Source organism: Pinus tabuliformis, chromosome 2_2 (genome assembly GCF_031772625.1).
Source record: "Pinus tabuliformis cultivar Carrire ecotype Pingquan chromosome 2_2, CPIR1, whole genome shotgun sequence".
NCBI lineage: Eukaryota > Viridiplantae > Streptophyta > Pinopsida > Pinales > Pinaceae > Pinus > Pinus tabuliformis.
Window position 1 is genome coordinate 668,018,918 of NC_142300.1, and position 288,358 is coordinate 668,307,275.

At 39.0% G+C, this 288,358-nt stretch overlaps 1 protein-coding gene across 1 annotated transcript; it reads left to right on the forward strand.

Moving 5' to 3' along the window:
• Positions 1 to 69,116: 69,116 nt before the first annotated feature.
• On the forward strand, positions 69,117 to 194,308 carry LOC149194395 (uncharacterized). The gene is made up of 5 exons (XM_089405077.1): positions 69,117 to 69,634; positions 70,137 to 70,189; positions 107,775 to 107,939; positions 144,423 to 144,524; positions 193,901 to 194,308. Exons 1-5 carry the CDS (start codon positions 69,400 to 69,402, stop codon positions 194,033 to 194,035), a joined length of 690 nt encoding a protein of 229 aa, XP_089261203.1. The 5' UTR covers positions 69,117 to 69,399; the 3' UTR covers positions 194,036 to 194,308.
• Positions 194,309 to 288,358: the final 94,050 nt, after the last annotated feature.

Genomic DNA, 288,358 nt, shown 5'->3' on the forward strand with positions numbered 1-288,358 from the left:
CTGTGACCCGGAACCCAAGCAAAGTCTCGTCTCTGGCCCAGCGCAGGTACTGTTCTGTGAATCTGAAATTCAGTGCACTTCCCGAGTGTAGTAGGTGTGCTGCATTTCAAATTCCCAGTGTTACATGTGCGCTGATCAGACTAGGCATTGTTCAGTTTTGGTCTCTGTGATTCATTCTTTCCAGTTCTATTCATGAATTTTGTTGCCTTTGATCAGTATATCTCTGTTTGAAACCCCTTTTCTTATTGTTATTCCGCCTCCTTTGGACAAAAGAACTGTAAATGTTTTTGTGTGTTTGTTGAGTCATTTTCAGTTCTCCTTTGCAAAAGTAACGTAATCGTACTATTGTCCTTTGATTTGAAAGTGTCACAAGTGTCGTTTTCAGGCATAGGAAAGAGTTTGATTGTTGTAGATAGTCGATTATCCTGTTACTACTGTATTTGGTCTGAATTTGTAATTTTTCTAGTGTCGAAAGCAAGTATTCATTTCCAAATCGTAAAGTGTTGTGATTGCCTCCATTTTTTATTTCGAAAAGAAACTTGTTGATAATTGTCGCTTGAAAAGTAATTCAGATTTTTGCATTAGCTTTCTTTTCTCCATTCACATACTAAGAAAGCCGAAAACAAATACATGCATGTGCATTTGCATTTAGACTGTTTGATTGGTTTGATTTAGGAAAGTGCATTTAGAGTGTGCTCTTTGCTCTTTGTGAAAGAATAATGTCTCTCTTTCCTTGGTAGCTAGGATTTTCATTGCACAAAGAAGATAAAAGACTGTTTATCATCTTAGATTGCATTTTAGGAATTACACATCTACATCTCGTGGTGAACCTGAAAGGCAAACTTCATAAACAAGATCAACTATAAAATAAATTCAATGAATCTAACAACGCTTTGGAACCTAACGCACAACATTTAGAAGTCTAGGCTAGAGACGTATTCCGGCATCGTAAAACCTGGTAACGGTTGTTCTCACTGATGGTTGGGTGATTCCTCCACTTTGAGACGACAAGTGCCAGTACAGACTTGTGCTCCCACGTACCGTCGAGTATATTTTGGGAGACCACAATAGGCTTAATCCTTTATCCATAGGAAGCCGTGTCTGCCGCCCTATTGATCGCAATGCACTGAACACAACATTCGGGAAGATTGACTGTCGTACCGTAAAAAGTATTCTGCAGTTTTGTGATTGGTTTGGTAATCCCTCTACCTAGATTTCCAGAGCAGACCCTTTCGTTCCTTTTCAGACTCCTTAACGGAAAAGGTCCATCTAAGCACTTGTCACTTCAAGCTCATTAAAAATTGAAGGCAACTAGAGTCATCTTTTGTTTTTTCTCGACTCTTAAAAATTGAAAAAACAAGTTGTGTCAAAGCGTCTAAAATTTATTTTAACCCTACGTTGATCTCAGGTTGATAAAATGGAATCCACCAACCAAGGAATTCCCCTTGGAGGAAATCCTAGTCCCTTCTCCTCTTGGGGAGATGTTGGTGCACCCCATATGGCCACATTGTCGCTTCCAGGATTGACAATCGGCTTGCCCGTATGGCTCTTCTCAACCTCTGTCGTTCAGAACACCGCAATTCCTGAACAGTCGAGTCAGCAACTAGACGAATCCAGAGTTACCCACCAACCTTCTACTTCCTCCAATTCTTCCTCTCCTCCTTCTTCTTCGCTTGATGGGGTTGGTAAAGCCAAAAATCAAGTACCTGAGAAGAAGAAGGAAAAGAAGAAGAAAGAGAAGAAGAAGAAGGAGCCAAAAGCGAAAGGGGGCAACCAAGCGTCGTCTAGCGAAAATCCACATAGTGCACCGACCAGGCCTAAATCGCCATGTGTCATTTGCAAAGGAGACCACTATCATAGAGATTGTCCTTGCATCCATCCGATCTTAAGGGACTGGTCTCCTCGTTTGCACAACCCAGTGTCGTCAACCTCTGATGATCATGTTGAAAACACATCGTCGACTAGTGAAAGTGAAGCCCCAAGACAAAAAGGAAAATATAGATTTCCTTGTAAGCTGTGCGAAGGCGACCATGTCGTCCACAATTGTCCCTTCTTAGACGAGGCTAAAATAGTTTTGGACGATCGTCCGGTTTTACCGTTACGACTTCCTCCTGGATATAAAAAACTCTTGCCGAGTCCGTCACTAGTTGAAAAACCGGCTGACTCGCCCAGATGGTCAACTAAAGCATCTATCATTGAAGACAAACCATCTGAACCAATACCAGACGAAAGTCAAAAGGTCGAGGTGGCAGTTGATCCGGTCTTGCCTTTAGAGGTTCCGTCTTCAGATGATACAGTCGCAGAAGAGAATAAGGATGACACCGTCCAAATTCTTTTCGTAAGCACAGACTCCTATGAACATGGGGGCAATTTACCCATTCCTTTACCGCAGGAAGGAAGTTCGTCAGATTCGTACCCGGTCGTCTATTCGGTCCCACCTCCAAGCAACCTAGTTGTTTCCTTCAACTGGAATCAACTAGGCAGACCCCGTTTACCAGCTAGTGTACCAATCTAAATTATTGCTCAAGTATATAGAATGGTTATGGCCGGTACCATCATAGATGAAGGGGCTTCTGTGAGTATCCTTTCCTCGACTGCTTGGTAAGCGCTTGGTTCGCCATCGCTTTTGCCTGAGATGAGAAATCTAACAGGCTTTGACAAAGGAACCAGTCGACCGTTAGGGATCCTTCCCAATGTGCCCATAACACTAAGAGGGAAACCCGTTCACATGAACGTAATGGTAGTTCAAGGACCCCTGCATTATAATCTACTCCTTAGACGAGACTATATTTATTGCATGGGAGCCATTGTCTCCTCACTCTTTAGAGTAATGTGTTTTCCGCACGAAGGAAGAGTGGTCAAGCTCGTGGACCAGCTTTCATTTCCCGGATCACGCATAGCAAATAGTCATATACCATCCCTAAATGGTCTTTTCACACAAGGAATGTCTCATCAATCCCCATTCCGCCCACCTTGTTAACGCTCGAATTTGCCCCAGGCTGAGGAAGGCAAAACTCAAGGCAACATCAAACCACGCTCAGCCTCGTAGCTAGCCCTACAAGGACAGGAGAGGGCTCTCTCCGGGTCAATCTCGGAAAAATATAATCAATGAGGCTCGAGATGACTTAAATTGTAACTAATATTAGGCTAGGTATTAAGTGCAGAGGTTTAAAGGTGACTTTTTTGGGTTTTTGTTGAATCAAAGGGAAAGACAATTTTGGGTGTGGGGATGAGACACAGTTTCTGCAGAGGTCTGAATGGAGCAAGGTAGGCAATTGTTTGATGCCTTAAAAGCAATGAGTTGAATAGATCAGACAGGTGAGGAGCTAAGGAGAGCAAGAAAACCTCAAGGATTCTCCTTAAACATATGAAAACATAAGATATCAAACAAACTTAAAGGCAGAGCATTACAGATTATGAATTCTACCTTAACACTTCATTTGTTCAATTACAGAAGATGAGAGAAGGAAAATGATACACATGACAAACTTACAAGTACTGAAAGAAGCACACCATCAATACATAAAGCCACATGAATTCCAAATAGTGTTGCAAAACCCTGGTCTTTCCTTTGCCAAAATGCTGAAGTAAAATGTACAATAGAGTCTCAAAGCCTCTTCCCAAAGAGTCCAACCCTGAAAATGACTAAGAAAATACATAATATAGGCAAGCTAACTCATTCCATTGCCTCTAGGGGTCGAGCTCATCATCCTAGGAGCTGTTTCAACCAATTCTAAACAAAGCACTACAATCTAGGCAGTCAAAACAACATGCCTCTATAAGGTACGAAACTGATTCATTCATTTAATTTTCACTTTTTAGTGAATGAATCTTCTAGAACAAGTAATAAAGTGCCAAAATTACATCATGTTTCATTAATTACATCAAGAGGAGTGAAAAAATCAATCACAAGTCAAAACTGGTCGAACTGGCTTCGTTTCCTGAGCTGAAGATGAAAATTGTGCCAAAAAAACCTTGATGCGCCGCACGCCTTTCTACCTGCTTTTGGGGCACTTCCCGGCATCCAAATTGAGCTCACGATAGATCGTTGGAAACGTCTAGATGTCCACTTTCCAACCGAAGTAGAATTTTCCAATTAGGTGTCCACATGCCCCTCCAAAAGTGCATTCTCCCAAGACTGCTTCCTGTGTGGTCAAAAAGGGGCAGTGAGGTCATTTTTTGCAGGTTTTTTGACCTTTTGGGGACCCAAACCTTGATGAAATGCCTTGGAAATAGCTGAACATGTATATTTTATCATGAAAAATCCAAAAATGCAAACCATTTGTGATTTGGACCTCCCAATCTTATGGGTCGCACGCGCAAAAAACCTGTTTTTTAACCAAAAATTTCAAAATTGACAAAATTTTCTCCAAATTCCTTGAAATTTGGGTTGAAGGCGCCTCATCAAGTGCCATGTTCAGCCAAAGAAGCTTCGGCCAAGATTCGAAGTCTATCCTCCCTTTTTCGACATTTTAGTGCCCTTCTGGTACATGCAGTTCTGTGGTAGAATCACTGTCTCGGTTGTATGATGTGTCGGTGTCCGTCTCCATGGTGTTACCAGTCTATGCCAATGATATGTTCAGCTCGTTGAAAATGAGAAATTGGTACCTTTATCTCCAATTGCCAAGTGTATGAAATGAGAATTTGGTGCCTTTTGTTTCAATTATCAAAATATGCCAAGTAGGAAGGGGCTGTGGTACATAGGGACAGTAAGTATAGGATTAGGGCATGTGAATTTAGGGGGTGGGAGAACTTAGGGAATAAGGAAATGAATGGACAAATGGAATAAGGGAGTGATGGAGGAATGATAAACTTGGTAGAAAAACTGTCAATCATAACCCTAACACTGTTTCTTTGGAAATTATGAAGAAGTAGGGTTTGATTTCTTAAACAATCACCATTCATCAAACACCATGAAGTAAGCACCAAACTTGGATAAAAAAACAGAGATGGAGGCCCTACCTACTTGTACAAATGATGATCCAAGCATATTGGGCAATTTTGGAGCAAAATTTTGAAGTTTTTGGGCTTGTTGGTTGTATGCGCCGCGCGCCTGCCCAACGCGCCATGTGCCTCTGATGCGTCGCGCTAGTGTATTTTTACACTGTGAAAACTTGCTCAATGCGCCGCACGCCGCCGATGCATCGCGCGCCACATAGTGAATTTTGCAGGAGGCTTTCGGAGGCCTTCCCAGTGTCAAAATCTGGCGCAGGATAGCTCATTGGAAATTTATTTGAGTATACTTTCCAATCCAACCAGAATTTTTCAATTTGGAGTTCATTTTCCTTGTCAAAAATCAAATCTCCCAAGACTGGTCAAAATATGCCAAATGAGGTTGCCTCAAGGTAGAGTGCTGTTGCAGTCAACTTTTGAATGCCTTCCTCAACTCCAAATTGAGCTAATGATAGCTCATTGGAAAGATATTTTTGTCTAGTTATCCTTTGACTCATCAAGAACGTTATTTGGCCAACCAAGCTAGGATAAAACCTGATTTTCCCAAGGTCACTTCGGAGGTGTATCAATTCTCCCGAGGCGATTGTATTTTTGACATTTCTCTAAAACCATGACACCTCTGTAAAACACGAAGGAGTTTTTTATTCTTTGGCATGTTGTGGACAAAAACCTCTCTCATTTTTCCAAAATTCATCTTTGATTTCTCTGAAACATCTTTTGAGTGAAACTTATCCCGATGTGTGAAACAAGGAATTTTGTGGAAATGAAGCGAAATGAAGGGGATGAGGGGCTTGTAAATTCTTGGGGAAATTTTCGGAAGTAGGGAGGGATGTTAGGAAGCATGGGAAAGTGGAATATTAGAGATGGATTGAGGGGAATGGGTCCAAAAGGGCAAAACACAGGCCTAGCCTAGAAAATTGCCAAGTTGTGGCAAGAAACTAGGGTTTGTGGAAAAATGAGGAATTTGGGGAATCTCAGTGATGGGAAGTGTTTAATAAGGTACATTAATGATAGGGGAAGGTGTATGAACATCAGGATACAAATTTTTCCGATGATTTGACCCTCCAAGAGAATTTACCTCCAAAACCCTAGGAGAGGGAAATGAACCTTGCCTAGGCGCAACTGAAGCATGAACAAGGTGTAAAATGACCCAATGGAACCTGACATAATGAGGACAACCCTATGAAAGATGATAGACTCAGCTGAATGATGACATGGACCGACATTTGGACAACTTTAGAAGGAGTGAAAGCAAACCCTAGACCTAATGCCTAGTGACCAAATTTTGCTTGAAGACTCTTTGAAATGACAAAATTTGACCTTGACACTTTGAGACCACTTTGTAAGAGCATATTTGATCATTGGAGGAAGGCTGGAAATACTGACACTAACACACCTGATGAGCGTGAGTGATTCGGGGGATATGACTGAAACCCAGGGGGCATGCACCCTAGTCTGCTTCGGCAGGAAAACTTCGGGTATAGGGTAGGTTTCCGCTAGAGATATATGACTGGTCTGTACTCCCTTCCGTGATTGGAAGAGAGAGTTATTGTGGAACAAGATTCTCTTGTCAAAGTTGCGTGAGTGGAGTAGCCTCCTCCACTCACCTTTGTCTATTTCGGTAGACATCGCCGAAGAAGTGTTTTGTTTGCGCTGTGAATAGAACAATCTTTGGGTAACCTGAAAGAGGTATACCTTTCCTGATAAAACAAATGTTTTGTCGGTTTGAACAAAAGTTGGCCTTGAAACTTTATTCTATACCTGGGGGCATGCAAACCTTTTGGCATGCAAGCGAAGAGAGACTATTTATTTTTTTAAATTTGTAGGTCCTCTAACCCTTTAAACTCGTAGGATTGGTTGTTTCCTAACTTGCATAAAGAAAGGATGTGGGGCAAAACTATAAAAATTGTTGTTCTTAAATGGGACATTCTTATTATGCGACTGGATTAATCGAGCAGTTTTAGCGCATAGTTCAAGCTCGTTAAAAAATAAACATAAGCCATGAGCAAATGTTTCCCCTCGCGTTTAAGCTCATTAAAAAATGAACTATTTCCCGGTAAATAACCATCGTGAATGTAGTACTTCAGCCTTTAAAAGCCTTGGTCGTGTTCTCATCATCACCTCCACTCTGTATTGGCCGATCATTCACCTCCATTTGATTGTTTACCCCTTTTGAGGAACAGTTGCGAAGAGTGATCTCACTAGCCATCCTTGTAACACTGTCGTGATTGGAACATTCCAAACCTTACCTGGAATCAGCTGCTACCCAATTTTATCACTCGTTCCTCAAAAGAAGAGTCTCATTTAAGCTCTTTTCAACTGACTCGTAAAATATGAAAAGATTGCCGAGCCATTGGCCTCTCCAGCTCGTTAAAGGGACCGGAAGTGCTATCCCTCCTCTAGATTTTAATCTTTTTGGACCTGAGGGATTATTACACAAAAAGATCTAGCGCTTGTTTTGTTCAGCTCGTTAAACGGATCGAAAATTCATCCCTTCTGTATTGTTTTATACTTTTTCGGACTTAAGGGATTAGATGACGAAAAAGGAATTTTGGAGTTTCCTTTACTTTCCTTTTCAGACTCTCTAAAATTGAAAAGGACCGAGTTATCTTTATCGTTAAACTCGTTAAAACTTAATAGCAACAAACTTGTCCATGGCAGACAAGAACGAGTTTCACCATCGCTAGGCTCGTTAAAACATAGCGATGGGTTTGCCCGAAGGGAAAATTATAGAAAAAGCATATGTTATCCTCCTCAAGCTTCACAAAAATAAAGAGGTATTGGTCAGCAATGACTGGGGAAAATTGGGAAGAAAACTTGAAGAAACTTTGTTGGTAGCAAGTCGCTCTTGAACATGACACTTTCACTCCACATCCAAGTCGGGTTGGGTTATTTCATTCACCGGTCACATCGCCATGGTCCCATCACACCATCCACATTTGGGGTAATGCTACCAATCCATCATGTCAGTGTCGCCGATATGTTCAAGAGAAGTCATTCAGAGAATTCACCTGTGTCTCACCCGCTACAATACATTCATACTCCATTATTTCATGACCGCCACCCTGAACCGTATGTCATCAGATCGTTTTCACCTCCATTAAAATCATTTGCTCTGTTCCGTGTCATTGATGTGGGATTCATTAAGGCCCTCCTGTGACGGATCGCTTCTTGTCGACATCAGCTCATTATCCAAGAAGTCGATTTAGGAACACCACGTTCAGTACTTTGAAGCTTGCATGCCTCAATGGCAAGTTTCTCACTTCCGGCGACAGGTTTACATCAATGGCCTTCGACCGAAAGATTTTGCGTGGTGTTCGACGCTAAGTCCTTTATTCACACCACGTGAATTGTACTGTAGTACCTTGAGGGTCATTATCATTATCGGTGATTCCTCTCGCGCCTGTTAACAGTTTACATCATTAGCTGGTAATCGGGCTATGTCTTTCCGTTTTCGACTCTAGAACATCTCTCACATGGATAGACTTGTACTTCGAGTGAAGATCGAATGAGATTGAAGACCCCGGATCTAGTTTCATCCATCCGAGCTGCGATATATATTCAAGGAAATAAAGACATCAAATGTACATCATTGTTGCACAGATAATCATCCAATCAAAGGGATGATGACTCTACCAGAATCATCAGTCTACACTCAGACGATTGTCTGTCCTATGTACATGAAAATGAATTTATAAAGTTGAGCATGGGAATGCCCGCCTCAGCTAGATCATGAAAATATTATGAAGATAATGTATTGTATTGTATCTTATTACAGGTCTCCTCCCAGCTTGAAAGAACTTCAGATCCTCATAATAAAGCATTTCACCCGACATCAAAAGATTAACGACCTCATGCTTTAGGGGGCAACTGTTATAGACATTTTTGGGAACTACAACCCCAAGCATGAAATTTCCATAAACCAAGGGCTCCTAAGTCCCTAAAAGTGTTGTTCTAACCCCTAAAGGAACAAGGTAAACTGATTACAACTTCTCCCAGAAGTTCTCCATGAAAAACTGGTCAAAACAGGATCATTTCAGCTGCTCCATACGCAAAGTGCGTTGCATCTCACCTAAACACAATGTGTGGGTGCGTTGCATTTCAAAAAGCCCTTCTATGGGGTGTGATGGGCGAGAAGTGACAAATGGCAGTGTCATTCCGCAAGGTGGAGAGGCATGGAAACTTCCAGAAACTTCTCCTGTGACACTTGCCTCTCTGAATTCGACCAAGGATGAGTAAGAGATCATCAATCTCCCAGTGGAAGCAAGAACTATCAGAGGGAAGACACTAATCAAATCACAAGCTGACTCATCTCCTTTACAGATATCTATATATGGATCCCTCATCCCAGAGATCCAGAGGCTGGAATTTTTCATATTGTAAGGAATTGTTGTTGGTTTCTTGAGACAACATCAGATTGTTGGGTGATCTAAGCTTTGTATGAGGTGAAGAGGGGCTTCCTTGCTGAGAGGATAATGTTGGGTCAGAGCAACTGGTTGTAACTCCCCTTGGCTCTTTCTTGTTTATCAATAAAAGCTATTCAAGTTTTCCTCCATACTCTTGTATCATTTATGTTTGTTGCATTTGTATGGTCAATTTACATCTGATCCTAGATTGTTTATGATTATAGATCCATGTTCTTGTATAGTGCTATGCTATTGTGATCTTACAGGTATTCTGTGAAGCTGGACGTGCAAGGGAACAAGTAGCGAAAGGCTATCAAGACAAAGAGAGGAATCGAACTAGGAGATGAACGCAAGACAGAGATTGGTCTTCTTTGTTCTTCTCTCATCTATACTTCATAAGGGAAAAATGAAAGTAGCTTTACTTTGTTTGTTTCTAAGGTAGCTATCACACCTTAGTGGGATAAGCAGTTCTATGTAGACACTTTTCCCTGTAACACATAGTTATGAGGATTTTCTAAAGAAGCTATGGGGTACATACCCATCTTGTCATATTTGAATATTTTTCTAGGACTGTCCACCCCTAAATCTTCTTAAAGGGTTCTTCATTCTACTTCACGCACTTGGCCAGGAATGATTTATCATATATATCCTGAGGTTCAGGAAGATGATACATTTGTTTCAAATATTCAGCTTTAAATGATCCCATCAGCTCCATCTTCGAATTCTTGAATTGTTTGTTTACAATGTTGAAATTCTCCACTACCCATCTAACCATATCAGTGTATGGTAGTATCTTGGCTCTTTCTCCTATTATGTGAAGAAAAGAGCAAGTAGCGTCTCTGAATTGAACTGTTGAGGGTAGTATTGAATTTCTTGTTGCCTTGGTAATAGTAACTTCAGGTCGTTCATCTTCAAGTCTATTATAGATAACTTCCCACGCCATTGCTCCTGCATCAGCACTAAAAATCATATCAGAAAATAAGGGCGACATCTCTATAACCTCAAATTCTTAAACATTATGTTGCTTTTGCTTTTGCATTACTTTCCATAAGGACACCTCTTTTGAATCTTTTCTGAAATGAAAGATATATATATCAAAGTAAACAATAGAGGGCAATTAAGGCTGAAGAGCTCTTTGAAATGACTTGAACCATGGGAAGATTTGAACGCAATCTCTATATTAACTAGCCATGACTTGAAAATATTAACTTCTCTCCTCAGGTTGCTAAATAATAATTGCTTTGTCAACCCACTTGATATTTCATTAAAAACTCAATAATCTCCCACACTTCACGCCTAATTTGCCTTATCGCATCTTTCAAACATTGCAATCTAGTGATGTTCCTAGATAATGCGAAATGTGATTGCGAAACATCGCAATATCGCATTTCGCAATTTTTTAAGGGATAACACAGTGGCATGCCTTGTCAAATTGTGACTTGCAAAGTGTGATCACATATTCTTAGAGTGTCACGAGCGGAAAACCGCAATGGAGACTTTATCGCATATCGCATTTTAGGATTTTGTTTAGGATGTTAATAATTGTCACATGGAAAACCACAAGATGCGATTTGTGATGATAAAAGTTTAAGTATGGGTTCCATTCTAAAGGTTTAAGGCAATTTTTTAGAGTTAGAGCTTGTTTTAAAAAGCTAAAAATTTAAAAGGGTCCCCATTTATATGTCAAATACTAACTATTAATCCCTATAAATGGGGGTGTTGTTATATAGTAAAACAATTGGCGATTCACTTGGGAGAACCAGCTATCTCTGATTGGTTTTTTGAAATCTCTAAAACCTTCAAAATAGGAAGAGTTATAGGAATGATAATTACATGAGTTACAAACTTAACAACATTTCTCTAAAATCATAATCACTCACACAATTTAGCCATTCAAATACTTTACTCCTGTAATGATAAAAATATAAATGTTTGCATCAATCAATACTAAGATTTAAAGAGATATAGTAGGTGTCTTCTACAGATTAGTTTTTATTGTTTACTCATTTATCATAGATAGAGCCTCTGCTACCAGCAGGCGTTCATAGCCTCGACAGGGTTATCTTTTAACCAACAATGATTCATTATCCCATCTGAAGCAATTTTTAGAATTCAAAATGATATTCATTTGCTTTCTTTCTCATTTGGATCTATTTTTTTCCTTTTATGTAATTTTTCTTTTTAAGTTTCTTACAAGACATTGTCTAAGCTTGGTAACCCAATAATGACAATGGAATTCACTGATTGTAGTTAAACTGAACAAGTTGGCTGTTGATGAGACCCCTTCTCCTTTGATTCATTAGATCATTGACTATTACCCTGTTTTGATATGAAATATTGGTAATATCAGTTTAATTATTCCCCTGTGATCATGGTAAACAAGCTCGTGATGAGACTTATTATCTTTTGAGTTTTGCATAATTTTTTAATTACACTCTGAAAAATATATATATATATATATATATATATATATATATCATATGGGTTGAATCATTGACTCTTTTTAAGAGTTTTTTATGATAATAATAGAGTTTTGAGATACTCATATGTAGAGTCCTTACTCGGTTAAAGATTCTTTTCTTGACTGGTAACAAAACATTTATACTTTGTAAAGGTAAGAGCTTGTTCATAGAATAAGTGTTTTTAGCAAGGTCAAGTTTTTCCAAAGAAATAGGGTTCTTTTTTATACCCAAATGCTCTAATTATTTCTTTAACTTTTCCTATTTATAGAAGCGAGAAATCAAATTATTCCCAGAGACTTTATTTTGAGAAGCCAAAAGTAAATACTATTTAACTTTTATTTTTCCTAAGAATCTTAAAGACAATATGATACAAAATTAGAAGAGGTTGGCTTCTAGGAAAAGTATTTTTTCAAAATTTTCCCATTAACAAGCAAAGAATCTATTCTACCTGACAAGTCTTGTAAAAGAAATGCTGAAGAACCAATTTTCTCAATGATTTGGAATGGTTCAAGCCACAATCTTTGGAATTTGATGTGTTTTCCCTTTTCCTCGTGTGCTTTTTCCCATTTCAAAACTAGATCACCTACTTCAAAGGTTTTATGACTAGAAGAGGTTGCATCAAAAGAGGTTTTCACTAACTGTTAGTGATGGGAATGGATGGCTTTAGATTTTTCTCTTTCTTCTTCAAGCTTAAGGATCTGAAATTGTCTTGCATTAAGAGAAGAGGAAGGAATTTCATTGATAAATTGCACTAGGGCGAGAGATGGGATTGCTATGTTTGTGCGGAGAATTGCTTCTTTTCCATAAACTAAAGCAAAAGGAGAAGAATTGATTGAGGCCTTCTCTGTTATTCTATCTGCCCAAAGAGAAAATGTCAATGCCTTGTGCCACTTTCTATGATTTTGGTATATAGTCCACTTGATGATTCTGATAAGCTTTTTGTTTATTGATTCGGCTAATCCATTACCTTGTGGATAATAGTTGGTTGAATACTTCAATTTGAAACCTCTTTTTAAGGCAAATTCTACCATAGCATTTCCAAAAAAATAAGATGCATTATCAAACATTAAAGTTGTAGGTAAGCCAAACCTAGTGATTATGTATTGATCAATAAATTCTGTAATACTTTATGTGTTAGCTACCTTTAGTGGGATAGATTCTACCCATTTCGTGAAATAATCAGTAGTTGTAAGGATGTACTTGTGCTGCTTGGAAGAGTTAGGAACAATCTCACCAATTATATCTAATCCCCATTGTTCAAATGGTTGTTGGATATTCACTGGCTATAATGGGAATGCTGGTTTCTTTTCTCTTCCAGCTGCAGTTTGACAAATTTTGCATTTTCTTGCGTAGTTATGTGCATCCTTGAATAGCGTTGGCCAATAATAACCTACATGAAGGATTTTGTGAGTTATGGTATTTCCTCTGAAATGACCTCCAACTAGTCCATCATGTAACTCCTGCATAACCTTTTCAGCTTCATGTTTTTCTAGGCATCTTAATAATATTGAATCATAATTTTTTCTAAATAATACATCATCAATTAATTCATACTGATTTGATTTCAACCTTAAAGCACACTTTGTTTTGTAATTGAGATTCGTAGGATCGTATCCATTTTTTAAATAAAACTTCAAATCAGCATACTGTGATTGTGCATCATTAAGGCTTACCTCTGATATTTGCACTTCATTACCTTGGTCTTCCTCTGTTGATAAATGGGAAGCTCCAGTTAGCATTCTGCAAAAACCTTGGCCCCTAGCAATTTTAGCTAGTTGGATTTCTACATCGTACTCTTGAAGTGCAATGACCCAATTTGCTCTTTTCTCGCCCACTTCTCTTTGAATCAATAATTTCCTTACTACAGGGTAAGGTACTACTATTTTTGTATGAGTTTTGAGGAGAAAAGGTCTAAAATGTTTTAAGGTTTTAAAGACAGCAAAATCTTGTTTCCCAATTGCTGAGTAGTTTAGCTCGACACCCTATAAATTGGAACTGAAAAAAAAGATAGGTGCCTCGATGTTTTGATCGTTTAGCTGTGTTAAAACTGTTGCATATGATGTATCAGATGAAAATGTGTATAATACAAAAGGTTTAAGAAAGTTTGAAGTTGTTAAATGTTAAAATTGGCAACTAGGGCCAAACTTCATGTGGGTCATCTTATTCATGGCTGATAATATTTTTACTAGATTCCTCTCATCGAGAGGTGTAGGATTGATCTAAAGATCATCCGATTCCGATAAGTATTTATGGAGATATGAATTTATTTTGATTATGGAATAATTATCAAGACGACCTACAACTCATGTAGGCTCAGAAGCCCAACAGTCTCATCTATTCAAACATCAACAGTTGTGTATAAATACAGGATGACTTTTCCTCATTTGCACTCACTCATCCCATCACATCTCTCTATCTCTCCTGCGCAGAAAAGAGGCTCTTCTATACTACGTAGAAAAGAGACTCTCTCTCACACATGTGGAAGGAAGTTGTTGAACCTGAAGCTGCAATTGCAGATCCAAAGTTTGACCAGTGTTGACCATCAGATCTCCTCCTATGAACTGCGTTGTAGGTCCATCTGGACCTCCTCTGAAGGCCACAATTTTTGGTGGTGGAATCAAGCCGATTAGACGGTCAGTTTGTGAGATATCGTCTACCCTAGTTTTGATGATGAAGCTGCTAATGCTGATGTTGTTGATCTAGGGTTTGCTACTACTGTTATAAATTAGATTTATTGTACTATTTCTCTCTGTTGAATTATTGAAGATAAAAGAAGATTTGATCAAATGGTTTCCCCACACATTGTGGGGTTTTTCCCTGGCTAGCCACCACATCTTATGTCTCTTGTCTTGGCTTGTTTTTTGTTGATTGTTTAATGTTTTATCTACACTTTACTTATGCACATGTGATTGCTAATCTATGAATAATAATAAGAAAGAAAAGTAAATTTCTCTAAGCATAGAACATACCATAACTTAACACGGTATTAGAGTTGAGGTGAAGACAAAGCCTGAGCAAGAGCATGATAAATCACCGAAGAGAAGATTGACAAGGCTATTGTTGGTTAGGTAAATCCCCTCTACGGACAGAGGCGATCCCACTAGCCTATAACAAAACTAGCCACAATCAAACCACGCTGCTACGCAAGTTCCTAGTTATGCATCAAAGGTGAATCAAGAAGACCAACCTGGAGTCCAACGCTATGATTGAAGCAGAATTGATATCCCCGCTCCCTCTCTCCCGCAGATCATAAACGAACACCTGCACATGCAAAGGAAGAGACAAATACCAACATAACAGCTACCAAGGCACAACTATATTTCAGTCAGAAAGGAAATAAATCAACACATCACCATAATAGACAATGAGATTGGAACTATAATAGCAGTCGCTCATCAATTAATAATAAACAGGAAGAGTTACAACCATTGTTCTGACGCTGACCCTCTCCTGGCTGGGCGAGTAACTATATGTGTCTTGCAATGCATCTCCTCTCCGGCAGCATAACCTCTCTAGCACTCACTAGCATTCCTCCAAGAACTCAAGAACTCAACATCTAACACTCCATGACTAATCATTATCACTCTAATCACTCTAATCACTCTAATCACTAGCTTGTCAAATGCATAGGGACAAGCTTATATAGATGAAGAAGGGAGGAGGATACGATGAACCGGGACACCTTTTGTGGATTAGCATTATCCTCAAAAGCCATTAAAGATGGATATAGGATAAAGCTCGACAAAAGACTGATTTTTTATCCTCAGAAAAGCTCCATGTAATGAAGGAAACAACAGTCGGACGTGCGTTAAGGCAAAAAGCATGACCAAATTTGGTTGGCGCGACTGCTGCTCTAAGACAGGGCGCCAATGGTCGCGCCCTCTTTTGAGGATCTCCATCATTGGCGCGGGTAGGATACTGTGGACTTGCGCCAATGGAAAAAGAGCACTTTTCAGGGATGATCTGCAGGAGGTGTCTTCTGGGAACATGAAGTACATACTCAGGGGAACATAATGCAAGTGTTTTTAGACTTTGTCACTTCTTATAACTCCCGGAATGAGTCCTCCAAGGTACGACAAGAGGAGTAACAGGGATGGTGACAAATTACTGTGTAACAGATGCCCCCTAAAGCATGAAGTCTGAGAGGTGGAGAGGGGTGAAATGCTTTACAAGAACACACATAAGAACACATATAGTTACTGCCGTCGAGGATCTGTATTAAGAGACATGACTGATAGTTCAATTACATGATGTACGTGGTATGGTCGCAGCCATCCATAAGAGAGTACATAAATAATCTAGATCCATAGTATGGACGCAGCCATCTGGTTAGGATCAATGAATTGACTCAGGTATGGTCGCAGCCATCCAGTGAATGAGTCAAGTATCAAGAATCACGCCTGGATTACAACAGACACAATCCAGGGTCTTGCGCTCCATCTCGACCCGAACAAGAGTACAAGTTCAAGCATGTGAATATATGAGTTGAAGTCTAACATGCATGAACATCATCTGATTACCAGTCAATAGTGGAAATTGTTAACAGACGCGACAGGTACCACCAATAATGACAATGGTCCTCAAGGTACTATAGGTACAATCTACGGCACGTGAATTAATGATCTGAAGTCGAACGCCCGTAGAATCATCCGATCGGAGGCCAATGATGAAAACCTCGCGTCGAACACGAAGAACCTGCCATTGAGGCATGCAGGCTCCAAGGCACCGGAAGGGAGTCTCTAGGTCAACTTCCTGGATAATGAGTTGAAGTCGACAGGGAGTGACCTTGATCGAAGGTGGGCCATAATGTTTCCCACATCATCGACACGAGACAGAGAGATAATGTTGCGAATCAAGATTGTACGAACTATCAGAGGGAGGTTGTTTCTTTGCAGAGGTCAACTTCTCTTGAACATATCGGCGGCACATTAACGGAATTGGCAGTATTCGACATCAAGGTATCAAAGGTCATGATGACGAGGCAATGAATGGATGAGAGGTCAAATAAGGTACCCAAGTCCATGGAAGCAAGTGAAAGATATGAGATGAAATATCCCCACCCCGGACACGAAAACAAAAAGTGCCATGTTCAAGAGCGACATACTGCCATTACGGTAATAATTATGGTTCAAAAATTTTCTTTTCCCCCCGCCATTTCTTGCGAGTACCCCAGTTATTTTTAACAAGCTTGATGGGGATAGCATATGCTTGTGTTGTGACAAAATCTGATGTCATTAAGTTTTAACGAGTCTGACAAAGGAAGAACTCGGCGTCTTTTCATGTTTAGAGATTTTGAAAAGACAGCAGAAAAAGAAACTCCAGGGATGTCCTTTTTCATAAAGTTGTGTCTCTCGGGCCCGAAAAAGTATAAAATAATACCCGAAAGAACTGCCCGATCATTACGATCGAGGAGTACTTTTCATAATTAGTGATTTCGACCCGAAAACGTAAAAAAGCGGTCAAAACCACGTCGTTTCATAACCATTAATGAGTTTGAAACGACAAAAACCCGGTAATCTTTTTATGTTTTAACGGTCGACAAAAAGAACTTAAAACGACCGCCCCTTATTACCATTTAACGAGTCAAGAGGAGCGTCTCGATAATCTTTTCCTCTTTAAATGGTCAGAAAAGAGCTGAAAGCGGACCTTGAACTAACCTTTTCTTGTGTTTTACAGAGCTCGAAAAACCGAAAAAAGGAGCTCGTTCTGTTGCTTGAGTGGCACTAATCCCTGTCAACATACAAAAACAGCGTAAAACCCTATTTTGACATAAAAACATTCACAAAAACATGATTTTATTGTGTTTTTTAAGCCAAAAGAACTATAAATAGTGAAATGGTAAAAAATAAAATTACTTTTCACTTTTTACCTTGTGAGTTTACCGTTGGAGGGTTTTGGGTGCAAATTTCAATTGCTGATTGCGACCAATCCAGGAGACCATTCGAGCCGCCGTTTGAAACAGGTAAGAGGCCTCATCTTTAGCTCCATTTCTATTCCATCTTTTTAGGTTTTTACCCACATAATGATCCTATGTAAGGGGGATTGTAAAAATTAGGGTTGCGCCCATTGGCGCGAGTTCCCCGCACGGGTTTGCGCCAATGGGCTATTTTCCTACAAGGGGTCGCGCCATTTTCGCGACTGTTTTGAAAACAGTCGCGCCAATTGTGTGAACCAATTTTCACATAATTTTGACCGTTGAACCTGCAATTTTCTTTGATTTTTGGCTTCACCATTGATCTTATGATGTAATTTTGGTGTTTTGGTTGCAGGAATTGGTCAGAATGGCTATAGAATGGAGAGAAAGGGAACATGAGGCCATAGATGCTTTGGCATTGGAAGATGACGCATGCATGGATGCTTTGCGAGATTGTGGCTTGAAAAAATTCTTCCTTACCTCATATCTACGTGCACAGCCCGAGTTACTAAGGTTTATTGTGGACGCCTGGGATATTGAGGATCAGGTATTCCGCTTGAAGGACCAGACATTGGAGTTGGATGTCTCTGATGTCTACTTTATTACTGGGCTATCTCGACGGGGTGCACGGCCCATCTTGACCGGTAGTATACCTTCTGGGGAAAAGATGGGGGAGGTAATGGCCAGAGTTTGTCCTGGGGCCCATTTTGGATCCAATAGTGCCAAGGTGGACATTGTCACTATCCCAGATTTGGTGCTACGAGTGGTACTATACACTATCACTCAGACGGCTGAGGTACAGGCACCCCACGAGGCCAGCAAGAATCACTTGCTGCTGGCAACTGAGTGCCTACACCCTACATTATTTGATTGGGCCACGGCAGTAACAACAAATATCAAGAGGCAGCTTACCAAATGTAAGCGTGATGGCAATAAACAGTTCGGATATGGATCCATCATAGTATCGTTTTTCCTGGAGCGACTACCGATATTCCGGATCCCAAGAGGTATAGTGGCAGATCCAATGCCACGGGAGCCAAGGTTGGCTCGATGGGCACCACTTATGCCCAGAGGAGGTGGGGGCCAGCAGATGGCCTGGAGGCCCGAGTTCTTCATTTGTATCCAACACCAGTTGATCGTCGTGGAGGACTGGCCCTATGCGGGCACTAATTTTACTAGAGATCCAGACCTCCCGTTGCCTGAGGGAGAGGACTGGGACGAGGAGCTAGGTAAGGACCCTTTATGTTTTTAATATTTTAACATATTCAAGTTTTTATAATTCATGTATGTTTCTTACAGCACCTATATATATGTATGCAGACGTTGGTGCAGAACGACCAGCCGACTTGCCTCACAACGTACAGAGAGTACAACCTGCAGCGGACCCTCAGGCAGAGGGTGACGATGATGACCTAGTACAGAACCTCGAGGCACTTACTCGAGGGATCCCAGATTATGGCAGACTGGTGGACGTGCCTAGAGCGTACCAGAGGCATACGGTGGGAGTATCTACTCGTGTCCATTGTCTGTTGAGACGTTTGGTGCGGGCGGTGACATGCTATCATGAGCATCACCGCGATTAGACGCCTAGGTTTCATTTTTGCACGTTTTTGAGAGACATGTTGTCGACGGCTGTATAAGTTTTGGACATGTATTATTTTTTGGATTATGCAATGCGCGGGGCGCAAACATTTTGACACACACGTATATATATACATATGTTCATGGTTCATTATTGTGTTTTCATGTGCTTGCTTACATAATGTTTTAATTACAAATTATGCAGATGTCTATCTAATACATGATTGACCAATGCATCAAATAATGTGTTTAATTGTCTCGGAACATGTTGATATGTAATAAAATCAAAATGCCTTTCTAACAACCTTACACGTAAATACAACCTTAGTATATGATGGTTTCTGACGGAATATTGCCCGTTGAGCTGGTGGACAACAAGTTGAGAGTCCAGGTTTACTATCAATGCACGAATACCGAAATTAATTGCTCTAGCAAGTAGCTCGATTACAGCACATTATTCGGCGACATTGTTAGTAGTACGGCCTAAACACACACCCTGGCAATCTATTAGCTCGCTATGAGGATCGTAGATTACCCATGCCCCAGAAGATAAATCGCGGGTACTGCGGCAGGCACCATCAGCGAAACCAACATAAGGTGCATCCGGCATCTGCACAAGAAGCGAAAAACACAATAAGTGGGAGCTATGTCTCGAAAACCGACACACAACACACTAAAGTACATGTATGTACACAATAAAATGTACCAGCATCACGCATAGTACTTCTTCAAGTAAAGCCCATTTCAGGGCTTCCCAAGAGGGTTTCCTTCATAATCAATCAGCTCGTAGGCCCCTTTCTGCAGGACTTTCTTGACAATATAAGGGCCTAGTCACATAGATTCGAGCTTTCCTGCGCCCAACTTATCTTTTGCTTGATCATAGAGTAGGACTAAGTCTCCCTCAACGAAAGAACGTGGATGGACGGTCTGATCGAAGTGAGTCTTGACTCGCTTCTTTTGCGTTTTGATGGCCAAAGAGGCCAGGCGACGAGTCTCATCTAACCGTTCTAGGTAAAGAAGGTGTTCTTCTAACGGGGTAGTGTTGGGAAGCAGCTCGACAGCTAATTTCAATGAAGGGATCTCACATTCAATTGGAAGGGTAGCCTCTAGTCCATAAACTAGTTGAAATGGAGTGAAACCAGTGGCATCCTTCACGGAGGTTCGGTAAGCCCATAAGGCAGGGAATAACATCAAATGCCAGTTAGATTTATGCACACCAACGATACGTTGAAGCATTGTAACCAAGATTTTATTGACAGCTTCAACTTGACCATTGGACTGAGGGTAGTATGGAGTTGAACTATCGTGTTGCAAGCCTAGCTGGGTTGTTAATTCCGACATCATATGATTACGGAAATGCTTTCTGTGATCAGTGACAATGGCTTGAGGGACGCTGAATCGCGAAATAACATGATTGAATAAAAATTGCGCCGCAGTGTGACCGTCTTCAGTTAATGTAGGCATTGCCTCGGCCCATTTAGTAAAGTAATCGACGACAACAATGACAAACCCATGCCCCCGGCCGAGCGAGGGTTACAGGTCATATAATCAATGCCCCATTTTGCAAAAGGGCCGACGGAAACCACAGGGTGCAACGGAGCAGAAGGCGCTCGCATTTTCCGCTGGTATATCTGGCACTCATGACAAGAGCGGACGGCAAGGATGCAATCCTTGAAAATAGAGGGCCAAAAATAGCCAGCACGAAGGATTTTTTGGGTTGTAGCATATCCGGACATATGTCCGCCACAAGCACCAGAGTGGCAGTCATTTAGAACCCGTTCAACTTCCTCTAGGGTAAGACAACGGCGGAGAACAGAGTCTACACCAAGACGATATAATGTATCTCCAATGATACGGTAGGGTTGAGATTGATGACGAATCCTCCGCCGAGCGTCTTTAGACACACCCGGGCGGAAGGAGGATGTTTGCAGATATGTGATTATATCTCCGTACCATGGATCGAGGGTGCTAATGAGGAACGGGGTTTCATCTGGAATTTGATCTTCTGCAGGCGAGGTCGAGGAAGAAGATGGCAAAGAGCAAATTAACTCAGCAAACACAAGGGATTTCTTAGACTTGGTAGCGGTAAATTCCAAGTCAAACTCTTGGAGGATAACAATCCACTTTGAGTATTTGCCCCCTAGTAACTGGCGTGACAATATATACGTCATGGGGTTGCAGTCAGAAATGACAGTAGTAGTACGCAAAAGAATATAATGACGGAAGCGTTGTACAGCACAAACTGCGGCTAGTGCCAACTTCTCGATATAAGCATATCGAGTTTCCGTATCTAAAAGGTTGCGGCTGAGATAATAAATAACATGTTCAGTGTTATCATCATCAGTTTGAACAAGAACCATGCCGATAGTGGTATCGGCGACGACTAAATACAATGTGTAGTCGCGATAATAATCCGGAGGATGAAGCAATGGAGCAGAAACAAGAAGACTCTTGAGACGCTCAAAAGATTCCTGAGCTGTGGCATCCCAATGAAAAGGGATATCACGCTTCAGTAATCATGTAAAACCTTTAGCCACCTCGGCATAGTTGGGAACAAAACGACGTAAAAAATTGGCTTTCCCCTGCAAACTCTGCAACTGATGCAAAGAAGTTGGTGGAGGGAGATTGACGATTGCTTCGACTTTAAGGGGATCCAAACGGATGCCCTCTTTAGAAACGATAAACCCGAGAAGTCTGCCAGATTCAACACAGAAGACACATTTGTGAGGATTTAACCTGATTCGGTAGTATCGACAGCGAAGAAAGATTTCGCGAAGGTGTTTAGGGTGGTCCTGACGTTTAGCTGAATGAGCAGGAAGATCATCCAGATAAGGTTGGACAATATGCCGAATCTCATGAAATGCATAAGACATTGCACGCTGGAAGGTAGCACCGGCATTTTTAAGGCCGAAAGGGAGCTTCTTATAGGCAAAAGTCCCCCATGGGCAAATAAAAGCAGTTTTGTGTTGATCAGCGGGAGCAATATTAATCTGGTTATAACCAGAGAAACCGTCCATAAAAGAATACATTTCACTGCCAGCGCACTCGTCAATGATCTGATCAATGAATGGTGTGGGAAAGTTATCTTTAGGACAGGCTTTGTTTATATCGCGGTAATCGACACAAACTCGGATGGTACCCTGTTTTTTAGTTACAGGGACAATGTTAGAAACCCAATCCGTAAGAGGAATAGGGTAAATAAAACCGGCGTTAAGAAGCTTTTCTACCTCGGCCTTAATCGCCGCAGCCTTCCGAGGGTGTACAGGGCGTAAACGTTGACGAACAGGCTTAGCATCTGGGTATGTGATTATTTCATGTATCACTATACTAGAATCAATGCTGGGCATTTCTTCATATGACCATGCGAAAACATCACGAAATTCGCGAAAAAGTTCGGAATAAAGTTGAATCTCCTCTGGAGTACAAGTGACTCCGATGTGGAGATGCTCGACTATCCCGGGTTTGACAGAGATGTCGAGGGGTTGGGTTCGCGTAATGTTTGCCATATTTCCTTCAGAAAAAACCTGATCAATTCGAATAGGCGTTTGAAGGATTTGTGATGGGAGACAAGGAGCAAACCGCTCGAGGCATGTCAAAACATGCTGCGAGGCAGGGAGAAATGAGGAACGATGGTGAGAACTATACCAGGGAGGTTCATCCAGAGACATAGTCTCAATAATAGCTTCGTCGGAGAGGAATGTTTCTCCTAGGGAATCCGAAGAAGCCTCGTCTAGAAGCCCTGAGGATGGAGTAAGCGCAGAAGAGGGAGCCGAGGCAGCAATGATTTCAACATAATTAAACTCGGCAGGACTCAACGGCATCCGGTCGCCCCATGAATCGACTTGGTCTGTGGGGGGTACGAGCCACGGATTAGAGCCAATACCGATCATATTGATTGAGGCGATATTTAGAGAAGGGAGTGGAAAAACACCCATAAGATCAGAATCTTTTAAAAGTCCATCTCCCAGAGTCTTAGGTAATTTGGAGGTATGGTCCACGAATGGGATGGTGCCTTCAGAAGAAGAAGCAAAAAAGGAGAGCTGGTCAACGGTAACGATCTTCCCTTGATGAGGGAAACAGATGATTCGGAAGAAAGATGAAACAACAGCTTGCATTGCGTATATCCAGCTACGTCCGAGAAGGAGGTTGTAGGTTAGAGTAGCATCAACGACTTCAACTTCCATCTCGACCGTCTTCCCTTCCAAAGAGATTGGTAAACGTTGGAGTATACCGTAAGGACGGGACGCTCTTCCATCAAAAGCTTCCAAGGTAGTGGGAGATTGGCTCAACGTCGGAGATCCAATAACTTTCCAACAGGCAACAGACATGATGCAAGTTGCGGCACCTTCATCAATAACTGTACGATGAATCGTCTCGGAATAAATAATTACCTGAATGAGGAAGGCGATTTGGAGAGGCAGTCTTTGAGTGTGGCGTTCTAAGTCAAAAGTTATTAAATCTGAACCGGCCGGGTCTATGCCACCAATGGCAGATAGCATGGACTTCCTCTGAGAAGGGCAGCTCTGGAGAACCTCACATAGCTGACGGAGTCTGCGCTAAGTCCTCAACGAAGTTGTAGTGCTGTGCAGCACGAGCATTCGGATTATACGAGGATTTCCGGAGTACTCCTTTTGGAGGGGGTCGAAGAGACGTTTCAGTGGTAGGTCTCTCGATGTGGAGCGGACCTGAACTGAACGGGGGAGCACTTAAGGGAACCTCAGGCTCCTTCCCGGCAGATGACAGATAATCTTTCGTTCAAGTACTGATATTAATGGGTATTGTACTAGCCATAAACACTTGAGAACCAATGGAAGAGGGAGGCTGAGTAGGGTCAGCCACCATTTGAGTTTTTTGAGTGTGTTGGGTGGGAAAGGGCTCTTTGAGCACCGCAGGAGTCCCAGAGGTGCCTTTTAACAAACGACTAACTTCGGGCCGCCTCGGGCAATCCTTGGTAAAGTGATCTTCATCGCAAATAAGACAAGGATATTTGGGTTTGCGTTTAGTGTCGTCCTTGGGTTGAGGTTTTGGGGTTTCCTGCTTAGGTTGTTCCGGCTTATTTTTCGCTTTCCCTTTTTTCTTCTCTTTCGAAGCCTTGTTTGCCGTATTAGATTGGACGGCATTAACCTCAGAAGTAACATTCGAACCAAGCGATGCTTGGGAAGGTTGTCCATTCGAAGCAGATGTTTTTTGCTTTGCAGGGTTCGTCGAATTTTTCTTTGAGGATGAATTAACCGAACCAATGATACCGTCAACAGTGGGTGTTGGCGGGGCTTTAGATGTTCCTTGTCTTGGGACGTCAGGCAGATAATCATATAATGTACCTGACTGAGAATAAACCAGGTCAAGGTACTGAGCTCGAGCAATAGCTTGCTCTTCAGTGACACGCGCCCCCATGGCGATATCCCGAGCTATCGGAGGCACAAACGAAGTTGTAAACCAATCGGTAAGAAGCTGGTCGGGAATCCAAAATTTGATCATGCGTCTGCGCCGTCTCCATTCATGGATATGATCAGAGATATGCGTAGCCGTCGTTTGTCTTAAGGAAGTGAGGAGGTGTGTACCCGTTTCATATCGAATGGGTAACTAGAAATGAGTGAGAAATGCCATAGCCAAAGAATTGAAATCTTGAAAGGATCCGCGATGAAGTTCGATATACCACTTAGCGGCAGAGCCAGTGAGAGTCCTTTGAAAAAGGCGAAGCCGAATTGAATTGTCAAGCCATGAATTAGATGAACACCACAAATGATAAGTCATAACATGGGCTTGTGGGTCTTCATTGGCTTTACCATCGAATTTTGGACAGTCACCAGGTATTTTAGTTGGAACTGGAGGCCAATAAGGGTTATGAAGAATAGGATCATTGGTTAATTTGGATACATCCGGTAATTCTAAATTTGCTAAGAATGGTAATTGAGGATTGAAAGACATCTGGGGCTGCTGGTAGGGTGAAGCACCAGGGTTCCAACCAGGTGGGGGTTGCCCCCATGGATTCTGTCCGGACGGATTTGGTCCCATAGTGAATTGGCCATAGGGATTTGTATATTGCCCCCCGGCATAAGGGTTACCAAACACTGTTGTAGATGCGCCGTATGGCTGTTGATAAGTTTGCGAAGGATTCGCTTGCTGTTGTTGGTAGTTATGGTACGGGGTAAACGAAAATTTCCCTTGAGGTTGTTGGTAGCCATACGGTGGTGGGGCTCCCAATTGAGTTTGACGGCCAGGTTGGGTTGGATAAAGAGTTTGTGATTGAGACCCGGCCTGCATTTGAAGACCAGATGGGTATTGGGGTCCCATTTGGGGCCACAGACCGGATTGAGCAGCGCCAGTAGGTTGTCCGATAGGTTGGGTTATCTGGGCAGAAGGAAAACCTTTTTGATAGTGAGGTTGGCCTATCTGTCCAGAAGGTTATACCTGCTGATACTGAGGTTGGCCTACCTGCAGAGATTGGAAGTGTTGTTGCGCAGCTGAAGGTTGACCCAACGCACTAGATGGTTGAGGAGGCTGTCCGATAGGTTGACCAGCTTGCCCAAAGGGTTGTGAATACTGGACAGTAGGTTGACCAATTGGTTGAGTAACTTGTCCAGACATTGGACTATACTGGATATTGGATTGGCTCGGGTTAATAGTTTGTTCACCAATTTGTCCAGCAGGATAACCTTGTTGGGTACCAGGTTGGACTTGTTGAAAAGATGATTGACCTGAGTTGCCAGAAGGTTGCATATAAGAAGAGGAAAAGGGAGCACCAGTAGCGAAAGGGTTTCCACGAAGGGATTGCTCTGGTTGGTCTTGAGGGGGTTGTTTTGGAGATTGCACAGATGAAACTTGACCACCATGGAAAGAGGTGGAGGTCCAATCAATTGACAATGGAACTGATACCTCAACAACCGGTTGAGATGAAAAATATGGATCATATGGCCCCTGTATTGGGACATTTGTCATGGAATCAAAGACTCCAAATAAGGAAGCCGAAGGAAGACCAAAAATAGGAGTCGAAGAGGCAAGACAAACCGTTGGAGTGGTCGTGACAGAGGTAATAGATAGACTGTGACTTTGTGGAGTAAAAGGCTCCGTAGTAGGGAAAATGTGTGATGGCCAAATAGGACTTGTGAACGGAGTTTCAGAAGGCATAGCATCTCTTAAAGATTTATATCCTGGTGGTAAATTTGTAGTAGTAGGTGTACTACTAACATGTATAGGGTCCGTGGAGGTGGGAATTTCACCGCTTGTCGCAACGGACCCATCGGTCGTTGCAGGGAACAAATCATCCATGTCAGATGGAACAGGTCGCGCGCCTTTGGAGCGATGTTTGAGGCACTTGCAGGTGTCCAAATTGAGAAAACGTGGGCTTGTTGGAAAGGTCTGTGAGTCTACTTTCCAACCCAACTGGAATTTTTGAATTTGGAGGTAATTTTCCATGTCAAAAATCAATTCTCCCAAGACTGCTTTCTGCAACTTAAAAAAGGAGCAGAAAGTCATTTTTTGCTAGTATTTTGACCTCTTGGAGGCCCAAAACTTCATAAAAACTCAATTCCATTCACAGGCATGTGTAAATTTGCATGAAAAATCTAGAAATGTTGAGTTTTTTCCAAACTGAGTTGCCATGATGTAGGGTCGTGCGGGGGGTGAGACCCGTTAATGGGAAAAACCTGCAAATTGCCAAAATTCACCCAAAATTCTCAAAAAAAATTAGGATTTGTGCTGTGGCTGGGCTAATTAGTGCCTTGATCTTTGAGGGAAGCCTCAGCTAAGATACGGAGTGGATTGGTCTTCTTTTTCCGTTTAAGGGCCTCGGACAACCGCCTTTGAAACATTTTCATCTTGGCCTTGCACACATGCATTCTTGCCAATAATGGTTTTTCATGTTCCTCAGCAATTTCTTATCTTGGTTGGCCTTAGCCAACAGCCTCTCTAAGTGTGCATTCTCCTGGATGAGCATGGACTCTCGGTCAGCGGGCAAGGGATCACCGGGTCTTCTTCGGTTCAAGACTCGGTCACTATGAATCCTCCATAACTCATCAAGTGCCTACTCATCTTCCAACTGTTTGTTGCGCTGCTCAAGGTATGTGATGGTCCATTGTGCCCCCTCTAATCTCCTCTACAAGGCATCATTTTCAGATCTGAGATGTTGAACGGTCTCCTTTGCCTCTTGGCTCGGAGAACTAGCCTCTAGATCAACAAGCTCAATATCGGGAACTCCTGATGGACCCTCATCAATCATGGGTTGTTTGCCCCTCTCTGGTACCTGTGTTGGTGAAGAAAGCGAGGCCCCTTCCACCTGATGTGGAGATAACACTCGTTGAGCCGATGATGAAGGCGAGACCCCTTCCACCTGTTGTGGAGATAGTACTCGCCTAGCTACTGCAAATAAGGCCCTCGGGTCTTTCTGATATGTAACCAGAGGTGAGGAGCTGACATGTCTAGTGACAGGGATGTCATGCTGCTGTGATGGTCCTCCCTCCTCGTGAACAACCCCATGATGTGGTGAAGGTGGTGCTGTGAAAAAATCTCGAGAGATGAACTCATCCCAAGAGATGCCCTGCTGAGTCAACTGATGCAATACCACTAGCTGAATCAAACCATAATGATAAAGGCTCCTGTACTGCTGTGCCGGGCTCTTCCTCTGCATCATGGACACCATTTTCTCAATGTTCTGGTAGAAGAAAACAGGGATGTTCATCATCCTCACTCGGGTGAAGTGCATCAGGAGGCGAATGTGGTATGAATATACTTGTGAAAATCTACCCTCACAGGTAAAATAATGCATAATGAGCCTCATGATGGGAGCATACTCACTCCTAAGAAATATGAATGGAAACACTCCTGTCAAGTGTCTCATGAGTGCTAGTCTAACGAAAGGCTCAAAATGAACACTATCCAACACTTTGCGTTTATTCCATATCTCTCCAACATTAGGTATCCCTGTGGCCTGTGCAATCACCTCAGGTGTCAAAGTGAACTCTAACCCGGCAAGGTTGACATGTCTATCATGCAAGTGTAAAACAAACAGGCGAGCCAACTCTCTGTGGTGCTGAATACGAGAGATCCTCTCACAAAACTCATAACATGACATATACTGAAAGCAAGAGACTGCCATAGGATAGGCCTGTAATTCTGCTAAAGATGTGGGCTCCTCTCGCCTGTGATGTCCGCCTTTTCCACCCTTATGTGGCCTCATCTGTACCTCAATCTCTGGAGATGATGAATGGTCATCACTCTGCTCATATGTTTCGGTGTCTGACATGTTTGAGGAGCAGAATGGACAAAATGTACTGTTGTTTCTGCCTTTAAAAGTGCTGAATTCTATGCTGTTTCAAGGGGACAATGAAATGAGGGAAATGTTAGGGGAGGGACCTTTTTATAAGGAATTAAAAATATATATGAACATAACAGGGAATTTAAGGAAACATTGCAAACAATTTTTGCATATAGGAATACATTTTTATACTCAGGGATATTGGGAAATCATTTGCAAAGATCACTGCATATGGGAATACAAGTATAAAAAGGGAAAACATGGGAATATGAATACATGTATTAACAGGGGAAGATAAGGAAATATACAAAACTTTTTACATATTCACCAACAAATTGCTGTGTTTTCTCATGCATATGGTGCAGCAAGATTAGGGTTTGAGTGTTTTTGATGTTTTGGGAGAGGGGTAGGGTTTGTATTTTTAGTGATTAGGGAGAGGGGAGGGTTTGCATTTTATTTATGGAATAGTATGGGAAGCTAGATATGAGTACACATATGAGTGGAAAGGGGAAGGAGGGAAACAATTACAAAGGGAAAAAACCTTGAAACAACACAAACCCTAGCACATTTAACCATTAACATTACAGTGATTTGAAATTTCATCCACTTGCACAATTTAACTTTTAAACACAAGCATGAGGGTCATCAATCATAACCAACCACCAAACTGAAGTGTAGAGGGCCTACCTCAAACAATCTTGAAGATTTGAGGGAGTTTGAACGGTTTCGAATTGAATTTGCAGGGGAAACCTTGACGGGTCGCGCGCCACGCCCAACGGGTCGCGCGCGCTTGACGGGTCGCGCCCGTTACAAAATGCACTATGGAAATGGCGCTGACGGGTCGCGCGCCTAGCCTGATGGGTCGTGCGCCTGGCCTGATGGGTCGCGCGCCTGTCCTGAGCCCGAATTCGACCAGACTTTGCCCAAAACTCTTGAATGCTTGCTCACTCTCACTCCTCAATGCCTTGGATGCACAATGAGAGTAAAAGGAGGGAGATTGAGTGTTTATAGGTTTCATTTGAAAAAAAATCATGCTCAAACCCACTTTCTAAAGTTTTCTCATTGACACTTTTTAAAACTGACTTTTTGGCTTCCTTTGTCCTGAAATTGACTCTTTTAGTGCTTTGACTTGATTCTTTTTGCAGGGAGATCATCTGAGGGATCTTGGCAAGGGGATCAGGGTTACTGCTGCCCTTTTGAAGTCTTTTTGAAATTTCATCACTTTTTACAAAAATTTAAAATGACCTTGGGTTTAAAAACAGAGTTTTTAAATCCAAGGTGAAAATGAACTGTACAAGATAAAAATATCAAAGAAACATCTTTACAATCCTCCCTCTAGCTTGCTGAGCACTTATGAACTTTCAGAGACATGACCTTGCAGAGATAAATGACCAAAACCCTAGACCTAGGAATTGACTTCAAGACAAAACAAGACAAGCTTTGAAAGAGCTTAATGACTGATATGACCTGATCCAGCAATGCCAAGAGGGGCACAAAGACACCAGCTCCTCCATCAGGGTTATGGCATGCCTAATGGAATGCAAAACATGACACTGATGAGACACCTACCTATGCAAATACAAAGAGTTTTGATCACTGATGGAGGGCTCAAGACCGACTCTAACACTCCACATGAGCCTTCCTCTTCTAGGAAGAGGCCTTCATGGCTTAGGGGGCTACTTGATGATGCTGAAGGACATGCTGCACCCTGAGGAACCTTCCGTGAAAGTAAGAAACCTAACAGGTATCAGGGATACCTGACCATCATGAGCATGATCATACAAAATGAGCCTTCATCATTCTCAGATGCCGTCAAGCATCAAGTATGGAAGGATGCTATGACCAAAGAATATGAGTCTATTATGAAGAATGATGTCTGGGAAGTAGTTCCCAGACCCCAGGACAAGACAGTTGTCACTTCTAAATGGCTTTACAAGATAAATCATGCAGCAGATGGAAGTACGGAAAAGTATAAGGCTCATTTTGTTGCTCATGGCTTCTCCCAAAAGGAAGGTATAGACTATGATGAGATATTTGCACCTGTTGCCAGATATACGACCATCTGCTCGATCATAGCCCTTGCGGCTTCACAAGGATGGAACCTACATCAGATGGATGTCAAGTTCGTGTTCTTGCATGGTTCGATCAAAGAAGAGGTCTATGTGGAGCAACCCGAAGGATTTGAGATTTATGATCAAAAATCTCATGTATGCAGGTTGAAGAAGGCTCTCTATGGGTTGAAGCAAGCACCTCGAGCATGGTATGAGAGGATCGATAGCTACTTGATGAAGCTGGGATTCACTAGGAGTGAAACCGATCCTAACCTTTACTTTAAGGTTGAAGATGACAAACCTCTCATACTGGTGTTGTATGTGGATGATCTATTTCTAATAGGTGCAGACCCTCTCATTCACAAATGTAAGGGGGAGTTGGCTTCTAAATTTGAAATGAAGGACCTAGGACCGATGCACTATTTCCTAGGACTTCAAGTGTGGTAGAAGCCAAGGGAAATTTTCCTATCTCAAGGAAAATATGTGGTGAAGATATTGGAAAGATTTGGCATGGTGGACTGCAAGCCTGTAACTACCTCGATGGAGCTTGACTTGAAGAAGTTAAGCGGTAGCACTGCTGGACCTATTTTACAAAATGCCACTGAGTATCGGCAACTTGTCGGAGCATTAATCTTCTTAGTGAACTCCCATCCAAATATATGCTTCGCAGTCAACACGTTAAGTCAACATATGGTCGAACCTCACCACACACATTGGATTAGTGCCAAGAATCTGTTGAGATATCTTCGTGGCACAATTACTTATGGGTTAATATACACTTCCGAAGATGTGAGACTACTTGGATACAATAATGTTGATTGGGCAGGAAATGTGGAGGACCCTAAGAGCACTTTCGGGTGCTGTTTCTCCTTGGGATTTGATTTGATATCCTGGATGAGAAGGAAGCAAAAGTTGGTGGCTTTGAGCACCGCCGAAGCAGAGTATATTGCTGCTACCATGGCCTCTAGTGAGGCAGTTTGGTTGCGAAAGCTCTTTAGTGAGTTGTTTGGATTTATGTTAGATACCACTGTGATCCTATGTGACAACCAAAGTGGGATTCGTTTGTCAAAGAATCTTGTATTTCATGATCGCTCAAAGCATATCAATATCAGGTACCACTATGTTCGAGATATGGTGCAGCGGGGAGCTATCAGGTTCCAACATATCGGTATAGATGAATAGGTTGCTGACATTCTGACAAAGCCCCTAGGGAAAGTAAAATTCCTAACTCTCCAAGAACAACTTGGTGTTATTCAAAGACCCTCCAATGAGGGTCATGTATGATGCATTGAGCTCTGGGAGCTCGGGGGGGTGCGGGGTACTTCTTGGAGCGACATATGACCACAGGGTGATTCACCATCCCCTGGTGGTATACATGTACACCCCTTGGCAACTATGTAGTAGGATGATTGGTTCTCCTATGAAGTCTGGATGATGTGTTCCCCATGATGACTATGTAGCAGGATGATTGGTTCTCCTGTGAGGTCTGGATGATGTGTTCTCCATGACAATTATGTAGCAGGATGATTAGTTCTCCTGTGAGGTCTGGATGATGTGTTCTCCATGACGATTATGTAGCAGGATGATTAGTTCTCTTGTGAGGCCTGAATGATGTGTTCTCCATGGCAATTGTGTAGAAGGATGATTAGTTCTCCTATGAGGACGGGATTGATTAAGTTCTCCTGTTAAGGCATCCTACCCATGTAGTTAGAGACTCGTGGGAAGTACCTCTCATCTGATCAATGAGCAGGGAAATGAAGTTATCGACCATAGTAGTACCGATGGATGCATCGATGTATCTACCATACTCCCTACGCTAGGATGACCTTCATTGATTTGGGATCAATGATACTGGTCTGAGACCAGTGGTACATACTCTGAGACTGACCTCGGGTCAGTGCAGTATTGGTCTGGGACTAGTGAGAGTGGTACATATTATGACGCTGACTTCGGGTGGGTTGAGACTGATCTGGGACCAGTGGTACACTCTCTGAGACTGCAATACTGGTTTGAAAGTAGTGGTAGGAGTGGTACCTACTATGACGCTGACTTTGGGTCGGTTGAGACTGGTCTGGGACCAGTGGTACGCACTCTGAGACTGACTTTGAGTCAATGGAGGATGATACTGGTTTGGGACCAGTGGTAGGAGTTGTACTCACTATGAAGCTGGCTTTGGGTTGGTTGAGACTGGTCTAGGACCAGTGGTACATACTCTGAGACTGACTTTGAGTCAGTATGATACATCGTCGATCATTTCTTCTTCTTCATAATTCAGACAAAAGCATAGCAGAACAGAACAAAGAAGAATAGAGCAGAGAAGTACAGATCAGTACAGGGTAGAACAAGACAAAGCAGAATAGGCAGAATAGAGTAGAGCACGGCAAGGGTCAGGTTGTACAAGGCAGTGCATTTGATGAATGAATAGTAGCGACCGACAGACAAATTGCAGATGAAGTTCTTCCTAGTTGAGAGGGAGTGTTAAAATTGGCAACTATGGCCAAACTTCATGTGCATCATCTTGTTCATGGCTGATAATATTTTTATTAGATTCCTCTCGTCGAGAGGTGTAGAATTGATCTAAAGATCATCCGATCGTGATAAGTATTTATGGAGATTGAATTTATTTTGATTATGGAATAATTATCAAGCTGACCTACAACTCATGTAGGCTCAGAAGCCCAACAGTCGCATCTATTCAAACATCAACAGTTGTGTATAAATACAGGAGGAATTTTCCTCATTTGTACTCACTCATCCCATCACATCTCTCTCTCTCTGCTATGCAGAAAAGAGGCTCTTCTCTACTGTGCAGAAAAGAGACTCTCTCTCACACATGTGGAAGGAAGTTGTTGAACCTAAAGCTGCAACTGCAGATCCAAAGTTTGACTAGCATTAACCATCAAATCTCCTCCTCTGAACTGTGTTGAAGGTCCATCTAGACCTCCTCTGAAGGCCACATTTTTTGGTGGTGGAATCAAGACGATCCGATGGTCAGTTTGCGAGATATCGTCTACCCTAGTTTTGATGATGAAACTGCTAATGTTGATGCTGCTAATCTAGGGTTTGCTACTGCTGATATAAATAAGATTTATTGTACTATTTCTCTCTGCTGAATTATTGAAGATAAAAGAAGATTTGATCAAAGGGTTTCCCCACACATTGTGGAGTTTGTCCCTGGCTAACCACCACATCTTGTGTCTCTTGTCTTGGCTTGTTTTCTGTTGATCGTTTAATGTTCTATCTGCACTTTACTTATGCACATGTGATTGCTAATTTATGAATAATAATAAGAAGGAAAAGTAAATTTCTCTAAGCATAGAACATACCATAACTTAAATTAAAGAAGGAGCATTGATAATAGTTTTTTTTTATTAACTCAAATGACTCTCTTTCATTTTTACCCCATTTGAAGACTGCATTCTTTCTTATCATTGATTGAAGGGGTAAAACAATCTATGGAAAATCGGGAACAAATATTTTTACAAAATTAATTTGGCCTAGGAATGATTGCATGGTCTTTTTGTTATGTGGGAGAGATATCTTTTCAGTTTCTTGGATTCTATCATGATCAATATAAATTCTTTTTTTGGACACTATGAATCTGAGAAGTTTGCCTTCTTCTAACGCAAAGTATGACTTTTTGGGATTTAGAGAAATGTCATATTTCTTGCATCTTTCAAAAATATGCTTTAGGTCATTCAAATGATTGTTTCTGATCCTAGAGTAGACTATAATGTCATCTAGGTAAATAACAACTGATTTATTAATTAGACCTTTAAAATCAATATCCATGACGTGTTGAAATGTAGCACCTGCATTGATAAGTCCAAAAGGCATCTTCTGATAAGCATATGTCCCCCACTTGGTCCCAAATGTTGTCTTTAGTCTATCATCTGGATGTAAAAGAATTTGATTATATCCTGAAAATCCATCTAGAAAAGACATTAACTCAAAGCCTACAACTGATTGCAATATTTGATCCATGGTAGGCAAAGGAAAGTTATCCTTTTGACAAGCTCTATTTAAGTTCCAAAAGTCAATACAGATCCTAATATCTCCATTCTTTTTCCTGACAGGAACCATATTTGATACCCATTTTGAGTTTCTAACGGGAAAGGTTATCTTTGCTTTCAGAAGTTTTTTAATTCAGATTTGATTTGGCTTTCAATATTTGGATGAATCTTTCTAAGCTTTTGTTGAACTGGTTTCTCATTAGAGGTCATCGGTATAGTGTGTTGAATTACAGAGGTATCATAGCTTTTGAGATCTGAATAATCCTAGACAAAGACACATTTATATGTTTTCAATAATTTGATGAATGATATCCTTTCTTCGGATGATAAACCAAGACCTAGGTTGATATTTTGAGGCTTTTCAGATGTGCCTAAGTTTACCACTTCAAATCTCAAAGTAGAAATCTGAGTCTTGGAGTTGGTAATCTTTTTAAATTTGTCTTTCAAATCATAGAGATCTTCCATTTTAACTACAGACTTTTGAATTGGATTTTGATCCTGTTTATGGTTGATTTGCAAGTCATATTCGTGTTCATCTATGATTTGTTCCTCATAAGATCCGTCTGATGTAAGGAAATCAATTATATCAACATCATTATTAAACACTCTCCAATTTATTACATTATCAGGGATTGGAAGGTTTAAAAATTAACTCTATAGAAAATCTATCTGGAATAAATTTCTTTGAAGATATAAGCTTAGATGCTACATTGGCAAGTAAATCAGCACTTGCATTTTGTAATCTGGGGATTGAAGAAATGTTAAAATCAGTGAAGTAAGAAGTAAGATTCTGGGCTAGGGATTGATAATGTTTGAGATGCCCAAACACACAATGGATTGTGTTTCTTACCTATTTAATAACTATCTCAAAGTCTCCATATACTTGCAAATACTTGACATCAAGGCCAATGGTTTTGTATAGTCCTTGAATTAATGCTTCATATTTAACAGTATTGTTAGTGCATTGAAATTCAAGCCTATAGGCTAACATGGTTTTCTCTCCTTGCGGGCTAATTAAGATACATCCAAAACCTGCACCATCTTCAGACTTGGAACCATTAAAATAAATATTCCATAATAATGAATTATCTACAAGTTTATCGGCTACATCTATACATTTGGAAGCGCCTATTTGCGAAATTTTTTCTATCTGAGATACTATAACATTATCTAGAAGGGAGATCTTTGTGCTTTAAAGGATCCCAAGAATGACTCAGTTGAGTAGTTTCCGATGATATTATTGGTGAAAGCTACTGGTTCATTGCTCCCCTCGAGATCAGTGACTGTGTACTTCATGAATTTCTCATGGTCTACTCTAATTTGGTTAGGTTTACCATTTTATGGCAACCACATATGAGACCAATCAGTTGCAAAGTATCTGTGTAACTTTTCAGACCAATCCCCACTTAAAATTAAACCATAGAATTCAGGGATATCAACCACTAGAATTTCGATTACCTATGAAACTTTTGTGTTGGAGGAAAGCCTGATTGAAACTGATATTATTTCTCCAAGTAATTCTACTTTTGTCCTGTCTAGTTGAACTATGTGTACAACAGAGTTTTGAGGTGTTATATTTAATTTAGTGCACACACTTCTTGGCATAATGTTTGAAGAGGCTCCTGAATCAATAAGGCAATTATGGACGTTTTTGTTAAAAATATCATAAGTAAGAAGAAATGGAGGAGTATGAGAGATAGATTTGTCACCTATTAGAACTAGATTTGTGGGATTTACTTTGTTTGAAGATGAAGGAGGATTTCCCATATCTTTAGCAGCTTGAGTAACTACAATGACTAGTAAAGGAGCTACATGAATTGCTTTTAACTCTCTAAGTAAGATTTTATGTTGTTGTTTGAGTTTAGTCAATTCATGTAATGAAATATTTGCTCTCGTCTTTTTCATATCTTTGACTATATTATATTCCATTGTATCCAAGATTACTAAAGTTTTAGAAGCAGTTGGAGGATCTAATGGAATAGAATCAGTTTGAGTAGTCTTAGATTTCTTACTTACTATTTTCTCCTTTACAGGAGTAGAAACTTTCTGTTTCTGATTTGATGTTGACATATCAATAGAGCTTTTACTTCTTGTAGTTACTGGCATAGCTTCTGCTTCCTCTTCAGTTGGTAGAATAAAATCCCAGATTCCATTTAACTCAACTTCTTCCTCAGTTTTTGCTTCTTCTTCGGCTGATGAAGCTTCTTCTAGTTCTTGATCAGATTCAACGTTTGAAATAGTATTTGGTGGCTGGGATGTAGAAGAAGGATTCTTTTGAATGGGAAAAAAGCTTTCTTGGGAGCAAATGATTCTGCAACCTGTTTCTTAATCTCGACCATTTCATTTGACATGGTCTTTAGCACCTTTTGAAGGCCTTCAAGGTCGAAAGGGTCCTTTGGAGCTTTCTTTTTTGAATCTTCCTTGAATGTCACTTTCTTTGATTTCCTTTCTTCTATCTATGATCTCTTTTCTAAGGCAATAATTCTCCTTTCTACAGACAACGCTTCTTTCATGTTTTCTACAAGGGTAGCCTTATTGGCTCTATCTACAAAAATTGCGATATTAGAGGGAAGGGAGGATATGTACCACTCTATTTGTACATCTACTGCAGGTTTAGAGTCAACTGGGATTTTGTTCAGTAACTTGTTGAATCTGGAATTGAAGTCTTTGATCCTTTCATCTGAACTTGCTTTTAGGTTGGAAAGATCATTGATTAAAGATGCCACAATTCTATCATCACCAAATTTTGCAAGAAATATTTTTTCAAAAGCGTCCCAGGTTCTTATTGAGCCTGTTGGAGGGGAAAAGTACCAGGATCCCGCAGATCCCTAGAAAGTAAGGAAACAATATGATAAAAACATCTTCATGCACAACTCCATTAAGGTTCATGGATAACATAAAGTTATTTAGACGTTCTTCAGCAGGAAGACCATCATCAAAATTATACTTAGGAAACCATTTTTCTGGGTCTACTAGAAGAGCATTTGGATTAGCAACCAGTACAACACCATGGTTTGTCCAAGGTTGAGCAGGTTGATTGGCCATAACATGTGTTGAGGGTTGCGAAGATGAGGAGGCAGGTCCATAAGTAGATAGGGATGGTGAAGAACTTACTACTGGACTAGTACTACTGGTAGCATCATTAATTGTTTGAATCGAAAAAATGGATAGTTGAGAAGGGGTGGATTGAGCATAAGTGAATGTGGGAGTAAATGGAGGGGAAGATGATGTGATCTCATTGGTATCTGATTCAGATTTTGATGTGGCAACTTTCTTAAATCGTGAATGAATGGGAAAATCAAAAGGGGTTACTCCAAACTTCTCAGTTTGTAATCAAGTTAATACACCAGTATCTCGTAATATGGAAGTGACACTTTCCTCAGAAGCTGCAGGTTTTTCAGGTTTCTCAGCAGAAATGGATATCTGTTCCAATTTCTGTATTAAGGAGTGAACTTCGAGAGACTCAAGAGTGTAATCTGAAGAAGGTGTTTGTCTTAATACTTCAAGATATGAGGGAGAGGTTTCTACAACTTCATATTTATGATTCGGAAATTTTGAACGAGATCTGAAAGATGTAGAAGTTGTGGAGGGGTTTTGACTCTTATGAATGTTTTTCAATTGATCTTTAGATTTATATGCCATTCATAATCAGATTTCCCTCCTTCTAGCGCCAAAATGTTGAAGCCTCAGAATTCTACTGCTCCAACATGGGGGATAACCACACGGTCCGAACCTTAGAAAATAACTCCTTTTCTGTTTGGTATGGTGGCTCTGAGTAGGGATGATGGGACCAATTTCCCGATGTGGGTTTGAAAATGATGATGGGTGGTTTACAAGTGATTGCAATAAGAATAATGATAACTAAATGACCTATTCTGACATGCAAATCTCTGATTAACTTAATCTAATATAAACCCGGGGTATTCTGTGTGCTGTGTTTCCTCGGCCCCTCTAAAAAGGAGGTTTTGCTAAATGAAAACAGCAAATGCAAATATTTTCTAGAATCTATTCCACTGCATGATACTACAAGCTCTACTACAAGCCTTAGTCTTGATAGTAGCTGTACTACTTGCACTTTAGACTAGAGTAGCTTCCTCCGTCTGTAGAGTAATTGGACTTACTAGCCCTGTAAGAACTACTAGCCCTATAAGAAGTACTAGCAGCTTTAGTTTATGCAGTAGGTCTACTTGCTTTAGTCCACATGCAGTAATGCTCATATCCTGAATACAGGTGTATAAGTATTGCCATTATGCGATCTGGAAAAAAATAAAAATAAAATAAAATAAAAAATAAAAATAAAAATAAGAAATAAGAAATAAATATATATATATATATATATATATATATATATATATATATATATATATATATATATATATATATATATATATATATATATATATAATAAATGATCATAGTCAAAGAAATGTGGAAATTATATCGCATATATTTAATGATCATATACAAAAATAAACGCTTTCAGCTAAGTACTATACAATAGTGCAATTAACACATAACCTAAAGAACATACTCCATATATAATTCATGAAACAAAATGTTATCACTAATTTAATAAAACATAATTGATCATAAAAGATAAAAGTACCATATGTGTGAGGTTCTGCTCATTTGACTAGTGACATAGATCAACTCCTTTCTTCAATCAAATTATTCTCCAAACATACAGAAGTGCATCAGCAATAGACAGTAGTTTGATATTCAAAAGTAATGACCATGTTCCGTAATTTCATCAAGGCATATACAAACTTACAAATTGCATTCTTTGCAAATGTTTTTTGATAAAATCGTGGACCCTTCTCTAAATGCACGAGAAGGGTATAAATACCATCTAACTAAAGTTTAAAAACAGATTATACAAAATATCTTAAGAGGTTTCAAACAACCTTCCTCTTAACTAGTAACTGACTCTAAAAATAAAATCGATTTGATGACTGAAGGCTATGAAAATGTCTTGTTGTCTGCCAGCGTTTCCTTGAGGTCGCATATGTAGGACATTGGTTTTACTTGAGGAGGTGTTCCGAATTGCGTTTTAACATGTCCTACAAAGATAACATATGTAAGAGGTGGCAACATTATTTGCGTTAAATTGAGTGAACAATTCAGTATCATAATTTGGATGTGGGGTTTGACAAGAAATTTCCAATATGCCTCCCAGTTGATCTTCAATAATTTCGTGATTACCTCTCTTTGGATTTTCATCTTTGCTTTCTAGGTTTTATCCAAGTCTCTCGTATCTGGTAGTGACTTTGGATCAACTTCTTTTACCAAGTTGGTGGTGTGCAAAGTATGATTCACCGCCTTTATTATATTCTTTGCCACTCATGTTGCTCTTGCTACTGCCAATTTTGTCTGCTTAATATATGCATCCAATCTGTCAATAATATGTTTTTGTGTGTTTCTTCAATATCTGGCATATTAGTGCTTCTTCCTTCTTCATATTCTTGCCATTCAATAGAGTCATAGATCTTAGTATTTAAGTCATTAAAATTAGTTCTCTAATCAATTTCCTTATCTCTTAATTGATCATTCGTATTCAAATAAGGGGTCATATGGGACATTTTCTCGCAGAATAGATCTTGTTTTTTTGACAGAATGGAGGTTAGCTCCAATGCCTCTTTGATGAACTCATCAATAGTGGGGACATATTTATATTTCACCATAGTCTCTTGCAACTCTTGGATTTGCATATTCTTTGCTGAGATATCTATTTCGTGGCTTATCGTAAGTACTTCCATACTTTGCTGCAATTGAACTATCTGTTCTATGGCTTGCTTGTTCACATTTGTTTTATCGATTTCCAATTGTTGTTCAAGTTGTGCTATCCTTTCTTCCCTTTCTCTTAAAAAAAAGATACTTCAATGGCCTTATCAATGATGGCAGTAACATATGCCCCTGCAAATTGTGACAACCTCGTTAAATTTTCAGTTGGATTTGAAGGAATATCCTTCCAGACTATATCTATTGGTTCATTCCCTAGTGGGATTTCAGGTGTTTCCACTCTCCTTCTCTTCCTCTATCTTCTTACTACAACCTTATGCAGTGGGTTGTAGAATACATTTAAAGGAGGTATTTGTGTAACCTTTAGGATAATCTCAGATGTTGGAAATGTAGGTATGATTTCTGAATTCTTTGAATTTGTCCCTTGCTCGTTAATTGGCTCAGATTCTGAAACTTTCTGAGTTTGGTGTGGAGTATGATATCCTGTAGTTTCTTGGACATCTGTTACTTTGGCAGTCTCTTGAAGTTTTTATTAAACGAGTCCCATTCCTGCTCCATATCGTTGCTTTCGCCTTTGGGACTGATATCCTAAGTTAGGTCACTTTTTAACCTATTTCTCAGCTTGTTTTTCGTTAGATTATTGTAGCCTCTGTTTCCTGTGTCTTCCTTGTGTTATGGGCTGCATTCTTCTAAGATTCTATTTGATAATTTGGTTCCTCACTGTTAATGGTCACACTGGGTGTAGGTTTGTTATCAATTCTTAACAAATCCAAAGGGATTGTTTCAATCCTCTGATTTCTAAATTCCTAAAACCTTTCGAAGTCGTCAGGATTCAAATTCACCTTTGCCCAATTGAATTCTTGTTCAAATGACTCAGTTGATTGTAATAAATCTTCAAATTCATGATCTTCATGGATAAAGGGTTTGACCTTTATTGATGTAGTAAAATTTTGTGCTACTTTCTCTGGGTCAAATTTCCTCTTTGGCAGAGTAGCCAGCCTAAGCCTCTCTATGTTCTGTAATTCTTTGTTTGCATGGTTGACGTTCAATAATGAAAAAGCACCACACCGGATGGGAAAGGATGGCCATAATGATTTTTTTCTATCTTTCAAAGTCTTGGTTAAGCCTTTTCCAATAGTTTGGTGAGCTATTTCTCTGGCTAATAGCTTGTCAAGGACATACAAAGGAAGTACATGTGGTTCTGTTGTACTGTTGTAAACTCTAATATATGTGAACCATTGCTCAGCAAAGTGCTTGCCTACTACAAGAAGGTTTGTAGCGGCTTCCTTAGAAAATCTCGGGGCCCTTTCATCAAAAAAAAATTGATGTAATGGTAGCATAACACCATTGCATATCTTGTAAAAATGGGGTATAAAATGGGATTCACACATTTGTTTGTGACTGAGATGGATGGGGTATGGGTCTTGCAAGGTCCATTTCCAACCCATAGTTGGAAACTTAGTACATAAACCGATAGAGTTCATGATATAAGCGCTCATATAAATGGAGGAAATATTTCTGTGGAGGTGGATCTCTTTTGACAATATTCAGAAATAACCATAGCTAAGCAGTTGAATAGGATAGTAGCCCAATTCATTATATGAGAATTGATACATGCATCGATTAAAGGGACCCATTCTATAGAGAACTTGGTATTATTAGGCATTCCATACAATCTACATAACATAGAGGCTGCATAGTTATGGGGATTTGCTAAAGAAGCTATGGGGTACATACCCATCTTGTCATATTTGAATTTGTTTTCTAGGAATCTCCACCCCTAAATAATCTTAAAGGGTTTTTCATTCTGCTTCGCGAACTTGGCCAGGAGTGATCTGTCATATATATATATACTGAGGGTCGGGAAGATGATACATTTGTTTCAAATCTTCGGCTTTAAATGACCCCATCAGCTTCATCTTCGAATTCTTTAATTGCTTATCTTCAATATTGACATTCTCCACTACACATCTAACCATATCCGTGTATGGTAGTATCTTGGCTCTTGCTCCTATTCTGTGAAGAAAAGAGCAAGAAGCGTCTCTGAATTGAACTGCCGAGGGTAGTATTGAATCTGTTGTTGCCTTGGTAATAGTAACTTCAGGCCGCTCATCTTCAAGACTTTTATAGATAACTTCCCACGTCGTTGCTCCTCCATTAGCACTGCAAACCATATTAGAAAATAAGGGCGGCATATCTGTAACCTCAGATTCTGAAACACTCTGTTGCTTCTATTTTTGCATTACTTTCTGTAAGGACATCTCTTTTGAAGCTTTCCAGAAATGAAAGAGATATATATCAGCATAAATAGTAGAGGGAAATTAAGGTTGAAGAGATCTTTGAAATTACTTGAATCATGGGAATATTTGAATGCAATCTCTATATTAACTAGCCATGACTTGAAAATACTAACTTCTCTCTTCAGGTTGTTAAACAATAATTGCTTTGTCAACCCACTTGATATTTCATTAAAAACTCAATAATTTCCCATACTTCACGCCTAATTTTCCGCATCGCATCTTTCAAACGTTGCAACATATCATTGTTTGTAGATAATGTGAAATGTGATTGTGAAACATTGCAATAATGCATTTTGCAATTTTTTAAGGGATAACACAGTGACATAACTTGTCAAATTGTGACTTGCGAAGTGCGATCACATATTCTTATAGTGTTGCAAGTGGAAAATCGCAATGGAGACTTTATCACATGTCACATTTTAGGATTTTCTTTAGGATGTCAATAGTTGTCACATGGAAAACCACGAGATGCGATTTGTGATGATAAAAGTTTAAGTATGGGTTCCATTCTAAAGGTTTAAGGAAATTTTTTAGAGTTAGCGCTTATTTTCAAAAGCTAAATATTTAAAAGGGTCCCCATTTATATGTCAAATACTAACTATTAATCCCTATAAACAGGGGTGTTGTTATATAGTACAACACAAACCTCGAGCCATTAATGTATCTAGAAACTTTCTCAACATCATCTTCTACACGACCAACTCTAATTTTCAATTTATAAAACTCCTTTTTATATTCTTTGTTGGAAATACTGAGAGGGGGGTGAATTAATATTTCCTTTAATTTATCAATTAGTTAGATTAATTCATTTATTCATAGCATTAAGAAAACATACAATATCATCACATCAATGAATAACACACACAAAAATTGTCTAAAACAAATGCTTTGTTATGTATGATGTACATACAAATTTACTAGATAAATTTGGAAGAAAGGACAAGAATCCACAAGGGTTTTATTAGCAAGATGGAAGGAAAAATAAGATCCTTGGAATGGTTTGGGCTCTCGTACCAAGGATAATGGCCCAACTATAATCAAGTTGCAACCTTTGCTGCAACACCTCATTGCATTGTTGTCCACTCTTCCTGTTGTTTTCCACCACTACTATTGTTGCCACCACTGTTACTGCTACGATCTTTGTTGCTACTACCATCACTGTTGTTGTTATCATCACTTCTCTTGCTACTGCAACTACTCTCACTACTACTGCTACCATCTACTGATGCCACTGCTCCAATCATCCATTGTTGCTTCAACTACTACCATAGGTCTGCAATCCATAACTGCTCTCATGTTGCAACTAAAACATTATTTTCAGAGAGACATTGTCATAAACATCTATCATCATCATTTCCAATAAGGGACTATCACAACATCATCACTCTCATAGTCATCATTATCATCATAGTTGTCAAGTGATCCAAGAGGATCTCGTCAGATCAATTGCATAGGTGTTCAAGTGTCGTCGTTAGTTTTCAGTGTCGTCGTCAATCCAGTTTGGTGCCGTCAGCTTCGACAGTGTTGGTTATGGATCAGGTTAAGGTAATATGGTTTTTCATGGCTTTTAGTTGAGATGGTTTAGCACCTGGTTGTCGACTTGTGTTCATCGACAGTTCCACCAGGATTAGTCGACGACATGTGCCTTGTCGTTCGTCTCGCAGGATTTGGTGACAACATGGGTGTCATCTATTGTAGAGGTTCGATATGGTTCGTCATCAAGTTGTCATCGCAACTATAGATTGTGTCGACAATATGCATTGGTTTGTCACATTTTGATAATATGTTGTACATGGGTTTTTTTAAAACAAAATGTGAACCCTACACATAATCCTAACTTACCAAATGCATTATCAAACCCTAATCCTAAGTCTAAGCCATAAAGCAATGAAATATGCAATACAGAACCTAATGCTAAGCCTAATCCTAAAACCCTAACTATCGTATTCAAATCTAGGCGTTGAAACATTACACAACATAAACCCTAGCCTAAACCAACTCTCGGCCTAATGTTATATAAACAAAAAACATTATAAAACATCACATAACATTGTCCAAACTATGCGGGCAACCTAACCACGTCGGAGGACATATGATCAACGTTTGAGAACCGTCGAGGTATGTGATGACAGTTTTGGGAGTTCACTGCAGTGCATACAATCTCATGTGACCAGGTGTATGTGATAACCGTCGAGTTTTCAAACCATCAGAGTAACCGCAGTGAAAACAGTGGTCATGCGAATGGGAAAACAGTCAGGTTGGAGATGACCGCGCGGGGTTTTCATACTACAACATGTGAGTGTGACAGATAGACCGACAGTCTGAAACTGCAGCGAAACCGCTAGCATTCAAACCGCGGGTTCGGTCAACGCTCAGATGACCTGTCCAACCTTCGCCTGGTTAATAAGCTACCTGCGGTTATGAGTTTTAATACAATGTTTTATTTTGGGTTTTTTGTTGAAGTTGTTAAAACAACTACTTCGATGACCATGCCAACTAGCCCAGGTGGAAAATTCCAACAAGACCGAGCTCTTAAACTTATCCAGATTGCAACTACATTCACCTTGAACCTAGCCAAGGTGGTTTTGGTGTATTTGTAGGCCATTAAAAGGCAATTTTGCTGCATTGCTGAAGGAGAGGGTGGTTTTGATATTTGTTTGCAGATTCTAGAGGTCATAGGAAGTTTTGTTTTTATTGTAACAGGAGCATTCAGAGTCGGAATTGGGAATCGTGACAAGCATTGGAAAGCTAGTTCAAAGGGATATTTGATGACAGTGATTAGAAGTGCTTGTGAGCACATTCAGACTGATCAAATCTCTGTGTAATCGACCTCATATGTTTCAATCCTAATAAAGTGGTCGCCCATCTTGAAAGCGGACCCAAAGACATATTCCATTAGGGACGAACTCCGTAATCAATTTTGTTGTCTGGTATCGCTATGTTTTTACTATTTTCACTTCTTTTATGCATCTTAATTACGTTTTATCAGCTATCGTAAAGTCTTTCTTCTCAAGAAGTTTCCTTGATTTCCGTGCTTCCAGCGAACATTCAATTCATTAATGGTTAAGCAAGTCTACAACAGTTTTAGTTTATGATCATTTCAGATCATATAATTTAGTATCAGAGTAGGTTGAATTTGTAGAATTTTCCATTGAATGTTAACCAGGTCAAAGTCGCAATGAGGAGAAGGAATCCTTAAGTAGATCGATCGAGAGATTGGAAAGCGGCTAGTTGTTCATAAATCAACCATGTCAGGACCTAATGCAGGTGAAAACACTGAAACTAAGATGAGTGAAAAATATTTTCAGCAAGCATTCTTGACTATGCAGCAGATGTTGGGAGAACTGTACAAAGACAAGAAGGCGAGAGATGTAACTTCTTCTTCAAAGACATCGAAGAAGGACAAAGGTAAAGGAAAGGTTGATAAACCTCCTTCACCTCCATCATCTCCATCATCATCTTCTTCTTCTTCTTCCAGTGCAAAATCTGAAATGGAAAAGAAACCTAAGAAAACATCTCTTTTGAAACTTGATGTGAAATTTGAGTTACCTGTTTATAATGGCAAAATGAATCCTAAAAAGCTAGATAACCGGATTAAGCAATTAGAAGTGTATTGTCGCATTCAGAACATTTCTAGCAATAAAACTAAAATTCATTTAGCTACACTTAGAATGGGGGGAACAACTTTAATTTGGTGGGAAAGTAAAACTCAGATAGATGTAAAGCATAAAGGAAAAGTCATCTCTTTATGGTCTAAGTTTTTAAAAACTCTTAGGAAACAATTCTATCCTTTAGGATACATGCAACAAGTTGTTATTGATTAGAAGCATCTAAGGCAAGGTAAAGGGAAGAGTGTTCATGTGTTTACTAAGGAGTTCAGAAAGAAAGCATTGGCGCTTGGTATTTCATTGGATACACGTGAAACTTTGTTAAGATACATCGACAGTTTACATTCATATTTGCACCATACTTTATTGATGTTTAATCTTGATGACTTTGATGAATTATGTGTTCAGGCCATACATATTGAATCAGGTGGTATACCATTCAAGTTTTCATCACAGTCATCCAAACAGTTGGAAACCAAAGATCCTAGTGATAGTAAGGGGAAGAACATTTCAAAGAGAAAGAAATCAGCGATCGTTCATAAGGAAATATCAACTTGTTCTCATTGCTAGAGAACTGGTCATGATGAATCGGAGTGCTGGAAACTTCATCTAGAACTTAAGCCCAAAAAGTTCCTTAAGGAGAAGGATGAAAAGAAGGCCATTGCAGCAGTCCAACAAGATCTAGGTTCAGATTCAGGTGATGAAAGGAGGATAAACGCCATGGTTATGACAAGTAAAACTGATGACACTGGTTCAAGTTCGAAAACTATTGCCTCTTCATCAAACATAAATTCGTCAAATGAGGATAAAAGAGTTGAATTGTTTAACATAAGGATAACTTCGAAGCATACAAAGATAAATACAATGTTTGACAGTGGATCACAGGTGAATTTAATCTTTGAATATTTAGTTAAAAGTTTGGGTTTGGAAACACGGAATCATCCCAGACCTTACCCATTAGGATGGCTAAATAAATCAACTCAGATAAAAGTCACCAAATAGTGTCGATTAAGATTTGCCATTACAGCTAATTACATTCATGAAGTGGAATTAGATGTGGTTCTAGTAGACATATGTGGAGTTATCTTAGGAAGTCCTTATATTTATGACCGTGATGCAGTATTTTACAGGAGAGAACATAAATATCACCTTAAGAAAGATGGGATTGAATTTATTGCTAGGGCATATCAAAACAAAAATCACTTGAATTCAATTAATGCTAATCCAATGAAGTGATTAATAAGTCCATCTAGAAGATTTGTAATCATGTGTGTAAAGGAGAAAAATAACAATCAACATGATGTTTGTTTAAGTTATGAGACTCAACTTAAATATGGTTTGTTTAAAGAGATAGAAACAATTCCAGTCCTATGTAAAACAAAACATCTTATTCATAAGCAAGGATTACAACATGAATTACAGTTTGTGCCTAAAGCTCCTCTTCCTAATGTCAAAATGAATCAATTCAGTTCAAGTTTGGAACTTAACAGTTATAGGAATACAGATCAGTATTGGGGAAAGCCGGTGTTCAATTTCTCTTGTATTGTGTTGCCATTTCATGTTTCATATAGTTTGGAAACCTCTTTTCAAGTGGAGAGGAAACCTATTTGTTTTCATATCAAAGCCTTTTCTAAAGCATTATCAAAGTATCTAAGGGAAACTTATGCATCCAGGGAAAGTACTAATCAATGGAAACATCATTTATTGAATGAAGAAAAAGTGATTCAAATAAATCAACAACTAACTCAATACTTTCAAAGAAAAACTAAGTTGCAGCAAATTTCACCTTACAGTTTGATGGGTTCATTGCAGCAAGTTCACTTAGTAATCAGGAAACAAGAAAGTATAGCTAGTTTGATGTCAAGAATATCTTTGATTGTCTCTGCCATTCTGGAAAATAGATTGTTTATATATGTTGATGGTATTAAACAACATCCGATAGAGACTGTTCTCAAAGATTATGAATCACTAAGTCATGGTTCTTTGTGGAAATAATTCAAATGCCATGTTCATAACAGGTTGTTTTCCCATCATCGCAAGTTGTTCATACTGCAGATGGATGGAACAGGTCACCGAATCAAAATGTGCCATGTTTAGCATCATCAGGGTCATCAATTGCAGGTGATTAATCGAATGTATTGTTACATCATCAGGTCAAGGTGGAAAGAGAGGGAGTTCTACCCTCATCGACTATTTGTTTAGTCAAATTTTTCTGGTCCAAAACTTTTCAAGTGGAGAGGATTGATCCAGGAGGATCTCGTTAGATCAATTGCATAAGTGTTCAAGTGTCGTCATCAGTGTTCAGTGTCATTGTCAATCCAGTTTGGTGTCATCAACTTCGATAGCGTTGGTTATGGATAAGGTTGTTTACGTAATATAGTTTTTCATGGTGTTTAGTTGAGGTGGTTTAGCACCTGGTTGTTGACTTGTGTTCATTGACAGTTCCACCAGGATTAGTCGATGACATGTGTCTTATTGTTCGTCTCGCAGGATTTGATGACGACATGGGTGTCGTCTATTGCAGAGGTTTTATATGGTTCGTCGTCAGGTTTTCGTCACAACTGTAGATTGTGTCGACAATATGCATTGGTTTGTCACATTGTGACAATATGTTGTACATGGGTTTTTAAAAAAAATGTGAACCCTACACATAATCCTAACTTACCAAATGCATTATCAAACCCTAATCCTAAGTCTAAGCCATAAAGCAATGAAATATGCAATACACAAACTAATGCTAAGCCTAATCCTAAAACCCTAACTATCACATTCAAATCTAAGTGTTGAAACATTACACAACATAAACCCTAGCCTAAACCAACTCTCAGCCTAATGTTATATAAATAAATAAAAAAATTATAAAACATTACATAACACTGTCCAAACCGGGTGAGCAGCCTAACCGCGTCGGAGGACATGTGATCAACGTCTGAGAACCATTGAGGTATGTGATGACAGTTTTGGGAGTTCATCACCAGAGTGTTCACCGCAATGGATACAGTCTCATGTGACCAGATGTATGTGTTAACCGTTGGGTTGTCAAACCATTGGAGTAACCGCAAATCTCAACTGCAACAGAAACAATGGTCATTTGAATGGGAAAACAATCAAGCTGGAGTTGACCGTGCAGGGTTTTCAAACTACAACATGTGAACGTGATGGATAGACCGCCAGTCCGAAACCGCAGCAGAATCGCCGACACGCAAACTGCGGGTTCGGTCACCGCTCACATGAGATGTCCAACCTCCGCCCAGTTAGTAAGCCACCTGCGGTTATGAGTTTTAATACAATGTTTTATTTTGGGTTTTTTTGTTGAAATTGTTAAAAAAAAAACTAATTCGATGACCATGGCAACTAGCCTAGGTGGAAAATTCCAACAAGACTAAGCTCTTAAACTTATCCAGATTGAAACTACATTCACCTCGAACCTAGCCAAGGTGGTTTTGGTGTATTTGTAGGCATTTAAAAGGTAGTTTTGCTTCATTGATGAAGGAGAGGGTGGTTTTTATATTTGTTTACAGATTTTTGAGGTCACTAGCAGTTTTGTTTTCAGTGTAACAGGAGCATTTGGAGTCGGAATTGGGAACCGTGATAGGCGTTGGAAAGATGGTTCAGAGGGCTATCTGATGACAGTGATCAAAATTTCCTAAAAGCACATTTAGACTAATCAAATCTTTGTGTAATTGACCTCATCTGTTTCAATCCTAATAAAGCGGGTGCCCATCTTGAAAGTGAACCCGAAGACGTAGTCCATCAGGGACGAACGCTGTAATCAATTTTGTTGTCTAGTATCGTTGTGTTTTTACTATTTTCACTTCTGTTATGCATCTTAATTACGTTTAATCAGTTGTCATAAAGTATTTCTTCTCAAGCAATTTCCTCAATTTCCATGCTTTCAGCTAACATTCAATTCATTGATGGTTAAGCAATTCTAAATCAGTTTTAGTTCATGATCGTTTCAGATCATCAAGTCATAATATGATCATTGTCACACTAAAGATCACGTTAAGACATTGTTATCTCAAGATCAAATATATCAATAAACATCAAAGGTTGTCATTTCCTTCGTCAAGATTGTCAAGGTTAATGCAGTCATACTTCCAAGTCACTATCATGTATTTATCCCAAGGTTGTTGCTCATTGTGTTATGTTAGGGTCATTATTATATCAAGGTCACTATCATCATAAGAACATTATCCCATATATCTACAACACTAGCATCATCAATCAAATCCTCTTGTGTAGTAATCTCAACATAAAGTCCCTATTACAATCAACTTCTAGCAATACAAACAACACTATGTCAAGCATATGATATGACCCATGATTACCCAGGGAGACAATACACACTTTTACAATAGATTCAATGACAAGACAAGTTTTGTCTCTGTTCAAATACTCAAGCCTTGATCTTCACATATCTTAATTATCATGATGTTGTCATCACTACATATTAACTCGATTTAGCTTGCAGTATAGAGCTACTAATCAACAGGTTCTTTGATCATCTCAACAAAACATTTCAACCTTAGGTAAGTCTACCAATACATCTTTGCTTATATTGTGTAGATTGCCCTACATTAATTAATGCACTATAAAATCATTTACAATTGAAATACTAGTGTCAGTTGTCTGCTTAGTATTCAACTACTAGGTTAACCAAATATACATACAATGTTGTCATACAATTTGTCAAGTATATCTTTGTCAAGTCATGATTGGAACTCACCAAGAATTATTGTCGAATCCGTTGTTTTTTTAGCAAAGAAAACATCAAATAATTGAGACAACCAAATGATGATCTTGAATTGCAATAACAAATTTCAAATATGATTCTATTGTAGGACTAAAACTCTTCAAAAAAGGTCTTCAACGGAAACTACTTATATTGTGAGAATTTGTTACACAATGTCTTAAGTACCTCTGTCAAGGTGTTTGGATCTGCCTCCAACAAACTCGAAAATTTCGAGCGAATAATACTAGCTTGAATTTTCCACAATTTTCATTGTGTTCCAAATGTAAATTTCAGAAGTCCTTATGCATCAACAAACAAAGACTACACTCAATGATGAGAGAACGAGAACTCAAAAGTTTGGTTAGGATATTAACTTCAGAAATTAAAGAGAGATATATCAATGCAGAATCTATTCTTCCAAGGCCGCAGGTAAGCTTATAAAGGAACCATTTGGCATTCATGACCATACTTGTTTAAATTAGTGAATCCCTACAACATAAAGACCTTGCTTCCCTAAGGCTACAAAAGTTACAAGGGATAGTGTGTGTTTTAACTACTTTAGAACTTTCAAGATTACAAGACCGAGAGTGTTTTATTAATACGTATAAAAGTTATGAAGGTCGTATATAGATTGATGAGTCTCTGTTTGTTTTTCAATTACTAAAGATATGCCCTAGAGAGGGTTGTAGTGCATAGATAATGTTTTTACCATTGAAACATGAAGACCAAGATCAAAGCTAAGTGAAGGAGAATGGAGAGTTAACAAATTGATCTGGTAATGCATCATCAAATCATCATGATTTGTGCACATAATTTTGTATGAGAAAAAAAGAATTGACTGCTTCATATCCATGCTAGACCACCTACAAAGAAAAAGAAACAGTGAATCCCAAACAAAAGAAAATATTACAAAACCCTTCTTGTCACTACAAATCATGTCCCAAAACCTTTTAAAACTTCTTGCCTTCTTGACTAATTTCCTAACCTCCATAAGGCTGCATATTTTAAATCATGTTAGAGATATGTGTTTACTCCATGCTTTCATGAGGAGAGAAGAGCCTTTATATTGATTCATAGGAGGCTGACATGATAGTTTAGGAGGGAAAAAAAACATTGTTTGAATTTTAAATTCTAATTTTGGAGCAAGGATTTTGGTCCAAAATTTATTTAAAAGAAATTGTTTTAATTATTTTTATAATAAGTTCAAATTTCTTTCAAACCCGTGGTCTAAGAGTAAGCTTCCATCTCACAATTTTGTCTGTGATGAGTTTCAACCCAATGACATGTTTCCATGTCATCAAACTTGAAGCCACGAAGAATCTACCACATCACATTCTATGCCACACCATTGCACAATTGAAACTACCACATCATCACACTTGTAGCCATATCATCATCCTTAGAGCCAAAGAGAATCTACCACATCATTATCAACCCTTGGGTTTTTGGACCACTAGTTCGGGTTACTAACTTTAATTGGGCATGTCTCTCAAACCATGAAGGCCAACAAGATGCTCCACATATCAATGGAATCAACATGATTAGGGTAATCCAATGGTGAGGATCTCTGAGATAAATTTACTAATCTGTATCATCAAAATCCTTAGCAAATTTGAGGTGTGCTCATCATAGAGGGAATCCATACCCCAGAGCTAGGGTTTCGTTAAGCTACATCATTCTGTGGGCATCATCAAGTTGCATCATCATCACCTGCATCAACATCATCACTTGTATCAATGACCTCCAATTGTACTCACCTTGACATCAATGACAACATACTCAACATTCTTTAACTAACATGGACTTTTGTTTAAGGTTTTGTATATGTCTGAAAAAAATAATCTAATATCCTTTGGGTAAAAAATTACCTTTGAGTTTTGCCACCATTTTTTTCTAGTCTTTGATTTTATCTTTTCTTTTCCTCTTTCACTCAACTTGTACTTAATCCCACCAAAGTGCATCATGTCCTTTCAATTTGGTTACCACATACTTAACTCGCTTATCAACTTCAACATCTTCATAATCAATATAGAATTTAGTTTGTAGTTATGAAACTGCTCATGTAATTTACTAAAACATAAGACTCAAATCTACTCTACTCATCTATGAAAAGCAATTCACGATCGAGAACACAAATCATAAACATGCATCAAGATTCAACACACATAAACAAAGATTTATCTAGGGGAAAGCAACTGCTCAAAACCCCTTCCTATATGTATTGCATTAATTAAATAATAGAGATGAATACATAGGCTTGCGCAAGCCTGAGCACACCCTGCACCTATATAATCTATCTCACTGCTTCATTGACTGACTCTAGCCAATACTTATCCAATTTCTCAGCTTGCCAAGCTCCTATTTCCTTGTGCATTCCTTGAGGAATTATGGTCTTATTAAATAGGAATTTTCCTCAATTGGATTGTGCAGTTCCTTTAGGCTCATCCTCTGATTGCATGCACCACCTGTGTAACTTGGAATAGTCTACAATTGATTGTACACTACCCTTGAACATCCATCTCAACTAAGTGACTCAAATTCTTTGCATGCATGAGTTAATTTAGGTTGATTGATTAGTTAACTGGTTGATCATTAAGTGATTTGAAGTTACACTTCCACTACTTGACCTTCCACTAGTTCCTCCAACTGTTAGAACTAATTTAACTCACCATATCTCAATTTAACTGAATTAAATTGCTACAACTGAAATTAACTCAACCTAGGCCCCTAAAATTTAGGAATCGTCGCACACAACTAAAGTTCATGCCCCTAACTCGAATTAACTAATATAATTGAGTGATAACATCCATGTCACTTCAGTTAACTCATCCAAGCTATCCGTTGATGCGGAATTTCAAATTTTCTCAACGTGACTAAGGAAAATCAAATTAAGAATTACTTGATGCATTTTTCAACACTCCCTCTCAGCAAGAAAAGGATTCACACTTACCCCGCTCCAACAACTTTGGAATGTACTGCATGCAAAACTTCTCTCTGTTGTTGCTACTACTGCAACATATGTAACTAAGAAGCATAAAAAAAATAAAAATAATTATTGAATCAATCTGCAACTGTCTACTCGAAAAATTGTGTTGCTATTGACTCTGCTATTGAACCTCCTGCTCTACTGCCAACACTCCTCTACACTCCTCAGTATCTGACTAAAAATGAGCCTCCTGCTACTGAATATCGTGGGACCCTTGAAGCAAGGCTAATGATCCATGAGACAAGAACACCTCAATGGACCCTGCCCAAATTTCTGAAACTCTTGGACTAGGGCTTCCACATTGCCCCACCTCATACCTGGAGGTATAGCTACATGCAGAGAGAAAATTTACCTACTCATACTGCTACTGCTATTTCTTTGTTGTTACTTCCGCACTACTATTGCAACTACTGCAATATGAGTCTGATCTCCCCAGATTTTGAAGTACTAACTTCCATAGGGTTGCTCCCTCTGAAACTAGACTCCCTCTGAGTCTAGATCTCCCTATGGGAAATCTCTTTGCTCCTCAATCTACCAATATCAATGATCACAACTCCTTTTTGTGTCACTAAACATTGATTTGCCCACTAGAAACCTTCTAGCTCCATTAAGAAGTTTACACATAGGGTCTTCTGGATCTGCCCTGAGCTAGGGCTCCATCAATTTGCCTCCTAACAGTTCATTGGTTCTTCAGTGATCACCATACACGAGGACAAGGACTCATTCTAATGTGAATCATGCTTTGATACCATGTAGAAATTAATGTGTTGATATGAAACTGCTCATGTAATTTACTAAAACATAAGACTTAAATCTACTATACTCATTTACGGAAAGAAATACATGATCGAGAACACAAACCATAAACATGCATCAAGATTCAACGCACATACACAAAGATTTATCTAGGGGAAAGCAATTGCTCAAAACCCCTTCCTATATGCATTGCATTAATCAAAGAATAGAGATGAATACATATGTTTTCTCAAGCTTGAGCGTGCCCTGCACCTGTATAATGTATTTCACTGCTTCACTGATTGATTCTGGCCAATACTTAGCCAATTTCTCAGCCTACCAAGCCCCTATTTCTTTGCATTATTCCTTGAGGAATTATGCCCTTATTAAATAGGAATTTTCCTCAATTTTATTGCGTAGTTCCTTTATGCTCATCCTCTGACTACATGCACCGCCTATACAACTGGGTAACTCAAATTCTCTGCATGCATGAGCTAATTTAGGCTGACTGATCACTTAACTGGTTGATCACCGAGTGATCTGAAGTTACACTTCCATTACATGAACTTTCACTAGTTCCTCCAATAGTTAGAACTAGTTTAACTAACCATAACTCAATTTAACTGAATTAAATTGCTACAACTGAAATTAACTCAACCTAGGCTCCTAAAATTTAGGAATCACTGCACATAACTGAATTTCATGCCCCTAACTTGAATTAACTAAGCTAACTGAGTGATAACATCCATGTCACTTCAGCTAACTCTTCCAAGCTGTCCGTTGATGTGGAATTTCGAATTTTCTCAATTTGACTAAGGCAAAATCAAATTAAGAATTTCTTGTTGAATTTTTCAACAATCAAAATATTTATCAAGAGCATTTATCCAATCCATCAATTCATCAACAATTAAATTAACTTCATATGGCGAAATTTCCATTTTTGGTTTGGTAGTTATCATAGCAAACATCTTATTCATCCTTACATCTTCTGATTCTTTTGACTTTTCAACACTAGAAGAATATTCTCCAACATCACTATCATCTCCTATGATATATTCTCTCCTCTGTGTAGTCTCTATAGCTACCATTCTTTCTCAAAGTCTTATTACTTCAATTTGTAAAGCCACATTTGCCACAAGTCTCCCTTAACCCGATCCTCGACAATCTGCCATTCTTCCCTTTTAATTACAAAAATAAATATGCTCTAATAGCATAATTGATATTGATCTAGTATTTCCAATGCCCCTGCTTAATTATTTGCCTCCAAATTTTTTTTATCATCAAACCCACTTAGCCAAAAATCCAAAGAAAAATCATTAAATCTCCCTTTTGTTTGATATTTGACAAATTGGTTGACTTGTTCTACAATTTCATGAGGTTGGGTCGGGGTCTCATGCTGATTACTAGTTTGATGCACTCGACAGGAATTGGGGTCGACTTACCGCGGTCTAGTCGAGCATTGGGTCCAACTACTCAAAACCTAAAAAAAAAAGGCCCGATTGTGGGTCGATCGACCTGTTTAATAGTATGTGATCTTCAATTGGACCCTACTTGAAGTCGAGAGCTTCAAACATTTACTCAAAACTTTACTTGCAACTGACTATGGACTTTCCTCGAACTTTGTCCTAGGAACAAAAATTTAGTGGGTTTGCTTTATTTTTCCTTATTTTGATTTTATACAAAATATGCCCTATATAGGCAATTACAGAAACAATCATGATGCAACAATAGTGTACATGCAGAGGAACTCAACCTATATAAATTACTAATGTCGGATAATGTAATCTTTGAGGGAATAATCTTTTGATTGTGCACCCAATAATATAGAATTTGGAACCAATTCAAATCAAAACAAAACATCAATAACCATGCCATAAAAGAGTGCAAAATATCTTCTATTCATTCAATCTCTCTCTTCAGAAACACACTAAAAGCCACACTTACACACTCATACTCTTCCCTAGCTATTTGAACTCTCTTTCAACTTGCATAATCTATTTTTAATACAAGATAATAATCAGTGCAGATCGACTAATTGTGGATCTGAATCTTAAATATAGAAAATATTCAAATAATAAAAATGTTTATAGTATATCTCGGAATCAACTACAACAAATCCTTATCATGACAAATACATGACAATTGAACTAACTACTAATTCTCCTAAGTATTTCAAACAATTAAAATAAATTCAGGAAACCCACTTCCTTTGATAAATGAATTTTTGACCATCACGGTCAAAATGAATTTAATGATAGTGATGCTCCTACATCACCTTTTCTGTGTATCCTCTATACTTTAAATAGTTCCACATCTTGAAAATAAAATAAAATATTTTATGCAAATGCAAGTTGATTTTGGCATCATACTATTTGTTAAGCAATTTGTTGCGTCTACATGGAAAGCTTGTGTTGGACAACACTTATTGAACACTAGATTCCACCAAATGTTTAATTGTCGTTGGAAGAGTTTGCAATTTAACTAAGTATTTCCAGGTGGATTTTAAGACAATCTTCCGGAGGCAACCACCATGATTGCCTTGCTTCTATAACCTTTGCTCATATGTACATTTCTTCCCTTATTTATCTATAAACATTAACTTATTATATACACAGCCCAAGTAAATAGAATTTTGAGATTGGCTCGTTTTCTTTAGACATACTTACATATTCCTTGAAATAAATTTTGGAGATATTGTCATCCCATTCCCTAATTTGTTACCTTTTACGACTACTAGCTTTGATATTAGATAAGCTAGAATCATAGTCACTCACCTCTTTTCCTATTCCATTATAAAGGTCTTTCAAATTCTTCACCATTCTCATTCGCAACAAGTTGATGATTGAGTAGTTCAAACGAAGAGTACCTTAAATGCTATTTCCATAAAGAGTACATCTATAAGCTATGAGTTTCTCAGGGATGTCAATTGAACTTGTTGTTTCATACCTCTTTCTGTGTCGAACTTGGGCCTTTGGTGTTGTAAAGATTTTGGGTTTATTCAGTGATGTAGGTTGTGCAATGCTTCTTCCTGTAATTGTGAAACAATAATACTTATGCTTCATCTTCCATTTCACTTTTGGATTATGAACAAGAGTCCATATTTCCTTGGCTTGTGTTCTCTAATTCATTTTGACCTAGACAATGTTTAGATGAGAGGAACTTGTTAAAATTTCTTCTTACTAACAACTATTGCTCTCAATACAACAATAATGGTAAAAAGACTTGCATTGGCATTCTTGCTCTATGTATATTCTATAGATTTGAGCTTATTTAGCCTATCTTTCGATGTTTTTAGCCTAAACAACATAATAATGCAAGAACTTTGTAGCATGAACAAAGAAATGTGATAACTCTGCAGCATGAACAAAGAAGAACCATTAACAAAATTCAATATGTTTTCATTCGCTTAAGTAAAAAATACATGATGATTTCACCATTACTCTGGTACAAATGCTTATGATTTCGATAGTACTTTCCATTAATATTTGAAAAGATGTCAAACAACCTACTCTTCATTGAACAAATATGGCGGTTAATTCCATCAAAACGTGAAATGACCTCCAATTTATGCCTTGTCCAAAATAAATTTAATTACCCCTAATTACTAGTGTTAATACTTAATGTACATGGACTAATGCTTTAATTGAAAACATTAACACTAATGTTGTGCCGCAATGACAAGTTGTTTTTGTTATATAACGTAAGACCTTTACTTTTTTCATTAATCCCCGACTTAAATGCTTTATGATGAGATGTTGTAGCTGTTGATATGTGTTGGATACCTATAGCAATAGGTTTCATATTTCATGATTGGCAAGAGAAAGTCCAAATATGCTCTGCTTTGAGTTTACAAAGATCCCATATTTCCTAGGAAACAAGAGGGGTGTAAAGTGTTTCAATGATTGATCACCTTATTTTCAAATTTTGATGGATGATCCAACAGTTTAATCTGGATCATGCCATGTTTTCAATTTTCTGCTATAGATTAGAGAAAGAAGTCTGTCCAAACTGCTTAATCTTGGCAGACAACTAGTTTAGGTAGAGAAGAAAAGGCTCCCAACAGCCTAATCTGGGACCTTGGAAGAGATAAGGGTAGAAGTAGATAGAGAAAGCAAAAGAAAAAGCCAAAGAAAAGAAAAGGCAAGTAAGGGTCTGCAAGTCCAAGTGCACCCTCCAAGAAGAAGTAAAAATGCTAGGTAAGTAGCTGGGTAGGTAGTTGGGGTTGCAGAAAGATTATCCCTACCATTGCAAGAATGGTGATGGTGGGCATCAAAGCAAAGTTAATTAAGTGACAAAGGTGTCCTTCTTCATCAGGTTTCAGCGGGAAGCATGACTAATTTCCCTCATTCCCCTCCAATTTCATTTCTAACATTCCCCATTAGCTCAAATTCATGGAGAAAACTAAGGTTTCATGGTGTTTCTTAATCTTTAAGAAGCCACATTTCTTGTCTAAAGATCTTTTCATTTTGATCTGCATTTAAAACCAAGTTTGTTTCATATAAACTCAATGGTTTCCACATCCACTTACCCTCTCCTCCATATTAACACTAACTCTATTATAAATCCCTTATATCACCTTTTCCCCTAATATTACTAACACCAAGGTGTATAAACCCCAAAATCTTATAAATACCCACCACCTTGGCATTATAGCCAATAAAGTCTCGAGTCAGGGATCAAATGACACCATGTCATGTTGATGAACCTATGCCAGCTACCCCTTCCCCTTCATGAGCTAATTCCTCTATTTTTACCCCTTTTGCACATAAAAAACCCCTAAAGGGCCTAAATTCCACCTTTACCCGCTTCAAAGGGCAAAAAACATGAAAAACCCACTTTCCGCCATATAACCAAGGTTAAGCGCATGCAAATTGTTTTTTTGAAATACATTGGAAACCCGTTCAAAACATGTTTTATTGCCCCCGCCCGCTTCCGTATACGCTGGCCATGTCACTTCCCCGAGGACCATTGGATCAGGCCCTCCAGATCCGACGGCCCTGATCGCGTCGGAGTCCTTCCGACGTCCGACAGTTATGTGTACTATCCCCCTGTCGTATCAGCCATCCGACCACCGTCCGATTAACCTCCGTAGATCCAACGATCACCATGACGTCGGAGCTCATCCGCTGCCCAAAACTTATCTCCCGACGTCCGTATTTTGAGTACGTCACTCCGCTGCCACGCGCCCTCACCACAATGCGTCGGAGGTACAACTGACAGATACCGCCCCCGTACAGGAAGTGGTGCGATACGAAACCACTATCGGTTTCCGGTTTCCCCATCCCGCCTGCTCACGTCATCGCCGCGTCAACAACCTGTCATCGCTCCGTCACCCAGGTACGCCGTCTCGTCACTCTCCTGTCCTGCCATTGGTCCACCTGTCCTGCCATCTCACTGCCCCTGTGGACCAACCAGACCCCGCCACATCACCCGATGACGTCAGCATGACGTCATCCGACCTTGACCCCACCAATGACGTCATGCTGACGTCAGCACGGATTCACGCCAAAAGCACCAAAAGGTCTATTTTAGCCAAAAATTCGTGTTTTTTGCCATTTTTGTGCGTTCGTCGTCGTTTTATTCTGCATGCAAAACTGCGTCTAAACCTGCACCAGCCGCGGAAAATTGTTTCCTGACCGCCAGAACGTCCATTTCTTCAGCGCCAACAAGCTCTGACCGATCCAAATTTACAGGTGTTCCTCATTTGAGCTCTGAAACTCCATTTTCACTGCATTTCGCATGTCAATGAGTAACAGACCTTAAGACTCCAAATTCACCGTTAAATGCCACCAAATTGACATTTAAACTGAACCAGAGCCGTCACTAAGCTTCTGTCAAGCCAATTGTAGGCAATTCGAAAAAAAACTGTCACTGGTTCGCGCAATCGTGAACCCGTCACCTGCAGGAGATAAATACACCACAAAAGAGTATCCTCTGAACATCTCCGCCACCCACCTAATCACACAGAGGCAGTATTTCAACTGCTGCAGCCTTACTTCCACCTTTCACTTACAAAACCATCATTATCGGCAAAGAAGCCTTGTCGGTGTTACTCTGCATAGTAACAACAGTCCTCAAAACAGAATTACATCCCAAGAAGAGTCATGGACCCCCCTGTAGCTCCTATAGCCCTCAATGTGGCTCCCCTTAATGTCCCTAATAGAACATTGGACACCAGAGCATTAGCAGACTTGGACTACAAGATATCAGAGGAGATGTTGAGCAGAAGCAGGTTTCATTTGCAAATCCTAAATGAAATAAAGATCAAACATGAGAGGGGGGCAGACATCCTGGGAATTTGGGATTCATTCCTCCCAATATTCAAGCTTCCTCAGGTTAATCAATTCCCTGAGCTTGTACACCTTGTTGCTGACCACTATGATGCATCCCAGAGGGCAGTGCTGGACTCTGCAGGCTCAATTCTGTTCCTCATTACCCCTGAAGCCATCAGGGAGATGTTGCAGTTCCAGACAGATCAAAAGTTGGTCCCTCTGTCATTAGCTGATTTAATAGTGCAGGGAGCCAGAACCACAGAGGCCCAAATTACAAAGATCAACCAGTTGTTCATCAAAGCTGACACTCTACAAATTCCTCCTATCAACTGTGTTTACCTCAACCAATTGGGCCTAGACTTGGTTGACATGATCAGTCCCATCCTGGGATATGATTCAATAGAACATGTGGATGAAACAGTTATACAAATGATGCTTATGTTTTCCCCAGGAAAGAAGCCAATCTACTATGATTATGCCACATACATATCAGACAAGATGCATGATCAGTTGATGAATTTGTCAAGAGAAAGGGTATTTAGATACACCTCTTACCTATATCATCTGCTCCTATACTTCCAGCATGATAAGTTCTCCTTCCCAAAGAAGAGAGTAGATGCACAGGGCAATCTGAGATCAGTTGTGTATTGGACATCCGTTTTTCACATAGTAAGCTGCTCTCCATACACCTACTGCGAATTTATTGATCTTTTCATCCATCCAGCCTTGACTTTACTGTTGGGTTCACCCCCTCCCAGATTGACAGATGAAATGCAAAGACTCCTGCATTTATCTAAAGCATACAGTATTGGAGATTGGTATTTTTACCAACACCACACTGTCATTAGAATATATGGGTGTGAGTTGCCCCCATTCAGATTACCCAGATTTGTGCCAATGAGGCTATTTGCCTTAGAATACTTCAGGCAGTTTGGCTTTGTGGATATGTTCCACTTCTCAGGCAGAGGTAAAAAGGCACAGCTAAAGGTCAAAAGTCAACTTGGCCATTTCCTCTACAATGAAAGGGATGAAGGGTGGAAGGAAGCAGATACAATACTGGGGGGATTTGGTCTCAAGTACAGCTTCATATGGAAACCCTATGACCCCAACAACTTCATTACAATGAGGAGACTCAAATACAAACTATCTGCTTATGGTCATTATAGCCTCCCTCACTTAGAAAAATATGCCAACCAAAGCAAGTGGAAAAGAGGAACTTTAGAAGAAAATGTGACTCAAGAAGAGCTTAATCAAAGAGCTCTAAACAACCAAAAGAAGATGGCTGACCTTGAGTTTTATTCACAGGTCCCCTCACTGCCAAGCACACAAATTGGAGCAGCAGCCTCCTCTTCAACCACCCCTCAGCAAACTACAAGAGTTGCTGGAAAGATATCAGAGAAGGGACAAGAAAAGGAAATGGAGGCAGAGAAAGAGATGGAGCAGGAGCAACAGCAGGAACAACAACAAAAACAACAGCAGCAAGCAGAAGGGCCGCAGCAAGGGCAGCAAGAAGAATCAGAACAGCAAGAGCAACAACATCAAGAGGAACAAGGGTAGGAGCAGTCTGCCCAGCAAAAGAAAACAGTGGAGACTCCTCAGACCACTGAAAGAACATTGCCTACAAGACAAGATACTACCTTTGATGCCTCGGTCCTCCAAACTCCTCAAAAGGAGGATACATTTGTCTTTAGAAAAAGGGACAGAGAGACTCCCCTCACATCCTCTATAGACCAGGGAGAGAAAAGGCAGAGGCTCAATGATTTTCCAGAGGATGATATAGCAATAAGAGAAGCATTGGGCATGGGCCCACCCAGCAGAGAAGCTTCAGCAAGTTCCTTCCAACAGGAACAAGACAGGACCATGGGAGGGGAGGTCAGCTCCTCTAGCCAGCAGAAAGAAGGACAAGTAAGTATCAAGCAGCAGTTTATAGACATTAAGAGGAGGAGTGACCCTATTAAAGTACAATTGTACAATCACCTGCTGAACATGGCTCCTTCCAATCAGCAGAGGCTTATGTCTGCTTTTGATGTAAGTGAAGGCAAATTGACAATGAGTCACTTTATGCCCACGGCACTCTGGCCGCAATCTACTACTGACTATCTTAGGACCAACCTAGAGGTCCTTGCCAAAGATATACACCCTATGGACAAAATTGAGCTGCATAAGCAAACTGGAGAAATGGTGTATGCTTCATTGGCCGACAAGACTTTGGACAATTACAAATTAACAAGCAGTCTGAATGCCACAGCTTCCCAGCTAGAACTGGAGAGGGCCTCTTCTCAGGCCAAAGACAACAGGATAAGATCCCTGGAGGAAATCATTATAGAAATTGGGCACAATCCCAATGACATCAAAGGGATACAAGAGATCTTGAAACTTAGAGATGATGACATGGCTGCACTGAGAAAGAAGATCAAAATTCCAGCCACTATCCATCCACAGACTGATGAGGTAGCAAAGCAAAGGTATGAGCAGGATTCTACTGCCCTCCTAGTTTCCATCTACAAAGAGCTTGTGAAGGCACAAGAAAAATTGGGGCAATATGAAGCTATACAAGCACCTCTACAAGCATCATCAAAACAAGCACAAGAAGGGCAGACATCTCAGCCCTCTCCACAAGTCATCAATCTTGAGGAGACTGTTCCTACTACTGTACCTCCACCTCAGCAGGCTGAACAACCAGCCACATCTACTTCAGCAGCACCCATCAGTACAGATCAGAGCCTAGACATGCAAAAGCTAAAGAATGAAATACAAGTTTTGGAAGCCCAGATGATGGAGCTGAATGAAACTAAGGAACAACTGGCCAAGGTAAATGAAAGGCATGATAAAACAAAAAGAGAAGTGGGAGAGAAGGCCAAGGAAATCAAAGCCCTTAAAGACAAAATCAAGGAGCTTGAGAATGAGCTCAAGCTAGATAAAATCATAGCTGAGATCAGAGCAATGATATGGTCCAATATTGGTAAATCCATCAACAACCAATGGCCATACATCGAGACAATCCATGAGCAACTAGAGCTCATTCCAAAGGAACAGAGGGAAATCCGAACATCAAGGGCCTTATTGGGAAATATGCCTGAAATTGCTATAAGAATGATCAATGTGCTCAATCACAAAACAAGTTCTCAGTTGGCCACCATGGGAATTGCAAATAGAACTGAGACTATTCAAATGATCAAGAGGGTTCTTACTCTGAGAAATCTGGTACAGACATTGGACAGAAGAACCCAAGATATGCAGACAGAGGTAAACAGGTTCATGGAGAGATTCCAGGTATTGCAGAATAAAGGACTCCCTAGCTTGCTGAACAACGGAGGGAAATTATTCAACCATGAACAGTATGCTAAAAGAGTAAATGTTTTTGCCTCAGCACAAGTCAATGAGAAGGCCAGCACTTCAGAGGACACAGGGCCTATTACAGGACAGATTTTCTATAGTAAGATAGAAAATCTACTTTTTGTAATGAATGAAATTTATCACTTGTTTGATGTAGCCCCAAATTTTTTCAAATATACAGAAGCTGAAGAGACAATGGAGGCCATCCTCAGGCATCAGCTCCCTACACAGGAATGGTGGACAGATGCAATCCAGAGAATTTTGTAAACATTAAGTCATTCACTGGCTTCTGTTTTCTACAAATTTTGATGAAAAGAACAGTCAATAAAGTTAGCAGGCATCATAAAATCAAAGCTGAGCCAACTCAGCAGATGAAGCGGCCAACAAAGCAGAAAAAGAGAACCACAGCTGGCAAATCCGAGAACTCATTGCGCAGGCAAAAGTAAATGCGTACCTACAGGATTAATACAGAGTAATGCAACCGACTCAGTGACTCCTAAAAGTCAAAACAATTCTCTGACAGATATAAAGGGCATTTACGCTGCATTTAACATCGTAATAACTTCTTGCCTACTTTCTAAACATTACTGAAGATATTTTCTCTCTCTCAGATGACTCAATACCTGAGATATTTTGTATACATATTACTATATAAACCCCTTCGCATGATATAGCAAGGGTTGTTGGGAATTTCTCTAAAAGAGTCTCATATGCTGTAATTGTTTTCTGAAAGTTAATAAAGGAAGCAATGGAATTTCATGGATGCTTGATGTGACGAAGATGTTCTGTGCCTGTTCTTGACTGCTGGATCCCTGCGTATCTTACCATGCAATAAGTCTCTGTAACTTTCTCCATGTTCAGTTTGTTTTGTTATAGATCCATATACACTATCTCATTTCCTATATTAAGCAACAGAGAAAAAGAATAACTCCCAGGATTTGCTCATTGAGCACCCTGAGTTCAGTCTATGTTGTTTATTAAATGTTTTCTTCAGGTGTAATCTATATAAAGTGTGATTCTTAAGCTGCTGCACTTTCAGAATACATCTTTCATATTGACCACTGTCACAGGAATTCATACTTTGCTCCTGTGCTCTGCGTCCTCTTTCATCTCACCAACATAACAGAAAATTCTTAACAGATTTCTGCTGGTTGACATATATCATCACTCAAATTTAAACTTGTCTGTTAAATACACAATAGGCCTTGCAGTTAGAACACTACTCAACATATAAGATCATCTCACAGCATCTAGACTCCATTGCCCAATGGAAACTCATCATTAAAGTATTACATCATAAGACCTGAAAGAGATCCTTCAACCAAAACATAAACAAAACCTAAGCATCATAGCTAGCCTAAAACACAATTATAACAAAGATAAATCATAAAGAGAGAGCCCTCTCTGGTTGCAGTTGGGCTAGGAACTGTAACCCAAAGATTGGTTAGTGGTTACCCCGGCCGTATTCCCTTGGGAGTCATAGGGAACAACCTGGGTGTTAACAATATGGACATAAGGTATAGATAAGATACTTAGGTGCATCCCCTGTGACAGTGGCACATGTTAATCGAAAAAGGACATGCACTAATGACTATATTGAATGACATAAAAATCCTCATATAATGGCTTTCGTTAGGATTCATTTCCTGTCAATTCTAAATAGTACACTATGAATTTGTGCCAAGAGACGAATCACTAATCCTGACATGGCTACTGTACTGTATTGCCATATGTCATCTATTCTTCCGAGATCAACATGCATAAATCATGCATTATATTTGCCTTGTTTCCCTGTTTTGGGGAAATGTCATCACTCTCCACACTATGGTTGCCACAATGGAAACTGCCACTGCTAGCTAACTAAAAATTGCAAAACGTCAAGTTTCATGTTATTTGACACACACATGTTCCTGTTCCGCAAAAATAGTTTGGTGAAATGCCACATAAACACAATCAACCTCTCGTGATGCGAATTAATGCATATTAAAAAATTAATTAAGATAAGTAAGTCTTTATCCCTTGTTGGTAAATGTAAGTCTTTTCAACATTATTGAACGAATTGATGTGTAATTCGGACATTGTTCAAGTGCTTAATAACATTTACCTCGAAGCATTGTATAATGATTATTGGTTGTGAACAAATCAATAAGGTGCAGAGGGCTTCTCAACTAGGTGCTTCCACGTACAAAATGACATTTTCAAATAAGAACAAAATATATTCCTGCACATCAGCAGACATTTATGCCTCCACACACTTCTTACATACATCTCTGCCTTGAACACAACTTTTTCTGCATGCACTACTTAGTATAATTGCTTTCCCGCATTTGTCCTTTCTTGCACGCTTTCCTACTCAATGCTATTAATAATTTCTATGCCACTTGTTGTCATTACAAAGATTTCATGGTATAATATTTAGTTGGTTACCCTTAATTACCCGTGTTAACACTTAAAGTACATGGATTAATGCTCTAATTGCAAGGATTAACACTAATGTTCCGCCACAATGGGAAGTTGCTCTCATTATATGATGCAAGACCTTTTTTTATTTATTTATTTATTATTATTATTATTATTATTTATTTATTATTATTATTATTATTATTATTATTTTTTTCAGTTATCCTTGACTTTAGCACTTTATGATGATTTGTTATACCTATTAACATAGATAGATGATATAGATAACATGCTTGTAACCCCTCTAACAATGACACATGTTAACTAAAAAAGGACCCGCACTAATGCTTCCTTTAAATGACATAAAGATCCTTGTCTCGTTGGTTCTGTTAGGCCAAGCTCCTCGCTAATTCTAAACGATACACTATGCATTCGCGTCAAGAAATGAATCACTAAGTCTCATGTGGATACTATATTACATTGCCACATGTTACCTATTTTAGTTAGATGGACATCCATAAATCACGTATTGCAACTACCATGCTTTCTTGTTTTAGGAGATATGTCATCACTTTGCACACTATACTTGCCATGGTGGCTACTGCCAACTCAGGTTAATTAAAAATTGAAAAATGATAATTTTCATGTTATTTGACACACATATTTTCCCATTCCCCAACAATGTTTTTGGTGAAATGTCACATAAACTCAATCAACCCCCCAACATGGATTGCGTCTTTTTGACGTTTATTGGGCGGATCAACACTTAATTAGGATATTGTTTCAGTGCTTAATAACATTTACTCTGAAGCATTGTGTAATGATTACTAGTTGTAAACAAATCAAGAATGTATAGAGGGCTCCATAACTAGTATCCCTCACTATAGATTGCGGAAATAGGAAGTGTTGGCACGTAAAAAAATTATTTCAACTTACATTGAATGCAATGGTTAACAAGCATTTAAATAAGGCTTCCATGCCACAAAACACTACTTAGCCATATTTTAATTTCACTTTTAAATCAATTATAATTTAATTTTCTATTGGTTCACACCATGCTAAAAATTGGCATTTTAAAACTAGGTTCATAACTTTAAAACTAATTTTAAATTAGCATTTTAAAAACTAATTTCGTAACTTGACTCGAGAGGGTGGAAAGCTTTTACATTTTTAGCGTGCGGAATAAAGGAAGTGTGGAAGATGGGTATGTGTGTGATAACCTTTTTTCATCCACTTGTGCACCTTCACACACATTCTCCCTGCCACATACTTCTTCCGCACATTTCCATCCCACACAATACTTCTTCTACACACATAAACTCTTTTTAATGATTAAAAAACACACTCAAGAAAACCAATAGAGTGAAAACTGCAAACTCAGGTTATTTAAAAACTGTAAAATGTCAATTTTCGCGTTATTTGACACATATTTTCTCATTCCGCATCAATGTTTTGGCAAAATATCACATAAACTCAATCAACCTCCCACGATGTGGATTAAAGCATATTAAAAAAATAATTAAGACTTAATCATACGATTAACAAAAGTTCCATTGGTGGTAAATGTGTCTTTTCGACATTTATTGGACGAATTGATATGTAATCCAAACATCACTTGAATGCTTAATAACATTTGATCACTGGTTGTAAATGTACAAAAAACCATTTTTGAATAAGTATTTATTTCAACCCGACTCCATAGGGTGGAAAGCTTGTAAATTTCTATTGTGCAGAATAAAGGGTGTGTAGAAAACCCTTTATCTACCCACTTCCACACCTTCACGCACACATTTCTTCTGCACACTTCCATCCAACACAATACTTCCTCTACACACATATGAACTCTTTTTAACGCTATGCATGAAAAAACACAGTCAGTAAAACCAGTAGAGTGAAAATTGCAAAAATTCAATTTCCATGTTATTGAGACACATATTTTCCTCTTCCACAATAATGTTTTGGTGAAATGACACGTAAACTGGACCAACCTCTTACGACACGATTAACACATTAAAAAATTAATTAAAACTTAATCCTAGGATTAAAAATAACTCATCTACCTATAAATATAGGTCTTTTTTGCATTTATTACATGAATCGAATGGAGACATCGTTTAAGCAATTAATAACATTTACAACTATTATCCTTCTTAATAAATTGTAGAAACTAACATAGAAGTAAAAAAAAAACCGCTTTTCAAATAAAAACAATCTACACTACTTTAATCGCACAAGCATAGCAATAACTACTTAAAATACCAATGATTATACGGCGATGCAATTGTGTCTTTCAATTATAAAAAAAACTTACCATTTTAAAAATTTTTGACCTGTAATATTTAATATAAAATAAAATTTAGTCCACTATACCTGTCTTTTGTGTTTCCGTATAAAAAAAACCAAGAAAAATAAGACAGGTTGCCTTCGTTCCTACTCCAAGTACCTGCACGAGGCCTCTTTAAACTGGTTATTCAGCGCGGAAACTCGCTGTGAAAAAAAATCTTTCCCTGGATAATTGAGGTTTCATCTAGCTTTAGCATATTAGAACGAGGTTAGGATTCCGTTGGCCTGGTCTCTGATCAGGGGAGACGCATAATCTTATTCAATTTTGGGATACTCCGTCACCTCAATTCATCAAACAGCGAACTGGTAGCGATGGATTTCGACTACAGGAAAGGAGGCGGGTCTTCTAGAGGTCACATGGGAGGCACTACTACCGCTCCCTATGATGCGTCCAGGCCGATGTACAGACAGCCTTATGAGCGATCCGGAGTCTCTCCATATGGCCCTGGCCCTGGTCCTTCTTCTTACTATCCAACGGTTGGGCAGCCCGTCGGCCCCCCTGTGAACAGGCCTCCGCCTCCCGTCCCAGTTTCTTCATCGTCTTCATGTAAGCAACAGATGGCCTTTATTTTATTTTGTATTTTTACACAATTAACCGAATTCAACCCTTTAAGCTATACTTTGGCTTTTGATATGCATACCATTTGCAATGAAATATATACAATTTGGCATCAATTATCACATATTTCCTTTTTGCCCCTTTTCTGTTTCCTCTGTAAACTAATATGGTAGAATTGGAAAAGGCCTCTTCTCTATAATTATAGCTGGCTTACCATAGCACAATTTAAGGTTGGTCTAAATACAGTGAAAAGTAAAATATGCATATTCTGGTTATTGTTCATTATTTTAAAAAAATTGAAGGAACCCTTGCCCTAATATCTGCAGCTGCTGTGATTATAATTTATATCACGTTTCATCCATTCTTGTTGGGCAACTTTCTGGATTGAAAATCAAATGAGAGAAGAGAAAACGTATAAATTTTAATATTTTGTTTTTCTGTTTTACATCTCCGAGGGTCTAAACTTGGAACATAATGTATGTTCTTGCAGCAGGAACGGGCATCAGAGTTGCAATAAAACCGGAATACCGAATCACACCTCCGGTATGCACATGTACATTTTTACATGCGTTCCTTTTACTTTTTGGAGAAATAAAGAATAATTTATTAAACGTAAACTCAACACATAGAGCTGCATGCCCATAACTCCATTCTTAGCAGGCACCCTTGTTTTCCCTATGGCTTGTGAGGTTTGCACTGTTCGCTTATGGATTTTTGATGATCACAATTTATCTGCTAATGGTTTTGCTCTTGGCCTTGGTGACCTATTTCTATCATCACCTTCTTGCAGAGATTAGCTGCAAAAGAGGAGTCACTGCCCTTTTCATTGTTTCCCACCCTTTGCATTTATTTGTTTGCCACAGTCCCACTCCCTACATTTTTTTTTCTAAGGTTGGTTAATCTATTAGTATGATACAAAAAAAGTAATTACAGTGATTCTTGGCCACAAAGGAACCTGGCCTCAATCAACATGCATCCGTGATAGTTGTCTGTGACTGCCCCAACAGAGGGGAAACCAGTCCAAAGGTATGTCCAAAATATATCCAACTAAATTAACCCACACAGGGGTGGCAATTCTAAACAGATCATGACCAAAACCAACAGTTTATCTTGACTAGACCAATCGACCAACAGATTATCCTGAGGACACATAAGACTGGACAAAGCTAAACCAAGAACAAGAAAGAAATGCCACCTGGCAGACACGACACGCGGCGCTTAGTCTTCCGGAGCGGGCTCCTCCACAATTGGACATGCCCAGTCATCCGGGTTGTCCGACTCGCCACGTCCCAACGCCTGATGGCCTTCCTCCATGCTGCAAGCCTCAACATGCGGGCCTGACGTGTCATCCAGACGTCTCTTCGAGGCTTGTGTGTCACTGTGAATGCCCGTCTCAACATGCTGATTGCAAGCAATGGCTTTACTGTGCCTTCTGTTACGACCTTCATCAGCTTCTTGTTCGTCATTGTTGCCCCTGTTCCTGCTCGGGCCAGCTCTGTTCGCCTCCTCCGAAGAAATATCCAAGGGAACATGTTGCTTGGTCTCTTCTGTAATGGAAATTGAGACAGTAGCTACAATAACCAGGCGGTTCAAAGAGCTGCGAAACCGAAACTGCGTGGTGTGAGGAGCAGGATGCGGAGGCAGGGGAAAGGTTGCAGTGCGAACAACTGCAGCTTCACGTCTTGAGCTGTGGAGGCCGGCTCTGCCTCTGCCACTTCTTGTATCTGGATACTGGCCTGCAAAACTGTGCTGGTGGGGATTTTCGGTAGAGGAGGCAGGGGAAGTAGAGTCATGGCTATGCAAAGTAGGGGAACGAGAACTTCCGCCTCGCGTGCCACCACGTCGGCTGCACATATGATGGCGAACCATGGTGGAAATGGGAACAGGGAGAAAGTTAGCAGGAGCAGAAGAGGAATTGACAGAAGAGCTATGTGCGGAAATTATAGAGGGCTGGAGGTCGTGAGCCGAATTGTAGAGGTTGGTGTGGGAATGGTGGAGGCCATTACCCAAATCAACGCAACTCACAAGCCAACATCTGTGGCCAGTGCTGGTGCGTTCAGTCGGCTCTCCCGCCTGCAGAGGGCAGACACAGTGAATCAGGGGCAGAATAACAGGAAAGTTCTCCGGCTCCATGGTTAAGTGGGTAATGGCCTTGCCTCGACTGGAGCAGGCATTAAATGGCTCTTGCGAGGTGCCATGAATGCCATTCAAGGTGGCCTTGGAAAGGTTGCAGAGGGCCATGTGGCCGCCCCGTCTGCCATCGCTCTGTCTCATCACCTTAATTGCCATAATTAACACCCGCATCCAGGGGTCCCACTCCCTACATTGACAAATGGCAAATTTGAAAATACACTGACTACCGACTGAACTTTTGGCCGAGTAGGCAAGCTTCTTATCAGTCATTGTTTAACCACCATCCTCCTTATTGACGAGAATTATTACCATTCTATTTATAGGATATGGAATTTGACGTCAGTTCTATGAACATTATAATACTGTAAGAAGGAAATTTCAACCCATACCACAAAATTTAATCCGATCTCAAAAGTGCTTGAATCTTCGAAAGCACTTTGTATTTGACTAACAAATTTATTCCTTATAACAATCCCCCTTCCCATTCTCCTTTAAAAGTACAATATATCACGCCTTTATAAAATAACATTCCTAATTATTAACAAATTTCTTCCTTATAACCATCCCCTCTCCCTCTCCTTTAAAAGTACACGTATATCATGTCTTTTTCGAATAGCGTTCCTAATTATTATGTACTGTTGAGATAAATATTACTAACTTATAGAAGCGTACCATTAACTATAGCTGTCCTCAGCCAAACTAGTTTATCTTATTATCTTCATGCAGATCTCATTTTGGATTTTTTCCAATTCTTATATGTATATCTGAATCTTCTTGTATTTTTCTGCAATGATACCACATTTATACATGCACTGGTTTGATTTATCTTCATGTGTACATAGATCTTGCCCTTAACTCTTGTACTGTCCCTTATCTCTGCATTTGTATCCTTATGCATTATTCTGCCGTAGGTTTACCACTCAAACTCTTGTTTTTCCCTGAACTTCATGACTCAAATTCGTCAAGTAGGAAAAATCTTTGTGAATACTCATGGGTTAGAGTTTGACTCATGTGTACTTGCGAGTTTAACTCATTGATAGTGGGTTAAGCTTGTGAGCAGCTAAACTGCTCAGTTTTGAGGTCAAGTTCAGTTTGACCTCGTGAGTCAAATTTGTTGAGTTTTTTAGCAATGTTTTGAACACCCCGGTTCAACCTCATGATATATGTCAGATTACCTTTATATTTCATCAATTCTTTTTCATTTATTCAAGTATTGTCTAAATCTAGTAAACCCTTCCACTTGACTAAGAAGAGTTTCTAATTTCTTGCTTGCATGGTTGTCAACTTAGTGCCCTATTTCAGCAAAATCTCATGCTTTTCGAGATAAAGTCCGAAAGCTTAAGTGCAAGACCCTGTGTAATTAAGAGGGGGTCACTATGACCTCACTAACCCACTTCTCACTTATGAATGGCTCTCCTCCCATTCAAAAGGGGTTCTCCCTAAGATAGGACTGCTAGGGTTTTTAAGCAATTTCCAGACTTATGTTCAAAGGGTTTGATGGTTGATTGGAAGGTTTAGATCAACCAAGATAAGACTATGAAAGGTCCCCAATCAAGGAATGACAAGGTGATTTTGGAGGTGAGGCCTAATAAAATGTTATAAAAGGATTTCTAAAAAGATAAAAGTGATGGGAGGATGAAAATTTAATGCCTTAGCTTGCCAATATATTTTTAGGGCATATTGTTAATTTTAGATAAAATGGTATGTTCTATGTATGCTTTAGAGCAATTTACTTCAAATTTTCTTATAAGCCCAATATCATTTTCCAGATTAGCAAACACATTAACATTGATAGTAAATGCAGATAGAATATAAACAATAAGCAGAAGACAAGCCAAGACGAGGACACAATATTTGTGGATGCTAGAGAAAAACCCTTTGATCAAATCTTCATATTATCCTTCAAAAGTTCTGCACAGAGAGAGAGAGAGAGTATATCATACAAAATTTACTTGTCCAAACACTATCAAGATTCAAAACAGTCCAGTCAAACAACAGTCAACAGGATGCACTAACCAGAAAGTCAATGCTCGTCAAACCAACAGAGAAACTCCTCCAAATGAGCTCGGTCAAACCCAGTCAACTTGGCCTCCAAAGACAGTCTGAATCAACCCAAAACAGTCCTGAAATATTCGGTCAACCCTACGGTCAATGCCGGTCAAACTGCTGCAATTTCCTCGATTATTGTGCCAGGAGATGCAGCCTCAAGAGATCGGGTTTTCTGCCTGAAAAAAGCAGTCAAAGGAGAAGGTTTGACCCTCGGTCAACGCTGGTCAATGTCCCTGCAATGGGCTGAAAACATATCAGCTATTTTTTGACTGTAATTCCAGTCAACCCAAGTTAACGCATGAAGAAAAGAGATGTTGCTGTTTGCTGTATGAACCAATGAGAAAAAGAGAATGAAAGATGTGTTGATGGTGTGTCCAAATGAGGAAAAGGCCTCTTCTATTTATACACAACGTTGAGGGTGAAGAGACACATCTGTTGGGCTTCATGAACGCCTACATTAGACCTCTGGCCGACCTTGACAATTTGATCATAGAAGAAATAAATTCATAATTCCATTTCTGCTTGTCAGAATGAGATGATCTTTCGATCAATCTTGCACCTCTCGGAAAGAGGAATCCAATAAAAATATCATCTTCATCGTATGAGCTGTCCAAGGTGGAGTTTGGCCCTAGTTGCCAATTTTAACACATATGGTGTCAAGGATCATCACACTTGAAAGGGATTGGAGTAGATCTAGATACTAGGGTAAGTCCACTCACTATCCCTAGAGATCTGGTTAAAAGCTTATCAATTAGGTTGAGATAAGGGAAGGATCGCACTTGCTCCTTCCTCAAAGACTTGGAAGAAGGGTTTATTTAAGTGGGATAAAGAAAATAAAAGACCATGCCCACTTGCTTAATACTTAATTGCCACCATCCATAAACATAACCAAAACAAAGAAAGTCCACTTACTTAGATTATCATGTATTCATCCAAGCTTCACCAATATCCGTCCAAGAAAAGACTGCAATCCATATCAACAAGTCCTATTTCAAGAGGTTTCTCTACTCATTCATCCATAGCCAATTTTACAAAGATGATAAACTAACGAAAATTCAAACTTGCTAAGGGATTTCTCCCCCATCCAACCATGATAAATGAGAGGAAGTGCATCTCTATTTATAGAGGAGATGCTCAACTTCCTTCACATTAAATAATAATTTCTCAAGTGAAAGCCCCTAATCTAGCCTATCGAGAGGGTAGAAAACCTCTAGCTTAACTAAATAATCCTAATTTTGGTGAGACGTGAGGTGACATTGTCGGTCTTGGTCATCTTGGTGTTGCGTAGCTTTTGTCTCAACACCATCTTCCTGTTCTCATTAGAACTTTGGTGTAAAGAGACCAAGGACTCTCAAATTTGATAGGCATATCTCATTCCTGACACATGAGGGAATAAATGGTCCTTGATGGCATCTAGAAGGATCCTCATTGCCTTCACATTCTTCTTGTTGAACTCCACCAACTGAGCTGGATCAGTGGGTGCTTGCACAACTACTTCAACAACATCCCACACTTCAACTTCCTCCAGTGAAAGCATGATTCTCTCCTTCCATGGGCCAAAATTTTCAGACCCTGCCAATTTGTTTTCTACTCTCAACCTTGTTGCCATGACCCGCAACCAACAATTTGGAGTAAATCTGTGAGCTGGAACCTTCCTCCCTTTGAACTGTTGAAGTCTTTGGATTTCTGACAAAGTTTCAAAGGTTTTGGTTCACTGTTTGCAGAATTTAATGCTTGCTGCCCTCTCTATCAATGGTATGAAATTTGAGTTATGAGCCTTCAACTTAGCTCTGAAACCATTTGGAAATGTGTTTATTTAGGCCCCACCCACATGTTTTAACATGTTGATATAAATTTCAGAATGCATCTATTGCAAACATAAAAAGTGCTTCTACTCTTTTTACTTTCCTAACAGCTGATAATTAATGCAAAATTAAACACAAGCATTCAACACATAAGAGACTTGTTTTTGGTCAAACTGACCCTAGAAAAACTCCACAGCCTCTTGGGGAAAGCCAGTCTTCAAAGGAAGATTTTATTGTTTGAGAAATTGTAAATAAGTACATAAAAACAAGTAAGCATTAAATGCACACATTCTAGAAATTTGTGCCCACTGAAATTTCAAATTTCCACAATATTTTTATGCCCAAAAATTTAGTGTTTCTCTTCTGCTCAGCTCCTTGGAATTTGTGCTCAAAATATGCCTCAATTTTTGTGCGAAAGTTGACTCTTAGCTCCTCGAAAAGTGTGCCCGAGAACAACTAGAATCCTCCTTGATTTTCGCATTGCCTGTAGCAGACTGTCTCAAAATTTATGCCTGAACTGAGCTATTCCTCCTTGAATATATGCCCAGGGCCTCGAATTTTGTGCCTCTGCTCGATTTTTGTGCAACCTCTTTCTAGAAAATCATGCTGTTGTTTGTAGTATCATCCTTGGAATTCAAGCCCTTGTCTCAAGTCTGCAATTTCTCTTCCTCCTTGAAGTTTTGTCCTCTCCTCTCTTCTCCTCATGCTCTCTCAAGTGTGAAGTGAAAAATGAGTTTCCCTTTTCCTTTTTTGTCTCCTTGGAAAAGATTGAATCCTTAAACCTAGGATCCAATGGCTGAGCTGTCGTCCTCAAAACTCAAGATGTGTGGTTGAGATCATTTCTCTCAAATGACCCCCCCATACATTGACCCCATCACTTAAAAGTCTCATAGTATTTTTTTCAAGTTGTGTACCTTTTTAATTTTTCTCATAAAGTGATTTTTCACCTCACTTTAATATTAGAAAAGTACACCATGTACTTTTAGCATAAAGTCACTTTATAAAGTACAAGTGATTTTAATATTAGAAAAAACATGGTACAACGCTTTTAAGTACCTTTTGCACCCATGACAGTAATATTACTCATACATGTCATTGAGAGAAAATCCATTGATGTGCTCACTAGGCTAAAAGGGATAAAAGCCTAGTAACACCTCTCCTGGTACTATTTTCAACATCTCATGCTTGGGTCATCACTTTCTAAGTCAAATCCTCCATTGAAGGCTTCTAGGTTTTTTTGAGTCATTAGAGTTAATTAGACCCTTTTTGGGCTTTTGTATCATGTAAAAAGAATTATTTTTGAGTCAAAAAGGTAATTTGTCACTTCCACACCAAGTTGGCCCTGTCCCTAAGAAGTTGGCCTACATTAGGGCAATTTGACTCAACAGAAAGGCTATATAAGAAGAGGCAATTCGACCTATTTGTCAGTTTCACTTGACAAGTTTGATCTTCAAGTAAAAGAGGCAGAAAAAGAGTGCGAAGTAGCTGGAAGAGGACAAAGTTTGCTGGGAAGATGTAAATCGAGTTTATGGGCTATCTATCTCTCACACGTGTGAAGTTTTTGGGCACTTTCTGGGGTCGAAAATCTGTGTCTAATGCATGTCCGAAATTTTGTCGTGGGGGGTCGAAGTTATGATACTGGGGGCCGAAATTTTGCACTGAAGTTGTTGCTGGGAAGCTGTCACTTGGAGTATTCTATCAAGATCATCTATTGCAGGGAAGGGTTGACTTGGTAGTTGGAGGAGGTTGTTGTCTAGGTCTAAGAAGTCTGAAAGTGTCTCATCTTGATTTGAATTTATTAAAGGAAGAGTTCTTGACTGGGTTTTCCCCTTATGGGGTTTTTTCCCTGGTTGAGCACCTACATCTTGTGTCTCTTGTTCTTGTGATCTTCATATACATATAATTTGGTAATTGCTTGATGAAAGATAAACAAACTAAGAAGTAAAAGAAGCCAACATAATTCACAAGTAATTATCAAGAAAGAGGAATCAAACCCTAATTCACATAAGCATTGATTTCTCAACATGGTATTAGAGCTAAGGTCAAAGAAGGTTGAAGATCACTTTGTTGGCTTGGAAGAAAAGGTTACTCCCTCTATGGCAAGTTACTTGAAGATGGGATTCAATATCGTAAGAATTGCAGGAAGTTGGATTGGAAGGATCATCTACAATCTATCTAGGAAAGTCAAGAGTGAAGAACTCTTGGCTGCACTTACAGGTATTCTTAATGATGACAACACATGGATCATTGATAGTGGAACATCAAGACATATGACAGGAGAAAGTGGACAACTTCATACTCTATCAAGGGAACCATCATCACATGTAGTGGATCTAGGAGACAACAACAATTATGTAGTTAAGGGCCTTGGATCTACATCATTGAAGTTGGAAAATGGAGCAAAGCGTCCTAGGTTTGGAAAATAATTTAATTTCAATTTCTTGTTTAGAAGATAAAGGGGATAGGGTTGCTTTTGGAGATGGAAATGCTTTGGTTTGGGGAAAAGATTTAAGTGTTGAACAAACAAAGATAATTGAAGTTCGTGAAGGGAGGCTATATAGAGTTATAACACCATCTTCTCAAGCCCTAGTTCACATGGAGATCAACCCTATCGAACTTTGACATAGAAGATATGGGCATATTCATTACAAGATAATACCCTCTCTTAGTGAAATGGTAAAGGGCATCCCCAACATTAAGGGAGATCATGAAGGAGTATACAAGGGATGTGCTTTGGGAAAGAATACAAGAAAACCTTTTACAAGTAGTGGTACAAGGTCTAAGGAGATATAGACCTCATTCATTCTGATCTGTGTGGGCCAATGTCTAACAAATCTCTTGGATTCCATCTTTAGTATGTGACCTTCATTGATGACTATTCTAGATGGCGGATGTTAGGAGTAGGAACTGGGCAGGAGACTCCTTTCCCCTTTCTTCTTCTTCTCCTTCTCTGCTTCATCGCAGTGCTTTGTTTCAAAGCTTCTAGCTTCTAGCTTCTACATTTACATTTACTTAGATTATAGATGTATTTCTACTTTTTAAGAAATGTTAAAGGGGACCGTTTGGTCCACCAGCTTGGCATGATGTAATCATTGTAACTGACAGTCCCGTTGATCTATTATGGTCATTTGTTGGACATTAATAAAATTATCTTATCTTATCTACCTTCTTTAAACTAAGACAAAGTATTTGAAAAGTTCAAGGAATTTAGATTTGAATTGGAGATCTTAACTGAAAGAAAGATAAAGATTTTGAGATCCGACAATGGATGGGAATACACCTCAAAAGAATTAATTGCATATTGCAAAGAAGCAGGTATTAAGAGGGAGCTCATTTTTCCCTACAACCCCGAACAAAATGGAGTTGCAGAAAGGAAGAATAGAACCATTGAAGAATGTATAAGGACAATGATATTCGATCAAGATCTACCAAAATTTCTATGGGGGAAGCAACCATGACAACAATATATATACAAAATAGAAGTCCTCATAGAATCCTTGATAATATGACTCTGAAAGAAGCATTCACAGGGAAGAAGCCATGTGTAGACCACCTAAGAGTCTTTGGGTGTCCCACATACATCCATGTTCTGAAAGACAAGCGAAAGATGTTGGACTCTACAAGCATAAAAATAATCTTCATTGGCTATAGCATTTCGTCAAAGGCCTATAGAATCTACATCATGGAAGGAAGACAAATTGAAGTTAGCAGAGATGTTCTATTTGATGAAAATGATGCATACAAAAGATCCAAGGATATACCAATCGAATTCGATGATGAAGATGTACCACTATTTGAAGAAGAAGAGCATCATGACAAGGCAATTACAAACCAAGAAGAAGAAGTAGAAGAAAGACCAAGCGAGCCTATTCAACCTGTAATCTTTCCTGAAATGAAGAAGAGGCCAAATTGGTTAAAAGTTACACTTGAAGATGCCGAAGGACATGGAGCTACCAAAGGAACTTTTAGAGAAAGCAAAAGACCAAATAGATACTCAGGTTATGCAACATACATGACAAAATTGATAGAAGTTGAACCTAATACATTTGAAGAAGCTGCTCATCAAGAAGAAGAAGGTGATGCAAGAAGAATATCAATCCATCATGAAGAACGGGGTTTGGGAAATCATTCCTAGACCTAGTGACAAATCGGTTGTCACTTCCAAATGGATCTACAAAATCAAACATGCAGTTGATGGAATCAAAGACAAGTACAAGGCTAGCTTCATTGCAAGGGGTTTCTCACAAAAGGAAGGTATAGACTATGAAGAAACCTTTGCTCCTATTACTAGGTATACTACTATAAAATCTTTGGTTTCGCTAGCTGCTACTATGGGATGGAATATCCATCAAATGGATGTCAAAAAAACATTTCTAAATGGAACCATCGATGAAGAAGTATGCATTGAACAACCAGAAGGCTTCAAAATAAATAACAGAGATACGCATGTTTGCAGACTCAAGAAAGCCCCATATGGCTTAAAGCAAGCTCCTAGGGCATGGTATGCAAGGATGGATGCATATCTCTTAAGAATTGGGTTTGTCAGAAGTTCTTCGGATCTAAACCTCTACATCAAGGTGATGAAGAATGAACTAGTCTTTATACTACTATATGTGGAAGATTGGTTTATTACAGGTGTGGGGCGCAAAATACTAGAATGAAAGAAAACACTGGCAGTTGAATTCGAAATGAAAGATTTAGGACTCATGCACTATCACTTGGTCAAGGAAGTCTGGTAGAAACCTAGTGAGATATATTTGGGTCAAGGAAAATACATAATCAAGATGTTGTAGAAGTTCGGTATGATGGATTCAAAGCCTATGCCTACTCCCATGATCACTAATCTCAAGAAGTTGAGAAGCACCAACTCTAGTCTGGTCGATCCTACCAGTGATCGTATATTGGCGGGTTCTTTGATGTACTTTGTAAATACAAGACTTGATATATGTTTTGCTCTAAACGTAAGTCAATTTCAGTTGGAGCCTTGTCATGATCATTAGATAGCTACCAAGCATGTCTTGAGATGCCTACGTGGCACTATACATCACTACCTGAAGTATGATGGAAAGGAAGTCAAGTTAATAGGTTTTACCGATTCCGATTGGGGTGGCAGTGAGATTGATGGAAGAAGCACTACCGGTGGATGTTTCAGTTTGGGATATGCAATGATTTCATGGATGAGTAGAAAACAAGATCCTATTGCGTTAAGTAGTGCTGAAACATAATACATTGCTGCATGTGAAGTAGGAAAGCAAGCTGTTTGGTTAAGAAAACTCTTGTTAGATTTGTCTGGAAAGCCTCTGGATCCTATAGTGATAAATTGTGATATTCAAAGCAACATCAAGATGTCTGAAAACCGCGTATTCCATTCAAGGACGAAGGATATCAACAACAAGTACCACTACATTAGGAGTTTGGTACAAGATGGGGTCGTGAAGCTACAATATATTCTGACAGATGAACAGGTAGCTGATGTGTTGACGAAATCTTTTCCGAATAGGAAGTTTGAATATTTTAGAAGCATGCTTTTGTTGGTTGATGTTATAGATTTGGTTGATAGGGAGAGATGAAGCATCTAATGACAAGATGCTTGGGAGGACATTTGGCCGACCTATGTGTTGATTTCTAGATCCCGAAGAGGGAGGGTGGCATTGGTCATGGAGCTCCGACCTTGGATACGCACCTAGATCTGTGGGTTGGTGGTAGAGCTTAAAAGCCTGATGGTACCTAGAGTTGGCTAAAGCTTGAGTTCCCTTAGTCCTCCCAGATAGATTACCCTGGTCAAGTATCTAGTCCACCATACTAAGTGTGCTAGAACTTTTCGTAGTTCATATAATTTTGAAATATTCCATGTACTTGTATATATGTGTAATTATGAATACCTCCCTAGTTAAGAGGGAGTGTTGAAGAATGTTACTAGTATCGGTCTTCATAATTGTACTTATCAAAAGAAAATTTATTATAAAAGAAAATGACTTATTAAAGCATGGGTTTCATGCTTGGGTCATCATTCTCTAGGTGAAAGCCTCCATTGAAGGCTTCTAGGTTTTGTCTTGAGTTATTAGAGGCATTGTCATTTTTATTAAACTCTTCTTGGGCTTTTGTATCATGTAAAAATAATTATTTTTGAGTCAAAAAGGTAATTTGTCACCTCCACACCAAGTCGACCTTGTCCCCAAGAAGTTAGCCTACATTAGGGCAATTCGACCCAGCAAAAAGGCTATATAAGGAGAGATAATTCGACCTATTTGTCATATTCACTCCAAAAGTTTGATCTTCAAGCAAAAAGAGGCAGAAAAGAGTGCGAAGTAGCTGGAAGAGGACAAAGTTTGTTGGGAAGACCTAAATCAAGTTTCTAGGCTATCTATCTCTCACACTTGCGAAGTTTCTGGGCATTTGTTGGGGTCGAAAATCTGTGTCTACTACAGGTTTGAAATTCTGTTGCTGGGGGTCGAACTTCTGTTGCTGGGGGGTCAAAATTCTGGATTGACGCTACTGCTGGGAAGGTTGTCACTTGGAGTATTCTATCAAGATCATTTGTTGCAGGGAAGGGCTGACTTGGTGGTTGGATGAGGTCCTTGTCTAGGTCTAAGAAGTCTGGAAGTGTCTCATCTTGATTTGAATCTACTGAAGGAGGAGTTCTTGACTGGGTTTTCCCCTTATAAGGGTTTTTCCCTGACTGAGCACCTACATCTTGTGCCTCTTGTTCATGTGATCTTCATATACATATAATTTGGTAATTGCTTGATGAAAGATAAACAAACTAAGAAGTAAAAGAGGCCAACATAATTCACAAGTAATTATCAAGATAGAGGAGTCAAACCCGAATTCACATAAGCATTGATTTTTCAACGTCACAAATATTCAGGAAATCTGCTATTATTTCAAAGGTTCTAGAAGTACCAAGAGGAGATAAGTGTGGCCACCAACTCTAGAGGTGGCACAAGTATCATACTAAAGTTTGTGTTTCTTGTTTTGTCTTTTTTGTGCAACCTCCTCTATTTTGATGTTCCATTGATAGCTTGGGGCAAACTGAGATCCCTATGGCACCCTTATTTTCATCACTCTTTATTATCCCACAAATATGCCTCCTCACACGGGTATATGAACTACCATAAGGTTTTCCACCACGACAATCATGAGGGCATATAAATTTGAAGGTTCCACCACCTCTTCCCTCCTCAAGTTTTGTCACAAATTTCCACGAGGGTGTCAATGAAGTTTTCCTTCCTTGCATTTCATTGATCTATTCATCCCCTTCCCTTCTGTTGAGAAATGTAACTATGCTCAGTCTTTATAATTGTTATCATACTCACATCAGTATATTTTTATTGTAAAAACAAAAAGAAAGAGAAAAACATAATTTTGAAAGCATGGGTTTCATGCTCTATTTTATTTTGTCAATTAGGTCAAGCATGTTCTTCATGCTCTAGGGTTTTTTGAGTCAATATAGTCCTTATCATATGTATAAGACCCTTATGGGCACATTGTACCAAGAAAGAAATATTAAATTGGTTAAAGTGTCATTTTTGGACTCCCAACACCAATTTGGCCCAGAAGAAGCCCATTCAACCACACAAGATGAGTATATATTAGAGGAGAATTCGACCTAATGTGACCTCCAATCAATCAAGTTCGATTTGCACCTAAAAAGAAGAAGAAAATCAAGAGCGAAGGATAGAAAACAAGAGAAGAATCCAAGCGAAGAAGAAGAAGCCTAAAGCCTGACCTATATTAGCTCACACGTGCGAGATTTCCTGGAGATTTCTGCGAGCTGCAGGGTCAAAGACCGCAGGATGAGTTGCAAACCTATTCTAGTGGCTGAAATTTTTGTCAAGTTGTAGAAAGACTCTTTGACTCTCGTTGAATTTGATTCTTTGAAGGAAAACTTTGAAGGAAGATTTTGACTCTGTGAAGAAAAACTTTGACTCTTTGAAGGAAACACCTTGAAGAAGACTTTGACTCCTTGAAGAAAGACATTGAAGAAAGGACTTTGAAGGAAGACTTTGACTCTCTAAGGAAGAAGATTTTTTTGGAGGGCTAACATGGTGTTTGGTGGTAGTCTTGGTTGTCTCATTTTTATTTGGTTCTATAAAGAGTAGAAGAGTTTGATTGGGTTTTCCCCTAAGAGGGGTTTTGCCTTTGCGAAGAGACTAGATACTATGTTCTATTGTTCTTGTGATCTTCATGTCCTTTTTGTTTTAATAGTTGCTCGATGAAGAGAAGATAAAAGAAGACAACACAAATTTAAATTATCACAAGCTATTATCAAAGTAAAAAAATATTTTCTGCCTTTTGATTTTCTAAGACCTTCAAACCCTTCCTCCTCATCATACATTGGGTCACCATGAGTGTGACCACTATCCTCTTTTTCCATTTCTTCTCATCAATGTCTATCCCCCACCAACACCATGAAAACCAAAAATAGAATGATAAGCCAAAGAGCACCATTTTCCTCGAAGATTAGATGGGAATCCTACAACAAAATGAGGAAGTTGGAGGAATGGGAAAGAGTAGGGGAGGAGAAAAAACATTAACAAGAAAGAAAAGAAAATGAGGGAGATGGGGTTTGCACTTTATCTCTTTAGCTCTTAAGAAGTTGAGGTAGATGGCAATCCTTCTTCACTCGTCCAAGCTTCTCCATTCCTCCAAGCTTTCCTTTGCTCTCTCCTTTGACTGTGAAAATTCCTTGAAATGCAACAACTAGAATTTATTCTTCTAACTGATAAACTATGCAACTTATTTTGTTACGAAAAAATAACAAATAAATCACACTGCAATTTCTTCATAATAAAAACGATGTGGAAAATAAACTGAAAAATGAGAAAATAGATGCCCCCACACAGTAAAAATGACACTGTTAATTTTGGACAAATGTCCCCAGAAAAACCCAATGCGGGAAAATCGATGCAACAGATGAGGGATTTATTATTATTATGCAACAACGAAATTTCTAAGTACAATCTGGATGCCAAATTGGCAATCCTCTGCAAGATAACATGCCAAAAAATTAGTGAGAATTTTTGTCTAACTCGACACTGATCCAACTCCAAATCTGGCACAAACAGGTTACTCAAACTACCCCTGCATCAGCGTTTGTGCAGGCCAAACTCGTATTGCCCGGAAGCCGCTCTGATGCTGTCGTGAAGCCCAACTTAGCCTTTGAGAATGACTCGCTTGGCCTTCTGGAATATCTTCTGGCCTCCAACAACTAAATTAACCCTCTCTTCAGCTAAATCAAACTCCACCTCTAAAGCTGCCTACATAGTCTCTGCGCTCCGGCTATTGATTCTCCGGATCTGGGAACTCCTCCGGAATCACTGTCTCTGCTCCCTGTTCGTCTCTTTTGGCTCGAACTTCTCTCCCTTGCTCGATCTCTACAACTTGGTCGCTCGATCTCTGCCAAAGAATTCGACCTCACATGTGTATTCTCCATCTACCCATTGCGTTTCTCTTATAATCTCTCATTGGTGAACCAATGACCATGATTAGAACTCCATCAACGGTTGAGATCATCTCAAACTCGATTCGTGTGAGTGTCTAGAGAATTCTCACCTTTCTCAATTAATTATTGTTAGTTAATCACTTTTCCTAAGTTAGACTTAGGAAATATGGAAATATTTAAATTTTTAATTATTGATCAATTAACTTAATTGAGCTATCTCTAGGTGTTTTCTCCTAAAACCTTTTCTGGATTTTGGAGATCTTGTGCTTCTTAACCTCTTTGACCAATGTTGAGACTAGAACACTTGTTCTCTGATTTGAGTTCCTTATGTACTTTGTCACTGCAACTGTGATCTGAATTCCTTGACCTTCAAAGATCTGAACTTCTTGTGATCTGAGCTTCTGTGATCCGAATTTATCACTGCCCCAGTCCACCCGAAATAACAGAGATATCCAAATTCTCTTCATTGTGTTTATCTTTGAACTGTTCACTGTGCCCATCCAAATTCCATCCAAACTTCTTACTCTAGATATCATCCGAAAATCGCAGAGACAAATCCAAATTTTTACTGTGGAAATGCGAAGAGTCTGCTCACGTATTTATAGTGATTTGTCCATAAATAAGTTGACTTGTTCTTATGAAGAGGTGTGTCTTTATATAAGCTGAGCTGACATGATTTTCTTATGCATATTGAGGTTGATATCAAGAGGAGTATTAGTACTTGTCATTGGAGGGCTTTCTAGACTTATTATAGACTCAAATACATTGGTATATCCCCAAGAAGGGTTTTTCATACATGGCATAAACTCTTTGACTTTTCATGACCAATCCTAGGGCTCTCAATGGGAGCCATCTAAAATAAAATCACTTGCTCATGAAACCCATGAAACAAGGCTTACAATAATAATTTTATTTTCTTCATTACATCATTTACAAAAGTCACAATTACATGTCATTATAAAAACTGAACTTAGTTACACTTTTCAACACTCCCTCTTAACTAGGGAGGTATTCATAATGGTACTTGGTCATTCTCAATTCTTCATAAGAAGAATTGAGATTGGTAACTCATTTATATAACATCATATCAACTAGCATTGTTACATAGCAAGGCCTTGACTGGCAACTCCTTATCTCCACAAGATCTGAATTCAATGCTGGGGATACCAATGATTTATAGACACTCTCATCATTGTCTCTCTCGGAACATGCCCTGATCGGGTACTCAGGATATGTCCCATGAGGACTATTCTTATCTTGGACTCCCTAGTCTCCAAAGAATATCAGTCCTCCACTACTACTCTTCTATTGGATGCCTTATCTCATCCTCAAAGAGTATCAGATGCCAAATGATTACCCAATCTTCCATTTTGTCGTCCCAGGTGAAGACCAGAATGACATGTCTATCTCTTCCTCTCAAATTGGGAGGTCAAATTCCAATAAAGGAATATACTCATTCCCACCAAAAAGGATTGTACTTAAGCTCCCTCTTGGCTTAGGAATTTTCGAGTTTCTTCCAAGTAAGAAACTTCTTTTCAGGCTCCCACTTAACTAGGGACCTACAACAACTCCTCATGTGGAATATCTTTGAGCATCTACACTGTCAGTGAGCCGTCTACCTTTGTTGCATATTTTACGATCTCTTCCTTTCTTTTCACACATTTCATTCCCAAGAGATTCCAATTAGAGTTCCTTAATTGTAGTCAACCACCTCATACTCCATATGAGGACACACTATGTTGATTTCATCTAGTGTGACTTATGCCTTCTTGCATCCTTTCAAAGGAGGAGATCCTTTTCCCTTGATCATGTTTCTCAAGATAGAAGTAGTGATCCACGTTACCTACAACCATACAACATGACATTGTAATATTCAATACAAGCATACATACCTCATTTACCTTTAGGTCATGTAGGCTTCTTTCAACAGCTTCCTTGATTGAAAAGATCTTCAACCCCTTGATTTGCTTCATCTCTCATGTCATCATACCATCATCCTGTGAATTCCACGAGTTGGAGTTCCTGATGAGACACTTGCTTCCACTCTAGATCGGTGAATCCTCCAATGAGGATTCCATTAGAGAACCTTGAGGATATCCTTATTCAGCAGATGTTTCCCTTTTGACTTGATGTATGATGAGCCTTGTGCCGGATGACTTCTTCCTTTCCTTAAGTTTGTAATGAGGTTCCTAAGAGCTATATATTTCATATTTGACTGCCATGATTTTGTTCTAGACATCCTTCATGTTTCCTATGGTGATGTCACGAGCTCTTGTTTCTCATGCTTCCATGATGCATCTTATTATTTATTATAGCCATATCCCATAACATAAGATTTAGAAGCTATGCCAAGACTTTTTGTTAGGGAGACTAACTCAGTCATAGTAGAGATCTCTTACTTCCTCCTTTCTTGGACGTCTTCTCTTCAGCTTCCTCCACTTCTTCGGTGATATGGGCTTCTTCTCTTCCTCTTTTGATATTGTCTCTTTAGGATAATCTTTCCTGTAATGTCCATAATTTTTCCATCCATAGCATTGAATTTCAGCTATGCTCTTCTTTCTTTTACGAGGAACAAATTTTCCAAACTTACCTTTCCTTCCTGCAAATGTTTGAGTCCGTTAGCCTTCAACACTTTTACCCTCAACTTGTCTTCTTCTATCTTGCATAAAACCCACGAGTTGTCGAATGAGATAACTTTCTTATCCCCATGGACATTTGTTATCTTGTTCATCAGTTAGTGCATTTAGAACAATGATGATTATCTTCTTATCATCTCTCCCAGATCTCGCAGTTGAGATCTTATGAAGATATCCCTTCATTCTTTGATACCTTCAATTTTGTGTAGATCAGATCTAAGTCATGTGACCTTCTTTATTACATATTTAGAGAATATTCTTATGAGCTTATCATATACATCACTCTGATGTCCCCAATATTGCTATATGAGGGATCCTTTCATAAGAATCCCTTTCCATGAATTCAGAGACGACCTTTTTCATTGATGTGTTCAATGACTTCACTTTCTTCGAGGACTATGTCTATCCTCCTTTTTCATGCAAGGAATTTCGATTACCCAACCAACTTATAGATCTCCTTGCAAATGTGAAGTCATTTTTACCAAATTTGATTAAAGAATGAAAGATACTTACTTGAAAAGTGAAGATGAAATCTTCATCTTAATCACTTTGATGATGGTTAAAGAAGATGTATTAGTGCTTCCTTTTGGACGATCTTCTTCCAAATGAAAAAGCCTTTCTTCAATAAAGAAGACAACATATTTTGATCTAGCTCCTTTTTGATGATGGTGATTGATGAGGATTTATTTGCTACTTCCTTGGATGATCTTCTTCAAGGGCAAGGATAAGATCCTTGCTTTAATGAGAGGGAACTTGCTTCATAGCTTTGAAGATGATGATAATGCCTTCTTGCTCTCAGTATACTTCAACTACTTTGGTAGTGAATGAGTGCAGATCATAATTGCTTCTAGGATTCGACTTTCTCCAAGATGATGTGATCTTCATCTTTAAAGTCCTTTGAGCTACCTTGCCTTCTAGATAACTTGATGATGATTAGAGGAATTCCGCTACTAGCAAGAGCCTGAAAATAGCATATATCATCTTGAAATCTCTCCAGGCGCTACATCCCTTCTAATCATTAGACAATGTTATTTTAATTTTATTTTATAGAATTCGAAATATGTTTCCCACATTTTTCCACCTTCATTTCTCTTCGGTCTCGTGAGTCTAATTTACAGGACGAATAACTCTTAAATTTTCATCCAATGTCTTAATAAAGAATTTCACAGGCGAATAATGAGGAGATCTTATCGATTGCTGTTTCCTACGGACCTCCAAAGCATGAAAAGGCTCGAATGGTATGATCCCTCCGTCACCCTACCTAGAATGAAAAGGGTGATCCCGTAGTTCCAAAAAAATTTGTTGTTGTAGACTGCTTCTTCGATCTAGGGTTTTAATCATCAATGTAGATCTTGATCTTTTGCTTTGATAGCCTTTGACTTGCTTAGATGCCTTTCTTGAAACTCGATCCTTTAGTCTCTTTGATTAGATGTCCTTCCTTTGACTTTAGCACCTTAGCTGCGATACCATTTTGAGAAATATAGGGCATTTGCATTAGGTGATTTCTCTTCTATTAGTGCCTTCTTGTGAATGCTTTTTACTTGTCTAGATTAGAATCTTCTTCATGTTAGATTATTAGTGTTCTTCTTCGATCAAACAATAACCAATGCATGAACATAAGTACACAAGAGACAACACGTAGGCTATAATCTAGAGCCAAAACCTCTTACTCTTTGAGAGGAAAACCCACACAAATTCTTCTTATAGAGATTCCAATTGACGAATACCAAGATCAAGACCGTTGACCTATTAGCCACTCCAAGACCAAGACACTAATTCTCTAGATTGTCTTCTCCTTCCTCTTCTCAGTTCCTCCTTTGCTTTGACCTTGAGATCATCTCCTCTAACTGTGGTATATATATACTCATTCGAACTGTATCCTTCTGCTGTAGCATCGAGACTCTTTCTCAGACATCCGAACCCTTATTACTGTGATATCCTTTCATCATTGATCCGAGTTCCTTATGTACTTTGTCACTGCAACTGTGATCCAAATTCCTTGACCTTCAGAGATCTGAACTTCTTGTGATCCGAGCTTTTGTGATCCAAATTTATCACTGCCTCAGTCCACCTGAAAATCTTAGAGATTTTATTGTCCTTTGTCACCTGAAATAACAGAGAGATCTGAATTCTCTTCACTGTGTTTATCTTTGAATTGTTCACTGTGCCCATTTGAATTCCATCCGAACCTCTGACTGTAGATATCATCTGAAAATCCCAGAGACAAATCTGAATTTTACTATGGAAATGCGAAGAATGTACGCACGTATTTATAGTGATTTGTCCATAAATAAGCCAAATTGTTCTTATGAAGAGGTGTGTCTTTATATAAGCTGAGCTGACATGATTTTCTTATGCATATTGAGGCTGATATCAAGAGGAGTATTAGTGCTTGTCGTTGGAGGGATTTCTAGACATATTATAGACTCAAGTACATTGTTATATCCCCAAGAAGGGTTCTTCATACATAACATAGACTCTTTGACTTTTAATGACCAATCCTAGGGCTCTCAATGGGAGCCATCTAAAGTAAAATCACTTGCTCATGAAACCCATGAAGCAAGGCTTATAATAATAATTTTATTTTCTTCATTACATCATTTACAAAAGTCACAATTACATGTCATTATGAAGACCGAACCTAGTTACAATTTTCAACAAGAAGATGGGCAGTCCTCTTAGCCCGTGTTCATTGTGGGAGAAGGACATCTTGCGGTGATAGGTGGCAACCCTTCGAGCCCTATGTTAGTCTTCATTGGAGCAATGTGGGGAGACTATATTGGGCAGAAGTCCGTAAGAGCTGAGGAGCAACAGTGGGCGTGAAGTCTCGATGTGTTGTGTCCTTGATGGATTAAGGCACAACTAGTGAGCAGATTGGATAGTCGAGGTTCAGTGGCCTAATGGTGCTGGTTCATTGATAGAGGCAGTTTGGAGTTGCTGCAGATCGGGAGCCAAAGGACCATGCATATATGTTTAGGGTACGATCGAGAGGAGCTGAGAAAGTGCGCGACAACTAGATGGTCAGAGTATCTTGATTAGGGTAGATTAGTGGTAATCACAACAAACACCGAGCCCTATTTGTTGTTATCTTGTATCATTGGATGTACGAGGGCCATTATCCCTGGTACAAGAGCCCTAGACTGTTGTATTATTCATTTGGATTAATGTAGCAAAGTTGGGTTATTGTACAAATTTGTGTAAAATTTTGTGTATATTTTGTGCACTAGTAGATTCACTGCTGTTTATATTCTGTTATCCAAAGTAGACTTGTTTTGATACTTTGTTTGTTAACATCAATGACTTAAGATTCTATCCTAAACACTAGTATTGTGGAGAAACAACACTTCCGACTACACCACTGCCTGCTGAAAGCCTGAAATTGCTACTGAGCTTTTTCAAACTTTTCTCGCCCTTGCAACTGGAAATGGAATTGTTTTGCTCAATAATTCACACTGCTTGGCTGGACCTTTGCGGAGATTTGGAAGAAATTCGCTTAGACTCCCTTTGAACTGTGAAATTTCTCCCTCTTCGCTACTAAGCTCCTGATCTGTCAAACTCTCTCTGATAACATGTGAAAATTCTTTGAAATGAAACAACTATAATTTATTCTTGTAATTGATTAATTGTGCAGTTTATTTTGTTATGAAAAAATAACGAATAAATCACATTGCAATTTCTTCACAATAAAAACGCTGCAAAAAAGAAACAGGAAATTGAGAAAATAGATGCACACACAATAAAAATGGCATCGTTATTTTTTGACAAATGTCCCTGGAAAAACTCAATGTGGGAAAACTGGTGCAATAGATGAGGGTTTTATTATTGTGCAATAATGAAATTTCCGAGTAAAAGTCTGGATGCCAAACTGGCAACCCTCTGCAAGATAATCTGGCAAAAAATTAGTCAGACATTTTTTTGTCTCACTTGACATTGATCGAGCTCCAAATTTAGCACATACATGCTACTCGAAATGCCCCACACATTGCCTGGAAGCTGCTATGATGCTGTTGTTCAGCCCATCTCAACCTCTGAGAATGACTTGCTTGGCCTTCTGGAATTTCTCCCAACCTCTAGCAACTGAATGAACCTCTCTTTAGCTAAATTGAACTCCACCTCTTAAGTTGCCTGTGTAGTCCTTACGCATCCTCATTGAGAAAAACTCAACCCTCTTGCTATTGACTCTTTGGAACTGGAAACTTCTCTGGAATCACTGTCTTTGCTCCCTCTTTGTCTCTATGCCCCTTATGGCTCGAACTTCTCTCCCTTGCTCGATCTCTGCAACTGGGTAGCACGATCTTTGCGACTCGACCTCGCAAGTGTATTCTCCATCTACCCATCGAGTTGCTCTTATAATATCTTGTTGGTGAACCAACAACCATTATTAGAACTCCATCAACGACTAAGATCATCTCAAACTCCATCTGTGTGAGTTTGTGGATAATTTTCACATTTCTCAATTAATTGCTATTAATTAATCACTTTTCTTTAGTTAGACTTAGGAAATATCTAATTATTGATCAATTAACTTAATTGAGATATCTCTAGGTGTTTTCTCCTGAAACCTTTTTTGGGTTTTTGAGATCTTGTGTTTCTTAGCCTCTCCGATCAATGCCGAGACTAGAACATGTGTTCAATGCTGCAAAAACTAACACCAACCTCTTAGAAATATGATCTGAAAAGCTTGCTATCTCCTTTCTTCTCCAAGGTATGTTCTCTTGTCTTCTCTAGGCTTAAGCCAAAGAGGCTTCCTAAACTCATCCTTAACTCACTCTAGGCCCCACCTAAACCACAATTGAGCTAATAAAAAAAGAATTAAAAAAAGGCCGCACGAAACTGTGCGTGTTCCTTTGAAACTACGCGAGAAGTGAGTTAGACTTGTGACGCAATTGCATGGAACTACGGTTCGGTTTGCAGAACCGTGCACGAAACTATCACAGTTCCCATAGGTCCAATAAATGTGAAAATTTGAGTAAAGCACAGTTCTGAATTTTCAAATTTCTGTTTTGTCCGCAAATCAAGCACAAATATTTGAAAATTCCAATATGGAATCCTATTGCAGCAACTGGTATTATTTCTCCTAACTGATAAATTAATTATTCAGTTTATTGCTACGACAACATCGAAATAAACGCATTGCAACCTTCACAAATAAAATTCCGCAGAAAAAGAATGCATTGGAAACTGAGAAATGCTAGCGCATGCATAAAATATGAGAATTATTTTTGGACAAATGTCCCTGGAAAAAATCAACTTGGGAAAACCAGTGCAACAGTGAGGGTTTTATTATTAAGCAACTGTGAAAAATTCTGAGTACAATAATTTGGATGCCGAAATTTGGCTATCTTGCAGAGAAATTACTGGCAAAAATACTAGAGGGAAATTTACCCTCACTTTGGGCAATTCCGGCTCTCGACAATCACTGAAAACCAAGTTGTCCAACTGGACTTGTGCAAGCTCTGCGTCACTCTGACGCTGCCTACTCTGCCTGCTGCCCGAATTGATTGCTAATCAAGCCGTCTTGCCTGTTGCTAGTTGGTTAAACGCTTCTCTGACGTTCTGGAACTTTTGGGCCGACCTTTGGAACTGAAAACGTTTTCCCTCTTCAGCAAATCGAACTTCCTTATGAGGCTTCTGCATTGGAACTGCAAGCTTCCTGGAGAAATCTCAGCCACTCTACAATTGCACTCGCTGGATTTGGGAATCTTCCTCCAGCCACACTATCTTTGGCCCTCACACTTTGCTTCTTCACTGAAGCTCGAACTCTTCGGCAACTGACTGTTGCTACTTTGGAAAATTGAATTCTCCAAGTGTTTCTGGTGTCTTCTCCATCACCACATCGATCTCCTCTTATAATCCACTGTTGGAGCACCAACGACCAAGATTAAAACTTAATCAATGGCTAGGTTCATCTCTGGATCGATCTATGTGAGTTTCTAGAGAATTCTCACCTTGACTTAATTAACTATGATTAATTAACCATATTCCCTAAGTTTAGACTTAGGAAATATTTAAAAACAGTTTAATCATCTAATTAAGCCATCTCTAGGTGGAATTTCCGAAAACGATTTCTGGGTCTTGGAGATCTCATGCATTTTAGTCTCGCTACAAAATTTTGTGGCTAGAACACATCCAATGCTACAAAAACTAACACTCCCTCTTAGCAAGGAATGTGTTCTACTGCTGCACAGCCTACCAAAACACCCTGTCTTTGTATCACCTCCTGTCACACTGCTGATGTCTGGCCATACTGCCCACCAACCACTGTGCAACTTTGATGCTGCATATGTGCTGCTGCTGAACTGCCATGCTGCTGCCAACACTGCATTTGCATTGCAACTCCTTTTCATCTGTTGCTACTGCAATTGCAATTAATGCAATTGAAAAACATCCAAAATACTGAATCAACTGTGTTCAATATGATGCATCTGTTTCCTGAGTCTTGGCTGCTACTAACATCTACACTATCACTGAGCCACCTGCTCTGTTGTCAACACTGCACTGAGCCACCTGCTCTGTTGTTAACACTGCACTGTGCTCCTCAGCATCTGACTGCTACTAGTATGCAACTGTCACTCTGGTATTGACTACATCAACTGCCACTGATCCATCCTTGTTATTGTATACTGTGGGCACCTGTGTCTAGGTATTGATCCACGAGGTGGACTCCTCAAGGACCCGACCCATCTTTGTAGCTCTCTGTGGCGACAACTCCAAGTCACCCCACCTCACTCTTGTAGGTATAGCTGCGAACATAATAAAATCTGATCTACTCATACTGCTTCTGCTACTGCTCTATTGATGCCTTTGCACAGTTGCTGCAACTACTGCAATAATGAGTCTGATCTCCTTAGAACCTGAAGTACTAGCTTCCATAGGGCTGCTCCCTCTAAAGCTAAACTCTTTCTGAGCCTTGATCTCCCTATGGGAAATCTCTTTGCTCCCTCCTGGCAACTCGCACTATCCTCCTGAATTGGAAATTGGACTGTGTAGCTCTGCACTGGGAATCTCTTGGTTGCAATTGCACCTGCATAGTGCAACTGGGCAGTTCACATTGCCTGTGTCATTGCAACTAGTTCTGTATCTGTCTCCCAAGTATTGACTGCAACTAGATTTGCAATTGTCTAACAATAGATTGTGTCTACTGACACTGAACCTGCTACTATGGTACCGTGGGCCCTCATAGCAAAATGAATGGTCCTACTGCAACAATCTGGAACTGATTTGACTGATCTCCTTGTTGCAACTGTGTTAGACTTTGCCCATCTGGCACACTGGGGTCTTATACTCCTCCTGGATCTGGTGCCCCACTATCTCCTTTCAAGCGTAGTCCCTGGCTGGGACCCTTCCTTTCTTTGAAACTAGACAACTCACACTTCCTCCAACAACTAGAAGTCAATCTGCTGCCCAGATCTGCATTTTGGCTAACTTGCACGACTTTCTCCAGCAATCCCATACGGTCATCCCTGCAGAGCTACAAAATATGGAAACTCAAAACTGGAGAAATAAACCTCGAAATCTCCCTCTTTCCCTCTTCTTGGTTGCTGCTCTGCTACTCACACTCCCTCCTGGAATGCACAGATATGCTAGCTGCTACTGCCAATTTGCCTAGAAAAAATCAAACTTCTGAGACTTAAAGTTCCTTGAGAGAGATTTTCCCTCTGTTGTGTGTGCTTTTCTCTTCCACTTGACGTGGATTCTGCAACTGCAAATTGCTGCAAACCCCTCTACGTCCAACTAGAAATATGCTCAATGAAAATCTAAGCTGTAGCCGCTCTCTCTGAATGCTGAAATCACTAACCTTGGCAACTCGACTTTTCTGCAACCCTGCAGCCGAAAAACGAACTGCTGCCCCAGGAACTCGGCCTACCTGTCAAGAAACTGCGCTGCCTCAAGAATTTTAGCCTGCTGCTCCCTCTAAGAAGCGAAATTCTCTTCTTCGCTACTAAGCTTCTCGACTGACCACTTACGCTTTGTCACCATGTGAAAATTCCAATATGGAATACTATTGCAGCAATTGGTATTATTTTTCCTAACAAATAAATTAATTATTTAGTTTATTGCTACGACAACATCGAAATAAACACACTGCAACCTTCACAAATAAAATTCTGCAGAAAAATAATGCATTGGAAACTGAGAAATGCTAGCACGCACATAAAATATGAGACAATTATTCTTGGACAAATTTCTCGGAAAAACTCAACTTGGGAAAACCGGTGCAACAGTGAGGGTTTTATTATTAAGGAACAATGAGAAATTCTGAGTACAATAATCTGGATGCTGAAATCTGGCTATCCTGCAGAGAAATTATTGGCAAAAATACTAGAGGGAAATTTACCCTCACTCTGGGCAATTCCGACTCTCGACAGTCACGGAAAAGCAAGTCGTCCAATTGGGCCTGCGCAAGCTCTGCATCACTTTGAAGCTACTTGCTCTGTGTGCTGCCCGTAGTGATTACTAGTGAAGGCGTCCTGCCTGCTGACTAGGAAAACGCTTCACTGACACTTTGAAACTTTTGTCTGACCTCCTGTTAAATTTGGACAACTAGGTCCAAACTCCATGTTCTGATGCTCAGATTAAGAAGCTAATATTTTTGTTGGATTCCTCTTTCTGAGAGGTGTAAAATCCATATAAAATAGTCTTAATCCGATGAGCAGAACTTATATTTTGAATTTATTATTCTTAATAAATTATATGTGCAAAGGTCAGCCAGTTTTGTAATGTAGGCTCACATGCCCAACAGATGTGTCACACACCCTCATTGATGGATATATATATACAGGAAAAGTTGGAGAGAATTTTATCACAACACAACTCACATCTTCCTCTCTCATCCTAAAAAGTACGAGCTACCTGGAGGACGAATTTCAGCCGCACGTGGGAAGGACGAAGAGGATTTTTCTGCTGCTAGGGTTTCTGCTGCTAGGGTTTCGCAGAAGTTTGACCAGCGTTGACTTTGGTCAACGCTTGGTCCAAACAAGCTGAAAACTTGTGGGAGGTTCGATTTTTGAAGGCCATAGTACCTGGCACAAAAATCGAGGTCAAAGGGTTGACCGTTTTGCCCCTGCGTTGACTTTTAGCTTGCTGCCCCTGCGTTGACTTTTCAGGACAGCGTTGACTTTTGTAGAACTGAATTGGGTTGACTCATCTACTGGTTGGAGGGTTGTTGTGACACATGCTGGGCTGGCTGACCAAAGGAGACTTTGCTGGTTGAAGCATCCTGTTGACCGCCGAAACAAACACATACATTTTTCTTGTTTCTGATTTGTCTTCTGTAAGATCTGCTTATATGTTCTATCTGCATTTTGCTTATCTACTTGTATGATTGCTGTGAGAAAAGTGAAATTGCTCTTAGCATAGAACATCGACAAAACTTTACACCTCCTCTTCAGCAAATCAAACTAACTTCTGAGGCTTCTGTGCTAGAACTACATAGCCTCTTGGAGAATTCTCGGCCATTCTACAATTGCACTCGTTGGACCTGGAAATCATCCTCCAGCCTCACTGTCTCTGCCCCTCACACATTGCTTCCTCATTGAAGCTCGAACTCTTCTACAAGTGACTGCTGCTACCTTGGAAAATCGGTTTCTCCAAATGTTTTTGGTGTCTTCTCCATCACCACATCGATCTCCTCTTATAATCCTTTGTTGGAGCACCAACGACCAAGATGAAAACTGAATCAATGGCTAGGTTCATCTCTGGATCTATCCGTGTGAGTTTCTATAAAATTCTCACCTTGACTTAATTAATTTTGATTAATTAACCATATTACCTAAGTTTAGATTTAGGAAATATTTAAAAAGTGGTTAATAATCTAATTAAGCCATCTCTAGGTGGAATTTCGAAAAATGATTTTTGCGTCTTGGAGATCTCATGCATTCTAGCCTCTACCAAATTTCGTGGCTAGAACACATATGATGCTACAAAACTAACAGGATTTGCATGGTTCACAGTTCCAGTCTTTAACCCATGGGGTGGGAGGGATGGTGTTAATTTTTGCAACTGCGGTAAAATTTCACCTTGGATAACTTAAATGATTGAGATAATGATTGCATTAGATTCATCTATTTGAGAGGACCAAAATCGACCTAAAGATCACCCAATTTGGTCAAGCGGAAGTTGAGTTATGAATTATTTTATTCATACATGTATTATGAAATGGGTCGGCCCTAACCACATGAATAACTACTTGGGTCAGCGTTAACGCCAAGTGAACCCTTAGGAAAGCCTATAAATAGAAGAGACCTCAAGATCATTTGGACACATCTTCTCTTCTCTTTTGTCTTGGTTCGCACAAGTTTGTCGGAGGAAAGTTCACACAAGGGTCCGCAACCTTAGGGTCAAAGCTCACACTGATCTAGGGCTTTCTAGCCCTAGATGTTAACACAAAACTGGGCATTTTAGTCCCTGGACGTTGGCACAAAACTGGGCATTTTAATTCCTGGATGATAGCACACAAGACTTTGAGTGTGACCAGAGACCCATAAATGCTGGCACAAAGACTTATGGGAGCGACTAGGGATTCAAAGGCAAATTTGGAGGTATCGGTCCTTGGTTGCTCGCACAGAGTGGTCCTGAGAACGTCCAGGCCATCCAGGATGCTCGCACAACAACTGTAAGGGAGCGACCAAGGGGTTACGTGTGTTGCACCCTGGCCGCACGCACAAAATCTTCTTGAGAGCGATCAAGCAGTCATAGTCGCCCTCTCACAGTATCCGAGGGAGTGACCAGGGTGTTTCGGTCACACACAAACAATTTTGATAAGAGCAACTAGAGTTCAGATCTAGGGTTTGACATCTTGGCTTCAGTGGTCTGGTAGATTTGGATTTCTCTCCGCTGTTAGTGACAATAGTGTTCAGCAGCGTTCGACACAGTGACAACAATATACAACAGTGACATCAGTTTGTGACAGCACATTACAACCATCAGTGTGAGGGTTTTGATTTCTAGCATGATTAGATCTGTTTCATGGATATCATTATTGTTTTGTTGCATAGATAAAGTTATGGATCATTATACTCTCTTTTGCTGCATCATTTGATGATGATCTAAGAAGAAGAAGATTTGCAAGGGTTTTCCCCATAGTGGGTTTTGCCTCGGTCTCAAACCAATCCTGGTGTCTCTATATTTGTGCATGCTTTCTTCTACTCTTCCTTTTATGTTCTGCTGCATTGATGATGATGTTTCTTTTTGTATAATTGCATATGCTGATGTATAATGGTGAAGATATGAATAATATGATGATGATATGGGGTGAACTTAATGTATTAATGATGAAATGCAATTATCAAAGCAAAGAACAATGTTGCCCAATGAAAAATTAACATGGTATTAGAGTTGGGCTGAAGAAAAGCCATGGAGATCACCCCGATGATGACACCATTGATGGAAGTAAGAAGAGATGGTGGAGACCTAAAAGAATTCTAGGGTTTGAAGAAAACCCTGGGTAACTTGATGATTAGGGTTTGATGAATTATATGAGGTTAGGGTTGAAGAGAAAACCCTGGTTTATGGCAAAGACTTGAGATTTGATGTATGAAACTATAGCATGGCCTATGTGAAGCACTCGAGGAAGATTTGATGAAGCTCTAGATGGGATAATCCCTAATAGACTTGGTTGGATACTTGAAGGTAACATTGGTATATAGATCGTGGACATTGACGGCTCTTGAAGATTGGTTCAAGAGGGAGAGGATCACCTCTCATTGAAGATAAGTATTTCTTGATTTATAATGCTTTTTACTTGTTAGACTTATAAATTTGATGATTATGTTTATTGCTTGTACGTCTTGCCTATGTATTTGAGTATGGATGTTTCTAACCTCCTTGATGAGATGTGATGAGTAGATCCTTCTTGAGGATCATTTTGAGATGCAAATATGGAAAGAGATAAAGAGGTACTTGATGAAAAGATGACAAAGTGCTTCAAGCGGCCCATGTCTAATGAAAAGGTGCACAAGTAATACCACAAGATATGCATGGTATGTTTCAGGGTTTCAACTATTGGCTCAGTAAGCTCTAAGGTATGATGATAATGTCTCTTTCTTTAATGGCTCATACATTCACATGAAAGTAACTTGGATCTATGTTTCTTATGATGAAAAGATGCACTTGGTATTGGACATTTTGATATTCTTGAATTATATGATGCTCTCTAATGTTGGTACATTGATACACTTGATGATTAGCTAACATCCCTCCGTTGGACATCTTGATCCTATAAAGAAAGCTAGCACCTTGACTCCAGTAAATGATACTCTTGATACTTGTCATGATGGATTTAATATAGAAGGATAGTTCATTGACTCCTATACATGAGTCTATTGGTAATGCTTGCGATAAGCATGATGAAAGCATATGGAAAGAGTGATTGACACTCTTGTTGTTTTGATAAAGCTTTATTGAATGACCTAATCTAATCTCATTGGTCATGATGTGCATGGAAACCTTGATGTGAGAGGTATAAGTGTAAGATTGATATTCCAGATCTCTTATTGCCTGTGATCTTGTCTTGATGACATATGGTTAAACTGAATGTCCTAACTTGATGGAGTGACTTGATAGAAAGTGCTAGTGTGTTCATAATCTTTGAGATCTATTTGCTATTTTGAGTCTAAACCTTTGATGAAAGATTGATGTCATGATGTTGATAGCCATGATAGATATATGTTTACGATCTAACAAGATCTGTTGTTGCATGACTCTAGTAGAGATAGGTTGATGTCATGAATAAAGATGAATAAAGTAGATCCCTAGTTAGAGGGAGAATCTCTTCTCAAGACTCTTACTCATTCTACTGTGTTGCCGAAGTATGATTTATGTGCATTAATCTACAACAGAATCTTAGATCTGAAGCCCATACATAAATTAGGATTTCTGCTCTGGACGCAGTCACAGATCTAGGAGATCCCGTCCTTGGACGCACGCATGCTAAGGCTTAGACAACGTCCAGGTAGTGAAAGTCGCTCTCATGCTAACCTGAAGGGAGCGACCAGAGTTTTGACTATAGTTGACCATCATCTGAAGCTTTCTAAAACTGTCTAAACTCTGGATCATGATGTCCCTGGCATATTCTGCCACTGATAATTAATTATTGAAATTGTTGAGTTAAATTGCTGATCATATAATGAAGTATTGTGCATGAAATCAGATAGTCACCTCGAAGATGTTAGTACCATATATGTAAGCTTGAATGTTTTCCATAACATGAACATGCAGATTGAAATTGTGTTTCCAGGTGACTGGGACATACATATAGATATGTCACTATGTTTGTAGTTTGTACTACATGAGGTTGGCATGATTTGGCATACTGATATATATGAACAATGTTTTGTCATGATGCTTGACAATAACTTTGAATTGATGATTGAGATGTGCTTTGACTATAGATCTCTCTACAATAGCGTTTTTGAACTTGTTAAAAATTGGCAACTAGAGCCAAACTCCATGTGGGTCATCTTATTTACGGCAACTGATATTTTTCTTGGACTCCTCTCATCGAGAGGTGTAGGATTGATCTAAAGATCATCCGATTCTGATAAGTATTCAAGGAGTTATGAATTTATTTGTGTTATAAGACAAATCGTCGAGGTCGACCAGCAAGCAAATAAACCCCACATGTGCTCAACTTTTTAGTATAAAAGGAGATGACTTGAGAGTCATTTCACACACACTTCTCTCTTGATTTCTCTCCACTTGCTTTGGGTTTTAGTGGAAGAGAAAACTAGGAGAGGAAGCCCTAATGGAGATCAGATCTCAGCCATGGAAGGAACCTCTATGCTGCCCTAACATTGACCTAAAGAAGCCCTAAACGCAGTGCTAAAGAAGCCCTAAACGCAGTTCTAAGGAAGCCCTAGCTGCAATCCTAAGGATACCTTAGCCGCAGTCTTAAGGATGCCCTAGACACAATCCAATCAAGTGCAACATATACCTTGGAAAGCAACTTTGGAAAGGAGAAGAAGTTTGTTTTGGGCCGCAACAAAGGAGGCAAGACCTACGAAGAATTCAGGGACTGATTCAGGGGTCTGAAGTGCTGGAGAAGGGGCCGAGTTCCCTTGTTGTCATGCCGCAGCCATAAGGATTGTTTTAGGGTCGTTTGGAGGAGTGCAGACTCTTGGAAGGGCTGCCATAGTTAAGAAGAGGCTTGATGTAGCAAGCCACAACAAAAGGAGGTAGGCCGAAGTTGTTGATGAGGGCTAGACTGCCCAGAAATTGTAGCGTAGGGTCTCCTCCCCTCTTATAAGGGCAACCACAGTAAAGGAGGACACTTTTGGGTAGATTGAAGGGTTGTTAGGGACTATGTTTGAGTACCCTAACTAGTCCAAGATTGCAGCAACCAAAGGACCCTAGAACAGTGAGATGAAGCATGCATTTTAGGTACAATAGCTACAACAATACAATTGGGACAACAACAATACAATTGGGACAACAACAATACAATTAGGACAACAGTGGCAAGTATGGAGATGCAAGGGACAACAACATGGTGTTGCAAGGGACAACATCATGGTAAATAGGACAACGATGACATTGTGCAGCGATAACACAAAGAGACGCCAACATGGTGTTGCAAGGGACAACATCATGGTAAATAGGACAACAATGACATTGTGCAACGATAGCACAATGGGACAGTAATAACAACAAGCACATGGTAGCAAGCATGGTGCTGCAAACACATTGGGACAGCTAGGCTATGATGCTTGGTGGAGCATGGCAGATGGGACAACAATCAGTTATGGTGCAACAATGAGATGCAGCATGATGGGCACGGTGAGGTACAAGATGAGGCAGCACTGGTGGGTGCAACAAGACGATAAGGTACAACAAGATGTTGTAGTACCAGAAGGTGCAACAGTATGATGTGTGCAGCGTGGTAATGAGGTCCAACATAGTGATGATGGGTGTAGCACGATGCAGCATAGTGAGGTGCAGCATGGTGACAAGGTGCAGCATAATGCATGATGATGAGTCACCTGGGAGAATCACTTGAAGAAGCATGTCTTCAACTGAGTTCAGCTACCTCATGTATCATCTACTTAGAGATGATCTATGCTCTTACTTGCATAAGTCAAAGTGTTGACTTCTGTTGTATATGTACTATCTCTCTCTCTCTGTCTCTACTGAACTATTGAAGAACATATAAGAAGAATTGATCAAGGGTTTCCCCATATTGGTATTTGTCCCTGGCTAGCGCCACATCTTGTGTCCTCTTGTCTTGGCTTGTCTTCTACGATCTATGTTTATGTTCTATCTGCAATTTACTTTTATGCTGATGTGAATGCTAATCTGGAAAAGATATTGAGTTAACTGTTAAATTGAAATAAATTGCTCTCAGCATAGAACACACCTAAAATTAACAGAACTTGACTTGATGTCTAATGATTTGATTTGATGATTGTTGATTTGCCCTGATAATGATGCTATGTGGGCACTATGACTTATGTGGGTATTCAAAATTTGGCCTCCTTGTTATTAGCACAGTGGCTGAGGTAATGATAGTTGAGATTTGACATGAAAATGGAACCTGCATGACTCATCCTTGGTGTATGCATTTGCACCTAGTGATAGAAATGACTTGTATTATAATTATGAGAATGACTTGATAAAGTTTGGATTCATAATACATGGATGTAGAATGCATGGTTGATGACAATGTGTTGGCATAATAAGAAATGGAGTCATGATTTGATATGAGCTCCACCTGTCTCCTGGTTGAAAGTATTGATACTGTGATAATGATGACTTTAGTCGTGATCTGACTTCGAAACTTTGATGAGATGACTTTGCTGATATGATGGTACAACATTGATTTATGTAAGGATGATTATGATGGCTTAGCAAGGCATTGTGCTTAGAGCATTGCAATCCAAATATGTCTATATTGGATAGTTATTTGATGAAGTCAGGATGATGAATTCCAAATATTGCTTTGATATTGATTATGGTTTTGGTTTTATATCCTAATGATCTACTTGTGACAGGTGATGAGCCCCTGATGATCTAAATTAGAGGGAGATGGCTTTTGAGGCCTGAAATGATGTATCATGGCATGATGAATAGATTTTTGGAAATTGGGAAAGAAATTCGATATTGCAAAACTATTGGAAAATGTTTTTGAATAATGAAACTACAAATCCTTGGATACTCTGATTTGAAGTTCAAAATGTTGTTAAACTTGACATGTCATCCGACTATTGATTGAAGCATTGATGTTCTGTTTTGAGCATCCATCTGTATATATAAGATGTGCATAGAACCTGGATGAATTCATGAGTGAGTTGCTTCACTCACATAGAGTTTTCACCAAACATCCTTTGAAATATCTGCATGAGGTGTTTTATTTTGAAAATGAGACATTTCTCCTATGATATGTGACTACATGGATGCATTGTTGTTAATAGAGATTATTGTTATGCACATTTGAATGGTGCTTTAGTATGAGATATGCCATGATATCTTGGATGAAAGGTCCATAGTATGACCAAGGTTGATCATGATGTTGCTAGCATGGCTAGCTGTGAGGCAGGATACAGAAGCTCCTTAGAGAGTTGTTTGAGCATGATCTGGATATGACATGGTTACATTACGATGACTGAGAATCCCATATATATATAGTTGGGATTGAGATACTCTCATATATTGAGACAGTGAAACTGCTTGAAACAAGCTCAAGCTTGTGGTTGGTACCGCTTTGAGAGGGAGGATAATTATGGTATTCTTTTGTGATTTATATGATATTATGTTCTGACATGATATTTGATTTAATGTTCTGTATGAACAGGAAATAGATGCTATTGAGACTAGCTAATACTAGATATGAGTATGAGGAGAGCAACGTTGATACGAGTATGAGGAGAGCAACGATGATCAAGGACACTGAGCCAACTCTTCCCCCTTGTTTGAGCTCCCAAGGTGAGGAATTGAGGGAGAAGGGCTCCTAGGGTTGAGGGAACTCTGGACAATAAGGCATTACCCCTATATGTTACCCATATGGTTGGAGAATGCTGCTCCCTTGTTTGGTCTTTACAGAATATACCCCAGTTGGCATCATACCCACAAGCATGCAAGCTTGTCGGGAATACCACTCCTCGTTTGGCCAACGAGTTGAGAGTGTACTTGGGGTGTACAACCCAAGTCGATTATGATGCAAGTGTTCTACCACATGACTATTCAAGGTCATCGATGGGAAGATCAATAGGCATCAGTGGGAAGATTGAGGACGCTGAGCGAACTCTTCCCTCTTGTTTGAGCTCCTAGGGTGAGGAATTAAGCGAGAAGGGCTCCTGGGGTTGAGGGAACTTTGGACAATAGGGCATTACCCTTATATGTTACCCATAGGGTTGCAGAATGCTGCTCCCTTATCTTCATAGGGTTAGAGAATGCTGCTTCCCTGTTTGGTCTTTACAAAGTATACCCTAGTTGGCATCAAACCCACAAGCAGGCCAACTTGTCGGGAATACCGCTCCCCATTTGCCAATGAGTTGAGAGTGTACTTGGGGTGTACAACCCAAGTCGATTATGACGCAGGTGTTTTACCACATGACTATTCAAGGTCATTGATGGGAAGATCAGTAGGCAATAGGATGGGTTGAGATAACTCGATATGTTTCTAGGTTGAGGGTAAGCTCCCCGATGAAATTCTAGGGTCGAGGGTGTACTCTCTTGTGTGATCTAGGGTTGAGGGTGTACTCCCCTGTGTGATGAGTTATCCTATTGTTCGGTATGGGTGAAAGCTATTGCTCCCCGATGTGATTCCAAATTGAGATGTGCTCCTTGATGATATGCTCTCCGATGATGATCAATGATGTTCTGGGTCGTAGCCCACTGGCAGAGATTATAGGTAGCAGCCTGATGGATAGAGGGTGGTAGCTTAAGCTCCCCTTCGGTAACAAATTCTTTTTCTTCTAGATCCGAGAATGTTCAACATACGAGCATGAAAAATCAAGAGATAAGCAGGAATAAGCAAATGATAGATCAAGATGTACAATGATGATTTGTGATGATGAGGCCCTTGAGATGGACATGGCATGATTAATTCATGACAAAGATGATCCATGATGACACTTGAAGATTCCAAAATGGCATATTGATCGACGGACAAATATTGGCAGGTGGAATTCTCCCTAGTTGAGAGGGAGTGTTAATTTTTGTAACTGCGGTAAAGTTTTACCTTGGACAACTCAAATGATCGAGATAATGATTGCATTAGATTCCTCTTTTCGAGAGGACCAAAATCGACCTAAAGATCACCCAATTTTGTCAAGTGGAAGTTGAGTTATGAATTATTGTATTCATACATGTTTTATGGAATGGGTCGGCCCTAACCACATGGGTAATTGCTTGGGTCAAAATTAACCCCAAGTGAACCCTCAGGAAAGGCTATAAATAGAAGAGACCTCCAGATCATTTGGACACATCTTCTCTTCTCTTTTGTCTTGGTTTGCACAGGTTTGTCGGAGGAAAGTTCGCACAAGGGTCCACAATCTTAGGGTCGAAGCTTGCACTGATATAGGGCTTTCTAGCTCTGTGCGCTGGCACATAACTGGACATTTTAGTCCCTGGACGTTGGCACACAAGTCTATGAGAGCGACCAGAGACCCATAGACATTGGCACAAAGACTTATGGGAGTGACTAGGGCTTCAGAGGCAAATATGGAGGTATCGGTCCCCGACTGCTCACATAGAGTGGTCCTGAGAGTGTCTAGGCCATCCTTGACACTCGCACAATCACTGTAAGGGAGCGACCAAGGGTTTTAGGTGTGTTACACCCCAGTCGCACGCACAATGTCTTCTTGAGAGCGACCGAGCAGTCACAGTCGCCCTCACACAGTATCTGAGAGAGCGACCGGGGCGTTTCGGTCACACATAGACAATTTTGATGAGAGCGACCAAAGTTCAGATCTTGGGTTTGACATCTTGGCTTCAGTTGACTTCAGTGATCTGGTAGATATGGGTTTCTCTCTGCTATTAGTGACAGCAGTGTTCGCACAGTGACAACAATATACAACAGTGACATCAGTTTGTGACAACACATTACAGCCATCAGTATGAGGGTTTTGACCAATAACTGTCTTGAGTGAAACTGACAAATTCCCACCTGTATGCAGATTTTGTGTTTTGTGTGCAAATGTTACTTTTGAACATTTTGCAAAGTTCCTTCTCCATGATCTCAACTTCATGGCCTTGTTGTTCTAAGCTCTGCTGATCTATGCCCATGCTTGTTAATTTGATGTTGCTATCTAGTATAATTATTTGTAGGCATCTAGGCTTCTGTGTGAAAAGTTGTTTGAGTGCCGCGAGATTGTGTGCCTGTGAAAATTCCCATTGCCCTTGTTAATTTGTAGCCTTTGATTGGGGGTGGCAATTGTGCCAAGATTGCCTATGGCTGGGTGGAAAATTACTTCTCCTTAGCCATTCCACATGTTCAGATCTTCATTTGCCGATAAATAATCTGTTATATGCTATATTTCACACGTGGTATTAATTGCTTGTTTATGATTACTTGCAACTTGTTTCTTTTGTTGGCGTACTTTCAGAATTCATATATTAACAGTTGCTTCCATGTGCATTTAGTAATTCTGTACAGTCTGTGTTAATGCACATTTAAGATGCATTCCTAGCTGTAATTTCTCAGCTATACATGAGGGTACTTTAGTACAGCAAGAAGGTTTTTGTTTGTGCTGTGGAGGTTTCATGAGGGCCCTACTACCTTGATGGTGTCAATGAGGTGGCTGGGCATGGGTCAGTAGGAGCCTGAACTGTCAATCAAATAAATGGCACCTTTATCTCATTCACTGTCATTAAGCATGCCTCTCATGAAGTCTGTTTTCATTTTTCAGCTTAAGTTTATTTAGATTTCAGCATAGGTAAAATCCCTATTTTCACAACTAAATTTCAGTTTTTTGATTTTATATAAACAAAGGCTACCATCATTCTTTAAGGTAACTAACCTCTGCTTTATGATTTCTCATTTGATGCATTTCCCATTAAGAGGACTATGTTGTCTTTGTTTCATTCATATTTAAGGCTGATTCTTCTGTTGTCTTTTCGAGAAGCCACAACTATCTCCTCAAATTGGAGAAATTCGTCGAAGCACTTTTCAATTTGACTTCGATTTTGAGCGGAAGATACTAGCAGAGGCTGAAAAGGAGAATCAAAACTGGAACAGAGTTGCATCTGAAAATGTTTCTCGACCAAAAAGTGGAGAAACAAGTTCCTTGGTAAGCATGGCATGCATTAACTACCATCTATAGTTTTTGTAAACACTCTTTAATTTCACTAAATGAAATCAGCTGCCATAGTTATTGTGAGTGTCTTGAATTGAAATCTCTCATAAAGGCTCTAATCAAGTGGCTTCTTGGCACTCTTGTGTAAATTGTAAACTGTTATTTTCTATGCCTTGCATCTTGTACCAAGAAATTTGTGTCCGTTTATTATGTTGGTTTCCTTGTTCTTCTATTAGTATGTTCACTCTGCTATTTTTCCATTTTCCACAAAACTTTGTTTACGGCAATCTCTTTCATGCAATTTTTGCATGTAAAGTCATCTGTGTGGAAAGTTAGACATTTTTTTCACTTTTTCCTACAAATCCAGAGTGCTGCCTTGTTGTATCTAATGTCGATTCCGTTTGCAAGGTATCGAAGGGAAAACAGAATCAGATGTGGTCTTTTTGAGGATAAATACATGTACCTCATTCAATCTGGACAATGGGAAAAAATCATAGAAAACTGGAGGGCGAATTTTTCTCATTGTCTCGAAAAGATGTAATCACCATCAAGGACAAAATAAACAAACTGATCTCCTTAAATTAGTTGTTTTCTTTGTAGTTAAATTTTCTTAACAGAATTAAACAACAGATTCAAATTGACATCCATCACACACCAATTTCAGAAGTGCCAGACGCAGAAATGTCTTGTAGATTTAGGACAGGTGTATCTTTGATACAATGGAGAGAAAAATATCATCAGTTGGATGGATTTAGTTCTGAACCTATAATTTTGGATTCTGGAATCTAGTCTCGATGTGTGTAGCACCTGAATTCATTTCTCCTGATGAGGGATTAAGAGGTCATGGGATTGAATCCCTGTTGACAGTATTTTTAATTGACAGGGAATTCTTTAAATTGAAAAAAATATCCTGGTATTCATGGCAATGTGTGTTAATTTTTACACTGCTCTATGCTGGCAGCTGTATCAATTACTTTAGGCCAATTCACTTATTCAGTTAGCAATCTTCTCAATAGCAATTAATTCCTCCAATGACAATTCAGTAATTCAAGATAGAATAGTAAATGCAATGACAATAGGAGACAATCAGCACATCAACAAAAGACACCGATTTGGTCAGAGACCAGGGGAAAACCCCACAAGGGGGGAAACCCTTTGAAATTCTTCTTCTATTAGATTTTCTCCAAATGTTCCGCAGAGAGTACAATGAGCAATATCCATCAACAAGAGTCAAGGTCAAAGGCTTTGACTATCAACCAGGTCAACTAATGATAAAATCAATGTACCAATGATGGAGAGTCAAATCTGGTCAACTGTCATAAATCTGCAATTCTGTCCAAGTCAACAGCAGTCAAAGTCTGTCCTAACTAGTCAACAAAGTCAATGGTCAACCCTTCAAATCAGCTCGGTCAAATCAGTAATAATTGTTGAAATTCTGATGTTCTATGCTATTCCAATCACTTAAATCCTGAACTTCTTTATGCTGCAAAATAAGTTAAGTAATTGAAGATAAAACGTAAGCCATATAAACCATATGCACAATGGAAGACAACCAAGAATTCTATGAGACACAGAGAAGTTAGGTCAATGACCAGGGCAAAACCCAACTAGTTTCTTCTTCTATTATAAATCAATTGTTCAACAAAGATACAAAGTACAATGAGAGAATGAAGAAGTTCTAGAAAAGATCTTTGACAGCAGTCGCTGATGCAAATACTGAATCACTTTGGCTATCCAAGATCCGCTCTTGCTCTTCAAGAATCTCTCTCTCTCACAATCTTCCTTTAGAATCTCCAACTCTCTCTTTTTCAATTTCAAATTCTCCTTTCACAAGCACAAGTGTATTAAGTGAAGATGAGAGGCACAAATATATAGGAAGGAGGTCAAATTCATGAGGGAGAAACTACTATGCCTTGAGGAGTTACATATGCCACAATAGGAGTGTAACTTATGCTATAAAGGGGAGGCGTGTGACTTATGCATAAAGAGGTGTAAGATGAATCTTTTAATGATGAGTCATTAAAGTGTGTAAGAGAGTGTAAGATGTGTGTAAGAGCATTAAAGAGAGAGAGGAATGAATCCATTAAGAGAGAGAGTAAGATATACATTAATTGCGGGGAGTTACATATGATATGATTGAGAGACTTGAATATCTTTTTAATAATAATAATAATAATGATGATGATTAAGTTAAAAAATTAAACAATTGAGATTGATTAAGGACAAGTTAAGAGATTTGCATCACATATATATGATTATGAATTGATGAAAAGTGATTTACTATTTTTGGAAAGTCATTGTTCCAAAGATAGACATGACTTTCTATTTTTAGAAAGCCACTTTAGAAAGGTCAGAAATGAAATTTTATTCAAGGAAATTCATCCCATAGCTGCCAATTTTCAACACTCCCTCTCAATTAGAAAGGAATTTCTTTCTGATACAAGGATCTTTGCTATCTCTGCTTTGGAACAATGATGTTACATTCTAATAAAGAAGAATTATCATAGGGGAGATACATCCATCACCCTATACACACTTGGGGGGATCCACTTGTCAACACATGACAAGGATTTCGCACATCCAAGGCTCATCTCTGCTTGGAGGGATCCACTTATCAAACACATGACAAAAATCTTGCACATCCAAGGCTTATCATCCATGACTACCCTCTTTAGGAAGGGTCACATCTATTAGTCCAAACTGCTATTTGAAAACCAAGAACTTTCCTTTCAGCAAAGGCTTGGTATGAATGTTGGTGATCTAGTCATCATTCGCTATATGATGAAGTCTTACTGCTCCTCTTTGCACCATAGCCCGAATATAGTGATATTTGATCTTAATGTGTTTGGACTTGTCATGGAACACAAGTTTTTTAGCATGTCAAATCCCACTCTTATTGTCACAGTAAATTACTGTAGTATTCAATACTTGCTAAAACAACTCTCCAAAGAGTTTCCTTAACCACATTGCCTCACAACTAGCCATGCTAGCAACAATATATTTTGCTTCCACTGTGATAAGGGCAACAAACTTTTTCTTTCTACCCATTCAAGATATCATAGCAGATCGTAAGCTGAAGCAACACCCTAATGTGCTCTTTTTGTCAGTAGAGTTACCAACCCAATCAACATCAGAGTATCCATGTAGCCTTACATCTTCGACAGTATATCTCAATCCAAGATTGATGGTCCTGTTGTTGCTTGAATTGTACAGGTACTGCGACAAAGCTCAGGACGGGGGTTGTCACTCTGATCCCCGCCCACTCCGTTCTAGTTGTCTCCCAACAACAGGCTATGGGGGGTAGTCCTTATGGAATGAGGTGAAGGAAAGTAAGTTGAAAAAATCAACTTACTTGGGAGACACGGATGAGTGGCCTAGCCACTTGGTTGGAATTAAGCAAGATTATGATTAAATTAGATTTTCTATCGTGCCTTAATGGAGTCATAAATTCTTGCTTCTTATGAATTGAAACCAAATGACCGGATGGACACCCGCTACTTGAATGATTAACTAATCTATATGATGTGCAAATTTCAACAATATACCAAGATACTCAAAATGTCAAATGCCAACAATAGTCAATCAAGATGCTGATCACAGATTTATGACAATTTATCTCAACAATAAATATTTAGAATTTTCAGACTTGATCAACGTTATAACAACAATAAGAAAATGCTAAGCCAACAATGCTTATGCTTGCCCAAGATCACAAAAATATGTTAACTTAGAAAATATTTATGTTAGCTATCTCAAGATATATCTTTCAGTGAAATTCAGATCTGAAGTATAATTTGCATTGGTAATTTAATCCACAGATCAACAAATAGTGATGTCAGCAGCAATTCCCAAAAATGCCTAAAAATAGTAAAAATTGCCAAACTTGAGGAAAATCAGTTTTTAGGATTTTTTAAGGGTTTGACTAAGAAAATTTCAGATTTGATATACTTATTTCACCAGTGAAACCAGTGATGATAATATCAGTGAGATATCGCCGAATATTGGAAATATCGTGATATTTTCGGCGAGCCGAAATATCGCGATATTTTTGGCAAGCCGAAATATCGCCGAGAAAATATCATGATATTTTGGCTCCTGAAAATATCGCGATATTTCTAAGATATCGCCGATATCTCGGCAAAAATATTGCGCGACAATATAAAATATCTTTTGAATCATTGATCGGAGAATCCACAGTTAGAACATTTTTGCACCAACGTTTCAAATCCCAAATGGGATCCATCATCAGGATATGAGAATGATGATAACAGAAGAGCAACAAAGAAATAATAAATAGTGATGAGGATAAATTTTTAGAACAACAAACTGTCGGCTGTAATAATCATTAATTAATTTTATATAATTTAATATTAATTTGATTTAATAAATTACTATAATTTGATTATTATTTAAATTTTTGGAAGAGTTCATAAATTAATACCAAACCTAAAGATTAAATAGGGACTAAACTAAAACTAAGGAAACCTATTAAATTAAAAAGAAATAATTTCTATATAAAATTAAAATAATGTATTAACCTAATTTATATTAACAATTATAAATAATAAGTATTTATAATTGATTAATATAATAATTAATTGTTATATAGAAATTATTTTATTTTATTTTTATTTTATTTTAAGGAGAAATATTGCTAACTAATAAATTTAAGGGATATAACTAAAACAAAAATAGGCTGATGAGACTAATTTTTACTAAAAACTAAAAACTAAGGAAATATATTAATTCTTATATAATTTAATTAAAATATTAATCAAATTATATTAACCATTATAAATAATTGATATTTATAATTAATTAATATAATGATTAATATATTACTAATAGCTATATAGAAATTAATAAATTCTAGTCTTTAATGGAATTTTATTATACCTAGATCTAAATGAAAACAAAGACTAAGGACACTTACCTGCTGAGGCCTTTACCAGGGAATGTGCTTGCGATTTTTATTTCCCTGATCAAGGGAAGCCAGCTCCCGCTAATCTCCACACCATTGTCTCTGTTTAGATTATGAGGATGTGCTTGCGATTTTTATTTCCCTGATCAAGGGAGACCAGCTCCCGCTAATCTCCACACCATTGTCTCTGTTTAGATTATGAGGATGTTTGGCAGGTTAGGCCGTGGCTAGAAAAAGGGAAATTTGTCTTTTTTTTTCTTCATTTCTGTTTTTGAGTGTTGGAGAAGGAAGGGGAAGAGTTTTGTGGTGGTTGTCAAGGAGGGATTGAGGATCAAACAACGATTATCACCACCAAGATTTTTTTGTGAATCAAAGATTGAAGAACAGTGAGACAAACTTCATTTCTTCCATTAACAGGTATGTTCTTAAAAACCCCTATGTTAATGATTTTTTCATAGATTTAGGGTTATGCTTGCTTGCCTCTTTGCCTACCAACATTTTGTTTCTTTGTTTTTTTTCCATTTGCTATGATTTTCATGCCCATGAGCCAATGCAAGGGTTTTCTCCATATTTGGACAACAAGCTTCATTTTTTTTAAAACTTTCTTATGCACCCTCTTATTGCCATTTTCATTCACATTGCAAAATGCAAATAATGTAGTATTTTTTTTTGTTGTCTTTGAAAATGAGGTGATTATTACTTATTATTTTTTGTGTTGGGGGGTTTAACGCCAATTTTTTGTTTTTTTTTGTTTTTGTGCCCTAGGTTTGAATTAGTTCACTACAAATGTCAAATATGCCAAAAGGCTTGGACCCTTTTTCAGAGCTTGGGGAGCCTGTTGGTGGGGCAAATCGGGCATATATATCATGAAAATTGTGTGGAACCAAGATGTCAGGAGGAGTTATGTGATTGAAATACCATCTAGCTAGACTCCCTGCACATGTATGGTTTCTAGTGCGGAGGTTATACAAAAAGCTCTTGAAGCAATCTTTGAACAAGACAGAAAGATCGCTGCTAGGGAGAGGGCACTGGTCTCAGATAGATAGCTGCTAGTTTTATTTGTTTTGCTACATATAAGTTTATAACTCATGATGATGAGATACTTTTATATATGTGATGTTATTTTGTATTGGTTCTCCACATTTGAGTCCTTGATTGGACAATTATCAGGGATCAACAGGTTTTGGTTTCGCCTTTGAAGTTTGATGTGTCATTTCTATTTGACATCATATACATCAATGCTTTCTTCATATTTACGTGCCAATGTGTTTAGTTCATGTTGTTAATTGCTTTATATGTTTAAAAATCTGAAAAAAATGAATATATTATGCATTTTTTATGCTTGCCGATATTTGCCGATATTGCTGATCAGTGATAAGATGTTTTCTAGACTTTCACCGATATTTTGTCGATACTGATATTATCAACACTGAGTGAAACAATGATAGATCAATAAGATAAAATTGATAAAAATAGATAACCAATATTTCTAGAAATGACAAAATGCACTAAAACTTGAAAATTTCCAATTTGAGGGCTTTAGGAGAGTTTGATTCAACAATTTTCAGTACTGATAAGTTTATGCCAACAGTATATTAATGGTAGATCAATGCACTGAAAATATTACATATAATCCCGACAATGTCTAAAAATAGTAAGTTTGCTTAAAAAAATGAAAATTCAGATTTTTTATAGTCATGCAGAAATTTCTAGCAAGCTAAAATGTCAGATCTAGGTCAAATTAAAGATGCCCAAGTGGCAAAAAATTGTGAAAACGAAGATTTTGCAATTCTAAACAATTTTGACCATATAGAATTTGATTTTAGGGCCTAATTATTTGTGATTTAATTGGCGTAATGAAAATGAAGCATAATGAAAATTTCCAATTTGAGGGCTTTAGGAGAGTTTGATTCAACAATTTTTCAGAACTGATAAGTTTATGACAACAATATATTAATGGCAAATCAACAAACTGAAAATACTACAGATAATCCTGACAATGTCTAAAAATAGTAAGTTCGCTGAAAAATGAAAATTTAGATTTTTTAGACTTTAATTAGGATGTGATTCATAAATGTTCAGATATGATTTTTTACAATTATGCAGAAATTTCTAGCAAGCTAAAATGGCAGATCTAGGTCAAATTAGAGATGCCCAAGTGGCAAAAAATATGAAAACGAAGATTTTTCAATTCTAAACAATTTTGACCATATAGAATTTGATTTTAGGGCCTAATTATTTGTGATTTAATTGGTGTAATGAAAGTGAAGCAAAATGAAGGTTTGGAGGTCAAACCCTAGGCCCAAGGCATTGAAGTTCTCACAGTTGAAAATCGTTGAAATTTTGGGATTTCCTTGCCGCTTGCTAGATATGAATTTTGAGGCCTTAATCTTGCAAAACCACTAAGTCTTTAGCCTTAAAACTTCAACTTAGGGTTTCAAGTCAATTTTGAGGCAAAAGAGGCCAAGAATTGGAGAATAAGGCTAAGGAAAGCCAATTTGTGGCGATAAAAGGGATGAAATGATAAATCAGGGGCTGAAATAGCAAGAGGAGGCCAAAATTGAAAACCCGTGTCTCAAAAATTTCCAGATCTGAATTTTTCTGTCAAATCTTTAGTAAATAGCCCTGCAAAATTGTCTAGAGACTAGATCTTACCCTCAAGGGCCTAGATCTAGCTCTTCTTTCACTTGATCCCTTGATTTAAGCTGCAAAAAATGAAAATAAAAACACCCAAACTCCAAATATATACAAAATAGATTTAAAACCCCAACCCAAGTTAGAAAAAATAAATTACTATTTAAATTTACAATTTAAATTAATTTTTTTTCTCAATAAGACCATTCTATTATTCACATTAAAAGCGTAAAATTACAACATGACGAGCAAAAAGAACCAGCTGTCCAGAAGGGAAGGCAGCATGAAACAGAAAGTGTCCAGAGCATAGATGTTGGATAAGACCATGTTTTGTAGTCCCGCGCAGGGGATCCAGATGAACACAATTTATCCTTCCCGAGCTTACCAGATTTACAAAAAAAACAAACATGGTTGACCTCGACACAACAACAGATACAAAGATTAACAGTATTGACCAAACGCCCTCGCTACTGGGCTGCTAAACTTGAAAAGAAGTTGCAAAGCTTGGTTTAAACTTCAGGAATCTCCTCCACGATCCTGCACCATCCACCATCAGCCAGGTCCTGAGCTTGGGCCTCCTCATTCGCAGTCGAAACCGGGGGCGCAGGCTCCATCATTGTGTCATTGACGTTGCTGGCCGGCGTTTCCATGTCTCGCGAGGAACCTGCAATTGGCATCGGAACTGTTCCCTGGTCCTCCCGAAGAACACTGGATTCGCCCTCTTCTTGGGCTTCCTCGAGAAAGAGCACAGATACATGGGCAATGATCTGAGGACGGTTCAGGGAGCAGTTGAATGTGAAGATTGCAGAACCGAAGGAGGGCGAAGACGAGGAACCTGGAGAGCTGGGTTCAAGAAATTGACTGGGCCTCAGAATGCTCCCTCTTCCGCTGCGAGTGCGAGGGTGCTGACTAGAAGTAGCATCACCGGAAGAAGGGCGAGAAGGAGCACCCCGAGAGGTGCCTCTGCGGCTGAGCATTCTTTGGCGGAGCCGAGGCATGACAACAGAGACAACGCCTTTATGGATTACAGAACAGACCACCGGAGAGATATGTCTAAGACCATACACACAGGCTATCGGACGGGAGCCCAAAGCAGCAGCGGGAGTCGGAGAAGTAGACAGAGGCTTCGAGCTAGCTGAGCCAGAGCCCAACCAACACAACACAAGGAACAACAGAAGAAACCCATGGCGGAGTCTGGTTATTAAGCACCTTCCCCTGCCTCGAGACACTCCCGCCATAACTGTGGCATTCATGGGAGCCGAGAGCCAAAACAAGACAGCGCGTGCGGAGGTGAACGAAGTATTAATGTCACCTGCATACATTCCTTTAAACCAAGTGAAACCCACCTGCTTGTGATCCTCCCTCCACATGGATCCTGCTCCGCTGTACAGGGCTCGCAGGTGGCGGCTCTGCTTAGCCCACGCCAGTCCCATCGCAATGAAAGCGGCCTTAGACACCCGCATCCGGGGAATTTACAATTTAATTTATAAAGTATACATGGGTTTTTAAATGGATTTTGAGAAAATAAAATTTTCAATATTTTTTACTTAAAAGAATCAATGTTGTAAAACTCCGACTCCGACTCCGACTCGGCCGAGGATTGACTCCGACTCCGACTTCGACTCGGTATCGACTCGGCCGGCTCGATTTCAATGACTCGGTCGTTGTAAAAAATACATTAAATATTTATTTTTTATAAAAACACATAATTTTAAAGATTTTCATTCATGTTTTCAAACACACAGCATTAGAATATAGATAGAAGACAACATATTATCAAAGTAGGCTCATGAATATATCCATTATATCAAAATGGCACCCAGTGCATTGTCCAATACATACACGATGATGATATAGAGATCAAAACAAAAACAAATAACCAAGGAGGCTATAAATGGCCTCTACAACAAAACTCTGTGACCAGTACTACTGGCTACTGCTAGAGTTGCCAACATCATCTGGCTCAGTGTTACTTGGGAGCGGGAGCGAAAGTGGGGAGCAAGAGCGAAAACGGGAGCTGGAGTGACATTTTCAGAAGCTCCTGGTTTGGGAGTGAATCCTGGAGAAGTTCGACAACCAATGTCACTAACATCAAGGTACAAAGAGGGATTGGTGCTCTTGATTAAATACGAGTTCCATACCCTAATACAAGACAACATTCAATGGAAACATTGCAATCCTCCAATCCTGAAATCCTGAAAATCTGATAAGTCTGCTGAATTTTGAATGAAATCTAAAATTCTACTTTCTCCATATGAAATCCAATGAGGCCGGAACCACTCTCAAACATCCTGAGTCATTTCATGGTAATGTTAAAAATTTAAGTAAAAGGATGAAAATGAAGATTAAGGAGAATGTCACTTTTACTTTAAGAATTTAACATTACCATGAAATTTGAGTAGCATATCAATACTAGGAGAGGTGAATGGACCCCAAATAGCACTTAACCAATTTAGAAAACACCTTGGAGTCCCCAACAATCAGCTAAATGTTAAAAAGTTAAAAAAAAAATAGAAAAATCGCTGTTTTTTGTGGGGACTGGCTAGATTTAATGACTCGGCCGAGTAGATGTGGAAACGGCCGGGTTGACCGAGTCATGATTGACTCGGCCGAGTCATGCAATAACTCGGCCGAGTCAGTCATGACTCGGCCTCCCGAATTGGTTTTTCTGCCGAGTCATAAAATTCTTCAATGACTCGGATCAACTCGGTCGTTTCGGATTCGATTCGGCCGAATTTTAAAACTATGAAAATAATGCTTAAAATGCTCCAGAAAAATTAATGATTCACTATAGCCCAAGCAAAGATTAAATCGACAATTTAAAAACTAGAGATCCAAGCAACATTTTAATTCTGGCTTTAATTAATTAATTTTTTGGCTTAGGATTTAATTTTATTTTTCTATAAAAATTAATTAAATTACACGAGGGGATTAATTATTTTTCCAACTCTCTATTACATATGATTTTTTTTTTTAAAGACTCAAAGAGGGAATACACATTTGTCTTAAACCCTTAAGACACAAAACCCATCTGCGACTCAATATGATTTAGTAAACCAAGTGATTTGTAATAAAATAATTTAGCCAATTAACTTAAATTATTCCCAAACAACTTTTACATAAGACTTGACTAAAACATTAGGACTCACCTAATAATTCGACAATAAATTTCACCCTAGCATTGGGGGTTTAAGATGGAGGGAAAAAACTCTTCTGATTAGCCATGTCGAAAAATACAAGTAATCAATGAGGTTAAGAAACCTCCTAGGATGGAATTCATCATCAAATTATAGGCTTACCTAGGTTGTTACATAAACTCACGGTTTTACTAAGATTATTTACAATATATAACTTGCAGAATGGGATGACTATGACACAGGGACTGTTGATATGTGATCTGATCCTTGTTGAAAAAATTTGTACTTGCGCTTCCTTAGAACTTTGACAATTGGAGTGCAGCAAGTCCCATGCAGGTATCTCCACATATACTTTGCAGCGACCCAGTGTGCTTGAGCAAGCTTAGTCATGGATTGACTTAGAGTATTGACTGCAAAGCATATATATGGTCTAGTGTTCACTATGAACATCAGTGCCCAATCAGTTGACGGGACTTAGAAGGATTAGCCAATTGAGGCCCTCCAGCTTTACCACAAAGCTTCTTGAAATTCATTTCCATTGGAGTATTCATGGACTTACACTCAGCCAATGCAAACCTTTCTAGTAGTTTGACAACATATTTTCCTTGAGAAAGGAAAATCTCACTAGTTTTCTGCCATACCTTTAGGCTCAGAAAGTAGTGCATCAAACCAAGATCTTTCATTTCAAATTCAGAAGCCAACTCCCTTTTACACTAGAGAATAAGAGGTTCACTACTGGTCAAAAATAAATCGTCAACATACAATACCAAAATCAAAGGCCTACCATGGACTGTCTTAAAGTAAAGATTTGGATCTGCATTGCTTTTGGTAAAACCTAGCTTCATCAAGAAGCTATTTATGCGAGCATACAAAGCTCTTAGAGCTTGCTTCAAATCACAAAGGGCTTTCTTCAGCGTACATACATGAGTTTTTGGATCATGTACTTGAAAGCCTTGTGGTTGCTCCACAAATACTACTTCTTTAAGGAAGCCATGTGGAAAAACAATCTTCATATCCATTGGTGAAGAGACCATCCTTGGCTAGCAACTAGAGCTACAATAGATAGAATGGTGGTGTAACGGGCAACAAGTGCAAACATTTCATCATAGTCTGTTCCCTCTTTCTGAGAGAAACTTCTAGCCACAAATCTAGCTTTATATTTTTCAATATTGCCATCAACGCCATGTTTAATTTTATACAACCATTTAAAAGATGCAACAAATTTACCTTGGGGTCTTGGAACCACTTCCCATACATCATTATGAATGATGGATTCATATTCTTCAACCATTGCATTTTTCCACACTTGGGCCCTTACCACTTCTTCAAAAATGCACAGTTCAACTTCAATAATGTTGGTCATGGCTACAACATATCCCCGGAACTGACAAAGTTTCTTGCTTTCTCTGAAAGTTCCTCTGGGGGTAGCATGCTTATCAACATCTTGAAGAGTGTTACAAAGCCATAAAGGTCCCTTGTTAGAAGACCACATGGAGAAGGATCCAAAGGATCCATGGGCTGCTTGGGTTCATCAACAAGATTAGTTTTAGCTTCAGGATCTTCTTTTATTTCAAATACATCATCTTGACTATCAACATTAACAGGAGGAAGAGGACCGTGTGTTGCTTTTCCAAGAGCTACATCTTCATCCAATGTTACATCTCTGCTAAATTCCATATTTCTTTGACCAGGTACATATATTCTGTAAGCTTTAGAATTCTCACAATAACCAATAAACGTACCTTTCTTACCTGAAGCTTCCAACTTGTTCCTGTTCTCTTTTTGGACATGGAAATAGACGAGACAACCAAAGATCCTTAGGTGGCCAACTTTGGGCTTCTCACCGGTGAAGATTTCTTCAGGAGTCTTGTTGTTTAGGGCACAGTGAGGAGATCTATTTTGGACATAGACAATTGTGTTCGCAACTTCTCTCCATAGAAACTTTGGCAATTTCTGGTCATGCAACATAGCTTTGACTGCTTCGATGATAGTTCTATTCTTTCTCTCATCCACACCATTTTGTTATGGGTTATATGGTACGGTGGTTGTTGAGAAATCTAGGTGCAACTAAATTAGGTGATTCCTCTTCTTTTGTGTTAATTTAAGGCAACAATGGTATGTTCTATGCTTTAGAACAATTTTACTTCAATTTCTTTATGAGCCCAATATCAATTTCAGTTTAGCAATCACATAAACATGTAAGTAAAATGCTGATAGAACATAAACATAAACAGTAGAAGACAAGCCAAGACAAGAGTACATAAGATGTGGCACTAGCTAGGGACAAACCCTAATGTAGGGAAACCCTTGATCAAATCTTCGTTTAGTCTTCAATAGTTCAGTAGAGAGAGATAATACAATTTACAAATTTTGATAATTTATAACAGCAGCAAAAGAGCCCTAACCAGAAAATTCAACATTGGTCAATAGGGCAGATTTGACCCTCAAAGATCTGGTCAACTTCAGTCAACTTCGACCTCCAAACAACATGATGAAACAACCCTCAAAACAATCGAATTCTACCCAGTCAAAGTCTAGTCAAACAATCAACTTGCAGTGAGCCCTAACCATAGTCAAGTCAAAACTCCTCGATTTTCTTGCCCAGAATTGCAACTTGCTTAGACAAAGATTCCTCACCCAAACCGAAGTCAAAATAGTTCAACGCAGTTAAACAGCCTCCTAGTAGCTCGGTCAACGCAACAAACAGAAACCCTAGTTCACACGTGTGGAGAGAGAAGACTGCCTCAGATAGTGTGCCCAATCACAAGAGGAGAGAGAGATATGCATGATGAGATGATGGTGAAAATGACTTAAGGTCTCTTTTTTATATGCAATGTTGAGGATGAATTGGGGGCTTGTGTGCTTGTTTTGCTTGCTCGTCGACCTTGACAATCTGTTCATAATATAAATAAATACACATCTTCATTTGTACATGTCAGAATTGGATGATCTTTAGATCAATCCTACATCTCTCCGAGAGAGGAATCTAAGAAAAATATTAGCCATCATAAATAAGATGACTCGTGTGGAGTTTGGCCCTAGTTGCTAATTTTAACACTCCCTCTCAACTATGTAGAACTCCACCTGCTAATCCATCTGCCAATTTGTACCATCTATGCCATCCATGCACTGCTCTGATGAAATATGAAGATGAAGAAGTGATTGAGAATGTATCATATCATTCTCTACTGACCCGAAGTCAGTCCCAATCAAAAGAGAGTGTTTCATACCACTCTTACTGACCCGAAGTCAGTTCCCATTGATCCTAGATCAATATCGGACATCCTAGCATAGGGAGTACGGTAGTACACGATGTGTCCATCAGTAGTACTATGGTCCCTATCCTCATTTCCCTACTCATTGGCTAGATAAGAGTTACTTCCCATGAGTCCCAGACTGCATGTGTACGATGTCTCGGCAGGAGAAGGATGAACCACTCGTCCTGCTCACATGTTGGCAAGGGGTATCACAGGGGAAGGATGAACCACTCACCCTGTACACAACAAACCACTAGGGGAAGGTTGAACCACTCACCCTATGGTTGCTCACCGCTCCAAGAAGTACCCCAAGCCCCTCGGAGCTCCTAAAGCTCAATGTCCATCTCATACAGGACCCTCATAAGAGGGTCTCTCCACGACTCCAAGTCGTTCTTGGAAGGCCAAGAATTTGACCTTCCCCAAGGGCTTTGTCAAAATATCGACGACTTGTTCATCAATCCCAATGTGATGGAGCCTTATTGCTCCTCGTTGTACTATATCCTGGATAAAGTGGTACCTGATATCTATATGCTTGGAGCGATCATGAAACATGGGATTCTTTGATAATTGGATCCCACTCTGGTTGTCGCAGAAGATCACGGTGGTATCCAACACATGTCCAAACAACTCACTGAAGAGCTTCCTCAACCAGACAACTTCACAGGAGGCCATACTAGCAGCTATGTATTCGGCCTCGGCAGTGCTCAAGGCAACTGATTTCTGCTTCCTGCTCATTCAGGATATCGAAGCAGAACCCAAAAAAAACAACATCCAAAAGTGCTCTTGTGATCCACCACGCTGCCAGCGCAATCAACTTTAGAATAACCATGCAGCCTCACATTTCTTGCAGTGTATCTCAGTCCATGAGTGATTGTGCTCCGAAGATATCTTAGAAGATTCTTGGCGGTAATCCGATGTATAAGATGAGGCTCAACCATGTATTGGCTCAATGTGTCAACTGCAAAATATATGTCCGGATGGGAGTTCACCAAGAACATCAATGCTCCTATGAGTTGACGATACTCAAAAGCATTTCCCAATTCAGGTCCAACAACACTACAACATAACTTCTAAAGTTAAGTTCCATTGCAGTAGTCACAGTCTTGCAGTCCACCATCCCAAATCTTTCCAATATCTTCACAACATATTTTCCTTGAGGGAGGAAAATTTCACCAGGCTTTTGCCAGACCTCCAACCCTAGGAAATAGTGCATTGGTCCTAGGTGCTTCATCTCAAATTCAAAAGCCAACTCCCTCTTACATTTGTGAATGAGAGGATCTGCACCTATCAGAAAGAGCTCATCCGCATAAAGTACTATAATGAGAGGTTTATCATTTTCAACCTTAAAGTAAAGGTTCGGATCGGCTTCACTTCTAGTGAATCCCAACTTCATCAGATAGCTATCGATCCTCTCATAGCAAGCCCGGGGTGCTTGCTTCAATCCATAGAGAGCTTTTTTTCAACATGCATACATGAGATTGCCGATCATGAACTTCAAACCCCTTGGGTTGTTCCACGTAGACTTCCTCTTTGATTGAAACATGCAAGAAGGCGGTCTTGACATTCATCTGATGTAGGTTCCATCCTCGCGAGGCAGCAAGGGCTATGATCGAGCGGATGGTGGTGTATCGGGCAATAGGTGCAAATATCTCATTGTCATCTACACCTTCCTTTTGAGAGAAGCCTCGAGCAACAAAGTGAGCCTTGAACTTTTCTGCACTCCCATCAGCTCCATGCTTGATTTTGTAGAGCCACTTATAAGTGACAACTGATTTGTCTTGGGGTCTTGGGACCACATCCCAAACATCATTCTTCATAATGGACTCGTATTCTTCATTCGTAGCATCCTCCCATACTTGTTGCTTCACGATTTCTTCGAATGATGAAGGCTCATTTTGAATGATAGTGCTCATGGCGGTCAAATATCCTTGGTACTTGTTCGGCTTCTTGCTTTCACGGAAAGTCCCCCTTGGTGCAATGTGCCTCTCAGCGTCTTCGAGAGTCTCCCTAAGAAATGAGGGTCTCCTCTTGGAGGAGGAAGGCTCATGAGGGAGTGGATCAATAGGATCCATAGGTTCATCCAATGTTTTAAAACTCCGACTCCGACTCTGACTCGGCTGAGGGTCAACTCCAACTCCAACTCCGACTCGGTATCGACTTGGCCGAGGGTCAACTCCAACTCCAACTCCGACTCGGTATCGACTTGGCCGAGGGTCAACTCCAACTCCAACTCCGACTTGGTATCGACTCGGCCGACTCGATTTCAATGACTCGGCCATTGTAAAAAATACATTAAATATCTATTTTTTATAAAAACACATAATTTTAAAGATTTTCATTCATGTTTCCAAACACACAACATTAGAATATAGATAGAAGACAACATATGATCAAAGTAGGCTCATGAATATATCCATTTAACATTATATCAAAATGGCACCCAGTGCACTGTCCAATACATACACGATGATGATATAGAGATCAAAACAAAAACACATAACCAAGGAGGCTAGAAATGGCCTCTACAACAAAAGTCTGACCAGTACTACTGGCTACTGCTAGAGTTGCCGACATCATCTAGCTCAGTGTTACTTGGGAGCGGGAGCGAAAGTGGGGAGCAAGGGCGAAAACTGGAGTGGGAGCGACATTTTCAGAAGCTCCCGGTTTGGGAGCGAATCCAGGAGGAGTTCGACCACCAATGTCACTAACATCAAGGTACATAGAGGGATTGGTGCTTTTGATTAAATACGAGTTCCATACCCTAATACATGACAAAATTCAATGGAAACATTGCAATCCCCCAATCTTGAAATCCTAAAAAACTGATAAGTCTGTTGGATTTTGAATGAAATCTGAAATTCTACTTTCTCCATATGAAATCCAATGAGGCCGGAACCACTCAAACATCCTGAGTCATTTCATGGTAATCTTAAAAATTTAAGTAAAAGGATGAAAATGAAGATTAAGGAGAATGTCACTTTTACTTTAAGAATTTAACATTACCATGAATAGCATATCAATACTAGGGATTAGAGTCAGACAGGGAAGTCTAGGGAGTCCCCAAAAATAACAAAAATAAAAAAGCCTTTTTTTGGGTTCACTGGCCGCTGTACATAATCCGGCCGGGTTGATAAGGACTCGGCTGAACCGGTTCAATGGCGGGGTCACAAAATCCAAGGCTGGCTCGAACCAACTCGGTTCCAAGCCGGCCGTTTTTTAAAACATTGGGTTCATCAACATCAGGCATTGTTTTGTCCTCTTTCACCTTGATTTCATGTGTTAGCTTGTTTGTCCTTCCTTAGGATAGGAAGGTTGTTGATCTTCCTGAGGGCCATATCTTCGTCGAAGGTGACATCATGACTTATCTCAACTTCCTTTTGACTAACCATTTAAATTCTATATCCCTTGGAATTTTCACTATAGCCCACAAAGATTCATTTCTTCCCAGATGCACCCAATTTGCTTCTTTTCTCTTTCGGCACATGAAAATATACGGGGCTTCCATAAATTCTAAAATGAGAGACATCAGGTTTCTTACCAGTGAACATTTCTACGGGAGCCTTGGAGTCCAATGCTTGATGAGGGCATCAGTTTTGAACATACACAACGGTATTTGAAGCTTCACCCCATAGAAACTTTGGAAGGCTTGGATCATGAAGCATGGAACAAACAACTTCTAAAATAGAGCGATTCTTCCTTTCAGCCACACCATTCTGTTCGGGAGCGTATGGCGTTGTAGTCTCCCTCTTAATGCCAGCTTGTCTGCAATAATCTTGGAATTCATTGGATTCATACTCAGTCCTCAATATCTTGATTTTCTTCCTTGGTTTCCGATTAAAGCTTTGAAATGTCGGAACCAGGTGAACACTTCATCCTTCTTCTTCAAGATTTAGATCCAGGTCTTGCGAGAATAATCATCCACAAAGGTGAGATAATATAAGTCTCCTCCCAAGGAGTTTATAGGCATTATACCAGATATGTCGGAGTGGATCGATTGCAATATCTCTGTGGTCTTGCTATTACTTGAGGGGAATGGTTCCCTTGTAAGTTTTCCTTCGGCACATCCTGAACATACACCTTCAGGCTCTACTTTGAACTCGGGCATACCTGTCACCATCTGTCTTACATTGGGTAGGGCCTTATAATGAAGATGGGCGAACCTTTGGTGCCATAGTTCAGATTGTAGAGATGTGTCGCAAGACATGGCTCCTAATGGACTTCCTCCAACTTGATACAAACTGTCAACCCTGAACCCAAGAGTAAAAGCATCCTTGAAATTTCTTTTCCAAACACGTACCTTTCCATTGATAAAAGCCACCTTGAATCCTTTATCTTCCATTGCTGAAATGGACACCGGGTTCTTCTTGAGATCGAGTACATATAATACTTCTTGCAAATGAATAGTGTTACCATGATTCAATTGAAGGGTAACATTCTCTACAACCTTCACGGGATAGGTGGCATCGTCTCCAAGGATGATCTCCAAGTTTGTCTCCTTTTCTATCAGATTAGAGAGGGCTTCCTTGTATCTGGTGAAGTGCCTTGAGGCACCACTATCAATCAACCAATTTCCCAAAGTGTCTAGAGGAGAGGTAGCGAAGAGGGCCGATATAAGATAGTACTCTTTTTGCTTATTCTTAACAACATTGGATTCATCATATCTGGAGTTCCTTGATTTCTTGTAGGGTTGACCATTTCCTTGATGTCTCGCATGCCTTTTTCCTTTGCCACTCGACCTGCCATTTCTTTGATCGTTGTTGTTGTTGTTGAAGTTGCCCTTGGAGTTGTTATGATAATCATCATCTCGAGGTGTATCCCTTTTATTAGGACACTCCCTTGCATAGTGGCCAAGCTTATTGCAAACAAAATACCTACCCTTCCTTCCTCCCTTAGATCTAGGCTTTCCATGGAAATGACCTTTAGACACTGCATTATTCCTCCTTTTGACATGAGCGGAGAATGAAGTGAGGTTGCTTCTATTAGAAGACATTTCTTGCTCCACCATTCTTGTTTCTTCTCGAATGCATTTCGACATCAATTCTTCAAACCTTGGAATTCGATCATTGTTGAGTATAGTGGTTCTAAATACATACCACTCAGGTGGGAGTCCTCCAAGGGTGGTGAGAGTAAGTTCCCTGTTAGGAATGAATTCTCCAATTGAGAGTAGATCATTCTTGATCTCAGTAATCCTCAAGAAATAGGATTGAATGTCCTCGTCCTTGCCCTTCTTAATATCTTTCAACTTATTCTTGAGAAAGAGAATTTGATTAGCATTACAAACCTTGAACATGCTGACCAACTTGTCATATATCTCTTTGGAGGTCTTCAATTCGGAGATATAGACCACTAGATGCCTGTCAATGGAGTCCCTGATAATCTTCTTCGCTTTGACTTCAACCTTATTGTACTTGGTCTTCACAACAACTGGTGCATTTGAAGGAGGCTCATGGATTTTACTCTGCATATAATCCATCACTTCCTTCTCTTCCAAGGTCAAATCAAGAGACATCTTCCATCCATGATAGTTAGATTTATCATATGGCTTTTATTCAGCCGGGAAGTAGGACGAGGAACCCATTGAGTCTTTTGTCATTGTCCAACTATCTTTGGTGATTGCTCTTTCACTCTTGCTTGGGCTTTGTCTTCACCTTACCTTTGATACCATGTTAATTTAAGGCAACAATGGTATGTTCTATGCTTTAGAGCAATTTTACTTCAATTTCTTTATGCGCCCAATATCAATTTTAGTTAGCAATCACATAAACATGTAAGTAAAATGCTGATAGAACATAAACATAAACAATAGAAGACAAGCCAAGACAAAAGGACACAAGATGTGGCACCAGCTAGGGACAAACCCCAATGTGGGGAAACCCTTTGATCAAATCTTCTTTTAGTCTTCAATAGTTCAGCAGAGAGAGATAGTACAATTTACAAATTCTGATAATTTATAATAGCAGCAAAAGAGCCCTAACCGGAAAAGTCGACGCTGGTCAACATGGCAGATTTGACCCTCAAAGATTCGGTCAACTTATACCAACTTCGGCCTCCAAACAACAAGATGAAACAACTCTCAAAACAATTGAATTCTGTCCAGTCAAACAGTCAACTTGCGGTCAACCCTAACCATATTCAACGCTGGTCAAAACTCCTCGATTTTTGTGCCTAGAATTGCAGCTTGCTTAGGCACAAATTCCTCACCCAAACTGAAGTCAAAACAGGGCAATGCATCAAGTCAACGCAGTCAAACAATCTCCCAACAACTTGGTCAATGTTGTTCAACGCAGCAAATAGAAACCATAGTTCACACAAGTGGAGAGGGAAAACTGCCTCGGATAGTGGGACCAATCACAAGAGGAGAGAGAGATATGTGTGATGAGATCATGGTGAAAATGACTTGAGATCTCCTCCGTTTTATATGCAATGTTGAGGATGAATTGGGGGCTTGTGTGCCTGTTTTGCTCACTGACCGAACTTGACAATTTGTCCATAATATAAATAAATTTATATCTTCATTTGTACATGTCAAAATTGGATGATCTTTAGATCAATCCTACACCTTTTCGAAAGAGGAATCCAATAAAAATATCAGCTGTCATAAATAAGATGACCCATGTGGAGTTTGGCCCTAGTTGCCAATTTTAACACTTTGATAACTGCTTGTGATATATTTTTAGTTAACTTAGATTAGCTTCTTCTTTTACATGTTTATTATTGGTGTTCTCTTCATCAAACAACTCCCAAACCATAAAGAACAATAAGACATGAGGACACAAAATATAGGCGATCAATTGATGAATTCCAAGATCTATGGCCCTTGACCAAGACTCTCCAAGACCATGTCAAATCTTTCCTGCTTTCTAACAACCTCTGTAATTTCGATCCCTAGTAGATTATTCTGCAACTTCAACCTGCCCAACAAATTCTTTGCAACTTCGACCTGCCTGGCAAATTCTTCTGCAATTTCGATTTTCCCAACAAATCCTTCTGCAAAAACCCAAGCCTCTGTACATGTGGAAAATAATGGTAAATTCTTCCTCCTCTCCTCTTTGCTTGAGACGATTCTCTCTCCTGGAGAACTCGACTTGCAAAGTGACCTTGATGATGCCCTAATTCGACTTCTGCAACTTGACCTTTTCTAGTGCAATAAATTCCCTAATCCTTTTGAATGTGTGGAGAGAAGTGGCCCAAAAACAATCCAAAGATCTTGTCCTTTTTCTTCTTCCTTCATCCTTTTCTTTGCTTCTTTCTCTCTCTTGTGTGAGTGAAGTGACCGTCCAAAGTGAGGTCGATGTCTCTCTTAGATATAGGCCTTCTGCAAGGTCGAATTGCACCCTTTAGGCCGACTTGTCCAATTGAGTAGGCCTACTTGATCTTTGCAACATGACGAGGTCTTGGAGGGTCTTTTGACTCAAATAATTTTTTCTTTACAATATGTAACATGCCCAAATAGGTTTTCAATACATGACAATGACTTAATTGACTTGTAGACTACATAACAAGTGCTAGAAGATCTCAATGGGTGCTTGACCAAAAAATAAATTTCCCTTGAGCATGAAAACCATACCTCAAGAATAACAATAATAATTTTTTTTCTTTTCATTAAATACATAAGTCATGATTACATATGTCATTATGAAGACCAAACCTAGTTACATATTTCAACACTCCCTCTTAACTAGGGAGGTATTCATAATCCATGCAAGCTACTTGGACATTTTCAATTTGAAGAATTCTCATAAGAAGAGTCGGATTGGTAAGCCATTTATTTGCATTATATCAATCAACATTGTCACATAGCAAGGCCTTGACTAACAACTCTATCTCTCCACAAGATCTGAGCACAACGCTGGTGAGTTTAATGACTGTCAAACACCATCATCATTGTCTCTCAAGGCACATACCCCACCCGGGTGTTCACAGAGTATGTTTTTCCAGGACTATTCCTATCTTGGATTCCCAGTCCTAAAAGAATATCGGTCCTCTTCGACTACTCTTATCTTGGATGCCTTGCCACATCCTCAAAAAGTGTCAGATGTTAGATGCTTACCCAATCCTCCATTCTCTCTTCGCAATATGAAGACAAGAATGGTGCGTCTATCTCTCCCTCTCAACTAGGGAAGATATACCCATTCCTATAAAGGAATGTACCCAAGCTCCCTCTTATCCAGGGACTTGTCCAAGCCCCCTCTTAACTAGGGACTTGCTCCAACAACTTTTTGCTTTAGGTGGAGATCACGGTACTCTCAACTGCTTGTTGGGTCTCCTTCTTTCAATGTCATGAAGTTCATCCTTTTCATGATGGAGCCTTCATTAGTCGTAGGGCATTGACCATCCATCACTTTCCTTCATGAACCATATTAGTCATGTCATCCTTCTTTTCATTGGAAAGTGATCTTCTAGTCCACATATGGCTTTTCTACATACTGCTACCTCTTCCAAGTCATGTTTCCTTTTGGATCTTCCATCCAACCAAATGAGTGCTAGTTGTAGGTGATACTACACTCTTTTAGTAGCCCTGTATTAACCCATCTAGATATTGTTCAAAAATAAAAAATGAACATCAAATCACAATTACCTTTTGTGATGGCCTTTCATCATGACATTTTTCTTGCTTGCAACATCAACATCTTGTACATTCATAAGCACATCTCTAAGATTTCATATGTGAAGGGTCTCCTTTCTTTACGGACCGTATCACTGTCTTTTTCTATATGGAGATGTCATGATCAATTCTTCTAGTTGTTAGATGTTGACTTCCCTTTTTCTTATGTGACCATAGTTGCATTTTTCACGATATCTTCTTTCTTTCTTCACATATTGCTTCCCAGGAACTAATAGTTCCTTCATTTTTGTCAACTACCTCATATTCCATATGAGGACAGATTATGTTGATTTCATCTTGTCAATATGTGAACCATGTCTTTATGCATCTTTTCAAAGGAAGATATCCTTGATCATGCTCACGAGGTAGAGTATTACCCATGCTGTTTGCAACTATATGACACGACTAATCTATCAAATATATACATACCTCTTTTCTCCTTTTGATCATCTAGACTTCCTTTGAGAGTACTTCAATCATCTTGACCTGTTGCATTCCTTTGTCACTATACCATCATCCTTCTAAACAATGTATTCCATATAGGGTGGAATGATCAACGAGACACTTGCTTCTTCCAGGTAGAGGTGAATCTTCTAATGAAGATTCTAGTGGAGGATCTTGATTATCCTCATCCTGCAAATGCTCCTTCCAAACGATGTTGATGTATGATGAAATATTTTTGTCCCTTATCATGCTAGATGAATTTCTTCTACCAATAAGTAATACTTATGCTTTTCATGAGGTAACCAAGAGCTACTATCTTTCTATGATGACTGCTACATTCATGTAGGCTTCTATTTCAGCTATCCTTTCAAGCTTCTATAATCATGTCATGAGCTCTTACTTCAATTGTATGCTTCCAATACGATGTCATCGCCTAATATGATGCATCCAATGACACTTACAATGATAGCTATTATTTATAAAACTAAAAGAAAACTTAGTAAAGGAGATTATCTCAACCATAGTAGAGATCTCTCACTTTCTCCTTTGATTTCTTCTTCTCATGTTCTTCCACTTCTTCGGATGGGATTCTTCCCTTCCTCTTTTGTTGTTGTCTTTCTTGAGTTTAGGACAATTTCTCTTAGTGCCCATATTCATGACAGCCATAGCATTGTATCTTCAACATATCCTTCTTGTTCTTTTCCTGAGGACCAACTTTCCAAACTTTCCTTTCCTCTTAGCCATGGCAGCAAATGCTTGAACTTGCTTGTTTGATCTTACATCTCTTTTTGCCTTCATCTTGGTTTCTTCAATCTTACAAAATGACCAAAGCTCACTGAATGGGGTAGCTTCCTTCTTTCCATAGATGCTTGATACAAAGTTGCTCCATTCCTCTGGTAGTGCATTGAGCACCACAGTGGTCATTTTTTTACAAGACATTATTTCTCCCAGTTCTTGTAGTTGGCCTCTTATTTTTGATACACTCATAAAATATGAGGCCATTCCATCTTCCTTTGAGATATTCATTTTGTATAACTCGTTTCTCAAAGATATCACTTCTCCAACAATACTTATGAAGAACAATTCTACTAGCTTCTTATATATTTCTTTTGATGTCTCCAATTTTGCAAGATATGGTATGAGGGGATCCTTGATGGATACTTTAAGGACCCTTCGAGCCCTAATTTCTCCTTTTATATACTTGGCTAGGGCTTGAGCTTCTTCTTTTGGAGGTTTAATGATTGAGCCCTTAACATATTCAACAACTTCAATTTCTATGAGGATCAAAACTGTCCTCTTCTTCCATGCAAGAAAGTTTGATGACCCAACCAATTTGTTGTTTTCCTTGCAAAACGAAGTCATTTTGATAGCAGATTCAATCATAAATATAAACGTACCTGTCAAGTGAAGATGCTTCTTGATGTCAATATCTTCAACTTGATGCTATCTTGATTTTTGATGATGATGTTGATAATAGAAGATGTCTTTCTTCAAAAGTGATCCTTCAAAGAGAGGGAGATCACCTTGATTCCTTGATGATGATGTCAACGCCGCTTCTTGCTTCCCTTGGATGTAGAGACTTCCAGATGCTTCAATGAGTAGTCCTCCTTTAAGTGGAGGTAGGGCCCTGTAGATCTTTTGTTTGTGATGATGAGTGATCTTGTCAAGAATGCTTGAAGCATATAACCCTTCTTTGGATGAGCTAGGGTTTTGAGGTCTTCTTTCTTTGAGATGCGATGATCCTTGAGATGAATGGTCCTTCTTGATGATTGATGTTCTTGATGATCTTCTTGTGCTTCGACCCTTGAGTGTCCCTTCTTTAAGCTGCCTTTCATTGTCTTGCCACCTTAACTTTGATAACATGTCGAGAAATCTAGGTGCAACTAGATTAGGTGATTTCTATTCCTTTGATAACTGCTTGTGATATGTTTTTACTTAACTTGATTAACTTCTTCTTTCACATGTTTATTATTAGTGTTCTCTTCATCAAACAACTACCAAACCATAAAGAACAATAAGACAAGAGGACACAAAATATAGGTGATTAGCCAGGGCCAAAACCTCTCCAATTGAGAGGAAATGTAATATTCCTAATTGGAATTTAACAACTAATACCAAGCAATGGACTAGGAACAATAAATAAACTGGAACTCATACATAATCAAAACACCAAAATGTCCAACAACACAATCTGAGCCATTTTATTAATTTTATGATAAAAGAGTATATAAATTGAGCTGAAATTTTGGAACCTGGGCTTGCTATGCAAGCTGAGCAGAACCTGGAAAGATGGCCCAAACCCAAGTGGTAGAAATGGTCTTGGATTGATTTGTGCACTATCTAGAAATAATCTGCTACTTTATGCTCACTGGAATGTTGATCTTAGGGTTAAATACTCCTTGGAATGCTCTGAAAATTTAGCTCTGAACTCCTCTGCCAAAACCCAGAAAAACCTAGAAATGGTTTGGCCCAACTCCAAGCCAAAACTGAGCCCACCAAGTGATGCAAATTCCTTAGCTAAGTAACAATTCGCCCTGCTATAAGAATGTGGATTTTAGGATTGAATATCGCTCGAAAGTTTTTGTAAAATATCCGAAGAAAGGGTTTGGGCTGAATCCACCAATCCTTGGTGACCCCAACAAGTGTAAATTGCCCAATCTAGGCTGAAAATGCCATATAGTTTTGATACTACTGAATTGTGCCCAAATCTACCACGAGAAATTTCTCCCAGCTCTAGCTAAATTCTCCAATGAGAAATACCTCTTATCTTCAGCCCTTATCTCTCCCGACTCCACTTGTTTAAACTCCTGCGCAACACTTGGTCAAATAGCTTCTGCACCCCTACGAAAAGATAGAAAAATCAACCCAGGTAATAACTTCCAATCCAGCCCAACGAATCGTTGTCCAAACTGTTGAAGGAAATGTAACTAGGTTTGGTCTTCATAAATGTGCTTTTGATATTTGTACTTATTCAAGAAAATAAATATTATTTTTATAATATATGTCAATGAGTTTCTTGCTCATTGAAATAGGTCTAGCACATGTTAAAGTGCTATAGGTGAGTCAAAGAGTCAAAAGAAAGTTTGAAAACCCTTAAGGGCATGTTACACCATGTATATATTTGTATAAGAGTCAAAGAATATCCCTCCTAGCAAAGACAAGTCCTCTCCATGCAATGACATCACCAAAAGGAGAAAAAACGATGAAGAAAACTCAAGTCGGCCTACTATCCTCAAGTCGGCCTAAGGGAGGGACAATCCTCTATATATAGAGGTTGTCCACTCCACCAACGCCAAACAACTCACCTCTGAATTAGCGAGCAAGAGAAGTCGAGAAAAGAGTGAAAGAAGCTGAGTGTAAGGAGCCTCTAGTGCAACGAAGAAGGTGAAGAGAAGACCGAAGTTTAAGGGGCTATTCTAAGGGTCGAACACAGTCACACATGCGAGAAAAAGAGGCCTCTTTGCGGTCATAACAACAACAACATATTAGTCCCATATCTCTCAGTCCCATATCTCTCATTGTTTGGGCTAGTAACTTAGGCCTATAAGGCCTCCCACTAGAGCGAAGAAGAGTCTCTCTCAAGCAAAGATAGAAGAAGTCAAATATTCAAGGAAACCACCCACACGTGTGAGAAACTAGGGCTGTTGTGCTGTCACAACAAACCTACAACTACACATCAAGAAGAAACTCGGCTAGTCAAGAAAAAGGAAGGTGTCTCCTTAGGTGAAGTATCTCACTAAGTATAAAAGACAAGTATCTCTTCTAGAGTTCACATAAACAAGGTCTATCTCTAGTTGAAGAAGGAAGAAGGAGGACGAAGTGCCAGAAGAAGGAGGACGAAGTGCCAGAAAATAAGGTGTAGGAAAGAGGAAGGGTTTGACTTGTGCTTGGAGGATATTCTTTTCAAGGGTCTAGGGTTTGGCATTGATCAATAAGAAGCTTCAATAAGAGAAACTTTTTAAAGGGTTTTCCTCTCAAGAGAAGAGAGGTTTTGGCCCTGGCAGAGAGGCAACATCTTGTGTTCTTGTTCTTATGTTTTTGGTAGCAGTTGGATGAAGCACACACATGCATTAATAAGAAGAAGATTAAGCTAACAAGAAAAGTAAAAGAACTCCACAAATTGTTATCAAGTAAAGAAGAATCACAATACACCTAATTGCCCTTGGTTCTTCAACACAAACTTTGGTCTAACAATAAGAAAATTCCCTGCAAAAGCCCGAAGCCTCTAACGCACGCGTGCTCCCACAATGTGCTCCACAAAAATACTTTTGCGCTCAAGAAATGTGCATTGCTGCGTAAACTCTTGCAATGATGTCCAATGGAAGCTCTGAATTGAGCTCTCCAAATTGTCTCACTAGGGAGACATTCGAAGTTCTCCGAAATGAGGGTGGAGGGTGGAATTCCCGCTTGGAAATTCCTTGTGCTGAACAACATGGGTTGTCTTGGCTAAGCCACTGAAGAGAACTAGTGTTAAATTGTCAAATAATCAAAAGATACCAAATGTAGGCCTCCAAGCTCTATTTATAATTGCTAGCGCTCTCCGTTGGTGGTCCCCACCTTACACTAATAAAATATTACTTTGCTGCCATTCTTCATTAAAATAATAATTTCCACTTTTCTCCCACAAAATAATATTTTCTCCTTTTTATTTAATATCACCAAAAATTGGAAAAACTCCCTACTGAATTTTGCACTCACAAAAATTGAGAACATTACAGGAAAACCCACAATAAGTCTTCTCTTCTTATAGACCTTCAATTGACGAATTCCAAGACCTATGACCCTTGACCAAGATCCTCCAAAACAAAGTCAAATCTTTTCTGCTTTCCAGCATCTTCTGCAATTTCGATCCCGAGTAGATTATTCTACTACTTCGACCTGCCCAACAAATTCTTTTGCAATTTTGACCTGCCCAACAAATTCTTTTGCAATTTTGACTTGCCCAACAAATCCTTTTGCAAAAACACTAGCCTTTGTATGTGTGGAAAATAATGGTAAATTCTTTCTCCTTTCCTCTTTGCTTGTGATGGTTCTCTCTTCTAGAGAACTCGACTTTCAAAGTGACCTTGATACTACCCTAATTCGAATTCGGCAACTCTACCTTTTCTATTGCAATAAATACACTAATCTTTTCACATGTGTGGAGAGAAGTAGCCCAAAAACAATCCCAAGATCTCATCATTTTTCTTCTTCATCCTTCTTTTATTATCTTCTTTCTCTCTCTTGTGATCGAACTTGTGTGAGTGAAGTGAGTGTCCAAAGTGAGTTCAAGGTCTCTCTTATATATAGGCCTTTTGCAAGGTCGAATTGCACCCTTTGGGCTGACTTGATCTTTTCAACATGACGAGGTCTTGGAGGGTCTTTTGACTCAAGTAAATTTTTCTTTACAATATGTAATATGCCCAAATGGATCTTCAATACATGAAAATGACTCAGTTGACTTGTAAACTACATAACAAACCCTAGAAGCACATAATGGGTGCTTAACCAAAAAATAAAATTCCCTTGAGCATAAAACCCATGCCTCAAGAATTAAAATAATAAATTTATTTTTTCTCTTTTCATTAAATACATAAAATCATGATTACATATGTCATTATGAAGATCGAACCTAGTTACATATTTCAACAATGGTCTCTTTTCTGATTTCAGCTTCTTTGCAGAAGTCAATGAAATCACTGGAAGTGAACTCTTTTCCATTGCTAGATCTGAAAATTTTGATCTGCTTTCCAGTTTGTTCTTGTACTAGAGCTTTGTAAGTTTTGAACATGTTAAAATCTTGACTTCTATTTTTTAGCAAATAAATTCATGTTTTGTGAGAAAAATCATCCACAAAGATAATATAATACAAGTAACCACCAAGAGAAGTTATAGCATTGGTCCACATAAATCAGAATGTACAAGATGCAACACCTGACTGGTTCTACTTTTGCTTGAAGGGAATGGTCCATTCACTTGCTTTCCGCTTGCACATCTTTGGAAAACACCATCATGATTAGATCTGATTTCTGGCATTCCAGAAACCATCTTTCTCACATGAGGTAATGCTTTGTAGTGCAAGTGAGCGAACCTTCGGTGCCAAAGTTCACTTTGATGATTGATATCATGGATTAGTGCATGAATAGGTGTTCCATTGATTTTGTATAGACCTTCACATCTAGATCCTAGAGTGAGGGCATCTCTCATGTTGGATCTCGATGGCCAAGTGAGAACTTTACCATTTATGAAAGCAACTTTCATTCCTTTATCTTCTAATGCTAATATGGACACAAGATTCTTCTTTTAACCAAGTACACAAAACTTCTTGAAGAGTCAAAATTTTACCTTGATCTAGATGGAAAGAAACAAAACCCAATCCCTTTATGGGATATGTAGGTTTATCTCCAAGAATGATGTTCAAATCTTTGTCCCTCTCAACTAGATTAGAGAGTACTTTGTATCCCGTAAGGTGCCTTGAAGCACCACTATCAACCAACCAACTATCACAAGAATCTACAGGAGATGAACTAGAAAGAGAAAAAACAAGAAAGTACTCTGATTGAGTCTTAGTTGCATTATTATCATACCTTTGGTTCCTTGAGGAACCATAGTTTCTTTTGTGAGCAAAAGAAGCTTCTCTTTTTCTTCTATAATCAGATTTGTTGGAACGATTGTTGAAGTTGGATTTTGATGTTCTTTTGTTTTTTGAACAATCACGAGCATAGTGGCCATGCTTGCGACAATTGTAGCATTGGACTTTTGATAAGTCTCTGGTCTATTAAGAGGAGTTGTTGGGAGCATACTCTCTCGATTAATGCATTCCTCTTCTTCTTTACTTATACAACAAAGGCAATAGGTTCTATCTCCTCATGCTTGGGAATTCTCTCTCTGGAAATCATTCTGGGTTCTTCTAGACTCCACTTTCCTAGGAGCTCATCAAATGTAGGAAGCATGTCATTATTACTAATGGTAGTAATAAAAATGTCCCAAGAAAAAGGAAGACCTCCAAGCGTAATTAGTACAAGTTCTTTATTGGAAACAACTTCACCAGAAGTTGACCGCTGATCTTTTATTTTTGATACCCTCATGAAGTATGCTTGAATGGTTTCTCCTTTGTTCATCTTAATATCCTTGCGTTGATTCTTCATAGCAAGAATTTGACTCAAGTTGTTCACTTGATACATTCCAATCAGTTTGTCATACATTTTCTTTTTTCAGACTAGAGACATAAATAATGAGGTGGTCTCCAAGAGAGTCAAGGATAATCTTTTTAGCCTTGACTTCTCCTTTCTTGTATTTGGCTTTAATAGCAACATTGGAGTTTTCAGCTGGTTCTGCTACCTCTCCTTCAACATACTCTAGAACATCATGTTCCTCAAGGGTAATATCTAATCTAGCCTTCCAAGGGAAGAAATTTGAAGCATCAAACAACTTCTCTTCATTCTTAAAGTAGGAGGAAAACATCTTGATCTACTCAAATTTCACCAACAAATAGAAAGGGACAAGAAGATATATTTCAGCTGTAAATGAGATATTTACGCAACAAAAAGGAAGAAAAATTTCATCAAAAAATGACCAAAAAGTAGAAGGAACAACAAGAGATATTTTAGTAGAAAGAGAGTTGCAAATGAAGTGGACAACAAACTATATTTCAGCAGAAAGAGAGCTACAAATGGAGCGGACAACAAGAGATATTCCAGTAGAAAGAGAGTTGGAAATGGAGCTGACAACAAGAGATATTCCAACAGAAAGAGAGTTGGAAATGGAGTTTGTCTTCTTGAGCTTGTCTTCACCAAAGTTTTGATACCATGTTTAAATTTTGATGCTCTATGCTGTCACAATCACTTAAATTCAAAACTTCTTTATGCTGCAAAATAAGTTAAATAATTGTAGATAAAACATAAACCATATAAACCATATGCACAATGGAAGACAACCAAGAATTCTATGACACAGAGAAGTTAGGTCAATGACTGGGGCAAAACCCACAATGGGAAAACCCAACTAGATTCTTCTTTTATTATAAATCAGTTGTTCAACAGAGATACACAGTGCAATGAGAGAATGAAGATGTTCACCCAAATCTGAAGAAGATCTCTGACAACAGTAGCTGATGCAAACACTGAATCACTTTGGCTTTCCAAGATCTGCGCTTGCTCATCAAGATTCTCTCTTTCTCTCACACACAATCTTCCTCTAGACTATCCAACTCTCTCTTTCTCAAGTTTGAAATCTCCTTTCACAAGCACAAGTGTATCAAGTGAGGATGAGAGGCACAAATATATAGGAAGTGCAAGTAGGTCAAATTCATGAGGGAGTAACTCCTATCCCTCGAGGAGTGGGATAGGAGTGACATATGCCAAAATAGGAGTGTAACTTATGCCATAAATGAGAGGAGTGTAACTTATGCATTTAGGAGAGAAGTGTAACTTATGCATTAAAGAGGTGTAAGAGGAATCTTTTTATGACAAGTCATTAAAGTCTATAAGAGAGTGTAAGAGGTGCGTAAGATCATTAAAAAGAGAGAGTAACATATGCATTAATTGAGGGGAGTTACATATGACATGGTTGAGTCTCATGATTGAGAGACTTGAATTTATTTTTAATAATGATATAATAATAATATTGATGATTACGTTAAAAAATTAAACAATTGAGATTGATTAATGACAAGGTAAGAGACTTTCCATCATATATATATGATTACGAATTGATGGAACATTGGAATGTGATTTGCTATTTTTGGACAGTCATGGTTGCAAAGATAGACATGACTTTCTATGTTTAGGTCACTTTAGAAAGGTCAAAAATGAATTTTAATTCAAGGAAATTCATTCGATAACTGCCAATTTTCAACAACAAATGCAACCTTGAACGATGGTCAAAAGTCAAAGTCAGCCCAAAAACAGTGCAAAATACCCAGTCAAACTTGGTCAAAGAGAATTTCTTGCAGTCAAATCTGCAATTTCCTGCAGTCAACCTTTGGTCAAATTGCCCAGATTACCTCAGTTTCTATGCCAGTCAACTCATCCTCTAAGAGATCAAAGTTTTCCCAGTCAAAGATGTTGATGTTGGGTAGCATCGGATGTGCTCTAGCACCGAAATTTTGTGGGGATGATAGAACACATGAGATCTCCAAGACCCAAAAATTGTTTGGAGAAATTCCACCTGGATTGTGAGTTATTAAAATAATTAATATTTTTAATGGGGTTCCTAAGTCTAAACTTAAGAAAATAAAAATCTTAATGGGTATTAATAAAAATATGGACGAGAAGCTTCTAAGAGACGAGGATCAAGTCTGTTCTAATCTTAGTCGTTGATTAGGGACTTAATCTTGACCGTTGGTTCATCAACAGGAAAAGTATAAGAGGAGGCTTGAGGGTCAGTTGGAGATACACCAAGTTGATCAGTTAGTTCGATTTTTCTGGGGTGTGGTTTGCTGAGAAAATCGAACCAGTGATCTGAGTTGTAGTGAGAGGGGCAAAAGCAAAGATTTGGATCGGAAAGGAGTTTCAAGCCAAAGAGTACGTGGTAGAGGGGCAACAGTAGCATCAGAGAGGCAGCACAGAGGCCAACGCAGCCTAGGAGGGGCTCATGCAGAGCTGATGCATGCCAAGAGGATCTCTTGCAGTGGCAGTGTAGATTATTCATCAAGAAGTTCAAGATTTTGCTAGAGAGTGAGGTTCAAGGCCAAGAAAGCTGAACAACAGTCTTCCTCCAGCAAATTGATCTAGCATAAGGGGTGACGTAGTCTTCTGAAGGCAAGACGCTGGCCCACATAGTGATTGCATAGGGACTTCACAGTATCTGTCGGGAGGAGCTAGATCACTCATTGGATCAGCTGTGACTTGAGGAATGAGGTAAGCCCTCGTATGTATTTCTTGCTGCCGAGATTTCTCTGAAATGTTAGTTGATGAGGCAACTTCTTGTACTCAAATTCTACTTGCTTAATAATACAAACCCTCTATCTGCTCCACCGGTTTTCCCAAGTTGGGATTTTCCAGGGATGTGTTGTCCAAAAATAACGGTGTCCCTTGTGTGTTTCTCTCATATATTGTTTCATTTTATGATCTGTATGTCAGTGTAGTCTGCAGTAGTGTTTTTCATCACTGCTTATAAATTAAATAACTTGTTGAATGAAATAACAAGTAGGAGATGCTAAACCAGTAACTGCAGTAGGATTTCTGTTTGTAAAGATTCAGAAATTTTCACAAAAGCAAGTCAAATCATGAAGAAAATCTCAGTCAAACTGAAGTCAAACTGTCCTAGTAAAAAATCAATGCAGAAGAGGTAAAAAATGCCTCCAAGAACCTCACACATGTGAAGAGAATAAGGCTGCCTCAGACCTGTATGAAGCAATCAAATGAGGAGAGAGAAGAAATGTGTTGAGTTGATGAGGTGCCAAATGAAGTTGAGGTCACTTGTATTTATATGTGTTGGAGGAGGGCTAATTTGTCCTTAGGCCGACCTTGTTAATTTGTGCAACTGTGGGTTTCACTTCAAAAATACACTTTCCCATGTCCGAATCAAGTGTTTCAAAGGTCAAATTTGGTCCTCTCGGAAAGAGGAATCTAGTCCCATGATTGGAATTTGTCACTGAGCTGCCAATTAACAATGCGTAGTACAGTTGACATGATATTGGCATTGTGGAAATCCATGGGAATAATTTTGTCTAGTAGATTTTATGCCAATGTAATGGCATGCAACCCATTTTTATAAATCAGATCAACAGGAAACTCCGATGGAAAATAAAATAATTGTAGGCGTTTCTTTCTCACGTGACAGCTACATAGATATAAAGGATACTTGAGTACTTTTGGCTTTGAGTTTGTAAGATGAAAGAGCACATTTTCCAGGATTAGATGTTGCTGTAGAAACAAGGATACCTAGAGTGTTGATAGCAGGTGATCAAAAAGGTTTTATTTTGTAAGACTTTGTCAGTTACAATGGTTAGACAATATTGGTGACAATTCAAGGCAATTCCTTTGTGATGTGTTTTAAAAAATACTATTATTATATGTTATGTTTGCTTTTACATGACAAAACCCATCAGAATAGAGCATATGATTTTTCTTTGTATTATTGCATCAAATTATCATTATAAATCAGGTCATCACATGATTTTTATTCAATACAAGTGTCTGAATTTAAACCCTTTTTGCTGAGGGATCAGATCATACTTCCAATTTTCATGTTTTTAGAAACAAATTCAACATAGTAATTTGATTTGAAGATGGGTATCTCTGAACCAAATTTTTAGGATGATTGCTTTTAATTGTAATTCTCATGTCAAGGTTATGGAGAAAAGTTGTAAATTCACATGTTATCAATAGAATTCCGAGTTACCATGCCCATAATGCAAAATTGCTCTGCAATTGATTTTGCTACAGCTGTTTCCCAGTTTTGGGTGCTACTGCATGTAATCCCATTGGCATAAAATATATAATGGATGTCCAAACTGCAAACAACTTAACAAAAGTAGTATTTAAAATGTTTAATGAAGTCTTTTATATGTGAAAAAGAAGCCACACTACATTGAGAAGTACAACTCCAAATCTAAAGTAGTTTCCATGTCAGCAAGGCCCCAAAATGGTTATTTGTTAAGAATCATGATGCCTTACTGTCGGCTGAGCTCCACCAAAGGTATTGATTCAAATGACAGATTGAATTGTATCAGAAGATTGACACCTATTTTGTTGTAGCAAATGACATTTATAATCACTCTGGACGATTAATTGGTGGTTTCTAGGTACATATTAATGTCCATTAGCCAGCTGCTCATGTATCAAGCATGGATCCCATTAACATTGGTGCTGATATAAAACCACATCAACTTATCTGTCACAAGTTTGCTTGGGGTTTTTAGTATTTATGTGATATAGAATTGCAGTACTTTTTTGCCACATCATTCTAATAGGAGTTTCGGCTATGTTGTGTAAAATAGTAAGTAGCTTCAAGGAATTAAGATTCAATATTTTCATCCAAAGCTATATGGTGAAGGGATGAAGTCGCATTATAGCTATTTATCTATTTTGATAGGAAAATTATCATTGAACAATGAACATTTCAGCAGGAAATTCATGAGGGGTTTGGCTCATGATATAGTTTCTCCTGTAGGTGGGGATTGTGCACTATCCAGACTCCAGATAATGGCAGATTTGAGCATCACACCCCACTAGTATTTTGTGTAATCTTACACAGCAACCACTGTAACTATTTCTCTCTTTGTTGCTTGTCTTCCCATTTACTGCTTGGAGATTAGGAAGACAATAGTACATAAGCTAGGATTTTGTTTTTATTTTTCCATGCTGGAGTAATCATAGAGCAAGTGATGAATTTAACCCACAAAATCCACAGTGCTAGTCGGAGAAGAGAGCAACCTTCTTTGATAGAGTAAGTAATGAACTTCAAAGCCAATGTCAGGAGGTCCCTTTCCATCTTTACTGGTGACTCAGACATCCTAAGTTTCCTCCTGTTGATGAAACACTGATTAGAAAACATGATAAGGTTTTGGAGCTACTTTATGGTATGTTTGAGATCCATGGATTTGTATTTTCCTCTTGATTTAAAGGGGATGGATAAAATCCCCATGGCATGCCCTGCAAAAGAATGGTGACATGCTGTATAAGGAAACATGGATGCAACCACTCACAAGCCTTTTTGAAATTGGGAAGATTTGAACAAAGGCTTATGCATAAATTGATGTTATTGAAGATTATGACCAAAATATTTTGTACCAGTGTTAATGTGCTAAGATTCAATATGAAACAAGTGCTAAAATATAAACTCAATAGTGGGAAGAGGGCTAGGTCTCAAAAGGTCTATTCCCTAAAAATGAGTTCTCACCAGCGAGGTTTTCTTCTTGTGTATATCGAGGCAACACAGGAAAAAGACTAATACTCCATAGTGGGAAGGGGGTAGGTTCCAAAAGGTCTATTTCATAAAGATGAGTTCTTACCATCAAGGCCTTTTTCTTGTATTTCAAGGCAAGATTGGAGAAAAACTAATGAATTTTTCATCTCTTCTTCCTCTTTGCTTCTTTGTTATTTTGGACTGATGCAATGAAAAGATGAGTATCTATTTCACCCAGAAAAAGGATATTTTTTTAGTGGGAATGTCTCATAAGAACACACTCAAGACAAAGTGAATCTATGTGCTTTTTCACTTAGAACATCTTGGTCTAGTCAGCTTGGTTGTTAAACTTACCGTCTTGGGAACTTTGTTATCTCAATTTGCTTCTGAATTGTGTATATGGTTATGTTTATTATTTTTGATCTATTTGGTCAAGAAGCTCACTAATGAAAAATCTATACAAAGCTAGTGACTTGTGGAGTTTGTATTAAAATATTGGAAATGGAAACAAACTGGACTTAATTTTCAGCATAGGTTTAGTAAACATCTCTATTGTTGTTGTTGTGAATTGTATAATGTCAAGTGATATATGTAAATTAATCTGTCAAATGCATTGTATACTGAGATTGACACTATTACTTTGTGAAGGGATCTGTTGATGATCAAGTTATTAACAAGTACGTGACAATGGGATTCAATAAGGAGGCTGTATCCATTGCCGTGGCGAGTTTCGGTGATAATCAAAATAAGGTATCATTTTTATCTTATGATTTTTAGTTATAGGTGTGCATCCAAGAGGGTGTAGCTTGGTTAAAATCCAATGGTGATCCAATTTCTGTAGCTTGTACATTGCATGTCTAAATAGGTAAGTAGAAAGAGGTCGTAAAAAATCTACTATTTAAAGGGAGTTATAAATTCTACAAGTCTCATATTTTGTGCAAAGCAGTAACTAATATTTTACTCAAGTGGGAGTGTAGACTTCTTGCCAAAGATGGATGAGACAGGAGGTTACATAATATTATTGTACAATCTATATTCCTACCTTCGATAGATGAGCGTGTGTTTGATTACCATCACTTTTTTCCTTCAGTTATCCACTTGCATAACTTGCCTTGATATCAGAATCTCCTATCCAATTCTAACCTCTAAAAATGCTTGAAATTGACTGAATTGCTTGATGCTAATTTAGAAAAAGTCTGAGAATTCACCTTTCTCATTATTTCTCTCTTTTTTACTATCACATATCCCCTTTAGAAGTTTTGAGATCGTCATGTTTATCTTCTGTTTTGAGTGAATTCCACCTTGATTTCCTTTCTTTCCGTTTGTATTGAGCTCCCTTTCAGGTCTACTGAATATGAGGACATAGATATCAGATAACTAGTTTTTTCTTATGTTTCTTTGTCCCAAATATTTGTCATAAACTCAGCCATTACATGCTATTGAGCTTTAATTTTTTCAATTCTGAATATCGTTGCGTCCTCTCCTTTCAATCCAAAATATACTTAAGTTGCGGATACAGGGAAACAGCTATGCATTTCCGAAACAAAAAACACATGGAAAGTGTGACCCCCAAAAATTTGGAAATAGGGAAACTCGATACACACACACACACACACAATGTGCTTGATGCTAATTTAGCAAAAGTCTGAGAATTCACCTTTCTCATTATTTCTCTCTTTTTTACTATTACATATCCTCTTTAGAAATTTTGAGATCGTCATGTTTATCTTCTGTTTTGAGTCAATTCCACCTTGATTTCCTTTCTTTCCGTTTGTATTGAGTTCCCTTTCAGGTTTACTGAATATGGGGACATAGATATCAGATAACTAGTTTTTTCTTATGTTTCTTGTCCCAAATATTGGTCATAAACTCAGCCATTACATGCTATTGAGTTTTAATTTTTTCAATTCTGAATATTGTTGTGTTCTTTCCTTTCAATCCAAAATATACTTAAGTTGCATGATACAGGGAAACAGCTATGCATTTCCGAAACAAAAACACATGGAAAGTGTGACCCCCAAAAATTTGGAAATAGGGAAATTCGATACACACAAACATAATGTGCTATTTTGTAACGAACAAAGTTCGTACTCACAAGTTAAATACTCCAGAACGCTTTGAATATGAAGATGTGCATTTTCCATTGAAGATACAAGTATATATATATATATATATAAAATGTATGAATGAGAATATGATTTGGTTACAACTGACGGTCCTAAGGGTCCCATACATATACCTGGGTGGTACCCCTTCATGAACAGTCATGTCTCCTTAGTGTACTAGTCACTGTTAACTATGAATTCTTAATTATTTACATTCATAACATTGCCTTCCCCTTTAGAAAAGATTTTCCCTCAAATCTTATTAATGAAAATGTTTGATATCTTTTTTGTTTTTTGTTTCACAATGTCTCTTCGTCTTCTCAACTTGTGGAACTATCATCTTTGATGATACAAGACAATATGAACTTGAACTACAACATAATACAAGACAAGATGAACAAGACCAGATGACCTTGCCACTTGTGTTTTCTATGAGATTCCCAAGAGCTATATCCTTGAATTCCATAGATTCTAACCATCTTTCATGCTTCTCTATGATGATGTCTCGAGCTCTTGCTTTCAATGCTTCTATGATGCCTTGATGCATCCCATTCTTTTACTTACTGAATCATGATAGCCATATCTAACAACAAAAGACTTAGGAACTTTGGAAAGAACTTATGTGAGGAAGACTATCTCAATAGTGGAGATCTCTTACTTCCTCTTTCTTGGACTTCTTCTTTTCAGCTTCCTCCACTTCTTCGGTGATATGGGCTTCTTCTCTATCTCTCTTGTTATTGCCCTTCTTTAACTTGGGACAATCTTTCCTGTAATGCCCATATTATTTACATCCATAGCATTGAATCTTAGCTATGTTCTTCTTTCCTTTTCGAGGACCAAATTTTCCAAATTTTCCTTTCCTTCCAGCAAATGTTTGAATCTTCTCATTTGATTCTTCAACACTTTTTTCCCTCAACCTATCTTCTTCTATCTTGCATAGAGACCACAAGTTGTTGAATGGGATAGCTTTCTTGTCCTCATAGGTATTTGATACGAGGTTACCTTGTTCATCAGTTAGTGCATTTAGAACAATGGAGATCCAATATCATCTTTCCCAGATCTTGAAGTTCAGATCTTATTTGAGATGCTTTTGAGAGACATGAGGATATCCCTTCATCCTCTGATACCTTCAATTTGTGTAGATCAAATCTAAGTGATATGATCTCTCTTATGGCACTTTCAAAGAATCGTTCTACCAGTTTATCATATACCTCTTTAGATGTCTCCAGCTTTGCTATATAGAGAATGAGGGGATCTTTGACAAACTCCATAAGAATCTCTTGAGCCTTTAGATCCCTTTCCATGTATTCAGATAGTGCTTGTCCTTCAGATGGTTTGGAGACCTTCCCATTGACATGATCAATAACTTTATTTTCTTCAAGGATTATATCTGTCCTCCTTTTCCATGCAAAGAAGTTTGATGACCCAACCAACTTATAGATCTCTTTGCTAAATAAAGTCATTTATGCTAGATTAGATTATAGAAGAAAATGGTACATACTTATCAAGTGAGGATAAAATCTTCAACTTGATCCCTTTGATGATGATTGACAAAGATGTCTTAATGCTTCTTGGATGATCTTCTTCAATGGTAAGGACCTTGATTCGAATACCTCTTGAACTTGGCCTTCTTTTCTTGATGACGATCGCAAGACTTCTTTGTAGACTCCTCCTTCGATCTAGGGTTATAATGCTTCCTTTGAAGATCTTGTCTTAAAGATGATCTTTTCTTTTATGCCTTTTTCGAGATTTGATCCTTGAGTGTCCCTTGATAAGATGCCCTTCCTTGACTTAGTTACCTTAGCTCTGATACCATTTTAAGAAATCTAGGGCAACGGGATTGAGTGATTTCTCTACTATTAGTAAATACTTGTGAATGCTTTTCACTTCTTAGATTAGGATCTTCTTTTACTTAGGTTATTAGTGTTCTTCTTCATGAAACAACGACCAATGCATAAACCATAAAGAGACAAGAGACACAGAATATATGCTATCAGCCAAGGCCAAAACCTCTCACTCTTGAGAGGAAAACCTAAACAAAATCTTCTACTTATAGAGATTCCAATTGACTAATACCAAGACCAAGACCCTTGAACTATTTGCCACTCCAAAACCAAGACACAAGTTCCCTTGATGAGATCCTTAGACAATGACATTCAACCTTCTGCTCCTTCCCTTTTCTTAGCTCCTCTTCCACTTCGACCTCCTTCTACTTCAAACCTTCAGCCTCCTTGAATTAGGTCTGCAATCCTAATTCAGAAACCCTAGCTCATGCATAAGTCCTTATCTTATGCCTTTCTTCGCTTTGGATAGGGTCTTCTTCTAACTTGTCTCGGCCTCTCTTCTTGACTTGACCTTCTTCCAAATCGACTACCCAAGAGGACTGTTGCTCTTCTTGGATTCTACTACTGCAACTAAACTCTTGCTACCTCACACATGTAGAGGGTATAAACCCAAAAACAGACCTGAAAAAGAGCTCAGATTATACTCTTTTCTCCTTCGCTTGGCTTCCTCCTTGTACTTCACACCTTTTACTTCAAACTTGATGATGATCGAAGATTTGTGTCTGGAATGATGCCGAGAAACCCTATTTGTAGTTGTTTCCCATCAAAATAAGTTGACATGACTGCAAGTTGGGCCGACATGTCATTTGGAGTGGTATTATTATCTTTCTTGAAGCCGCCTTGAAGGGAGATACCATGTGCTTGTCTTGGAGGGCTTTCATACTTATCTAATGACTCATACAAAATGTAGCATGCCCAAGAAAGGTCCTTCATACATGACATAGACTCAAATTGACTTTTATGATTAGATGACAAATCTTAAAGGCTCACAATGGGAGGCATCACTAAAATAAAATTCCTTGCTCATGAAACCCATGAGACAAGCATTACAATAATTTTATTTTTCTTCTTTTCATCAATTACATAAAAGTACAATTACACGTGTCATTATGAAGACTAAACCTAGTTACACTTTTCAACAACCTGAAGTAAATCAAGAAATCACCACAAACAGGATAAAGCAAAATCAAATCACAAGAATTCCTTATCAACACCCAAATCATCAAAAGCAAATATCTCAACCAATTTGCAAATTCATATCCCGCAGACCTAAGACAAGTGACTTATGTTCCGAAGAACATCGATGTCACCATAATCCAATCTTATGATAACAATTCATCCCAAGTTTCCAATAACCACAAGATTCCACAAAAGGTTAATTTGGGATGGATAGATCATTTTACTATGTGACAATTTTGTACGACACTCAAAAGTTCATATTGTCTTGTATCATCAAAGATGATACTTCCACAAGTTGAGAAGACGAAGAGACATTATGAAACAAAAAACAAAAAAGATATCAAACATTTTCATTAATAATCTTTGAAGGCAAAGCTTTTCTAAAGGGGAAGGCAATGTTATGAATGTAAATAATTAAGAATTAATAGTTAACAGTGACTAGTACACTGAGGAAACATGCTTCAAAAGACATGACTGTTCATGAAGGGGTACCACCCAGGTATATATATGGGACCCTTAGGACCGTTAGTTATAACCAAATCATATTCTCATTCATACATTATATATATATATACTTGTATCCTCAATGCACATCTTCATATTCCAAGTGTTCTGGAGTATTTAACTTGTGAGTACGAACTTTATTCGTTACAAAAGGAAACATATTGTCTTGTATCATCAAAAGGAAACATCTGCTGATGGGGATACTTTAGATCCTCAATATTCTCTGATGGAATCTTCATTGAAAGGTTCACCGATCATGAGGGGAAGCAAGTGTTTCATCAAGAATTCCAAACTGGTGGAATTCATGGGATGATGGTACGATGACATAAAAGTGAAGCAGATCAAGGGATTGAAGCTCTTTCAATCAAGGAAGTTGATGCACGAAGTTTGGATGACCCAAAGGTAAAATGAGGTATGTATGCTTACATTTGATATTGTGAAAGTCTTGTCATATGGTTGCAAACATCATGAACTAATGCTCTATCTTAAGAGCATGATGAAAAGAAAGGATCTCCTCCCTCAAAGGGATGCAAGAGTGCATGGGTCATACATCCACTAGATGAAATCAACATAATATGTCCTCATATGAAGTATGAGGTGGTTGACTACAATTGAGGAACTTTGATTGGAAGCTCTTGGGAATGAAATGTGTGAAGAAAGGAAGGAAGAGATCGTGGAATATGCAACCATGGTAAAGGAAATCAATATTCGAAAGACCAAGAAGATTTGACTAGGATATCTCCATTGAAGATATGAAGACTCTGATGGAGTCTGAAAAAGAAAGAGACCCTTGACAATATATATCTTTGGGAGATGTGTCGATATGTATGCAGGACACTGATGAAAAATAGAAGATGTCATGATGAAAGACCATCACAAAGATAATGTTGATTTTAATGTTCATTCCTTTATTTTTGAACAAATATTTGGATGGGTTTATGTAGGGTTGCCAAGGGAAGATCTATGGATGTCTTCCACCACCGATGCACATGTAGTAGGATGAAAGATCCTTAAGTAAACATGGCATGAAGGAAGGCCAGATATGGACTGATGGATCACTTTCTGATGATGACATGACTCATGGATGAAAGTGATGGATGGTCGGTGCCCTATGTAGAAGTCCCAAAAATGAAGACTCTTGGATAACGAAAAGAAGCTCATGACATCGTGAGGAGGAGTTCTTCAAAGCAGCTAATTGTCCCATCATCTCCACCTGAGGAGATGCTGGAGGTCCCTAATTAAGAGGGAGCCTAGAAACAAGTTTTTGACTGGGAAGAAATTTGGAAATTGCTAAGCCAAGAGGGAGCTTAGGTACATTCCTTCCATAGGAATGAGTACATTCCTTTATTGGAATAGATATGTCCTCCCTAATTAAGAGGGAGGGATAGACACATCATTCTTGTCTCCACATGGGAAGACATAATAGAGGATTGGGTAAACATATGGCATCCAATACTCTTTGAGGATGAGTTAGGGCATCCAAGATAAGAGTAGTCGTAGAGGACCAATATTCTTTGAGGGTTGGGAATCCAAGATAAGAATAGTCCTAGTGGAACACAACTTGAGAACCCGGGTGGGGTATGTTTCCAGAGAGACAATGATGAGGGTGTTTATACATCATTGGTCTTGCCAACATTGAGCTCAAATCTCGTGGATAGATAGAGCTGTTAGTCAAGGCCTTGCTATGTTACAATGCTGGTGGGTTACCAATTCGACTCTTCTTATGAGAAATTCTTCAGATTGAGAATGACCAAGTACCATTATGAATACCTCCCTAGTGAAGAGGGAGTGTTGAAAAGTGTAACTAGGTTTGGTCTTCATAATGACATGGGTAATTGTAATTTTATGTAATTGATGAAAATAAGAAAAATAAAATCATTGTAATGCTTGTCTCATGGGTTTCATGGGCAAGATATTTTATTTTAGTGATGGCTCCCATTGTGAGCCTTTAGGATTTATCATCTAGTCATAAAAGTCAAATTGAGTCTACGTCATGTATGAAGGACCCTTCTTGGGCATGTTACATTTTGTATGAGTCGTTAGATAAGTATGAAATCCCTCCAAGACAAGCACAAGGTATCTCCCTTCAAGTCGGCTTCAAGAAAGATAATAATACCTCTCCAAATGACATGTCGACCCATCTTACAGTCATGTTGGATTAGTTTGATGGGAAACAACTATAAATAGGGCTGCTCGACATCATTTATGGCACAAATTTTCGATCACCATCATGTTTGAAGTAAAAGGTGCGAAGTACAGCGAGGAAGCTTATTATCAAGCAGAGGAGAAAGGAGTATAATCTGAGCTCTTTTTCAAGTCTTTTGGGTTTATATCCTCTACATGTGTGAGACAACAAGAGTTTAGTTGCAGCACTAGAAGTCGAGAAGAGCAACAGTCCTCTTGGATAGCCGATTTGGAGGAAGGTCAAGTCAAGAAGAGAGACCAAGACAAGCTAGAAGAAGACCCTATCCAAAGCAAAGAAAGGCATACGATAAAGTCTTGTGCATGAGCTAGGGTTTCTGAATTTGGATTGCATACCTAATTCAAGGAGGCAGAAGGTTTGAAGCAGAAGGAGGTCGAAGTGGAAGAGGGGCCGAGAAAAGGGAAGGAGCAGAAGGTTGACTGAGTTGTCTAAGGATCTCATCAAGGGAACTTGTGCCTTTGACTTGGAGTGGAAAATAGGTCAAGGTTCTTGGTCTTGGTATTCGTCAATTGGATTCTTTATAAGAAGATGATTTTGTTTGGGTTTTCCTCTCAAGACTAGGAGGTTTTGGCCCTGGCTGATAGCCTATATTCCGTGTCTCTTGTCTCTTTATGATTTATGCATTGGTAGTTGTTTGATGAAGAAGAACACTAATTAGCTAATTAAAAGAAGATCCTAATCTAAGAAGTAAAAAACACTCACAAGTAGTTACTAATAGAAGAGAAATCACTCAATCTTGTTGCCCTAGATTTCTCAACACAAGTATCTAATTTCCTCCAAGTATAAAAGTTACTTGGCTAATTGGTGGATCTTCACTTGAAAACGCTGTAATTTGAACTACAACATCTGAATATATTTTTACTTCAATTGGTTTGTCAACTTCTTGAGCTGTGATGTTGATTGGAGTAGTATTCGTTCCTTTTTATTTAGTTTTTGGAAAACTTCCATCGAGTTTTTTATCGAGAGCTTCATCTTCGTGTGCTAATTTGTGTTTCGTAGCTTCACACTTCTTGACTTGTGCAAGTAGTTTCTGACTATGATGTTTTAAACGAGAAATTTCTTTGTTTTTCTTGGAAATGTCTTCTTCAAGCTCTTTCTGCTTCTTTGATACTATTTTTTGATTCTCTTGGAGCATGGTTTTGAAATATCCGTAAAGTCTTATAATGAAGGCATTATCTATTTTGATTTTATTGTCATGCCGTCGAATGTGATCATCTTCTTCTTATAAGGAAACATCACAATTTTTTTCTCCATGTTTAGCATTAATGTACCAAATTCTTTAAACCAAGGTAGACCAAGAATTATGTCAATCTCTTTGTTAAAAATAGTTACGACACTGAATTGAGACATAATTCATAATGATAAACTGTCACTTGTAAATCATTAATTTCATATTTTTTTTTTGGCCATAAATATTCTCTTTTACCTATATATGGCTATGGAATTGATAGTTGATTGGCCAAATTAATATTGATATAATTTTCCTTGTCGCTTGCACTGATAACGATATTAATCTTTCCCTTGGATACTCCCTTTTAATGTAAATACTCTGCAATTTGCAATTGAAAAATCATTATAGGAAAGTCTTCTTTCCTTTGTTTCTAGCTTATAATTCATTCTTTGTCCTTCAATGATTGACATCATTTAGTTTGGTTGATAATTTCAGTCAGATGATACTTTGTTTATTAAACTATATATTCTTCATGTGAGTGACCCACTTCTTTAAAATATAATAAAGGCCTTTTTAATATAACTATATAAAAATATTTAGTTACCCCCTTTTTCTTGTATTTTTTTATTATTTGTTTAAAATAACGTTCTTTTAACTTCTATATATATATAGTTTTTTTCCTTCCCTTTTGTAATAAAACTTTTTTTTAATAATAAAACTTTGAATATATATAATTTTCCTTTTTTAATTAACTTGGAATATACCTTTATTAATTGTTTTTGTCTATATAGGTTATATAGTTATGTTTTATTTGTGGCAATTTAAGTTGTGATTTTAGGGGTGATAAGATGTATTTTTCCAATTCACCCTAAGTGTGTAAATCTTCCTAGAAATCATGATGGTAGAAATTGCGATGTTTCATTTTGCACGATCTAAAGGACTTATAAACTTGCCTTTGAGAGTTTTTCCTACGAGATTCATGTAAAGGGGAAGGGCATTTTAACTTCTCTACATCAACCCCACAGACTCCTGTTACCCACCACCCGTGGGTAGTGTATATAGGAGAATTTTTTTCTCCTAGATGGTCCTCAGTTGGTAGCCAGTAGCCCCAGATAGCTCGATGTGCCATTTTCTCCGCCACTTGATCTAGTCATGTGGTCCTCGCCCCTTTGTTATGAATGTATGTTTGAAGGTGGGCTTGCCAACCCCAAAGGTATGGATTTCCATTGGAATTTTGAGTAATCTTTCTTACTTGTCATGGGCACTTTTGGGCATGGATTGGTGGGGGGATTTGGCATAAAGAGTGGGTTAGGTCTGTATTCTTGTCTCCATTGCCCGATTGCGTGATTACCCTTGTATCCTAGTCCCGTGGGATCTCCTTTACTGGCCATTAGCTTTAGGGATGGCGCTACATGGAAAATCCCGATTTTGGCTGCGTGGTCCTGCTTCTCAATACCAATTACATTACTCCCCTTCCACTCATTTTAGTCCTATTCATCTCTTTTCTCATCCGGTTCCACATGTGTCCACTGGGTCTACATAGGGTTAGCTTCCCCCTCCCCTTATCCACACATTGAGTCGGGCCTGGAACAATGCCCCGATGGTTGATACAGCTAAAAGGAAAATAAAAAGCATAATTTGGCCACTCTCAACAGGAAATGTACCACAAAATGCAAGAGATGGTTGGGACACACAAATTTAACATGTGGGCAAAAGCCAAACATGAGAATTACCCCTTAGCCATGGCCATCACCCTGGTTCCTATGGGCCCTAGATGAGCCCCCTTCATCATTAAGGAACCCATGATCGTCCCAACCCCTGGTGGGCGATGAACTGCCCAACCTTAAGGGGCTATCCATTGCTACATATTACACATCATGCTCTTATGCCTTGGAGCCTTGAGTAGTTGTAGAGAAAAATCAAGTAAAGGAAAAAGGCATATGAAGAAATGTGGAAAGACAAAGGCCGACGTAACTCATGTACCAGAATTTGCTCCCTCCTACACTCATATACCCAGGTGTGGGCTTCCCTATTATAGCTACCCTTACACCTTGAAATGTGCTCTAGATGATTCCCCTGATCCCCATTCTGTTCCATTATTATATCATTTGCCACCTACTACTTGAAGTATGTACCGTGGACTTGTCCACCCCTTTAAAGGCTGAAACCACCTAATAGGGTCCTTGGTTAACCCCCTATTGTGCTTGGAGACACTTGTACATGGCAAAGCCCACTATGGAAGGGCATGCCACCATGAAGTGCCCCATTGATCCCATGAATTGTAAGTTATTTTACTCGATTACTCTAATGATTTGTTGTATTGGAGGGCAAAAGGACATATTGGCTCTTATGCAGGATTACGGGTGGGTCTCCATTTGGAGCTTGGTCTTCCTATACGGGATCCTATCCCTCTAGAGGGCCACATTGGCACTTGTAGGGTGAGCGTTGAGAGCCGTGGGCCTCATGGATCCCCAACATCGCTCGTTGATTGCTCTTGCTCCACCTTTTGGATGAGGATGATGTACCTTGTCCACCATGCCTAGCCGGCTTTACTTATGCATCGACACTTGGCAGATGTTCCAGGGTACAAAGGATGTCTCCCGTTGTAGAGGGAGGGCTTATGTCATCATCCTAGCCCTTACAGATGGCCTACATGCATTTTCGATCCACTTGGAGACCCATGAGGATGTCCTTGTTCCCCCACACCCACTTGGGAGCACCACATGTTTTTGCTTGGAAAACAAGGGGCCAACCCATTGTCCACTATGCTTGGAGTACATTTCTACATCATGGTATCCCTTGGACTTCATTAGGCCTCCTCAAAGTTCCATCGACTCACTTTGTTTATCATTTGACCCTTTTGAGATGCTTCTTATTATGTTATTGAGCTATTTGGTGGGCTTGTCACTAAAAATAGTGTTATTATGCACATTATTTTATTTTAGGGGCTCAATTAGGCCAATTTAGCTAAATCGAATTCATTAGAGAGTGTATAAATACAAGTGAGATGATTCATTTTGATGATCATCACTTGGATTGGGTTCTTATCTCTTGTGAGATTTTCGCTATTCCTTTTGGAGGAGGATTTTGGATGTAATGGATGAATTTTGATGTTTGGATATCTCTCTCTTTTCTTTGAGCTTCATTATTGGCATAATTTGGTGATTGGATATACTCTTTACACATGTAAGTAATATTTTTCATTTCCATTTCTATTATTTACTTTAGTACATGAATGTTGCTGCGATTTTCACTATACTAGATTGAAATTTACTTTTTTTTTTAATGCGAAATTGTGGAAATTCAATCTTTTGCAGCATTGCATGATCTCATGTATCATGTGTGAAAGGGTGAATGTTCCTAGAGATTGTTTCTATTGAACATATCTTGATAAGTCGTCAATTATTGCAAATTGAAGTACACATTCTTCTACCAGCTGCTCCCATGCCCTCATTTCCATATTAGAATATCTCTATTTAGTATTTAATGCTCAGTCTTTTAGCTGTTGCTATTTTTATTCTTTTAGCAATTCTTAGATGAAACTGTTTGTTTCTATATTCTACATAGAAACCTGATGTTTCTATTATTGTAAATATCCTTGTATTATCATTGAGCTGTTTGCTCTTGGTTAATCAATTCATTCAATATTCTTTTACATGAGTGTTTCACACTGTTTTATTCCATGCGAAGTTGTCTAGAAAGCTCCTTGATTGGGTGTACTTCTAAATCACAAATTTCATCTCGACTCCATCTTCCCCAAAGGTTAAGACACTGATCCTTCCATAGGTGATCATTTTCAAAGAGAATTCCTCTCACCTTCCCCTGTTTCTCTAGGCCTAGCCTCCACAGGTCTCCTATGGCATCACTTTTATCACGATTTAGCCATCAAAAGAATTCGACCTCTTTCCCACAACTGTGTTGGTGTGTCCCCCAAATTTCACGAAATTCTGATGGTGGGATCTTGAGATATTGAGATCTTGAGATTTTGATGGTAGGATCATAACATCGAATGATCAAATGAAGATTCTTTTCTTGATCCCCTTCCTTTCCCTAATTAGGTCAAGTGCATCCTTGTTTGATCAACTCCATATCCTTGAACTAATTTTGGGTCCACTTGGCCCTTTGTGGTTTCGTAACTTGTTGACTCCAATTTCACAAAGATCACTTAGAAGCCAAGCATCCATAAGGCCTTTTGAGACTAGGGGGCTTCCTTAACAATACATACTCTCAAATCGTATCCTCAAAATCCCTCTTAGCCCTTCCTAGAGAGCCCATAACTTTGTTTCTAAAGCAAGCAATCCATTTAATTCAATCTCTCTTGTGAATAGGCTTAGGAATCACTTCCTTATCTTACCATTGACTATACATATTCCCGTGATTCCTCATATACCAGACTCCTCCCATCGTTGAAAGTCCATAAAGAGTTGGGAGCCTTAGCTAAGGTGACAGTGGGATATCGCTCCATTGTTTCCCTCGACCTGGTAGTTGTTCTATAAGATCCCCTCATAGGACCCTTTCTAGTTTGAGCGGTAACATTTTGGCACTATTGCCGGGGACACAAGACGTGTGTCGTGCTCCTCATACGACAATATTGATATATCATTCTTGGAAACTCCATTTGAGGAACGAAGCCCTAGTTCTTCATTGAGCTTCAAAGGCAATGCTTGCAGGGTAAATCAAGCATTTGTAAAGGCATTTTAATTAACCTCGGTGACTCCATTTTGGCATTATGTGCAAAATCATGAAAAATGTCTAGTTCCGAAAGAGAGAATGTTCTTCGATCTCTTTTCAATAAGCTTAATGATCAAGACCTTCAAAAATTACAAAGGGTTGGGGACCAATATGTTGAGCTTTGTGAAGATTTATGGATAAAGAATATATGCTCAGGTTTCATAGGACAACACAAAAACAACGATACCTAGTATTGTGTGCCAATGAGAAGGATCCTAGTTGTCTCTTTGACTTTGCTAGCTAGACCTATGCTCTTAGTATTTTGATTGACCTGATCAATGAAAAATATTATAATCAGTTGCAAAGTCCCATGAAATGTAATCAGTTGGATGATCAGGGTGTCCTTGAAGAAAATTCAGATGTGGAATATGATCATGAAAATGAGGAATATATGGAAGAATGTGATCCATCTAAAGAATATTGTGATAGCCATAAGACTGTAGAGGTCCTTTGGGATGTAAATTTAACGATTAAGAATGTCCATGGCATGAGTGAAAGCCTTATTGAAGTCCATGAAGATGAACACGCTGAAGTGGGGACCTTCATTCAGGAAAGAGGGTTTGAAGGTATAAATGTCATAGTTCTCTGTGAAGATGATATTTCTAACTTCTTGTGCATTAATGAGGGAAGATGGGATATGGGCAACCATCATTTTGACAGTGACCCTATTTATGATATTGACATGGAAAATGAGGTTGAAATTGACTCTCCTTTTCTCCAAGACATTATTCATAATGATAAGACTACTTATACCATTGAAAGGGAGGATCACTGTTTTCCCACGCATGAAGAAGGTTTATTGGAAATAGCGGGCCCCATCTATGATATCGATCATGACACTGACAAAGGCCTTGTTTTCCCATGCCTTCTCCAAGATCCCGATAGCATAGCCACATTATCGACGAACCCTCACCCTGGCTATTCTCACATTGTCACAACTATTGATGATCTCTTTCCCTCCCCTAGGCATGATGTTGAGGAGGAGCTATCCACCAGATGTACCCCTCCTTTCCCCTCATACCTTCAGGATTGTGAATATGATCATCATGAGCAACCTACCTCTTGTGTCATCCCATGTCATCAGTCTCCCTTTCCTCCCAATCATGACCTTACGATGGCCATGAAGCATGATATTAATGATAAGGACCATGATGGCGATGATATGCCTGAGGTTTCCATCCATCAGAAGTTTATGAGTGTGATTGTTGATATCTCTATCTTTTGGTTGGGAGAAAGGATCCTGTGTAATGGATTACATCCCTTTGCTCACTCTTCCCCCATGATACTCCATGAGTGGTTACCTCATTTTCCCACCTCATGCCCTTGTGACCTTCCATGTTGTCATTCCTGCCCTTGCCTATGGATCTGTTAAATGAATAAGAAAAAGGGCAATTATTTCATATTCACTAGATGATATGTTGGTTGCATTGGGTCTATGATTATATTTAGTATTTCAGTGATGTAGCATGCATGTTAGGGTAGGATGCATTGCATGTTGATTTTTCTCATTAGAACTAACATCATATGATATTATCATGATAGATTAGTTGCATTTAGGTTAGATTTGCATGGAAAATGATTTTACTTTCTTGTTAATTTTTATGGCCTAATACTAAGCATGGGTGATAATAAGACACCACAAAAACATGCTGCCTCGTGTGCTTGGTTTTTGATATGTGCGGGTAACAGGTCAACAATACCAAGAGATTGCTGGTGTTCTCCTGATCTTCTATTTGAGTAGCTTCACGAACCTCTCTGAGAGATCATGTCTTAGTTGGAGGCAGATGTTACTCAACACCTGTGGGTAGTGTATATAGGAGAATTTTTCTCTCCTGGATGGTCCTCAGCCGACAGCCAGTAGCCCCATGCAGCCACCACATAGCTTGATGTGTCATTTTCTCCTCCACTTGAGCCATCCATGTGCTTCCTCGCCCATCTGTTATGAATGTATGTTTGAAGGTGGGTCTCTCGACCCCAAAGGTATGGCTTTTCATTGGAATAGTTGAGTAATTTTTCTTACTTGTTATGGGCACTTTTGGGCATGGATTGGTGGTGGGATTCGGCGGAAAGAGTGGGTTAGGTTTGTATTCTTGTCTCCACTACCCGATTGCATGGTTACCCTTGTATCCTAGTCCGGTGGGATCTCCTTTACTAGTGTCAGTCCAGGAGTAACTCCACGAATTTGATTAATTTTTTCATTAAGATAGAACATGGATATATACATGGAGAGAGAGACTATTGAGTTTCATCTCCCAATGTCTCTTCGTCTTCCAATTCCCTTTATTTTGCTATTTCCAATATTTACATGGATTTACCTAATCCGAAAGATTAGGTGTCAACATTCCCCCTCGTAATCTGAAGGGATGTTGGTGAGCCCAAGCATCATTCTGAATCTTTTAAACTTTTCCCTTCCAAGCTTTTTGAAGATGTTTACAATCTGCTCATTTGTTGAATAGTGTCGTAGGTGGATTGTTTTGGCTTCAACATTATGTTGCATCAGATGGTATTTTGTATTGATGTGCTTGGTTTGATCATGGAACTTTGGGTTCTTGGCCAACTTTATTGTAAAAGTATTATCTATCAAAAGAAGAGTTGAATGCACTTGTTTCTCCTGCGAATCTTCCAGGATTTTCTTGAGCCACACAATTTCCTTCGTTGCTTCAACGAATGCCACATATTCTGTCTTAGTTGTGGAATCTGCTGGAACTGATTGTTTGCGTGACCTCGGGGAGACAACTCCCAATCCAAGATAAAGCAGATACTCCAATTTCTTTACCTCGATCGAAGTCTGGATAAGAGTATCCAATCAAGCTAAAGTCATCCACTTGTGTATACTTGAATCCAAAGTATTGAGTTCCCTTCAAGTACTTTATAACTCTTTTTGTAGTAGACCAATGACCCTCATAAGGCTTTTGCATAAACCTGGAGAGGATTCCAACAGAAAACAAAATGTCTAGTATGGTAGTAGTTAGGTAGTTGAGACTTCCTACAAGCTATCTATACTTCGTTGTACCCTCAAATTTTTTTCCTTAAATGGATATGAGCTTTAAGTTCTGTTCCATTGGAGTAGTCAAAGGATTGCACTAGGCCATGCCAAACCTATTCAACATATCTCCAATGTACTTCTTTTAAGAGAGGAATATAAACTTCGGGTGTTGGGTTACTTCAATACCAAGATAGCAGTGAGCATAGCCCAAATATGTCATTTCAAAACCTTTCCTCAGTTCTTTCTTTATGGATGCAATGTAGCTTTCATTGTTCCCTGTCATTAGAAGATCATCTACATACGCCACAATATATACATCTATTTTGCCAACTTTTTTGACAAACAAAGTTGCATTATCAAGATCATAATGTTTGAAATTGAGTTTCAGAAGATGCTCAGTTAACTTCTCATACCAGGGTCGCAGTGCTTGCCTTTGGTCATACAAGGATTTTACAAGGTTGCATACTTTATGTTCTTGACCCTTGACAACAAATCCTTCTGGTTAGGACATAAAAACATTCTCTTTTAGATCTCCGTTCAAGAATTTTTTTTTACACCCATTTGATGGACTTTCCAATCGCTCTGAGATGCTAAGGTAAAGAGTGTCCAGATGGTAGCCCATTTTGCCATGGGGGGAAAGTCTCCTCATAATTGACCCCTTCTTTTTGTGCAAAACCTTTTACCACAAGCCTAGATTTGTGCTTGTCAAGTGAATCATCTGCTTTATACTTGTTCTTGAAGACCCACTTGCAGGTAATTGGGTTGGTTCCTAATGGAGGATCAACTAGCTTCTAGGTGGCATTCTTTATCAAAGCATCATATTCGATCTGCATCGCTTCTTTCCATTCATCATGAAAAGCGACTTCTTTGAAGGAATTTGGTTCAAAATCTGTAGACAAATTTAGTTCACAATCATAAGAAACATCCATATCGACAAGTGAATCAAGATAGTCTACATCACCTCCATTATGTCTGGTTGAGCTTCTTGTTCTTGTTTTTCCAACCCCATTAGGATGAACACTTTCAAGTGTCTTTGTCAACCATTTTGGAGGACCTTTCTGAGATGGCCTAGGCTGCTCATTTGATTGCGATGGGGCGGATTCAAGATTTAGCCTCCCAATTCTGTCAATCACATCACTCAAAGTGTCATCTTGATAAGTGGTTGGAGCTTCATGCAGGGGAGAGAGTGCTTCAGAAGAAGATTCCACATATTGATCCAGTATAGGGATCCCCCCTTCAAGATGTGGAATCTCATTATCAAACTCTCGAAAAGACTTTGCATGTCCGAATCTATTCAAGCGATCAAGTTGCCGCTCAACAACATTGTCAGTCTCGGAATATTCAAGAAAGATCACATCTCTAGATATTATAAACTTCTTATTAATGTCATCATAGAGACATTATGCTTTGGAGGTATTTGAGTACCCCAAGAAGATACATTTGGGACTCATTGCACCGAGTTTGTTTCTCTGTTCATTGGGTATCAAGGCATAACTAGTGGAACCAAAACCCTGAGATGCCTCACCGAAGGAATGTAGCCATACCACATTTCATATGGAGTCTCGTTTTTGGTAGCATTAGATGGACACCTATTCTTTATATACACAACACATAGAACTGCGTCAGCCCAAAACATCAATTTAACATTCTTGAAAAACATCATGGAACGTACCATATTTAAGATTTTCATGTTCATTCTTTCTGCTACTCTGTTCTTTTGGGGATTATAAGGCACGATTGTTTGATGTTTGATCCCATGTTGGCGAAGATAGTTTTCAAATTCATTTGATGTGTATTATTTTCCATTATTAGTATGAGTAGATCCAATATGAGATTGTGCATCATTGTCAATCCATGCATGAAAGTTCTTGAATGTTTCAAAAGCTTCAGATTTGTTCTTCAATAAATAAACCCAACACGTTCTAGTGTATTCATCAATAAATGTCATCATATATTTATTACCATTTGTAGAAGGAACATGCATTGGGCCACATAAATCAGAATGAATGAGTTAAAGTTTTCTATGTGCTTTGGAATGAGAATCATGAAAACATTGTTTCTTGTGCTTTCCTAAGATACAAGAATCACATTGCTTAAGTTTCTTAGGAATTGTAGATAGATTGGTAACACCATTTTACTTCAACAGTCCAACGCTGTCATAGTTCAAGTGTCCAAATCTAGCATGCCATAAAAGACTTGATGGAAATGTACCTTCATTATAACGAGAACTATATGAAAAGTTCTGTGCACGAGTAGAGGTTCCTTGCAACTTCAAAAGTCTTTCTTCTTCTATCCCAGTCATGAAAAGTGAGTGATCTTATGCTTTTCAAACCTCGAACTTGCCATCAAATATTTGAATGGAGTGTCCTTGCTAGCATATGTGGACCAAAGACGACAAGTTTCTCTTCAGCGCCGGGAGGTATATAACATCATGTAGAAGAAAGTTTGGAAGACCAGGTAGTTTGAGCTTGACGGTGCCAAGCCCTGATGGCTTGTGTTTTGACTTGTCTGCAAAGTCTACTGTTGCATCAACATTATCAGTGAATTCTTCAAAGAAATCTCTTCTGAAAGTCATTTGGGAAGTTGCTCTTGAATCAAGCAACCAAGCATCTTTCCATGAAGCAAGTGAAGCATTGAATAAGTCTTTAGTTGCTCCAATGTTGCAATGTGCCACAACATAATGAGCGGACTCAGGTTCTTTTCCTTTCCCTTTACAAGGTGTTTTAATGTACCTTCAGCATAATGAGAATTGTATGAAAAGTTCTGTGCACGAGGAGAGATTCCTTGCAGCGTCAGAAGTATTTCTCCTTCTATCCCAATCATGACACATGAGTGATTTGATGCTTTTCTGAACTCGACCTTGCTATGAAATATATGAATGGAGTGTCCTTGCTAGCAGATGTGGACCAAAGACAACAAGTTTCTCTTCCACTTCAAGAGGTATATAACATCATGTAGGAGAAAGTTTGGAAGACCAGGTAGTTTGAGCCAATGTTTTACAACTCGGACTCGGACTCGGACTCGGCCGAGGATCGACTCGGACTCGGACTCGGACTCGGTAATGACTCGGCCGGCTCGATTTCAATGACTCGGTCGTTGTAAAAAATACATTAAATATTTTTTTTTTTTATAAAAAAACATAATTTTAAATATTTTAAACATAATTTTAAAGATTTTCATTCAAGTTTCCAAACACACAACATTATAATATACATGGAAGACAACATATGATCAAAGTAGGCTCATGAGCCAATCCATTATATCAAAATGGTACGGTGTACCCAATGGCAATAGTAAATACATAGTCAACTGTAGTCTGTCATACATGATCAAAGACTCAAGAGTCAAAACAAAATACAAATAACCAAGGAGGCTAGTCGCTAGTAGCTACTGCCAGAGGAGCCAAGATCATCTCGACCAATCTCTGGATCGTCATCATCAGAGTCAGACAAGGGGCCCCATCGCTCCTCCTCATCATCATCGTCTCCAACTGCAACTGTAGAAGTGGTGCCAGTACCACTAGGCTATGCAGCGGATGCAAGCTGAGATAGAATACAAATGCGGTTGCGCTTCTGTCGTGGCTGAGCAGAGGAAGCACCTACAACTGGAGTCCTACTAGCTGGCTGTGAGACTGAGGCTGGTGGATTGGGATCTGCATTCAACTGAACACGCTGCAGTGGATCTCCAACATCAATTTCATCAAGATCCTCATCAGGATCAAACTCTGGTAGACGACTCTCCAATACCCAATCTGATGTTGGATCAATGTCTTCCAACACAATGGGATCTGAATCAGGTCTTTTGTTCAGCAATTGGTTCCGTCTGAGCCGAAGGTTGTATTGGACAAAAACTAGATCATTCAACCGTTTTTGCTCCAAACGGTTTCTCTTCTTTGTGTGAATCCTCTCAAAGACAGACCAATTGCGCTCACACCCAGATGCACTGCAAGTTTGACTCAAAATACGAATTGCAAACCTTTGCAATTCAGGGCACTGGCCACCAAAGGCCTCCCACCATTGTGCTGCAAAAAACATAGGAGTGTAATGAATTATGAGTTAGATGAAGGCTGAAGCTCAACAAAATTACAAATTATATCTAACTTTCAAATTATAAATGATTTAACAAACTTTAATAAAAAAAGTAAAACCATTAGGAAATTGAAAATTGAAATTTTTGTTTACCTGGCTCATCTGCATCTCTTGCAATCTTTTCTAGGTTCTTCCCAAAGGTACCTGTTGCATTGCTGAAGGATGTGACCTGCTGATGTATCAGCAGCTGATCAGACTCCGATGGGACCATGCGCTGAATGCAATCAACCAGTCCATCTCTGACCTCCCCCCTCAAAGCTCCTGACTCCTTAGCTTTATAATGATACCGTGGGTTCAAAAAATACCCAGCTGCATGTATAAGGCAATGGAGTTGATTGTTCCATCTTTCATCAATGATTGCCCAAATGGGCCCATACTTTGCCACTCTATCCTTGTATGCTGTCTTTATTTGCTCCTTTGCTTGATCCATAGCCTCATAAATGAAGCCCATAGCCAACCTTTCCCCATCCACCAACCGCAACACCTTAACTAGTGGCTCAGCAAGCTTCACAATCTCTGCTGCCTTTCTCCAAAAAGTTTCATCATGGACTTTCCTTTTCAATTCTCTGCCTTCTGGTTTGTTAGACCAACTGCTTTGATTCCAATCATCACTGGAAAACATCTTTTGCAAGTTTCTATGTTGGGAAAGCATAGATTGCAATGTCAAAAAATGTGTAGCAAATCTAGTGATGGCAGGCCTAATAATATCCTTGCCTCCAGTGTGTTTCCTCATGAGACTCAAAACCAGTGTATGATTGTAGATAAATTTTGTTATGCTTTTGGCATTATCTACAGTGTTTCTAACCCAATCTAATTTTCCAATATCCTCAAGCATGAGGTCTATGCAATGTGCAGCGCATGGGGTCCAAAAGATGGTCTTGTGTTTTTCCTCTAACAGTCTACCAGCAAGAACATAGTTAGAGGCATTGTCTGTGATGATTTGAACAACATTAGCCACCCCCACATCCTGAATAACCTCATCGAATAGCTGAAACAACAAGTGGCCATCTTTTACCTTATCAGATGCATCAACTGATTTTAAAAACATGGTTCCCTGTGGGCAGAAGACAAGAAAGTTTATGATGGTACGGTTTCTTTGATCAGTCCATCCATCTGACATGATGGTACACCCTGTTCTTGCCCATGATTCCTTGAAATCTTGCAAATACTCATTAATTGATTTAATTTCTTTCTGCAAACGAAACCCCCTTAGCTCTTGCATAGTAGGGCCTTTGAAGCCTTTTCCAGCAGCATGTATGGCCTCAAACATAGGCTCATAATATGGTGAACGAGCAGCATTAAAGGGGATATCAGCATCATACCACCATCTAGCTATGTAGTCACAAGCAGTCTCCCTCAATTCTTTCTTCCAATGGTCATCTAAAGTGGGCTGAGCAAGACCTTTACTAACTTCAGGACCATGTGCATCTGATGGAGAGGAGCCTGAGTGAGTGAAAAAACTTTTGATAGTCCCATCACCCTTCATTCTACCCTTTCCCTTATCTTGAACAGAAGCAAAAGAGGGAGGAACATAACGGAAAGGGTTTGATGCATCAGTTTGAGGGATAGAGGAAGAACCCTCAAACTCATAGTGGGGGTTGGCAGCCATCATTCTTTGTATCTCCCTCTTCCTCCCAATTTCAACCTGTATCTCTTTTTGCCTAGTCTTTTCTGCATTAAATTTTTCAAAGCTTTCCAACAAATTCTTTCTAATCTCCCCAATTTCCTCAGATTTACATGCAGTAATATTGCCTTTAATCCCTGCCAAGTGTTGTTTCAGCCTATGAATCCCCCCAGGACCTGACTTAATTTTCCTATGGCAAAACTTGCAACACATCTCATCATCAACCATTTCAACATATGCCCAAGCAAGATCTTTTGCTCTAGGTGCCATTTTTTGACTAGGAAAACAATCTGAAAATGAAAAAATAAAATAAAATTGATTCAATGTTCATTTATTTGACTAAAAACACTCTCTAAGCTATCTTGATATGCACCTAAAATTTACTAAGTAAAAACAGATTTATAGAGGTGGAAAAAAATACCTCCAGGCACAAACTGCCTCCTCAAGCTTGCTCCAAAAATCAGCTCCTCAATGCTGCTCCAAATGGCTGCCCAAGAAGCTCCTCATTCCAGCTACAATGCTCCTCCAAGACTCCTCACTGCTGCTCCAAAACAAGCTCAAGAACTGCTCACTAACTCTCAAAGAAGACTCTCACTCAAATGCATAAGACTGCTGTGAGTGAAATGAGAGCATTTGGCTGTCTTAAATAGAGTTTGGGAGGGGGAAATGGACCCCAAAAGCATTAAACAAATCACAATAACCCTTTCAGCTCCACAAACCCTAACTAACTTTATCAAAAATCAGCAAAAAATTCATTTTTTTTTGGTAAATACGCTGCCCAGCCGGACTTTATTGAAACGACCGAGTCATTACGGGACCCGGCCGGGTTGACCGGGTCAGCTATGACTCGGCCGAGTCATTGGCTGACTCGGCCGAGTCATAGCCGACTCGGCCAGCCGAACCGGGTCATAAAATTTGGCATTGAAACGGTCAGAACGGCCGTTTCCGTTTCGGTACGGCCGTTTCGTAAAACACTGGTTTGAGCATGATGGTGCCAAGCCTTGATGTCTTGTGTTTTGACTTTTCTGCAATGTCTACGGCTGCATCAACATTATCAGTGAATTCGTTAAAGAAATCTCTTCTGAAAGTCATTTGGCAAGTTGCTCTTGAATCAAGCAACCAAGCATCTTTCCATGAAGCAATTGAAGCATTGAGTAAGACTTTAGTTACTCCAATATTGCAATGTGCCACAACATAGTGAGCGGACTTGGGTGCTTTTCCTTTCCCTTTACAAGGTGTTTTACCCTTTTCTTCATTTCTTTCTTACTCGATTCTGTCCCAAGGAAACTTACATGTGGAAGCATCATGTCTATCTCTATTGCATCATATGCAATGAAGATCAGACCTTTCTCCTTGGAAATGTCTGCCCTCGCTGTCGCTAAAGTTCTTTCCTCTTCCTCTTCGGCCACCTCTTCCTCTAGAAGCATCTTGTGCATGATTCTTCTCTTTCTGTGTAGGGCACACAACTTCCTCAGAAGACTGAGGCACTGTCTTCTTCCCAAAAGCCTTCTCTCTTTCAGCAAACTTCTTTTCGAAGGAGTCAAAAGTAATCTCCTTAAGTTTTCCACTTGCTTGCAATGACTCAAGATAATGTGAATAAGTGGGATATAGTGCCTTGACATAGGCTATGTGAGGAATATCTATTTCAACACCAGAGGATTTTATGTCATACATAATGGATCTTACTTCTGATGCTAAGGCACGAGGGTCATCATTTTTCAACTCAAGATTGAACAACTTAATCATCAATTGAACAACTTCAAGTTCAAAGTGTGAGACATACAATCCTTTCAATTTCTTTAAGGCTTCAAAGCCATTTGAAAAGGGAGAAATATGATGACTCACCTCTTCATTTACAGATGCTGCAATCATGGCATAGGCCTTGATGTTCTTATTTTCCCAAATGATAAGCTCCTTGTCTGAAGTGGGCTTTTCCTGTGCATTTTCTTTTTTGCCTTCACAAACTCCTTTCCACAACTCGTTGAAAATCAAGGTGTGTTTTATCTTCTTGACCACTCATTATAGTTCTCAGAACTACTCCCACTATAGATATGAGTGAATGCATCATCAAAAAGACTATCTTCTTTCAATTCAAAATCACAACCTTACTTGATATCTTCTATTTACTTGATGTCTTCAATTTAAATAAAAGGTTGATTGAATATGTAAATGACATACCTTCACTCTTCATTATGCATCTAAATAGTCACACCATATAAATGTGAGGCCACACCATAGTTACGCCATATAATATGTCACACCATATTACTACATGATATTCTTTACTCCACTCATACACTTTATGGTCTTCAAAAAAGGGACATAAAACATTTAATATTATAAAACTTCACTTATGAGTCATTAAATATGCCACCACTTATAATGACCATACTTCCTCTTTAAAAACTCAATGTTTATATATATGCACCCTTTAAGAACTTAATGGAACACAACTTCACGACTTATATAATACTCGGTCTTCAAAAATGGTTAACGTATAGGCATCAAAAAATGATTTAACACACCATAAAAACAACTTCTAGCTTATTCGAAGGAATGAGAATGGTGTTTGCTGAAATCAAAATATGTTTATTGAAATTAGAATTTGTTGTACATACCACTGCTTCAAGACCACAAACTTGACTTCCATGCTCACTGCCCCAGATGCTGCTTCCTTCAAGACATATGAATCAGAGGTCATACGCACCAACAGAGGTAGAATATGAGACTTGGGCTCTCATACCAACAACCACACCTCAACATAGCACCCCGATTATGCAACAGATCATTCAACCATTCCGACAAGTCGGACCAATGAGAACATTCAACCTTTGCAAAATAGGAGTTTCCGGCAACGACCAACGCTGAGAGTAGAGGAAAAAAAGTTTTGCACACTCTTCAAATCCACGAGTAATTCAACCAACGACCCTTTCAAAAATAATGCAAAGTTGTTTCAATCCAGAGCTCGTTCCAATGCATAGGAGTTATGCATAGTCCATCAAAAATGATTTTCCAACAATGCACAGGAGTTACACACGGTATTGGAGTTAACACACAGATTGATAGAACATAAAGGGATAGAGTATAATGGCAGGAAAATAACAGGAGCTACACAGGAGTAGAGAGCTAAATTTGGGAGCTGGCTATGATACCATGGCAGGCCAGGAGTAACTCCACGAATCTGATTGATTTTTTCATTAAGATAGAACATGGATATATACATGAAGAGGGAGACTATTTGGTTTCATCTTCCAATGTCTCTTCGTCTTCCAATTCCCTTTATTTTTCTATTTACAATATTTACATGGATTTACCTAATCCCAAAGATTAGGTGTCAACAACTGGCCATTAGCTTTAGGGATGGCACTACATGGGAAATCTCGATTTTGGTTGCCTGGTCCCATTTCCCAATACCACCTACATTGCTCCCCTTCCACTCATTTTAGACCTATTCATTGTTTTTCCAATCTGGGTCCACATTTGTCCCCGGGGCCCACATAGGGTAAGCCTCACCCTCCCCTTGTCCACAGCTTGGGTAACTAAAAAGAAAATAAAAAACATAATTTGGCCACTCTCAATAGGAAATGTACCACAAAATGCAAAAGATGGCTGGGACACAAATTTAACACATGGGCAAAAGCGAAACATGAGCTCTACGCCTTATCCATGGTCGTCACCCTAGTTCCTATGACGCCCCTTCATCATTAATGAACCCATGATCGTCCCAACCCCTGGTGGGCGATGAAATGCCCCACCTTAAGGGGGAATCCACTACTACATATTACACATCATGCTCTCATCCCATGAAGCTCCGAGCACTTGTAGAGAACAATCAATCAAAGGAGAAAGGCATATGAAGAAGGGTGGAAAAACAAAGGCTAGGGTAAATCATGTACCACGATTTTCTCCCTCCTACACTCATATACCCAAGTGTGGGATTCCCTATTATAGCTACCCTTGCACCCTAACATGGTCTGGATCATTCCCTTGATCCCCACTCCATTCCATTATTATATCATTTGCCACCTACCACTTGAAGGATGTACCATGGACTTGTCCCCCCTTTAGAGGGTGAAACTACCTAATAGGGTCCTAAGGTGATGCTGATGATGCCGGTGAAGTTGGTGATGCCGCTGATGCCAGTGAAGTTGGTGAAGCCGCTGATGCCGGTGAAGCTGCTGATGCCACTGATGTCGGTGCTGTCGATGATGCTGATGATGCCGGTGATGCCGGTGAAGCCGGTGAAGCAGATGATGTTGGTGAAGCCAATGATGCCGGTGATGCCAGTGAGGCCGCTAACGTTGGTGCTGCCAATGATGCCGGTGAAGTCGGTGATGCAGGTGATGCCGTTGAAGCCGATGATGCAGTGAAGCCAATGATGCTGGTGATGTCGGTGATGTTGGTGATGCTAGTGATGCCGATGATACTGATGCCACTGATGTTGATGATGCTAATGCTATTGATCTAGGGTTTGCTGCTGCTGATGTAAATCAGATTTATGTACTATTTCTCTTTGCTGAATTATTGAAGATAAAAGAAGATTTGATCAAAGGGTTTCCCCACACATTGTGGGGTTTGTCACTGGCTAGCCACCACATCTTGTGTCTCTTGTCTTGGCTTATTTTCTGTTGATCGTTTAATGTTCTATCTACACTTTACTTATGCACATGTGATTGCTAATCTATGAATAATAATAAGATAGAAAAGTAAATTGCTCTAAACATAGAACATACCATAACTTAACAGGACCTTATGCAGGATTGCCGGTGGATTTCCATTTGGGGCTTGGTCTCCCTATACAAGGTCCTAGCCCTCCTGAGGACCACATTGGCACTTGAAGGGTGAGCATTAAGAGTTGTAGGCCTCCACCATAGCAAAGAGTACTTCATGGATCCCCAACACCACTCGTTGATTGCTCTTGCTCCACCTTTTGGATGAGGATGATGTACTTGGTCTACCATGCCTAGCCGGCTCCACGCATGCATCACACACTTGGCAGATGTTCTAACATACAGAGGATCTCTCCCGCTCTAGAGGGAGGGCTTATGTCATCATCATAGCCCTTACAGATGGTCTACAAGCATTTTCGATCCAGTTGGAGATCCATGAGGATGTCCTTGTGCCCCCACTCCCACATAGGAGCACCATAGGTTCTTGCTTGGAAAACAAGGGGCCAACCCCTTGTCCACTATGTTTGGAGTCCATTTCTACATTATGGAAACCCTTGGATTTCATTAGGCCTCTTCAAAGGTGCAATGACCTACTTTGTTCATAATTCTACCCTCTTGAGAGGCTTCTTATTATGTTATTGAGCTATTTGGTGGGCTTGTCACCAAAAGTGTTGTTATTATACATTATTTTATTCTAGGGGCTTGATTAGGCCAAGTTAACTAAATCAAATTAATTAGAGTGTATAAATACAAGTGAGATGATTCATTTTGATGATCATCACTTGGATTGGGTTCTTATCTTTTGTGAGATTTTCGCTATTCCTTTTGGAGGAGGATTTTGGATGTAATGGATGAATTTTGATGTTTGGATATCTCTCTCTTTTCTTGGAGCTTCATTATTGGCATAATTTGGTGATTGGATATATTCTTTACACATGTAAGTAATCTTTTTCATGTCCATTTCTGTTATTTGCTTTAATACATGAATGTTGCTAGGATTTTCGCTATACTAGATTTGAAATTTATTGCTTTTCTTATGCGAAATTGTGGAAATTTAATCTTTTGTAGCGTTGCATCATCTCATGTATCATGTGTGAAAGGGTGAATGTTCCTAGAGATTGGTTCTATTGAACATATCTTGATAAGTCATTGATTATTGCAAATTGAAGTACAAATTCTTCTAGCAGCTGCTCCCATGCCCTAATTTCCGTGCAAAGTTGTTTAGAAGGCTCCTTGATTGGGCGTAGTTTTTCTAAATCACAAATTTCATCTTGAATCCATCTTCCCCAAAGGATAAGGCATTGATCGTTCCGTAGGTGATCATTTTCAAAGAGAATCCCTTTCACATTCCTCTCATTCTCTAGACCTAGCCTTCATAGCTCACCTTGGGCATCACTTTTCTCACGATTTAGCCATCAAAAGAATTCAATCTCTTGCCCACAACTGCGCTGGTGTGTCCTCAAGGAGCCCTCCAAATTTCACGAAATTTCGATAGTGGGATCTTGAGATATTTCAAGCCCTATATCGAAGATCAATTCTTGCCCTTGGTTTCCCATTGGCTAGTGACCTCGTTGGGATCATAACATCAAATCATCAAAAGAAAATTCTTTCTTTGATCCCCTTCCTTTCCCTAATTAGGTCAAGTGCATCCTTGTTTGATCAACTCCATATCCTTGACCTAATTTCGGGTCCACTTGGCCCTTTGTGGTCCTGCAACTTGTTGACTCCAATTCCACAAAGATCACTTAGAAGCCAAGCATCCATAAGGCCTTTTGAGACTAGGGGCTTCCTTAACAAGGCATACTCTCAAACCCTATCCTCAAAAGCCCTCTTAGCCCTTCCTAGAGAGCCCATCACCTTGCTTCTAAAGCAAGCAACCCATTTAATTGAGTCTCTCTTGTGAATAGGCTTAGGAATCACTTCCTTATCTTATCATTGACTATATATATTCTCGTGATTCCTCATATACCGAGACTCCTCCCATCGGTGAAAGTCTGTAAAGAGCAGGGAGCCTTAGCTGAGGTGACAGTGGGCTATCGCTCCATTGTTTCCCTCGACCTAGTAGTTGCTCTATAAGATCCCCTCCTAGGACCCCTGTTAGTTTGAGTGGTAACAACTCCCTTACAATATTCCCCTCACTGATTCAATTACCCAACTTGAATGGGTCGAGCCGCAGTTAAGGTGGAATGATCCGTAGGAATGGTTAGTGAGGCCCTGTAAAAACAAAAGACATGATCCCTCTCGATCAACGAACACAACACAATTGTATGGATGCAACAATGATGAAGGTGCTGAGGTTAAGGTGTACGACGAGTAGACAAGATGGAAATTGATGGTGGCAGGCACGCAGGCGAAAGTCTTTGGACGCGTTGGAGACAAAGGAGGTTGGAAACGACAATCATTATAACGACGGGGGCTCTGTGTGATATTGTTCGATGGTTGTGTGGATGGGTTTGACTTTTTTCTTTCTTTTGATATTATATATTTTTATATTTTACTTTTTGTTTCCTTTATATATATATAGTTTAATATATATAGATTTTTTTTAATAAAATTTTAAGATATCTCTTTTTTTTTTTTTTTTTTTTTTTCTTTCTCGTTAATGACCAAGGGCCAAATTTTTTATTTTATTACTTTTTTAATGTAATGACCAAAGTCGACTTCAACTTTTGGTGGCCAAAGGCCAAAATTGAACTGACTATCAAGCTATGCGAGAAACTCCAATTTTTTTGAGTATGCAACAAAAGTTTGGCCAATGGCTAGGATTGAAGAACGCGGCTTTGATACCAATGTAACGAACAAAGTTCATACTCACAAGTTAAATACTCTAGAACACTTGGAATATGAAGATGTCCATTGAGGATACAAGTATATATATAAAATGTATGAATGAGAATATGATTTGGTTACAACTAAGGGTCCCATATATATACCTAGGTGGTACCCCTTCATGCACAGTGATGTCTTTTGATACATGCCTCCTAAATATACTAATCATTGTTAACTATTAATTCTTAATTATTTACATTCATAGCATATTTAATAAATAACACATTATATTAAAACTTGGATAGAAAGCATTATAAATAAGTCAACAAGAACATCTAAATGACAATCATAAATGTCAAGCAATTTTCCACCATCACTTAGATTGGAATCCTCATCATTGGTTTCGCCCTTTGTCTCTTCTTGAATCCTCTTGGGAGAGTCAATACCACCCAATTTTGATGGAGCTCTCTAATCCAAGCTTTAAAATATGTTAGAAAAATCTTAACATGCCTCATCAATGTTTTGGCTTGAGTGAAGGGTACATTTTTGCTAAGGCCATGATAGAGGAGTTTAGCAATCAATATCGCCAACATTAAGGGACATAAAGGGCTTGTTGCTTTTGATTAAATATCAATTCCATACTCTCATACACGCTAGAATCTACTGAAAATGTTGCAGTCTTACCAATCTTGGAATGTTGAAAATTGTTCAAGTCTGTTGAATTTTAAATGAGACATGAAATTCTACTTTATCCATATGAAATCCAATGAGGTTGGAACCACTCTCAAAGATCTTGAAACAATTAATGGTAATGTTAAAAATTCATGTTAAAAAAATTTACTTCGAGAATTTAAGATTACCATTAATGGCTAGGACTTTTGTTGGAAATTGACCTTGAAACCCTCTTTTGAAGAAAAAAATTCTGTTCTTAGAGGGTTCTAGATGTTGAGTTTTCAATTATCTTCTAAACTGATAATTACATATGATTTCTCTAAGTTAATATTTTCTTGCATTCCTAGTCATCATAAAGCGATTACGCAAAGGATATCAACAACAAAACAAAATGCTAATAATATCATGAAGAGACAACCAAACAAGAAAACAAACATTTATCCTGCGAAAACCCACATGGGGGAAACACAACAATCTTTTCCTGAGAGGAATTCTTTAGTTCAACAAGAGACACACCTAGATCTTCTAGTCATTCACAAGATCAATCTGACTTGGTCCACCTCCTTCTTAGTCAAGTCAAACATTTTCACAAGAGACTCGGTTTGATTTGCTATGCTAAGAAATTTGGCCATACTGTATCTTAGAATTTCATCCTTCTTTGCCTTAGGGATTTGTCTTTCTTCATCATAGATTCGTCCTTCTTATTAGAATGTTAGTTTGGGTAGCTCAGACAGGTGTTCTAGTCTCAAGTGGTGTCTAAGAGGCTAGAAACACAAATGCATTAATTATCTCCAATACCTAGAAAAAGTTTCCAAGGAAAATTGTCTTAATTAGTATTAATTAGCCAATTTAATTATTTTCCTAGGTCTAACTTAGGAGAAGTTGTTTATTAATTGGGATTAATTGAGACAAATCGATTTCTCTCTAGTGGCTTCTATAAAATTCATTTGGTGGAGTTAAGATGTTCTTAGCCATTGATTGGAGTTACATCTTGGTCGTTGATTCGTCATTGAGAGATTATAAGAGGAGATCTATGGGCATTTGTAGAACACATTTGAACAAGTAGATTTGCATTGAGAGCAAGTGTGTGGTGATAGCGCGAGGACACCAACCCTTGAGATAAATAGTGATTGAAGATTGAGTTGCTAGAGAGATTTCTTCACAGCAATTTCCAGATTCCCAGTGATAGAGGGAGATCGATTTATCGAGTTTATCTACAAAGGTGGAGTTTTCCCACTAGTGTGGGTTGGATCAGTGAAGCCATATTGTTGGAGCAAGAGAAATATTCCAGAGTGATTGATTTGCAAAAGAGAAGCCAAGTTTGCCAGTAAAAGTTGAATTTTCGGTGGAGGCCGAGTTAATTTTCCTAGTTAGTGCGAGTTGCCAACAAATGCCAAGTTAGCTAGGGCCACAAGTGTAGATTAGTTCAGGGTTCCAGAGGAGGGCCAAATTGAATCAGAGGGGTCGAGTTGCTTCTAAGAGGTCAGATCGACTAACAGAAGTGAAGAAAACAATTTGCCTTAAGTTTTCTAATTTACGACAAACAATTGTAATCATTTTCAATAACATATTTGCTAAAGAATAATAAAAATACTCATCTGCAAAACTAGTTTTCCCCCCACTGGTTTTTTTAGGGACATTTGTCCAAAGATATTGGTGTCTATTTTTTTTTTCAACTGTGGTTCATGGTCACTGAGTAGCTGCTACATCCACATGTAATAATCCAGGCAGATCCACCCGAAGGGATCTACTCACCGACTTATCTGGTCGGGCCTAACCCTAAGGGCGTTAAGGAGATTTGACTCCGTGACCTCCCAATTGGAAAGGTACTTAGAAACGAGAACTCGACCAACTAAGCTATCCCTTGGGCTTGGTATCTATTATTTTGTGTATGTGCAATATTTTTTCAGTTCCTGTGATTTAATTTTTGTGAAGTTGCAATAATGTTTTATTCAACATGTGTAGCATATAATTTGTAGAAGGCAAATAATTGTTTTTAGATAGGTGAATAATAACCAGTGATTGCAACAGAATTAAAAAATTCACATGGTATTATAGTGGGTATGAGGACATAAGAAGCTCAACAAAGGCACAAGAAGAGAAGAGAATTATAAAACTCAGATTCAAATTCTTTAGATTTATTTGGGTTTCGCTATATTTCCGAGGATTATTCAGAAATGGCCTCAACATGATTGAGAGATTAGGACAGATTAGATGGAGCCTCAAACTTTGGTGTCTGGAAATCCATAATTTCTTTATTTTTGGAAGAAAATGGTCTCGAGTAGTATGTGACCAATGTGATTTCCGTATTAGTAGATCCAACACAACTCACAACATATAAGAAGGAAGATGCCAAAACAAGGAGGATAATCCTTGGCAATGTTAAGGACCATATAGTTCCACATATTGCAGAGTGAGATAGAGCGAAGAAGATGCGAGATGCAATTATGAATCTATACCAGAATGCTACCACAAACAAGAAGCTGATTCTTAGGGAAAAGCTGAGGAACACTCGAATGAACAAGGGTGAAGATGTTACAAGTTACCTCACCAGACTTTGACTTGTTAAGGACAAGTTGGCTGCAGTTGGAGATAAACTGAATGATGATGAGTTAGTGTGAATAGCCCTGAATGGGTTTAATAAGCAGTGGGATCTCTTTGTTCAAGTTATTAATGGACGAGACAACTTACTGAGTTGGTATTGACTATAGAGCGATTTCAATAAGGAGGAGTTTAGACAAAGTCTTGTCTGTGGGAACAACAACGAAAGTAAGAAAAGTGTTATGTTTATAAGTGATATAAATCGGTAAAAGTAACAATTGTAAAAGAAATACTAATTCACACCCCCCCCCCAAGTATTTCCAACAATTGTTATTTGAGCCAATACCTTCACTCACAGCCTAATAGTTGGAAGGTAGATCCATAGAACACAAATGGCAAGGTCAAGGAAGAAAGGCTCCAAACCTTCTGAAGATGTCTCTTCCTCAGTAAAAAATTCAGATGAAAACGAGGTTGTCAAAGCCCCCATGTTAAATGGAACAAATTTTGAAGTATGGAAGTTTAGAATGAAATTGTTTTTGATGGCTCAAGGTTTTGAAGTTTGGGAATTAGTGAATACTAGAAGCACGATGGAAGAAGAGTCCAAGGAACATAATGCAATAGTGGTAAAGGAAATCTTGAGTGATGTTGTCGCTCAGATTGTACAAGCACCACGACAACTGCTCAGGGCGGGGGCTCACTCTAATCCCAACCCACTCTGTTCTAGCTGTCTCCCAACAACAGGCTATGAGGAGTAGTCCCTATGGAAATGTGAAGGTGAAGGACAAGTTGGTAACCAACAAGTCTGGGAGACACAACTGAGTGGCCTAACTGCTTGGTTAAATTTAGCAAGATATTAAGGATTAGATTAAATTCAAATATGAGACCAATGCCTTATGGAGTCAAAACTCTTGTTTTTTTATCAAATTAACACCAAGTAACCAGATGGACAATTGATGCTTAGATGCTTCACTAACCTATATGAAATGCAAGTCCTAAGATCTAAGTGTAGTGCAAGGATCTTGGTTTATATTAAGTTGCGTTGCATGAAATGCCTGAACGTTTTAGAGTTTCCGAAATGGATATGTGTAGAAACGCCACCTCCCAAAAATAGAAACATCAGCTAGAATATATAGAAAAACAAGTTATAAATAAGTGAATAACACATTATCTTGCAAGTAAAAAGGGAATAAGACCCATAAATGACAGTTTAGAAGGAAAACCAAGCCTATATTAGCTCTCATAGATGATTACATGATGGTCGAGTTTCGGAGTTTCGGGTACGTGTACGGCCCGAAACGCCGGGTTCCTAGAATTTTCGTGCAACATAGATTTAAAGTTATATGCCTAGTCTAAATGGAACCTCTCTCTTAATTGTTTTGAGACCAATGTTTAGAGTAGGTTGTGGGATAGAAGCCAACGGAAAGCAAATAAAAGCTTGATTAACGATACCTCCCCCAATGTTCCAACCACCCAATGCCTCTGGTGCTGTAGATATTGTGGCTTTGATGAATGCAAGGTCACTGTGTTAACCACTAGAAAGGTGCTGAATCCTTTAAACTATGTGAGGAAGGATGGCCCTAGAAGTTTATCAACCAAGCTTATGCTCAGAGGTAAATTAATAATTATTAATGCGAGCTAAGCCTAGAATACTTACGCAATGGAATAGGTAAGTCTTGTATTAAAATTGTTTAGTTGCTTAAGTACTTAAGTTATGATTAATCTTCAATAGTACTTAACGATAAAAATGAAAGGACAACCTTATTACCAAGAGTGTGCCAATTATTAAAGTGCCAATGTAACCAAAGTACAAGATGCTTAACCAATCAAATTAGAACAATTATCCAATGAGATCAAGAATTCCTCAAACAAGATTAATGGCAATTTGATTCGCAGGATACCAATATGCCCAAAGATTTTTAACGCCAAGAGAATTTATGATTAGAGTGCCTTAGTGAGTGTTTATTGGATATGAAACTTGAAACTTATGGATCAACTCACAACAATAAATATGTTAGCAGACTTGAGTCAATTTTCTACAAAACCATGAAACAAGCGTGAATATGATGTATATCATATCTCCAAAGATCTTATGTTACTTATCTCCTTATTAAACTTTAGGACAACAAGTAAATCAATCTAGATCCAAAGGATAACAAGCATATAGTAACCAGCTAAGTCACCAGACACGGGGATTGGGGATCGTAGGATTCAGGATTCGTGGTATCGGATTCAAACACGTTGACCCCCCGGAACAGGACACATAGGATTCGTTATATATTATTTTATTATATATATATATTAAAAATTAGATATTTCTTACACAAATTTTAATTAATGATACAAATTTATTGATTTCAAACATAGATCTTCATCTATAGCATGCATAGTACATACAAAATTCAAATACATGTCAGTGGTCACATAAATCATGATTCATAATTCATAACTGAAAGACAACTTACAACTACAAGATAGTAAGATAAACACACTGACAACTGTAGTTTTCTCATTAAGTCATCAAATCAAAATGTGTTACATAGGTAGTGCTGATGCAATGATATGGCAAATAGAAATAGAAAATATGAAACAACTACAGGTGTACAAGCCTCAAGGCATCAATCCGCATCATCAACATCAGAATCACCATCAATGTCCTCATCATCATGGTCCCCATTGCTCTCCTTTGCATCCTCCTCCCCTGTATCCATAGTCACCTCTGCATCTGCTGCTGTGGAGGATGACCCCTCTAAGTCATCAAATCTAACAGGCTCTAGCACTGGATCATTGAGATCCATGTTGGCCAATGCCAACTCAACACTGGTGTCCAGACCCATATCATCAGGAAAGACATCCCACTTCTTTGTCTTTCCCCTCAACCACTCTTCCCTCTGCCTGTAAATAAGACGAAGGTTGGTGTGCACATACACCATTGTCTTTGCCCTGGACTGCTCAAGCTTGCTCTTCTTCACACTATACAAATTCCCATATGTGCTCCAATTCCTCTCGCAACAAGAGGATGAAGTCACCTGAGAGAGGAGCCTCATGGCTAATTGCTGAAGAGGAGGGCTTGTTGCCCCATGATTTGCCCACCAAGAATAGGGCTTCTTAGCCCCCCTATCTCTAATCACATCATAACCACCAAATCGACCATTGCTAGTGGAAAATTCTGCATAGGCATCCTCCACCTCATCAAGCAATGCAGTATCTTGAAAAATCCGCCTGAATGCCTCTTTCCTCCCTTGTGAGATTTCACCATCCATGTGAGGAGGGAATCTGCGGGAAGGTCCACCATTCAGCCACTCATGGCTGTAGTATTTGGGGTTCAATGAGTGAGCCAAACAATGTAAAGGTGTACAATTCTTGTCCCATCTGCTGACAAGAATATTCTGTATAGTATCACAAAAGGCCTCTGGTGATGTCTCATACTCGGGGCACTCACTCTGTAGAATAATGCTCCTCACAAACTCAATCATGGAATCCCATCCCTCATAAACCTCTCCTAGGATGGGTTTGTTTGTATCTGCAAATCGAAGCAAAGAAATGATAGGGTCCATGATCCGAATAATTAGATCTACCCTCTCCCACCAAGCATCATCTAGCACTGTGTCCTTCACTCTTTTAGAGGCTACCTGATCTGTCTTTCTCCAAAAAGACCAAAACTCAGAAATAACCATGGACCCAAGAGCGGTCTTGACCTCCCTCAACCTCTTCAACATCATGAATGAAGAGGCAAACCGTGTATCAACAATCTTCAACAATGATATATTGGTGTACTCCTTGTAGATAGTGAGGGCATTTGTATGATTTTGCACAAAGTTACGGATATGTCTTGCATCCTCAATAATGCTTCCAATCCAAAGCACATCAGAAGCAATGGATTTCAGTGTTATGTTCAATGAATGGACAATGCAAGGTGTCCAAAACCCTTGTGGATATTTAGCTTCCACAATCATGCCACCAACCTTGCAAACAGGTGCATTATCTATAATGATTTGCACACAAGAATCAACACCTACATCTTCAATAACTTTAATAAATAACTCACCAATAAATTGTGCATCCTTGTATTCTCCAAGTGTATCCACTGCTTTCATGAAAACTGGACCACTCAAGGAAGACACCATGAAGTTGATGATTGGGTGTCGTGCTGGGTCTGTCCATCCATCAGAAACAATGCTAACCCCAGATGTTGGCCATGATGCTACAACAGGCTCAAGCATTTTTTGAACCTCTTTTTTTGCCTTCGTCAACAATGTGGTTCTCAGCTTCTCTGACCCGGGAGGCACATACCCTGCTGGAGCCCCTTGAGTTAGAGCTCGACACATCTCAATAAATAGAGGTGAGCGTGCAACATTAAATGATATGAAGTTTTGATAGAAGAAGAAGGCAATGGTGAGATCAAGCTCTTCCCGTATCTCCTTTTGGAAAATCTTGTCCATTGGACCAAGTGCTCTTCTTTTTGCTGCTTGTCCCCCAGTCGAAGTAGAACTCCCAAATCGAAATTTGGTGGTGGCTTTCCTCAGAAATGGAAGGGGGTCTTCATTCTTGGGTTTTCTTGATTTTGAAGCCACATTTTCCATACCAACAATGGACTCCTTTTCCAATTCTTTTCTCTTTTGTAAAGAAACAGCTTTACAAGCTCCAATCCCACAACCCGATAAAGCCAACAAATATGCTTTCACACAGTAATATGTGCTTTTGAAAGAAATGTGACAAAAATTGCATCTCCATTGCACATTGCCTCCTCCCTTTCCCTTGGTGCTTGCCCCATCCTCTCTTCTGACATATTTCCACAATGGATATTTATCAGTGTTGTCTTTAGGTCCTCCTCTTCCATCAACATTACTTGCAGCAGACTCTGATGATATTGGGGGAGGAGGGGCATCTCCAATGGAGACATTCTTGCCCTTCCTTTGCCCTCTAATTGTGCGTTTGATTGAGCCATGAATACTGTAAAAGAAATGAACAAAACATGCAGAAATTTGTAAACAAAATATCATATACAAACTGCTGTAATAGATGAAGAAATACAAAAAAATGGAGTTGAAATGCACTTACCTGGTGCTTGAATCTCCTTGCCGAACGCTCTACTCCCTTAGCTCCTTGCTCCAAACCCTTCTCCACTTGAAAACAAGCTCAAACAATGCAAGCCAAATGATAAACAGCGTGACTGAAATGAGGAAATGCAGCCTTTTTTAACCCGCAGGAGTCCCTTTTCAGCTAAACGAATCCTGGAAATCGGGACACGCAGGCAAAAATCAGGACACGTTGGCAAATTTCGGGACACGTTTGGGATTTGACGAATCTTGATAGGATTCGATGAATCCTATTTTGGGACACGTTTTTTGGCCGAATCGTATTGGACACGCCGGATTCCGGTTCGCCAGGCCATTTGGACGAATCCGGTTACTAAAAGGTACGATCATTCTTCTTTTGAAATTTGCCTTACATTACTGACATCGTTATGTCTAGGGTTTTGAATCACAAATATTCTTGTTAGGGTAATTAATCAATAAATTGAATCTATCCTCATGATATTATTTGATCATTCTTGTGTAACCCTAACCTTTAGGGTTCACTATAAAACCCTAGCCTGTTGTTTCTAAGGGTATGTCAATATTGATTATGAAACCCTAGTCTACTTAGGGTTGTTGATAGAAATCTTATTCTTTGATGTTGAGGTTTTGGTATTGTTATGATAGAAACCCTAGTTCTTTAGGGTTTGGTGAATTAGGGTTTATGAGCAAAACCCTTGTAATGTCTCTAATAAGATCCTAGGAATGAAACCCTAGGCGTGTATTCATTCGATCGAAAGCCTAGCCTGAGAAAATTTGTTGTATATCTAATTTTGATGTATTGATTAATGAGAAATGCTAGTGCATGAAATCCTAGATATGTGTGTGTGAGTATGGTAACCTAATTATTAATACTCATGTTTTGGTTTGTGAATTATAGGGTTTGTAACAAAGCCCGCATAGAGATTGATATTCTAGGATATGAGGATATTGTTTTCAATATGATTTAGATTTGTTGATAAAATCTGGGGTTTGCAGCAAACCCTAGTAGAGTGTGTCATGTAATTCTAAAAGCATATTGTCGTAACCTTAGATGTATAGTAGTATGATTGAATTTTTATTTGATTGAATTTCTCATATCTAAGGCTTCATGTCTCAAAGATGGAGTCTAGGGTTCTTGACAAAACTCTAGCAACAAGTTGAAGTCTAGCGTGTAAAAAGATGTGTCTCTCGCTAATTATGAACCTAACTAGGTTTAGATGTTTGATGTCTAAAGTCTAAATGCGTCCATTATAGTAACATGATTTTGATATAGTTAACTTCATGCTTCTGTATGTTTGTATTTGGTTGTACTTGCTATTGAAATTTTGTAGCTACATAATCTTCAAGATGATGAAAATGTTTGTATGACAATAATAAGCATGATGAAGGAAGTTATGATGATTAAGATGACCTTGATGCCATAAGAAATAAATGAAACCTCGAAAGAATAAAGTTTCTCTGATGTTATAAAGCTCCCCAAGTTAAGAGGGAGCTTGGATAGAAGAAAAGGTATATCTCCCTAGTTGAGAGGGAGGGCATATTGTGACAATCATAATCTCAAAGTAAGAATGAAACTAAAAATGAATGTTTGTGAAAAGGACTTGAGAAGTACTGAGGCTATAGTTGGTGCTGCTGAAGAAGAAAACTTCCGACAAGTTGTAGTAGGATAACTTGATGATGATATAAGCAACCTTCGAATGAATGAGGATAACTTGTGTTTACTTGTATGTATATTTGAAAGTTTATTATTGATTGGGGTTGTGTTTATTAGAATATGTCTATTTAGTATTTAATGCTCAGTCTTCTAGCTGTTGCTAATTTTATTCTTTTAGCAGTTTCTTAGATGAAACTGTTTGTACATAGAAACCTGATGTTTCTATTATTGTAAATATCTTTGTATTATCATTGAGCTGTTTGCTCTTGTTGAATTAATTCATTCGATATTCTTTTATGGTATCAGAGCACAGGGATTTTCGAAATAATTTTTCATAGTTTGAAAAATTCAGTAGTTCATTTCGAAACTGCTCTCAGGGTCTGTAGATTTCTTGATCAACTATCCTCTTCATTCCTTTCTAAGGTCGAGCCCTCTGTAAGCCAGGCAGCCTTCACTGAGTCTTAGCTTCGGCTTTGCTCATTGTGATAAAAGCTTACAGTCGTCAATCTCGATACAGAAAGGGATTCTCTTGAAATTAAATCCGGCATTTTGAATCCGGGGACAGCAGTCGATTTATCGGTTGAACAGTTTATCTGTTTTGAAGTCTTGTTTATTTTTGTAGCCCGTGAATTCTCAGTATTCAACCCTCGTCTTCAACCTGCGTTTTCACGGTGAATCCACAGCTGAGACGATAACCACGGGAACGTGGCATCTCAGTCTTCTTCTGTCACGATACCTGGAATCGCACGCATATCAAGCTATTGACTTGGTGAATAAAGCTGGAAGCGGTAGCAGAAATCAAAGTTAATACGGTTTTTGTTTGAATATTTCCGCTCACGTGTTCGACAGAACCACGGCATTTTCCAGAGGTTTCGAGTATCCTCGTCAGCATTTTCTCCGACCACGAAGCTTCATTTCTCAACATCCGCGTATTCTTTTTACGTTCAGTATGTGCGACTAGCGTGATAACCAACTACACGACATTTTTTTTAAGTTCAGATTCTAGTGAAGGTTTGTTTATGTGACGGTGATACATTGAAGAACGACAGAATCCTGTTGAAGAACATTGATACAGTCAAAATTTTTTTTTACTCGCGTTTTTTTTGGCTCACGATTTCAACAAATCGATATACTCCAGAGATCCTCCAGATCACGTGACGGGTTTTCCAGATTCACGGGTACGGCAAACACATTACAGTGACGGCAAACAGATTCACGGGTTTGTTTTCAGATCCACGTATTTTTGGTATTTTCAGATCCACGTATTTTCCAGATCCACATAAAGGTATTTTCAAGATCCACGTATTTTCAGATCCACGTATTTTCCAGATCCACATAAAGGTATTTTCAGATCCACGTATTTTCCAGATTATAGTGACGGGTTTGACTAGAATTTGGATTAAAAAATATTGTGATTATATTTGAAACGGTGGGACCAGAAATAGCATCACAGTTATTTTTTTGAAGTGGGATCAGACCAGCATCACAGTTATCACAGATCTGAGAATTTTTTTTTTTGTATGCAAGTCTATTTTGTTCAAAACAGAATTTGTTAAGATTTGCTACAGTCATCTTGAAAGAAGATTTTTAAGCAGGCAGCTACACTTTGTTGTGTGTCAGACTTCTGTAAAATGGCCACTCTCACCAATCTGATGTTAGAAGGAAATCAACGCTTTAATGGCAGCAACTATAACATTTGGAAACAAAGAATGCTGACCATTTTTGAATACAGGCGTCTTGATCAGCTCATTTTGGGCAAAGAGTCTCGTCCCGGTACAGCTGGTACCGATCAAGATAAATTTGATGATCGAAATAGGGAGGCTGTTATGCTTCTCAAGCTCTCTGTTGCTGATGATCAGTTACCACAGATCCCTTCTGGCAAGACCGCTACCGAAATCTGGCAACAGTTGAAAGAACTGCATGAGACATCTGACAAAAGCAGAGCATTTTTTCTCAAAAATCAGTTGTTCTCCATCATGATGGATGAACATATGTCTTTACAGGAACATCTCAACAAAATTAAAGACATTCGAGATCAGCTCGAAGCTATTGGTCGGACCATGGAGGAAGAAGATATGGTAGTCATTACTCTGAAAAGTCTACCGAAATCTTATGAACACTTCATCGAAACGCTCAACATTACAACCACAAATGTTGATCTGAAGTTTTCAGATTTATGTACCAAACTTCTGCAGCAAGATAGGTGGAAACAACAGTTTGGTAGTGGTACTTCATCAGTGCCCTCGGAAAATGCATTTGCTGCAAAATACCAGTCCTCTCATTCTTTTCAGCAGAAAGGCTCTCCTCAGTCTTTTGATCCTGCCAGGAAGAAAAGTGTGCAGTGTAATTACTGTCACAGGTTCGGTCACATGAAGAAAGATTGCCGACAGAGGATTGCTTCTGAACAGAAGAAACAGGGAGGGCCTACTCAGACAGCGAATGTTGCAGAACATTCCGAGCAGGCAGATTCTGCCTTTTACGCCTTTATGGCTAAAAGGTCTTCAGAACATGTTCCTTCCTCTGCATGGTACATTGATTCTGGTGCATCACGCCACTTCTCTCACAGGCGTGACTGGTTTATTGACTTCTCACCTTTCAGTGATTCAGTAGTATTTGGTGGAGGTGAAAAGTACAATGTAGCTGGCAGGGGTACAGTTCAAATTCATTCTGGTGGACGCACGCTCATATTTCTTAATGTATACTATGTTCCTGGTATGGAGATTAATCTGCTATCTGTCAGCCAGATTATGAGGAATTCTCCTCAGCTTGATGTTATGTTCAGTGCACACAAGTGCTCCATCATTGACAGGGAGACCAGTCTAACAGTTGCTGTTGGCCTAGAGGACCATGGTCTATACAGGCTACTTGACACCGGTGACTTTCCAGAAGTGGCTCTAGCAGCACGTGTTTCTCCCATCAGCACTCTATGGCATCAGCGATATGGGCATCTCAATATGCAGTATCTCTGTCAGCTCTCTCGGGAGGGACTTGTGTCAGGATTACCTGATATTCAGACTCAGCAGTTGGGGGTATGCAGTGCCTGTCAAGCGGGAAAGCAACATCGGTTAAGAAGGTAAACAACAGTAAATACTGCTTCAGCCCAGAATTTGTTTGGAACACTCCTGTGTTGTAACATGGAACGAGCCATTTCAACAACTGTGCGGTTGCGACGCTCGACAACACTGTTCTGCTGGGGAGTGTAAGGTGTGGTTAATTGACGTTTGATGCCATGAATATCACAGAAGTTGGCAAAAGCTGAGGAACAAAATTCCCCCCCATTGTCGGTCCTAAGGGTCATGATATTACAACCAGATTCTTTTTCAACTAATGTTTTAAACTTCTGAAAGGTACTAAGAGCATCAGATTTATTTTTTAAAAAATACACCCACATCTTTCTACTGAAGTCATCTACAATAAGTAAAAAATATTTGCAAGCAGTGATAGACGCTGTATTCATAGGACCACAAATATCAACATGAAGTAACTGAAGTACCTTGGATGCGCGCCAAGATTCTCCATTGTTGAATGAAGACCGATGTTGCTTTCCCGCTTGACAGGCGCTGCATACCCCCAACTGCTGAGTCTGAATATCAGGTAATCCTGACACAAGTCCCTCCCGAGAGAGCTGAGAGAGATACTGCATATTGAGATGCCCATATCGCTGATGCCATAGAGTGCTGATGGGAGAAACACGTGCTGCTAGAGCCACTTCTGGAAAGTCACCGGTGTCAAGTAGCCTGTATAGACCATGGTCCTCTAGGCCAACAACAACTGTTAGACTGGTCTCCCTGTCAATGATGGAGCACTTGTGTGCACTGAACATAACATCAAGCTGAGGAGAATTCCTCATAATCTGGCTGACAGATAGCAGATTAATCTCCATACCAGGAACATAGTATACATTAAGAAATATGAGCGTGCGTCCACCAGAATGAATTTGAACTGTACCCCTGCCAGCTACATTGTACTTTTCACCTCCACCAAATACTACTGAATCACTGAAAGGTGAGAAGTCAATAAACCAGTCACGCCTGTGAGAGAAGTGGCGTGATGCACCAGAATCAATGTACCATGCAGAGGAAGGAACATGTTCTGAAGACCTTTTAGCCATAAAGGCGTAAAAGGCAGAATCTGCCTGCTCGGAATGTTCTGCAACATTCGCTGTCTGAGTAGGCCCTCCCTGTTTCTTCTGTTCAGAAGCAATCCTCTGTCGGCAATCTTTCTTCATGTGACCGAACCTGTGACAGTAATTACACTGGACACTTTCTGATCTTCCTGCCGAAAAAAAGCCCATAGGCTGCAAATGGGTGTATAAAGTAAAATACAAAGCTGATGGAACCATAGACAAGTATAAAGCTCGTCTTGTGGCTCGAGGATTCTCACAGAAGGAAGGCATCGATTATGAGGAGACTTTTGATCCTACAGCCAAGATGCGTACCATAAGGCTTGTTCTTGCCCTAGCAGCTCAGTTCAATTGGAAAGTTCATCAGATGGATGTAAAGAGTGCTTTCCTAAATGGTGATCTTCAGGAAGAAGTCTACATGACGCAGCCTCCAGGATTCAAGGTTGCTGGTCAAGAACAGAAAGTGTGCCGGTTAGCCAAAGCAATCTATGGATTGAAACAAGCTCCTCGGGCTTGGTACATGAAAATTGATCAATACCTGACAGATCAGGGTTTTCAGCGGAGCCCATCTGATGCAAACCTGTACATCAAGCATACTGGTGCTGATATCTTGTTTGTAGTTGTCTATGTGGACGATCTCATCATTACTGGGAGCTCTGCACATTTGATCCATGGGATCAAACAAGATCTATGCAGAACTTTTGAGATGACAGACTTGGGACTTCTTCATTACTGTCTGGGGGTTGAAGTTTGGCAGACTGAAAATCAGATTTTTCTATCTCAGTCCAAGTATGCCAAAAATCTTGTGGAACGGTTCAGAATGCAGGATTGCAAACCGGCCACGACTCCTATGGAACCAGGGCTCAAACTTTCAGCACAGTCATCCTCTCCTCTTGTGGATGAAACTTTATTCAGGCAATTAGTGGGCAATCTCATCTATCTTACTGCTACCAGACCTGATACCAGTTTTGCAGTAAGCTACATTTCTCGCTTTATGTCAGCTCCTAAAGCTGATCATTGGATAGCAGCAAAGCGGGTGCTACGATATGTGCGTGGTACTTCTGATTATGGTCTCTTATATACTCGCAGCTCCAATCCTATTCTCAGTGGCTACACTGATTCTGACTGGGCCGGTTCAGTTGATGATCGTAAATCTACAACTGGGTATGTGTTTAGTCTAGGATCTGGTGCTGTTACTTGGACTAGTAAGAAGCAACAGGCAGTGGCTCTCTCTTCAACAGAAGCAGAGTATCGGGGAGCAGTTAAGGCATCCTATGAGGCAGTTTGGCTTCGCCGTATGCTTGCAGATATGCATGTTTTCCAGACAGGGCCTACTTCTCTGTTTTGTGATAATCAGGGAGTGCTCAAACTTGCCAAGAATCCAGTCTTTCATGAACGAACAAAGCATGTGGAAACTCATTGTCACTACATTCGCCAGCTGGTTGAAGACGGCTCAGTTCAGTTGGAATATGTTCCCACAACAGAGCAGCCCGCCGACATTTTCACCAAGCCGCTTGGTCCTGATAAATTTGTCAAATTCAGAGGGTCTATTGGTGTTGTAAATAGATTGAGCATTAAGGGAGGGTATTAGAATATGTCTATTTAGTATTTAATGCTCAGTCTTCTAGCTGTTGCTAATTTTATTCTTTTAGCAGTTTCTTAGATGAAACTGTTTGTACATAGAAACCTGATGTTTCTATTATTGTAAATATCTTTGTATTATCATTGAGCTGTTTGTTCTTGTTGAATTTATTCATTCGATATTCTTTTAGTGTTTGTATAGGTAATTCTCTCCATAAGAAGAATGAACACTTGGGAAGCATGCTTGGACAAATGGATATATCTGATTTAGTTTATTAGGGAGAGATGAAGCATCTAATGGCAAGATGCTTGGGAGGACATCTGGCCGGCCTATGTGTTGATGTCTAGATCCTGAAGAGGGAGGGTGGCGTTGGTCATGGAGCTCCAACCTTGGATACGCACCTAGATCCTTGGGTTGGTGGTAGAGCTTAAAATCCTGATGGTACCTAGACTGGCTAAAGCTTGAGCCCCCTTAGTCTCACCCGGATAATATACCATGGTCAGGTATCTAGTCCACAACACTGAGAGTGCTATAACCCTTCATAGTTCATTTTGAGATCTTCCATATATATGTAATTAGGAATACCTCCCTAGTTAAGAGGGAGTGTTGAAGAATCTAACTAGTGTCGGTCTTCATAATTATATTTGAGTCATATTGTAATGTATTTGTCGAAAGAAAGAAAGAAATTAATTTATTATTAAAGAAATTGACTTATTAAAGCATAGGTTTCATGCTTGGGTCAATTGTTTATAGGTCAAAGCCTCCATTGTAAGCTTCTAGGGTTTATGTCAAGTGTCCTTATCCATGTCATATTGTAACAAACCCTTCTTGGGCTTTATTTGTCAAGAAAGAAATTTATTTTAATGTAAAATAGATCAATTAGGCTTCCTCCACCAAGTTGGCCTCAATAAGGGAATTCGACCTCACAAACTCATTATTTTATTGGAGCAACTCGACTCATTTGGAGCACATCACTCACAAGTTCGAATTGGAGTAGCTAGAAGCAAAAAAAGTGCGAAATTTAAGAAGGAAGAAAGAAAGGGCTAATGAAGAAGGAGGTCGTTATTTAGCTAAGTCAGTCAAATTTTTCTGTCTTGTCTCGCACATGTGAAGGAACTGAAGCTACATGAGGGCTGAAGTTGCAATCTCGAAGCTAGGCCAAAATTTTGATGCAGTAGGGTCGAAAATCTGTCCTTGATGTAGTATTGAAGCAATGTTGATGTAGTATTGTTGCAGTCGATCTTTGAAGGTTGGAAGAATAGTTTGAGAGTTGACTTGGTGGAGGAGGAAGGTCTTTGGGTCTAGGGTCTTGGTCTATTTCAATTTGAATCTACTGAAAGAAGAGTTCTCACTGGGTTTTCCCCTATAAAGTGGTTTTAGCTCTGGTTGAGTGCCTACTTCTGGTGTCATTGGTCTTCATTTTTTTCTTTGATGATTGTTTGGTGAGAAGAAGATAAAGGAAGAACATAAAGAAGTTAATAAGAACATAATAATATCACAAGTAATTATCAACATAAGAAAATCTTTCTGCCTTCTTGATTTTCTAACACAGCGTGATGGAATTTTGTTGGATGATAACCCTCTAGTTGCACAAGTACTACCAGAGGTTAATACTGGTGGAATTAATCTGTGGCGGAATAATCTTTTCTTCATTCGAATTTTCGAATTGTAAATGGCCTAAAACCTGATTGCAATAAAAAACGGTTAACTTGGAGAAATTATAAAAAAGTTGGGTGTGGCCAAAATCTGGGTCGGAACATTGCTCTAATGCCCAATTGTAGTGAAGAATAGTTCATTTACTAAGGAATATCCAACATAAGGATAGATAATTAAAATCCATGTAGGTCAAGTCTAAATAATTGAATAAGATATGAATGATTCATATGAGTTACAATGATAAGTGGCATTGGCATTTTATAGACCTCAAGACAACCTTCCATGTAAAGATGTCTTTATGTAATGCGCCTTTTAATAATTATATAAATATCCTAAGTTCTATAGTTTAGGTATATATTTATGAGTTGTGCTTTCTTTTATATACTACGTAAAACAGGGATTGAAGTTGTAAGAATGTTGTAAAGTTGAAGATACTTTCAACTAGGCTTGCCTTGCAACAAATTTGCCTTTATAAGCACTTTCCAATCCTCCCGTCCTTTTGTTAATGGTTTCTTGGCTTGATTGTCAAGTGGGGGTGGTGTTATTCTCTTCATCAAGGTTCAAATCTTTTAGAGATACTTTTTGCCTCCTGTGGCCTGTTTTGCAGTGCAAGTGGCATGTTTCATGTGCTTGAGGCCAGGTGCAAGCCCCAAGTGATTTTTGGGAAAATAGATACCCCTTACCTATGGCTACTTAGCCATACTTTTTGCCTCCCGTGGCCTGTCTTGCAGTGCAAGTGGTCTGTTTCATGTGGTTGAGGCCAGGTGCAAGCCCCAACCGATTTTTGGAAAATAGATACCCCTTTCCTATGGCTACTTAGCCAAATGTTTCCCATTGAAATGTTGTAACCTGTTCACACTACAGTGTAACTCTCCTATGATATGGTAGGGCACACTTCCTGCATTGTGATGAGAGGAAGCTGTTTCAAAAAAATCTCTCCTTTAATGGCCATGAACTGTCTTGCATAGAGAATTGCATCCAAATGGAGTGGAGTAATACTTATAATATCCTATCTTACCAAATGGAATCACTTTTTTCCTCCACTCTTGGCCGCAAGGAGCTAAATAGTAAAATCCTTGTCAGCTTTGATATTTGAAGGCATCCATAAAGGTAAGTAGTAGACATGTGTGCTTGCAAGAACTTTGGTACTGTTTTGTAACTTGGCAGCCAACAACATTGGCTTTCGTAGTGAATAAGCAGTTTTCTTTTGCATTTTACATATGATATATTACTGTACATCATGTTATAACATCATGGAGTAGGTGAACTAGGACAAGTATAACATATTGCTATAAGTTATTTGGCAACATCATAAAGAGGGTGAAACATGGCAAAGTGAACAGGTGAACTGCAGCAGTCAGAAATTTGTAGTGAGGGGGTGAGCTGCAGCAACCTAAATTTCTTAATTGCCTGGCATTTAAGCAGCCTAATAAGCCTGTAGTTACTTTTGAGCCTTGGACTTTGCCAGCTCAAAATCAAATTCAAAATCATAAACCCGAAAAGGATGCTGAGGATTTGGAGATTGGGCTTGGTTCAGTCTATAGCACCAATAAAAAAATGTCTACCACTGGAGGCACTTGTTGACATTTTCTGAAACACTGGGCTGTCTTATGGAAGATTTAATTCAAATACAGGTCTTTTCTATTTGACACATTTTCTTCAGCCAAAATCAAGAATGACTAATTGCAAAAGTAACCGTTGATCTACTGTTCCTCATTTTCTATGTGATGCAAAGTAACTTTGATTATCCCTTGTGCTACCTCTTCAGCAATTAGGTAGTGTAGAGCATAGACATAGAGGATGTACATGATTGAAGCTAGAAGAGTGCCCTTAGTGTCTACTCTAAATAATTAGAAACCTTTCAACTGGAAATTGTTTATCATGCAAGTTTCTACACCGAAGAAAAGCATTTTGAACACATTGATGCAATAATAGCCAAATCCAAATATATGGAACATTCTCAGGATAAACCAACATGAGCTCTTTCAAATTTAATTTTCATCAATACAAATCTTGCTAGGTTGTTGATCCATTCCATAGCCTCAAAAAACCACTAAATTATCAAAAGTGTATCTTCCTTGGACAAAACCAGATTGCTTATGACTTACAATATGTGACAGCAAGTGCTTGATTTGAAGTGTGAGTACCTTTGCCAGGAATTTATAGGATGCATTCAAGAGAATGATGGGTTGTGAACTTGAAATAAACTCAGGGTTATCTCTTTCCAGGATTTGCATGTTGTTGCCTTGATTAATGATCTCTCAAATCTTTTTGACATATCTTAAGCAAATCAGGGTCTGATAAGTTCCAAGTAGGTTTGTAGAATATGCAAGGAACCATCCAAGCCAGGAATATTGTTGTTTGCGATAACCTTGATGGTTTCAGGTAGTTCGTGTATAGCGTTGAATTGTAGTTTCTGTTGTAAATGCCGTGCTTGTCAGTTAGAGGTTTGGCAGCCAATGACTCAGAGATGCTGAGGAGGCACTGTGGAGGCTTGCCCTCAACCTTCAACCAACGGGGACACATTTGAGTCTTCACTACATTGGCCTTTTGATCCTTTGCTACCTTAATCACAATGTTAGGTTACATTGCAATCTTCAATTTGAAAGATTGCAATTCAAGCTGCCTTTTTACTGCAACCAGTTCCTTAGCCATTGCTTTTATTTGAGTGTCCATAATATGGAAGCTAAACCAACAGCTTCCAAAAATCTTCGATGTCAAATAGACTATTTATTATTTTGACCCTTTTGTTGTATAGGTTGTTGTTTCACTTTGACTTGGAATAGCCAGTAGCTTAGCTAAATGTGACTATTCATATTTGCCTCCCTTGAGATCTGAATCAGTTTGAGATGCTGAGTTGTTACATAAAACATGGAATAGACATGCATATGAGTGTTAAAAATGTGATTTACAATGTGATGATTAACTTCTACTAGACCAGGATCTGAAAAATGATTGATTTCACAGGTTCGTGAATTCGTTACTTCATACAATTTATTACGGGAGATGGGCTTCCCTTCTCACACAGTTGCTGGGGTCTTAGCTATGTATGATAATGACAGAGATAAAGCATTAGCACATCTTCTAAGCAATATGTCGTAAGACTCATAGAAGAGTAAGTTTCGACTTTCACAATTTATAAATGTGTTTTCCCATGTGGTTTAGAATGATGATACACACAGATGCTCCCCTTTGCATCAAGGGTTCCTTTCGTTGGATGCTTCAGTGTCCAGTATCTGCCACTGACTCAAGTATGCTGTTGGTACTAGAAAGCATTATCTACAGTGATTTTTATGTTGTACCTTTTCAGTTTAAAATGCAGATATTGTATTTGGAAAATGAAAAATAAATTACAAGTGTTTAGTTTCTGGATCCTCTCAAACTCCTTATCTTTCTATGTAAAGAAAGCTTGTCACTTGTAAAATGCATTTGTTTTCATGTGACATGATGTTGTATGCGAGTTGTGAATTGTTAAACGATCACGATAGATTAAAACAAATATAATGATGTTTGTTATATAAATTCTACGGTGCGTTTTTACTTTGGCCTGTTTAGGCTTCCATGTGATATGTTTTTTTCCTTAAATATTTAAATATCTTGCAAGAAATAAAGGCATATCATTTAAAAATCTTAAATAGTTAACTATCTTGCCACAAAAGCATATCATTTAAAAGTCCTTATTTTTAAATTTTAGCTCAATATTAAAACTAGCAATTACTCCCCAAGGTGTAAAAGAAAAATGTTATAATAACTATTATACAAATATTGTATTGAGAATTAGATATTTTAATACAAAAGGAAACAATTACATGCAATTTGTTGTTTAAAAGCAAAAGTTGAATTTATTTATTATTATTATTTTTGTTTTCTTTTTCATAACTCAAAGGAATCGACAATTGGATTAGTAGTCTCGTAGTCGTGTGACACAAGATCGATTCTGGTTGCTACCACTATATCTCTGAGGGCCTACAACCTATCCTCTACGTAGACCACGTAGCGATCGGGAGATTGAACCTTGGATATCTTGGTTTGCATAATTTCACATCACTTCATTCACCAATTGCGTTGTTCCTTTGGGACAAGCAAAAGTTGAATATTGAAAGAAAATGAATACATTTATCTGTTTGTGAAATAATCATTTGTAAGAATTAATAGTTCAACTTAATGAAATAAAACATGAGATGTCAATGTTAGATATTTTAAGGGCTTTACTAAAAAAATTCTACCAAGGAATCGAGGATAGGGCTCTACCAAAAAGAAAAATCTAAATAAGGAATTAAAAGGGTTGAGATTGTTGATCTAGATTGTCATTGATGTCAATATGGCAATGTTTGTGATGACAAATTCTTTGATACATGATTTCCCATTGATCATAATGCTCATTGTGATGAAAGTTTAATAAATGATGAGATGGAGGAGCCAAGTGTGTAGAAATTTCTCATTTCCCACCCCGGTTTTCAGTTTCACCTTATTTCTCCAAGATAGTTAAATTCCCTTTCCCATATCCATACATTCAACAACTGGAAAATAAATTTTGCTGAAAATACAAATTCTGGAAAAATTAAAGAATGTTGGAAAATGCAGAAATAAAAAATAGCAGGTACAAACAGCTATTCAACACATTTAAACACAGTGATTTTTGGTCAAGGTGACCCTGGAAAAATCCCCTACAACTCTTGGGGAAAACTAGTTCCTCAGCTCCTCCTTATTTATGGAAAATGCTTTTTACAGTGAGAAATAATCAGCAAAAAATCAACAAGCAAACTTTTACAACTTATCTCGTTTTCCGTGCCTCACAGCCAACTGGAAAAACTTGCAAATAGCAAAACATAACAACAATAAATGCTGTACGACCTCCTTGATTTTTGTGCCCAAATTTAAGCCTTAAATGCTACTGTATGGCCTGCCTAGAAAAGCGTGCAAGCTGCCATAAATACATTGTACGAATTTCCTCGATTTCTGTGCAGAAAAAACCAGCAGTACATCTGTACGAATTTACCTCGATTTGCGTGCCAAGGTACAACCATTTGATGTACGGATTTTTGCTCCTCGATTTCTGTGCACTTTCTGTACGGATTTCTAGAAAATCGTGCCCAAAATCTACGTTTCACTGTGTGCTAACTCAGCTGTACAGATTTGCTAAAATGCTGCCTTGGAATGTGTGCCACGCTGCTGCCTCCTGCTCCTCCCTGTCTAGAAATATCCCTTGCTCTCTTGCTCTCCTTCTCTCAATCTGTTCATGAAAGAATGAATGACCTTTTCCTCCTTTCCCTCCTTTAATCTAACCCTAAGTGACTTTTGGGGAACTCTTAAATCCAATGGTTGAAATAGATTGAGATCTAGGGCTGAGATTAAATGCTCAGTTAAATCTCACTTTCTATTTTTTAATTCATTCCACTTTTTTTTTTTTTTTGTTATTGCGTAAAGACTAATTCTATTAAAAAAGAGAAAAATATGTACATGGAGGTCGAGACCTCAAAGGGGGCAGAAGCCAGCCCTCAGCCAGAGATTCTGAGACATACATATCCTGCTATCTGCCCTTTCAGGATTAAGAGACTTCAAAACATGATTTGTTAGACCCTGACATACAAAAAAATAATCCTGTTCTGAGTCTAACACAGCATTACTATCGCCTACAATGGCTTTACTGGTAAACATTCTGTCATACCCGCCATGGACAAAATTGAGGCAAAAACAAAGCTTGCCGAACCAAGAATTGTTGCTGCACATCAGATCAAGTTGGCTCGCACCGATACAAGACGAGAACTGAGACCAGACCCGTAACCAGAGACCCAAAACATAGACACAAACCTAAAATAAAACAGAGCAAAGGCAAGAGTGCCACCCGTAGGCAATGAACCAGCATCATTCGGCATGTTGCGGAGAGTCGGGCGCATCCTTGTCCACCTGGCTGGACGAGGCAATCCAAGTGACGAATTCATTGTCTGCATTCCCCTTGATACCACCATCTGGAGGAATTACCAGATTCAAGATGCTACCTGGATGATGAACTGGCCCACAAGCAAGGACCTCGCGCTGACTCGATTCTACCGGAGGCTGAGGCGCCTCAGGAACAATGCTATCTTCCTGCATGTTGTCTTCATTAAACACGACTTCAGCCATCTCCCCCTGAAGGACACTGTCATCCTGAGACTGAGAGGTGCTGGTGTGGGCCGAGCTGCTGGGTTTATCCTCCTCAGCAAGAATAACAGTGATACTGGCTGACAACACTGGCCTGTTGAGCCTGCTATGGAAGGTGAAGCGGGTTGTTTGAAAGGAGTTGTGCGGGAGAGGTCTAGCATGGCCGGAGAGGACGGGGAGGCTGAAGCAATGGGGATTACGTTCTGAGGAGCAGAATGAGAGGCCCTGCCTCTATTACTAGTATTGCCTCCATGGCGAGAGACTCCTCGACGGCGAGGCATCTTCGAATTATCTGAGCAACCAAGTAAGGGAAAATGGCAGAGCTGAAGGGGGAAGGACTGAGCACAGACGAACCAGGCAATACTTAAAACCCAAGCGTGCTTCCAGACTACCTGAACGAAACAGGGGTGCGGGAAGAAAATCAGGCGGAGGTGAAAAGAGCCAAGGGCAATGGCGTGAACCAGACACCAGGCCATGAATAAAACCTCGAGCGTAAACTCTCGAACCAAGCGCGCATTGAAGACGATCTGTGCGACCATCATTCCGTCCTCTGTCCAATTGATATCGCATGCCATTGAGATATGCAATCCTCGTCCGCGAGCCAGGTGCAGGGACAACTGCCTGCAATGAAAGAACCCTCATAAATGCGCTGCATTAACACCCGCATCCGGGTTAATTCATTCCACTTTAATAAAGACCCACTTAGTCATTTATTTCCAAAGTCACTTTTCCTTTCTAATTTTACATTGACTTTATTAAAGTCACTTTAAAATTAGACTTTAGTAACTTTATCACTTAAAGTCACTTTTAAATTAGATTTGACTTTATGAAAATTATAAAGTCACTTTAGGAGAAAAATTAAATTCTTTTGGACACTTTTCCCTAGGCTAAAGATCAAAGCCTTAGGGAACCACCTATCCTCCGGTACCAAATTTCAACACTCCCTCTTACCGAGGAAGGTGTTCCTCACCACACCCATCTTGTCTCTGAAGTAGACATGCTTGCCCCGTGGTAAGGCTTTGGTAAGAATATCTGCAACCTGCTCATCAGTGGGAATATACTCAAGCTTCACAGCTCCCTTCTGAACATAGTCTCTGATGAAATGATATTTGATCCCGTTATGCTTTGACCTGTCATGAAATACTGGATTCTCCGTGAGTTTAATGCAACTCTGATTATCACAGTAAATCATTGAAGGTCTCAACGGCTGACCAAATAAGCCAAACAACATCTTGCGAAGCCAGATGGCCTCACAACTAGCTAGATTGGCTGCCATATACTCTGCTTCTGCTGAACTCAATGCTACTGACTACTGCTTCCGACTGACCCATGACACTACCGCCGGACCCAACCCAAAATAGCACCCTGAAGTGCTCTTCCTATCAGAAGCACAACCTGCCCAATCAGAATCAGTATAACCTGCCAATCTCACTCCATCCCCCTGCCTGTAGTCCAGACCATAATCCACTGTCCTCTGCAAGTACCGCAAAATGTGTTTTGCAGCCACCCAGTGAACCTTCCTAGGCTCACGCATAAACTGAGTCATCGTGTTGACTACAAAACAAATATCTGGTCTAGTGTTGACCAAATACATCAAGGAACCAATCAGCTGCTTGTACAATGTGGGATCCACCAACTCAGAATTTGAAGCATAAAACTTCTTCAAGTTGGTGATAATCGGTGTCGACATGGGTTTATAATCCTCCATGTGGAATCTACCAAGGATGTCCACAATATACTTCCCTTGCCCCATGAAGAAATGCCCCTTCTCCTGCCACACCTCCAAACCCAAAAAGTAATGCATCAAGCCGATGTCCTTCATCTCAAACTCCGCCGCAAGATCTCTCTTGCAGTGCTCTATGAGTCTCTCTGCACCTGTAATGACCAAGTCATCCACATACAACACCATAATGAGAGGCTCCTCACCTATCACAATATAGTAAAGGTTTGGATCTGCCTCACTCTTTGTGAAACCCATCCCCTGCAAGTATGTATCTATCCTTGAGTACCAAGCTCTGGGAGCTTGTTTCAGGCCATAAAGGGCCTTCTTCAGTCTGCACACATGGGACTCCTTCCCATGCACCTCAAAGCCTTGTGGCTGCTCAATGTACACCTCCTCCTGTATGAAGCCTTTGAGAAATGCAGTCTTCACATCCATCTAGTGGATCCTTCCAACCCATCTCTGCTGCTATCGAGATAATGGAGCAGATCGAAGTATATTGAGCCACGTGAGCGAAGGTCTCCTCATAATCAACTCCCTCTACCTGGGAGAACCCTCTAGCCACAAACCTCGTTTTGAATTTCTCAATGCTGCCATCTGCAGCATGCTTTACCTTGTAAAGCCATTGGAAGTAACCACAGATTTGCCCTCAGGCCTCGGCACCACCTCCCAAACATCATTCATCATGATAGAAGAATACTCCTCCTGCATGGCCTCTCTCCAGACCTGCTGGCTAGCTGCCTCCTCATAGCTAGAAGGCTCAGAGTCAAGGATGATGGTAGCCATTGCCATATAGCTACAAAACCTCTCAGGTGGTCTACTCTCTCTTACCAACCTCTTAGGCTCAGCAACAGATGTGGCATCTCTCAAGGTGTCCTGAAGCCACTTGGGCTTCCTCTTCCCTGAGCATACTTCTCCCATTGGAGAATGAAACTCCTCCTCATCATCAGGAGCCTGAACTCTTGATTGTTTGTCTGCTGTCCTCCTGCCTGCACCTGAACCTGTAGAAGCTGAGGTACTGTGTGAACTATCCATTAGTGGACTCCCTAGTGAACTGCTCTGCATGCTGCCCGGAGCACCACCCCTCTGGCTCGGCGAGACACTGCTCACTGACGGACCTGACATCGTCCTAGATGTACCTCCGGATCCTCCTGATCCTTGCCCATTGGATCCCTGCGACTAACTCAACTGTTGTTGAGGGTCTGGCTGATCCAGATACTCTAACTCCCGTGACCTCCTAAAGGCCCTATCCTCCTCAAACTTCACATCCGGCCTGACAACAACTTTCCTCTGTGCAGAAATGTAAATCCACAAGGCCTTTGAGGTCTTACTGTAGCCCACAAAGATACCCTTCTCTGCGGTGGGCTTTAGTTTGGTCCTCTTCTCCTTGGGTATGTAGGAGTATGTAATGTACCCAAAGATACGAAGATGACCAATATCAGGCTTCTTCCCAGAAAAAGCCTCCTCTAGAGTCATGTGCCCCAAGGCACGATGCAGACTCCTATTTTGCAAATAAACAGCTGTGTTGTAGGCCTCTGTCCACAAGAACAATGGCAACCCCTGATCATGTAACATGGCTTTGGCAGCCCCTCCGATGGATCTGTTCTTCCTCTCCGCAACCCCGTTCTGCTGGGGGTTGTAAGGAATAGTGAACTCCCTCCTAATGCATGCCTCTGCACAATAGTCAACAAACTCTCCAAGGGTGTACTCTCCCCCATTGTCTGATCTCAGGGACTTGATCTTTCGACCTGTCTGTGTCTCCACAAGAGCTCTAAACTCCTGAAACCGCTTGAAGACCTCACTCTTGGTCTTCAAGAAATAAATCCAGGTCCTCCTGGAGATTTGGCAAACTTGCCCATCGCACATCCTCTGCAAGTATCAAAGTGATCAGTACTGAAATCTGGCACACTTGTAGTGATCTCCCGCAAGGTCCTCAAGGGTCCATGCTACATATACCCCATCCTGCAGTGCCAAATCTCACACAGCTCATAACTGCTAGCTTTGTTGTCGGTACTACTGCTCAATGCCAAAAGGGGCTGGAATGCAAACTTGTACACCTTTGCATGGTGTACACCTATCACTCTAGCTGAATCAGTTGGAGTGCCCCTGGGATACATCAACACTTGTCCTCCCCTGAATAGTACCTCATATCCTCTGTCCTCCAAAGCTGAGACAGATATGAGGTTCTTCTTCATCCCTGGCACATAAAGAACATCTGACACCTTCAAGGGAGGTTTGGACTCCCTCTGAAATGTTAGTGTCCCCACACCAACTGCTCTAACAACTCTTTCATCACTGAGTACTACCTCCATATCAGTGACACTCTCTGAAAGCTCTGAGAAGTATTCACGGACTCCTATCATGTGACGTGAAGCCCCACTATCCACATACCAGATACCCGAAGATGCTCCGCTAATCGAGGGAAAAGCATGCTCCCTCTGACCCTGTGTGGCAGGTGATCCTGCACTAGAGGACTCACATGTAGTGAACCCAAACTCTCGGTCAAAACGATCTGCAAAGTCCTCAACCTCTGCTGAAACTGCCACGCTCTGGTTCTTCCCCTTCTCCGTACACACAACTGCATAGTGGCCCATCTTTTGACAATTCCAACACTTCACCTTGGAATAGTCCTTCTGTGTGTTACCCTGTTTACCTTTACCTTTGCCTTTGCCCCCACCATTGCTTGTGGAAGCTTGCTTCTTTCCTTTGCGTTTCTTGCCTCCTACCAACAGTGCTACATCCTCAACCTGCTCAACTGGCTTGGCTGCCCCAAGCTGACCTTTCCTGATCTCTGTCTGAATGCAATCATCCCAAAACCTCTCCCATGTGGGGAAGGGTCTCACGTGCACAAACCCCATCAGCAAAGTTCATCCATGAACGAGGGAGACCATTCACTGCAATCCGCACCAACTCAGTGGGTGGAATGACCTCTCCAACTGCTGCCAACTCATCTCTCACATTAGTAATCTTTGTGAGATATCCAACTGCACTATCATTATCCATCTTAATGGTCTTCAACTTCTCTTTCAGGACCATTTTCCGGTTCTCATTGATACTCTGGTAGAGATTGGACAATGCTGTCCACATCTCATGGGCATTTCTCTTTCCTCTCACATGAGGAATGCAATGGTTTTTGAATCCGTCTAGAATCAGTCTCTTACCCTTGTTGTTCTTTTTATTATAGTCAGCCAACTGAGTAGCATCAATAGGTACAACAACAGGGTTCTGTGTGGTATGCACCATAATGTCCCAGACTTCTGCCTCCTCAAAGATACTCTGCATTCTCTCCTTCCAAACGCTGTAATTGGTATGCCCATCCAACCTATCCTCCACCCTCAATCCCAATGACATCCTGCTGTCCTAAAACTGAAAAATAGCACCGCTGTAGTAAAGATAAAACCGCTGTTTATGAAAAATCAGCTTGCTGGAATTTTCTGAGTGAAAAATCAATAGGCTGTAATTTTCTTCTTTGCTGTCTTGTTGATTTTTGGTATGTTCTATGTTAGAGCAATTTATTTAAATTTTCACAGTTAGCAATCACATCAGCATTACGATAAACTGCAGATAGAACATAAATATAATATGCAGAAGACAAGCCAAGACAAGAGCACACAAGATATGGCGCAAGCTAGGGACAAACCCCACAATGTGTGGGGAAACCCTTTGATCAAATCTTCTTTTATCTTCAAAGTTCAGCAGAGAAAGAGAGAGAGAGAGAGAGTACAATTACAACAGAAGTCAACACTTTGACTTGTCTAGATCTAAGCATAGATCATCTTCTATAACAATGAGATCAGTTGAAGACATTCCGCTTCAACTGATTCTCCAAGGTGACTCCTTCACCTATCATCGTGCTGCATCTGGTTCTCTTGCTGTACCACTCATACTGCAATCATAATGCTGTTCGAACTAAGGTGCATCATCATCATGCTATTGCCCCTGCTAATGTATCATTGTACTGCCCATGCACATGATCTCATAGTGCTACCCATCATGCTGTTGCCTTTGCCTTCTCGTTGCTTTATCATGCTGCAACAATTTTCTTCCGATGATATCAGCCTTAGCTGTTTGCTATGGCTTGCAGCCTAGGAAAGTAGCTAGGCTATAGATCCTATTCAGCAGACTTCTTTTCTGCGTTAACAAGTCTCTTCTATTACAGCGTTGACAGGTCTATAGGGTTTCTCAGCATGTGAACAACGTGTATGATTCTTCAAGGTGCGTATAGACCCTTTATGTTCTGTGTTCACTACAGCGTGTTCCTTACCTAGCTGCCTTGACTGCGTTCATTACGCTGTGTTCCTTATACTATATAGATTATATGAACGTGGTTCCATATTCCATATATGATCTTGGTTCCATATCCCTCATATGACTGCGTGTATATATGAACATGTTCTCATATGACTGCGTTTACATGTATGCATTCCAGTGACTGCGTTCCATGTATAAGACTGTGTTCAGATGACATGAAAACGTATGACTGTATTGTCATTTGCTGCGTTTAGATGCTATGCGTATGACTGTATTGCAATTTGCTGCGTTCATATGCTATGCATATGACTGTATTACTATTTGCTGCGTATACATATTCATTTCCAGCATATATATGAACTCATACACAGCGTATTGAACAACGTATATATAATGCCCAACGTATATGCAACCATGATTGTGTTTACCTTTACAGCGTGTAAGTCTTCAGCGTGTAAGTCTCCAGCGTGTAAATCTTCCTGATCTTACGTATATGCATGACAACATATAGAGTATTTGCTGTGCGTATAGGTCTCCATTGCCAACGGATTAGAGATTGCTGTGTGTATAGGTGACAATGTATCTTTTCATTTTGCGTATAGTGGCTGCGTACTTTTCCTTTGCTGCGTTTAGGGCTTCACGAGACTGTTATTTAGGGCTGCATTTAATGCCTTCTCCTTTACTGCGTTTTTCACTGCGGCTAGGGCATTGCACTGCTTCTAGGGCATCATTTAAGGCCAGCGTATTCTTTTGTTCTCTCCTTCTCCAAAAACCCAAGACGTGGAGAGGAGATCACCTTAAGAATACGTGTGCCAATTGACATCAAAACTCTTCTATTTATACTAAAGCAAGGATGATGAATAGACACGTTGGTTGGGCTTCTAGAGCCTACATAAGCGCTGGTCGGCTTGACAATAATTATTTAAACAAAATAAATTCATATCTCCATAAATACTTACCGGAATCGGATGATCTTTGGATCAATCCTACACCTCTCGACGAGAGGGATCCAATAAAAATATCAGCTGTCATAAATAAGCCGACCCACATGGAGTTTGGTCCTAGTTGCCAATTTAACATGTCTCAAACTGCACTTCAGCACTCAAGCTCTGATACCATGTAGAAATTTCTCATTTCCCACCCCGGTTTTTAGTTTCACCTTATTTCTCCAAGATAGTTAAATGCCCTTTCCCATATCCATACATTCAACAACTGGAAAATAAATTTTGCTGAAAACACAAATTCTGGAAAAATTACAGAATGCTGGAAAATGCAGAAATAAAAAAACAGCAGGTACAAATAGCCATTCAACACATTTAAACACAGTGATTTTTGGTGAAGGTGACCCTGGAAAAACCCCCTACAACTCTTGGGGAAAACCAGTTCGAAAGCTCCTCCTTATTTTTGGAAAATGCTTTTACAGTGAGAAATAATCAGCGAAAAATCAACAAGCAAACTTTTACAACTTATCTCTTTTTCCGTGCCTCACAACCAACTGGAAAAACTTGCAAACAACAAAACAGAACATCAATAAATGCTGTACGACCTCCTCGATTTTTGTGCCCAAATTTCAGCCTTAAATGCTGCTGTATGGCTTGCCTAGAAAAGTGTGCAAGCTGATATAAATACGCTGTACAGATTTCCTCGATTTCTGTGCAGAAAAAAACAGCAGTAAAACTGTATGGATTTGCCTCGATTTGCGTGCCAAGGTACAACCACTTGCTATACGGATTTCTGCTCCTTGATTTCTGTGCACTTGCTGTACGGATTTCTAGAAAATTGTGCCCAAAATCTGCCTTTCACTATGTGCTAACTCAGCTGTACAGATTTGCTAAAATGCTGCCTTGGAATGTGTGCCAAGCTGCTGCCTCCTTCTCCTCCCTGTCCAGAAATCTCCTGTGCTCTCTTGCTCTTCTTCTTTCAATCTGCTCATGAAAGAATGAATGAACTTTTCCTTATTTCTCTCCTTTAATCTAACTCTAAGTGACTTTTGGGGAACCTATAATCCAATGGCTGAAATAGATTGAGATCTAGGGCTGAGATTAAATGCTCATTTAAATCTCATTTTCTATTTTTTAATTCACCCCACTTTAATAAAGACCCACTTAGTCATTTATTTCCAAAGTCACTTTTCCTTTCTAATTTTACATTGACTTTATTAAAGTCACTTTAAAATTAGACTTTAGTAACTTTATCACTTAAAGTCACTTTTAAATTAGATTTGACTTTATAAAAATTATAAAGTCACTTTAGGAGAAAAATTAAATTCTTTTGGACACTTTTCCCTAGGCCAGATCAAAGCCTTAGGGAACCACCTGTCCTCCGGTACCAAATTTCAACAAAGTGGATTGAATATATATATATATATATATATATATATATATATATTTTGCGGGGGAGCGCCCCCCCCCCCTCGAACCCGCTCCCGAATCGCGCTCCGGGCGGGAGCGGCTCGGGAGCGCGCTCCCTCAAAAAAATTTGCGCTCCCTGGTCTGTTCGGAATCGACTTAGGGAGCGATCGCTCCGGTGCTCCCAGAGCGAATTTTAACGCCCGGGAGCGATCGCTCCCCGACTGCTCCCGGGCATTAAAAATTGCTCCGGGAGCGATTCGCGCGGGGTCGGCGGAAAAAAATTCCGCGAACCCAAAAAAAATTAATTTTTTTTTTTTTGGTTTTAAAAGGCCAATGGGCCAAAAAAATATTCATTGTTACTTCATTGAGCTTGAGTTTGGAGCTGGAGCAAGAACAAATGAGTGAGGAGCAAGCCTGCAGAGGTAAGTAACTTAGTAATTTAGTTAATTTAATTTAGCTTATTGAGTTTAAAAATAATGTATTTAAATTAAATTAATAAATTAAATTAATTAATCCCAATAAATTAAATTAATTTGCAGATTCAAGAATCAAAACCCTACAAACATCAAACACCATGGACCTGGCTATATTTCTTGGCATTTTCCTCTTCCTGGTCTCTTTTATGGTTATTATGGTGCTGAAGAGTAGGAAACGGAGGGGCCAGCCTCAAACTGAAGAGGGGGATGAAGAAGCCGGAGAAAGTCAAATGGGTGGAAACCCCGGTGAGGAGGAGCTGGAGGAGGGTGAACATGACCCTCAAAAAACTAAACAAGACCAAACTCCATTGTGGAAATATGTTAACAGGGCTGAAACAGGGTGAGGGGGTGGAACCACTAAATTTCATTTCCCCCATTGCAACATTGATTACACATGTTCATACACCCGTGCTAGAAGACACCTCTGCGGGAAAAGGCCATGGGATGGAGAGAAACAAATAGGAATCAAAACTTGTACAACGATGTCAGCAGCGGAGAGAGCCAAATACATAAGGGAATAGGAGGAAGCCCAATACAGAACAAAAAAATCAAGGGGTTTCTTTGAACCAAGCTCACAATCACAAAGAACTCCTTCAGCATCCTCCCAAGGTAGTGGATATGGACATGGAGGTACAGGGTCATCATCTTTAAGGCGTAGAACCATATCAGATTTCCTTGATGAGGGGTGTAGGAATGATGTGGATTCAAAAGTTTACAGGTTTCTCTATGCATGTGGGATACCATTCAATGTTCTTCGCTCACCTTATTGGCACGAAATGGTTTCTGCCATAAATGATGCCCCTAAAGGATACAAGAACCCTGGGTATGACAAGGCAAGAACCGTTGGCCTTGATCATGAAAAAGAAAAAATATCACATTCTTTGAATAAAATGACAAGTTCTTGGACTGACCATGGGGTGTCCATTGTATCTGATGGATGGACAAATGTAAAAGGCAAGCCATTGATAAGTGTTCTTGTTGTGTCTGTTAGTGGTCCCATCTTTCTAGCTGCGCATGATTACTCAGAAAAGTTCAAGACCGCCATCAACATTGCAGAAGCATTACTTGAAACAATTGAGCGTATTGGCCCATACAATGTCATCCAAGTCATCACTGATAATGCTCCTAATTGTAAGGCAGCAAGAGCAATTATTGAGGATAAATACCTCAACATATTTTGGTCTGGATGTTTGGTTCACACATTGAACCTTCTGTTGCATGATATTGTCAAAAACAAAAATGAACAATACCAATGGATTGGTAATTTGTACAAGAAAGGCAAACAAATGATAAAATTTATTACAAATCATAGCAATACCCATGGCCTTTTCCGCAGTCACTCGAGATTGGAGTTGCTGAAGATGCGAAGACTAGATTTGGTAGCTATTACCTCACCTTCAGGCGCCTTTTGAAGGTAAGAGAGGCATTAGCTAGCATGATATCAAGTCCACATTGGCAGGTGTTAAAGGAAAGGGCTACAAATGTAGCTGACATGGCAGGTTTTGAAATGGTGGAGGCCGCTCTTGATGGGCAGTTTTGGACAAGTGTGAGGCAGGTATTGGATTTCACCAAGCCAATTTATCACATGATTCGGTTTGTAGATACAGACAAACCAGTGATTGGGGAGGTGTATGAGCAAATGGATACCATGTTGGGGGAAATAAAAGACATTGTTCATAATAGAGATCCCAACTTGTACAAACTGATTCATGATTGTGTGTGTGAACGGTGGAGTAGGCTTAACCTTCCACTACATTGCTTGGCATATATCCTTACACCAAAATACTACTTTACATCTTGGTTGGGCCAACCTGCAGCAGGGGGTGGGGTTAGGACCAAACCCCATTTAGATCCAGAGGTAACTAAAGGATATTTGGAAGCATTAGAAAAGTTGGTACCTGACAGGGAGGAATGTGCAGCTGTGCGCCTTGAAATAGGCAGATACTTCAGTGGCACTGGTTTGTATGGTAATTTCCATGCAATGGACGACAAAGATAAATTTGAATCTCTCACATGGTGGGAAACATATGGCGGCCACAGACTTTTGCCAAAATTGGAAAAAAAAGTTCTTTCACAGGTTGTAAATTCTTCTTCTGTAGAGAGGTGTTGGAGCATCTACAACTATATACATAATGTGAAAAGAAAAAGACTCAATGAAAATCGAGCAGAAAGCTTGGTTTATGTGCACTACAACTTGAGGTTGTTGAGTCATTACTGTGATCGGGCTAATGAGGATCCCACATATAAAATTTGGGACAATCACCCAGAGGATGAAAATTTGGAGGATGGCATTGTACATATTGAAGAACTAGAAGAGGAGTTTGTAAGGGATGAAAATGAAGCAGCTGCAACAGCCATGCCACCTCCACCTCCACCTCCACCATCCAGTAGCAGTGCTCGAGGTCCGAGTTTTGTTCCTTTGATGTCGCCACCTCCATCTACACCCTCGCGTGGAGGTTCTAGTTCTGGTCGTCGGTCTGTGCGGGAGACTCCTAGAAGACCACCACGACCTGCTTATACTCCTGGAGACTCTCGTGGCAAGGGCCACATGTAGATTTACAGTTTACTTGTCTTTTTTAGTTTCTATTAGACTTTAGTTTTCATAACTGTTGAGTTTTGAGTCCTTGACTCTTGACTCTTGACTCTTTCATATCATAATGATATTTTTTGTAAACATTATATCACTGTGACAATGAAAATTTGAAGTTTGAAGTTGGGCCTTGGCAATTATAACTCATTGGTAATGATTGTGAATTATGAATATGATGCTTTGTGAAAGACTAAAGTTGTTTCATTTCATCTCATTATTCATGTTTCATTTTATAAGTTTTTAACATTTCATATCATGTTAACAGTTAGAAGTTAGGACTTAGAAATATCTTCGATATTACTTCTTGTAATGGTTAAACTTAGCTTACAAGTACAACTTTGGTGATCAATGATGATAAATGTTATTGAATTTTCAATTTTGAAAGCTTGAAGTTGAAACTTTAAGATTGAATTTGATGAATCATGATTTATAAGACTTAATATGTTGCAGTTGTAATATGTATTTTACTAACTTGTGGACATGGTTGATGACGATTATAATTTCTAGATGATTGATGTGATATGTTTCAATGATCAATCTATGTTTTTTTTTTTTTTTTTTTTTTTTTTTTTTTTTTTTTTTTTTTTTTTTTTATGTTTTTTATGTCTAATTCATCATTCTACATGTTTTTGTTGACATATGTGTATCAAAAATTAAAAAATATAAAATATATATATATTTTTAAAAAATCGCTCCCGGATTCGCTCCCAAACGGGGAGCTTCTGAAAATGGTTGCTCCCGCTCCCCGCTCCCGCTCCCAAGTAACATTGATATATATATATATATATATATATATATATATATAGATATATATATATATATATATATATATAATAGAAGTCATAAGAGCAAGAACGTAAGAATAAAACCATGTAATAACACCTGCATCAGAGAATTTATATCGGAGGAACTTTATTGACGGTTCCATTATCTTAAGTTATGTAACACTGCCCAAAACCTTTGATGTGCGATATAAGGTGCAAACATGACGTGATTATATAACAATTAATATAACACTGCATCCGCCACAACACAAGTCCTTTTAAAAGTTGTTGTCATGTTGGAGTTCCGATTGCGATATAATATACAGACTCGATACGACTATTGAAACATGTTTATTGTATTATCACATCCACAATGTCAGAAGTTATGTACCGCAATTCTTAAAGGATGTCACGTTAAAACACCGATTGTGATATTACTACGGACCCGACTGCACCAAATATAACTCAATGTAGTATCGCATCCGTGTATCAGAACTTTCATATCACAAGTCTTAACGGGATGTCACGGTAAAACACCGATTTCGATAGTATTACAGACCACTAATTGCGATAGAGTGGTGGATCCCAAACTGCCAACTGCGATAGAGACTGTGGACCTGACGAATTTATTAACCACTGTTTGATACTATTCATCATCTCCATCGACAGTAGGGGTATCAAGATGTTATATCATGAAGCCATAAGGTTGTGATTGTGGGATTTTAATGAGTTGCAATTGCCGGAGTTCGAAAAATTGCGATTGTGATGAATAACGTGGCATGTGGGACCTCCATGTTGGCCTTGGATGAATATTAAAAGGGCCTCTCCAATATATTGTGTAATAAGAGACCTCTGAAAGTTGGGATTGCGATTAGCGATGAAATGGCATGTGGGGACCACCAAACTTCTATTATAATATGGTTATAGCCTCTCCTTTATGGTTTCTCCGTAAATAAACAAGTCAGCCTCCCTCCAATAAACGTGTCTCTCAGTCATTGGTGAAATTCGTATAAATACGAGTTAAAACATTTTTCTAAAGGTATCAATCTCAGGCATTGAATACAAAAAGGAAGTAACAGTTCACAACTCGTGAACTCAAAGAAGCTGAAGGGCGAGCAAAAAGAAGAAACAAATAAAAGGAAGTCGAAGGTCGATCAGAAGAGAAATACACAGGAGCATTAAGAGTTGAAGAACGAAGAAAGTCGAGACTAACTGTGCATAGGGTCATTCATACATTTTGGACCTATGATGAATTAATCTGTGGAAGAAGTACCGACCTCAACTTGAAGAACAGTTTTGTGAAGATCTGTATGACCTCGAACCAGCAAAGTAAGATTTCATCAGTCATTGTTTGAAGGGAGCAGTAGACAACACCAACGTTGAAGTATTTGTGAGTTTGTTCCTTGGAAGTAAGATACTACGACAGTCACTCCTGAAGCAGTTACCACGACAATAAGAACAGAGGGTTGAAAAACAAAGAATTGTTTTTGTGCAGACATTGAGGCTTAGCGCAACTTATCAAAGATATCTTGTTGAAAAGCATCAACAGATCTTGGAGACATTATTGGAGATCATGATGGCTATTTGAAATCATCATGAGGTAACTCTACAAACTCTGTTTGGGCAATATGAAGAATTGTGAAGACTCTTTCATATGAAGACATGTTGTTATCAATGTAGCGGTGAAGTTGTAGATTGATAGAACACAATGAAGAAGATTTTGAGATTAGTGTAATACAATCAAAACATTTATTTACAAAGCAAAACTATAGGGTCGGAGCCCTTGGGTTTGGTGCTTCAGAATTGGAAGGATTGGTGTTGTTGGAGTTGGCGCTCCTAAATCCAAGGTTGGTGCCTTGACAAGATAGGGTTGGCGCCCTAGAGGTTGGAGCCTCACAAAAGACCAAGTTGGTGCTTGGAAATGGGTTGGAGCCCTATATATATTGTACCTGATTTATTGTAAAGATTATATTAATAAAAGCATTTATTCCTATTGTTCATTTTGTGTTCTAAATATAATTGGTTTAATTGGTAAAAGTAACAATTGAAAAGAAATATTGTTTCACCCCCTCTCAGTATTTCCAACAATTGATATCAGAGCCAACACCTTCACTCAAAACCTAACAACTTGAATGTTGATGAATTAGAGCACAAATGGCAAAGCCAAGGAAGAAAGTCTCCAATCTTCCTAAAGATGTGTCTCCCTCAACCACCGAAGTTGAAATCAATCAATTTGTGAAGGCTCCATTGGTCAATGGAAACTTTGATATATGGGAAACAAGAACGAGGAATTTCTTAAAGACTCAAGGCATTTGAAGTCTGGAAATCGGTGATTACTAATAGCATGATGAATGGAGAATCCAAGGAGTACAATGCAAAAACAATGAAGGAAATCTTGAATGGGCTACTTGATTCTATGAAGGCCAATTTTGAGAATTGTTCGTCATCTAAAGGCATATGGGATAAACTTCATGATCTTCACTCAAAAGGAGCATTGACCATGACGACTAATCAAGAAGATGATGGAAAGCAAGAAGGAAATCTAGAACCCATCATGGAAGCTGAAAATAAGAATGATGACATCAAGGACAAAGAAGATTTAGAAGATGAAGAGAATGAAAAAGATTTCGAAGAAGATCTCTTCACTAAACTTATGGTTGCCATGGAAGAAATTATCAGTTTGAAAAAGGAAAATAAAGAACTTAAGAAGAAAGCACTAGCCGGTGACCAAGACCAAACAAGGAATGAAGTTGACTTGGTCAAGCTTCAAGCGCAAGAAAGAAAGCATGATGTGTTGAGAAATTGAAGGGCAATATAAATATTTGATTGCTCTTAACTATGACAACTGCTTGAAATATTATTTCTGCTTCTTATTGTTTATATGAATTATTATCTTCAAATAGTTACCAAAACAAGAAGATCAGAATACACAAGTACCCAACATATTGGCAACAAGCCAGGGCAAAAGCCTCTCCAATCGTGAGAGGAAAAACCCTTTGAACTATTTCTTATAGAATCTTTATTGAGAAATTACATGACCCAAAAATTGACCTTGAAATGACTTCAACATCAAATGACAATACCTCAGAATATGTACCCAGTAGCACTGTTCAGTTCTGCAATTGAAAAATTATATCAGTCTGTACCAAATCAACTCGGATAGGCTCTCCTAGCCTTGACCTACTCTTGCTCCATATATATATATATTGTCACAGTGATGAAAATGGTTGATGTGCATGACATCCACAAGATAATTTGGTTGACTGTCACCACAACAAAGGAGGGTGCGCTAGAATTCTGAGTGTATATGCATACATGGATGGAGTTGGGGCTTGTTTAGTCTTACGGTACCTTCGCACTATCACCTGCAGTCTCCTCCTGAAATGCGATATGCTAATCTCAGAACTGCCCTTCAAACGAAATCATGAACTGCAATATGTTAACCCAGATCTGCCCTTCAAACAAAATCATGAACTACAATATGTTAACCTAGATCTGCCCTTCAAACGAAATCATGAAATGCGATACTCTAACTCAAGACTAGATGCCGAGGTGCAGGCTCGATGAGGGGACAAACTTCCTCAAACGTTGTGGTTCCTTCGCTACCTTGCTTCTTCGTGAGAGAAGTGAATTGAATTGCATTGTTGAGGCTCCATACGTAGCCTATATATATATATATATATATATATATATATATATATATATATATATATATATATATATATAGGCTTGTCTTCCCATTCGTTGAGCCAATGTGAACTTCGATTAGGCCGATGTTTCCTTCGATCATTTAGCTGAGCCGACGTGGTTTCATAGCCTTCCTTTGAGCGGTTTCAAGAGTAAAACGATGGGTACATATTTGAGTATTTATTTGATGATCTAGAAGGAGTTACATTCATTACATTTACAAAAATAATATATGACTGCCTTCATTTTGTCTTGAGCTCTTTAATTAGAGAAAAAATAATTCCTTAAATCAATGTTTTAAAACTCCGACTCCAACACGACTTGGTTGACGGTCGACTTTGACTTCGACTCGGTATTGACTCGTCCGACTCGATTTCAATGACTTGGTCGTTGTAAAAAACATTATTTTAAAGATTTTCATTCATAAAACTCAATTATTTTTTATTTTTATTTTTATTTTTTTAATATAAAAAAACATTATTTTAAAGATTTTCATTCATGTTTCCAAACACACAGCATTAGAATATAGATGGAAGACAACATATAATCAAAGTAGGCTCATGAATATATCCATTATATCAAAATGGCACCTAGTGCACTATCCAATACATACGTGATCATGAATCATGATATAGAGATCAAAACAAAAACACATAACCAAGGGGGCTAGAAATGGCCTCTATAACAAAAGTAAACTGTGACCAATAGTACTGGCTAGTAGCTACTGCCAGAGGAGCCAAGATCATGTGGATCAATCTCTGGATCGTCATTAGAGTCAGACAGGGGGCCCCATGGCTCCTCCTCATCATCATCTCCAAATGCAATTGCAGAAGTGGTAGCACTAGCAGGCTGTGCAACAGATGCAAGCTGAGATAGACGAGATATGCACTTCTGTCGTCGCTGAGTAGAGGAAGCGCCTGCCACTGGAGGACTTGATGGCTGTGACGCTGAGGCTAGTACAAGTGGATTAGGGTCTGCTTTCAACTGAACATTATGTTCGAGTGATGCTATCGTCTGTAATTCAAAACCCATATCCTCATCAGAAGCAAACTCTGTTGGATGACTCTCCACTACCCAATCTGATGTTGGATCAATGTCTTCCAACACAATGGGATCTGAATCAAGTCTTTTGTTCAGCAATTGGTTGCGTTTGAGCCGGAGGTTGTATTGGACATAGACTAGATCATTTAACCGTTTTTGATCCAAACGGTTTCTCTTCTTTGTGTGAATCCTCTCAAAGACGGACCAATTGCGCTCACACCCAGTAGCACTGCAAGTTTGACTCAAAATATGAATTGCAAACTTCTGCAATTCAGGACAATGGCTACCAAAAGCCTCCCACCATTGTGCTGCAAAAAACATAGGAGTGTAATGAGTTAGCTCAACAAAATTACAAATTATATCCAACTTTCAAATTATAAATGATTTAACAAAAAAACTATTAAGAATTTGAAAATTGAAATTTTTGTTTACTTGGCTCATCTGCTTCTCTTGCAATCTTTGCTAGGTTCTTCCCAAAGGTACCCGAGGCATTGGTGAAGGTCGTGACCTGTCGGTGTATCTCCAGCTGATCACACTCCAATGGGATCATGCGATCAATGCAGTCAATAAGTCCATCTCTAACCTCCCCCCTCAAAGCTCCTGTCTCCTTAGCTTTATAATGATATCGTGGGTTCAAAAAATACCTAGCTGCATGTATAGGGCGATGGAGTTTATTGTTCCATCTTTCATCAATGATTGCCCAAATGGGCCCATACTTAGCCACTTTATCCTTGTATGCCCTCTTTATTTGCTCCTTTGCTTGATCCATAGCCTCATAAATGAAGCCCATAGCCAATCTTTCCCCATCCACTAATCGCAACACCTTAACCAGTGGCTCAACAAGCTTCACAATCTCTGCTGCCTTTCTCCAAAATATTTCTTCATTAGCTTTTTTTTTTTCAATTCTTTGCCTTCCATTTTGTGGGACCACTGGCTTAGATTCCATTCTTCACTGGGAAACATCTTTTTCAAGTTTCTATGTTGTGAAAGCATAGATTGCAATGTAAGAAAATGAGTAGCAAATCTAGTGATGGCAGGCCAAATAATATCCCCGCTCCCAGTGTGTTTCCTCATGAGGCTCAAAATCCATGAATGATTGTAGATAAATTTTGTTATGCTTTTGGCATGATCTACAATGTTTTTGACCCAATCTAATTTTCCAATATACTCAAGCATGAGGTCTATGTAATGTGCAGCACATGGGGTCCAAAAGATGGTCTTGTGTTTTTCCTCTAACAGTTTACCAGCGAGAACGTAGTTAGAGGCATTATCTGTGATGACTTAAACAACATTAGCCACCCCCACCTCCTCAACAACCTAATCTAATCGTTGAAACAATAATTGTCCATCTTTTACCTTATCAGATGCATCAACTGATTTTAAAAACATGGTTCCTTGTGGGCAGAAGATAAGAAAGTTTATGATGGTACGGTTTTGATCAGTCCATCCATCTGACATGATGGTACATCTTGTTCTTGCCCATGAGTCCTTGAAATCTTTCAAATAGTTATTAATGGATAAAATTTCTTTCTGCAAACGATAGCCCTTAACTCATGCATAGTAGGGCCTTTGAAGCCTTTTCCAGCAACATGTATGGCATCAAACATAGGCCCATAATATGGTGAACGAGAAGCATTGAAGGGGATATTAGCATCATACCACCATCTAGCTATGTAATCACAAGCAGTCTCCCTCAATTCTTTCTTCCAATGGTCATCTAAAGTGGGTTGCATTTGACTTTTGCTAACTTGAGGACTATGTACATTTGATGGAGAGGAGGGAGTGAAATAACTTTTGATATTCATATCACCCTTTTTCATTCTACCCTTTCTTTTTCTTGAATAGACTCAAAAGAGGGAGGAACATATCGGAAGGGGTTTTATGCATCAATACAAGGGATAGAAGAAGAACCCTCAAAATCAAAATGGGGGTTGGTAGCCATCACTTTTTGTATATTCCTCTTCCTCCCAATTTCAGCCTCTAACTATTTTTGCCTAGCCTTTATCTTCTTTAAACATCTCAAAGCTGGCTAACAATTCCTTCCTAATCTCCCCAATTTCTAGTGAGATGCATGGACTAATTTGGCCTCTAATCCTCGCCAAGTGTTGTTTCAACCTATTAATGCCCCCAAGACCTTCCTTAATTTTCCTATGGAAAAATTTGCAATGCATTTGAATTTCAACCATTTCAACATATGCCCAAGCAGCATCTTTCACTCTAGGTGCCATTTTTTGACTTGGAAATGAAAGCAAACAATCTGAAAATGAAAAAAAAAACATTGATTCAATGTTCATTTCTTTCACAAAAAACACTCTTTAGGAGTTCTAGATCTGCACATAAAATTTAATAAGAAAAAAAGATTTTTACAAGTGAAAAAAATACCTCTAGGCACAAACTGCCTCCTCAAGCTTGCTCCAAGAAACCAACTCCTCAATGCTGCTCCAAATGGTTGCCCAAGAAGCTCCTCACTCCAGCTACAATGCTTGCCCAAGACTCCTCACTGCTGCTCCAAAAACAAACTCAACAACTCCTCACAAACTCTCACTGAAATTCTCACTCAAATGCATGAGATGGCTGTGAGAGAATGAGAGGGGTTGAGTGGGTTAAATAGGGTTTGGGAGAGGGGAATGGACCCCAAAGACCAACTAAACAAAAACTAAAGTGCTTTGGAGTCCCCCACACTAAACAATTAATTAAAAAAATTAAAAAAATGTTGTTTTTTTATGTGCCTGGGCCACTGTATGTAACCCGACTGGGTTAATACGGACTCGGCTGAGCCGATCGAGTTCTTAGACAACTCGGCTGGCTCGGTATTAACCTAGCCGATTGAACCGTTTCCTAGGCCGGGTTGATATCTGGAGGCTTGGCTCGGACCAACTCGGCCAAGTCGGTTCCGAGCCGACCATTTTTAAAAACATTGCTTTAAATACAAAAATTCATTAATGCAAAAATAATGAAGACCAATCCTAGTTACACTATTTTCAACACTCCCCCTTAACTAGGGAGGTATTCATTCATACGTGGTACATGGACATTCTCAATACAAGAGTTCTCATAAGCAAAGAGTTGGATTAGTTATCCCTCTGTTATAGCATCATTTCGACCAACATTGTTTCCATATAGCAAAGCCTTGACTAATGGCTTTATCTTTCAATCATAGATTAGAGCATAATGTTGGCGAGACCAATGACTTATAAACACACTCATCATTGTCTCTCTTAGGGTCATACCCACCCGGATGTTCTCTGAGTATGCCCTACTAGGACTATTCTCATCTTGGGTTCCCAACCCTCAAGAATATTGGTCCTCTTGCCCACTCTTGTCTTGGATGCCCTACCTCATCCTCAAAGAGTGTCAGATGCCAGATGATAAATCAATCCTCCATTTCTTCTATATTCTTGGTAGACAGAAATGTAGTGTCTAACTCTCTCTCTTAACCAGGGTCGAGTTCCACATTTCTCCACTTAGAAACTTGCTTGAGTTCCTTTACCCACAGGAACCTCCCAGAGCTCCCTCTTAACAAGGGACTCTATGATCAATACTTTATAGGGTCTTCTAGTTGACTAGTGATCCAAGACTTCGATGTCATCAATTTCTTCATATGTAGGGTTCAACCATCCATCGCTTTCCTCCATCATGTCATCTAGGAAAGTATCTTCCTTGGCTTTACATCTGGGGCTTCCTTCATAGGACCATCTATCTTCACCTTTCCTTCAACGATGACTCTTCTAGATCATGAGGTACATAGTTGTGATATCCTTCGCAATTCTTCTTACCAAGGCCCTGCATACATACCCAGACTTTTCCAAGAGGCCAGACACCAAAAACAAATCACAAGTTACCTTTTGGTGATGGGCTTTTTCTAGTGACATCTCCTTGTAGGTATCAACATCTTGTATACATGTTGACACATCTCCCAACGATATCTGTTAACAAGGGTCTTCATCTTTTTAGACTTCCATTAGAGCCTTTACGTCATTCCGGGAGATTCCCTGGTCAAGTCTTCATTGTCCTCTGGATGTTGATTGCCTTCATCATGGTTGCATAATCCACGATCTCTTCCATCCTCACATCTTTCATTCCCAGGAGCTTTCAATCAGAGTTCTTTAATTGTGATCAACTACCTCATAGTTTATATGAGGACATATTATGTTGATTTCATCTAGTCTGACTTAAGTATTTCAGCATCCTTTCATAGGAGGAGATCTTTTCCCTTTTGATCATGCTCGATCCATGTTACCTGCAACCATATGACATGACATTACAATATTAAACAAATACAAGCATTCATACCTCATTATTCCTTCAGGCTTCTTTTAGTAGCTTTCTTGATTGAAAAGATCTTCAATCCCTTGATCTGCTTCATTTCTCATGTCATCAAACCATCATCTCATGAATTCCAAGAGTTGGATTTCTTGATGAAACATTCGCTACCTTTCCTGACTAGGGGATCCTTCGTTGAGGTTTCCATCAGAGAATCTTCAAGATCTGGTATATCCCCATATGGAAAATGCTTCCTTTGTCCTGGATGGCTTCTTCCTTTCCTTTAAAGTACATTGAGATTCCCAAGAGCTATGTCCTTCATGATTCCCATATGATGCCACAATGCATCTTCTTACTATGATCATATTTGCAAGGACTTCTGATAAGATCCTTTTGAGAGGGATACCATCTCACTCATATTGGAGATCGATTACTCCCTCTTTCCTTTAGCTTCCTCTATCCTTCAGATGATATGAACTCTTCTCCATAATCTTCCTCTATCCTTCAGATGATATGAACTCTTCTCCATAATCTTCCCATAGCACTAAATCTTAGCTATACTAAACTATTTTGTTTGAGGGCCAAACTTCCCTTCTCATGCTTTAGTCCTTCAACACTTTTGTCCACAACTTATCCTTTTTCCATTTTGCACAAGTACCATAAGTTGTTAGATGAGGAAGCTTCCTTGTCCCAAGGATACGTGACATCTTGCTTATCAAGAGAAAATAGATGATTGTCTTCTTATCATCTTTACTCAGATCTCCCAATTGAGATCTAATGACAATGACCTTCTTTATTGCATTTCAGAGAGTACGTCTTCTAGCATTTCAATTAGGTCACTGCTACTCCATGACTGCAATCATCCTTGTTGCTCCTTCACTGAGATCATCATAAGTCTTCATCATTGCTTCACTGCTGCATTATTGAGATCCTTACTGCTTTTGTATCATTGACACCATTACTACTGCGAGGTGATCTCTAGACCTTCATCGAGAACATGATCTTCAAGAACAAGATTGGTTGCACCTTACTGTAGATTGTGATGATGTGTAGCATTATGGGATCCTAATTCTTTGTCATCATTACTTTGCCAAGACTGTGCCTATCATGATTATTAATACTTCCATTTATCATATCAATACTGCAGCCCTTTATACTATATACAAACCTCGTCACTGTTCCTCGAGATGCTTGAGATGTGATTTTGATCACAGTTATCACCGAAACATAATTATGCCGAGTCATTATGCATGACTGATATAATACATGTATACATAAGCCGAGACTTATCTATCCATAGGTGACTGCGTATAAGTGTCAAGATAATTCGTTGTAGTGAGAGCATTGATACACATGTATTCTAAGGCTGCTAGGAGACAGTATACACTTCACGATGATGACGTGACTGTAATGTATATTATGCATGAAGATTGCTGTGATTGCATCTTTAATTTCACCAAGTCCATCATTGCACTAGAATCTGCTTAGGGTATGTCGAGACCACTAGTCATGCAATTGTGATATATCAGGCAAATCCATATACCAAGAAGTGCCAGGATGTTATGACAGAGATGTCGAGATTGTCATCACAAAGTTTATGCTGAGATCATATGTAGCCCAAATCTTAAGTTATAGTTGCGTCCTCTTCCGAAATCAATCCTTGCAACTGAGATCTATCCATGGCTGCACTTAGTACCCAACCGAGGTGCATTCAAATCCTAGGTGCGAATGCAAGATCTCATTTTCTTGATTGTGGATACCCAAGATCTTTTCTTCCTTGACTGCGTCTCCTTCACCCAATAAGCTGTCCCTTCTTATTTGCGAATCCCCTGCACCCATATTCACACGAAATATCAGAGAAAAAACTCTGAATTCTTCTTGTGCCTTTTTGCGTTAACCCATACTTTCTTGATCTTTTGATTGATGAGGTTTGTCAACCATAGTCCAATGCTTGCCAACTGCTGCATGAGAGATGATCTTCTTCATGCCCTTTATGGAACCATCCTTTGATACCATGTTGAGAAATTGAAGGGCAATATAAATATTTGATTTCTCTTAACTATGACAACTACTTGAGATATTATTTCCGCTTCTTATTGTTTATATGAATTATTATCTTCAAACAGTTACCAAAACAAGAAGACCAGAATATAGTACACAACATATTGGCAACAAGCCAGGGAAAAAACCTCTCCAATCATGAGAGGGAAAACCCTTTGAACTCTTTCTTATAGAATCTTTATTGAGAAATTACGACCCAAAACTTGACCTTGAAATGCCTTCAACATCAAATGACAATACCTCATAATATGTACCCAGTAGCACTGTTCAGTTCTGCAATTGAAGAATTATATTAGTCTGTACCAAATCAACTCAGATAGGCTCTCCTAGCCTCAATCTACTCCTGCCCCATATATATATATATATATATCATACGTTGTCATAGTTATGAAAATGGCTGATCTGCACAACATCCACAAGATAATCCAGTTGTCACCACAACGAAGGAGGGTTCCCCAGAATTTTGAGTGTATATGCATATGTGGATGGAGTTGGGGCTCGTTAAGTCTTACGGTACCCTCACACTATCATCTAGGGTCTCCTCCTGAAATGCGATATGTTAATCTCAGGACTTCCCTTCAAACGAAATCATGAATTGCGATATGTTAACCGATATCTGCCTCTCAAACGAAATCATAAATTGCGATATGTTAACCCAGATCTTCCCTTCAAATGAAATCATGAAATGTGATACTCTAACTTAGGACTAGATGCTGAGGTGCAGGCTTGATGAGGGGACAGACTTCCTCAAACGTTGCGGCTCCTTCGCTACCTTGCTTATTTGTGAGAGAAGTGAATTGAATTGCGTTGTTGAGGCTCCATACGTAGCCTATATACATAGGCTTGTCTTCCCATTCATTGAGTCGGCATCAACTTTGATTAGGCTGACGTTTCCTTCTAAGCCGACATGGTTTCATTGCCTTCCTTTGAGATTTTTCAAGAGTAAAATGATGGGTACATATTTGAGTATTTATTTGATGATCTAGAAAGACTTACATTCATTACATTTACAAAAATAATATATGACTGTCTTCATTTTGTCTTGAGCTCTTTAATTAGAGAAAAAATAATTCTTTAAATACAAAAATTCATTAATGCAAAAATAATGAAGACCGATCCTAGTTACACTATTCTTAACATTAGGAAGAAGTCATATCCATGACAAAGCAATTAGATAAGGCAAAGAAACAGGAAGATACATTATCAAGCCACCTTAAACAAAGGCATAAAAGCTTGAACAAACTTGAAGTAGAGATTGGTCAATACAAGGAAGAGGTATCCTCTCTTAAATCTCAACTAGAAGAAGCAAGAAAGTTAGGACAAGGAGTAGAGAAAACAATGGAAACATTGATAAACATAGAAGGACAGATTGATGAAGCAAAAAAAGGAAAGAAACACCATGATATGCCAACTAAAAGCAAACGACGAAGAGATATTCAAACTAAAATCCGACCTTAACCTTCTCAAGGCCGAAACATGTAAAGCTACAAGGATCAAGGAAGAAATGGAGGGAAATCTAGCAAAAGAAAATAAATAAATCTTCAAAATGAAGTCAAATATCAACTCCCTTAAAATAGAAGCAAATGAAGCAATATGTATCAAGGAAGAGTTTGAGAAACAACTTGCTAAGAAGAATAATGATTGCGAATGATTGGAAGAAGAGATTGTCTCCCTCAGGAAAAAGGTTGAAGGGATGGACAAATTTTTTAAGAGCTCTCAAGCCTTGGATGACATGCTCAGCCGTCAAAGATCCCCATTTGATAAATCAGTTATTGGTATGAAGGAGAATCCTCAAGTAAGAATGATAATGCTTCAAAGAACAAGAATGTGAGGAAGCCATAAAGAAAGTTTGAGAAACAACTCGCTAAGAAGAATAATGATTGTGAAATATTGGAAGAAGAGATTGTCTCCCTCAGGAAAAAGGTTGAAGGGATGGACAATTTTTTTAAGAGCTCTCAAGCCTTGGATGACATGGTGAACGATCAAATATCCCCATTTGATAAATTAAGTCTTGGCTATGAAGGAGAATCCTCAAGTAAGAACGATAATGCTTCAAACAACAAGAATGTGAGGAAGCCAGAAAGAAATGTTGATGCTCTCTGTTCCAGCAAAGGCAAGGATAAGAGTCAAGGCAACAATGAAGGAAATCCCATTCCAAGAAGAAATGCAGATGGTGTCAAGGATGCAAGAAGCAATGAATATCATCAAAGGACCTCAAGGCAGAAAGACTTCAGAAGTACATCAAGGAAATCTCCATCTCCCAGGTACCAAAGTTTATTTCTTGGTTATTGTTATGCTTGTACAAACTTTGGACACATGGCAAAAGATTGTAGGGCATATCACAAAGATAAATATTATGGTCCCCAACAATCTTCGAGAAGCAATGTTGCAAGAAGAAGTCATGAATTCTTATTCATGAACAACATAGAGTGCTTCAAGTGTCATAACATTGGTCATATGGCACGTGATTGTAACTTGACTTGGGCACCTACTCAAGCTAGAACTATGCCAGAGAAGAAAGTTACACAAGTATGGAGAAGAAAGCAAATACAATCCGAAAATCTCCTGAACTCTCTAGCCAACAACACATATTGTTGACTTGATGAAGATATCCTTGATATTTCGAGTGATTCTGCCAAAAAGATACCATTCATACAGTTAGGGGGAGCGTGTGATTCTTGATCATTATTGCAGAAGCTATCTATGAATGGGCCTTATGAAATCCTTGATGAGCTATATTGATAATCATTCTTTGATAAGATCATTTCTCAAGAGCACTCCATTGAAAAAAAACATGATCTCCTAACTATCCAATGGGCTGTTGTTGAAGATGTTTTCCACTTGATCACTAAGCATAAATTGGAGCAGCAGAGAAGGCCATCTAATGATAATAAGGAAAATAACTCTGTTGTTATTATTACAAAAGTTAAATGTTTCGACTCAGGGATTTGATGTGAGAACAGGTAAATTATGGACACAAATAGAGGCAACCTTCAAACAAACAGATACATCTGGGAATGGAGCTTGAAGCTAGAGCAGTTGGCAACATCTAACAAAACTGAAGCATTGAAAAAAGCTGCCAATTAGTAAAAAGAATTTAAAAGGCAGTCACAGATTGGATATCAAAATCTGCTAGTGGAGATAACTTGCAGAGACTTTTACAAGAACACAAGGAAATTATGGCTCATCAAAAGGACTATAGAAAGGAGAATGTTGTGCAATCGAATATAACTTAGTAACTTAAGGAGAAGCACAGTTGTGCAATCGAATATAGCTCAATAACTTAAGGAGAAGCACATAGATACAAAGGAACTCGGATTTGAAGAAAGATAGAGAGAAAGACAATTTCAATGGCATCTTCTCTTGATTCAGACTATAAAGACCTCTTAATTCTGACTGTGAAAACAACAGAATTCGGATTGCAGAAGCATAAAAACTTGGAATTGAACATTTGGTGTATGGCTATTTGGAGTCTATTTGGAAGCATTGAAATGGAGCATCTTTAAGCATTGCTGAAGCCATGATAAAGTAGCTTTTGAGACATGAAGAAGGGATAATGTGCTAGCTGATGATGAGGTAGCAATACTTCTATCTTGAGTAAAAAGAAGAGCACCATGACAGGGGGAGTAACATACCCATGAAGATCTACTATTCATAAAGAACTGAAGCAATTTGACAAGGGGAACAATTTGACAGGGGGAGTTCCTGAGCACCCCATTCGCCATTGATGTCAAATGGGGAGAGAATGTTGAAAGGGAAAGAATATTGCCATCAATGACAAAAGAGGAGATTGTTGATCTAGATTGTCATTGATGTTAATATGGCAGTGTTTGTGATGGAAAATTTTTTGATACATGATTGCCCATTGATCATAATGCTTATAGTGATGAAAGTTTGCTATATGATGATATGATGAGATGGAGGAGCCAAGTGGATTGAATATATATATATATACAGAGATAATAGAATTCACATGAGTAAGAACCCAAGAATAAAACCATGTAATAACACCGCATCAGAGAATTTATATCAGAGGAATTTTATCGGCGGTTCTGTTATATTAAGTTATGTAACACCGCCCAAAACCTCCGATGTGCGATATAAGGTGCAACTTGACGTGATTATATAATAATTAATATAACACCGCATCTGCCACATCACAAGCCCTTTTAAGACTTGTTGTCATGTTGGAGTTCTGATTGCGATATAATATATGGACCTGATAGGACTATCGAAACAGGTTTATTGTATTATTGCGTCCACAATGTCCGAAGTTATGTACCGCAAGTATTAAAGGATGTCACGTTAAAACACTGGTTGCGATATTACTGTGGACCCAATTGCACCACTATAATACGACTCATTGTAATATCTCATCGCGTATCAGAACTTTCATATCACAAGTCTTAACAGGATGTCACAGTAAAACGCCGATTGCTATAATATCACGGATTGTTGATTGCGATAGAGTGGTGGACCTCGAACCGCCAATTGCGATAGAGGCTTTGGAATCAACAGATTTATTAACAACTGCCTAATAATATATTGCATCCGCTCCATTGGCAGTAGGGGTATTAGGATGATATATTGTGAAGCCACAAGGTTACGATTGCGGAATTTTCAGGAGTTGTGATTGCGGGAGTTCGTAAAAATTGCGATTGCGATTAATAATGTGGCATGTGGGACCTCCATGTGGGCCTTATATGAATATTAAAAAGGGCCTCTCCAATATATTGTGTAATAAGAGACCTTTGAAAGTTGCGATTGCGATTAGCGGTGACGTGGCATGTGGGGACTGCCAGACTTCTATTATAATATGGTTATAGCCTCTCCTTTATGGTTTCTCCATAAATAAACAAGTTGGCCTCCCTCCAATAAACATGTCTCTCAGTCATTGGTGAAACTCATATAAATACGAGTTAAAACATTTCACTAAAGTTATCGATCTCGGGCATTGAATATAGAAAGGAAGTAATAGTTCACAACTCGTGAACTCAAAGAAGCCGAAGGGCGAGCGAAAAAGAAGAAAGAAAGGAAAGGAAGCTAAAGGTCGATCATAAGAGAAATACACATGAGCATTAAGAGTTGAAGAATGAAGAAATCCGAGACTGACTGCACATAGGGTCATTCATACAGTTCGGACCTATGATGAATTAATCTATGGAATAAATACAAAATGCAGCGTGAAGAATAATTTTGTGAAGTTCCGTATGACCTCGAACCAACGAACTAAGATTTCATCAGTCATCATTAGAAGGGAGAAATAGACAACACCAGCATTGAAGTATTTGTGAGTTTGTTCCTTGGAAGTAATATACTACGACAGTCACTCCTGAAGCAGTTACTGCAACGATAAGAACAAAGGGTTAAAAAACAAATAATTGTTTTTGTGCAGACATTGAGGCTTAGCGCAACTTATCAAAGATATCTTGTTGAAAAGCATCAAGAGATCTTGGAGACATTATTGGAGATCATGATGGCTATTTGAAGTCATCATGAGGTAACTCTGCAGACTCTATTTGGGCAATATGAAGAATTGTGAAGACTCCTTTATATGAAGACATGTTGTCATTGATGTAGCAGTGAAGCTGTAGATTGACAAAACACAGTGAAGAAGATTTTGAGATCAATTTAATACAATCAAAAGATTTCTTGACAAAGAAAAACTATAGGGTTAGAGCCCTTGGGGTTGGTGCCTCAGAATTGAAAGGATTGGTGTCCTTGGAGTTGGTGCTCCTAAATCCAAGGTTGGTGCCTTGACAAGACAGGGTTGGTGCCCTAGAGGTTGGAGTCTCACAAGAGAGCAAGTTGGTGCTTGGCAACAGATTGGAGCCCTATATATATTGTACCTGATTTATTGTAAAGATTTTATTAATAAAAACATTTATTCATATTGTTCATTTTGTGTTCTAAATATTAGTGATTTAACTCGTAAAAGTAACAATGGAAAAGAAACACTGACTCACCCCCTCTCAGTATTTCCAACAGAGATTCATTGTGAGTCAATAATGTAATGTGGTTAGATATCAATACAATTGCAGCCCATCAACTTCCATAATGATAACTCAAAAACATTACACTAACTACATGTTGGGATAATTAAAAAACATGACAGTAACTACATGTTGGGAAATGCATGAACAATATATAGTCGCAAAAACAATGATTTTGGTTTGAACATGCATTTCAAGGAAACAAAAAAGAGAGATTTAATGGAATCACATTTAAGCTTTTCAACTCGCACATAGTGAATTTAAAACATTAAGAACTCATACTACTTGTTACAAAGAAATGAGAAAGGTATAGAGATTGATGATGACATTTGTTGTAAGGATATAAAAAGAGGAAAATATGTTGAGTGAATCATCTTGAGAAGACGAGTCAGGGAGAATATTTTATAGTGAATCATATGTTTCTACAATAACATTATTTATGTACGTCCTCTCTTTAAAGTGTTGATTGCATCATTTGAGTTTTCCCAATTCTAGTACACTAAGAATTTCAAAAGAAAAAATGTTGGAGAAGGAAGTAGGATGAAGCACTCTCTTACCTTTCTCCATTGTTCTCCATGCCCTAAAATTTGTTAAAGTTTCATCCACGAGATGTTGAAAGAGGCTTGTGGATGACTAATCTATACGGGGAAGACATTGCCTAAGGTTGTAGAGAGTAAGTGTAATGCTCCTCACTAATCATAGGGTCTTTTCCCTTTATTTTGCACTTTATTGCTAAGATCCACCTCTCTTGCTTGTTGTGGTGGTTGATTCTATGGATGTGCATTGTGGGAATCATATTTGTTGTTGCTTTTGGTTTTGTTTCAAGATCATTGTTTGGTATAACTCGTGTGACTCAATTATGGCCAAGTTTGGGCTTTGGATCCTTATGATAACTAAATTTGCAAGGTGTGGGTTGTGGCTTTTGCCGTTTACTTATTGCATGGGTGATTACCCACATAGTTTGATGTTACATGAATCACATTAGTTGGATATATTTATATGGTTGTAGTTGTTACATGTGTTCATCTTGTTCGTGGATTGGACAACATTGTGGTCGTTAGTGTTGCTCTAGGGTCTCTTAAAGCGATTGCTTAGAGTTTTGATATCCCTGTGGATCTTAGTAACCATGTTTGATTTGGATATGGTATCTTTCATGGTTGAGATAATGGGGATCGTGGTCCTTGGGGCTTATGGCCCGAGGCCTAGTATTTGCATTGGCTTCTCCTTTTGGTTATGCAAGCTCCTTAGGTGGTTTAGTTCCTAGAAGTCTAATCTTGTGCGTTGACCTTTTCATGCTTTGGTGATTCTAGTTTATGCTAACCCTTTGCATTTTTCAATGGAATCTGTAAAGGGTGGATTTAATTGATGTGGCTTCGATGTGAGCTTTCCTTGCACACTATGAATATAGATTGGGGGACAATTTATCTTTAGGCTTAGGACGATCCTTTGCTAACGAGCATTAATGATTTGCAAAAGGATGTTATATGCTTTGTAGCAACTTCATCGAAGCTACACTTATCAATCTCAATTATTTTAGGTTCTAGGATTTTACTTTTGTTTGTGGATCTTTGTTTTTGCGATAATGCCTTTTTTCGTCAAATATCCTTTAATTTGCTTGAAGGAAGCAATATATTAAAAATAGATAAATAATCCCTTGTAAATGTTTTTTAAATAGTTTAAAGAAAGCATTTATCACAAAAAAACATAAAGAATGTTAAAGGGGACTCATTGTTAAAGCTTTGTAATTGGCCCATATACCCTAGCTCATTAAGACTAAGAGAAAATGCTTTGAAGCAACTAATAAGACATATGATTCAAGAAGTAAATGTTCTTAGTTATTAGGAGTAGTGTGTTTTATTTGTACATATGATTCGAGAAATTTAATATTTTGTGGTATCAAATATAGAGAAGTCCTGAATTTTTATAGGGTGCAAACAACGCATTTTATAAAAAGGAGAAAGATTGTTGAAGAGAGCCCAATATTAAAGCTTAAAAATTTCCCTCTACCTTGGCTCATTCAGTGTAAGAGAAAATGATTTGAAGGAACTAGTAAGAATAATTGATTTACATTAACGTGTATTTTTTATGCCATCTTATGAGATAATGGTAATAATGCTTTTCTACACATTTACTTTGAGAAATAAAATATTTTATGATACCAAATATGGAAATATGGATGAGTGGCCTTGCAATTTTAAATGGTCCAATTAGTTAAATTTTAGTTTAAATTATGCGATAAGCCACTTTAATTATAAATGGTCCAATTAGTTAAATTTTAGTTTAAATTATGCGATAAGCCACTTTAATTACTTTTAGAACATAATAAAAGAACAAAAAATTGGGTCATATGACCATAATTCCCGAACCTAGTTGTGCAATTTTTTGATGGACTCGAGATTGCTTTTACTCTTTTCATCGATTTGATAGGATATCGAGCGCAACTGCCATGTAAAAACATGAAGAAAAATGTATTTATAGACATCGAACAATTCATGCTTACGATGGAAACCTTATCAAGAACTTATTAGGAAATTTAATATTTTTTAAATCGATTTCGAAGGGGAAGAATGTAGGAAGACTATTTATTAAGTAAAAGAAGTTATCTTTGCTACATAAAAACATTGCTAATAAGGTTGGGAATTTGGTTGTAATAAATGTGCATTAGAAATTTGATTAATAAAAAGTGTGACAAGGTGGTTTTAAAAATAGTGATTTCTAGAGCGTAAATATGTGTAATTATTATTATTATTATTATATATATATATATATATATATATATATTTTAACATTGTAAATGTTATTGCTTTTCATGTTCTATTTTTAATTACTAAATTCATTAAAAAACAATTTCATTAGGGATGCCATGCATGTTAATGTTTAGCTGTAATGCCTATCATAAGATGCAATAAACAATAACATATGTAGTAATGCTTAAAATTTCTTTGTAGTGGACAACATATGAGAATGCAAATAAATGAATGCCTCAATTTTGGTGTTTTTTGCCCACCTTAAACTTATGTGGTACCCAATGTTGATCATGTTGCTTCTTCTTGTACTTAGCATTGGACTTATCCAAGATGTCTTGCACCTCTTAGTGGATGTGTTGGATGCATTTAATAAACTTGGTTGCTTTATCAACCTTAGACTGTACATGTGTTGATCTGAAATCACTCGTGAATGATCTCAGAAAATTAATGAAGGTATTACAGACTCATGTGCTGGGGTGTGTCTATGTTATTTTATGCAACAGATCGATAAGATTGCGAAATACACAGACACTGAGGCAATCGGAGGAAAACATAACAGTAAAAAAAACACAACAAATTTAATGAGGAGTTCACCCAATGCTCATGGGCTACGTCTCCTGGTCCAGCCTTTCAGAGGTGGCCTCTCTATTATGTTTTTAAGCAGTGTTTTACAATCGTGAACTCAGTTTGAGTCTCACTTGAACAGATGTCGGTCATTAGGACTGGAGCACATAGACTCTCCTCACTGATTCTCGACCTCTGAGGTTCAAAGTAATATGATAGGCCTACGTTGAGGAGTTTGCTTGAACCTCTCAAGCCTTCTGGAGTACACAGACTCTCTGAGTCTACTCTGGCTCTGTCTAGCTCGATGCTGCCTTCAGGTCAGCTCGGCTTCTACTCTCTGCTCTAAGCTAGCTTCTTATGGATAACTCTTGTCACTGCCTTTCTGTTTGTCTTCTTGGTTTCTGCCTGCTCTGCTTCTGTCAGTTCATGGCTTTAAAGCCAGTCTGTTATTTTACTGTTCGTTTCTGCTTCCTGGCCTTCTGGTTTCCCTGCCTCTGTCTGTTCGACTGCCTCTGCTCTGCGTCATCATCACTGAGTAACGTTTCGTAGGGAGGTGGCCACCTGTTTCCTCACGAACTGAGTGTTAGTTTTCTTTGAATGGTCGTTATTTCTGTTGCTCCAAGATTGCCCGCGAAACTGATTCCTCTGCCAACTCATTGGTCATATCGGACCTCAAATCTCATGTGACTCAGCCTATTTCCCCGTCGAATTCGGTCATCCATCGGATCATTTCTTCGCCGTTGATCTGGAGCCTCCAGATCCTACAGTCTCTGTCCATATCGGGCGAGTAAGTAGCATGACTTTTACTTGTCCGATGTGAGCACTTTTCTCTCTTATCTGTCAGACGCGTGTCACCCAGTGTATGGCATCGGGCAAGACTCGGTTGAACCCACTTACCGCTTGAAGCCCTTTCGATATCCTGCTGGTTTTAATGTGGGACCCGCCTTCTGACGGAACCGGTGATTTCCATACGGTTTCATGCTTTCCTCATGACCAAGCGCTTGGAGGCTTTCCTTCACTGAGGGGGATGCCCTGCGATACGTGATTAGCGCTAATCGCGTATCAGAAACTACCCCTGTTTCTAGTTTTGACCTCGCTTTAGTCAATTTGTGCCAGCATGCGGTCACCATGGGCCAATGGTCTATGCGCTTTGACCGAGGGTCCTCGTTGTTCTGTGCTGTCCACAAATTGCCACTGTTTTACAGGTTATTTCTGATAAGCTCGACATCCATAAGACTTTGTGACTTTGGTATGAGTTTTACAGAGTTCATGAAACTTTTAAGAATGTTTAGGGATCCAATTCAGATCATGTATAGATTTTGTTTGTGCAGTCGCATGATGCATGCCAACATTAATAAGGCACAATGGTTGAAATACCAAACCCACTTGAAAGGGGTTGCTATCAATCACGCTATGGAGAGCTCTGCTATAACTATGTTGCACGTAAGGTTCTCATCCTAGGTTTGTGGATACTTTGAGTTGTACATGCTTAGTATGTGCACTATCATTCTGTTGACAACCTCTGTAAGGCCACAACTCTGGGGATGGTATGTAGTCGACTTGGAGTTTGGTGTCCAATAATGTCCAGAGGCTCGACCATAATGTGCTTAGGACCCTGCTATATTGATCTGATATAACAGTCTCTGGATCCTAAAATGTACCCATATTCGTTCAAAGAGGAGTTTGGTAGTGTCCTCTATTGTGATACTCCTCTTGCAAGCCACCAACATAGCCATATTAGAAAATATTTCCACTACCACAAATACACAATCATTATCGTTCTTGATAGAAGGAAGGCTTGTCAGATAGTCCATGGACATTGATTTCCAACGCTGGCCATGTTAAAATTTCAATTCTCAAATCTTATTGCAACAATTGGTATTATTTCTTCTAACTATTAATTAAATTAGCAGTTTATTTCTACAACACCAACGAAATAAACACACTACAATTTCACAAAAATATTGCAGAAAATAATGATGTTGGAAACTAAGAAATGCGAGCACACACACGGAAAATTTGACACAATTATTTTTGGACAAAAGTCCCTAAAAAAACCCAAATTGGGAAACTCAGTACAAAAACTGAGGGTTTAATATTATTGAGTAGCAATGAATTTATCTGAGTACAATATGGATGTCAAATATTGTCTATCCTGTAGAGAAAATACTGGCGAAAATATCTTGAGGGAAATTACGCTCACTCCAAGCAATTCTGGCAGTTGAATGCCACTAAAAATCAAGCCATCCACCTAGCCCTACACAACTTATGCGTCACCCTGGTGCAGTCTTCTACACGCTCAACCTGTACTTGTGCTGCCTACACTCGCTCTGCTTGGAAAAACTGAAAATTAAGTCGTCCTGCCTGCGAATGACTAGTAAAATGCTTTTCCGGCCCTCTGGAACCTCTTCTCGACCTTTGGAACTGAAAACATCTTATTCCTTCAGCAAATCGAACTACCCTTTGAAGCTTCTACGCCACCTCTGTGCAACTTCTTGGAAAAATTTAGGCCTCTTTGCATATGCACTCACCAGATCTGGAAATATTCCTTTGACTTCATTGTCCCTGCTTCTTTTTTTCTCAAACTCTTCTCGCTGTTGCATCTGGAAAATCAAACTGCCCAGGGAAAACGATCTTTGTGTCTCCACAAGTGCGTTCTCCATCTACCCATCGAATTTTTCTTATGATATTTTATTGGATCTCCAACGACCAAGATTAAAAATTAATCAAGGGCCCCAATTATTTCCTAGTTGTTCTGTGTGAGTTTCTATATGATTCACACCTTATCTCAATTAATTCCGATTAATTAACCAGATTTCCTAAGTTTAGAATTAGGATATATTAAAAAATAGGATAATAATCTAATTAAGACACTTCTAGGTGGAATTTACAGCAACAATTTCTGGGTTATGGAGAGCTCATGCGTTTTAGCCTCTCCACAATGTTTCGAGACTAGAACACTTTTGATGCTACAAAAATTAACACTCCCTCTTAGCAAGGAAGGTATTCTAGTGTTGTACCACTGCTGGTACAACACCTTGTCTTTGTATCACCCCTCTGTCACACTGCTGATGTTTGGCCACTACCCACCAAGCATTATGCAACTCTGGTGCTACATCTGTGCTGCTACTGACATTTCCATACCGATGCCAACTCTGCATTTTCACTAAAACTCCCTCTCATCTGTTGGTGCTGCAAATGCAACAACTACAACTGAGAAGCATTCAAAATACTAAATCAACTGTCTGTTGCACCCGTCTCCTGAGACCTAACTGCTACTAGCTACTGCACTATCCAATAAAGAATCTGCGTTGCTAGTGACTCTGCTACTGAACCTCCTGCTTTGATGTAACACTGCACCACGCTTCTCAACACATGATTACTACTAGTATGCAATTGTCACTCGGGAATATGAATGCATCAATGGAACTGATCCTTGCTTATGTTGAATACTGTGGGTCCCTGTAGCTAGGTAATGATCCATGAGGACACCTCAATGGACCCTGCCTAATATTCACTACTCTGGGACTACAACTCCATGTCACCCCACCTCTCTCCTAGAGGTATAATCATTAACATAGCAAGCTCTTCCTCCAGCCTAGAGGACAAATTGTCTATCTCAGCAGTTGCTACCGCTTGATCTTGCTTCTCCTACTTGTCCTTCTTCCTGAGAGGACACTACGTACTGTAGTGGCCAAGATCACCACATCTGAAGCACTTGACCTTTGACAGGTCCTTCTTTTTGTTCTTCTGCCCCTTGCCCTGATTAGAACCTTTGGATGCTAGGTCCACATTCTCCTCTTCCTTCTCACTCTTCACGCCCTTGCTTTTGCTACCTCTGATGGTGCTCTTTACTAGAGCTTGCCTCAACTCCTCCTGTTGTAGATCAACCCACATCCTGTCCCATCCAGGGAAAGTGTCTCTGCCCAATATACTTTGGACAAACACTTTCCAATCCTTTGAGACACTGTTTAGTGCTAACCATACAAACTCTATGGGTTGGGGCACCTCCCCAATGGTTGCTAGTTGATCTCAGACCTCCTGAATCATATTGAGGAAGGGATCTATGCTCTCACCCTTCTGCATCCTGATGCTTCTCAACTTCTCATGGAGAAACATCTTCCGCTGCTTGGAAGAAACCTGGTATAGTGTGGAGAGAGCATCCCACATATCCTTGGTAGTATTATTTCCAGCTACATGTGAGAATATATGATCTCGAAATCCATCCAAGATCATCTGCTTTGCCTTTGCCATTTCCTTTTTATACTCTTGTTGATCCACATCTTAGGGTACTGCTACCACATTTTCTGCATAGGTCTTCAGACCACACTCTTCAAGGATAAAGGACATTATGGCCTTCCAAATGACATAGTTGGAAGCACCATCCAATCTGTCTTGATATCCGAGCCCAATTATGGCCATCTCGAATCTAGTTGAAAACCCCCTCTTTCCCTCTACTTGGTTACTGGCTCTGCTATACACACTCCCTGCTGGAGTGAGAGAATTTGCTCACAACTTTTGCCAATCTACTACAGGAAAAATCAGACCTCTTAAACTCAAATTTCCAAAGAGAAATTTTCCCTCTATGTGTTATTTTCTCTTCCACCTGACATGGATTATGCTTTAGAAAACTGATGTAAAACCCTCTATGGCCAAACAACAAATTTGCTCAGTTAAAATCTGAGCTACTGCTCCCTCTGCCTACTGGAATCACTGAATTTGGCAAGCCAAATTTTTCTGCCAACCTGCATTGTCAAATTGATTTTCCCAAAAACTCAATATGTTTGGCTTAGGCTCTGCAACCTCTAGAAATTCATCCTACTACTCCCTCTGAATAGTGAATTTCTGCTTTTTCTTGTGAGATTCCCTGTTTGATAATTACGCTCCAATACCATGTGAAAATTTCAAGTCTGAAATCCTATTGCAGCAACTGGTATTATTTCTTCTATTTGTTAATTAAATTAGCAATTTATTGCTACGCCAACAACATAATAAACACACTGTAATATTAACAAAATATTGCGGAAAATAATAGTGCTTGAAACTGAGAAATGATAGCATATATATAAAATTTGACACTATTATTTTTTGACAAAAGTCGCTAGAAAAACCCAACTTGGGAAAATCAATGCAATAGTCGAGGTTTTATATTATTAAGTAGTAGTGAATTTATCTGAGCACAATCTGGATGCCAAGTATTGGCTATCCTGCAGATAAAATATTGGATAAAATAACTTGAGGGAAATTACCGTCACTCCGAGCAATCCTGACACTTGACTGCCACTGAAAATTAAGTTGTCCACTTAGCCCTGTGCAACTTCTGCATCACCTTAGCACAATCTGCTACACACTCAATCTGCACTCACGTTGCCTAGACTCGCTCTACTCGGAAAACTAAAAATCCAGTCGTCTTGCCTTCTATTGAATGGGAAAACGATTCTCCGACCCTCTAGAACCTCTGCGCGATCTCTGGAACTGAAAACATCTTCTTCCTTTTACAAATCAAATTGCCCTTTGAAGCTTCTGCATTGCCTTTGTGTAACGTCCTAGAGGAATTTTGGCTTCTCTATAAATGCACTCACCGGATCTGGAAATATTCCTCCAAATTCACTGTCCCTTCCCTTCTCTGCCTTTTCTTACTCCTGGCTTGAACTCTTCTCGTTGCTGCCTCTATAAAATCAAACTACCCAAGGAAATCAATCTTTACGTCTCCACAAGTGTGTTCTCTATTTACTCATCGAATTCTTCTTATAATCTTCTGTTGGACCTCCAACAACCAAGATTAAATCTTAATCAAGGGCTCAAATTATTTCGTAGTCGATCCATGTGAGTTTCTATATGATTCATGCCTTATCTAAATTAGTTTTGATTAATTAACCAGATTTACTAAGTTTAGACTTATGAAATATGAAAATATTTGTTAATAATATGATTGAGACACTTTTAGGTGGAATTTCTAGAAATGATTTTTGGGTTATGGATGGATCATATGTTTTATCCTTTCCACAAAGTTTTGAGACTATAACACCTATGATGCTAAAAAAAATAACACTCCCTCTTAGCGAAGAAAGTATTCTAGTGCTGCAACACTACTGCCACAGCACCCTGTCTCTGTATCACTCCTCTGTCATGCCGCTGATGTTTGGACACTGCCCACCAACCACTGTGAAACTCTAGTATTGCATATGTGCTGTTATTCACACTGCCATACTACTTCCAACTATGCATCTTAACTACAAATCCCTCTCATATGTTGTAGTTGCAACTGAGAATCATCCAAAGTTCTAAATCAACTGACCGCTGCATTTGTCTCCTGAGTCTTGAATGCTACTAGCTACTGCACTTTCCATTCAAGAATCTGTGCTACTGTTGACTTTGCTACGGAGCCTCTTACTTAGATGTCAACACTGCACTGCGCTGCACCCAACTGCTATTACTCTGCAGCTGTCACTTAGGAATCTCAGTGCATCAATGACGTTGATCCATCCTGCTACTCAATACTATGGGCCCCCATAGCTAGGTAATGATCCATGAGGAGGACACCTCAACGAACCTTGCCTAATATATGTAACTCTGGGACTACAACTCCATGTCGCCCCACCTTTCTCGTGGAGGTATAACTGCAAACAAAGCAAAATATTCCTCCATCCTAGAGGAAAATTTTTCTATCTCAACAGATGCTACTACATGGTCATTCTTTTCCTGCCCGTCCTTCTTCCTGAGAGGACACTACGTACTATAGTGGCCAAGCTCACCACATTTGAACCACTTGAACTAAGACATGTCTTTTTTTTCTTCTTCCCCCCCTGCCCCTAACTAGGACCTTTGGATGCTAGTGTTATGAAGCCATCTCACAAAAATATAGAAAAGATAAATCAACGCCTTAGAATTCAACCTCTTCGAGGGGGAAACCTCCTTTACATTACACAAATGAACAATTCTTGGATGATACAAATGACTAAACCTCCCTTTTATATAGAGGAGTCTGAGGGGTCACAATATAATCAAACCGCCATAACAGTAATAACATAAAGGCACAACAATAACAATAGTGGGTTTCTATGGGGCACACTAATCACTGTAAGGGGACAATAGGGGTACAATAATAACAATAAGGGCTACAATGACAATAGTAATGGGGGAATCTAGTATTATAGGGATCTAACATGCCCCGCTCCTTCTAAAAAGCATTGTCCTCAACGATCGAGTAGTTTTGGATGCATTTGTATAAAATTCTCATCCTCCCATGTGGAATTTTTAGTAGATGAGTTCTTCCACTTGATGAGATACTATGAAATTGATTGATTTCGTAGCTGTTGAGTTCTTGTTTCTGTGACTGCTTCCGGTTCCAATATGACTTTTCCTTCCTTGTCAAGTTCTGGCAATATTGTTTGAACTGGGAGCTTGTCACCTATAACCTTCTTTAAACATGAAACATGGAAAACCCTAGGTGCAGTCAGAAAGCTGCTGGAAGCTCCAATTTGTATGTCATAGTACCAATATTTTGCAACACCTTGTACATACCATAATACTTTGGTGATAATTTATTATCCTTCTTAGTTTGCTTGAGGGACATTTGTTTATATGGTTGTAGCCATAGGAATACCCAGTTACCTACATCAAAACTTCTTTCGCTGCGATGTTAATCTGTTTGTTGTTTCATTCTATTCTGCGCCAACGTGAGGTTATCCTTTAAGAGTTTGAGAACTTGTTGTTGATGCTTGATGTGATGTTCCACTGCTTGAACCTTAGAATTTTCTCTTAAATATGATGTGTTGGATGGTGGATTATATCCATCAAGTGCCATAAATGGGGTCAATTTTACTGCAGTACGAGAGGAAGTGTTATACCACCATTCAACCACAGGCAACCATTTGACCCATTTTGTCTGTTTATCACATACAAAGCAACGAAGATATCCTTCCAAACATTTGTTTACTATCTCAGTTTGCCCATCATATTGAGGATGATAATATGAGTTATGAGCTAATTGAGTATCGAGACAAGAAAATAATTCTATCCAATAATTTCAAGTGAAAATGTGATCTCTGTCGCTTACAATAATCTTTTGGTTTCCATGTAGCTTTTGAATTGTTTCCATAAATGCAGTAGAAACTGTACTGGCTTTAAATGGATGCGATAATGCACAAAAGTGTGCATACTTGGTAAGTCTGTCAACTACCACCATGATGACACTCTTTCCTTCGGACTTGGGTAAACCTGTGATAAAATCCATTGAAAGCTCCTCCCAACATTAGCTTGGAATGGATAAAGGTTGTAATAGACATGGGGTCTTAATTGTTTCAACTTTATTTTGTTGGAAACCAAACATTCTGCCAAAAACTTTTGAATATCCGATTTAAGGCCATCCCAAAAAAGTTCCTTCTTAACCCCGTGATAAGTTTTCAAAAATCCTGAGTGCTCTCCTAAGGGACAAGTGTGCAATTCCATAAGAATTTTTGTTTGAGTTGGGAATTCTTGCATAGGTATAAGCGATCTTTGTACCATAACGAATCATTTTTCCAGCTAAATGTATCAGATGTACTGGGATCTTGTTGTATCTTTTGAATGAGTGCCCACATTTCTTCGTCATTCTTACATTCACCCCTTGCTTCGTTTATCCAATTTGGTTGGATAATAAAAACGATGCACAACAATGCTTCCACATCCTCATCCTTTCTTGAGAGTGAATCGTCCATAACATTTTGCTTCTCTTTTTGTAGATGATTTCAAATTCATAACCCAACATATTTGTGACCCATTTTTGTTGCTCTTTAGAGGATAATATTTGTTCTAAAAAGTATTTAAGACTATCATGATCCGTTTTTACCTTAAAGTGTCTTCCCATTAGGTAGGGTCACCATTTCTTAAGTGCATGTAGTATTGCCAACATTTTCTTTTCATACGTAGCTTTGTGTAAATACTTCCTTTGATTGGACGACTTTCGAAAGCAATGGGTCTTTCATCTTGCATTAAAACAATGCCAATTCCATTTCCTGAAGCATCACATTCCATAATAAAGGTTTTTTGAAGTTCAACGTAGCTAAGACTGGTGCTTGGCACATTGCCTCTTTAAGATGTTCGAAGGCCTTTGTTGCTTTTGGAGTCCATGAAAATGCATCTTTCTTCAATAATGTTGTTAGAGGTGCTACTATTCTCCCATAATTCTTAACAAACATGCGATAATACCCTATCAACCCGAGAAATCCTCGCAAATACTTTATGGATATGGGGCTTTCCCATTCTTAATGGCTTTAATTTTGCTAGGGTCTACCTTAACACCTTCATGCGATACAATATGACCCAAATATTCCATCTCTTGTACTCCAAAGAAACATTTGGAGCTTTTTGCATATAATTGTTTCCCCTCCAATAGTTTGAGCACCCTCTCAACATGTTGAACATGATCCTTCCAAGACTTGCTGTAGATTAGTATATCATCAAAAAATACTAACACAAATTTTCTAAGGGTGGGTTTGAAAATGGAATTCATCAAACCTTGAAATGTAGAAGGTGCATTGGTAAGGCCAAAAGGCATGACCAAGAATTCATAATGACCCTCATGAGTTCTAAATGTTGTTTTCAGAATATCTCTAGTCTTCATTCTGATTTGATGATATCCTGAATGAAGATCCAACTTGGTGAAGTAAATTGATCCATGCAATTCATCCAATAATTCATCAATGACAGGAATGAGAAATTTATCTTTAATAGTGAGCTTGTTGAGCTCCCTATAATCCGGACACATGCGCCATGATCCATCCTTCTTGTGCACCAATACTACTGGAGTAGAGAAAGAACTTTGACTAGGTTGAATTATACCAACCTCTAGCATTTCCGCAACCATACGTTCAATTTCACTCTTTTGGGCATAGGGATATCTGTACGGCTTGATGTTTGGAGGAACACTTCCTGGAATCAAATGAATATCATGATCATGATCATGAATAGGTGCGAGGCCTTTGGGAGTCTCAAGTACCTTGGAATGATTGTCCAAGACTTTTTGGAGATCTGGAGAAATAGATGATTTCGATGTGGGAACCTCTAGCGAACATAATTATGCAAGTACGCCTCATTGTTCCTTCTTTAGAAGCTTTGTCATATCGTTAGAGCTGATTATCTTTCTTGGTTTCCCTGCAATACCCCTTAATTCAACTTCCTTTCCTTCCACACAAAATTTCATGAAAAACTCTCAAAAATTAGAAGTGATTCTACCCAAGGATTGTAGCCATTGGAATTCTAGTACAACATCAACACCACCCATTGGAATGGAAAGCATTGGGCTATTCAATACATATTCTCCCATGGATAGCTTGATATTATGGCACTTTTCAGAGAAATTGATGGTTCCCCCACTTGCAACCATCACTTAACACTCTGGTGTTGGATATAGGAAGCAATTCAATTCCTTGGCTATCTTACAATGAATAAAATTATGGGTACTTCCTGAATCAATCAACACTATTACCTTTTTCTTCTTGATATGTCCTTCTATCTTGATAGTTTGAGGAGTGGTAATTCCAACCAATGCATTACAATATATGGTCGGATTCATTTCTTCTTTATCTAGGGTTTGTTCCTGGAGTATATCTTCTTCTTGTGACATTTCTTGTTCCTTTTCTTCCTCCTCTTCACAATCTATGTAGAATAATTTCTTCTCAGCACACTGATGACCTTTAGTGTATTTGCTATCACAACTGTAACAAAACCCTTTTTCTCTTTTTTCTTCCAATTGTTGTTGTGTCAACCTTGTAGGATGTGGAAGGCTAGGGTCAACAACACTTCCATGTTTACAGTTGTGAGTGGTAGGCTTCCTGGTTGCCATAATTTTGCTTTCCATTTTTCTTGCTAACCTGAATGTCTTCTCCAATGAATTAGGTTCCCAAAGGTGAACCCCATGTTGGATATTATCATTTAACGTCCCTATGAACACATCAATCCTATGCTCCTCTGGAATATCTTTTACCCTTATGTTCAATTTTTGGAAGTCCTCAATGTGCTCCATCATTGAACCATTTTGCTTGAGATTTATCAATTGACTAAAAAAGGTGTTGCTTTTTGTATCCTGATAATGTGCTATCATTTTTTCCGTAAAAATTTTCCAAGTGACATTTCTTTTACGAGAGCAAAGCCATCGATACCATACAAATTGATTTGGTTCCAAATATAAAGTTGCAATATGTACCTTTTGTGTGTTTTGCACATTATGGAGATCGAAAAATTGCTCCATCTGTAGTATCCATGTTTCGGGATCCTTGCCATCAAACTTCATCATATCGATTTTTGGAACATGGTAGTCTTCAATCCAACATTAGATTTTATGAAATGATGATTAACATTTCTTTTGTTCTCATCATGAGTTTCTTTTACTACCCTTTCACCATTAGTAACCATTTCTTGTAGAAACTTATTCAAATTTATCTTCAATTTTTCCAACTTAGCGTCCATGTCATTCATTTTAGCTTCCATGCCATCGATCTTAACTTGCATTCCATTCATATTATCTTCCACGCCATTCATCTTGGCTTCAGTTACCTTTTGTGAGAGTGAAATTTGTTATACTTGGTCTTGAAATTTTGATATATTATGTTGCATTTCTTTCTCTTCTTCACAAGTCATGCTAGGGATTTCAGGTTGCTTACTAGGTGTTTCCATTTCCTTTTTTTAGGGCATCAATTAATGCTAATAATTATTCACTATTCCCTTTTAATTCCTTCAAACTAATTTTTCAAACCAATCTTATGCAAAATTTAAAAAAAGCTACACATGTTTTTTCACTTTGTAAGAGTTCGATATTGAATCTGTTGTATCTCTGTAACTGAGGATCTCAAATATCTGAAATCACATCCTATAGTAGCTCTTTGAGTTCTCTTTCTAACGCTGCAAGTCTAATTAAGATTGGATTCTCCAAGGAAGCGTTATGCCAAATCTACCACGGTGACCTGATTATAGACTAGTTCAATAGAGCGAACTTGTACAAAGTGCCACGTGTCACTGTTTTGACCTTAGTACTTGAAACTGATATACAGAAAACTATAGGCCACCCTCTTTCTGAAACTTCTTATGAAATTTCAATCTGATGCTCAGAACAAAAGTTATGACGATTTTCCCTAGGTCACCCGTTTGGAATGTAATTCGGGAGTCTGAAAAAACCCTAATGTCGTCAGATCATATCTCCGAAAATATAGTGAGACAAGCTTTGAAATTCGGACCCGAAGTTTAGAACGATTTCGGCTCAAATGGATTTTTTTTTTCCTCTAAAACATTGCAGAAAAAATTTTATAGCGAAAATGCCACAATGACCTGTTTGGAGTAGCAAAACCCCAGAATCCAAAGCTATGATACCAAATGTTATGAAACCAACTCACAAAAAGATAGAAAAGATAGATCAACGCCTTAGAATTCAGCCTCTTCGAGCGGGAAACCTCCTTTACATTACACAAATGAACAATTCTTGGATGATACAAATGACTAAACCTTCCTTCTATATATAGGAGTCTAAGGGGTCACAATATAATCAAGCCGACATAACAGTAATAACATAAGGGCACACCAATAACAATATTGAGTTTCTATGGGGCACACTAATAATAATATGGGGACAATAGGGGCACACTAATAACATTAAGGGCTACAATGACAATAGTAATGGGGAATCACTAGTATTATAGGGACTTAACAACTAGGGCCACATTCTCGTCTTCCTTCTCACTCTTGACGCCCTTGTTGCTGCTGCTGTTGATGGTGTTCTTTACTAGGGCTTGACTCAACTCCTCCTATTGTATATCAACCCACATCTTGTCCCATCTAGGCGAAGTGTCTTTGCCGAATATACTTTGGAAAAACACTTTCTAGTCCTTCGAGAAACTGTTTAGTGTTGTATAAGCTCTATGGGTTGCGACGCCTCCCTAATGACTGCTAGCTGATCCCAGACCTCCTAAATCCTAGTGAAGAAGTGATCTATTTTCTCACCCTTCTACATTTCGATGCTTCTCAACTTCTCATGGAAAAACATCTTCCGCTGCTCGAAATAACTTTGGTATAGCATGGAGAGAGCATCCCACATCTCCTTGACATTATTCTTTCCAGCTACATGTGAGACTATATGATCTCGAACTCCATCCAATATTATTTGCTTCATCTTTGACATTTCCTTTTTAAACTCCTTCTGTTGATCTGCATCTTGGGGTACTACTACCCCATTTTTTGCATAAGTATTTAGACCATGCTCATCAAGGAGAAAGGACATTCTAAGGACTACAACTTTCGATTGAATAAGCATTCCACAATAATGAATTTGCATGTTTTCCAATAAATGTCGTGTGGGGCCTCAAAATAATTTTGGAAATTTAGGACCCGAAAACCACTAAAATTAGTAATTTGTTCTACATTAAGGAAATTGAATGAAACAATGTTGGGGGTCAAAGTGGAATAGGTGGGTGGCCACCAATGTCCACTTGGATTAGTCCTCCCTCCTTAGGAAGAAATGGTCCTAATTGCATTGATTTCCTCCATGATATGAGGAAAATTTTGCTGAACTTGGTCCCTAGTGAGCCACTTGCCCTGGTGCAAGAGCTAACCATCTTTGACAAATCGATACAATTGGATCTTATTTTGTCAGTGTTCTTGATATGTGTGCCCATTATTTGATCTGTTGTGGCTTGTTTCATGCAGTCTGGGTTGAGCTCTATGAGTGTTAATTGTTTTGCAATGTTTGATGTGTCCAACAATGGTGGAAAGTATGGCTGAAGGCGATCCACATTGAACACTGGGTGGAGGCCGAGGAATGGGGTAATGTTGATATCGGAATCATTGTCTCCCACAACCTTGGTGATGGTTTAAGGCCCATATCAGAGTGGTTGGAGCTTTTGATGGGCTCCAGTAAGGTGTTGTTTCTGCAAAATCCACCAAACTTTGTCGCCTACCTAAAAATTATGTGGCACCTAATGTTGATCATGTCGCTACCTGTACTTGGCATTGGACTTATCAAATATGTTATGCATCTGTTGTTAGTTGTGCTAGATGCAATCAATGAACCTAGTTGCTTTATCAACCTCGAATTGTACATGTACAAATTTTGTTCTATGTAGTCGCATGAGGCAAGACAACATCAATCAAACACAATGGTTGAAATCCGAAACCCACTTAAAAGGGATTGTGGTTAGTCGAGTTATGGAAAACTTTGTTATAAATGTGCTTCACATAAGGAAGAATCTCATCCTTGGTTTGTGGATGCTTATAGTTCTACATGCATAGTATGTGCACTATCATTCTGTTGACGACCTCTGTCTAGCCCTTAGTTTGGGGATGGAATGTAGTTGACTTGGTGACCTTGATGTCCAATAATGTTTAGAGGCTTGACCAAAATGTGCTCAGGAACTTTCTATCCCTATATGATATATTGGTTTGCGAGATCCCAAAATGTATCCACACTCGTTCAAAGAAGAGTTTGGCAGTGTCCTTTGTTGTGATACTCTTCTTACAAGTTGCTAATATAGCCATATTAGAAAATCTGTCCACGACCACAAATACATAGTCATTATCATGCTTGGTAGAAGGAAGGTCCGATAGAAAATCCATGGAGATGGATATCTAGGGATGGTTGGGTGTAGGAAGAGGAGTGTACAAGACTTGCTTCTCAATGGTTGGCTTGGCGATGGAACATGCAATGTAGGATTTGATATATTTTCCAATGTCTTGTTAGAGTTTTGTCCTATACAAATACTTCTATAGTGTGGCCACAATTTTCTACACGCCAAAGTGTCCCGTGACCTGACTATAGTACACCTCCAAAACTAGCTTGGCACACTCGCTTGAAGTAACACAAAGGTGGCCTAGGTAGCATAATAATGCATCATGGACGTAGAAATCTAGAACTTGCTTCCCATCCACCAACATCTTTTTTCTATAGTTGCAGCCATCGAGAGGTCTCATGGTCATAAGAGTTGGGAACAATAGTCAGTTCTACAGTTGGTGGTTTACTCAGGTAATATGCACCATGATTGGTGCTCCCCTTCTTTTATTTAATGCTCAATTAGAATTATTGCATATTTGTAGAGCACTTTTGATACCTATCATTTTGCAACTTCCCTTATGTTTTTATAAACTGAAGAAGCGATTCTCTGTGTGGATGATCGTCTCCTTCCCCATACTATAATGTTTCTATTGCCGACACACCTGTAAGATATAATACATATCTTTATCATAGGTGGGTTATTTCTGAATTGTATTAGAAAATGTCTCAGTGTGATAGGCCACTGGATTCCCTTGTTGGGTAAGAACTACACCAATAACATAGTCAGAGGCGTCTGTCTCAATTTCAAATGATTGTTGTAGGTTTGGTACTGCAAGTACTAGTGTATAGCAGAGGCGGTGCTTCAACTCAATGAATGCCTTCTGTTGGGACTTGGACTAGGAAAAAATTTCTTTCGCTCCGCCCTTGGTAACCTAACTCAAAGGCCAAGTGATATGAGAGAATCCCAACATGAAGATCTGAAAAAAAATCGCAAGGCCAAATAAGATGCGAATCTTTGTTAGAGTGGTTGAGGCTAACCAATATTGAATGACTTGGATCTTATCCAGATCCACATGTTGGTCTTTCTCATTAATGATGTAGCCCATATATTGGACTTGGCTCATGCCAAAGGTGCATTTCTCCAAGTTGGTACATAGTTTGTGATACCACAAGGTTTGAAGGACATACCGAATGTGTTACAGGTGCTCTTCCCAACTCTTATTGAATTTGAGGATGTTTTCTAGATATAAAACCGTAAATGAGTTGGGGAAGGGCTACAATATGTCATTCATCATCCTCATAAAAGTTGCAGGGGAATTTTTCAACCCGAAAGACATGACCAACCACTCAAAAATACCCTCCTTGGATTTGAAGGCGGTCTTCCGTACATTTGTGGGTTCTATTGGAATCTAGGGATAGCCAAACATCTAATCGATCTTGATGAAATACTTAGCCCCCTTGAGTTGGTCAAGAAGGTCACCAATCCGTGGGATTGGATACCTGTTCCTTAAAGTGATTCTAGGAGACAATCTTACTACTTTTCTTAATAGAGATCAAAGAGATAGCGGTATGTGGGGCTACATTCGGTATCCTATATAACTTATTTCCCAAATTAATAACAACAATGTGAGGTATGGACTCATGCGCAACATGATGCTTCCACGAGTATGGTTGGCCTAATAAAACATCACAAAATTCAAGAGGAGAAACATCACATAGTACCTGATTAGTAAAGGGCTTGATGCTGTAGGGAAGGCGACACTGTTAGCTAATGCATAGATCTCATCCTTGGTGGAGCCACCTGATAGTGTACGTTTGTGGGTGTGGTGTGGTCGGTAGGCCCATCCTCTTAAAAACCTTTGCTGAAATGAGGTTCCTTTGGCTCCTGCTATTGACATTGAACTACAACAAAGAGCCCTTCACCCACATCTATGAGTGGAAGAGACACTCCCCCTCCTCTGGATCTTCAGATTGACCTTTTGGACCTTAGCAGTGAAAATGGTGGCATTGAGATTTTTGTCAATAATCTGCTTCCCCTTATCGTTCCCCTTGTAGGGTTTTGGCTTAGAATCAAAACATGCATCCGACCCTAAAGCTTTTAACTCGGCCACCAATGATTGCTTTGCGTGACACTCATTTGTGTTGTGATTGGGGCTCTTGTGGAACTCACACCACTTTCTTGTGTCCTTCCTTGTCTTCATGGTGCCATTCTTTTCTTGAAACTTCGATGGGTTGTACTGAGCCACTCCACCTTGGCTCTGTCCTTTGTACTACAGTTTGGGGGTGCGCTTGCACTGCTTCTGATTCACATATTCAAGGTCGCAGTTCTTTTGTTTAAATTTTTGTTCAATCTGGGCAACATATCTCTATGTTGCACCAAGCGAGGAGATGTCCAGGAACTCCATTTCTTCTTGAATGTATTTGCGCTGACAACTGCGGTACTTGAACACCAAATGTCGCTCAGAGTCTTTGTTACCCAACTTTTTTCGTAGAGTATGAAAAATATTTGTGAACTCATGCACATCTTGGTCCCTTTGCTACCATAGTGTGGTCCATTATATGTACTTGTCCTCATAGCTCCCCATAGGGTAATATTGTTCCTTGAAAACATCTCGGAAATAGTTCCAAGAGGATGTGGCTATAAATAGAGACAGTTCCTCAACCCTTTTCTCACAATAAATTTTCCACCAATCATTTACATGGGGGGCAACCTTAAGCAGTGAAAAATTAATCTTTTTCCTATCAGAGAAACTATAGACTGAAAAATAAACTTCCAGTAAGTTCAACCATTTATCTACAACATCTACATCTATTTGACCTTTGAATATAGGGATATTGATGTTAACTTGTAACTTGAAGGGGTTGACGCCTCCAAAGTGACAGTTGGATGAAGATGCGTCTCCTATGGGCATCCACCAAAGGATTTGGGCAAAGTTGTTCATTATCTCATTCCTTTGTTGCTCAAGGATTTCTTCGAGCAACATTTTGATAGGATCTCTGATTACCTCGTCTTTATTTTTTTCGACCGTTGTAGGCCATCTGTGTCGGAAGGAATGATCTTGCAAAGGGTCAACCAATTTAGGTCCTAACTTTTTATACCTTGATCTCAATGGGGACATGTATAGAAAAAAATGAAGGATCAAAATGAAATATAGATACAAACAGAAACACAACTACATTGAAAAAAAACTTCAGTTCATCAATAACCAAGTATTGAAAACTGTTACATGTAGAATGGAAATAAACTAGCTCGGGCGATGGTAACTTATCTCAAAAGAAGAGACGTGGAGGCTACATGCCTTCTGAAATGTGTTACAATGAGGCTGAGAGTCCTATTTATTATTTAGAAATAATGGAAACCATAAACATCCAAAAACCTAACCCTAGGAGATGAAGCACCAAACTGGGCCCCATTGGGGTAAATTTGTTCCTCAACTTCCCAGGGTCGTAACTTTGGCATACGATCTCCATTTGATGTGTACAATACCTTGCTAGAAAGATCTATTTGAGGACTACAAATTTCAACTGCAAATCCATGTTGCAAATTTTGGGTTTGTTTGTTTTCCAAAAACTCATTGTTAAGCGCCACAACATGGCTCCAGAAGTTCAGGACGCAAAAAACTTCCAAAAATAGAAACTTGTGCTACAATTATGGAAACTGAAATAAAAAATGTTGGGGGTCCAAGTGGAATATGTGGGTGGCCACCAATATCCATGTGGATCAATGCATGTACCCCTCCAAAGGGTTCTCATATGAAAAACACCAATAATCACCATCAAAAGAAGTGTAACGTACATGACCCTGGTGGTGTATTATTATCTTAAGGTCACCATCTCTCAAGTTAACGTACTAGCATCATATATCAACATCTAAGCTCTTGGGTCTATAGGAGCGTCACATCATAAGTGCTAAGTCCTAATCAATGTAAATGATCCTCAAAGGGATTCCAATGTTGTTAAGTTATGGTATGTTTTATGCTTATAACAGTTTACTTCTTTTTCTTATTATATTCCACCGATTAGCAATCACATGTACATAAAGTAAAGTGCAGATAGAACATTAAATGATCGAGAGAAAACAAGCCAAGACAAGAGACACAAGATGTGGCAGCTAGCCAGGGACAAACCCCACAATGTGTGGGGAAACCCTTTGATCAAATCTTCTTTTATCTTCAATAATTCAACAGAAAGAAATAGTACAATAAATCTGATTCATATAAGCAGTAGCAAACCCTAGATCAATAGCATCAGCATTAGCGGCTTCATTATCAAACTAGGGCAGACCATATCTCACAAACCGACAGTCGGATTGACTTCATTCCACCACCAAAAGTTTCAGCTTCCAGAGGAGGTTCAGATGAACCTACAACGTAGTTCAGATGAGGAGATCTTCTAGGCCACGCAAGTCAATCTTTACTTTTGCAGTTGCAGCTTCAGTTTCAACAGTTTCCGGCTTCAAACTAGGGCAATCGATATCTTGCAAACCGTTCGTCGGATTGACTTCATTCCACCACCAAAAGTTGCGGCTTTCAGAGGAGGTTCAGATGAACCTACAACATAGTTACAAAGAGGAGATCTTCTAGGCCACACAAGTCAATCTTTACTTCTGCAGTTGCAGCTTCAGTTTCAACAGTTTCCGACTTCAAACTAGGGCAGTCGATATCTTGCAAACCGTTCGTCGGATTGACTTCATTCCACCACCAAAAGTTGCGGCTTTCAGAGGAGGTTCAAATGAACCTACAATGCAGTTCCAAAGAGGAGATCTTCTAGGCCACGCAAGTAAATCTTTACTTCTGCAGTTGCAGCTTCAGTTTCAACAGTTTCCGGCTTCAAACTAGGGCAGTCGATATCTTACAAACCGTTCGTCGGATTGACTTCATTCCACCACCAAAAGTTGCGGCTTTCAGAGGAGGTTCAGATGAACCTACAACGCAGTTCCAAAGAGGAGATCTTCTAGGCCACACAAGTCAATCTTTACTTCTGCAGTTGCAGCTTCAATTTCAACAGCTTCCGGCTTCACATGTGTGAGAGAGAGAGACCCATTTCAGCGCAGAAGAGAAGAGACTCATATCTGCGCAGTAGAGAGAGAGATGTGATGAGATGAGTGAGTCTAAATGATGAAAAGTCCTATTATATTTATACACAACGTTGGTGGGTGAATAGATGCGACTATTGGGCTTCTGAGCCTACATGAGTTGTAGGTCGGCTTGATAATAATTCCATAATCAAAATAAATTAATATCTCCATGAATACTTATCGGAATTGGATGATCTTTATATCAATCCTACACCTCTCGACGAGATGAATCTAATAAAAATATTATTAGCCATGAATAAGATGATCCACATGAAGTTTTGCCCTGGTTGCCAATTTTAACACTCCCTCTCAACCATGGAGAACTTCATCTGCAATCTGTCTATCGGTCGTTACTATTCATCTATCAAATGCACTGCCTTGTACAGCCTGACCCTTGCCCTGCTCTGCTCTATTTTTCCTGTTCTGATTTGTCTTGTTCTGCTCTGCACTGATATGTACTGTTTTGTTTTGTTCTGTTCTGCTCTTGCATTGTTCTGTTCTACTCTTGCATTGTTCTGTTCTACTCTGCTTTTGTCCGAATTATGAAGAAGAAGAAATGATCGAGGATGTATCATACTGACTCAAAGTCAGTCTCAGAGTATGTACCACTGGTTCCAGACCAATCTCAACCAACCCAAAATCAGCTTCATAGTGAGTACAACTCCAATGGTCCCAGACCAATACCATCCTCTACTGACTCAAAGTCAGTCTCAGAGTATGTACCACTGATCCCAGACCAGTCTCAACCGACCCGAAGTCAGCGTTGTAGTATGGTACAACTCCTACCACTGGTCCCAGACCAGTATCATTGATCCCAGATCAATGGAGGTCATCCTAGCATAGGGAGTACAGTAGTTACAACGATGCGTCCATCGGTACTACTATGGTCCCTAACTTCATTTCCCTGCTCATTGATCAGATGAGAGGTACTTACCATGAGTCCCAGACTGCATGGGTAGGATGCCTCGATAGGAGAACTAATCAATCTTGTCCTCACAGGAGAACACATCAATCCTACTATAATTGCCATGGAGAACACATCAATCCAGGCCTCACAGGAGAACACATCAATCCAGGGCTCACAGGAGAACACATCAATCTTGCTACAATTGCCATGGAGAACACATCAATCCAGGCCTCACAGGAGAACACATCAATCCTGCTATAATTGCCATGGAGAACACATCAATCCAGGCTGCCATGGAGAACACATCAATCCAGTCTTCACAAAAGAACTAATCATCCTACTACACAAGAGAGCGAATCATCCTGTTCCACAAGAGAGCGAATCATCTTGTCCCACAAGAGAGCGAATCATCTTGTTCCAGTGTGCACCACCAGGGGAGGGTGAGTCACCCTGTGGTCATATGTTGCTCCAGTAGGAACTGCAAGCCCTCAGAGCTCCCAGAGCTCAATGTATGCAACATGCAGGACCCTTGTACAAGGGTTTCTTGCCGACTCCAAGTCGTTTGGGAAAATCACAGATTAGATTTTTCCTCGGGGCCTTGACAAGGTGTATCAACCTGTACATCATCTTAATGTGATGGAGCTTCCTTGCTCATCGACTTACCATATCCCAGATGATGTCTATCTGCAGGAGCAATTGACGAATACAACATTCTTCAATAATCGAATCCCACCTCTGGTTGTTACAGAGAATCACAGTGGTATCCAATGTAAATCCAAACAGCTCACTAAAGAGCTTTCGCAACCAGACTGCCTCACACGAGGTTATGCTAGCAACAATATATCCTGCTTCGGCGGTGCTCAAAGCCACCGACTTCTGCTTCCTGCTCATCCAGGATATCGAAGCAGATCCCAAGGTGAAATAGTGCCCGTAAGTGCTCTTATGATCCACCACACTGCCTGCCCAATCAACATCAGTATATCCAAGTAGTCTCACATCTCCGGTAGTGTATCTTAATCCATGAGAGATTGTGTCCTGAAGACATCTTAGAAGATTCCTGGCATCAATCCAGTGAAGCTCAACCAAATATGAGCTCACAATGCTAACTACAAAACATATGTTCGGATGGAGGTTCACCAAGAACATCAATGCGAATGAGTTTATTTTGAAACTCAGAGGCATTTCCCAAGTCTGGTCTGACATCACTACCATATAACTTCTAAAAGTTAAGATCCTCGAGGTAGTCACATGCTTGCAGTCCATCATACTGAATCTTTCCAATATATTTACCACAGATTTTCCTTGAGATAGGAAAATTTCCCTTGGCTTCTGCCACACTTCAAGTCCTTGGTCCTTCATATCAAATTCAGAAGCCATGTCCCTCTTACATTTGTGAATGAGAGGGTTTTCACCTGTTAGAAAGAGGTCATCCACATACAACACCAGTATGAGAGGCTTGTCATCTTCAACCGTAAAGGATCAGCTTCACTCCTAGTGAATCCCAGCTTCATCAAGTAGCTATCGATCCTATCATACCATGCTCGGGGTGCTTGCTTCAGACCATAGAGAGCCCTCTTCAACCTACATACATGAGATTTTCAATCATAAATCTCAAATCCTTCAGGTTGCTCCACAAAGACCTCTTCTTTGATAGAACCATGCAAGAACGTGGTCTTAACGTCCATCTGATGTAGGTTCCATCCTTGTGAAGCCACAAGGGCTATGATCAAGCAGATGGTCGTATATCTGGCAACAGGTGCAAATATCATAGTCTATACCTCCCTTCTGGGATAAACCACGAGCAACAAAATGAACCTTATACTTTTCCATATTTCCATTTTCTGCATGCTTTATCTTGTAAAACCATTTTGAAGTAATAATTGTCTTGTCCAGGGTCGGGGAACTACTTCCCAGAAATCATTCTCCATAATAGACTCATATTCTATGGTCATAGCATCCTTCCATAGTTAATGCTTGATGACATCTGAGAATGATGAAGGTTCATTTTGTATGATCGTGCTCATGATGGTCAGGTATCCCTGATACCTGTTAAGTTTCTTACTTTGATGGAAGGTTCCTCAGGGTGCAGCATGTCCTTCAGCATCATCAAGTATCCCCCTAAGCCATGAAGGCCTCTTCCTAGAAGAGGAAGGCTCATCTGTATGAGGATCAATCGAATCCATGGGTTCTTCTACATCAGGCATTGATTCATCATCCTTTTCTTTCGGTTCCCTAGTGTCGGCTTCTTGAGAGCTACTCAAAGTCAGCAGATTGTTCACCTTGCTAAGAGCCATATCTTCGTCAAAGGTGACATCATGACTAATTATGACTTCCCTTTGACTGGCTATATAGATTCTATAGCCTTTAGTATTTTCACCATAGCCCACGAAAATTCCCTTCTTTCCAGATGCACCCAATTTATCTCTTTTCTCTTTCGGCACATGAAAATATATAGGGCTTCCAAAAATTCTAAAATGAGAAACATTAGGTTTCTTACCAACGAATTTTTCTTCAAGAGTCTATGGTGTAGTAGTCTCCCTCTTAATGCCAGCCTCAGATATGCCTGAGTGAACCAACTGTAATATATTGGAGGTCTTGCTTTGGCTTGAGGGGAATGGTCCCCTTTTGAGCTTTCCTTTGGCACATCCCGGACATACACCTTCTTTCTCTACTTGGAATTCGGGCATCCCCGTTACCATCTGTTTTACATCGGGTAGAGCTTTGTAATGAAGGTGGGCAAACCTCCGATGCCAAAGTTCGGACTAAAGAGTTGTGTCACAAGACATGACACCTAGCGGACTTCCATCGACCTGATATAATGAATCAACACTAAACCCAAGAGTAAAGGCATCTTTAACATTATTTTTTCATATACATACCTTGCCATTGCTGAAGGTTACCTTGTAGCCTCTGTCTTCCATTGCCGAGATAGACACTTCGTTCTTTTTGAGGTTAGGTGCATTTAATACATCCTGGACTTTCTAGCCTTCTTGAATGGTTGTCCTCTTCCTCGATTCCCAGCTCTCCTCTTACCTTTGCTGTTGAATTTGTCATTCCTTTGTTTTGCCATCAGAGGGATTTTGATCATCGTCCCGGTGTGAGTCCTTTCTATTGGGGCACTCCCTTGCATAGTGACCTGCTTTATCGCAGATGTAACATCGTCCTTTTCTTCCACCCTTAGGTCCAACCTTTCCTTTTGATTTAGTCCGAAATTATTTCTTTTCTTAGCATGAGAAGAAAAGGCAGCGGGAGGACCTTTAGGCATGGGAATTTCTTGCTCTTCTTCCCTTGTTTCTTCTGAATGCATCTAGCCATTAATTCCTCGAAACCAGGATTTACATTATAGTTTAGAAGAGTAGTCCTGAACACATACCATTCGGATGGTAATCCCCCGAGAGTTGGGAGTGCCATTTCTCTGTCAGTAAAGGTTTCCCCAATAGATAGGAGATCGTTCTTGATCTCGGTGATTCTTAAGAAGTATGCTTGCATACTTTCATCTTTACCCTTCTTGATTTCCCTCAACTTATTTCTAAGAAACAAAACTTGATTTGCATCATTAACTTTAAATAAACTCACCAGTCTGTCGTAGATTTCCTTGGAGGTGTCTAGATCAGAGATGTAGGCCACCAAGCGCTTGTCGATAGAGTCCCGGATGATCTTCTTTGTTTTGACTTCTCCATTTTTCCATTTGTTCCAGGCAGCCGTAGATGCATTTGATGAAGGCTCAACAATATTGCCTCTTACATGGTCCAGCACTCCTTGATCTTCAAGGGTTAGATCGATAGACATCTTCCATCCGTGATAGTCAGCTTTCTCACGGAGCTTGTCTTCGGCAGGAAAGAGTGTTGAGGACCCCATAGTTCTTTTAGGATAGCCTTGCCAATCTTCTCTTCAATGATTGCTCTTGCTCTTGCTTGGGATTTGTCTTCACCTCAGCTCTGATACCATGTTAAGTTATGGTATGTTCTATGCTTATAACAGTTTACTTCTTTTTCTTATTATATTCCACCGATTAGCAATCACATGTACATAAAGTAAAGTGCAGATAGAACATTAAACGATCGACATAAAACAAGCCAAGACAAGAGACACAAGATGTGGCGGCTAGCCAGGGACAAACCCCACAATGTGTGGGGAAACCCTTTGATCAAATCTTATTTTATCTTCAATAATTCAGCAGAGAGAAATAGTACAATAAATCTGATTCATATTAGCAGTAGCAAACCCTAGATCAGTAGCATCAGCATTAGCGGCTTCATTATCAAACTAGGGCAGACCATATCTCACAAACCGACAGTCGGATTGACTTCATTCCACCACCAAAAGTTTCGGCTTCCAGAGGAGGTTCAGATGAACCTACAACGCAGTTCAGATGAGGAGATCTTCTAGGCCACACAAGTCAATCTTTACTTCTGCAGTTGCAACTTCAGTTTCAGCAGTTTCCGGCTTCAAACTAGGGCAGTCAATATCTTGCAAATCGTTCGTCGGATTGACTTCATTCCACCACCAAAAGTTGCGTCTTTCAGAGGAGGTTCAGATGAACCTGCAGCGCAGTTCCAAAGAGGAGATCTTCTAGGCCACGCAAGTCAATCTTTACTTCTGCAGTTGCAGCTTCAGTTTCAGCAGTTTCCGGCTTCAAACTAGGGCAGTCGATATCTTGCAAACCGTTCGTCGGATTGACTTCATTCCACCACCAAAAGTTGCGGCTTTCAGAGGAGGTCCAGATGAACCTACAACGTAGTTCCAAAGAGGAGATCTTCTAGGCCACGCAAGTCAATCTTTACTTCTGCAGTTGCAGCTTCAGTTTCAGCAGTTTCCGACTTCAAACTAGGGCAGTCGATATCTTGCAAACCGTTCGTCGGATTGACTTCATTCCACCACCAAAAGTTGTGGCTTTCAGAGGAGGTTTAGATGTACCTATAGCGCAGTTCCAAAGAGGAGATCTTCTAGGCCACGCAAGTCAATCTTTACTTCTGCAGTTGCAGCTTCAATTTCAACAGCTTCCGGCTTCACATGTGTGAGAGAGAGAGACCCATTTCAGTGCAAAAGAGAAGAGACTCATATCTGCGCAGTAGAGAGAGAGAGAGATGTGATGAGATGAGTGAGTCTAAATGAGGAAAAGTCCTCTTATATTTATGCACAACGTTGGTGGGTGAATAGATGTGACTATTGGGCTTCTGAACCTACATGTGTTGTAGGTCGGCTTGATAATAATTCCATAATCAAAATAAATTCATATCTCCATGAATACTTATCGGAATTGGATGATCTTTATATCAATCCTACACCTCTCGACGAGAGGAATCTAATAAAAATATTATTAGCCATGAATAAGATGACCCACATGAAGTTTTGCCCTGGTTGCCAATTTTAACAAATGTCCATCATCAAGTGTCTTATATCATCCAAAAATGTAGTTGGCTATCCTCTTCAAAGTGTTGGAGAATTAATCACTTATCCTTCAAGGGATCTTGGTTAAAACTATAATAATCACCTAACAAATACTCAAGGAATCAAGTGATATCATCATCATGGGCTCAAGAACCATAAAAGCATCAAGGTGGACTGTATTCAATGTTAAAGCCATTAAATTACTTCACACAAATGTCGTATTCAAATGTCCTGCTAGCTCATGATTGTGCACAAGTTACCTAACTTAGGTATGGGAGGGTTATCACATGACCATATTAAGTGTTTCCAACCCAAAGGGGATGAATAGTTCCTAGTCCGACCTTTTCAAATGGTAGGTGGTATGGCTTGAGGTTTAGCTCATGAAATGTGCCATATTCTTGTAATTGGTTATGCAAACCATTGTCCATGAGTGCATTTGTAAAGGGAGTTCTTAGCCTTTTGAATTTCCTTCCATTACCTTTGTTTTTCTAAGCCCCCATACTTTCCTTTTCCTTTCTTACTTTGATATGGCTTGTTTTATGATATTTATTGATTTATCAAGAAATAATGTCATATGGTCCCCCTATAATGATGCACAATTTGTTGGTTCTTTGGGGCCAAGATATTCACTGAGAGTGATTTTGACTTTGATAGACATGATATGCATGGATATTATCAAGGATGAGTGGATATATAAGAGGGGGTATAACTCAAGCTACATTAGATTTTTCTTGATTTACATTCATTGCCATTCTTTTTCATTCAAATTTTTCTTATGCTTTTTCATTTCTTACATATGTATAAATATCAGGTATACTCAACCCCTTCTTCTCATAGGATAAGGACAATAGGGAACTAGTAGGAGATACTAAAAAAAACGAGGAAAAATATGAGATAATGGACATTAGGGATCGATGAGAACTGTTAAGTATGAATAAAATGTAGTGCTACCACCGTTAATGCCTCCTATTTGTTCCCCTCCTAGGCAGCAAAAGAAAGAACCTCAGGAAGGTCACACTGGACTAAGGACACATGATTACTACTAAGGTGAAGTATGGCAACATTGTAACAACACCCCTTACCCAACAACTAAAGTAGGAGGTGGTCACTATGCAAACCTAATCTTCAAATTACCATTATGAAAATGGGGTATACAAATTTCGACTTTTCTAAACTTCTCTAACTTAGAATAAACTTCATCGTTGTGTTCTACTCATTGAGACGAATTTGGTGATATAAAATTTTGCCTCAATCCAACCTCCAGTTTGAGAGAAATTGCCTCTCAAAGAATAAGCCCTCCCACATCATCTAACTGCCATGTGGCAGCCTATTACTAGCTCATGTGGCAGTCGGGATCTTGGTCCAGTTGGGGCGGAACTCATCGTATTGTGAATGCTTCTCCTTTCAGGCGTGACCCCTGACCTCCAACTAGTTAGGGTCAAGTTCACCCCTACACCGCATTAAATTTCCTTATGCCTCTTGGGTGGGTCCAATCAAACATGCCATCCTGCCTACTCCATCCCGATGATTCCTAAGCGTGACACTTTGATAACCACCAGGGCCTCCTTGTCGGGCTTGCGTGTAAGGTGGGCCGCAAGACCTCCGTTCCCTATTGGTTTATTGCTCCACTATTGAGCTGATACCGCAACCCATGCGACATCATCCCAACTCCATTCATCCGAAAATTCCTCTGCTTGCCCCTTCATTCGATGCTCTGGGCTAGATCTTGCAGGCTAACTTGGTTGTGGGTCCTCCCTACACCAATGGAAATGAAACCGGGCTTGCATGTCTTGCCACAATAATCAAATTACGTAATCTCATTGGGACCTTCCTGACGCATTCGTTTCTTGTGCCCAAAATTCCTTTGGGGTGAGACCTTCTCGGGTGATGTCAGGTGATGTCATTCTACACTTGCATTCCCTATGTTGCTACTCCAATGCTTGGTCCATTGTCCTTTAGCCTCCAGGCCACATGGTCAGTAGGCAACACTTCTAGTCAATGGTATGACCAACAGGTTAGTGTGGCTGCTAACGCTTCCCGATTGATGTCATCCTGCTCCTTTACCTTACACGCCCATGGAGATGTTTGAGGTATGACCAGAGGGCTAACCTGTCAGGGTGGTCCACCTCTGGCTAGTATCATAGCCACTGGGCTAGCGTGTCGACCACCGCATCCAGATTGACATCATCCCATCCCTTTATCTGTGTGCGATCACAATTCCTTCAAGTTTGAACCACCGAGTTGCGCTATCTTGTGGGTGCCATCTCTAGCCAATGACATGATTATTGGGCTTACATGTCAACCATCTCATCTCGGCTGACATCTTCCTTATTGATCCCATTGTTACACAATAGAAACCTCCAGGGTAAATATTTTGGGTTTTTACCTTTGGGCCACATCATCACATCTTTGTCCAATCGCGTTGGAGGGAAACCAGGCAGACCAATCTCTGGCTGCCACTACTAGGGTTCTTCTGGATTAACGGATAAGGTGGCCAAATTTGTTATAAAATGAAGTCCTGACCTTCTTCTTCCACAACAATTGCTTTCCTTCAACCTCTGCCATGGCCTAACCAGAGGAAGCTTGCCAAGCCTCATGCAGTGTGCCCGATTTGGGTTTCGATGAGTATCGTGAGAGCTCAATTAAGCTCTTAACCAATCACTTCTCGCTAATCATTTCGACCATTGCTCTGCCACAGAGGTTTTGTAAACATCAAGAACGACATCAATGCTCGATGATGTAAATGGTGGATTACTAAAACACCTTACAACGCTACCCCCTCTTGAGCTTGGGCGAAAGCCACTCCAATGATTTCCTGGCCCTCAAGCATTCCTTGTATTGGAATAGGGAAATATCAGGGATGTGGGCATAGGTGCTCCTACTGTCTCTCTATGCTAAGGACCCGCAGTGAACTCCTTCAAGATGCCACCTCTCCTACCACACGTCGGGCGCTCCAGACTCCAAAGAAGGACTGTAAGAAACTCCATGGCGCTATGTAGGGGCTTCTAGGGCCTAGCCAGCTATGCTAGGGAGCTTGTCAAAGACCTCCAACTTGTTGAGAATGCAAGGTTGACCAAGCCTTCATGTAATGGTTTCAGGCTATCCTTGCCCTTATGTTAAGTTATGGTATGTTCTATGCTTATAACAATTTACTTCTTTTTCTTATTATATTCCACCGATTAGCAATCACATGTACATAAAGTAAAGTGCAGATAGAACACTAAACGATCGACAGAAAACAAGCCAAGACAAGAGACACAAGATGTGGCGGCTAGCCAGGGACAAACCCCACAATATGTGGGGAAACCCTTTGATCAAATCTTCTTTTATCTTCAATAATTCAACAGAGAGAAATAGTACAATAAATCTGATTCATATCAACAATAGCAAACCCTAGATCAGCAGCATCAACATTAGCGACTTCATTATCAAACTAGGGCAGACGATATCTCACAAACCGACCGTCGGATTGACTTCATTCCACCACCAAAAGTTTCGGCTTACAGAGGAGGTTCAGATGAACCTACAGCGCTGTTCAGATGAGGAGATCTTCTAGGCCACGCAAGTCAATCTTTACTTCTGCAGTTGCAGCTTCAGTTTCAGCAGTTTCCGGCTTCAAACTAGGGCAATCGATATCTTGCAAACCGTTCATCAGATTGACTTCATTCCACCACCAAAAGTTGCAGCTTTCAGAGGAGGTTCAGATGAACCTACAACGCAGTTCCAAAGAGGAGATCTTCTAGGCCACGCAAGTCAATATTTACTTCTGCAGTTGCAACTTCAAATTCAACAGCTTCCGGCTTCACATGTGTGAGAGAGAGACCCATTTCAACGTAGTAGAGAAGAGACTCATTTCTGCGTAGTGGAGAGAGAGAGAGATGTGATGAGATGAGTGAGTCCAAATGAGGAAAAGTCCTCTTATATTTATACACAACGTTGTTGGGTGAATAGATGCGACTGTTGGGCTTCTGAGCCTACATGAGTTGTAGGTCGGCTTGATAATAATTCCATAATCAAAATAAATTCATATCTCCATGAATACTTATCGGAATTGGATGATCTTTATATCAATCCTACACCTCTCGACGAGAGGATTCTAATAAAAATATTATTAGCCATGAATAAGATGACCCGCATGAAGTTTTTCCCCGGTTTCCAATTTTAACACCTTAAAAGAGAGAATAACCATGCTAGTGTTAATGCAACACCTCCTATATGACTTCACAAGATTGTAGTTAAGCGAATAATTATTTATTTATATACACAAACCCTGCTAAGTGGGCAATATATTATATAATCAATTCATATTAATAGAAAGGGTTTTTATGTCCAATGCTTCTAGGTTTTTAGTCCATATCCTTATGGGTCCCTCCACTATCTATGACAATGCATAACGTCTTAGTATTATTTATATATGTATTATTAAAAACAAAAATAAGCATATCATACAAATTATTGTTTCAGTACAAGGATACAAGTCAAGTTAGATATCATATAAAGCATTACACATTTTGTTTCACATTTTATATGTTATGAACAACACCATCAAGCATTTCACACAACACTTCACTCCAACCTAGAAGAAAACACTTGCTCAACCTGGTTATCAACATCACTCATTTCAAAGATGTGAAACACACACACACTCACACATATTGATTCATGATAACTATATGTGCCATTTCCACAGAGATGTATCCACATGCTGATTACATTATCAACACCATTATAGTCCATAAATCTAGATCCATTTCAAACTAGGAATGCATCATAAATTCATTAACATTTAAACAAGTACAAAATGATGCTTATCTTTAAATTTGTAGTGAAACTAAGTCTGGGACAAGGAATATCCACCTAACCTTATATAATTGCATTCAATCTCAGTTTCAACTGTCACCCCGAGCCAGAGTCCAGAGACTGAGGGGGGCTTGCTCAGAGGACTGTAACATCAACTGCCAACTGGAACAAGGAATCTAGCGGACCTCTTTCAATCGCACCAGTTTCCTATTGCAGTAAGCAATACATAGGGAATCCATAGGTTCACCACATTTACCCTTAAGAGTAATACCAAGGATTCACCTCCTTCCTAGGAATTCTATAATCCACTTCATTTGTTAACACAAATACTGGTCTCTTCCCAAGCTGTCCAGGTCTCCATGGACTACTATATCAACCCACAACCTCCAAAGGACGCAAGTTGTTACATGGCTCCATATATTCCAATCTTAATTCAAATCCTTAAGGGAACCCAATTTGTTACGGGGCTCTAGAGACTAGTATCCCAACCCATAGCCTCCAGGGAAGGACCAATCCCCTTCACTTCTCTTCCCTTCCCTTCTGTCAGTTCTTGCTTTTCTCCTTGCTAAATGTTTCATGAATGGTTGTTCTTCCTGTAAGAATGGATGTCTGAGAGAATGATCCCATCCCCCCTTTTGCTCTGTTGTTTATTTTCCTTGTTCTGCATGGATTTTCCATCCTCGTCCTTACAACCTTGCCTAGTCTCATCCTCCATAAAGTTTATGTCCTTTTTCCTTGTTAAGGTTCTCAAGAGCATGGGTCTGTGTACTTTATTTTGCAACCCATTCAATTCTGATCAAAACCAATTCATTAAACACACCAACCAACCTTTAATGGTTGTCCAAACCATTCATATTTTTCTACAGAAGAAAACCTCAACATCCCAGGCAAGCAATCCTCCTCCTCAGCTCTAGAATCCATGCCCCTTTGAATCATTCCCCTTTTAAATTTTATTTCTGTAAAATATTTTTACAATTAATTTTTATGACAGAACCATGGGTGAAGCTATCTTAGACCCATCCCCCTTGAGGGAACACCACCCTCGGTGTTCTTTTACCCATATACAATACCAGAAATAAAACACAACACATATTGTTTTATGGAGCTTTATATACACAAATCTATACAATATTTACAATCATATACACATTTCCCTTAACTAGCAAACAAAAAGGGATAATTAGATTTCTTGGCATCAATCATTTCCCAAGTTTTCTCCTCTAGCCCAAAGTGATTCTACTACACTTTGACTTTCTCTATGGCTCAATTTTGGAGCATGAGACTCCTCATATCTAGAATGCACATTGGATCTTGCTGGAATTATCCCTCTGGCTTCACTTGTAGCACGCACCAATCAATCACATGATTAGAATCATGCACATACCTTTTAAGCAAAGAGACATGGAAACATCATGAACTCTAACTGATGGAGGTAAATCTAGACTATATACCACTGGTCCAATCCTCTCAAGGATCTCAAAAATCCCACAATATCGTGGTGCCAACTTAGCACATGTACCAATCTTTAGGGAAATCTTCTTGGGTTTAATTATCAGATAAACATTCTCCCCAACTTGGAACTCTTTGTGCACCCTATGCTCATCTTTATAGCTCTTATTCCTGTCCTATGTCACTTTCAAATTATGTTTGATGAGCTGAACTTGCTACTCCATTTCCTTGAGCATGTTAGGTCCAACAAGGACTTTGTTCATCGGATCACTCCAATTAATAGGAGTGTTGCAACTCCTACCATACAACACCTCAAATGGGCTCATCCTTATGGACTCTTGGTATCCATTTTTATAAGAAAACCCCTGAAGTGGAAGACATTTTTCCCACTTCTTGGCTTGATGCATTACATACATCCTTAACATGTCCTCAAGATTATGTTTGTCCTCTGTATTTGCCCATCTGTTTGTGTATGATATGCTATAGTAAATGTAAATTATTTTACCAATCCTACAAATAGTTCCTTCCAAAACCTTGAAGTGAAACTAACATCTCTGTCTTACACAATTTTCTTGGGGATACCATGCAATTTCACAATCTCCTTTATGAATATTTGTGCCACGTCACTAGAAGAGTTAGTGGACTTGACTGCTACAAAATGAGCTGCCTTGCTAAGATTCTAAACCACTACCATGATTGCATCATGTTGCTTGGTGGTTCTAGGAAATATTGTAATGAAATCCATAGAAATTACCTCCCACTTCCATTCTAGAATGGGAACAGGATGCAACAAACCTATTGGATGCTTGCACTCAACCTTTACCTGTTGACATTCTGTGCCTTTTTCCACAAAATCAACAACTTCCTTCTTCAAATTCAGATAGTAATAATATTTTTAATGGCTAAAGGGTCTTTTGATACCCTGGATGACCTGAATAAGGATTAACATGTAACTCTTTCATTGTCAACCTTTTTATTTCATCATTGTTTGGTACATAAATTCTATTTTTAAACCTGGTTAGCCCATCTTCAGTGAGATGATATTCTTCATGCTCACCATTTCGCAACAAATTTTCTTTCACTTTCTGCCCAACACTTCTGATTCTTTCCACCAGATCTCTTTTATAAGAACTTATAGCTTCCAAGTGATTCACTTGAATTCTTCCGCTAAGAGCATAAACAACCTTATTTTATTTGCCTTTTATGTACTTGATTTCAAAGTCAAATTCACTAAGCATGGCCAATATATTTCTTTCCTAACATTCAACTTGGGTTGCCCAAATAAATACTTGAGTCCACTATGGTCCATCATGAGTGTAAATTTTCTGCCAAGGAGGTAATGCCTCCACCTTTTCAAAGCATGAATGATGGCAGCTAACTCTAAATCATGAGTTAGATAATTCACCTCATGTTCATTTAATTTGTTGGATTCATGGCATACTATGTGTTCTTCCTGCGTTAAGACTCCATTGAGCCCTTCCTTGCAGGAATCTGTGCACACCACAAAATCCTTGTCAGGATCTACAATTCTTAACACTAGCGCGTTGGTGAGAAACTGCTTTAACTACGCAAAGATTTCTGCACATTGAGCAATCCACTCAAATCTCTTTCTATTTCTCTGCAAAGCTATGAAGGGATGGCATATCTTGGAGAAATTCCTGATAAATATCTTGTACTATCCTGCAAATCCCATGAATTATCTAACCTCATCCACATTCTTTGGAGTTGACCACTCCATCATGGCCTTGATATTTTCAAGATCAATTGAGATCCATTCCTTGAATACAATATGCCCCAAATAATGGATATATGATTCGGAGAAATCACACTTACTGAGCTTTGCATAAATCTTGTGCTCCATCAACAATTGTAGCACTGTACCCAGTTGCTTTTCATGATCTTCCTCTGTCCTAGAATACACTAATATGTCATAAAAAATACAATGACAAACTTGTCCAAATATGGATGAAGCACACTGTTCATCAAGAACATGAACATGGAAGGGCATTAGTATGTCCAAAATGTACTACTATGAACACATAGTGCCCATACCTTGTCCTGAAAGAAATTTTATGAATGTCCTCCTCGATTCTTACTTGATAGTAGCCTGATCTCAAGTCAACCTTAGAGAAGGCTGTTTCTCCCCTCAATTGATCAAAGAGATCATCATCCTTGGCAAGGGGTACCCATTCTTGATGGTCACCTTATTTAACTACCTGTAATAAATGCATAGTCTAAGGGTTCCATCTTTCTTCTTTACAAACAATACAGGTGGTCCCCAAGGATACATACTTGGCCTTATGTAGCCCTTGTCAAACATTCTTCTAGCTGCAATTTTAGCTCGACCAACTCCAGGATGCTCATCCTACACGGTGCCTTGGATGTTGGTGTTGCTCCAGGTACCAACTCAATACATAAATTTATCTCTTTGTGAGGACATAATCCAAGAATATCCATTGGGAAGGACATATGCATACTTCTGCAAAATAGGGTACCTCTTCAACAACTTAAATTCTTCGTGTCCAATTTCACTATCATCTTTCTCGTTCTTAGAAACTTGTATTTCAAACACTATGCATCCTTTTCTACTATCGTGTTTGGCTTTCATAATAGTGATCAACCTTACTGAAATAGGATTTTTCCTACCCTTTGGCACTCTATTTTATTCTTGCTCATCTAAGCATTTGATTTCCTTTTTAAATAAATCTACCTTGGTTCTATGCAGGTACAACCATCCATGCCCAACAATATGCCATACACACCTAATGTAAATACTTTCAAGTGTGTTTTTCTCGGCATGCCACTGAGCTCAAATGCACATGACCTTACCCACTAGCTGGTCTTCGTTTTTGTCCTAGCTTCTAGTTGAACTAGCCATGGTTTTTCATGCAATTCCCTGAATAGATTGCATTTGTCAACAAGTTCTTGGCTAACATCACTATAATTAGAACCCGGAGTGATTAAAATGGAAAACGTTTGATCATACAACTTACCTTCCATATCAACTAACCAAGTCTTTTCTTATCTCTGTTCACATGTTGCTCTCATATTGAGGTGCTCATTCTACCTACATAAAGTTTCCTCTTCAAGTTTTGATACAAAAAATAGGTGTCTTGAAGAAACCTTTACCAAGGGATTATATCTATGGAGTCAAATCTAATTGAGATCCTTCTTGTATTTTTCTCCATCTTGTAGAATTAATCCTTATATTGATAGGAAATCCCTCTCTCTTGTACCATCTCAAGTTGAATCTGCAATCTCGTGTTGTATGCCATTCATTGTGACATGTATAATATTCAACATTTGGCTTGATCATTTGTGAAAAGGGTTGAGGAATTCTTCTAATTTCATCCACACACCTCCATCTAGGCACCTGGTCATATCCTCTATACCTAACCATATCATAGCTCCAACAATCCTATTCTTTATGGCCAAACTTTGTACATGAAAAACAATAACCAAAGAACTTATTTTGATACCTAGATGCAGAGGTAGATCTTGACCTTTTGAAGTTATTCCTTGGAGGAGCCTCATTCATTTGCTTATTTCCAACACTTGCTCCAATACTGCTTGTGGACCCTTTATAAATGTTTCTTGTCATGGGGGATTTTTGTCCTTCATTTTATGAAATTTTTTGCTTCTTGTCATTATCCTATGAGACATTGAAATGAACATGCTTAGGTTGGTTCATCATTTCATTTGAATCTTCAAAGGAGTTTCTACTAGACATAATCAATGTTTGGTCAAGCTTCTTGGGATGATCTTCATTTGATTTGCTTGGGGAAACATTTTTCTTGGGTGCCTCGCAATTTTATTGATAACTAAGAGCTATTTTAATGAGAGGAGACCTATGCATGCTGAGAATGTGTTGTAGGGATTCATTTCTCTTGTGAAAGTTTTATTTGATTTATTCCAATTATTCTCTCAAGAGGAAAAATTCCTCCTATAGTCTTTAAAAGAATAGTTCCTTCTCATTTAGTTGTTTAGATACAAATTTCTTTACCCTTCTTCTAGTTCAACCTTAAGAACAATAATGGTGTCTTCATTTATATTTTTTCATGAAGTTATTGCATCAATTCACCTTCCTTGTTTCTAAGGATCTTTATTTCCTTCAATGCACTTTTAAATTATCCTTCATTGTTTCTAAGGATCTTTATTTCCTTCAATGCACTTTTAAATTATCCTTCATAATATATTTCTACCTTAGGTTCTTTGACTTCAACAATGAATAATATTTCACCTCTTTCTTCATCAATCACACTCTCACTTCTTTCACTATCACTTTGTTCTTTCGAGTAGAAATTATTCTACTTAGTTGCTTCTTGTTTTGATACATGGACTTGAATTTTGACTCATCATAGCTTTCATTCATCTTAGCATGAGTACCTTTAGACGCATAAAGACATATCCTTCCACATTCAAAGCGTTTGAAAGGAAGCTTACCTTTGAACTTTTTTCCACTTTTTAACTTCCAGACAAACCTGGGTTCTTCTTCATTAGCGTTAGTCTCCTTGATCACCTTATTTTTTCTCTTATTTAGCTGCTTTTAAAGTTGTTTCCTTGACTTCTGATTTTTCCTCTTATATTACAAGTTTGTGTGTTCACAAGGTTCCATGAAGCATATCCACGAGAATTTTTTCTACTCTTTCCATTTCTTCAAGGCTAATACTTTGGTATTGAATCTTGATGGAAGAGATCTTCGTATATTTCGAACAATATAATTATCCTTGAATTCTTCACCCAGACCTGCAGTGGAGTTTACAATATTTTCTACATGAAGAAAGTATGAGGCAATGTCCTCATCTTTTTCTATCTTCAAAATTTTGAATTTCCCCCTTAGAATTTGTAGCATAGCTTCTCTTACTTTTTGTATTCCCTTCATAGTAAGCTTTTATCTTATTCCATAACTCATGAGCTTACTTATATTGCATTACTTTGAAAAATTTTGAATCTGCCAAACCACTTAAGATCGCATGCTTAGCTTGTGCATTATATGTATAGAGTGCCTTGTCTACTGCATTCTTATGAACATAAATTAAGTAAAACTAGATAATAAATAGATAATTAATAATAATGATAATAATATAAATATAATAATAAATAATAAATAAATTAACTAATGGTTAGTTTGTTAATAATGAAAATGCATGTCTTACATACATGCATGTTCGTGAAAGGGTACATGACCATCATTCTCAATTGTACTCATCTTACATCAATTCTTTAATACAATATACATTTTACATTCACTGTCCTATGATGGATGTCTTTGTCTACAAAATATTTTAAATATTTCAGTTACGTATACGACTTTTGGCCATTACATTTGTGTCAGAGCCATGTTTGATCCGACCGTTGGTCAACAACCTTACGCTAGCCTTGTTGTCACAAAACTAAAAGTGTCACTATTAAATTTTTGGAGATTCTCCATCCACTGATTTCGGCAAAGGCCCTTGGCCGAAAAAATATAAATATTTAAAAAAAAAATAGTGAATTAATATAAAAACACAATACGATTATATATAGATAGATATTAAAAAAAAAATGAAAACAAATTTAATTAAAACAAAAAACAAAAAACAAAAGTCAGACAACAACCAGCTGTGATCGCCCAACAGACTTAGACTACAACATCTAGACAATGCCGACAATGAGCACATCCTTCCATCAAGACTCCGCCCTGTCACACAAATAAACCCAAACAGTCGATGTCCGCCCAAAACTCGACATAGCTTCCCCTAGCAGCACTTCGTTGCATATGTCGACCGATCGTCAAGCCTTGCTCTACCTCTGCCGCTGACCTACCTACCCTGCTCCGTGCTCGATGGTGCCCGCATAGCCAAACTCATCATGCCGCGCAGCTCTCATTCCTTACAATACCATTCCCATTCCACCTTGGCCCCCCGACTGACTCCAGCCTCGACTCCCTGTTCCGCTCTTTGTTCGCCGACTGACTCTTGCCTCAACTCCTTGTGTCTTCCGCTCGACCTTGTGTCACCATCACTGTGTTTATTGACCGCTCAACTTCACTTTTCATCTGTTTTCGATTGGTTTCATCCCCATACCACTCGATCTGTCATACTCTGTTGAAACACAATTCATGTAATACAATTAATTATAGTATTTGACCACTGAACCACTGATCGAATTCATGTCCAATTAAGATATAGCTAATAATTACACAGGCACAAGCGAATTAAGATCCCATATGACCAATCCTCGTTCGTCATATAATATCAACCACAAGGACTCATCGACAAGGAATTAGCAAGCTCTCGTCTGAAAGGTGCTGAAATTATTTCAAAAAGTTTCATTGTGAACTAATGTGACTATTGAAATAGCCACGATTCTTATATATATGGTCAACAAAAAAATTATTAAAGTTATACAAGGTCCTTCATTTACTTTAAATATAAAATCAAACGATATATCTATAGCATAAAGGTAAGAGATACTTAAAAGTTATTGGAAGTCATATAAGGTATTTAAAACGAGCGAAGAATATTTGAAATTGGCCAGGAAATATATATATATATATAAAAAGAAAGAGAATCATATGGAAAAATATACATAAAATAAATATATATTGAAAAATTATTATTTAAAATAATAATAATAATAAAAGTAAAAAATAAATAAATATAATATATCAAAAAAATGATCAATTCATTAAAGTGATCAAGGAAAGATTATAATTTTGAGTCAACCATGGAAGAAAATGAGACCAATAATAAAGGAAAATTTCCAGAAACTCCACGTAATTATGTTTCAGTGCTATTTAGAATTAAAGGGTCTATTGTGCGAAAAGATGTCATTATTGTTATCTCCCATGACGAATATAAATTTTTTATAACGCATATAAATGGAAAACCAATCAGTGATTCCAAAGTCAAACATAATCGAAAATTAGACTATTTTTGCAACAACAAAAATGACATAACCAATTTACAGTTAAACATTGACAATTATACAATTATTTCACAATTCTCAGTTCAAACACTATGGATCAATCAAGGTGACATTATTCTGGGTTTTCCATGGATGGAAACCCTTGGTTTCTTCATCCTAAATACGAAAAAGAAGTTTTTAACATTTCCCTATAGGAACAACAAAATGACACTCTAGGATGTTACACTAAAACCAAATTCAGTAACACCAGAAGACATACAAGATATTTCAAAAATAAATTTTCAAGGAGGTAAAAAAATACTACAAAATTTGCAAAGAGAAATAGACAAGATCACGACTGATAAAAATGAAGAAGTTTCTTAGCTTAAAGACCATAGTGAAAAATTACTAACGCAAATTAAAAATCTCAAGAAGGACAAGAAGTCATAGAAAACAAGGTATAACTTATCAAGAAGGAAGCATCAAATATATAAATTCAAGTGGATGAAAAGACAACAAATACTAGTCAAGTCAATAGTACAACTCAAGAAGATGACAAACTAGTTAAGGTAAAGACGTACTTAGAAGTTGCAGTTCTAGCAATAAAAGATTCAAGGGAAGATCTAGAAATTAACCACTCAATGTCCATAGCTAAAGAAAATCAGGTGCTTCAAATAAATAAGGAAAACAACACAAAGGAAAATCAAATCACTATAATTCCTTATCAACATCTGAATCACGAGAGTAGACAACTAAATCAAGCTATGTATTTAGAACAGAAACGAAAACTTGATGTTCTGAAGAACACTACTGTCAATGTAATCCATTTATGTGATAACAATTCATCACAAGTTTCCAGTCACTACAATATTCGACAAAAGATTAATTTAGGATGGTTTGATCCCTTCTCAGTGCGATAGTTTTGTTTGTCACTTAGAGGATCATGTCAACTTGTATTGACCAAGATGACTGTTCCGAAACAAGAAGACACTCATAGCAGAAAAAGAGATCAAGTAGAAGACATTTGTAGTAGAAAAAGATATCAAGCCCTTTCATTAACAAGCTTTGAGGACAAATCTTTTTAAGGGGAACACAATGTTGTGAACATAAATTATGTAAAAATAGATAATAAATAATAATCATAATAATATAAATATAGTAATAAATAATAAGTAAATTAACTAATAGTTAGTTAATTAATAATGAAAAGACATGTCTTAGAGACATGCATGTTTGTGAAAAATTACTTACCTGGCTATATATATATATGACCATCATCCTCATTTATACTCACGTTACATCAATTCTTTAATACAATATACATTTTACAATTATTGTCATACGATGGATCTCTTTGTCTACGAATTATTTTGAATATTTCTATTACGTATATGCCTTTTGGTCATTACATTGCGGAAGCAACAAAACTTATAGCTTGTTGACTTTAATATGCAAAACACACAAGAGGTATTTGTAATAATAATTTATTATATATATAAAATCTACAAGCTACGATAAATGTTACAATGAGGTCATGCTTATATACCTAGGCATGTGTCCTTTCATGATTGGGCATGTCTTTTCACTTAACTAATGACTATTTAAAATAATCATTTTTTGATTATTTATTATTTATATTTATTTATATTCATTTTATTTTATGTAATTTATATTCGTAACATTGCTCTTTCCTTGAAAAGATTTGTCCTCATCTTGCATTTTGTCATCTCGACATATGTAACTCAACATCACTGGTAGCTTAGCTTGTATAGTTCGTTGATAACACTATATTGAACCCAGGGTTATATCTATTCCCCCTTTTTTTATATAATAACAATAATAATAATAATATAAATTTATTTTATTTTTTTAATAAACAAATTGTAATAATTAAATTATGTTAATTTAATTTATAATGTAACTATAATGTAATGTTTATTGAGCCCGACTGTATATTAATCATGGTGTATCGAAGGCAAATATATCGACCAACTTTATACATACACCGAACCACGTATGAATCGCTTCCAGGGATCACACTTCACACTCTTTGACCTTTCGACCAAGGATACGATGCTTGACAATGGGGGGGATGACATCGTTTTTTATCTATGTCGAACATCGTTCCTTCCGTGCATATCAAAGTCATATTTCTTGTCCGTGAAATTGACAGTCTGGGGCTTCCTGTTTACATGCAAGTTAAGGAGCACCATATCAACTACCACACTACCGTCGATGTTGTGGGTTTTCATAAAATCACACATTTTTTTCCATTTCATTCCCACATTATCAACTTTCATGTAAACTCCCAGACTCTCCATACTTGTAAGTCCATTGTTGGGCGCTCTACTAGGTTTTGGCAAGTATTGTTGCTATTCTTAACTTGTTTTCCACCTTCAACTATAACTGCAACTGTTAGAAAATTATATATTACAGAGAAATGGAACACATAAAATATTGCATAAATATAAACACAGGAAGCACATAAAACAAAAGAGACACATATATACGTGGTTCACCCAATTTGGGCTACGTCCACGGAGAAACATCTAGTCCTTCCTTTAATATTATCCAGCAAAATGAAGAGATACAACCTACAGCAGATTCGATGTAATTCCCTCTTCTCTCTCACACAATCTCCTCTCTTTCTCGCTCGGAATACACATCTACATAGCCACAATACAATTCCCTCATATATAGCAAGGGGTTTCCTTCTAGGGAAAAAAACCTAAATTAAACATAACTTCTACCATCAGATTTCCACCTAATGAACACCCCCCCTGGACCTCCCTGACGGCATGCATAAATGGGTGGCGTTTCCGCCACATTACGAAATGGGGTCCATTGTGGCGATACCTCTGAATAAAGAAAATAATCAAGCTCCACACCCAACAACAATGCCATTAATCTCCTCTTCCTTCTCTTCATCCTCAGAATATCAACATTTGTTGAATGTTTTCAATATCAAATCTTCACCCTCTTCCCTCTCTTTTTCCATCGTTGGTTTTCTTGATATAATTTCATTCAATTTCCTTCTCTTTGTGTCAGTGGAACAAGAAGTTAGTTGTCCTACTTGGCACTGCTTTCCAGTATCATCTCCGAACTGCGACTGTGAAAGTGATTTTGGGGAGGGCCCTTTTTGTTGGTTAATAATTGGTGCTAGAGTGGACATTGTAACAGAATAAGCCTGGACCTCTTGTGTTGTTGTCATTTTTTGATCTACATCTTTTTGAGCAGCAGGATACAGGTTCTCATGTCTACTAATTGAGTTCTCCTTCTCTTTCTCTGGAGTACTAGATCTGGTCTTACTACAACCTCCACGGATCCTAACCATGGTTGCTAAAAAAATGGAATTTGAAACTAATTGTATTACTATCTCAAGTTTAGGAAAGCTGAGAGCGAAAATAGGTAATTGTATCTGCAGCAGATGAGAGCTAAATAAGAAATTTGTATCTGTGAAAAAATGATACTCTTCATTAGGATTAGGAATTTGAATTTTCTTGTCAATCACAGCTGTTCCTATGTTTTTAGAGTGATAGAAAACCACACCTATTTGAGGAAGAGGTTTTGTCTACACACCATCAAGCACTAATGATGGTGGTATATGGACCTCATCAATTCTCTTTGCAATGAATGGATAGCCCTCGACATTGAACCCTTCAAAAAGCTCCACGCCATAAGGGGTTATAATTTTGCCATCTTTATCCATACGACAAGGATGGGAATATGATTCACCTAAAAGGCCTACTTGAGAATTTTCCTAGTGTTATCACTCAGGTTGTCCCTTTTGACTCCCAAAGGGATACAGCCGAGGTAACCACAAACCAATCTTTGGACTGCAGTTCCTAGCCTACCTGCAGTCAGAGAGGGCTCTCTCTTTAGGATTTAGCTTTGTTTAAGGGATGATTTTAGGCTAGATATGATGCACATGGGTTTTGTTTGAGTTTGGTGGGATGGTTGATCTATTCAAGCAGAGTTGGCATACAAAGTGTAAGAAGTTCAAACCATTGGGCATGGAGTCAATGAATGTGAACTGAAGAGTGCGTTTTCCTTGGCAGAAGAGGGGAATATGGAGCAGGATAGCTACGCATGGCACAATGATTAAATGCTAGAACAAGGATGAAATGGAGGTTAGGGGATGAGAGGCAATTAAGGATCTCTCATCCAGCCAAAGAGGGAAAGTGGATGAAGACTATATAGGAGCAATAAAGGATTCCTAAACAACATTCAGAAATGAGAAATATCTTAAACAAGATCAATTAAGTATGCATATTTATCACTAATTCAGAGGAAAACATAGAAAAGTTACAAGAATTGAGCACAGAGGGCATGAAAGCCAGCTCTGAACTATTCCTTCTTCCTGCAACTTAGATTATGATATACAGATGATACATATACATATAAACTGATAAACAGAGGGAGGAAAGACTTATTGAACCATGAGAAAGCACATGAATTCCACATCAAAGCTCTTCAGCCATTGAAAGCACAACCAGCCAGTTCAGATGCAAATATTCCAACAATCTTTGATTACAGAAGTTCTTAAGCTTATAGCGCAAGTTTGGAATGAGAAAATACAACCAACCAACCCTTTACACTATCCAGAGGGTGGTATAAATAGAGAAAATATCTACAACAACAGTTCTGATAGCAGATTTGGAGAAATGAATGCTTCTAACCTAACATTTATTGCAAATAAATGAAAGAATGCCTATCTACCAGCTGCGCAGGGACTGCAACCATAAGAATGAATAAATTATTGGTCTTTTGAGCAATGCGCTGGCACTTCTGCAATAACTGTGCCTTGGGACTTGCTGCGCTACTCATATGCGTCTTTGTACACTGTCTTTGCAAAATCTGGGCTTTAAACACTTGAATTGCCTCTCTAGGCAGTTCTGCTGCTACCAAGTGGCTTTAATGCTCATAACTGTGATCTCGTGGGCTTTGATGGCTCTGAGCTTCTTTATTGACTTTGATGGGGGCCTATTTAATGTTCTGCTACTTCGGGCTGCTGATATTTTGATCTGATACTGTTTGCCGCTTCCTCTGATACACTTTGACACTGAATCAGGCCACTTTCTCTCTCTGATACTCTTTAACTGTCTAATCGCCCCTTTATCTGCCAATTTAATGCAAGAATAACTGCTGCAAATGCTTCCGTGGCCTTTGGGATGCTATCGGCGCTTGGCCGATAAAAAATGATGCCTTTAAACTGATAAAATTCCATAATTGATGGAGGAGCAGCGCTCTGGAGGCATCTGAGGAGGAATCATGCCTTTAGAAGTGTTTTTTGGGCTAGAGAGACTTAGAAAATTGCTGCAAAAACCATTGTTTCTTCTTTGCTGGGTGGGCGCAGTCACCGCATACAAAAACCTTTGAAAACGGCCCATTTCCAAATAACACAGAAAATGTGTCAAAAACATGAAATTTTAATGAAAAATTGGCTTTGGCGGGCACTGCGGACAACTTTAAGTCCTGGCCGTTGGATCCGGCGCGGGCCGATCCAACGGCCCAGATCTCATCGCAATATCGGCGTCGGGGCGGACCGGGGGGCGGCCACATAAAACTTGCGATGAGCGAAACAAAGGGCGGACCCGAAATGCTTTGAGGCCCTCTTTATTTTATTTCGGGTCCGGCCCATCGGCGGAACCCAAAACAAAATGCCTCCGAAACTGCGCGGACCCGACGGGCTATAGGCTCCTTCTTTATGGATTTCGGGTCCGGCCCGTCGGCGACTTCAATCGGCGGATTTAATAAAAAAGGGTCTGCGGACCCGACACACCATTAAGCTCTGCTTTATTGTTATTTCGGCTCCGGCCATTCGGAGCCTTTCCACTTCGCTGAACAAGGGGCCCTTACGGACCCGAAACATATATGTGCTGCGCTTTATATGGAGATAGGGTCCAAACCATCATTTGAAACGGGTCCAACGGATCCGAAATCCCTTTCAAAACTGCCCTTTATAAATTATCGGCTCCGGAATATCAGAGAACTCCTTTTCGTTGCGCCCGGGGCCCTTACGGACCCGAAATGCTTTCAAAACTGTGCTTCAATTTATTTCGGCTCCGACCATTCGGAGCGGTACAACCATCGGAACCCCGACACGATAAAGGCCACAGACCCGAACTGTTTATAGGCCGCTTCTTTATTTAAATCGGGTCCGGCCCGTCGACGATTCATATCGGAGGTTTTATAAAAAATGGGCTTGCAGACCCGATACACCATTGAGCTCTGCTTTATTGTTATGTCGGGTCCGTCATTTCAGAGCCTTTCGCAATGCAAACAACGCATATGTATGGGATCGCTTGACCTCCGACAACGATATCGCGTCGGAGGGAGGGCACCTGCCTTCGGAGAGCTGCCATATATGTTAATAATATGCCACTGCCCCCTCCCGATAGCGATATCACATCGGAGGGGGACCAAAAAGAGCCTTTTCTCTTCGGAGCATGCATTTTATTACAATGCAAAGAAAAATGAATTCGGAGGGGTGACCTTTATGCTTATGAATGGTTTGTGAGCCATCGGAAGGGGTCTGATGGCCCAAAAGGAAGGATTTTCTCATTTTTTGAAGGTTTTTAATGATTTTTGCATGGTTTTTTGGGAATTTTCATGCCTTGGAAGGATTCCAAAGGCATTAAGGAGGCATGTGATGTGTTTGAGAGGGGCAATGAGGGTTCTTGCTAAGTTTCAGATAAACTTAGCAATTCCCGAGGATGTATATGGTTATCTTTCAACCAGGGGGAGGGGATAAATATATAGGGGAGTAATATACATAGTTTTAGTAGGGGAAGGGGAAATAAATAGGGAGCTACATAGTAAAGTTAATAGTTAATATGACAATGATGAGAAAAGGCGCTAAGAATGATGTCTTAGGCTATCAATGGGGAAAAATGACTGATAGAAGAAGTGTGTACATTCCTTGAGTGAAGTAGATCTTCACCAAGGCAAATGATATGGAGAATGATGAAACTAAGAGGTATCAAGTAGATCTTGACCTCTTTAGGGGAAGTTAGTGAGTGACTTGGGGAAAAAGGAAGAAGGGAGGAGTTAGACATGCCTCTCTTGAAGTCCTCCAACTGAAAAACTGCCTCAAACCAAAAAATGGATTGCTTATCAAAATTGGAACACAGCAGTGGCAGTGAGACTAGCACACTCTCATGGACACTTCTTTGGCCATCTGTAGCAAATATGGAGCATTGCAGCATGCAGAGTACGACATATTTGGCATGTAAAAATGTAGATCATGAAAGATGATTAACCTGCTGCAGCAGGAGGCTAACACCTAGTATTCTCATCAGAGAATGGCAGGGCAAGCCATGTCATGGTTTGCTTAGATTCCTTGAAATCCTGCTTAATCTTTTTCTTGTATTCATACCTGATAATTATCATCAATCCACAATGATAACAAAGTCATTTTTATACTCAATTTCATTCTCATCATCACTGTCATCATCATCACCCTCATAATCCATATTTGACATAACCTCTTCTTCAAAATTTTCCATATTTATATTAGTTTCTTCCTCAAAATAATTTTCTTCTTCTTTTTCTATGACCACATTTTCCTCTTCATTATCATCAATGTCTTCTTCAGCATCTCCCTCATTGTTATGATATTGTTCATCTTCGTGTTTCTTAGGATAGTCCTCATCCACACCATCTTCATCTGCTTCATCATCTTGATCTATATCATCCTCAACCACATCAAGATCAGCTTCATCTAAATCCTCGTCTTGTTGATATCCTTTTCATCATTATCTATTACATATTCATTTTCATTATTATCATTCTGATCAAAATCTTCTTCTCCTGCTTCACCTTGTTTTGTTTCTTCACCATTGCTATCTTCTTCCTCTACATAACTTTTCTTTAGACATGTTGTAACTTATGCACATTATTTTTCTAATCTCTGAAATGATTCTTGAATTTTACTAAACTGCAGGGCGAAAACTTAACGACATATTGTGCGGCGAACAACTTTCAAGGACTCACATGGTTATATTGTGTTGCATGGCTCCGATACCACTAAAGCAACAAAATTTATAGCTTGTTGACTATAATATGAAAAATACACAAGAGGTATTTGTAATAATAATTTATTTTATATATAAAATCTACAAGTGATGATGAATGTTATAATGAGGCCCTGCTTATATACCTAAGTAGGTGTCCTTTCATGATTGGGCATGTCTTTTAGACATGCCTTTTCACTTAACTAATGACTATTTAAAATAATTATCATTTGATTATTTATTATTATATTCATTTTATTTTATGTAATTCATATTCATAACATGCATCCATTGGGATAGTATTGAGGACTTTATATATGTTCTCCATAATTTTCCAAATTTTTCTCCCAAGGAGATGAGATAGGTCACCATCCTTATCTTCCATAATACATAGTTGGATCCATAAAATATGGGGGACTTCCCTACTAGTCTGGTCAAGTCCATTGTTACTTGAATTCAATCTTCTAGTAGTTAACTGTTCCCGAAGGTAACTTGGCTTTGATACCAATTTTTGTACCAAATATCACACTAAGAGGAGGCGGGGGTAGGGGGGGTGATGTAGTGAGAGAAATCTTACCATTTCAAATATTTACTTTAACAATCAATTAAAATTCTAATGAAACATATCCATATGCAACATATCACAAATAGAATAGTACTTCATAAATCTACCATCACATTAATGACACATCAAGAAGCCATCACATCAACATCAAGGAGACACAAGATTTTATGTGGAAACCCATATGTGAGAAAACCACAAATTCCTCTTCTTCTAATGCTTCAATTCATTACATAGATTTATAGGCTTTGACCTGTTAGAGGCACCCACCCTCAAGATATGTAAGTTTCTACTTGCAATAGGCTACAACCTTATTGAGGCATTGACTTTAAAGTGTGCAAGCAATAACTCACCGTAGGATATAACATGATTAATGCTTCAACCTCTATGATGAGAAAGCTTTGAACTAGAGTCTAAGATCCAACCAAATTGAGGCTCCTACCTCAATCATTAGCAAGCTTCGACTTTCTCTAGGCTCCAAACTTATTGAGGTAGGTGATGAGAAAGATTCGACTTGCTAAAGGCTCCAACCTTATTGAGGCTCCTACCTAAGTCATGACAAATCTTTGACTTTCTTAAGGCTCCAACTTGATTGGGGTTTCTACCTTAGTGGAGGCACCCACCTCCTTATACAACTCCTTGTGGGCCTCTTTTCAAAATATTTCAAACTAGCTCCACTTCTTCAAATATGTCTTTTAAATAACATTGTTGCGATATTGTTGTCAATACCCTACCATGACTCTCCTTCAACCTTATCATCAATCTTGTCACATAAGAGTCGTCTGAGAACCAAATTCTACCATGCACTCAAAACAATTGTAACTTCTCATAGGCCCTCAAAACATGTAACACTGATTTCAATAATACTTTTTATGTCTTCAAGAGCATCCACCTTTGATCACTGATTACTGTGAAACTTCCAAATTCCAATTTGACTCACAAATGTGTTCAAAAACTCCAATCAACCATTTGAAACCATGTACAAAATTAACAATTATAAAAAATTCCCTTTTCCAAGCACATTAGACAAAATGAACAAATTCAATTTGGTGGCTTCGCTAAAATAATATTTTTGGGCGAATAATCAATGCAACAAAATGGAAACCACATATAAGTTAAAAATAACATTTGACTTGTCAATTATTGGGGCTTGAACCTATGACCTTGGCTATACCATGCATGTCTACTATGAAAATTCCTTGAAATGTTACAACTAGAATTTATTCTTCTAACTAATTATTTTATTTTGTTATGGAAAAATAATGAATAAATCACACTACAATTTATTCACAATAAAACCATAGCGGAAAATAAAAACTGGAACTAAGAAAATAGAGCACACATAATAAAATTGATACTGTTACTTTTGGACAAATGTCCCCATAAAAACCCAATATGGGAAAACGAGGTGCAACAGTTGATGTTTTTACTACTATTATGCATCAGCAAAAATAATGAGTACAATTTAAATGCCAAACTATCAATCCTCTCCAAAGGAATCACTAGCGAAATTATTACAGGAATTTTCCCCTTCTCCATAAGCAATTTGACAACAATTTGCCCATTGAAGCTGGCCCTGGAATACCCCTGCACATGCCTCTGCGTAGCATGTATATCGCACTGCCCGAAACTGCCTCTGAATCAAATTTCCTACCTATTTCTACCTATGGAAGTGGTTCTTCAACCCTTTAGAAAATTATCCTGGCCTCTGGCAACTGAATCAACCTCCTCTCTAGAAAAATTGAACTACCTCAATGAAGTTACTTGCACAATCTCCTGTGCAATAAGTCGACCTCCTTTGGCTAACTCTTTTGACACTAGAAACCTCCACCATAATCTCTATTATTTATCTTTCTCCCGTCTTACTGATCTCCTGGCTCAAAGTTTCTTCCCATTTGAACCCCTACTCTTTGGGAAATTTGATCTGCCTGTATCATTCACCAACTCGATGTGTCTATCTCCATCCTGACATCCTACTCTTATAATCTCTCATTGATGAACCAACTACTATGATTAAATCCCCATCAACGACTAAGATCATCTCAAACTCAATCTTTGTGAGTTTTTAGAGAATTCTAACCCTTCTCAATTAATTGTTGTTAATTAATAACTTTTCCTAAGTTAGACTTAGGAAATATTTAATTATTGATTAATTAACTTAATTGAGTTGTCTCTTAGTGTTTTCTCCTAGAACCTTTTTTGGGTTTTGGAGATCTTATGTTCTTTAGCCTCTTTGACCAAAGTTGTGACTAGAATAGTTGTCTAATGCTATTAAAAAAAAAACTAACACTCCCTCTTAACGAGGAAGGTGTTCTCTCTCCCACAACATCTTCCCATATGCTATTGATGTTTGAGAATTATGACAACCTACCATTGCCCACCAAGCCACTGCACATACTCTAATTCATTTACCACTCTGTAGTCAAACCACCATGCATCTATGCTATTGTTGACATTGCACTATGCCACCTGCACTGCTTACAACACTTCTCTGTGCTACAACTGATCTCATGGTATTGTTGGCACTGATCTGTGCTACAACTGATCTCATGATGTTGTTGCAACTACTACTATTGAGTCCAAATCCCCTTGCTAGTAAAATGTTTTCTCCACAATACCCATTTGTTCTTTGAAATAGATGAACTTAGCTCTCCCTAGAGCTTTTGTGAGTATATTTTCAACCTACTCTTATGTGGTAACATGTTATAGCTGGACTGCTCCACATTACACACAATCTATGATGAACTAATATCGAATATCTATGTGACATTTCAACCTATCATGGAACACTATATTTCCAGAGAGCCTGATGCAACTTTGATTATCACAATAGATATTGATTGCCTCCAATTTATGACTGAGAACCCTTGCTAGTAGCTTCCAAATCCATATAGCTTCACACATGATTTTGCTAGCTTCCATATACTTTGCTTCTGCAAACCTCAGTGCTATTGAACTCTGATTCCTTTTGCACCAAGAAACAACACCTTATCCAATGCTGAAGCAACACCCTGATGTGCTCTTCCTATACATTGAACTACCTTCCCAATATGCATATGTGAATCTGCATATTATGACACTATCACCTCAAGTATACCTCATTTAGTACTTGATTGTGCCACGAAAATACCTCCAAATGTGCCTTGTTGTTGTCCAATGCAGTCCTTTGGTCCCACCCTAAACTCACTAAGAGTATTAACCACAAAGTAGATATCTAGCCTAGCATTGAAAAATACATAAGGGAACTGATAAGTTATCTATATAATGTGGGGCCAACATCCTCGTCCTCTGATGCATCTATTTTCCTCCAGTTTGTGATCATAGCCATAGACATGGGTCTATAATCCTACATCACTTTAGAATTTATGTAGCATATCTCCCTTGACCAAGGAATATATCTTCGTCCTTTTGCCATACTTCCAAGCCTAGGAAGTAGTACATCAACCCCAAATCCTTCATGTCAAACTATGCTACCAAGTTCCTCTTGTTGTCCTCTATGAGCCTTGATGACTCTGTTAAGAAGTGGATTATCCTCTACCATAAAATAATAAAGGTTGGGATCTACATCACTCTTGACGAATCCCATTTTCTACAAGTAGTTTTCAATCTAACCATACCATGCCTCGGGGGCCTGTTTGAGCATGTATAGAGCTTTCTTCAGTCTGCACACATGAGTTCCCCTCTCATGTGTCTCAAAGCCCTTTTTTGGTTTTATATGTACCTCCTCCTTTATCACCTTGTTCAAAAAGTTTGTATTCACGTCCATATGGTGAATCTTCCATCCCATAAGTACTACTAGAGATATAATTGACCGGATAGAAGTATATCTAGAAACTGGGGAAAATGTCTCCTCATAGTCTATTCCTTCGTTCTGTGTATACCCCTTTGCTACGAACTTAGCATTTATCCATGTTTTCATCTATAACGTACTTAATCTTATAGATCCATTGAGATCCCACAACTAACATATCCTCAAGTATTGACACTACCTCCCAAACATCATTTTTCATGATGGAGATGTACTCTTCCACCATGGAATCTATCCACACCTGATGTTGTGTGTCCTCCTGATAGCTAGAAGGCTCTATAACCTATGCCAACAATGCTTGGTACCTATCTAGTTATTTTTGTTCCCTCTTGTTTGTCCTAGGAGCACCAATAAACTCCTATGCATTTCTCAATGTATGGCGAACTTCCCTATTAGTTCTACCACTAGTGGTGGGAGGATATACATGCTCCTCATCATGTCTTTGTTTCTTTGTCTGTTGTTGTTAATTTTGTAACTAGGTTCAAATTCCACCTTTTATAGCTCAGATGAACGATATGATGATTACATTAAATTCCTCTTTTCGAGAGGGCCAAAATCGACCTAAATATCACCCTATTTGGACCAACGGAAGTTTATTTTTGAATTATTTTATCCATTCATTCATAATGGAATTGGTTGGCCCTAAGCACATGTGAAATTGGTTACGTTGGCCTCAATCCCACGTGGACCCTCATGGAAGCCTATAAACAAAAGAGACCTCAAGCTAATTTCCACACATTGATCAAGTCATCTTCTACTATCTTATTTTATCTTGGTTCGCCCAGGTCTGATAGAGGAAGTTTGCACAAGGGTCTGAAATCACAGGGGTGAATCTTGCACAGATCTAGGGTTTCTATATCTCATATGCAGGCATGTAACTAGATATTTTAGTCCCTGAACATTGGCACACAAGGGCTTAGTGAGCATCTAGGACCCCAATAATTTTTCTTGCATTGAAGATTTTTTGTCCAAGTTCAAGAGATCCTTAGACTTCTCTTGGAAGGTGTTAAGGTTAAGAAAGAAGATAGTAGCCTTATCTACTCCATTCTTACTAAGTTTGGACCAGCCTATTCTGTGTTTGTTTCCACCTTCCATTCTATAAGAGAAGCCTTCATTTCTCAAGGACAAGCCTACAAGTCCCCTTCCTTTGATTCCTTTTGTGATTCTTTAATAAGAGAATAAGAAAAACTCTTACACCTTGGTCTTATTCATCTTGGAAACTCTTCTAAGAAAGCGTTAGCCGCCCAGCAGCAACCAAATTCAAAGAATCCTAAGAAGTCGTATCCTAAAGGGAATGGTCCTAAACCAAACAATGGTCCTAAGCAATTTCCGCCTCAAAATGAAAAATCATTTCAAAAAAATGCTAAGACAAATAAAAACAAATGGAAGAAGACTGATAGACATTGCAACTTTTGTAATCGAGATGGCCACTTAGAATCCAAATGCAATAAGAAGATGGAAACCTTGGAAGCAGCAATGAAGAAGCATAACATCTATTTGGAGCAATCTTCAACTTCAACTTGATCTTCATGAATGGCACTTTCTGCATGTGGTTGTCAAACATCTCGGTCTGGCTATGCACTAAATGTATCTTCTTCTTCTCATTCTCATGAGTGGCTCATTGATTCTAGAGCTTCTTATCACATGGTCAAAAACAAAGCCATGTTTTCTTATTTAAATGATTGTAACACCAAAAATATATATGTTGGTGATGATAGATCTCTTAGTGTTGTAGGGACTGGAACTGTTCATCTAGACAATGGTCAGTTTAATGATGTATTATGTGTTCCAACCTTATCCTGCAACCTTCTATCTGTATATTAGATAACCCATTCGGGTGAAGGTAAAATCGTTGAATTTTCACTTCACAATTTTGTAATTAAGGACCTAAGAGATCCTAGACAGATTTTAGCTACTAGCATTGCTGATGATTCTACAAGGTTGTATAAGTTTCACAACTTTGGGTCATCAGATCTTCCCTCAATATTTGTTGCTCATAATGATGAAGTGAGAAAACTTTGGCATGAGAAATTTGGTCGCTTAAACTATCGCTCTCTTCAGAATCTATGTAAAGAAAATATGGTGACAGGTCTTCCAATGGTATTTTACAGAGATGGTGTTTGTTTCGGATGTGTACTTGGAAAACATCATCGGGACAATTTTGAAAAACGTGCCTCTTGGCATGCTTCAGCCCCTTTACAACTCGTGCATAGTGATTTATGTGGTCCACTTCCAGTTGCTTCATTCTCTGGCTACAAGTATTTCTTAACTTTCATTGATGATTTCTACAGACGCACTTGGGTATACTTCTTAAAACTCAAGAGTGAAGTATTTAACATGTTCTTTGCCTTTAAGGCCTTTGTTGAAAAACAATATGGACATCAAATTCTTAAGCTAAGATCTGATAATGGCGGAGAATATGTTAAAAACACATTCATCAACTTTTGCACTGAGAATGGAATTCAAATGCAACATACTGTTCCATAAACTCCAGAACAAAATGGTGCAGCTGAAAGGAAGAATCGCACCTTAAATGAAGTGGCTAATTGTATGCTTCAATCTAAAGGACTTAGTCTTAATTATTGGGCAGAAGCAATTAACTATGAAAATTACATAATAAATCGCACTCCTACTAAGGTTTTAAAGAATATCACTCCAGAAGAAGCATGGAGCTCAATCAAACCAGATGTAAGTCACTTTCGTGTTTTTGGAAGTGAAGCATGGGCCCATATTCCAGATGAGAAACATAAAGCTTTAGAACCTAAGAGTGAAAAATGTATTTTTGTTGGATATTCTGAAGATGTCAAAGGATATAGAATTATTCCACGTAAGTCCAAAAATGTTGTCATTAGAAGAGATGTAAAGTTTTCTAAAAATATATCGGCTTGCGAGCCTAGTTCGACGGATGTGCCACCTCTCCCTATCTCTTCTACTTTTGAAAATATTTCTTCTTCAGATGATGAAAGCAAGGATGAAAATCCTCCCCCACCTTCTCAGGATCCTCCTTCAGCTCCTCAGCTTCCAAAATGGGTCCGTGCTACTCGGGATGTAGCAGGTGATCTTGCCGGTGATCCTACAAATCAACGACGTGCATGTTCTCAGTTCGAGAGAGCCTCTTCTTTACTGGCTCAAGCTTCAGTGAATTAATCCTGACACCTTTGCAGAAGCTTCAGGCCATCTAGATTGGGAAGCAACTATGAATGAAGAATATCATTCATTATTGGCAAATGATACATGGGATCTTATTCCTCTACCAAAGGGACGAAAACTTTTAGATGCAAATGGGTTTACAGAACCAAGTATGGACCAGATGGGAAAGTTGATAAACATAAAGCTCGTCTTGTTGCTAAGGGTTTTTCACAAGTTGAAGGCATTGACTATACTGAAACCTTCTCCCATGTTGCCAAAATGAACTCTATCCGCCTTATTCTTTCCCTTGCTGCCTCTTTCAAATGGGAAGTCCATCAGATGGATGTTAAATCTGCCTTCTTGCATGGGGACTTGCATGAAGAAATCTATATGGAACAACCTATTGGCTTTATACAAACAGACTCCAGCCTTGTATGTTGGCTTAAGAAATCCCTTTATGGTCTCAAGCAAGCTCCTCGAGCTTGGTATGCCAAAATGGATAACTTTCTTTTAGAAAATGGCTTTTCTAGGTGTCATTCTGACAATACTGCCTACACCAAGAAAGTGCGCAAGTCCCTTATCATTCTTGTTCTTTATGTTGATGATCTTATCCTGACTAGTAGTGATCCCAACCTTATAAACCATGTGAAGTCTAGCCTTAAAAGGAAGTTTGAAATGACAGACTTAGGACACTTACATTATTTTCTTGATCTTCAAGTCTTGCAATCCAAGGAAGGTATTTCCCTTTCCCAATCCAAGTATGCCTGTGATATTCCACACCATTTTCACATGGAAGACTGTAAGCCAGCCCCTTCTCCCTTTCAGTCTGGAGTCAAACTTTCAATCACTTGTACTTCTCCTGAAGTTGATGCTACCTCATACCGTCAACTTGTAGGAAAACTTTTGTATCTAACCCATACTCATCTTGACCTTTCCTTTGCTGTTGGCCTTGTTGCTCGGTTTATGCAAAACCCACGTGAAATTCATTGGAAAGCAACTAAAAGAATACTTCGTTATGTTCGAGGTACAGTTTAGTTTGGGATTCATTACAGTGCCAAAGCATCTCCTCTATTGTTTGGTTTCACTGATTCTGATTGGGCTGGTGACCCTGATGATCGGAAGTCTACTGTAGGTTATGTGTTCACTCTTGGTTCAGGACCATTACATGGGCTTGCAAGAAACAAGGTGCCATTTGTCTTTCTTCAGCAGAAGCAGAGTATCATGGTGCCGTAGAAGCTAGTAAGGAAGCCTTGTGGCTTCGTCAGATCTTGTCAGAGTTTGGCTTTCAGCAGCAACATCTGACTACACTTTGGTGTGACAATCAAAGTGCCATTCAACTATGCAAAGATCCAATCCAACATCAGCGCAACAAACACATTGAACTGCACATGCACTTCATCAGAAAGCTCATTCATGACCATGTTCTTGAAGTGCAATATTGTTCAACAGATGATCAAGTTGCAGACATCTTTACAAAGGCTCTCACAGAGGTGAAGTTCACTAAACTTCGATTTATGGTTGGAGTTCAGGAAGTTGTCACTAAGGGGGTATAGGCTCTAGTTCCTCCTTCCTTCTCCTATTGTGTCATATATGTAAATCCTTCAATCCTATCCCAAGTTGTTCTTAAGGGGAGATGTTAGGATATTCCGACACATAGGAAATAGTTAAGTACAACTTGGTCTAGTATAGAGTTAGGTATAGAGTTAGGTAAAGTGTGTTTCTTTACTATGTACATTTTGTAACTTACAATCCGACGGTCACGATATGTAGTGATCCGACGGTTCATTCTCTCCTCGGTATTACCGTCACTTGATCCGTGGCTTAACACCCGATTGGTCCATGATATCTATTTAAAGAGCATGGAGGGTCATTTGTAGGTTAACCGTTCATGAGAGAAGCTTATGTAAATTTTCATTCTTTTATTAATAAATTGCCTGAAGTGGTCGCGTTGGCTCAGGCCGTGGACTGTTTCCCTCTTTGAGGGTTTTAGCCACGTCAAAAGTACTGGTGTATTGATCTGTGATCTATTTGTGAGCGGTGTCCTTTGGTGTTCTGTCTAAGGAACTTACCCTGTAAATTCCTACAAGAATGAGTGAATAGGATAAGTAAAGTGAAAGGGGAGGGAAAGCTTTGATGAGGGGATAGTATAAGTGGTTAGGGGATTGCAGTCACATTTTTCAAGGTGAAGCGGGGGGGTTTGGATGATGGTTGCGATTGTGATAAGGAAAAAAGTCTTGAGCCGAATTATTACAATATTTACAATTCAATTAATCATAAACATGATCAATTGCCTTAAGGCGCAATTAGACTAGCATACCTTTTCATTTATTTCCTAAGTTAGTAAATCATGATTAAAGAGTGTGATCACTGCTAATTTTTATCTAAAGGCTTAATCACAATTACAGAGTGCAATTAGCATGTTTTATTCCTATTAGTATTCTTTTCAAAGTGGCATTTAAAACAATTTGCATGCTTATTTCTTTAAAAAAAATGAAATTGGAAGACTACTTTGATGGTATTTTTTATTTTGTTTTTGGTGGCACTTAGACTTTCACCTAGGGGGGGAATTTTTTTATATATCCTTTTGTTTTCTCTCTCCCTTTTTTTATGTCTCTTTATTTTTCATTTTTTCTTTCTTTGTACTATTTTTTCTATCCCCTACAATATTTTCCTTTTCTTAGGCAATTTCTATTTTTTCTCTTTTTCTTTATATATATATATTATTTTGTTTTGGAAAAATATATTTCAAACTTGAAACATTATTTACATTGCCAAATCTAGAAATCATCGGGTGAAAATACACTTCCTCATATGAAATATGGGACCCTAACAAGAAGATAAAGTGATGATGGTTGCCTTCATCAAAGGAAAATTTTCAACTTGATCTATTGATTCACCAATGAGATATGCATTCACATTAGGATCAAGATTTGAAGGACTCTATAGAGTCGTTGGAAGGCCACTTCTAGCATTGGCTCATAATACCAATCATCTGAGCGAGTTGTGGCACTGAAAACTGGCACATCTACACTATGATGCTCTTCCGAAATTGAAGAAATTGGTCTCAAGTATTCCCTATGTTCAAGACCATCATAATGGAGTTTTCCTAGGTTGTTTGAGTGGAAGGAAAACTAGGGGACCATTCCCCTCTAGTGAGAGTAAGACAAATTCCATCCTCTATCTTCTGATGTATATGGTCTGATGCCTACACATTCTATTGGTGGTCATCTCTACTACATCACCTTCATTGACAAATTCTCAAGAAAGACATGGATATACTACCTTAAGAACAAGTATGAAGCCTTTGCAATGTTCCAAGAATTCAAAGCCTTGACCGAAAATCAAACAGGGAAGAGAATCAAAGTATTTAGGTCCAACAATGGAGGGGAATACATGTCAAACGAATTCATAGAATTTTGTAAGAAAGAAGGGACAAAGAAGGAAACAAGTGTTCCATATACTCCTTAACATAATGGTTTAGCTAAAAGGAAGAGCAGGTATATATTAGAAGTTGCCTGTGCCATGTTCCATGATCAAAAGTTTGCAAAGTTCCTTTGGGCTGAAGTCACGCATGTTGTATATGTTCAAAATAGGGTACCTCATCAAGCATTAGAAAACGAGACTCCTGAAGAAATATTCATAGGCGTTAAGCCCGATATTAGCCATCTTTTTGTATTTGGATGCCCCTTATATTTTCATGTGTCGAAGGAAAAAAGGAAAAATTTGGAAGCTACAGGAAGAAAAGGCACATTTGTGGGTTATTGTGAAAATTCTAAAGCATACAGAATATATATTCTTGGTCAAAGGAAGGTCGAAATTAGTAGGGACGTAACATTCGATGAAGATGCAACTCTTGTAAAAGCGAGAGACATTCCTCCGCCTCCTCCTCCCAAGAATGAGAATGATAACTAGGATATTCTAGATGGTCCTTCCGTGCCTGAGTATGATATCGTTGATTATCCCATGGAGCCTCCTCTTCCAAGTGATCCTCCTACTAGGTAGAGACCACTTTGGCTCCGCGATACTCTACAGAATGCTGAAAGAAATGTTCCCATTCATAGAACATTTAGAGAAAGGAAGAAACCATGTTGGTATCAGGGATATGTTGCAGCCATGAGCACTATGATTCAAGTTGAACCCTTCTCATTCAAAGAAGTTATAAAAGAACAAGTTTGTAAGGATGCTATGGTCGAGAAATATGAATCAATTATGCAAAATGATGTATGGGATGTTGT

Excerpts from the sequence above, each read along its gene's own strand:
- LOC149194395 (XM_089405077.1), top strand. The coding sequence starts at position 69,400 with ATGGATTTCGACTACAGGAAAGGAGGCGGGTCTTCTAGAGGTCACATG. Across the intron at positions 70,190-107,774 it reads AATACCGAATCACACCTCCG|CCACAACTATCTCCTCAAAT; the intron begins GTATGCACATGT and ends CTTTTCGAGAAG. Across the intron at positions 144,525-193,900 it reads TCGGTGATAATCAAAATAAG|GTTCGTGAATTCGTTACTTC; the intron begins GTATCATTTTTA and ends TTGATTTCACAG.